This window comes from Saccostrea cucullata, unplaced genomic scaffold, assembly GCF_032062105.1.
Source record: "Saccostrea cucullata isolate Sc308-1 unplaced genomic scaffold, CSIRO_AGI_Scuc_v1 ctg2876, whole genome shotgun sequence".
NCBI classification, from domain to species: domain Eukaryota; kingdom Metazoa; phylum Mollusca; class Bivalvia; order Ostreida; family Ostreidae; genus Saccostrea; species Saccostrea cuccullata.
In genome coordinates, this window is record NW_026927466.1 from 34,881 (window position 1) to 306,751 (window position 271,871).

Here is a 271,871-nt window from a genome sequence, read left to right on the forward strand (position 1 = left end):
TCTTATAAGAAATGTAAATGCCCCCCCCCTTTATTAATGTTCTGTTCTCTTTCCTTCCTTATCCTGAGCTGCTATCCTCAGTCGAAGACAATATACCTTGGATCTCCATTCCTGCAAGTAATCAACATTATTTCATATTTTCCTTGCAAATTGTAACTAAAAATCCTTACCAATTTCATTTCAAACTATGACATTTCTAATATTGCAAGAAGTGAATAGCTAGGACACAGGGATTTATTCATATCTTGTATTTTCTGGCTTGACTGTCCGACAAACAGACAGACAGACTAAATGATGTCCAAGAAAATAGTTTGGAGTAGGATGAAATCTAAAAAATGTATATTTAATGATCTATGAATTTGGTTTAAACTACCCGAACACGGTATAGCGGTCATGACAACAAAGATAGAGTCCAGACTGTTTACTACGTAAACATAAAATAGCTGTTGAAAGGATATGTAAGAATATATTTTATGTAACTGTAAATGAAAAAAAGGAGAACCAATGACCGCACTTGATTGTACATGCTTCTTAAATATGCGCACAATGCATGACGATAAACATTTTATCTGGATGATATCCGTAGGCGATTTAAATGGATCACAACAATAAAAGCTGAAACATTTAAATGTATTTCTTAGGGTACTTGTATTGAATGTAAAAAAAAATATTGCCCTATAGGTCTTCAGATTTAAAAAAAAACTTTTTTCCCCTTCATATAGCATGAATTGATACAAAACTTATACTTCAGTTTTGACGTGGTTACATTTACCCTGTGGCTAATTAAAGTCTTTTTGTCTTGAAGAGAACATTTCCTCATCAATATACATGTATTCCTTTATCAAAATGATATAATAATAATAATACCGTTAAAAATTTTTTTCAGGATAACATTGATGGTTTTTTTTGCAGTTATTTAAAGGACATAATTCTCATGTCAAACCTTTATGTCATACATGCATCTCTTTTCTATAGGCAGTCTGCGTGTTTTTAAATTCATTGTGTTCTTCTGTGATCATTAACTACGTCAAATTTAATGCAAAGTCAAATACTTTGAATCCCATTCTCAGATAGATTTTAAATTTTCATGAGGTGTGTTATTTTGATATTTGGATTTCTAAACTTTTGATAAGTAAGTCATTTGATTCCATTTTTATTTGAAGAGTGAGTCATGATTAACAATTCATTTTTAAAAAATACATTTCTGTTTAATTTTGATTTTATATATATGACTATCTTACAATGATCGATATATGATAACTGTTCTTTATTAAGACTAAATTGAGAGATAAAGGGAGAAGTAAACGAATTGTTGATTGTATAAGCTATATAACCAAGTGCCTTTGATATCAACTTATTGACCTTAATTGGTATTCCGTCCTCCTGTATTGAATAAAGGATATGGAGATAACGAACAGTATTCAGTCTCAAACTCCATAATACATAATAGTAAAAGAAGAACAAACACGGACCCCCAAACATCAGAGGTGGGATCAGGTGTCATGGAGAAGTGAGCATCCCCTGATGACCGGTCACACCCACCGTGTGTTCCCTGTCAAGATCTGGGAAAATCCGTCGTCAATTCAGTGTATAAACAATTGACTAACAATTGGTATGAAAAACGCCAGTCAGCATTTGATTCAATTAAAAATTGTATTTGCAGACAAGGTCATTGTATCGACCTTAGAACTAACGAAATTATGACTTTAAAAAAGACGCTGATATTCTTGTTTCATCAACTTGCTTGTCAATAATTTACCTCGTTTTATAAATTGTTCATACGAAGAGCATGTTTTTGTGTATCGAATCAACTGAGATATAAATACTCCGTATGCAGGTGATGAAGGTATATTGCTGCATAAGTAAGGGAAGTTGACGATAGAAAAGTTAACGTAATCACGTTTATCTCATAGCTTGGTTGTTAGATTACCATTAGCGTTTTTTTCAAGTAAAATATCCAAATATGAAACAGAAGTCTCAGACTCTGTGGTATCTTTTATCTGAAGCTCACAAGGATATATCGTAACGACGTAGGAATGGAAATTAGCATTGTTAATTGACAATACGTCGTCGATATATGTTTATTTTATATGTAATTAATTCATTTTGGCAGATTTTGTAACTACGGAATGAGCCTCTACATCATGGACAATCTCAGATTCAGGACTCAGTGTAAAATCCGGCAGTGTTCTCAATGTCAGGAGATCACGGAATACTACTGTAACACGTGTAGACAAGACCTGTGTCTACAGTGTAAAGAGAGACATGTTATAGATCTCGATACTATATACCACGATGTCGTGATTTACCGTGAGAGATATGGCTATATCCCGAAAAAAGACCGCTGTGTGAGACATCCAAGGAGAGTTAATGACAAGTACTGTCACTCATGTGAAATTCCCGTCTGTGTCGAATGTAGAGAACACAACATTCACCATGTACTGGATATAAGAGTAGCATATATAAATAAAAGACAACAACATAAAGAAACCGTTCATAGCATCAGAGGTGGGACTCTCTATAAGAGTTGTTGTCTTCTGGCAGGAATTAAAGCTGATATAAAAATTTGTCACACGGAAATCTCCGACTGCCAGTCAAAGATGTTAGTAAAAGCCCAGAAACTAAGAAACCTCATAGACACTGTAATGTTTGAGGTTAAAATCCGACACAAAAGATTTATTCAAAGTTTAAAACAACACAGGAGAAAAATAAACAGCATAGAAACCTTTGAACAAAGATCTGACCATTTGACAAACAGACTAGAATTCCTTATATTCCTAACGAAGACTCGTGTACACAAGTTAAAGATCACATCTAGTCTCAAACAATACGCCCTGCTCTGCTTGAATGAAGATATATACACGGAGGATCTGACCGATTTACTGGGAGAAATCCAAATAATAGAGACAAGAAAAAGACAAGTGAGAAATGACACCTGTATTATACAGGTCTGTCACTGTGTCAGGTGAAATATATCACATTTCATGTGTGACATCAGACCACGTCTGGATCAATGATTGAAGAAATATGATCTTGATGAACTTAGAGGGTGAGATAATACATCATCTGACAGATGTTAGGAACGTGTGGAGACAACACACAGTGAATCTTACCGAGATCTTATTTACATAGACGTTTTAATATGTATTTTGCCTTGAATAAACGTGATGAATTTAAAGAACTCTTCTAGTATTCCTTTGTGTGGCGTCCAATCGGCCCGCCTGCGACACTCTAAAGTTAAGATATACTTTGCTGCCTTGTTACACCAACTTGCATTGTGACAATGTGACTTTAATTTGTGTCACTATGTGAGCTTAAAAAGTTCTCGGAGATATATATATCTAAATGGCGAGCTGAAGGCCACGGCAAGTATTCTCTTCTCATGTAAAGTATTTGCTTTATAGGGATATAAAACATGTACTGCATATCTAAATATGGCGAGCTGAAGGCCACGGCAATTTTTCTCATCTCATGTAATAATTTGCTTTATAAGGATATAAAACATGTGGGCTAAAACAGGAGCACAATGGTGCCAATTAAAATTCCAACAGTTTGTTAGAAGACCTGTTCTCCGAAGACTTCAAAAAGGAGCTCCAGCATCCTTTTATTACGTGTATCCACTTTATATTAAACGTCACAAGATCACAATGCGATTTTGTGTAACAATTCAGCAGAGAAATGATTTGTAAATTTTAAATTTATTTCACTAACTTAAGACAAAATTTACACAAATTAATTGTTAAGATTCTTAATTGATCTTTGCTTATGGATTGTGATAGTTCTTGTGCCGTCCATCGTACGAATGGATTCATGTATGAGCTGTCAAATAAGTGTTAAAAGCCATGATGTTGTAGCTATTCCACTCGACGCCATTTTATCTAAAAATAGTAACATATGGTAGGCACAATTCGTTCGAATTTGTTATGTGAAGTAAACATGATATGAAAGTGAATACGCTGGATCTTAGCAATGTCAATAGGAAGTAACTGATTAAGTAAGTAACAGGAAATTTTTATAATATATTATTTCTCTTAATGTACATAACAATCATTTCATAAAGATACTTTGAAGAAAATGAACTTTCAATGAATAACACAGCATATGCGAAATTTTCACATATAAATTTAAGGTCTCGTATGAAGTACGGTTAAGTACTTCTATCGATTTTTAACATATTTAATGATTTTTTAATGACTAAAATGATTCTCTAGAGAGTCCCACTTTTTCCCACAATTTTTTTTAAAAATGTGTCTTCATCGGGATCGGCGACATATTTGTCATAATGTGATTTATGTATAATGAAGCGTTAAAAGTTTATAAAAGGGAGTAAATTTAGTATATTTTGACTAATTATCATATATTTCCTATTTTTTCAATTGAATATTATTGAAAACGTGAAAATCAGTCATTTGGAGATCTCCTTTATAATGTTTATTTCAATCGCGCTCGAGATTCATTTCGAAGTTGTCTTTCTTGATTAGCTATCGTAGGTGCTAGAAGTTGTCATTGTTTGGGTATATTTTGGCATCAGTATGGACTTTATTCTGTATAATTTTATGAAAAGTATGCGTATACCTTTTACATTTCAGATTTATAACCTCAGAAACCAGAAATATAATGTTGAAATTTTTCTTTAAATTTTTAGGTGGAATAGCTAGATGTTGATCTATTTTTACCTGTTGAGTTTTTTGGAAGATTAAGGAAATCACCGTGTAAGTAATTGAATACATCTGTAAATTTATTCTTCTTTGTGTACTTCATTTGATGTTTAATGCATAGCTGCAGTCTTAGACTTAAACGATAGAAAATTATGATTTTGGGTAGTCGCGTGTTCACGATGTACGACATGCCATTATTGTCATTACTTTATCTTCGATAGAGAATTTTGTTATATGTTGCTTAATGTTGCTAAAGATTTACATTGTTTTCTTGAAATTGGATAAGAATAATATTAAGTAACTTGTAAAAATATAATTTAATGAAAGTATTAGATTTTGAAGCATATACATTGTTGTTTAAAGTAATTTTCTATGGAACACCATAACGGTCAAACTTGGTTAATTCGTACACTAGTACTATTATTATGTTGTATAGTGAACATTGTCGTATTAGTCTTTGGTTTTTCTTTGTAGTCCTTTACCACACGTAATCACATACATGCCATCTAACATATCTAAGTCATTAAAGAATTCATCTATGGACTTGGGGTATTCTATGTAGATGCTGCTATTGTGAAGGTTTAAATAACTGTCTGCTAATCACGAAACAATGTAGTTCATCAATGTTATTTCATGGTTTTTCCTCAAAGGAATCTGTTTCTGTTATTTCTCGTTCATGACAAGGAACATACGGCGGGTGTGACCAGTCGGCAGGGGATGTCCACTCTTCCATGACACCTGATCCCACCTCTATTGTTTTGGAGGTCTGTATTTGCTCTGCTCCTATTTTGTATTGTTGTATGGACCTTAGATCTTGCAATCGAATACTGTTTGTTATCTCCGTAATTATCTTTCATCAGTTCAAATAATCAGGGTTCTCCATGAGCTGTGTTGCTCCCGACACAGTAAAATTTTCTCCGACACAGTAACGATTCAAATTTAATGCATGCGACACAGTAAAAATTTTGCCGACACAGTAAGAGTTTTGATGATAAGAAATTCTAAACACACAGATTCTCTCTAACTGGAAGTTTAATCAAACAATTCTTCCATCTTTCAATTCAAAAAGTTATAACACTTAATTACTAGGGCTTCACCTTGAGAAATCAATCAATTATCTCCTAGACCTTCGCCGGACTTGACGCATGACGGAACAAAGAAAAATTACCGGAACAAAGACAAATAATTGTTTTCACAATTCAATGTACCGGTTAATTGGTAGTTGCAATAAAATACATTGTACATTGTATTTATATTTATAAAAAATATTCAAATATGTCACGGCTCTAGAATTATTTGAGCACTGTAAATCAAACATAACATCGTACCAAAGTCATTTAATTGATGTAAATTGCCGAAAATTTTGAAATTCTAGCATGTTCAAGGAACTCTTTAAAATATTTTACTGTTCTGAAGTTCCTTTTTTGTAATGCGGTAGCTCGATCAAGAACCTGATAAATAAACTCGGCAAATCTACTTTCAATGATGTTAAGTAGTTCGACTATCGGTCAGATTTCATCTGCTTTTCAGAACGTTTTTTTCCTTTTATCAGTATGTACGACCATACCATTTGTGTAACGAATTAGCGATTTTAAAATAAGTGTGTGCTTGTAAACTTTTGTAATTATAATGAGTTGTGATTAAGTTGAGAATTTGTTCGCGAAAATACCGCGAAATATTAGTGCTTCGCGTAAACTCTGCAACACAGTAAAATTTCAAATGATAGAGAACCCTGAATAATGTTAAAATAGTTGTATTTTGGTTCAGAGCACTTGTGTGTAGAATTTGGAGTGGTTCTTTACAAAGTGATTTTGTTGATAATTTATCGTTAAGAATGGTTGTACGAGGGCCGTTCAAAAATTACGCGGACTGTGGTATTATTTACTCTTACAGACGTCACACATTAATGAAATTTCACAGAAACATGTATCTTAAGGATTCCAATAAATTTTGGGCAAATTTTTTGTACATTAAAAAAATTCTACTAAAATATCGGTATGTTGAAATCGCTTATGGAGAGGTACGGAGCACGACAAAAAATTGGAAGTAAAAGCATGCGGAATTCAAAATTTAACTCATTAATTTTCTATAATTCGCGATATTTTTCGACAATTTTCTCAAATGTATCTTTAAATTGTTCTATTGTCATGCACTTAGATTTCTAACGTGATATTTGAAGTACTAACAGAAATATAGTAATTTTTCTCTGATGCGATTCCCGTTAAAACGACTGTGCAAATGACGTCTCCTGAATTGACGGCGCACCGCACTTTTGTAAATTTTGTGTAATGCTCGAGATATTGCCAGCAAAGATCCAAAATATGCATAATAAAATATGTAATAAACTAGGGTATTCGTGGCATTCGTCCACAAAAAGCAAATTGAAATTTGTAATCTGTAAAAAGGCTATACGGGAGGACGGGAAGAAGATTATCGACGAAAACTTTATCCGGAATGTAAAGAACGTGATTGAGAGTCACCAATAGATAAGATAAGATAAGATAAGATAAGATATTCTTTATTTCCTCCATTTAATTCTACGAGTGGTAATCCTACTTATACATATACTACTCTTTAATTTAATTCTACGAGTGGTAATCCTACTTATACATAAGGATATGGAAATAACGAACAGTATTCAATCTCAACGTCCATTAAACAAATATACAAAACAAGAGCAGAGCAAACACGGACCTCCGAAACATCAGAGGTGGGATCAGGTGCCATGGAGGAGTGAGCATCCCCTGCTGACCGGTCACACCCGCCGTGTGCTCATTGTCATAATCAGGAAATAACGGAAAAAATCCGTAGTCAATTCAGTGTATAAATAATGGACTAACAATTGGTATGAAAAACGTCAGTCAGCATTTCATTCAATGATAAATTGTATTTGCTGACAAGGTCATTGTATCGACCATAGAATTTACGAAATGATGACTTTAAACGAGACTGTTGATATTCTTGTTTCATCAACTTGCTTGTCAGTAATTTACCTCGTTTAAGAAATTGTTCATACGTAGAGCATGCTCTTGCGTATCGAATCAACTGAGATATAAATACTCCGTATGCAGGTGATGAAGGTATATTGCTGCATAAGTAAGGGAAGTTGACGATAGAAAAGTTAAAGTCATCACGTTTATCATATAGCTTGGTTGTTAGATTACCATTTGTGTCTTTTTCAAGTAAAATATCCAAGTATGAAGCAGATGTGTTGGACTCGGTGGTATCTTTTATCTCAAGCTCACCAGGATATATCGTGTCGACGTAGGAATGGAAGTTATCATTATTAATTGACAATACGTCGTCCATATATCTAAATGTCGAGTTGAAGGCCACAGCAAGTGTTTTTTTCTTTTCACGCAAAAGCTGTACAACTATATATTCAAGAAGTGGTGTAAATCAGATGTGGATACTTAAAAATTCTAAAGAACTTTTGGACAATTTGAAATCACAAGACTTTACAAAAATCAACAGCATAAAAACTTACGACTTTTCAACTTTATACACAACAATTCCGCACGACAAATTAAAATCCAGGCTTTTTGATATCATTGACAGCTGCTTCTTCAACAAAAATGGAACTCGTAAGTTTACTTACCTCGTCATTGGTCATTTGAAAAATTATTTTGTTAAAACAAATTCTGATTGTACACATAAGTACTCTGAAGTTGACATCAAGAAGATGCTTGAGTTTCTGATTGACAATATCTATGTGGTTTTTGGAGACCAGGTATTCCAACAATCTATTGGAATTCCCATGGGTACAAATTGCGCTCCGTTATTAGCAGACTTATTTTTATATTCATATGAAGCAGAATTTATGCAAAATCTTTTGCGTGAAAAGAAAAAAACACTTGCTGTGGCCTTCAACTCGACATTTAGATATATCGACGACGTATTGTCAATTAATAATGATAACTTCCATTCCTACGTCGACACGATATATCCTGGTGAGCTTGAGATAAAAGATACCACAGAGTCCAACACATCTGCTTCATACTTGGATATTTTACTTGAAAAAGACACAAATGGTAATCTAACAACCAAGCTATATGATAAACGTGATGACTTTAACTTTTCTATCGTCAACTTCCCTTACTTATGCAGCAATATACCTTCATCACCTGCATACGGAGTATTTATATCTCAGTTGATTCGATACGCAAGAGCATGCTCTACGTATGAACAATTTCTTAAACGAGGTAAATTATTGACAAGCAAGTTGATGAAACAAGAATATCAACAGTCTCGTTTAAAGTCATCATTTCGTAAATTCTATGGTCGATACAATGACCTTGTCAGCAAATACAATTTATCATTGAATGAAATGCTGACTGACGTTTTTCATACCAATTGTTAGTCCATTATTTATACACTGAATTGACTACGGATTTTTTCCGTTATTTCCTGATTATGACAATGAGCACACGGCGGGTGTGACCGGTCAGCAGGGGATGCTCACTCCTCCATGGCACCTGATCCCACCTCTGATGTTTCGGAGGTCCGTGTTTGCTCTGCTCTTGTTTTGTATATTTGTTTAATGGACGTTGAGATTGAATACTGTTCGTTATTTCCATATCCTTATCCAAATTAATGGAGAGTTTGTATGAACAGGTAATTAACTAATTATCAACACAATGCATTAAACAAAACATATTTATATATGTACAATTTTCTGCTAGACTTTTAAATGTTTCGACAGTCTATTGCAAAAACACTTTTGTTTTTATAAACTGTTGAGGCAACGATTATCATAATACATTTCCATTTTGTAAAAGATATGTTTTCAAAACTTGTGCCTTGAACACATCCCATTAAAGATAAATACTGTAGTTCAGGATCTTGATCTTCAAACATAACATATTCATTAACATCAAGTATATCTAAAATGTTCTCCAGCATATTTTCTCTGTCTTCTAGTAGTGTAAAACAACTTAACATCAAGTGCATATTATAATTACTTGTTGCCTTATTACAAAATTGACAAAATTTACAAACAATTTTCATCGATGAAACCTGGATCAAAAAATTGATAAATAATCTTTTTGAAGGATCTTCTCTAGCAATCTGCCACAATTTATTTGGGTTCAACTTTGTATGTATTTTACTGAAAAAAGACATATCAGGATCTACAGACAGAGCAGCACGCCATTGCTTTTCCTCTGCTGAACATATTGTTTTGATAATCATTCTTGAAAATTCCTTTTTACTGTATATAATGCTACAATTGTTTTCAAACATATCTAAAAGCTTGTATTTGCTAGCAGTTTGTAACATGTTTTTGGTTGCAAAAAATTTTTCAGATACATGAATATCAGAAATAAACTTATAGACCTGATAATGTACAGAGGTTTGTTCTGACCTATGGAGTCTACCTAAGAAAAGTAGGCGACATTTATCAATGTAGCCTTGTAAAGTCCACAGTCCAATATTCGAGATGCTTGAAAGTGACGGAGAAAACTTTGAGAATCCTTGAATAATCCTGGAGAAGTGTCTTTGTACGTATTCAAGTTGTTGCATATCTGTTAGCGGCAGTAGCGGCCATATCTCGCAAGAGTAGAGGGCAGACGGTAGCACAACCCGTTTCCAAATTTTTGCAGACACAACCGGGTGAATATCAGAGTTATTAACACCAATAGAATATAAAGAGTGAATTTTTGACCTCGCATTTTTACACACTCGTTCTGTAAGTTTGTCACTTTTCATATTTGCCTGGAGAAGACAACCAGCATAGACTGTACTTTCAGATTGAGGTATTTCACTACCAAAAAGCGTAACGCTACAAGATATAGAACATTTTTTGGTTTTCCTAAATACAATAAAAACACTTTTACTTGGATTATAATGGAGTCTCCAGGTAAATGCATAGTTTTCTACAAGGTTGAGTAAACATTGTAAGGATTTTGGTGAATTGCTCATTAGAGCAGTATCATCTGCTAATAGAATACCTGGTATGTGTAAGTCACCCAGTAAAAGGCCCTTGCCATTTTTGCATATCTCATGTAATAAATCATTGATATATACAAGAAACATAAAAGCACTAAGTACTCTTCCTTGTCCTACACCTTGTGAGGTTTTAAACAAATTGGAATTTACACCACAAAATGATACAAAACACTTGCTGTCATTATACCAGTACTTTAAAATTTGCCAACAGCTGGAGTCTATTCCGAGATTATACAGCTTAAATAATAAACCATTATGCCAGATTCTGTCGAAGGCTTTTTCATTATCTAAAAATGGACAGAAAACTGGAGAACCCCTATCTACATAGTAGCTAATAGCTTCTTTCAGAACATAACAAGCTGGAATTGCACCATAGTCATTTCTAAACCCAAATTGTAGATTGTGTGGAAATGGTTTGCCACTTCTAACTAGATCATCTTCAATTTTTGACAAAAGTATTTTTTCGAATAATTTACTTACAACAGATGTCAATGTATTGCCTCTGTAATTGGTAGGAATACATTTATCTTTGTTTTTACCTTTATAGATAGATATAATCTTTCCTACTTTAAACATTTCAGGGACGTATTTTTCTCTAATTATAGCATTAAAAAGTAAGCACAGTTGTTCTGCTACAAAATGACCACTGTATATAAGGTGTTCGTTTGTGAGAAAATCTGGTCCAGGAGCTTTCCCTTTGGTAAGCTGATCAATTTGGTGTTTGACTTCTTCAATGGATATAACGATCATGTCCGTGAATAAGCTATCACTGTTCTTTAGATCATTATCGATGTTCTGCACAGCTTCATCTATAAAATGTTTAAAATCTTCATCAAATTTTTCTGGATGGTACTCTTCGTTAGCAAGGTCAGAATAATATTCTTGCCATAAATTACACATGTCATTGATGTTCTTAGAAGTTCTTCCTTTATAATTTAGTTTGGATAGAAAGAATGAACCTGATCGTTTTTTATTTTTCCATGCTGTCCTATAGAATGTTCCTATGTCGATTTCAGCGGCTTTGTCAATTTCGTCAAATATGAAATGATGCCAGTCTTTTTGTGCAAGTCTGTGTAGTTTTCTGAATTTACATTTTGACTTTTTATAGTTCACATAATACTCGTTTTGTTTATCTCTAGGAGATCCCATAGATTTCCAAGTTCTTCTAGAACATCTCATTTCATAATGGGCGTTGTTTAGCTCGGATTTTTTCCAGTATGGTTTTAGATGTGGATTGAATTTCCCATGTGGTATATGTTCATCAGAGGATGCTAGAAGTGAAGCAGTAATATGGACAAGAAAAGTATCAATATTATCCCTATGTAGGACACTTGTATGTACAGGATTTAAAAGGTTAGTAGACGAGATTTTGAACGCTTCAAAATTGTTGGTGTCAGCCAAATTCCATTTTGGAATGTTTCTTGAATAGTCTGGGGGTAACTGAGCGAAAACACTAGCTATGTCAATTTCACAAAGCAGGGGAAAATGATCAGAAACTTTATATGCAAAGTCTTTATATATTTCTTTATATTTCACTTCTCGAGAAAGACATTCAGGCACAAAAATGTAATCCAGAAGTGACTTAATTTTTTTATCCTTTGTTTGAAATGTATGTTCATTTTGATTATCAATCGAAAATATACTAAAAAGGTTTCTGTCTAGCGTATTTTCCGTGAGAAGTTTCGATTTTGGACTGTCAGATTTATTTTTAATATCCGTATTAAAATCACCACATAAAATTACAGGACCAGTTTCACTAAGCTCATCAGACAAATCAAATACATTCTGCAGCACACGTTTATATTCCTCGTAATGGTGGTTTGTTGAGGGAAGGAGGCACCCTATAATGAACAATTGGTTCGATCCCTTGGTTATTTCAATTCCCATTATTCGTTCATTTGCTGTCTTTACATCTTTTACAGAAAAGTCACTGTTATTTCGAATAAGAAATGCAGTCCCTCCTCTAGTGATGATGTTTTTGGTTGTTCCCGGTGTTGCAAAACATGTAATATTATCTGGCATTGATGTATGTAAACATGATAAACAGTTTTTCGGTAGCCAATGTTCCGATATAAAAACGACATCTGCAAATTTTGTTAAATCAGATAGCTCTGACAGGCAGGTGAAAACGCCATGAACATTCCAGCAAGAAAGAATCATGGATATTATTATGAAAAGTGTCACTGTCATTATGAATCGTCTGTGTTTCCATCGTCACGTTCGGTATTTCTTTCATTGCGGATTATCCATTCTCTGGCAGAGATAGTTTCTGGTCAGAAGTCTTGGTCCTGTGTTTTTTCGTAGTCATCTTCATCAATGCTTGCACGAATCACAAATGTGGGAAATCTTCTTGACAGTAGTGAAGGAAAAACTTCAAGAGTACTGTACAACTATATATTCAAGAAGTGGTGTAAATCAGATGTGGATACTTAAAAATTCTAAAGAACTTTTGGACAATTTGAAATCACAAGACTTTACAAAAATCAACAGCATAAAAACTTACGACTTTTCAACTTTATACACAACAATTCCGCACGACAAATTAAAATCCAGGCTTTTTGATATCATTGACAGCTGCTTCTTCAACAAAAATGGAACTAGTAAGTTTACTTACCTTGTCATTGGTCATTTGAAAAATTATTTTGTTAAAACAGATTCTGATTGTACACATAAGTACTCTGAAGTTGACATCAAGAAGATGCTTGAGTTTCTGATTGACAATATCTATGTGGTTTTTGGAGACCAGGTATTCCAACAATCTATTGGAATTCCAATGGGTACAAATTGCGCTCCGTTATTAGCAGACTTATTTTTATATTCATATGAAGCAGAATTTATACAAAATCTTTTGCGTGAAAAGAAAAAAACACTTGCTGTGGCCTTCAACTCGACATTTAGATATATCGACGACGTATTGTCAATTAATAATGATAATTTCCATTCCTACGTCGACACGATATATCCTGGTGAGCTTGAGATAAAAGATACCACAGAGTCCAACACATCTGCTTCATACTTGGATATTTTACTTGAAAAAGACACAAATGGTAATCTAACAACCAAGCTATATGATAAACGTGATGACTTTAACTTTTCTATCGTCAACTTCCCTTACTTATGCAGCAATATACCTTCATCACCTGCATACGGAGTATTTATATCTCAGTTGATTCGATACGCAAGAGCATGCTCTACGTATGAACAATTTCTTAAACGAGGTAAATTATTGACAAGCAAGTTGATGAAACAAGAATATCAACAGTCTCGTTTAAAGTCATCATTTCGTAAATTCTATGGTCGATACAATGACCTTGTCAGCAAATACAATTTATCATTGAATGAAATGCTGACTGACGTTTTTCATACCAATTGTTAGTCCATTATTTATACACTGAATTGACTACGGATTTTTTCCGTTATTTCCTGATTATGACAATGAGCACACGGCGGGTGTGACCGGTCAGCAGGGGATGCTCACTCCTCCATGGCACCTGATCCCACCTCTGATGTTTCGGAGGTCCGTGTTTGCTCTGCTCTTGTTTTGTATATTTGTTTAATGGACGTTGAGATTGAATACTGTTCGTTATTTCCATATCCTTATTCCGAATGATGTGCTAAAAGAAATATGCCCGACACCTTAACATCGCTTTCTTCACACCATTGACGAATATCTTTTTGGACCTCCTCAAACGTTGTTCCTCGTGCCTTTATGTTAGCTAACACAATTCGCTTAGTACGTTGTTTCCTGCGGACGAACGTGTAACCTGTAAAGGTTGATTTTGGTTCCTTATTTTCATATTCATTTGCATCTGATACCCATTCATCGTCTTTTTCTTCAGATGTGAGGACGCTTGCAAAGGTTTTCGTTTTAGTTAGATTTTCTTTACTTTTCTCAATATCTTCTGCAGATGTGAGGACGCTTGCAAAGGTTTTCGGTTTTCTTTACTGTTTGAAACATCTACAATGCTCAGATCTTTTGTACAGTTCAACCTAGGAAAGGAATCTCGTCCGTCTCTTTCGTTTGTTTCCTCTGATTCATATGTCTGTGACACTGCAGACATGTGAATCTCGGCATTTGTAATCACGGTGTGGTCAGTCTTGCCATCATCCTGACTGTAAGCTCGGTCTTCATCTTCATCACTCCTCCTGCTTGTAGAAAAGATGCTTGTTGTTCTTGCATGGCCATGATCTGGTTTTTCGTATCGTGTATTCTGCTTATCAACAGTTCTTGGCTTAGACTGTCTTTGTGTATTTTGCTGCGATCTTTGAATCTTCTTTAATTCTTTTAGAATTTCTCCATTCGCGTCATTGGCCTCTTCAAATGATTTAAGTTTTTGCCGTAAATACTTTATTTCAGATTTAAGTTGTGTTGTAAAATCTGCTGGTCTCTTTCTTTCCTCTTCATGTGATGACATTTCCGTTTGAATACGGTTGTTCTCTGCGCGCAGCTGACGAATTTCATTATTTTTTGATCGGATTTCACACGCAAACACTGCTTTTAATTCAGTTAGTGCTTCTCTTACAAGTTGTAGCTCTTTCTTCAAACATCCTTTAATGGTATGAAGAGTTATCCCATTTAAAGCGTCTTCTTCACACAATGTCCTGTTTACAATCTGCGAGGAATCTTGTGAGACAGAGTTCTTCATTTTGTATTTACTCATAACTTCTCTTTGAAACTCAGCGGACGTCACAATGCCTTCTGTAAAAGCATATATATAGTATACATCAGATGCATACTTTTCTGTAATTGACTTCCCGGTACCTCTTTGTCGCCGTTCTGTCAGGAAACCTGCGGGGAATTCTTCAAGTATGGATTTTGCATAATCATACATACTTTGTCTTATTTCATTTAACTGATCTGGATTTTCCACGTATATTTCCACCATGTTTTCTATAAAGTTCTCCTTATCATACTGACCAAATTTATCTTTAATTTCACCATAAATTTTATTTTCGAGGTCTTCTGCATTTTGAGTGCAGTAAACATTATTTTCAATGTTACTGTCACTCTCGCAGCTGTCATTCTCATCTTTGTCATTACTCATGTCCAAGAAGTGCGAATGACAAACATGCTATCTTGAACTTTTGGAAACACCCTGTACTTGCCAGACAGTCTAGCGTGACCTCGTTACTGGACAGAATTTGGTCACACCTGATTGATTTTTACAGGTAAACAGATAATAATCAACCGGAAGTGGTGTTAATCTGAGAATTATACACTTTTTTGATAAACTGTCTTCATAAACATACACACAACAGTTCAATAGAATAAAGTACCTATTTTTCTAGGGTTTTTAAAGTCTGTATACACGTTTTCGAACCAGTTAACAGGTGCACCGTTCACTCACCCGATCCATGTCGAGGGGCACCATACGGGGAAAAGTTGGGTAGATATTAAGGTAACCCAAACTGTACAGGTACTCTTGGGAAAATGTTAAGAAAACGAGAGCTCCATAGCAATTGATTTTGCTGCTCCGTGATTGAATGATTTGTCCTCAAAAATCACTCAAAACTTTTACCAATATAAAACATTTTGATATAGAATTTTAAATACGATATAAGTAAAGATTGTTTTTTATTATTGTGACATTTTGCCCGATTATGTCGTCAAATATTTTTTTTGTGTGCAACAAGTCCGCGTAATTTTTGAACGGCCCTCGTATATATGTAGATTATTAACTTTTGGAAAATTTCGCGATTTTTAAAACTTTTCTTAAAGTTCTAAATATTTTAGAAAGCTGTTATGCTATTAATGTCATCTTCAAAAAGTTAACTCAAATAAAAGTTGGATTTCCAGCAGGATATTAAAACACAAGCTCTTCTAAAATACAGTTAAACTAACGTGCCTTACAAACAGAGACTATATTATTAGAGACATTGTCGGCTGCAAGAAGGATATCGAGATAACAAACAGTATTCAGTATCAAAGTCCATAAATCAATGCAAAATAAGAGCAGACCAAATACGGACAACGACACATCAGAGGTGGGATCAGGTGCCATTGAGGAGTGAGCATACCCTGCCTATCGGTCACACCCGCCGTGTGCCCCCTTGTTATGATCAGAAAATAACGGAAAAAATCCGTCGTCAATTCAGTGTATAAATAATGGACTAATTTTTATGAAAAACTTCAGTCAGCATTTGACTTAATGATTACATTTGCTGACAAGGTCATTGTATCGACCATAAGACTTACGGAATTTTGACTTTAAACGAAACTGCAGATATTCTTGTTTCATCAACTTGCTTTTCAATAATGAACATCGTTTTCGAAATAGTTCGTACTTAGAGCATACTCTTGCGCGGGGATCCGCGTTAGAATAGGTCCTCAGTACCCCTTGCTTGTCGGAAAAGGCGACTAAATTGGGCTAAATTGGGCGGTCCTTCGGATGAGACCGTATAAGCCGAGGCCCCGTGTCACAGCAGGTGTGGCACGATAAAGATCCCTCCCTGCTCAATGGCCTTGAGTGCCGAGCATAGACCTAAATTTGCAGCCCTTCACCGGCAATGGTGACGTCTCCATATCAGTGAAATTTTCTGGAGAGGGACGTTGAACAGTATACAATCATACTCTTGCGTATCGAATCAACTGAAATATATATACTTCGTATGCAGGTGATGAAGGTATATTGTTTCATAAGTAAGGGAAGTTGACAATAGAAAAGTTCCATTTCATAAAGGGTTTTGCATTCTTTTTAATTTTTTAACCGTCCACAATTTAGTGAAATTGGACAAATAGATACATGTAGCTTTCACATATAATTCAATTTTTTACATGATTTTTAAATTTCTTAAACTTAATCCAATCTGACAAAGTGATCCTTTTCATATTTAGCCCTTAATAAACTTAAAATATATTTATGAATATTTTTATGATTTCTTCTCAATATGAAATTTCCTTTTCCTTTTTTGCTAAATGAAAGATTTTTATAAACCTGAAGAAATTACCCAAAATTATTCATGCTGACAGCATTCATTTACTTATTTTATGGTACAAGAAGATACCTGTACTTGCAACACAAACGGTTAGACCTCTTGTCAAAGATAAAGTCGGAGATAAAAATAAAGTGATGTGCAGTTTGGGGACAGAAGAAGATAACATGTTAAATGACACACTTCAGGTTCACTAGGATGGAGGACTGAAGGTAAACGCCAAAACTGAGGTTAGTTTAAGAATTAAAAATATATGCGTGTGTATACAGGTAACTTCTCTACATATGATTTAATAATATGATTGGTTTTATATGAGATTCATAAAAATGGCATATGTATATTACTTTGTATGATTTACATGTGTGCATTCATATGATCCAATTATGATTTGCTAAATATGATTGTATATATAGGTCTCATATGATCTGCATAATATTCTCATATGAAACGTAATGCTATTTTTGATCATATGTGGCGAAATTGCCTAATATGTACATGTATATATTTACATTTCTAAACATGTTTCCTTAAGATTCTTTACAAATTAGATTATTGTTAATTTTCACATGAATAATAAATCAGCATGAATATTTCCATTGATACGTCATAATACCGTACTTGACATTAAAACAAACTGTTTTGCTTTGTGAAATGAGAGTTGAATTGTGGCTCCTAATCAGAAAATAAATTCATGAGGTACATGAACTACGACGCTTTTCGTCGGCATATTTATCATTAACCGCTAACACTATGCCAGCTTGAGGCGTCGTAGTGCTTTTCGTCGGCATATTTATCATTAACCGCTAACACTATGCCAGCTTGAGGCGTCGTAGTTCATTTGATTTGATTTGAATCTTCAAAAATTGAATTCATTTCTTAAATATATTTTTCTCTTCTTCTCGGGTCTGTATAGAATGAGACATATGGAGATAACTAACAGTACGTATTGAGGATCAAAGTCTATAAAACAATTAAAAACAAAAGAAAACCAAATACGGACCTCCAAAACATTTGAGGTGGGACCAGGTGCCATGAAGAAGTGAGCATCCCCAACCGACCGGTCACACCTGCCGTGTGACATGATCGGGAAAAGAAACAAAAAAAATTGTCGTCAATTCATTATATAGATAATAAAGAAACATCAATTAATGAGGTAACCTAATATGCCGCAGATTATATGTCATCATCATATAGTTTTGAAACTTGGTTATGTTGAACTGTGGCTGTGTTAGGTAGATAAGAGACTTGGTAATGTTGAACCATGACTAGACAGGGTTGTTTTATAGACTTGCTTATGTTGAACCATGAATGGGTTAGGTTTTATGGAGACTTGGTTATGTTAAACCGTGACTGGGTTAGGTAGTTAAGAGACTTGGCTATGTTGAACCATGACTGGGTTAGTTTTAATAGAGACTTGGTTATGTTGAAAGGTAACTGGGTTAGGTAGGTAGGAGACTTGGTTATGTTGAACCATGACTGTGTTAGGTTGTTATGAGTCTTGTTATGTTAAACCGTGACTTGAGTAGGTAGATAAGAGACTTGGTTATGTTAAACCGTGACTAGGTAGGGTTATTTTATAAACTTGGTTATGTTGAACAATGATCGGTTTAACTTGTTTAGAGTCTTGGTTATGTTAAAACGTGACTTGGTTTGGTAGTTAAAAGACTTGATTATTTTGAACAGTAACTGGGTATGGTTATTTTATAGACTTGGTTATCTTAAACCGGATCACCCGCGTGGCGCAGTGGTTAGAGCGTCTGCTCTAGAGTAGCGAAGTAAGGAGTCAATCCTTACGTCGCGGGTTTGAATCCCACTGTGGGACGCGGAGACCGGTCCTTCGGATGAGACCGTATAAACCGAGGCCCCGTGTCGCAGTAGGAAGAATGGCAGGAAAAAGACCCCATACTGCTCAAAGGCCCTAAGTGCCGAGCATAGGACAAAATTTGTAGCTCTCCACCGGCTAGTGGTTGCGTCTTCATATGAGTGAAAAATTCTCGAGAGGGACGTTAAACAACATACAATCAATCAATCAAATTAAACCGGGACTGGGTTAGGCGATTCAGAGATATTGTTATATTAAACTTTGACTGGGCAAGGTTGTTTAGAGACTTGGTTATGTTGAACCATGGCTGGGTTAGGTAGTTAAGAGAGTTTAACCATAATTGATTAGGTTGAACTGAAACTGGGTTAGGTTTTTTAGAGATTAGACTATGTTAAATTCTGACTGGATTATGTTGTTTTGAGACTTGGTTATGTTAAACCGTGGCTGCGTAACGTTGTTTAAAGACTTGATTTTGTGGAAACCTGGCTGGGTTTGGTTGTTTAGAGACTTTGTTAAGTTAAACCATGACTCCTTTTGGTTGTTTATAGACTTGGTTATTTGGAACCGTGACTGGGTAATGTTGAACAGTGACTGGGATATGGTTGGGTTACACTGTTCAGTGACTTGTTTATGTCGAACCATGACTGGTTAATAGGTGTATTTGATTTTGTTTTTGATGATTTTTTTAAGGACTTTGAGTTATGGTTATCAGTTTATTCGATTATTATTACAGTGATTGGGTTATGTTGAACACCTATATCATGTTATATTGCCCGTTGAACGTTATTTATTTTTTTTGACCTATAATTCCTATTCTCCCAGGACATTGACATTAAAAAAAAATAATTACTTATTTTTATAGGTTGGACTTCTTATAACTACCTTCTTTTTGTGTCGGAAGATTACATACCTAATCATGATAATAGTATTTTGCAATGCGTACACATATGCTAAGTATACAACGTTGGCAATGCTTGTATATAATATTTATTGATTGATTGATTGTATATTGTTTTACGTCCCTCTCGAGAATTTTTTACTCATATGGAGACGCCACCACTTACCAGTGGAGAGCTACAAATTTTGTCCTATGCTCGGCACTACGGCCTTTAAGCAGTGAGGGATCTTTTTCGTGCTACACGTAGCACCTACTGCGACACGGGAACTAGGTTTATACAGTCTCATCCGAAAGACCGGTCTCCACGTCCCGCAGTGGGATTCGAACCCGCGACGTAAGGATTGACTCCTTACTTCGCAACTCTAGAGCAGACGCTCTAACCACTGCGCCACGCGGGCGACTATATAGTTTTGATACTGATAGGTAATTAAAAAGCAGTCTATTAATCATTATGTTTCCTATTAAATACCACAAACTTTGTGAAATCGTACATTCACATGGGTGTCATAATATTATTAAGTCTCCGATTATCGTTCGAATTTAAGTTGCCAACTTGTCGTACATAACGTCATATGTTTACAGAAGTGTATGCATCGAGATCGAACATGTGTTCTATTACAAAAAATTGTACTGGAGATAATATTCCCGGAAACCGTGACTGGGACATGTTATAGACTCTACCTAGGCAATAACTGTTCATTCGCTAAGAGCACGGCACTATAAGTGAAAGGCACGGTCTTTTAAATGAAAAGTCCCGAGTCATAATAGACGTTGATACGATATAGAACTTCACTGCTCGATGTCCATGATTACCGTCTTTAGGTCTAAATTTGAAACCTCTCACGGAACCGTCGATTTCTATATATCAATGAAGAGTTTCCCTTGGGACGTAAAAGAACAGTTAAGGTAGGATTCTTCTCTAGTTTCTGACTAGATGGAATATTCAAAGTACATTTTCTGATATGTCTTTTATATATAGATACAAGAGATTTAAAAGACCATATTTTTCTTTCCTCAACACAATTATACAACTTTAAATAGAAAGGGTAAACTGCGATTGAAAACTAGCAAGGATTTTCAAAATTATTATAGAACAATGAATTTAGTTATAATTTTTACGCAATCAAAGACTAGAAGAAATTTTCAAATTTGAGTTAAATTAATAATAAGAAGATAAAGTTTCAAAATATATCAAATAAGTAAGATTTTTCACACATACTAGAACTATGTTGGCTTTTAAATGCTTCAAATCTAAATACAGATTTTATCTAAAAATCCGTAAAACGTGTTATTTCTCTTTTAGTAAACAACCAAAACTTTTAGTTTTTGTATTATTATGTACCTTTATGTGACAACTTAACTATATGTGAAAATTAGAAAAAGTTAAATATAGGAAGCAAATAAAAATAACTAGTAATTTCTAAAAAATTAAGAAAAGTAGATGAAATTCGGATAAGCAAACAATTATCCATTTTATTTGAATTATCCACGTCAATTTGGTACTATCTTCTTATAGGCCATATATGGTAGCATCTCGTTATGCAAAAAGAAAAACAATCAATCTTTTGAATTACAAGTAGGGATCGCATGATTGGAAACAGTCATTTTTTTTATTCTTAATGTCCAGGAAAAAGGTAATGACCTTGATATGACCTTGCCTCTGATATTAAACGGTCAAATTTAATCTCATTGATACAATCACTTAGTGATATTGTTCTCTAGATTCTGTGAAAAGTTTTAAATACAAGAAATGTTAGAAGAATCCTACCTTAAGCAATCAATCAGTGTTCGTCAACAGTTTCAGAATCATCACAATTTTGTCATACTCAATGCCAATGTTGAGGTCATATTATCATAAAAAGATGTTATAATAATAACAAGACATTAAAATATTGAATGAGTTCTCGGACAGAATGCGTTTTGAAGAGCATTTGAACCAAACTGTTGCCTTTGGCCTCACGGGAAAACACTTTAAGCCCTTTGGTCCGTCAAAACTTATGTTGCCCTCAAAATCAATAAATTACACGTATAATTTTGAAAATTGAAGGTGACATATATGAATATTGTAAATACACAGCCTAAATTACCCTTATTTATTTCATATTGTTGCTAAGGTATACCTTTACTCAGGATGACTAAAATTCCACTGATAAGAACGAAAAACCATCTAATGGGCAATGTACACCCCTGATTCTTGTGTAAAATTTCAACTTCAAATAACTAGGTCAATGACTTACTTTTCATGCTAGTGGCCCTTCAGTATTTCTCAGATAATACCTCAATTTTTCACATTATGACCAATTTCTTCTTCACTCACAACATATTACAAGCAACATAACTCTTTGAATAATGAAATATATACTGAGCAAAATAAGTTTAGCAATTAGAGATATTTAATATGTAACATGACAAAAAAATTAGACATAGTATACTTAAAATGAAATTAAAATGTAAGATTTGTCTTCACATAAGAAAAAAGTGCAAATGTTATTGATAGTCTTGTTCTGATTCGCAAGAATTAGCGTGAAACTGATGAGGAAACAGGCTGTAAAGGCACATTCAGTATCAATATTTCGTATGGCCTACATTTGCAGCAATAACAGCAACACAGCGGCGTCTCATGATCCTTATAAAAGGTTTCTCATCTGAAGCATAGTGATTTAATTCCACTAATGATGCAGGGCAAGGGTCATTTCTGCAACGTTGTTTACGTTATGTCGCTGTCTTACACGACGACCAAGAATGTCCAAAACATGTTCAATTGGTGACAAATTTGGTGATCTCGCAGGCCAATCTAGGATCTCAACAATATTCTTATAAAGGGCGTCTTGTGTGTGGCGTGCGGTGTGCTGACGGGCGTTGTCTTGCTGAAAAATGTTCGCAGGAAGGGAACAACTAAAGGAACGACGATCTCATCACAGTACCCCTGCGAATTCAATGTTCCATTTATGGTCACAAGGTCAGTTTTAATCCGATGGCTTATTCCACCCCACACCATTGCACTTTCTCCACCGTAATGGTCACGTTGGGTGATGTTTTCGGGGTCATATCTCTCATTTCGACGTCTCCAAACTCGAACTCTTCCAACCGCAAAATCGACGTTAAAACGTGACTCATCCGTAAACAAAACTCCATTCCACTGTCGTTGAATCCAGCGACGATGGGTGTTGGCCAATGCAAGGCGAAATTGTCGATGACGTTGAGCTAATGGTACAGCTTTTAGGGGTCTGCGAGCTCGAAGATTTGCTGAACGTAGCCAGTTTCTTACACCTTGCCCGCATAATCTCACTTCAGTAGCGCGGCGAAAAACTTCTGCAACTTTAGGAGCAGCCACGAAACGGTTACTTTTCGACGTCGTATCAATAAAACGATCTTCTCTGACAGTTGTTTTCCGTGTACGTCCTGAACGCTGTCGATCACTAACATTTTCAGTGGTCCGGAATTGGTTTGAAAGCCGACATATTGTAGACGGATGCACATTAAAATGTTCAGCAACATCTTTTTGTGAGCAGTCAGCGGTTAGTATCCCTATAGCCCTATGACGATCATTTTAGGTAAGTCCTGGTCGTTTTTTCAGGTTATTTCCGGTTTTCTTTTACAAGCGTGTTCGAAAGGTTTTTCGAGTAACATTTTTTTCTCGGACCGTGTGCGTTCGAGCATAACCTATTGTATTGTTAAATTGTCAAAACGTTTGACGACACAAATTCCGCGCGTCAAGCTTAAAAAACAAGTTTTACTTTTCTTAACTTTATCTCAATAGATTATGAGAAGAAACAAAATAAAACAAAAGAGAAAAATATTTTTAAATTATACCAAAGGAAAATCAATTGCTAAACTTATTTTGCTCAGTATATCATAGCAACAGAACAGCTTCGCTTCATAAGAAAAAAAGATAAGAGTGTTGGCCATAAACCTAATAATTATTACCGTACAAGTTTCTTCTGTCGTATTTATATTTTTCCCAATTTAAATTGAATATTTAAAAGATCTGACTGATAAGAACTCTTAATTACTTATAGCCGCAGGTAATTTGTTGCTCTAATTCTCATGGTATTACTATTATATGAAGCCAATTATCAAATTATTGAGATGTGTTGTCTGGAATGGTTTTTGTTCATATTTTTGAATTACTTTATCTCCTAGCGTTAAATTATTTGAAATAATTTATGACCTTTAATACCCATAACATTGCAAAATGATGTTTAAAGATACATGTCACCTATACATGGTGATTAATATTGCAAGAAGAAATAATTTTCAAAAATTGAAAAATAAAAAATTTAGTCCGAATTTCCTCTGCATTACCATACATTGATTTTTGTTCCTGTTTATTTTTTTTTTAGAATAAAATATGAAATTTTTAAATTGATATTGAGTAAAACAATGATTATTTTATCCGTTTAGAACAATTTTTTATTTAACTTTTTGTACTTTATAAAATTTAACTTTCTTTTTTATGAAACCTGAGTAAACGTCATCCTAAAGTTCACCATTTAAAAAAGATTCTTTTATATGCTTTTTGACGTAGAATACTGTAATAAGATATATGTGTTTGATATACTAATTTGATTTAGTTTTAGCAGAATGTGAACATAACAACTAAATCCTGTAAATAATGCACAAGCTAGGATACAACTACAACCAACCTCGTGTAGAATACGTCAATGTTTCCAGTGTCAAGGGACACAGAATTCTACTGTAACACGTGTAAAATTGACCTGTGTATACATTATAAAGAGAGACATGTTATTGGTCTAGATACTATATCCCATAATGTTGTGATTCACTTTTAAAAATATAAATTCATCTCAAAAGAACGACTTTGTGTTCAAGATCATGGGTTCAGGATTCAGCAACCAGTGTAAAGTACGTCAGTGTTTCCAGTGTCAGGGTGACACAGAATTCTACTGTAACACGTGTAAACATGACCTGTGTCTTAAGTGTAAGGAGAGACATGTATTTGATCTCGATACCATGCACCTCTATGTCATGATTTACCGTGAGAAATATGACTACGTTACAAAACAAGAGACTTGTAAGAAATATCCAGGCATGTTTTATCAAGAGTACTGTGATTCCTGTAAAATTTCTATCTGTTTCCAATGTACAGAACACAGACATCACCAGATACTAAATAGTAGAACAACATACAAAACAAACCGTCAAAAACACAGAGCTATTATTCACAACATTAGAAGTGAGACTCTCTATAATAACAGTTGTGTTCTGGCAGGAATCAAAGCTGATATGAAAACTTGTCACAAAGAAATCTCTATCATTCAGTCAAAGATGTTAACAAAAGCCCAGAAACTAAGGAACCTCATAGACACTGTCATATGTGATGTAAAACTCAGACACAAAACATTCATTCTAAGTTTACAACAACAGAGGAGAAAAATAAACAGAAATATTGCAAGCATAGAAACCTTCGAACACAGATCTGATCAGTCAGCGAAGAGACCGCTAAAATTCCTAATGTACCTAAAGAAAACAACTCGTGTACACAAGTTCAAGGACACTCCCAATCTCACGCAATACGCCCTGGTCTACGTTTCTGAAGATATCAAAAATGAGGATGTAACTGACTTACTGGGTGAAATCCAAATAATCCAGAGAGGAAAAAGACAAGTAAGAATGGAAGGTCTGCTTAAACAGATGTCTACCCCTGTATTACACAGGTCTAATACAGTGCCAGGTGAAATATTATATCACATTTCCTGTGTGACACCAGACAGGGCCTGGATCAGTGATGGTAAAAATCTTATCTTGATAAACACGGAGGGTGACATAGTACATCATATGACAGATATAATTACTTTGAGTTTATCAAACTCTCTAAACATTACAGAACAACATCTACACTGATAAAGAAAACAGAACAATGGGAACCACAGTGTATCTACTCCTCCCACATCAACGGTGACTTGCTGGTCGGGATGCAGTCCTTTTTTAAACCCATAATAGCACGATATAATGACACTGGACAACACATAAAGACAATACAGTATGACAACACAGGCCAGAAACTGTATTCTCGTCCTATCTACATCACAGAAAACCGCAATGGAGATGTTATTGTGTCTGATTATTGGTTTGGTGTTGATGCTGTAGCAGTGACAGACAGTAGAGGTAGACATCGTTTCTCCTACACAGGGCACCCATCAGAATCACAATTAGAACCACGTGGAATCTGTACAGACGCCCTGTCAAACATTTTGGTGTGTGATGTTAACACTAACACAATACAGATAATTGACAAGAACGGTCACTTCCTGTCACTGATACTGACACGTCAACAAGGATTAATCGAACCAACGGGTCTGAGTTATGACGACAAAACTCATCTTCTCTGGGTTGGATCATACTGGGAGAAGAAAGTGTGTGTATACAGATACATAGAGAAGCATGACTATCTATAATATATAAAAAATCAGAGTAAAATAGATTTATGACATTACACATTCTGTATTTACACAGTGTGCAATCGGACAAGTAAATTTGATCTATTTTGAACACATTCATACAAAAACAAAAGTATCTTGAAGGCCTTTGTAAGTAGTTACTTATACAACGTGATATGAAATGCAACAGTAACTTAGAACCAAGAAAGTTGGAAGGATATATATAGAAACAAGGTTGAAGACATTCATGAAAAAAGAATATGTGAATTTAATTACAAATTAATGAATAATACTATGTGTTGAATCAGTTTTCTTTTTAAATGCAAATATAGAGCATATGTTACATGTAATATAATTGATGAAATTGAAGATATTAGAGATTTACTTTTTGATTGTGAACATGTTTATATACTATGAAAAAATCTTGAGTTCTGTGTTAAATTTTGATTTACAGTGGAAGCATGTCGTTCTAGGTTTTAGTCTGAATGGAATTCCAAAATACAATTTTTAAATACCATTTTGTATTTCTTAGCATATATATATAATATATGTAAATTTAAGATGTTTTGTAGATTTCAGAACGAAACTGAAACAAAAGATATGTCATTTTCTTATGTAAAAACATATATTAAAAGCAATATGACATTTTACTGAATTTAACAAAAACTCACTCGTATAAAAATAAGATGGTGACATTTGTAGAAATGCTAAAATATATGTTACTCTGTTATTTTTGGTATACTAACTATCCTGACCCGGGTTATTTAGACATTGTAAATGGGTTTGCATAATGATAAATAATTTATTTTTTTTAAAATAAGTATGAGATAAAAGCTTTATGTTTTGCACATACACTAGACAAAATTGCTAACGCACCACTTGTAAATTTTCATTGTGTATTTAACATTTGCCGGATCAGTTCTAGTGTATATGATATGCCATGATTTCAAAAGCAGTGGGAGTGACAAATGTCTTGGCATCATGAACAAACCCACGAAAACCCTTCTTGTCCGAAAACCAATTTCCAGCTGTGTACTGACGTTACGCGCGGTGTTGGTGCCATTTTACAATTTTAGAATATGACCTATTAAACTCATCGGTGATTTTTAAAATATACTCGCAATATAGATGATTTTGGTATGGATGGATAGGGTTTAAACAGAACTACTTGAATTTAGTAAGAAAATAACATTTAGATAGTTTTTATGCAAAAAAATAAAATTTAAAAGCGCAAATAAAAGGTATTTTAAGCGTGTAACGCGTTACATTTTTAAGCAGGGATCATGCATTTTTTGTGTGTAGCGCGTTCAAAAGTGAATCTAGAATTTTCATTTTCTTTTCAAAACTAGAGCAATCCATTTCATTTGTGGCTGTATAAACGATTTTGCATTAAATGTTGGCAAGAAATAGAGAGCGATAGTTTTTACAGATGATGAATCTGTAACGCTTTTTATTAAAAACGTGCATATCAATATCAACAATAAATTTGCTCATTTACAAGAAACTTTAAATAGAAACAAATTATATCAAAATAATGTGCTTTTCATATAGATTTTAAATATTTCATTGATTTTGATACCAAACTGCATCCTTTGGAGCTATTAATTGGACTATAAGTTCAACAGAAATGTCCAGCGTCTAAAATGACGTGCAAAAATAAGACATTGCCTATTTCCGAGTCGTTAAATTTTATTGTGTTCCCCATAACCTACAGAAATAATTGAATGTTCATTATGTGCTACTCTAAAAGGCCAGATTGAATGTCAGAATTATAAAGAGCCATAGCTGCCTTACCGACGACTCGGCCTACACAAGTATTTAAAAGGAAATCACCTGTTTTTATTTATAGATACATGTACCTTTTCAAATCAAAATCAATCCACATGTATGTAATCATTTGTGAACCAGTGTTATATTTTCATAGTTGCAAGTCTGTTGCATGACAGTAATTTTACTTGTCCAATACTCTTATATTTGAAAATTTTAAAAATAAAACAGGCTAGCAGCTATGACTTTGGGTCGTTAAAATAGTTTCAAAAAAATTTTCCCCAAGATACTTGCAATGTGTAATGTTGCATTATATATCTCTTTTAAAAATTATTTATACATGTATTATGAAATAATAAAAGATAACATAGGAAAATGCACGCAAGAAAAAACAATAAATCGCAGTGGACGCACTGTGAGATTCGAACTCACGATCATTATATTTTCAATCCAGCAATCATACCACTATGCCAGGAAGACTTGCTTATCTATTGGATAAAATTAAGACAGATTGTTGAATTTTGAAATAATTTAAGAAGAAAAATTAAATACATATTTTCAACATTTTCAGTATGAAGACCACCTTTAACCAAAATTATCTAAGCGTAATGAAGTGCAGTCATATCCAAATAAAATTATTCAGAAGTTGTTTTTCTGGTTAAGGGTGGTCTTTTCCTACAGTTTGTCATTGTTTAATGGGGTATCTCAGTATTTACTATATTCTCCATATAAACTGAACGATATTTATAACTATCATATGAGGGAACTATTAATAATTGAGTCTTATTTTCGTGTGAGTTGCTTTAAGGCGTGTATAAACTAACATTGTATGACAAAAGTTTTGTTACACAAAGTATTTAAAAAATCACTACTAGAGTAGGCGAAAGTGACTATCAAATGCGCTATGGCTCTTTACTCCATTAATTATTTTTTTACGCAACATTTAGGAGGTTCAACATATTTGTCCAGTGGACGTTTTTTACGCGTAAAGTTCGTTTTGCTTCAACGTAATACATGAAAAAGCGTTTGAGAGTGCCTCGTGTAATTAACAAAATTAATAATACATGTATACAAATCATAGCGACTTTGATGTTCATAAGTTTAAATATTAATTGCCTATATGACTTTTTAAACTCGTATTTCAAGTAAAAAGAGGAAGCGATGGGGTGCCAGTCAAGCAAGTAACACTATTAGAACCTGACGTCAATTTTTCTGTAGCGCTATTAAAACGTACCGTCAAACGTCACCAACATCGCGCGTCACGTCACTGCGCACCAATTTTGCACATGTATGAAATTCTTGATCACTTAAGGGGTCTGTGAGATTGCCCTACATTGTAGGTGTAGTCCTCGCTTAAAAATCAAATTACAAAGAGTCATTGACTCTCATATCTCCTAGTAATCATCTGATACCTTAGTGTCCATACCAAATCCACTCCACTTCCGGTCTACCCAGTTTTGTGGAACATTTTAAAATTTTTTATATGCTGCAAACTTAATGCCGTGATTATTTATAGTAAATATTTTTATGTTTGTTTATCTATTCGGAACAATTTTTAAGAGTGGAATTTATAACCTTTCTATTGTTTTTATTTTTTACAAATTTTTCTAAAGAAGACCCTCTGCAAACGCCATCCTGTCTGCGTTTGCACGCTCTTCTAGCGTCAAACGCCGCATACGGTGTGCTTTTTCCCTGTTTTTTAAATTAGTACAAATGTAAACAACATTAAAACAAAGAAAAAATTGAAATCGTTTTCTTCAAAAATGGAATAGACCCGATTATATCTTTTTCTACAAATTGGTCACACTTCAATAACATTGTAGTTATTTATAAGGTTTAGCATTAATAAGCCTTATTTTTTTGTTAAAGTAACATATTTATATATCAAATGCATAATAAACAAGTTTTTTAAAGTAAAATATTTATTTTCTTAGGTGGTGCGTTAGCAATTTTGTCCAGTGTATCTACATGCTGTTCTCATTTATAGTATATATAGGTGCAAATTACATGGTAGCATATACTTAAATGCCATTTGTAATCTTATAAAGAAAAGTAAATAAAAGTGGATTTCGGGATGGTGGAAGTTTTAAACTTAATGAAAATTTTTTAAAAGCATGAAAAAGGTGAAATGGGGAAAATAAAGGTAGAATTCCCTCCATCAACTTTAAAAATTGGGACCCCCTTAATATGTTGTTATACGAGGGTCATTCAAAAAATACGTAGACATTGTTCTTCCTCGTCAATGAAATGACCTTAATATTCACGAAATGTAATTATAATGACCTTATAATATTTACGAAATGTAATGACTTTAATGTTTACGAAATGTTATCCCTTAGTCTTGAAGAGAGAAAACTTGTTCCTTATTCCCAAAATTTTCAAATTTTGTTTTGTCAATCTATGTAATAAAATGATTTATATTCGATAATGATGTGAAACTTTACATTCCTAATTAATTGAGTTTACAACCAATTCTAGTTTAATTTGTTATATTTCCCAGAATGCAATCATGGCAATTATTGAAAAAGAAAAAAAACCATCGCATAGGAGATCATAGAGATAAAATTATGTAATAAAATGAGAAGTTTATTGAATAGGAATAGTATTTTTTCGAATAGAAATGGATGCTAGTATGGTTTCGAAAAACAACTTTATTGCATATAAACCAAATAATTATCGAATAAAAAAAATTATCGAATAGGAATGACAAAATTAGCGACTAGCAGCCGATTGTTAATGACATCGAATAGGAAACGCGTGTTTTCGAGGAAAAAAATATGTAAATTTTATGATATATGAATCATATTGTCATATTTCCTGTAATTTGAATAGCAATTTATCGAATAAAAATTACAAATAATGGAATAGAAATAACAAGTAATCAAATAGGAATCGCATTCTATAGAATAAGAATGTTTTAGAATAAGAATAATCTCATTCTCAAGGTTATGGTCCGAAAGCGATCAAGCCGAGACAGTCTACTGACAAATAAGTTAATTGTTACAGGGATTTCAACAATTTATTTAAAGTCAGAATTAATTACATGATATGGTCACTATATTGCTCTTTTCACAAATATAACCTATCATTGGAATCATTTTGGTCGATGAGTTTCATTCTAATTTTTAGGCTATGAATTTTGTTATTTTTATACTGAATTTGACTAGATGGGATGTTCCACCCATCTGATAAATATATATAGGGCTACTTTCTAGATTGCAGATTTTTAAGTTTTTTGTTTTATGCCCTATTTGTTGTTTTGTAGTTATTTATGGATGCCATGGATTTTGGAAAGTATTGTCAAAAATTAAATTGTCATGCTGAAAGATATCTAAAACCGTGCACTGTTCAAAATGTACATGTATACACGGGGTGATACTGTATGTTTGTTTCTAGTATTCTTGAAAAAAGATAAAAAATGAAACTTGAATAGTAATAAACTGATACTGATAATCCCGTAAAACAACTTCCCAGCTAAAAAAAAATGTTCAAACTTTGAGGTGGGGTCAATATTCAACAGGGTCAATTTTCAACCTGTTGATGTCATCCGGTGTAAGAAAAACAATATCAAGCTGTTGAAAAATGACCCCGGGTATAAATTCAACGACTTTTTTCTCAATATTCAACGTTGAAAAATGACCCCGGTTCAATATTCATCTTTGAAAAATGACCCCCGGGTCAAATTTCAATTCGGGTCAATATTCAACGTTACACCGGCAAGTGGTTGAGTAAAATTCTCGCGTGAGAGACTTTGATCAACAGTGAGCTCGTCTAAGTTTATTGGCCCTTGTGCATGATGTTTCAAATATGATAAATATGGTCCCCATTCCTGATTGCATGCTTATACTGTATACAAATATCAGGTATATTTCAGTTTGTATTGATATAACATGATTTTAAATTAGGACTCAGAATTTTTTTTTCACTTCAACAAGTCTTAGGACCGAAGTAGAAGAGAGGTCAAAATGTAAGGTCCTGCACTTTTTGTGTGGAAATAATCGTGAACAGATGTTTTGATATAAAAATGCATCTATAGGCTGTATTCTTCCTCCGTAACACACTTTTTTCTTGCATATTCACCAAACTCTGGTTAATTCTTGCACTGCATAAAAAAAGTTTCTGAAAAGTTATAAAGCAAGATCCCAAACATAACTTTTACAGAGAAAAGTTTTACATATACCAGTTTATTTATTTAATTTTTGTTTGTCATTTCTTTTTTTGGACCCCCCCCCTCCCCCGAAGAATGTTGGTTGTAACTGCATCAACTGAATGTTCTTTTTAAATATGATATTATTGTAATTATTAATAAATTCTTAATAAACTAGGACATTGATCAAAGTAGCCTAGTGGCTAGTGTTGGTAGGAGAATATTAGGAACTTGTTTTTATAAACTCATTCAAAATTAAGTCAGGTCCACAGCTTTTTCCATTTTTAAAATTTTTGATTCCTATCTTTACTTCTCTACAGGTAAAAGGGAAAAATCTAGGGGCGATTTGTCTTCGAAATAGGTATTATCTAAGTAATTTCCAAAACGATTATCTTTTTTGGATGTTACTAATGTTGAGAAATGATTTACCCAATCCTTCAATTTTATAGCTGAAGTGCTTTCATGCTGTTTAATTTTATAGTTGTCCGAACGTTTCTGTATTGTATTATCAGCAAGGGATAAATAAAACTTTGATTTTAATTGTTTCCGTGCTTGGTTATATTGTTTCCTCAAAAATGTAAATGTTTTGTGTAAAGAAAAGTTATTTTGAGAGGTTCGGAACTTTTTGCTTATTTTTCTTACTTCATTTCTAAGTTTTAAACAATCAGTAGTCATCCAAACTTTCTTAGGATTTGCTTTTCTGTTTCTACTTTGGTTAAAATTTTATAATGTTGTTTCCTCATTCTTAAGGATTTATATCCAGCATTGTTATATGTATTAGACATTGTATTGGCAATTGTGTTTAAATCTAAAAAATTGTCGTCATGTAACATATTATTTAAATGTGTAAGGTCATCAACCGATTCCTCATCTAAAATTGCATCAATATAGCTTTCTTTACAGTTTTCTGACCAAATAAAAGTGCCAGTGCAAAGATTGCATCTGTCAAAATTTACGCTAATGTTTCTAGTAGAAATACATGTATTAATACTGATAATAGACAATCATCTGATAACTCAATGGGAGGTGATACACAAAAATATTCAATATAAGTATACAATACAATTGAAATGAACGGAAACAGCAAATAATTGGAATTTTTCTAAGTCCAAGGAGCATCAATCTGTCAAAAATTCAGCGATCATACCCAAAATAGAACTTGAACTAGATATTCATCTGATAAATCTGTTTACTAAATTTCATTAATCAGTATGTGCAACAGGATTAAAGAAAGTGAATGGAAACTAAATGGACCGACAGACAGCAGCAAGGCAATTACGCCTTCCCTTCTTTGGAGGGGACATAAAAATGATTTCAGTGTTTTCATTCTCAACTTTCTATATTTATTCAGAATCATTTCACTATATCTCATGCTAATGATGCTTTTGTATTTCAAACATATTCGCCACTCAAAATCTTGATCCAAGTATGATCAATATTTAAGCGAGGCATGCAACTCACTGATAAGGTAATATCACCAGGATTTCAACTGCATTAAAAGTTTGCAATTCTATTGCTCTTATCTTGCACTAAGCATTTTGAAAGCAAATATAACTTAACGTTGTGTCATAATTTAGCTGACTTGTTTCATTCCAATTACAAGGTCTTTTATTGGTAGTAGAAACCGTAAGGAATGTAGTGCCTTAAAACTGAAAATATATGGTTGCCCAATCCCTTCCCTGAAAAATCTTAATTTGTTGGCACTGTTTTGTTTTTATACTGAGTTTGACTATGAAACCCCTGTTCATTTGATCCATACGTGTATGACTCACAGCAGGTGTAAAAAGTCAACAAGGGATGCTTAATCCTCCTTGACACCTGATCCCACCTCTGGCATTTTCAAGCTTACTCTGGTATGTCCTCTTCACACACAGTTGTGTATTTGTTTTGTTTATACACAGGAAATCTTTTTTAGTACAAACACGGATATTGCGAATTTACGGAGTCAACTTGGATTCCCAGTTATATAAATCAAACAAATTCCGTATACTGATAAAAGGGATGACGGATATAGTGAAGTAATTTCACAGGTACCATTGACTTCGTTCTATCAGAGTTTTATTGTACATTGTTTAGATTGATCACTGTTCATTATGTTCACCTTTAACATTAAACCACTGACTGGAGCCAGTAAGATCTGGGATTGTAGGTTGGTGCCTGTAACATGAGGATGCTGCACATAGAGATATATTCCAAGGAGGGAGTAGATGAGGCAAATATGACAGGAAAATCATATATTGTCAAATGACTCGAAGATAGATGAATTATACTGGGTATTTCATTTGGGCTAAGTAAATAGGGTTGGGTTTGCCAACTTTTGACACAAGTACACTTCCCCTTTCCTAATATATTCTGACATATGTAATTTTTTTGTATTTTTAGAACGGTCAGCTGTATTTTTAAAATACTAAAGCAAGATGCCTACTAGTAACATGCTCACATGTGCATTTTTTGAATTCAATACACTGAATTCAATACATGAATACATTTCATTTAGATTATAGAAATTAACACCCAAGTAGAAGGAATACTGCAGTTAGGAGAAAAACGCTTGCTTGTGAGAATTACTGTCTTTATGACAATATCTAGTTTTATTTCATACTATAGAGGATCTTAACAGTGTTGTATTATACTCAGGTGGCCTGTTACATCCTTGGGTATCTTGTTTGTATGTATGTGTTTTATATTTTACATCAAAAAAGAAGGATATGGAGATAACAAACAGCATTCAATATCAAAGTTCATAAAACAATACAAAATAGGAACAAAGCAAACACGGACCTCCGAAGCATCAGAGATGGGATCAATTAATTTTTGTGTATAACATATAAGATGTCTAGATATATTTTTAACTAGAAACATCTGTTCGGTATCATTTTTACTTAAATACTTGGCTCTATTTTTTCTATACAAAATGGTTTGTGGTGATTTCACATTCAGACTTGCCACGTCAGCAAGGGTAGAGTGCAGGGAAGTAATTTTGTTACAGCATTTATGCTGATTTTTTGCTTCCTTTGCTTGCTGATTAATGCTAGTAACCCTTATCTTGATGCTAGTTTATATTTAGGCTAATGCTTCTGCATGATAGAAGTAGATAATTGAATTTTAGCATTCTCATTCAAAGCAATAAAAGTGTCTTTATATTTATAATTATTTAATCGTATAATTTCACTTTTTATTAGCAATTAGAATAATTTAAAAAGTTTTCTTTCCTTGTTTTCATTTGTATATAGAGGAAAAAAAATAATTGAATTTTCTGATGCAAGAAGTATAGTGCTGATCTAAAGTAGGTCAATGCTATTTTATCCTTGAATTGCTTCCTGATGCTGATCCTGGCAATGCTGTTTTTTAAATGCTGATCCTCATGCTAGCTGGATGCTGATGCTACTTATGCTTACGCTGATTTATGTCACAAAATTAGTTTCCTGCACTGCTAGTTACATGTTACAAATGTTTGCAAAATTCATTCTGATCCAAAGTAAAATATTATTTTTGTTTTAAGTATCTTTAAAAATTCCGTCAATTATGTCTGCATTTACTTCCCTTGTCTTCTTGTCACATGATGTAATATTGGGTGATAAATTTTCCTTCCACTTAAAATGAGTACAAATAGTGCAAAATATGAAAATTCTAACCAAATTAAGGTCAGCCGACATGTTCCACAAATATATGTCTTGCATCTCTTTGTATTATTCAAAAATTGTTCATATTTGTTATTCTCTTCTGTTTTTATTTATTGTTTTCAAAATTAGAATATTAACCATAAAGGTTAACATAAGAAATTTGACCCTATGGTATCTTGGCCAAATGCCTGGTAAGGAACCCAATTTTTTGTGCAGATATTTGTTTAAGTACCTTTACTTCAAAAACAAATTCTTAGGAAAAATTATATAATTTTGAGGAATGTGTCGTCTGACCTTAAGAAAGAATTCGGTAAGAATAGTCATGTAAAATGAAACATTTAAGTTCTTCCATTGCTTAATGGTAAAAGTATTTAACTATTAAATGTTTTTACATTTTAAAAAATGCTAATAAAGTTAACAATACAATGTATAATTTCTATCCCACAAATTACAGCACTTGATTAATCTCAACATGGTCGCTATTATGAATTTTTGCACTTGCCTTAAAACCATACAACAGTTATTTCTTCAAGTCCTTTATTTCATTTAGATTTTTCCAATCCTCAGTAGAAACTGCCAAAAAAAAAACACATTCACATTCTCCAAAAAGCATGCTCTACGTATGAACAATTTCTTAAACGAGGTAAATTATTGACAAGCAAGTTGATGAAACAAGAATATCAACAGTCTCGTTTAAAGTCATCATTTCGTAAATTCTATGGTCGATACAATGACCTTGTCAGCAAATACAATTTATCATTGAATGAAATGCTGACTGACGTTTTTCATACCAATTGTTAGTCCATTATTTATACACTGAATTGACTACGGATTTTTTCCGTTATTTCCTGATTATGACAATGAGCACACGGCGGGTGTGACCGGTCAGCAGGGGATGCTCACTCCTCCATGGCACCTGATCCCACCTCTGATGTTTCGGAGGTCCGTGTTTGCTCTGCTCTTGTTTTGTATATTTGTTTAATGGACGTTGAGATTGAATACTGTTCGTTATTTCCATATCCTTATTCCTTTAACTTGAAGAAAATGATTGCATTTTTAAATAGATAACTTTGAAAAAAAAATATATATATATATATAAACAGTTATAAATTCAAAATATTTCGAATGCTATGAAATATATAAAAATACCCAGTCAAAATAAGTATAAGTGAATAATTTTCACGCATTTTGAAATAAGCAGGAAATATGGTCTTTCTGCGTGATATTTTATAAATCATAAAATTACTTATTCATACAAGTGGTAAACAAAATCAGAGACATAAGGATCCAGACTGAGCAATTTTTTTAAAAAAGTTTAAAATCTGAATTTTTTTCATGGTTGTTTAGAATATTGATGAGTGATAAATCATTCAATATCCTCAGAAAATTTACTTCTATCAGAAAACAAAATTTCAGTCCTTTTAGGGGCACAACTCATAACAGAAAATGAAGATAAAAATAAAATTCATCTCTTTTTGAAAATATTTTTAATTTAAGAGTAAACTCTCCAAACAGAAAGTGAACGAGTTATCTCTGTAGATTGTAAAACAAACAAATAAAAGGAGAAGGAGTATATACTCAACGCCACCTGGTGGGGGTAGGCAACTTCAATTTAACCACCCACCATGGACTCCAAGCCTACTCAAAACCCTCAGAAACCCATCAATCGTGAACATCACTCTCTCTCATTTCCAACCCACTGTAGATTTATGCTGCGTGAAAATCTGGTTACCCTTCAAATTTATCGTGCCTTAACCCCCCCCCCCTTTCCCTGATTTTATATCTTTCGAGGTTGTATTGCTTTGGGTCTCTATTTCTATTACTAATATCCAGCTATTTTACTCAGTCAGAAAGAAAGAACTAACTGGACTAATGTAAGAAAATAAAGTAGAAAATATGTCTTATCTAGATTTATCCCCCTTTTTTTATTTATTGGTTTATTCATTTGAATTTTATTTCTTATTCATTTTTTGGTCATTCCAACTCTGTCAAGTGCAGAACATGTTTTGTGATATCTTGTTATGTATCTTGCCAGTTCTGAATGAAGAGCTTATCTAAGTACTACTTATTTTTTAAACCAAGCTCTTCCGAAAACCATGTAAAGGATCACTTCGTTATAAATAGGGATCTGACCTATAGGACCGGGCTTGGTTTTATTCTCTACAAAAAGCTTGCTGATTTCCGTTCTGATTAATGACATTAGGCTGAATAAATATAACAATTTGTTTTTCCTAAATCTTTATTTCAGTGAGTATAGATAAGAGCTGAACCCTTTCATAGATTTCTTAGGTTGTTATCTCCAAATATAATAATTGATATTTTTCTTTACTTCTTATTGTGCTCAATGTTAATGTTAACCGTCTCTGAAATTCTATTTTTTATGTTCAGGCTATTTATCCGTGGATATAATAAAACATGCAATTAATGTGTGCAAATTATATTTAATAGGCCTAAATAAAATTCAAGGAAAACAGTTACTGGTATATGTAAACAAAGTCAATGTGATTAAATTCTTAGGAATATATTCAAATGAAATTCTTCGCAGCTCAATGCTTCCAAGAATACCTGTATCGAGTAACACAAAGTGAACTTTTCTTGTCCTCGGAGAAAGTGTGCTTATATTGTTCCGTACGGAAGCCCAATAGTGCAAACCAAAAATATATAAAGAAAAACGGAATAAATATATAAAGGAAAACCAAAAAAAATATAATGGAAAACCAAAAATATATAAAGGAAAACCAAAAATATATAAAGGAAAACCAAAAATATATAAAGGAAAACCAAAATTAAATAAAGAAAAACCAAAAATATATTAAGAAAAACCAAAAATATATAAAGAAAAACGGAATTATTATATAAAGAAAATCGGAATTAATATATAAAGAAAAACGGAATTAATATATAAAGAAAAACGAAATTAATATATATAGAAAAACGGAATTTATATATAAAGAAAAACGAAATCAATTTATAAAGAAAACAGAATTAATAAATAAAGAAAAACAGAATTAATATATAAAAACAAAACGATATTACTTCATAAAGATAAACGAAATTATTAAATAAAACGGAGAGTGAGGGAGAAAGAGAAAACATCAACTGAAACAAATACTTCAATCTAATGTTTGAAGTAAATTGTCTATAATTTTTCAGCGGTATACGTAATTTGTTGATGTGTAGCATTATGGATGGAGGATCATGAGGGTGGCTGTTTCTGCCTGATTGAAATCAATGACATCCAATTCAAATCGCTTGAATCGCTGAAAGGTCAAGACCTTGTGTATCGTATTAAAAAAATCCCTCCGGAATAAGCCTAGCGCCCCATCTGTATATTCATAAATCACGGGTTGTTGAAACAAAACCGAGGATGATTTGATTACTTCGTGGATATTTTTACTTCTACATTCCCCTCATTTCATTAGGACGTCGCAATACAAGAACACATTTCTAAAATGGCATTTTGTTCTTCTTGAGGACATTTCTAAAATTCTTCGTCCAGCATGTCCCTGTCTGGCACTGAAGACACACTCACTGTGGAATGAACCACGCGTGACTGGAACCCTTATCATCGCGTTTTGTTTTGTTAAACTTATCAACGATGCTATCTTAACTTAATAATTTCGTTTTTAGCTCACCTGAGCTGAAAGTTCAAGTGAGCTTTTCTGATCACATTTTGTCCGTCGTCTGTCTGTCCGTCTGTAAACATCACATTTTCGACTTCTTGTCATGAACCGCTGGGCCAATTTCAACCAAACTTGCTACAAAGCATCCTTGGGTAAAGGGAATTTAAGTTTCTTCAAATGAAGGGCCACGCCCTCATTCAAGGGGAGATAATTGGGAATTAATGAAAATTTGATGGTATGTTTTAAAAATCTTCTTCTCAAGAACCACTGTGCCAGGAAAGATGAAACTTATGTGGAAACATCCTCAGGTAGTGTAGATTTAAGTTTGATCAAATCATGACCCCCGGGCCAAAATGGCCGACCAAAGTTTAAAATAGAAATATATGGGAAAATTCTTTAAAAATCTTCTTCTCAAGAATTGCAAAGACATAAATTTTCATATCTATATGGAAGCATCCTCATGTAGTGGAGATTCAAGTTTGTTCAAATCATTACCCCCGGGGGTAGGACGGGGCCACAATGGCTGACCAAAGTTTTACATAAGATAAATAGGAATTTTTAAAAAAAAAATTTTTTCTTATGAAACGCAAAGCCATAATTGGTAATATTTATATTAAAGCATCCTCAGCTTGTGCAGTTTCAGGTTTGTACAAATCATGACCCTGGGATGGGGGTTGGGGGGGGCGAGCCACAATGACCAATAAAGTTTTACATAGACATATATAGGAATATTCTTTTAAAATTCATGTTCTAAATAATACCAAAGCCATGATTTGTCATTGGATTGCTTTTGGATTTAAACTTTTTAATAATAAACCAATTTCTATACTTTTTCCTAGCCACAGTGCTCAGGTGAGCGATTGGGCCCATGGGCCTTTTGTCAATGATTTTGTTTTCTTTATATAATAATTTCGGTTTTTTTTATTTAATAATTTCGTTTTTCCTTTATTTAATAATTTCGTTTTTCTTTATTTAATAATTTCGTTTTTCCTTTATTTAATAATTTCGTTTTTTCTTTATTTAATAGTTTCGTTTTTCCTTTATTTAATAATTTCGTTTTTCTTTATTTATTTCTGGTTTGCACTATTGGGCTTTGTAGAAGCCCATTAGAGCTCAGCTAGAAGGTCACGACCTTGCGTATCGTATTACTGGATTCCCACGAACTAAACCTTGCGTCCGAATCTGTTTACCCATAAATCTTAGATTGTTGAAACTATTAGAAAAATGATTTCATTACTTTGAGGGATTTGTTATTTACAAGTGTGTGCATTGTCTACGACTTATAAATACACAAATTGAGAGTTTGTCATTTAAAATATATGAGAGCAAGAACTATAGTACCACTGACTCATAAATAGTACATATTGAGAGTTGGACATTTATAATATGTGAGAGCAAGTACTTAGTAGCCAATATATCACCTCTTATTATGCGTTAATAAAACGAAAGAATCAACTGAAGGCGATTTGCTTTATTTCTAATATAGTAAACAATCATTAAAATCTACTTGTAACCACTTTGACTTGTTTTACTTTTTGCACCTGTTCTCTTTAAACAGTTTTTTAATAATGTCAAAAAACCCAAGTCCGATCGATAACGTATTATAATTTTACAACATTTTTAATGAATAAATTGTGCGATAGTTGAATAATGGATAAGGGATTCCTGAATGTTAAATGTTGTAAACAACGGAATCTTAAAGTTCATGTTTTCTTAAATAGTTGTGCAATTAGATATTAAAGATTAAATTCTCCCCATTCATGTATTGTAATGGATGTGTTTTCGAAAAGGTGAATGTAAAGGCAAACACCACGCTTGTTTATTGTCGAAACAACATCAGGTCTATCAGACGCAGTGCACTATTGATTTATGGGTTCATACCCATACCGTGCAACTCAATAAATTCCGTATTTTAGTTGAAGTTTTTCTACTTTAAATAATTTCGTTTTTCTTTATATATTAATTCCGTTTTTCTTTATATATTTTTGGTTTTTCTTTATATATTTTTGGTTTTCCTTTATATATTAATTCCGTTTTTCTTTATATTAATTCCGCTTTTCTTTATATTAATTCCGTTTTTCTTTATATTAATTGCGTTTTTCTTTATATTAATTCCGTTTTTCTTTATATCTTTATATATTTTTGGTTTTCCTTTATATATTAATTTCGTTTTTCTTTATATATTTTTGGTTTGCACTATTGGGCTTCCGTAGTTCCGCCTGACTGACAACTGTACATTGGATAGTTACGATCTGATCTCTCTTTAGGGTTCCTTATATCAAAAATGGGCATGCATAAAGGATAAATAATTGAAATAAGGATATGGAAATAACGAACAGTATTCAATCTCAACGTCCATTAAACAAATATACAAAACAAGAGCAGAGCAAACACGGACCTCCGAAACATCAGAGGTGGGATCAGGTGCCATGGAGGAGTGAGCATCCCCTGCTGACCGGTCACACCCGCCGTGTGCTCATTGTCATAATCAGGAAATAACGGAAAAAATCCGTAGTCAATTCAGTGTATAAATAATGGACTAACAATTGGTATGAAAAACGTCAGTCAGCATTTCATTCAATGATAAATTGTATTTGCTGACAAGGTCATTGTATCGACCATAGAATTTACGAAATGATGACTTTAAACGAGACTGTTGATATTCTTGTTTCATCAACTTGCTTGTCAATAATTTACCTCGTTTAAGAAATTGTTCATACGTAGAAAGTAAATGCAAAGGTCTATAAAAAAAAAGATAGTCTTTGAAAAGGTGATAAATGAAAAATTTAAAGGTATGGTACCAGGTGGATTCGAACCCTCGAATTTAAAAAAGATAGCATCGTCAATGTAAATGACAGCACTTATATCAACTGAGCTAGTCTGATTCTGAAAATGAATGGCATAAATTTTAAGCAGATTATCAAAATCAGGTTTCCTTAATTTTCGTAGGTTTTTTGTGAATTTCGACCCTAGGGCAGGGGTGCCCCTAAAAAAATCCTATCTTAAATTATCTTAAATTATTCTTTACATCCCAACCTATCAAAATATCACAGTTTTATTTAGGGGCAGGCCTGCCCTGAAGGACTTATAAGCCGAAATACATGCAGAAATCAACGCTTTAATGGACAAAATAGTGTTTTGGCCAATTTTGGAGATTTATTGCCGACAAAGCAGGTAACAACATTGTCTTCGTTTGTAAGGCTCATTATATTAATTGCATTTTAGAAGAACTTGGATTTAATTCTACGAGTGGTAATCCTACTTATACATATACTACTCTTTCTAAGGAAGAAATTCTTCAAAATCACCTGTCAGTTTTGAATACTTTTAATATTCCACAGAGCCAAAATGAATTTGAACTACCTTATATATATTGGATTCCGAAACTTCATAAGAATCCTTACAAACAAAGATACATTGCAGGTTCCAGTAAATGTTCAACCAAGCCTCTTTCGTTACTTCTCACTAAAATATTGACAGAAGTGAAGGAAAAACTTCAAGAGTACTGTACAACTATATATTCAAGAAGTGGTGTAAATCAGATGTGGATACTTAAAAATTCTAAAGAACTTTTGGACAATTTGAAATCACAAGACTTTACAAAAATCAACAGCATAAAAACTTACGATTTTTCAACTTTATACACAACAATTCCGCACGACAAATTAAAATCCAGGCTTTTTGATATCATTGACAGCTGCTTCTTCAACAAAAATGGAACTCGTAAGTTTACTTACCTCGTCATTGGTCATTTGAAAAATTATTTTGTTAAAACAGATTCTGATTGTACACATAAGTACTCTGAAGTTGACATCAAGAAGATGCTTGAGTTTCTGATTGACAATATCTATGTGGTTTTTGGAGACCAGGTATTCCAACAATCTATTGGAATACCCATGGGTACAAATTGCGCTCCGTTATTAGCAGACTTATTTTTACATTCATATGAAGCAGAATTTATGCAAAATCTTTTGCGTGAAAAGAAAAAAACACTTGCTGTGGCCTTCAACTCGACATTTAGATATATCGACGACGTATTGTCAATTAATAATGATAATTTCCATTCCTACGTCGACACGATATATCCTGGTGAGCTTGAGATAAAAGATACCACAGAGTCCAACACATCTGCTTCATACTTGGATATTTTACTTGAAAAAGACACAAATGGTAATCTAACAACCAAGCTATATGATAAACGTGATGACTTTAACTTTTCTATCGTCAACTTCCCTTACTTATGCAGCAATATACAGGTCTTCATCACCTGCATACGGAGTATTTATATCTCAGTTGATTCGATACGCAAGAGCATGCTCTACGTATGAACAATTTCTTAAACGAGGTAAATTATTGACAAGCAAGTTGATGAAACAAGAATATCAACAGTCTCGTTTAAAGTCATCATTTCGTAAATTCTATGGTCGATACAATGACCTTGTCAGCAAATACAATTTATCATTGAATGAAATGCTGACGGACGTTTTTCATACTAATTGTTAGTCCATTATTTGTACACTGAATTGACTACGGATTTTTTCCGTTATTTCCTGATTATGACAATGAGCACACGGCGGGTGTGACCGGTCAGCAGGGGATGCTCACTCCTCCATGGCACCTGATCCCACCTCTGATGTTTCGGAGGTCCGTGTTTGCTCTGCTCTTGTTTTGTATATTTGTTTTATGGACGTTGAGATTGAATACTGTTCGTTATTTCCATATCCTTATTGTACAGATTTAAATCATATATATTTGGTATAAAATACAAATTTGAAAACTTTAGACATAAATACCATAGAAAATAACAAATAAAGATTAGTTTTTGAATGTAACTTTTTCCGGGAAATTGTTCTCTCCTATAGGTCAATTCTTTTGTCAAAGCGATTACATCCTTTATTAAATCTTGTATATACTATTTAACCTTTCAAGCCAAGAAACACAATAGGGTACTTTGTATTTGCCCCTAAGAATTTTTTAATGTAGATGGACTGCACATGACATGTAAGGCACATATGAATAAAACCTTTATTCTAAATCCCTTTCCAGCTGATACTCTATCAAAAAGGCATGATCTAACTACACCTTAAGCTTCCTACTTTGGGAATTTTGGGGAGCCCTCCCCCCTTTCCTCCTGCAAAAATTTGCTATGGAATGGGTTAATAAAAATATAGACTTCAAAATTCTTTTTAAGGCTGTAAAAATAGATTTATGATAGAGAGCATGAAAATTAATATGCTAAATTAGTGTAAACCTATCCTTTCTATAATACCCTAAAATTCTGTCGAAGTTTATCTAAACTTAGCACTATGAAACGTTAACTCCGACTCACTTGTGGATTTGTATTTGTATCCCCTAGCTAACCTATATTTTACTCCAGCATGCTAGAGGTCGTGCTGGAGTAACGACGAGATACCTTTGGCTTGGCTCCGAGGTACATAAGGAGCGTAGGGACGTTAACAGAGGCTCTTATACATGTAGGAGTAACCTGTATTTGTACCCATTAGCTGATGCATGGATGTAAACTACATGTATATAATTATGCTATTATGCACCGACTAATGCATCTTAATCCCATATGAGATTAATGTGTAAACAGAAATTAATTCAGCTAACTGCTCACATGGGGGATAAACACATACCATATTACATGTGAATGGCAACTGGGTTTAAACTGATATTTTCAATAAAAAAATGCCCCTAAGATATGCATATGCGTAAGCTAACAGTAAGCGCCTACTTTTTAAAAAGAAAATATTGTAGGAAATGGATCAGATTTAGCCTGTGGTACACTGTACAATATGTATCTAACCCCCCCCCCCCCCCCCCGAATTTGTATCTCTATGCAGTTAGGAAATCTTGACTTATGCCGTTCTTTCATTTTATTTATTTATTTTAGAATCTTATAATTCCACATGAATAAAACCAGTTATCTAAACAATTTATCCTTTATGAGTTTAAAATCTGTGAATATAGATTTTAGAATTTTAACTGAAGCAAGTTTTATCTGTGTGAAAATAGCAAATCTTTTGTATCTATTAAATTAGAGACACAGCAAAAAACAACACTGACAAAAATTTAAGCCCCATTTTAAACCTTATACTGGAAGTCTCATTATAACCCTCTTTATTTTATTTATTTGTTGATTTATTTATTATTATGAGCATTCATACAGCATATGCCATAAGAAAAATACACAGAAAGACCAGCACTGCGAGCCTTATTCAAATGAGCCTGCATTGACTTTAGCACCTAAAGAACTCTGTAATTTGTCCCTCATCCCTTTGCAAAACTGAATTACTTGATTAAAACTGATAAAAGTTCAGGGACTTGAAGTTGCATTTCCTATTTCGAGGTACACTTTAACTGTTGAGAAAGATAACTCAAAGGAATAAATGTTAATTTACTAAAAAATTTGATTAGATTAGCTTATAATTTATTATTCATTTTATAGTCTTTTATTTGTAGAATTATATTTAAATACCTAAGATTTTCTTCTTATATAAGTCTTAAAGAACATTGTCAGGAAAGAAAAGCCCGTGCTAAAATTAATCTCAGTGTGAATTATCGACATTTGTGAAATAGTCTATAAAATAAATTTAGTAAAATAAGTTAACCTGATTTGTCATGTTAACTTCAGATGGTTTACTTTTCATTCACTAAACACAACTATATAAAATACAAGGCCTTTATGCAGTTAAAGGGTGAGAAGTCATAAAATGTATGTGTCTTTATTGTGTTATCAAGATATCATCAAACCTACTCAACTAAGGTACAGGCCCTGTTGGAAATATTCATAATTATTTTCATATACACTGAAGACGGCTTCCAAATGAACAAACAGCCTAACCTTCATTTATTTCCTTTATTTATAACTTTAACCAAACCAACAAAAATGTCAACACAGAATTTATATGTGAAACAAGCCTTTGACCCCCTTTACTTAATCTGAACACTTATATATACATATATTAACCAGCAAAATAATAGCTACACTTGCTAGATAATAGATATCTACATGTACTTAATTAAAATAAAATTCGGAGAATCCTATCTATATCAACTTGTGAACCATTGAGGCCCTAAATTACTACGCACACATTGTTATTGTTCTGGTTGAGTCTGAAGTAGTCCTCCTTGTCAAGCCCCCTAAGAGAAGAGATATCCGAATAGATGAGGATGCTGCTGGTCCTAATATAACTATTAATATGTAGATTTGACAAACAATGTACAATTCAACTCGGGTGTATAGAACCTATGCCCCCAGCTTTTACAACCTGAATTGATCATTGCAATGCTTTTCATCCAACTGAATTTTTTTTTTTACTCAAAATCTATTTAGTCATCATTCGTATTTACTTACCTTGAGTTTTTTCATAGCATGTGGAGGTCCGTGTTTGCTCTGCTCTTTTTTGTATATTTGTTTAATGGACGTTGAGATTGAATACTGTTCGTTATTTCCATATCCTTCATGTGTACATGTGCAACTGTAAATATGTATAAACAAATACACATCTTATTTCATGTTAAATTCATATACATAAAAATGCATTAATTGAAATATAACACCCAAAAGCACCACAATTTGTTCTTTATTTTACTTACAAATATTTTATTTCACAATAAATTACTGCTTTTGTTGCAATTCCATACCTTTCATGCCTCTCTTTGGACCATTGTTAAAGTTGAATGGCCTTGATTGAAAATTTATGTCCTTTAATTAGAGTTCTGTTCCTATGTGAATCACGGTAAATAATTCTAAAGACATGATACAATAGCTTTATCACACTTTAATTTATTCTAAATCTGAATGTTTTCTATTTATTCCCTGTTTTAAAGAAAAGTTTTTTTTTAAATGTCAAAAAATATTTTAAATGAACAGATAAATACAACAAGCCTAAAGTTACAAAACCATACTCATAATGTAAGAATTATAAATAATTATGTATATTCCTATTTCTAAACCCCCTAAAGATAGGCCAAGGGATCTACATGTAAGTATCTAAATATAGGCTACCATGTGTAGGGATGTTTGACCAATGACCTTGAATAACATGGACCGATTAAAGTTGAAGTTCAGACCTATTTTTAGATTAGCTCATTTTGTTTGAATAATATTTCACTAAGTACGCTTTACTTCATTCAAAATATACTGATGAAGTTGGTTATTATTACCATACTTGTATATCTTGTACCATGTGCCAGTCTTTAAAGTATGGACGGGAGACAAATCAATCTGTTTCAATCCAATGAAATATTTGCCATCTAGCAATATCAATGTTGATAAGATAATCAATGTTAATTCTTTGACTGAAACTTAACTTTAAAAAATTGGAAATTATGATTAAATATTTCATAATACAGAAAAATAAATCTGATACTTTCATCACCCACCTTTCACTTTCATTGATGCATAGAAAAGGGGAGATAACCCGTAAACCTTGTGACTACGTCCTGACACTGTTTGGATGGATAAATAAATTCCGGTTTGTCTCATTTATTCGATTTTTCACAAAAAGGAGGTGAATGATGACATATAATTAAAGGATATAGAGCTTTGATAACGACGCATAATGAGAGATGAACTCAAATATGCGGTAATATATCCCTTTCCTCAATATTGTCTCATATGATATATAGATGGGGTCATGTTTGAATTACAATGTTTATTGTTACGATGTATCGCCTTCTTTCTGATCTTAAAAAGACCAGTATTATTACTATAAATCACAGGCAAAGAACATTATACATCATATTATATTGAATGAAATTTTGAAAGGTTTTCATGACAACTGTACATGTGACAATGATCACATTAACACAAAGATTTTTTAATGAACGTGTCAAATGAATTGATGTTGAGCTAATTGATTTTTTTATATGAAAATCGAATATGAAGACCATATATAATATGTGTCTTTTTACAACAAAAGCATAATACATAGACATATATAGTTGCTATGACAACTAGTAAAACTTAATTTAAAATTAAAGTTCTGGATTAATATGTGATCCATGTTGATCGATCCAAATTTTATTTTTTCCCCACATTTTTCAATCCAATAATTATATATAAACACAAGATAATCTATCTTGAAATATTTCTGATGTTGCCATGACAACGATTTTGAAAGTTAATTATTTTGGAATTAAGAAAAAACACACCTTTAATTTTTTTAGTATATTTTTAATTAGGGCTCAAATTCACATAAAATATGATTGAGATGAAGATATGTCTCTGCATATTAATTCAATTTATTCTCAAAAATGTACAAAAAATGCAATTTTCCAAAAATGGACAATTTATCAAAATATTGAGATTTAAGTGATTAAATTAGATACAATAATGATAGACAAATGTAAATAACTTGCATCATTTTTGTTGCTTTAGATCTTATTCTTAAGCAGATATATTTATTTTATATTCAAATTTATCGGTTGTTTAATTATTTTTGTTTTAAAAATGTCAAAAGTAGTGCCCTGAGAGGCGTTCAGGAGGCCATATTAGAGCCATGTGTGGTTACCATGGTAACGGCACCCCCAATATTTTTGTGTGCTAAATTTCAAGAAAGGGTGTTATATAAGTAATAATTGTTAAAATTTTGCACAAAATCGGTGACATCACCTTTTCATCGATTATTGAGAAATTTTGGTTCTTATAAAGAATGGCTCTTAAATTCGCATAATGCATCACAATGAAAATGATAATCTTAGCTTGATGATGGCTGAAGTCCATTTAAAGGAATCACAACATCAATCGCTAGGACATTTAAATCTTTTGAAAGAATAATAATACCGCAAAATTTAAAGTTTAAAGTACGCCATTCTTTAGTTAAAGCATTATTTCACACCTTTTTTTCTATGGGCAGTCTGTATGCTTTTCAATTCATTCAGTTATTCTGTGATCATTATCAACGTGCAATTGAAATACAAGGTTTGGAACTATGATTCGTATTCTCAGATAGAAAAAAAAGAAGTACGGTACTGTACAAGATGTGTGTTTTTCCGAAAATTTAATATATAAACAGTTTATAAGTACGTTATTTTGATTCCATTCAAATTTAACAGTAAGTCCTACTATACAATCAAAAATATATTTCTGTTTAAGTTTGAATTTATATGCATGCTTATCTGACATTGATCGATATATGAACTGTTCTTTATTAAGACAAAGTTGAAAGAGAGAACGAGAGATAGAGACAGAGAGAAAGAGAGATATAGAAAAGTAAACGAATTGTAGATTGTAGAAGCTATATTACCAGGTGTATTTAATATCAATTTGAAGACCTTCATTGGTACTCCTTCCTCCTTCATTGAATCTAATATGTAGTTTCATTAACTGTTTTGACAGTCACCTGACGAATGCATGTATTGTGTACTGTGACGCGTAATTTTTCTTTTAGATCATTAATTTTAATTTTTTCTCAAGTTATTTTGCTAAACAAAACAGAACTTATATTTAAAAGATGCTTTTAAACATGAAATATTTATTTTAATTGTAATTGACTCATTTTGGCAGATTTTGTGACTACTGAATGAGCTGCTAAATCATGAACAATCTAAGACTTAGGACGCAGTGTAAAGCCCGATTGTGTTATGAATGTCAGGAGGATACAGAATTCTACTGTAACACGTGTAAACATGACCTCTGTCTACAGTGTAAAGAGAGACATGTTATTAGTTTAAATACCATAAGCCACAATGTTGTGATTTACCGTGAGAAGTATGAATTCATTACAAAACAGGAGACCTGTGTAAGACATGAATACAACATCTATGAAATGTTCTGCAAGTCATGTGATTTGCCTTTCTGTTTCCAATGTAAAGAACACAGAAATCACAATATACTTGACATTAGAACGGCATACAAAACAAACCGTCAAAAACACAGAGAAATCATTCACAACATCAGAAGTGAGACTTTCTATAATAGCTGCTGTGTTCTGACAGGAATCAAAGCTGATATAAAAAAATATCACTCAGAAATCTCCAACAATTAGTCAAAGATGTTAATAAAAGCCCAGAAACTATAGCTACGTAACGTCATAGACGCTGCGCAGGTAGGTTAAGGTTACAAGCAAATATTCTACTTGCCTATACATGTATGATATAACGTCATAATAAGCTATATGACGTGAGATTTAGAGATAACAATTTCTTAAAATCGATATCTAAGATTGATTTGAGGTCTTAAAATGAACCAAAATAGGCAGAGGAATAATATCAACGGGATTTTGTCGTTCCTGGGCCTCTGTAGTTATCACAGGGGTTACATACCAAACCCGTGACGTCATAACTGTTGATCATGCAGTAGCAGAGTGAAAGTGAAAAGTAACGAAAATTGATGTAAACAAACACAAGAAATCGGAGTTGAAAAGCATTTAGAATGAAATTCATGTGTGATTCTTGTGGGACTAAAGCATATGAATAAGGTATGGTAATATAATTCTGTAATTTCTTCGTAAAATGAAAGAAGGGAGGGTGTTTACTTGCCGATCAGCCTTTCCTCTGTCGTTCGTAACAAAAAAGATGCAAAAGTTCAACACTACGCCGCATACCTTGAAACTTAATTTTTGTTTCTTTCTAAAGTTCTTATTCTTTTGTTTTTGGAAAGTGCTGCTAGAATCGTATGGTTTACGGGAAATGATGCATTTTTTTCGATGTTATGAACAAAATGTAAAAATTTTGGGAAGGTTTCGTGTGAAATTGTTGAATAATTATTTCTATAAGAGGACAGTAGGATTCTAGCAGCACTTTTCATGTGACAGAAATGTTTTAACATAACTGTTAATATAAATTGGAACTTTTTATCCCCGGGGTAGTGTTAAACTTTTCACTTTTTCATTAAGGCATATTTTCTAATTATAGACGTCACGTGGTGACGTCATGGTGAAGTGCCTCCTGTAGTATAAGTTCCATTGAAGTCTATAGAATACATGATTATAGTAAAAGTTTTATCCTTGACTTTTCCGATTTATTAGTGTTGCATAATTATAAAAATGTGTTAATTCGCCGAATTCTGATCCATGTGCTGCCTTAACAAACCCGCGTGCCATGTGTGATGTTAAAATCAGATGCAAAAAAATTATTCAAAGTTTACATCATCAGAAGAGAAAAATAAACAGACACCTTGCCAGTATAGAAAACGTTGAACACAGATCTGACCATTTGGCAAACAGACCTCTAAAATTCCTTATATTCCTAAAGAAGACTCGTGTATACAAGTTAAAAGACACTGCTAGTCTCACACAATACGCCCTGGTTTGTCTGATTGAAGAAATCAACACAAAGGATGTGACTAATTTACTGGGTGAAATCCAAATAATAGAGACAGGAAAAAGACAAGTGAGTGATGAAAGTCTGCTGAAACTGATGTCTACACCTGTGTTACACAGGTCCGTCAATGTACCAGGTGAAATATATCATATTTCCGGTTTGACACCAGACCAGGCCTGTATCAGTGATGGTAAAAATCTTAGCTTGATAAACTTATAGGGTGACATGCTACATCATCATGAAATTGACTTGTTTGGACAACACACAGTGAATCTTACTGGTGATCTTATTTATATACACAGGGATGGTAAAATTATCAAGCTCTCTAAAGATAACAGAACAAAGTTTACATTGATGAATAAAGAAAAACCATGGACACCACAGTGTATATACTCCTCCCACCTCAACGGTGAATTGCTGGTCGGGATGCAGTCCTGTAATTCAGGCATAATAGCACGCTATAATGACAAAGGGCGACTCAAACAGGCAATACAGCATGACAGCACAGGCCAAAAACTGTATTCTGATCCTATCTTAATCACAGAGAACAAGAATGGAGATGTTATTGTGTCTGACTGTTATTATTTTGCGAATGGTGCTGTTGTGGTGACAGAGAGTGGAGGAAGACATCGTTTCTCCTACAGAGGTCTACCATCAGGATCAGGACTATTGCCATTAGGAATCTGTACAGACGCTCTGTCACACATCCTGGTGTGTGATTTAATCACCGACACAATACATATGCTTGGCAGGGACGGTCACTTCCTGTCATTTATTCTGACACGGCATCAGGGGATAAACAAACCAATGGGCCTGAGTTATGACGACAAAACTCATCTTCTCTGGGTTGGATTACGCTATGGGGAAAAGAGATTGTGTGTATACAGATACATAGAGAGGCAGGACTATTTACAATACGTAACAAATCAGAGTAAAATAAATATATGACATTACACATTTTGGACTGGTCATGACACTGATTCAATGCATTTATTTCTCATGTATTTCTTATCAAAAGAGATAAATCGATCAGTTTCTATGAGAAAAAGATTTTTTATAGAAAATTTATTCAAAAGCCTGGAAACATGGATTTCAAAAAATTATTTTTGTTTCATATTTTTCCATCTGGATATAAATAGTTTCAATGGAAAATATATACCTTGACTTTATTTATAGCAATCAGTAGCTTTTTTCCATGCCACAATGGTGATAATCCAGTTAATTCTAACTTTATTTAAAGCCTAGTGATATACCTAAATGTTTATGCATAAACAAGTTTTATTGAGTCACGTTTTGTCCGCCGTCACATTATGTCCGCCGTCACGAAATGTCCGCCACTTTTTCACTACAAAAAGTACGCTGTTGAGTCACGTTTTGTCCGCCGTCACATTATGTCCGCCGTCACGAAATGTCCGCCACTTTTTCACTACAAAAAGTACGCTGTTGAGTCACGTTTTGTCCACCGTCACGTTATGTCCGCCGTCACGAAATGTCCGCCTCTTTTTCGGAAAAATCGTCACGTTATGTCCGCTGTCACGAAATGTCCGCCTCTTTTCGCTACAAAATGTCTGCCTTTCTCCCCCCAAAATAGTAATATTATGTCCGTCGCCAAGAAATGTCCGCCTCCCCCCCCCCCCAAAAAAAAAATCGGCACACTATTTCTGCCGTCGCAAAGTGTCCGCCGATCATCTAAAATTTCTTCTCGTTATGTCTGTCTCAACAAAATGTCCATCAAAAATTAAAAATAGTGTTTATTAATGATAACGGTTTGTCTTATCTAATTTGCAACAAATGATTTTTGCATGTTGATAAAACAAGAATATCAACAGTCTCGTTTAAAGTCATCATTTCGTAAATTCTATGGTTGATACAGTGACCTTGTCAGCAAATACAATTTATCATTGAATGAAATGCTGACTGACGTTTTTCATACCAATTGTTAGTCCATTATTTATACACTGAATTGACCACGGATTTTTTCCGTTATTTCCTGATTATGACAACGAGCACACGGCGGGTGTGACCGGTCGGCAGGGGATGCTCACTCCTCCATGGCACCTGATCCCACCTCTGATGTTTCAGAGGTCCGTGTTTGCTCTGCTCTTATTTTGTATATTTGTTTAATGGACGTTGAGATTGTATACAGTTCGTTATTTCCATATCCTTCTCTTAATTGTTTCGATCAATTAATGGAGATTTGTTAAATTCCTCTTGATTGTTCATGGTATTTGAGAATTTAATGGCATGTTGTAAAAAAGCAATCAAAATTAAATAAATAATCGGGTAAGAATTGATTGGCGAAATTTGAAGAGGAGAGAGTATTAGCATGTACGTGTACATTTAGGTACAAATTGTACATGTATACATTTTCTAAGGATTTTCATGATATGTAAAATTTTAATTTCTCACAAATACGAAATTTTTGCTGCAGCAGACAAGGATAAAGCACGTTTTATGCTCTTCCAAAACAAAAGAAATGCAATTTAGCAAATTTGGATGGGAGAGGGGGGATTACACCTCCTTTGGGATATGCTAGAGTGAGTGAAAGAGATATTTATTGTGTTTTAACATAAGTCCCGGTAATAAGCTCGTGATAGGCTACTTATAAAGTTTATGTATGAAAAAAAAAATCGATTGTTCAAATAAAATACGCGCCTGCAATATTTCATGCACTGTTTTAATATGGCATATTCATAGATTTTTATGATACATATTCTATTTATAACAGATAATTTCAGTATGTTGCCTGATAACAGGAACATTGTGATTTGCCGCTTAAATCAAAATGTTTCTTGTTTTAAATTCCTAACTAAAATGTTTTGTGTAGATATGACGAGATATGACGAGTTTAGATAAAACTATTCGAGCAAATATCACTTTATCCGGGAATTATAAAAAAGAAGTTTTTAGTAATTGTGTATTATATACTATACTGTGTATATTTATAGGTATTACGTATTTCTTTTTCATTTACCGGTAAGTTCGGTAAAATAAATGGGCATATACGTCAAGTGCGACGTTTCTACGTCTGTATTCATAGGTATCTTTTCGATGTATTGAATGGCCCTTACAAGGGCCGTTTATTTTCAACTTCTAGGAGCGACTCTTGATGGTCTTGCTTATTGAAAGCAAGAAGAGGACTGTTCCCGCCCCGTTGAAGTGGGTCTCATCGGAAAGGTAATGTCTTGGAAATTTGACATATATTCTGATGAAGTTCTGCCAAGGATTTTCTTCTTCTTATTGTTAACAGTCCTACGCCTTGCATCAACCTCCCCACGCTGCAGAGGAAAGCGAAATCTTCCTCTACAAACGATCTGTGAAGAACATCTCTGTTTGTCTGCAGCTGGAATTCAAGACTTTAATTTGGTCGAAAAGGCTTTACAGACAGTCAATGACTGTAGACGCCTCGGCTCCACTAGAAATGTCGCTTCCACCTAAGCATACTACAACGATGTCTGGGTTATACCTCAACATCTTGGAGATGATATTTGGACAGGGTACCTGTAAAGTGCGAAACGAAAAAGAAACGAAACGAAAAGAAATCTACCGAAACGAAACAAAATCTACCGAAACGAAATCAAGACGAAACGAAACAAAATCAAAACGAAACCTGCCGAAACGAAACGAAACAAACTATTGAAATCTGTGTTTCCCCCTAAATCAAGGTAAATCATGAAAATATTTACACGGTGTAGTACCTAAACGGCTGCTATCTGAACAAAATCGCGTTCAGTGCTGCTATTCGAAAATTTCACGGCTGCTAGCAGAAATAAATATGTTGAAAACTCTTAGAACAAGTTGTAAAACAGTGAAATATGACCCCAAATCAAGATAGTCTCTGAAAAGTCCGGGTGCACGGAACAAGTAAGGTATTTCTATAGATGTTGTCATGTGTAATTTGCTGAATAGCCCTCTAATAATTTAAAATTAGTAAAATTTCCGAAGCCTGTACCGAATCTTCAGTCAATAAATACCCACTTTTCATGCTTTTTTACATCATCTATTATTCAGATTGTGGGTATTTTGGTATTTGAAGATCCGTCAATCTATAATAATTCTTAGAAATATTTTTTTAAAAATTGACAAGTGTATTTTAAAAGAGATTTTTGGACAAAACACGATTTTTTTAAAGTTACGGTTGCTATCAGAGTCTTAGCATATATTGCACCGGTTAATAACTGAAAACATCGCATCGACTGCTATTTGAAAATTGTCCTTATTAACAGAGATGTGAAACAAACTTATGGCAGCAAATGTCTAAAATATACATTTTAAATACCGGTATCTAAATTGCATGAAAATTGTCCTTATTAACAGAGATGTGAAACAAACTTATGGCAGCAAATGTCTAAAATATACATTTTAAATACCGGTATCTAAATTGCATGTGAAATAAGATGTCTATATGCAGTTGACTTTTCCCAACTTAACTCAGGGGTGTAACTTCGATTTTGAAAAGGGGGAGGGGGCAGAAAAATTCAAATCTATTTTTTTAAAAAGCAGACATGGGAAAAAACAAGGAAAGTTGTCAAACTTCCTTCAGTGCCATTTTTTCTCACACGCTACTGCCTACCCTTCTTTGACTGTACTGCAGTAAAAAAGGGGGCCTTCAATGAAAATTTTCAATTTAGTAAATGTGATGCTTGGAAGAAAGTCAACAGACCTTTCAATAAACATTTTAGAAAGTAAAGGTTATGCTTAGAACAAATTGCGGAGGGGGGGGGGGGGGGGGGGTCTGTAACTCAAATGTATCGTATTTTTGCAAAGTAGAGCTGATCTTCGAAAAGCATTGCTACACAAATCAAAAAGAAAGCTTTATGAAAGGACCCGTAAATCAATTTGAAATAACATATAATATATTTTTACTATCATTTACAATCATTAATTTTCTTTAAAATCTTTCTTAAGTTAGAGTTTTTGGGGATTTTTGTAGCCTACATGTACACTTAAACATGTATAATATCTAGAAAAGTTTAAGTGTAAGCTTTGTCAAATATTTCTAATTCCATATTTCTTTTTCGAAGTACGGTGATGCATTGGTTCGTTGTATGACTAACATGCAATATTCAAAACATCGACCCCCCTTCCCCCATTAGGCTTTTAAGAGTTCTTTAAATTATATAGGCAAGAAAAGACGAGCACACCCCCCCCCCCACGAAAGAAAGCGTGGTTTTTATATTGATGTTTTCCACTTCTTTTTACTTTCATATTTCTTGTAAATTGATTGACTTAATATATTTCATTAAAATAATTGTTGGACTCTGGGAGTCTTTGACACTACTACAGCAAAGATTCTTTAAAAAAACACAGAAAATTCTCTTAACAAAAAGGTGGAAAGAGGAGCAGACACCCCACCCTTTACCTTCAACGTGCTTTCCCTGATGCACATGTACAGTATATGAACGTCCTATATATACGTATGCAAATCGTAATAAATGTAAGCTCCTATGTACATACGTTATTGTCCACGTTTTACTCTTATGTACATTGTGCACTTTACATGTACTTGAGAAATTATCAACGTTCGACACCAAACCTTTATAACTTTATGTGAGCTTTATTCATTTTACAATTCCTTTTTTTTTAAAATCAGATATAGAGGTTGTTAATTTGTGGGTTTATGCTTGGATTTATAGAGGTGGGTTGCGTGAATGTTTGAGACAAATAATCTCTCGTGGTTTGTGAATCGAGAATTATATATGATTTTTTAAATTCCAAATCGTAAATTTGATCAATCTGGCATAATAACATACCTGAAATATAATGAATGGTCACATGATTTAATGACCAACACAAAACTTTAACAGTTGTGTGTGTGCGCACGTGTGCCAAAGGCGTAGGAATTGAAAGTGGGGGGGGGGGTTACACCAAAAAAAAAAAAAAAAAAAAGAAGAAAAGAAAGTATATAGTTTTCTTAACTATAATTGCATAACATATGTAAATTGAGAATGTGATTTCATGAAATTTAAAAACTTAAACCTATTCCAATAGTAACCGGTGCCGTTGTCTAATAGTAGCCGTAACACAAGATTCTCCTAATAAAAACGCTCTAGCCTTTAAGAAACCCATCAAAGTGGACAATGATATAAAATAACCAATACTATTTACAAATACACAACGAACTATTGATTCATTTTTACCAAATATCTAAAGATTTTGAAGAAATTTCAATATATTTCTTACGTGCATGTAAATGTGTCCAACGCTTTCGACAGTTTTCGTCTTATATATCAGCAATTCTTTAATTCATTAAAATTCTAAATATACAAGTTAGTTTAAAAATATATGTAACGTTCCGTAAGAGTGGAATACCAAGCAGCTAAACTTTATTAATTGAATTATTGACCATTTTGTTGAGCCAGCGAAGAAAAATACTTACAATTTCATCCATTTTTTTTCCACTAGCAACCGCTCAATTTTCAGATAGCAGTGATGAACGCGCAATTTTTTCTGATAGCAACCGTTTAGGTACTACATCGTGATTTATATATTTGTTACTCCTTGTGGACGTTTTTTTACTTCAAATAAAATGCATATGTAGTTCTTGCACTTGTTAATAAAAAATTTGATTTACGAAAAATTATGCTCCCTTGTCAGTCTAATGAAGGATTTACATTCTTGCAAGCTGCAAATATGCACGAACGCACGTACTACATGCATGTAAAATTTCAATATGAGAACTATTTTCAAATTTTTATGTCTTACATTTATTTCCAGCCCTTCTGTATATAAATACAAAATATCTATCAAAACTGATATGTTACATGTAAAGGCTCGTTTATGTACGGGTCGAAATAAAGTCACTGTACTGTTGTATGTAGCAAATGTCTTAAAACATAGGATAAACCAGAGATTTCCGAGTATTTTGTATATCATTCCGAGATGTCTGGTTTTATAGTTCAATTATACAAGTAACTCCAGCCGGAATCTTGTGTATCCTTCCTACGTACACACGGTCCTATTTTTTGTAATTAAGTGGTAATTATTTAGTGTTATATTAACACAATTAAGTATGACATAAACGCAGGGAGGTTTAGCCCCCCCCCCCCCACCTTTTTGCAAAGGTACATATTAAACAGGTATTGAAATTTTGGGTTTTCCTTTCTGTTTGGTTAAGCCCCCCCCCCCCCCCCCCTGTCAATTTGCTTGCAACGCCCATGATGCAACATATCTATCAAAACTGAAGTTTAACAGAGACTTACGAGTATTTCAATGCGAGGTGTCTGGGTGGTTTTATCGTTTACTTATACATGTAACTCTAACTGCAGTGTGTATCCCATCTACGATCATACGACCTTATTTTGTATCGGGGTAATTTTCGAGGGAGAAATGAGTAGTTTGCAATAAAGAGGCTCGACAAAAGACGTCTAAAAGGATTTAATTGACAAGGAAATATTCTCTCAAAGCGAACGATGTCAAATTAATGTATGTAAATTATTAATATATTAACAAAATATGAATCTGAAGCGAGGGTGCTTAAACTTCAGTTAGGACCCCGTGTCAAAAACAAGATGGGTATCCCTCATACGAAACAAATGCATGTGCAAACAAGCTTACTATATAAATTTTATATGAAGTAAAAATAGACCATATACAGTTACACATCACATCTTATAACTTGATGTATACAAGTTTACCTTAATTTGAAAAACATTCTGAAAGTTTTGTTTCGCTTTGTTTCGGTAGATTTCGTTCACTGATAGAATTACCTAGTTAAACTACTTTGGTAGTGATTGTATGGACAGTGATTAGTAATAACTTTGTTTACTAGCTGAGATAGTGAAAAGTGGAGTAGTGGTCGTAAAGATACTTAAATACCTAGTGAAAGTTACTTATGAATGCTTAGATTTACTAATGTTATCTAGTAAATCTACCCAATACCTAGTAAAACTACTTTTTAGGTAGTGATTGTATGGACAGTAAATTTACTAGTCTTCCCAGTGACTTTCACTGATTATTTTTTTCAGTGATTCGTTTCTATTTCGTTTCGCACTTTACCGGTACCCAGTTGGACAAGGTTGAGAAGCTGTCATCCCACCAACTCCAAACCACCCGACTTCAAATGGCAGGACAAAGTCTGTAAAGCTTGAAGCTACCGTCACGTAGAATGAACCGAATATGGCAGCTCTCATGGTGGCTATGAAATAAAATTACAAACTTACACTTATAAAACACTCGAGGCAAATTATGAAATTAAATAATGATAATCTCTTTTTGTCACCTTATAATAAAAATGCCCGTATCTAATGTAAAAATATTTATTATGTATGATTTTTCAAAAAAATCTTTCGGAAGTTATACTAATTGGGTTTTGAAATCAATTACTGTGTTGATAATAAATGGGTAATTTGGTTATAAATTACGTCTAAATATCTTCATTATGAAGTACGCTAGGAGTTCAATAATACTGCTAAACTATCTAATCATTATCACTACTCCTCAATAAAATGTTGCGCTCTTATAAACCTTACATCTCACATCAATTAGACGATTGATTCTAATTTTTATGGTGTCCGGATAGGGCCATTTGCATTAGCGCAACATCGCATTCAGATAAACGCACCGTGGCGATAACACACAACACGCTGTTGCGCTGACACATTACATGCCGACGCGCTAACGCAACTTTGCACATCGCGCTGTCACTCAAACACACAACGCGCCGTCAAAATAACAACACAACTTTGCACAATGCGCTTTTAGCGTAAGCGTGACGGCGTGTTGTGTGTTAGCGCTACGGCGCATTGTGCAATGTTGTGTTAGTGCGACAGTGTGTTATGTGTTAGTGCGACGGTGCGTTGTGTAAGATACGTTGGCGCGAAGGCGTATGGAGCAAAGTTGCATTAGCGCGACGGCGTGTTGTGTGTTAGCGTGATGTCGCGCTAACGTAATGGCCCTATCCGGACACCATACATTACCGCTACATACAGGAATGTGTAATTGATGACGCAGAAACTGAATCCTAAATTCTATATATCTATACTGTATATATCTATAATGATTCAAATAAAGTTTGCAATCTTATTCAGTCTAAAAAATTCCCGTGTTTGGAGATATGCTAAACAGAGCCCTCAGTAATGTGTCTTTAAAAGATAAAAAGTGTGGAGAACACTTAACCAAATAGCAAACCATTTAAAGTGACCAGGGAAATCATTTCTTATGCATGACCATGTACGGTTCTTTGTACATATATAGAGCGCAGACTCAAGATGGGCATTGTAGCGATATTGTCACAATATTGTAAATATTGCTCCAAATGCGCTTCCATACATATTGGAGTGTTTTACTTGCACGCATCGATGGTCACTGAATTGTAGCATACAGAGCTGCGGCATCGGTTCGTAAACCTGTTTGTCAAGTTTAACGATACATGTATTTATAGTCACTTATCCAGGGGTTTTGGCCAGGTTTGTCAGATTAGTTCAGGACACCAAACTGTGTGGACGGTGTTAAATTATGACCCATATGAAAATCTATGAAAAGCAGGGGAGCAACTGCAGATTGCAGCACAGGCTAGAAAGAAAATGGTGAAGATAGTCAGAGATATAGATGGACTCGAACTAGGAACCGTAGTGTTACTTCGTAATCGTGTGACCGGCAGGAACAAAATTCAGGATACATGGAGCGAACATGAGTATGTTGTGTTAAGGCATATTGACCTGGAGAATCATGTGTATGAAGTATACCGTAAAGACTTTCCTGATGACAGACGGATTGTGAATCGAGTACACCCTAGAATTAAAGCGAAAGTAGATACTGTGACACAAGTGAACAGAGACCATTCTGAAAGAAAGAACTCTAAAAACATGGTGAGTGATTGTGTCGATAGTGATGGTTCTAGTGACGATGAATATCTTATGTTGGATGATTCTGGTGTGTCTGTATCTTCACCTGTAGGGGGTGCGTCTGTATCTTCACCTTTAAGACTTCGCCGTAGTACATGTACTCGAGTTGATGAAACAAGAATATCAACAGTCTCGTTTAAAGTCATCATTTCGTAAATTCTATGGTTGATATAATGACCTTGTCAGCAAATACAATTTATCATTGAATGAAATGCTGACTGACGTTTTTCATACCGATTGTTAGTCCATTATTTATACACTGAATTGACCACGGATTTTTTCCGTTATTTCCTGATTATGACAACGAGCACACGGCGGGTGTGACCGGTCGGCAGGGGATGCTCACTCCTCCATGGCACCTGATCCCACCTCTGATGTTTCGGAGGTCCGTTTTTGCTCTGCTCTTAATTTGTATATTTGTTTAATGGACGTTGAGATTGAATACTGTTCGTTATTTCCATATCCTTCTTTTAGTATTTTTCGGAGCCGAGGCTGACGTCATAACTTATCACACTACAGCAGAGGCATAACTTCATGTGAAACGCAGACTAGTTTTTGCTATAGTATTTTTGATACACTACAGTATCCAGTTGTGTATTATGTATTTTTGCTAATTTTTACCTGGTGTGCATTTATGTAAATCATTATAATTATGCATTTCTTAGAATTTCATGATTTGTACATGAGTTGTGTATTTGGTGAACTTATTTCCCGCCAGACGCTACATGTGCGCCAGTTTAGGAGATCATGCTTATCGATAGAATTGATAGAATTATTAAGTAGGTAATAATGTCATATGCTTCTGTATCATAGTTATGCATAATAACAAGGTTGTTGCAACTTTATTTCTAGTTTTAATGTAATAAACGTAACTGAGAGAAATTTGTATGTTGTATTTCGGAATTACGGATTACTCAGTTCGGAACTAGGTCTAGGTTTTACTTTTAGTAAGTGATAGATGTTTCCTGTTTGTTTGTTTACCGATAAGTTGTTTTCATTTGTATGCATTGAAGAGTGATTCAAGGTAAATTAAACATGAAGAATAGATTGTATGAATAAGATTTCATGATGTAGCAAATGTTCAATGATTTTTATATATTTTAATGTCATTTTTGTTCATAATAATAAGGGAATATTTAACTTGTCTTTGTAAACGTTGACTTGTGACCCTGATGTTTTATATATCAGTTTGATGGTATAGATGTTGATGGTTAAGTCTATTACTTTTCTTGACTGTATACATGTAGAAGTCTGTTATTTGGTAACGGCTATGTATATTATTCTTTATTTAGAGTCATGCTAGGTATTAGGGCAGTTGTTTATTTTAAAAGTCAGTATCTGTGTCATATTAAGTTGACCAGTTTAATCATATTAGTGTTTACACTTTACCGTGAGTACATAATAGTACCATGTGTTATATTTAGTGTAGGTCTCACTATATATGCTTGTATGTGACTTTAGTGTGAAGTAGTTTGATAGTTATTTAAATGAACTACTAAGTTTATAAAGGATAACATTGTAATGAATCAGAATTAGTTAAGTGGATTGAAATGCCTTTGATATAGACCAATCGAATCATTTTATATTTGACCAATCAGCGCTTGATATTATAACCAATCAGAGTTCCAGATTCATCAACCAATCATTAGAAATTATTAACCAATCAGTAGTCATTAGGCATAGGAAAAATAGTATAAATACAGGGATCAATCTTGTTTCATTTACTTTTGGTGTAACTCTTTGTCAGAGTTAGGTGACTTGGGAAGGGTAACTGGGCTTTGTCGGGAAACAACAGAATTGTTATTTAGACCACTCAGCCCAGGGACCCGGTTCCCTAGTGAGTGTCTTTCTGACTAGCTATGGTATATTTGTGACCTTAGCGTGTGTCTAACCAAAAGTCGTGTCCTGTTGATAGCTATGGTGTTTTGGTGACTTTAGCTTGTGTTTATGTGTCTTAGATGTATCTGTGACTTTGTGATTTTTATAGGGTGTGTTTTAGGTAGTTGTAGACTGTGTCGGGAAACAACAGAACTGTTCGTTATACCACTCAGTCTGCAGCTACAGAGATAGGTTTTATATTTGATCATTGGTTTGATAAATTATTGGTGATTCTTTTGTTACAGTTCGTTTTCATTTCGCTTACTTATCATTATCCAGATAGGACCAAGGAAAATATATTTATAGGGAATTTCAGTCAGTTTCTTGTTATTGTGCCGTTGTTGTTGAAGTTTGTTTGGTTCATATTATAAATATGATACTTAGGAAGGAATCCTAAGCGAACTCAATTAATTATTATTCATTTGTACTTTGTAAAAACGTTACAACATGAACCATCATTCAGTATATGCACTTTGTACATACTTTATAACTTTTGTTTATTGTTGTACTTTGTTCTTTGCAGACATCACTGCTGCCTTTTGGTTTAACACGTTACAATAAAGTGGTGAACCTTTTAAGAGTCTTGTCACTTGGCTACAATATAGTGAAATTGCATAAATTATTTGACAATCTTCTCTGCTCCTGGGCATTAAATAAACAAACCAAGTACATAGTTATGTTTAATAAGACTGCCTCTACCAAAATCGGGAATTTCATGGCCCTAGAGCCAGGAATTCTAGTGTTAGGGCAAGACTCTATTAATTATATGGTGAAATACATGAATTCTTTGAAAATCTTTTCCTTTGCTCTTGTTTCATATGCCATTGATCTAATTACATATTTATAATGAAGAAAGTTGTCTTTTTAAAATGGATAAATTCAGGGCTCCTTGGTCAGAAGTACGGGGGGTGTACTTTGTCTGAAAATAAGTTACTGTTTGCCCTAAAATCTGCTCTTTGGTATTAATCAACCATTCTAAGTATGATAAAATAAAATTTCTAAATATGTGGCCACAGGGTCAGTGGTTCCTGTGGGGGTGGGATGCAAAACTGGTGGTTATAATGTGGGAAATGCATTTTCTTTATTACTCTGATATACATCTTGGTATTTAGTAACCAAAGTAAGCCTGGTAAGTATTTAATTATTTTAAGCCTATGTCAAAATTGTAAATTTCATTGCTTTTAGATTAAACACGACATAAGTTCAATTGCTGGAGAGTTGTTACATGATACTCAGGTGACATATAATGCCCGCGGGCCTCTTGTTTTCATTTTGTTATATTTTCTTTTCATCGGCCACTGCACTTTACTCTATATCTATTTTTTTCGTTTTGTTTTATTTTCTTTTCATCAGCCGCTACACTTTACTCTATCATTAGCTTGCTTACGAAAAAAATGTGTTATTTCTTACCTTTTGCTTAATCTTGATGTAACAACGCAAAATATAATAATCCAAAACTCGTGTTATTACATATTGCGTTGAGTTCGGCGCAAAATGCAATAACGAAAAATGTAATAATCCTCAAAAGTGTGTTGTCACATTTTTGCGTTCTTCGTTGATTTTGATGCAAATAATTCAGGTTTATTATATTTCTCGTCATTACATTTCGCGTTGTAACAGTTGAAAAGGAGATTAAATTTCTTTAAATAACTGTTTTGTAAATCAGCATTTTTATCGAAAGAAACAAACAAAAATTAGATTTATGTCCCGTTGATCTTCAAATCAGCATACAATATCGACCTAGCTACCACGATCAAGACTGTAATTTTACCCCCCCCCCTTGAAAAGTAAGGGTATATAGCAGTGGGAGCGTCTGTATTATACTGTAGCCATCCCTTATCTGCGACTACTTTACATCAGTGAATGAAATTGAATGAAACGTCACAGAATATTTACTACAAAATAGCATTTAGATTCAATGTATGGACCTTTATAGGATACCATTTTCTCAATGTCGTAAAAAAACGTTTTTTCATACGTGTTAACAGCATGGACTGGGTGTTCTGAGCTAAACAAAATGTTACCCCTTCGTCTCCTACTCCCTCTTGCATGACATAGTGCACCTCGTAACAGTATGTAAACGAGATATCTGAAGGTTCCTGTTGATTTCATACATTTTTTTTTCTTTTCATAATGTTCCCATGCCCATCAGTAAAACAAGCTTTATATCTTTATATCTTTAAATATGTTTCTGTTATCAGAGAGTATTTGAAAGTCTTTCTTTTTTTTGGATACAGTGTTAAATATTCATACAGCGAAGTTGAGTTTCATTTAGATGTGTAATATAAATGACATTATTTTAACAATTCGTAATGCTTTTGATACAATTTCATCAATGAAATTCTGATCTTGAAAAAATTATGTTGAAAATTTCAATTTATTTGTATTTACAAGATAAAGCACAAAAATATAAAATTTCTTTAGTCAGAGGATATATATATATAAAAGTCATATCTCAAAGCAGAATGAGTTTTAAAAAGCAAGAGGAAGGAAACCGACAACATACAGACGTACTTTTTTTTTTTTTATCCCAGATCTAGTATTTCATTTCCTGTTTTTTGCCGCGACAAGAAATTATACTGTACATTTTATTATTTCCTTATTGAAAGTCTCAGCGTGTTATTATCGCATTATTTTATTCGTGATAAAATTACATGTATTTCAAATTCAATTTCTGAGTGCATGTGAATTATGATTAGAATTCCCCATGCCCAGTTTTTTGTCTATACGGAATGATGATATGTGGCTGTATTCTACTCACATTATCACGTGGTTAAACTTTGACCAGGAAGACGGAACATTTACAGAAAGACCAAGTCACGTGACTTATCCGAATCGGCTACATTTAGGCAAGGTATCATTTCGATCGTTTCTAGTAAAGAAAGTTAAATGTTGACATGTAAGGACTAATTTTCCGATTTATTTTATCCCTGCTTTAGGTGAGTTAATTTCTTTCTCTGTATTCTTTGTATTTGGCCGCCGAGGGATTTTATTCCTAGCCTATTACAGTGAATGTTTTTTTCTGAAGTCGAATGAAGTTACTTTCTAGCATCCTTCAGTCACGGGATGGGTTTGTTTCCTTGCTTAGTCACATGGCCAAATCATGACCAAATCTCTGTTTAATATGAAAGTTATATAAAATCTATTGCATAAGATCATGAACGCAGTTAGTGCAAAAATAAAGAGCCCATACCTTTAGACATTAGGTTAACAGTATCAAGTTATGGGCCGTAGCAGTTATACTCAATAATGATTGTCCATCACAAATTAGGAAGTCAAACATTAGGCATCATTGTAGGGACTAATGAGTCCATTATTATAGCGTCATTGTAGCCTGGTTCCTGGTCCCAGTAATGCTTCGTTCACTCCGCGTGTCTTGTATTGGAAAGAATGAACGTTGTAGAGAGTTCATCATTGTAGAGTCATTATTAATGCTTCGTTTACTCTATATCTCCTACATTGCTAAGGATGAGACAGGGGAACAGGCTAAGAGTCATTGTAGAGAGTCCATCATTAAATAATGTCATTGTAAAGAGTCCATCATTATAGTGTCATTGTAGAGAGTCCATCATTATATAATGTCATTGTAATACTAAATATGCTAAACTGATTGCTTCAAAACATATTTTCAATCAATAAAATCGGCATCGGAACAGTAGGGCGCTCACTTCTTGATCAGGAGGCCCGGGCTCAATTCTCGTTTGACACCCCGTCAAACCTAAGACGTAATGAATGATATGAAAATAAAGAACTGTATTTAATATCAAAGTCCATAAAAAAAATACAAAATATGAGCAAAACAAACACGGATCTCCGAAACATCAGAGGTGGGATCAGGTGCCATGGAGGAGTTGACTTCCAATGCCGACTGGTCATACCCGCCGTGTGCTCCTTGTCATGATCGGGAAATAAGGGGAAAATCCGTCGTAAAATCAGTATGTAAAAAATAAACTAACAGTTGGTATGAAAAACGTCATTCAGCGTTTGACTCGCTGATAAATTGTATTTGCCGACTTGACCATTTTAGCGACCAAAGAACTTTCGAAACGATAACTTTAAACGAGACTCTTGATATTCTTGTTTCATCAACTTATCTGTCAATAACTAATCTCGCTTTAGAAACTGCTCATACGTAATGCATGTTCTTTTGTATCGAATCCACTGAGATATATGCAGGTAATGAAGGTATATTTTCTTGCGTAAGTAAGGGAAGTTGTAGATAGAAAAGTTAAAGTCATCACGTTTATCATAAAGAGTCCATCATTATAGCGTCATTGTAGAGAGTCCATCAGTATAGAGTCATTGTAGAGAGTCCATCATTATAGAGTCATTGTAGAGAGTCCATCATAATGGCGTCATTGTAGAGAGTCCATCATTATAGTGTAATTGTAGAGATTCCATTTTTATATTATGTCATTGTAAAGAGTCCATCATTATAGCGTCATTGTAGAGAGTCCATCATTATAGGTCATTGTAGGGAGTCCATCATTATACATTTACATTCGCTGTGTTTTTCTACTGAGCCAACTGTGAAATTGATTTGAAAACCATTTTCATGTATACACATGCGTAGAAATATACACAGAGAAACGTGCGTTAACGTGACGTCACAATAAGGCTACACTGACGTAAGTAAAAGTATAAGAATATAGCGCAGCGAGAAGTACAAATATTGAATACATTTTTGGTGCTTCCAAACATGTAAAATGTAAATATGAGGAATGTTTTGAAGTTTTGTGTGAATTATTGGTGTATGAATCACACAGACTTGCCCTTAGGCATATTTTTCATAAAGCGCTTCAGGAAATATGCCTACGTGACAAGTCTGTGTGATTCACAAACCAATAACACATACAAAATTTACCGGGGGGGAAGCTTAGCCCCCAAACTTTTTTTGCAAATATATATTTAATATAGGCATTGAAAATTGAGGTTTACGTTTTAAGTTGGTTACCCCCCCCCAGCCCACTTTCAAATAGGCCCCCTTTGAAATGCTTCCAAAGCCTATGTTAAGTTGGTATAAAGAGTAATTGTTGTCGATGGAAAAGTTAAAGTCATCACGTAAATCATAGATGACCATTAACGTCTTTTTCAAGTCAAATGTTTAAGTATGAAACAGACGTAAAGGTGGTGACGGTTCCCTCGCTAAGCGTACGGCACTAAAAGTGAAAGTCATGGTCTTTTGGATGAGAAGTCCCCAACCACTGTAGGCGTTGGCACGATATAGAACCCTCACTGCTAAATGGCCACGAGTGCCGACTTTAGGTCTAAATTTGAATCCCTTCACGGTGCCATCTCTATATAAGTGAAATGTTTATGCATGTGACGTGCAACAACGTACAATCAATCAACAAGTTATTAAACAGTTTCAAAAACATCAAAATTTAGACTTATTCATTGCAAATATCTACACCCTCAGAAGATGCGTCATAATAAATAGTAAAAGATATAATAACAATATTATTTAATTATTAAATGAGATCTCGGTCAGAATGTGCTTGATGAACATTTGAACCAAACTGTTGCTCTTCAAAACTTGTTACCCTCATACAAATTCAATAAATAAAATTTTGCAAATTGAAAGTGACGTTTATGAATATAATAAACACACAGCCTAGATTACATTATTTTCTTTGAAGATTGTGCGCAAATGAAGTTTTATATAGGTTAGACGATACGCTCATCAAATTTCTGTTTCAAATATTTTTAAGCCAGTTAATGATCATTTAAAAAATCTTTAAGCAAAAAAAATTGGTTTTGTAAGATTAATTTTTTCCCATAAGTCTTATGTATGAAACTCTACGTTTGCCTTCTTGCACAAATGCTTGGTTAAGTACCTTCATTTTTTGTGAGTAAACATATTAAAGTAACAACACTTCAACGACAAATCCTGAAGAAAGTTATATTTTAATTGGGGAATGTATCTTCTTCTGTCCTTACTTTAAAATTTAATATTTTTCTTTTTAAACTTCTACAAACATGCTTTCTAACCTGATTATGTGCGTTTGATACACTGTAATTTGATTTATATAATTAGTTACAGCAGATTGTGAACATAACAACTAAATCCTGTAAATCATGGACAGGCTAGGATACAACACCCCGTGTAAATACGTCAGTGTTTCCAGTGTCAACTGACACTGAATTCTACTTCAACACGTGTAAACATGACCTGTGTCTACAGTGTAAGAAAAGAAATGTTATTGATCTACATAATAAATCCCATGATGTTGTGATTTACTTTGAAACATATAACTTAACTACATCTCAAAACAAGAGACTTTGTCTTCAAGTTCATGGGTTCAAGATTCGGCACCCCGTGTAAAGTCCGACAGTGTTTCAAGTGTCAGGGTGACACAGAATACTACTGTAACACGTGTAAACATGACATATGTCTACAATGTAAAGAGAAACATGTCATTGATCTCGATACCATACACCACGATGTTGTGATTTACCGTGAGAAATATTACCACAAAACAAAACAAGAGACCTGTATGAAACATCCAGACATAAGTTATGAGATGTTCTGTCACACTTGTAAACTTCCTGTTTGTGTCAAATGTAAAGAACACAGAAATCATGAAATGCAGGACGCAAGAACAGCTTATATATCAAACCGGCAACAATACAGAGAAATCGTTCACAACATCAGAAGTGAGACTCTCTTTAACAGCAGTTTTGTTCTGGCAGGAATCAAAAGTGATATAAAAACTTGTCAAACAGAAATATCCAACCGTCAGTCGAAGATGTTAATAGAAGCCCAGAAACTAAGGAACCTCATAGACACTGCCATGTGTGATGTCAAAATCAGACGCAAAAGATTTGTGCAAAGTTTACATCAACAGAGGAGACATCTTGCCAGCATAGAAAACTTTGAACACAGATCTGACCATTTGGCAAACAGACCGCTAGAATTCCTCGTATTCCTAAAGAGAACTCGTATACACATGTTAATGGACACTCCTAGTCTCACACAATACGCCCTTGTCTGCCTGATTGACGAAATAAACATAGAGGATGTGACTGATTTACTGAGTGAAATCCAAATCACAGAGACTGGAAAAAGGCAATTAAGCAATGAATGTCTACTGAAACTGATGCCTACACCGGATGTACACAGGTCTGTCAAAGTGCCAGGTGAAATATATCATATTTCCGGTGTGACACCAGACCAGGCCTGGATCAGTAATGGCAAAAATCTAATCTTGATAAACTCAGAGAGTAACATACTACATCATCTGACAGATGTTATTAGCGAGTGGGGACAACACACAGTGAATCTTACTGGTGATCTTATTTACATAGACAGGGATGATAACATTATCAAACTTTCTAAAGATAACAGAACGAATTCCACACTGATAAAGAAAACTGAACAAAGGAAACCACAGTCTGTCTACTCCTCTCACCTCAACGGCGATTTGCTGGTCGGGAAGTGGTCCTGGGAAACAGGCATTATAGCACGTTATAATGACAGAGGACAACACAAACAGACAATACAGCATGGAAACGCAGGCCAGGAGCTGTATTCCGATCCAATCTATATCACAGAGAACCGAAATGGAGATGTTATTGTGTCTAATATTGATGGTAATAATCATGGTTCTGTAGTTGTGACAGATTATGGAGGAAGACACCGCTTCTCCTACACAGGTTCTCCATCAGGATCACGATTTTTTCCAAATGGAATCAGTACAGACGCTCTGTTACACATCCTGGTGTGTGATATAGACACCCACACAGTACATATGCTTGACAAAAATGGCCACTTCCTGTCATGGATACTGACGCGTCGACAAGGAATATACGGAACAATGGGCCTGAGTTATGACGACAAAACGCATCTTCTTTGGGCTGGAGCATCTTACGGGGAAAAGAGAGTGTTTGTATACAGATACATAGAGAGGCAGGACTATCTACAATAGATAGAATAAAATAGATATTTGACATTACACAGTCTGTACTGACACAGGACAATTGGACAAGTGAATTAGATCTATGACGAACACATACATACAAAAACAGAAGTATCAGAAGGACCTAGGTAACTACTAGGAGTTACTTATAAAACCTGACATGGAATACAGCAATAACTTAGTACAGGGTAAAAGCTATATCTTTGGCACATATCTACATGATGTTCATTCTTACAGTATACGAGGGTTGTCTGTAAAGTTCGTGGAAAAGCTAAGAATTAAGTAAAAGTTGCGTCATTGATATTTATTATTAGCATATTTCTAATCCTTTACTAAATGTGAGTTGAAAAATGTAAAATCTTATTCAATTTCAAAAATTATATTTTCTAGCTCACCTGAGCCGAAGGCTCAAAGGAGCTTTTCTGATCACATTGTGTCCGTCGTCCGTCCGTCCGTCTGTCCGTCCGTCTGTCCGTAAACTTTTCATATTTTCGACTTCTTCTCAAGGACTACTGGGCCAATTTTGACCAAACTAGGTACAAAACATGCTTGGATGATGGGACATTTAAATTGTTAAATTGAAAGGCCAAATCCCTTCAGAAGGGGAGATAATGAAGAGAAGAAAAAAATGGGGTGGGGCCATTAAAAAATTTTCTTCTCAAGAACCACTGAGCCAGAAAAGCTGAAACTTATGTGGAAGCAACCTGGGGTAGTGTAGATTTTAAATTGTTAAAATCATGACCCCCAGGGATTGGGCGGGGCCACAATGGGGAATCAAAGTTTTACATAGAAATATATAGGAACAATCTTTAAAAATCTTCTCCTCAAGACCCACTGTGCCAGAAAAGCTGAAACTTAAGTGAAAGCATCCTGGGGTAGTGTAGATGCTAAATTGTTCAAATCATGACCCCCGGGGATTGGGCGGGGCCACAATGGGGAAATAAAGTTTTACATAGAAATATAGAGAAAAAATCTTTGAAAATCTTCTTAACAACCACCTGGCCAGAAAAGCTTAAACTTAAGTGAAAGCATCTTTGGGTAGTGTAGATTCTAAATTGTTCAAATCATGACCCCTGGGGATTGGGCGGGGCCACAATGGGGAATCAAAGTTTTATATAGAAATATAAAGGAAAAATCTTTGAAAATCTTCTTAATAACCACTGGGCCAGAAAAGCTGAAACTTATGTGAAAGCATCCTTGAGAGGTCTAGATTCAAAATTGATCAAATCATGACCCCCGGGGGTAGGACGGGGCCACAATGGGGAATCAAAGTTTTACATAGAAATTTATAGGAAAAATCTTTGAAAATCCACTGGGCCAGAAAAGCTGAAACTTATGTGGAAGCATCCTAGGGTAGTGCAGATTTCAAATTGTCAAAATTATGATTAGTGGGGTAGGGTGGGGTCACAATATGTATTACAAGGGGGAAATCTAGTAAAGAACAGAATTGTCAAAGCTTCTCAGGTGAGCGATGTGGCCCGTGGGCCTCTTGTTTCATTATGGCTTCATAATTAGACTTGAAATGGAGACCCGAAGCACCGCAAAATTTTAATCAAAAAATTATTTATCACTTTATAAATTTCATTTGTATTTTACAAAATTCTTTGGAAATCTGAATGACTTTTACATTATGAGGTTAACAAAGGCTTTCACATCAAACATGTAAAATTTGATTGTTTAGAGTTGTAAAATGGCTGAGCAATCAAAGTTAGAACTTATTAAGACGGATCTGTATTGTTCCAAATAAAGAGACGTTTTCGGAATAGGTGGAGCAGTGAGCAGTGATAAAATTCTGCATAGACATCGGATAACCACCAACAGAGACCAATACATTTCGTAAACAATCAGGAAAACATAGTAAAAGAAGCCGTACATTAGTATTTAAGTGGCATAAAATTATGTAATTTTCAGACGGAGAGAAAGGTTTAAAGGATTATATGCGTGAAGGAAAACCATCATCCCGAGATTGCAGTGCTGTAAAAATGACTTTCATAACGTGACTTTACCGTATTTTCGCAAATAAAATCGTTTTAACGTGGACAGAGGTTGCATGATTACAGGATATGAGACAGGCATTGTTAAATATTATTTTGCGTTTGAAACATGAACATTTTGTGCACATATTTGTGAGTGATTAAAGCGACATAAGAAATGTATTGTGTTAAACGGTGACTAAGTGGAGAAAAGTTAAATATACTCGTTATGCTTATGACGTCGAGTAACGTCAAGAATTTTCATTATAATACTCCAGGTGTGAGTGTGTGTCTTTTTTTAGTCCAATAAAAATATAACTATTTGTGCTTTGTTTTAGTTGAAAACGTGCATATTAATCAAATGAAACATGAATTTAAGGAAAATAATAGTTTTATGTATTTCATCAATGTTTGTTAGTAATTATCAATGTTGTCCACGAACTTTACGGACAACCCTCGTATATACCTCGTATATACTTAAGTGACATTTGTTAAATCTTATATAGAAAAAAATGCTAGTGGATTGCGTGATAAAGAAAGTTTTAAACCTAATGAAAAATATTTTAAAAAAAACATGATCTAAGTGAAATGAAGAAAATGAAGGTAGAAATCCCTCCGTCAACTTTAAAAATTGTGATCCATGATTGTTAATTGGACTTTATCGTCCATAGTGTTTTATCATCCAAAAATGAAATAGATGTAGCGATCTCTATTTTGTCTCTGCTGAAGTATACTGGGATATATCCTTTGTTCTTTGCATTAAAGCTTAACATTATCAAATTTTAGTACAAGATTTGACCCATATACATATGTATCATATATCTCTTGGCAAAGCTACATACTGTATATCTCGAAATTTTCGCGACACCTTAATTTCGCGGGATAGTCATCGACTCTTTCTTAGCGAGGCCTAATCTTCATGTTCTTTTTCCTCAATATAATCGTAAGGAATATTTATTCGCAAGAAAAATTTTGCGAGCTGTTGTCTCGCATTATTGGGCTAACAATAAGTTCTTGCGATTAAAACTGATTTGCAGTAGTCTTCAAAATCAATATCTCGATTTTCTATAGTCGATGTTTTAAAGGGAACTTTGAATTATTAACCATTAATAAATTGTATGATGTAACCTCTGTATGATTCTGTCATATTTTTTCACAAATCCAATTGATGGATCTTTCTTTGATACTGTTTATGTAAAAGTTTTAAACTGTGTTTTTAGAGATGAGTAATTATTCCGAGTACTTTTTACGTTTGCCATACTCGTCTTGATTTTGTTGTAACATTTCGCCAAAAAATGACAATGGTATGATATGACAAAAAGATGGGGTATTAAAGAATTGTTTATTTTTTAAAATAATAAATTGTTACTATTTAATTGAAAGTTATTTTACTTTTACAGTCTGTAATTTTCTAAATTTTCCATTGGGAGTGTCTTTCATGATTTTAGATTTCAGAAAGCAACTATTGAAAAATGCCAACTTTTTAACATGGTATGCAGTCGAATATATGATAACCATTACCATTATCTTGCGTTTTAGAGGCATGTTAATGTATAGCAAAACCAGAAGTTGCATATCAGTTGCCCTAGTTTTTTGTCTAGATAACGCAAAGTACTGCTTGCAGAAGAACGGATGAAGGCTATGGAGATAAAAAAAAGTGTTCAAATATCAAAGTTAATAAAACAAAACAAAAAGAGCAAAGCAAACACGGAAGTCCGAAACATTAGAGGTGGGATCATATGCTATGGAGGAGTGATCATCCCTCGCAAACCGGTCAAACCCGCCGTGTACTCCTTGTCATGATCGGGAAATAACGTAAACTGCTTCCTTTGACGAGAAACGATTAAATACATTAGGGAACTATCAAAATTCATCTGCCAAGATCACACAAGAATTTTATCAATCAATTTATAAAAATAATATTTTTAAGTAAGCAAAATAAAATGAAATAAAATAACATGTAAAATAAGGTTACAAATTATTTTAAATATACTCCCCGTCAATGAAACGCAACACTCTACTTTTAGGGTGAAAAATTATATACGGGATATAACTATGTACCAAACAATTAAGTTAGGACATCTTTTACTTTGCCAAATCAGTTATTCAATGGTTGAATGATTTTTTATACCATTACCGAAAGTTGCTTTTTTAGCCCTCTGAAGAGATAACATTGACATAAAACATCCCCCCTTCCGACAATTTAATCAAAACATACTAGTCCGCCATGTACAACATAAATGTAGGCAGTCCGATTTCTACCATGCATTAGGTTTATTAATGTCTTTATCAGAGCAAAATAAATAAACTTTCGCATTTTAATTGCCTGTTGTTCAGATACAGCGGTCGAATTTTCTCTAACTTGGCGTAGTGTAGTAACTCTTTGACTTCCGTTCTAGAAACTGTTATTTATACTCTTGAAACACATGAGCCTGAAGAGTGTTTAAATAGTGTTCATTTGTATCTGCATCTGTTTTTTCTTTATTTTGAGAATCTTCACCATTAGCAACGAAAATCAGTCATTTTTAGGAAATATAGGCATCACATCCGGTAAAGAATGAAGAATTTTTTCTCCGGGATTTTAGAACATTACTTATGATAAACAGCAACAAAACCTTGAAAACCCAAAATATTGTTAAAGACGTTATAAAAATTCAAAAATTTGATTTCTGTTCAGTGGGCTAAAAAGCAACTTCCGGTAGAGGAAAGAAATTCATTCAACCGTTAAATTACTTATTTGGCAAAGTAAAAGATGTCCTACCTTTTTTGGTATGTCGTTATAACCCGTGTATACTTTTTAACCTAAAATTAGAGTGTTGCGTTTTCATTGACGGGGAATATATAAATTATTTTAGAAATAATCTGCTGACACAAAATCGCATTGAAAACAATTGGCAAATTTGTAAATTTATTTATGTTCTTAAAGGTACTTGGACACAGATTTGAAGTTAATATTTTCTCATTTTTTCTGTATAATATCACGAATTATATATTTTAATAGCATTTCACACAAAAATTAATTAAAAATCTTATTTCATTTAAAAGTTATTAAAACTTGAATTTTTTTGGCGGGTTTGATTGACACATCCTTGCACTTTCACAAATTTTAACTTTATTCTTAATCCTCAGGAAAAGTGGCAATTTTGATGTGTTTTAATGAGAAATATTTAAACTTTTATCAAGAAAAATAATTTTATTCAGAGTAGAAATGTTAGAAAGCAAAACACCTTCACAAGTATCGTCATTCCGAACTAAGAGATGCGTACAGAGTTTAGCAAACCAAGCACACTCGTGTTATGTACACAGTTTTTGTAAACAGGGCTCGAGTTCTGTTATTGTTTATATTTAGAATTCACCGGGTGCGTTATATCGTCACAGTCTGCTTACCACAACTGCACGGACTGACAATATATTGTGTGTTTGTTTTGCTTTCGAACATGTCTACTCTGAATTTTCTGGATTTTAGTATTAATATTTTTCATTTATACAAAACGAGATTGCCACTTTTCCTAAGGATTAAGAATAAAATTAAATTTGTGAGAGTGCAAGGATATGTGAATCAAACCCGCCGAAAAATTTGAAATTTCAATATCTTTTAAACGAAATAAGGTTTTTATTTAATATTTGTGTAAAATGCTATTAAAATATATAAGTTGTGTTATTAAAGAGAAAATAATAACTTAAAATCTGTGTCCAAGTACCTTTAAAGTAAAAGTTCTAAAATTTAAACGTTGAAATGTGGACTGCAACACATAAATAAGTTCTTCTTCAATACAGTTATGATAGTTAGCCTTGCTAACAAAACTATTATTAGAAGTCTTGTCGGCTTTAACCATTTCATAATTTTTTGTATTCTTTTTCATCTTTTAATCGCCCCCAATTAAGTGAAAATGAACGAATAGATACATGTAGTTTGCACATTGCATTTCAATTTATTACACGATGTTTTAATCGATTTTTTATTTTATCAAATTTTTATGATTTTTTCATAGCATGAAATTTTCTCTTGATAATAAATTATAAAGACCTGAAGAATTTATCCAACATTATTCATGCTGACAGCAAACATTTACTTCTTTTATGGTACAAGTAGATACCTGTACCTGTAACACAAACGGTTAGCCCTCTTGTCATAGATAAAGTCGGAGATAAAAATAAAGTTGATGTGCAGTGTAGGGAGAGAAGATAACATGTTAAAGGACACACTTCAGGATCATTAGGATGGAGGACTGAAAGTAAACACCAAAACTGAGGTGAGTTTCAGATACAAAAATATATGTGTGTGTAAACAGGCAACTTTGCCACATATGATCCATAATTTGATTGATTTCATATGAAAATCAAAAAAAGGCTTCATATGTATATTACTGCGTATGATTTACATGTGTGTATTCATATGATCCACGTATGATTTGCCACATCGGATTCTCATACGATTGTATATATATACATAGAGTTATCATATGATTCACATATGATTCTCATGTGAAACATAATGAATATGTTGATCATATATGCTGAAATTGCATATTATGTACATGTTTATATTTACATTTCCAAACATATTTCCTCAAGATTCTTTGCAAATTAGATTATTGTTAATTTTCATATGAACAATGGATGAGCATACATATTTCCATTGTTACGTCATAATACCGTATTTGACGTAGAAAATATAGTGCATACTGTTTTGCTTTGTAAAATGACAGTTGAATTGTGACTCCTAATCAGTAAATAATGTAAATATAAAAAATAAGATAGTGAGGTACTTAAACTACGACTATTCACGTCGGCTTATTTATCACTAAACGCTAACAATATGCCTGCTTAAATCGTTGTAGTTCATGTCCTCATGAATCTTCAAAAATTGAATTCATTTCTTAAATATATTTTCCATTTTTCGGTTCTGTTTAGAATTGAATATAATGGGATAACGAACAGTATTCAAGTTCAAAAATCCATAAAACAATACAAAACAGAAACGGAGCAAACACGGACCTCCGAAACATTTGAGGTGGGACAAGGTGTTCTGGAGAAGTGAGAATCCCCTGCCGACTGGTCACACCTGCCGTGTGCTTCTTGACATGATAAAACAAAACGGAAAAATTCATCGTCAATTCATTATATAAATAATGGACCAACAGCAATTAATGAGGTAAACTAATATGCCGCAAAGTAAATGTCATCACATGCATACGGATTTTATAATTCGATACACAAGAACTTGCTCTACGTATGAACATTTTCTAAAACGAGGTAAAATATTGACAAACAGGTTGATGAAACAAGAATATCAGCAGTCTCATTAAAATTCATCATTTTCACTTAAGTTTTATGGTCGATACAATGACCCTGTCAGCAAACATAAATTATTATTGAGTCTAATGCTGACAGACGTTTTTCACACTAATTGTTAGTCTATTATTTATACACAGAAGTGACGATGAAGTTCCCGTTTTTTCCCGATCATGAGAAGTAGCACACGGCGTTTGTGAACGGTCGGCATTGGATGCTCTCTCTCCCATGGCACCTGATTCCACCTCCAATGGTTTGGAGGTGTGTCGCTTGCTCTGCTCCTGTTTTGTATTGTTTTATAAACTTTTGACCTCGCATACTATTTGTTATCTTCATATTTTTCATCAAGCTTTGTATAATTCAAACTTTTTGTATGCCCTCTGACCTAATCTGATTAATTTCAGCAGATCCTGTTCCTTTCGAATGATGGGAAAGGGATTCAGCACGCAGTGTAGAGTACGACAGTGTTCTCAATGTCAGCAGATAACCGAATACTTCTGTAACACGTATAGAAATAACCTGTGCCTTCATTGTAAAGAAAAACATGTAGCTAATTTGGATAGCATATATCATGATATTGTGATTTTCCGGGAGAAATATAAAGGAAAAACAAAACTAGAGATCTGTGTAAGACATCCAAACATAATTTATGATATGTTCTGTCATTCATGTAAAGTTCCTATTTGTTTCCATTGCACAGAACACAGAAAACACAAGTTACAGGATATTAAATCGGCGTATAAAACAAATAGACAACAACACAGAGAAATCATTAATTACGTCAGAAGTGAAGTTCTCTATAACAACTATATTTGCCTGACAGAAATCAAGACTGACATTAAAAACATTCACACAGAAATATCAAACCAACAATCAGAGATGACGAGAAAAGGTCAGAAATTTAAGAGTTTCGTGGACACTGTAATATGTGATGTTAAACTTAAACATTATTTTTTTATTAATAAATTATATGAGCAGGAGAAAAACATTAAGAGACTCCTTTCCAAAGCACAGAACTATGAACAAAGATCTGAACAGTCATTAAACAGACAGGTAAAATTCCTTTTATTTCTGAAGAAAACCCGTTTACCAAACCAAAAGGACACTCTCGATTTTAAACAACACACCCTTCTCTCCCTGACTGAGAAAACCGAAATTAGAGGTATCAGTAACTTATTGAGCGAAATACAAATCATAGAGACAGGAAAAAGACAGTTAAGAATCGAAAGTCTTCTTAAACCAATGTCCACCCCAATGTTACAAAGATCCTTCATGGTAACAGGTGTGAGTGATGTTAGACACATTTCCTTTCAGACACCAGATCTAGTCTGGATCAGTGATAATAACAATCTCGTATTGACAAATAAATCAGGCGAGAGACTACTTCAGTTGAGAGATATCAGTGGAGGATATGGGGCACATACTTTCAGTGTTACACGAGGGCTTATCTATATAGACAATATTTGTAATATTAATAAATTATCTACAATTGCACAATCTACAAGTCTACATTGCTAACGAGAACAGGACCATACATGCCACTGTGTGTGTATTGTTCTTCATCCACTGGAGAACTAGTGGTAGGAGTGTGCAGAAGTGATACACCTACATGGAGAGCAAAAGTTACATGGTATAACCACATAGGACAACAGATAAAGACAATACAACACACAAATACAGGACAGGAACTGTACAGCTATCCCGTGTATATCACAGAAAACCGCAATGGAGACGTAATTGTGTCTGACTTATGCTTGGTAGTGGTGACAGAGCGGGAGGGAAGACACCGTTTCTCCTACACCGGACACCCATCAGGATCCTGGCTTAGTCCACAAGGACTCTGTACAGATGCACTGTCGAACATCCTGGTGTGTGATGGTTACACTGACGCGGTACAAATAGTTGACAAGGATGGTGTTTTTCTGTCACTAATACAGACACAACAACACGGGATAGAAATACCATGTAGCTTGAGTTATGATGGCATAACGCATCAACTCTGGGTAGGATCACTGAACAACAAAAGAATGTGTATATACAGATATATAAACAAACACGACTATTCTACAAGTCCTTTTATTAGATGATTAAAGACATACACATAAGCACAGGACTATCGGAAAGGTTCTTGTAATTACTTTTTTCTAAAAAATAATCCCTGACAACCTGAATTGAACCTATTTTTGTCTAGATTGTTTGAGAAGCATTGAAGTCGATACCTTTTCACTAATTCTAACATAACTTCTCTACAGTGAAGGACGCAATGATTACTAGATAAAAGTGTTCTTAACATTACATGTATGTTAGACTAAGAAAAAGTAATTGAATCATTTGCATGTATCTTCCCAATGTAAGTAAACATGCCTAATTTCTGTTCACTGAGTTTACCTAAGGTACCTTAACTGTTTTTAACATTTTTTTAGGGAAGTATGATAGGTACCTTATGTTGAAAATGAACTTGATAAACCTGGACTGGACACTTTTATATGCCTGAAAATATATTATGTTAGCGTTTATTGCTTCCTTAAAAATTGAAAATTTATGAACACAGGATGTGTATTAATTATTGAAACTTTTATAAACACCGATTGTCTTTGAATTCTTGCAAAGATGATTATGTAAAAGATAAGAAATCTTATTCTATTTTCTTGCCATGACAACAATGATGAAAATTCTGTACACTTCTAAAATTTCTATTTTAAAAAAGTGTAAATTTAAGTTTAAAATTTAAGAATTAAACTTCAGATGAAATATCATAGACTAAGTCATATTCCCTGTTTTGAAAGTGTCTCTTTATGTAATAATTCTATAAAGGGTCAATGAACAGATCTGTTCATATCTTTAAAACCCCTTCAGATATGACTCTGGTTTTTTGACAATTTTTTTTAACATTATGAGGATTTAAAAAAGACAAAAACTCAAAAAATTATTTAAGCTTATCTGGCCTCATTTTCCCAGTCACAGTCACATATTATAAATTTATTAATTGTAAGAGTTTGCATATATCTATTTTTAAGGGCACCTGAGTAAACTATTGCTATCAGTTTTCGCCCGTCGTGTGTTAACATTTGAACATTTTCAGCTTCTTCTCTGCAACCATTGAACCAATATCAACCAAAGCACAAAGCATATATCAGTAAAGGGGAGCGTAAATTGTGAATTTCATGGTCCTTGAGGACCCACCCACCCACCCATGGGGTCCGAGGGGTGGGACAAAAAGCACTAAAATTAATGCAATCTTTTAAAATCTTCTTATTCACTCTTATTCACTCCTGGACATCAAGCATTGTAATCAGTATTGAGTCTTCTAACAAAATTGTGAGATTCATGGCCCCCGGGTCAGGGGTTCTAGTGCTAGGACGAGTCTATATAGATTATATAGTAAAAAAATGGATAAATTCTTTGAAAATCTTTTCTTCTGTTCCTGGGCATTAAATAAACTAACCAAGTACAAAGAAATGTTAAATAAGGCTTTCTCTACCAAATTTGAAATTCATGGTCAGGGGTTCTAGTGCTAGGACGGGGCTTTATTGATAATATAGATGAAAGAAACAAACAAAAATTAAGTTATGTCCCGCTGACTTTCAAATCAGCATACAATCTCGACCTAGCTACCACGATCAAGACTGTAATTTTAACCCCACTCTTTTTCCATGTTCTCTACACCGCTTGAAAAATGGGGGTATATAGCAGTGGGAGTTTCTGTATTTTACAGTAGCCATCCCTTATCCGCAACTACTCTCACATCAGTGAATGAAATTGAATAAAACTTCACAGAACTTTTATTACATAGTAGCATTTAGATTCAATGATGTCGTAAAAAACGATTTTCATCAGTCTTTGCAGCATGAACTGTGAGTTCTGAGTTAAAAATATTGTTACCTCTTCCTCTCCTCCTCCTCCGCCTTCTTCTTGCATTAGTATAATGACATATTGCACTTCTTAACAGTGTGTAAACGAGATACCTGAAAGTAACAGTTGATTTCATTCAGTTTTTTTTCTTTTCAAAATATACCCATGCCCATCAGTAAAACAAGCTTTATATATTTAAATATTTTTTTCTGTTATCAAAGAGTATTTTGAAAGCTTTGTTTTGATACAGTTTTAAAAATTCATGCAGCGAAGTCGAGTTACATTTAGATGTGTAATATTAATGACTTATTATTTTAACAAGTCGTAATGTTTTTGATCCAATTTTACAAATGAAATTCTTAAAAATTTCAATTTATTTGTATTTAACAAGAGAACACACAAAAAATATAAACATTCTTTAGTTAGAGTATATATATATATATATATATATATATATATATATATATATATATATATATATATATATATATATATATATATATATATATATAATATAGTCAAATCTCAAGGCAGAATGAGTTTTAAAAAGCAAGAAGAAGGAAACTGTCAACATGCAGACATTTTTTCTCCCAGATCTCGTATTCCATTTACCGTTTTTCGCCGCTGCAGTGATTATATCGTACCCTTTATTATTTCCCTATTGAAAGTCTCAGCGTGTGTATTATTGAATTATCTTATTCATGAAAAAATAACATGTATTGCAATACACTGCTTCGGGTGCATGTTAAATATGATTAGAATTCCCCATGCACAGCTTTTTCATCCGGAATATGATGATATATGTCTGTATTCTACTCACGTGATTAACTTTGACAAGGAAGACGGACATTTAGGAAAGACTACGTCACGTGACTTCTCAGAATCGGCTAAATTTAGGCAAGATATCATTTCGGTCTTTTCTACTACAGAACGTTAAATGTTGACATGTATGGATTAATCTTCCGTTTTATTTTATCCCTGCTATAGATGAGTTATTTTCTTTCTTTGTATATGGAGGCCGAGGGATTTTAATCCTAGCCTTTTACAGTGAATGTTTTTTTCTAAAGTCTATTGAAGTTACTTTTTAGCACCCTTCAGTTACGAGATATGTTTGTTTTCTCTTTTAGTCACCTGGCAGAATCTTGACTAAATCTCTGTTTAATATGAAAATTATATTAAATCTATTGCATAAGATCATGAATGCAGTTAGTGCAACAATAAAGGGCCCATACCTTTAGTCATCAGGATAACAGTGTTAAGTTATGGGTCGCAGCAGTTAGACTCAATAAGGGAAGTCCATCACAAATTAGGAAGTCAAACATTAGGCGTCATTGTAGGGACTAAGGAGTCCATTATAATAGCGTCACTGTAGCCTGGTTCCCGGTCCCTGTAATGCTTCGTTCACTCTTTACTCCTGCATTGGTAATGATGAGATAGGGGAACAGGCTAAGCGTTATTGCAGAGAGTCCATCATTATAGCGTCATTGTAGAGAGTCTATCATTATATAATGTCATTGTAGAGAGTCCATCATTATACATTTTCATTTGCTGTGATTTTCTACTGAGCCAACTGTGACATTGATTTGAAAACCATTTTCGTGTATACTCATGCGTAGAAATATGCATTAACGTGCGTTAAAGTGACGTCACAATAAGGCTACAGCAACGTTAGTAAAAGTATAACGATATAGGGCAGCGAGAAACACAATTATTGAATAAATTTTTTGTGCTTCCAAACATGTAAAATGTAATTATAAGGAATGTTTTGAAGTTTTTTGTGAATAATAGGTGTGTGAATCACACAGACTTGCAGGTAGGCATATTGTTCATGAAGCAATATCGCGCTTCATGAAATATGCCAAAGTGAAAAGTCTGTGTGATTCACAAACACAAATAAGTCACACAAAACTTACCGGGGGCTGATCAGGTGCCATGAAAGAGTGGACATCCCCTTCCAACCGGTCACACCCGCTGTGTACTCCTTGTCGTTATCGGAAAAAACGGGAAAATCCGTCGTCAATTCAGTGTATAAATAATTGAATAGCATGAAAACGTCAGTCGGCATTTGACTCAATGATAAATTGTATTTTCTGACAAGGTCATTGTATCGAACAAAGAGCTAATAAAATGATGACTTTAAACGAGACTGTCGATATTCTTGTTCCATCACCTTGTTTGTCAATAACTTACCTCGTTTTAGATATTGTTCATACGTAGAGCATATTCCTGAGTATCGAATTAAATGAGATATGTATGCTTCGTATACAGGTGATGAAGGTACTAGTATATTGCTGCATAAGTATGGGAATTTGTCGAGAGAAAAGGTTAAAGTTATCACGTTTATCATAGAGCCTCGTTGTTAGATTACCATTAATGTCTTTTTCAAGTAAAATTTTCAAGTATGAAACAGACGTAAACCTATAGGTAGTGACTGTTCCCTCGCGAAGCGTACGACACTAAACGTGAAATTCACGGTCTTTTGGATGAGAAGTCCCCAACCACAGTAGGCGTTAGCACGATATAGAACCCTCACTGCTAAATGTCCACGAGTGCCGAATTTAGTTCTTACAGTCCCTGAAACGTTCTACTTTCCCATTTTGCCGTTCGCTCATCGTTCGTTCACCGTTCGTTTAGCGTTCTTCACCGTTCGTTCAGCGTGCGTTCACCGTTTGCTCTCCGTTCAGAGTTTTGCGTTCACCGATCACCGTGCGCTCGCGTTCACCGTTCACAAAACGTTTACCGTTCGTTCTTCGTTCCGTTTACTTTGAGTTCACCTTGCGTTCACCGTTCACTTATCGTTCAGTATTCATTGTCATTCGCAACTCCGAAGTGAAAGGATTTATCTTTTTGATGGTAAGAATTTACACGTTTTTTAATTAAAATACTAAGAAATCTTGCTTGAAGAATAATTATTTCATTGCAAAAAATATCCACTATATTTATATTTCTATTATTATAACTTACAGTATCTGTTACTTTATACATGAAATTTCCCTGGAAAATACTACATTAAGTACCTGCACGTATGTACAAGGATGCTAAAATATTAAATTTGAATAAGGGCAATGTACAAATGCTTCAAGGACGGCATCATTTTCTTGTAATGTAAAAGACGGCAAATCATTAGTGGAGGGATAATAATCCAAGTCTTTTACAAGACAAAAATACACACAAAAAATTATCTCTAACATGTATTTAAAAAAAATGAACAAAAACAAGTAGAACTACATGTGGGTCTGAGAATTATAAACAGTACTGCAGATATTCAGTTAATTAAATATCTTTTGAGCTCATTAAATTGAAAGTGGGATTTTAACTAAAGAAAAGACCAACTGTTTAAAATATAATGCATTAGAACTTGTTTCTGCTTTACGTAAGTCTATTATTAAAGAAGGAAAATTCCTTCCTTCCCCGTACCTAAATATATATGTTTGCCATTCTGTGGATTAAAAGCCCCCCCCCCCCCGGTGCCTTTTCTCTCCATTTTTACATATCTTGCAATTAAATAATTTGGAGGTATTTATGGCTCTCCTAGTTGAGATTGCGGGGTAATTGGTCAGTTTGTAAAGTGTTTATTGTTGTTTATAAAACAACATGTTGCTACCCCGACTGTCCTATACGTGTTTTTTAATGATATTAAAAACATCACCATTTAGCACTTTTAATTAGTATGTCTTTATGTTGTCGTTATCTATAAGTTGTAATACAAGAAAAATACGTTAATAAAATGAGAGATCAGACATAGTTTTGATTACGATTACAATGCAGAATAAATTTCTTTAACATCTGCGTTGGAAAATTATCCGAATTTGTTTTCTCAGGCAAAATTTTTGGCTATCTTTAATTTTTTCTTTGATAGTGAAATTAAAATAAAATATAGTCGTATGCTCACAAAATATCCCGATCAAGATAATTATCAGAATATGTAACTTCTAAAATCTTTTTTTGCCTTCTTGTGTATATAAAGAAATGTCAAAAAATGCACATCTTGATACGACTAACCGGTAAATCGGTCGGAACGTCTTGAGATTAACCGCTTAGCAATTTTGTAATCGATTGCCATCCCTAAATAATAGTATTCAGCATGTGAAATGAAAAATATTATGAGGTGTGGCTTGTACAAACTCATAAGATCATCATTACAGTGTGTTAAATATTCCATATAAAAAGAATCTTCTATACACATAATAAAGAATAAGCAATCAAATCTTTATATTCATATTGGCCATATTTTATTTGCTTCAGTATACATGTATACATTTAATAATTCTACAAATTCAGTCAGGGGGATCCGACTCCCTCCCCCCCCCCCTCCCTCGAACTCTGCATTGTTTACTTTTTCCCTAAGCGGGGGATACAAATTCTCTGAATTAGCTTGACGTAATGTTTTTTTTTTTGGGGGGGGGATAAAAATTTCCTCCTCTTTCATTGTCAAATAGGATTTGCCAAACTTAAACAAACTAAAAGCTGAAATGACGGAAAATTTAATTTTTCTTATTAAAGAGTATTAATATTTATACCTGATTTTTGCATAGTTTGATTTCTAAAAACAAGTAAATATCATTCTTTAAGTAATCATTATAAGAAGGAATATTAAAAAGAAATTTTATTTACTTGACAATTAAAGAATCTCTTTTCAAACACAATTTTAGCATTGAAAGACTACGTGAATCTCTAAATTATTTCATACGACTTTTTGTATTTTTCTGGTTACATTAAATGTAAAAATTAGTTTCGCTGTAAAAAGATATCAAAGAGTGTATATTTTTTAGCACTTTAAAGGGGGTCATTTTTCAAAGGGGGTCATTATTTTATAGGACTAACATATAAAATAATGACCCCGTAGGACACTTTTTCTACAAAAAATGATGTTTCTACGGGCTGGGGTCATTTTTTGTCTTTGAAAAATGACCCCCCGGTCATTATTCGATGGGGGTCATTATTCGTCTTTACACTGGCTCTTAGGGAAAACACTGAATGCATGTGTTAAAGATTCTGGCTTATGCTGCAATATGTCATGTCACATGTTACACAAAAATATGACATTATATTAGTGCTTATTTAATTTCAACGTAAACCTCGACATGTCTCTGCACATTATGTTACATGAATTAATAATTTGCTGTCAACGCAGCACTGGTCAAAATTTTGGGAATCGCCAATGGATTCCATTATATTATGTGAAGGCTCCAATTTGTTTTTTTAAGGTTATCCGATCCTCAGGTTCTAAAAATCAGGCATTGAGTAATTGAAAATGCTCACAAAGATGTCTCTAAATTCTCAAGGTCAAATGTAATTACCCACGGTGTTTCTTTAAACCTCATCTTTAAATTTAATCATGTTATATAGGGAAAATTAGTAAATCTCAAATAATTTTTTTAGGAAATGCAATTAGAACTACCTACTTTATATTTTCTAATTGATAATTGATCAAGAGATACATTTTAAGAATAAAAATCATAGGTATCCAGGCTTTTAAAGAAAATTGCATGAATTTTACACTTATTTGGTACTTTTTCTTCTCCTACTTACTTCCATCGCGTATGAAGTGTTTCCTTTCAAAGAAAACACTGTAAATCACTTTTAATTTCAAATCATGCTTATAAACATTGGTAGCTAAGGCTAAATTAAAAGAACTTTGATTTTTTTAAATATGCAAGTTTTACTTAGTTTTATGAAGTACAAATGTCTTCTTTTTTAATACGTCTGTTAAAACTAAAAAGAACATTGAATCATACGTAGATACATAAAATGAAAATTGTTGCATGAAAAAATTTCAATTTCAAGACTTTTTAAATTAGATTATGAATTAAAGAGTTATCCTTCCTGGCTGAGGATCGGATATCCTTAATCTTCCCAATATCCAATGAAGGTTGGGACGATTGTTTATTTATTAAAAAATGGTTGCCTATCAATGTTTTTTGTATGTGAAGGCTCCAGCTGTTTTTGTCAGTGTCAGTACTGGTCAATTTGAGAATCGTCATTTGATTCCAATTTGATTATGGGAATCGTCAATTGATTCCATCATATTATGTGAAGGCTACCGTTTGTTTTTCTTAATCTCCCAATATCAGATGAAGGTTGGGACGATCTGTTTCTTTATTCAAAAAAGGAATTTGTTTTTCTTAATCTTCCCAATATCTAATGAAGGTTGGGAGGATCTGTTTATTTATTTATAAGTGGTTTGCCTATCAATGTCTTTTTGCATATGACTGTGAAGGCTCCAGTTTGTTTTTCGTAATCTTCCATGTATCTTATGAAGGTTGGAAGATCTTTTTATTTATTCATAAAAAGAATGGGTTGCCTATCACTTTTAGGTCACAGTTGTTGAATTTTATTATGACCATGATGAACTGACCTATTTTAAGCTGAGCCGACACTTGCATATGATAATAGATTGGCAACATGCATTTTGAAGAGTTCAATAACAAATGATGAAGATGTAAAAATGTAAGCATGTTTGCTCCTATCTACCATGTGTTTATAGCTTGGTGGCAAAGAAAATTATTAATTCTATTATATTATCACCTATGGCAACTACAACTGCTTAGACTTATTGTAGAATAAAATGCCACCAAAAAAGAAGAAAATGTGATGGGTCCGAAGCCTCCCAAAAGCTGAGGTTACGTAGTCAACCGGCTCAATTGCTCTCTGTGGATTCAGTTTGGGCATTTCGGTGGATTCCAATTGATCATCGACTCAAGTGGCTGCTCCAAATAATCAGCTGGCAGCAGCAAATCTTAGACAACAGCAACAGCCTTGACTCCCAGCAATGCTTCTACAAACAAGATCGCTTCAAAGGCTGCACCACTGCACTGCAGATTTCTATTACCTTTTCTACTGATTTGAATAGTTCCTATTTGGTAAATACCCTTATAACAGTTGCATTGTTTTTCCTTATAACAGTTGCATTGTTTTTCAGGTGTTTCGGTGGCAGATACATTTAACAGTAACAACTAGATTTTGTCCCATTATCAGTAGACAATAAATAAATAAATAAATAAATAAAATCTTTAATGATCATTTCATTGACCTCAAAAGTTTACTTCTAAATTTCAAAGAGAAAAAATATTTCAATTCAGATAGAAAATAATGTCAATCATTAAATCCTCAGTCAACTAGTTTTAATTGTAATGGGAATCATTTCAGATGTTCACTAAATGCTCCCCCAAGTTCCTTATGTCCTTCCTGGTGTCTAATTCCCGGCAAGCTTCATAAAATAAAGCTTTATTATTATTCAGATAGAAAATAATGTCAATCATTAAATCCACAGTCAACTAGTTTTAATTGTAATGGAACCATTTCAGATGTTCACTAAATGCTCCCCCAAGTTCCTTATCTTCTTCCTGGTGTCTAATTCCCGGCAAGCTTCATAAAATAAGGCAATCTAGTATATTAGTCATTTTAGGGTTTACACACACGCAAATACATGCAAATACATAATGACCATGTCAAAATGTTTACACTTTTAATGCATCCATTTTAAAAGCAATTCATCATAAATAATTGAAAATTGGCTATATTAAATATATTTGTCATTTTACTCAATTCGTGCAAGTGCATGTATGTGCAGATTTACCATGTCATTTGGTGAACACTATTAAAAGTGCTATTATATTCTGATTTTTAAATCATTTCATTCTCAAAAACATACATATACATATAAATATATATAGATAATCTAGCGATATAATGTATTATCAGTAAATGAAGACATTTTGTGAAAAAGAAGTTGTGCAATGTGCAAAGTTACAGATAATCAAGAAATATCTGAGAGGCACTTATGGCTAAGCTAGACATAGGAGATGATTTTAGAAATATCCCAAAGCACCTTCAGACTATCATTTGAACAATCAATATTATTTGATAAATGTTAACCAATGGGTGCTAGTTCATCTTGTCAGTTTTGTTTAAGTTTTAAACAGGTCCTTGTAATGGTTTATGTTGGAATAAAAATCAGGTCAATATCTCAAAATGTCTCTCTGATGTTAGAAACTTCAAACGTTTACTTTTGAGAGTATGATTTCCTCTAAAGAAACAAAAACTGTCTTCTCGATAACGTGATTGACTATATACGGAATTGAGGTAGATTCTATTCCTATAGGAAGTAAATTATCTAAGACATGAGAACAAACTGATTAATATCAGACAAATGTTGAGAGCAATAGTCCATGATAAATGTTCAAAAGGTGCCTGTCAAGTGGTCACACCTGGTCGTGCATTGTTTGAGACTCTTTATAGATTTGACAGTTCAATTGCAAACCAAACCATTACATAGAAAATCAACTGCTAAGGAACATGTTGAATTAAGGCAATGTAGCTTTTATAGGTCATTTTGGTGGCAAGTCAATATTTCATCAGTATTAGTGGTGTTCTTTACAGAAGCTACATTTATAAGTAGATAGATGCATCTGGTGCTTTGGGTTAAGAAATTGTATAAGGTTTAAAATGGTATGCTAAATCTTAGTTAGATATTCATATAGATTGTCAAATTTATCTTAAAGTTCTTCCAATCATTTTGCTAGTAGACATTTCGGTCCCATATTTCAGCTATGAAAATTTGCCTTTTAGCTGATAATACCGCAGTTATACCTTCAAAACTCATAGTTTACTGTTTTATCTTCCATCTACAGAAAGAATTATTTGCAATTTTTAATTTTATGAACCAACTACTCCTTTATGGTAGGAAAGTTGTCAAAAGAGCCCAGAGCTTCCAATCACAAAACCCATCTTAATGAATTAGTATCTGACTTATTTCACGCTTTTCAAGAAGCAGACACAAGAACAAACTATCAGCAGTCTTCCTTCTTGCCTTGAACATTTTTATGCACTTAGGCAAACTCGTTCCTATAAACAACACAAACAACTCAAAAGTAATTCAAAGACAGGCCATAATATTCTTTGATGATAATTCACTTTAGATAACAATGAGATATTCCAAACTATGAATGATAGGCATCCAGTGATACTTACTTTAACAGCCAATGACTTAAAATGTCAATTTTGTCCAGTTCATGCCTAAAAAGTATACATTACTTAACATAAACACACATCTAGTCCTTTATTCACCTTCAAATCTGATGGACCAGTTAAGTACAGTTTTGTGGGATTCCAATCAAAACATGCAATATAAGTTTTCAACTGATTGCTTTACTTTGGTCATAGTTTTTGTGTTTGTACTGCAAATTTTGTACTGCTAGTGGCAGCTTAGAATGGTTTATCTGAAAATGTAATCCAACAACTCGGTCGTTGGCACTCAAAAGACGTTACATTAAAATAAATGCATTCAGGTTTTAAATTCCACACTTGATGTTAAGAATTCTAAACTAAGTGTTCCCCTTATACATGTACTGTCATTGACTATGGTAAGAGAGAAGTGAGCATATGGTTGTTTCTCTCCAGAAATAATTAGGATCTGATAAACTTTTTACATCCAATTTCAGTGATTTAACATGTAAATCAGTTCCAAACTAAATGTTCCCCTTAAACATGTACTGCCATCGACTATTGAAAGAGAGAAGTAATCATATTGTTTTTCTTCAGAATTTAAATAGGATCTGATAATTTTCTTTACATCCATTTCAGTGATTAAACGTATATATCAATTCCAAACTAAATGTTTCCCCTTATACATGTACTGCCATTGACTATCGAAAGAGAGAAGTCAGCATATGGTTGTTTTTTTTTTTTGTTGTTTTTTTTCCAGAATTTAATTAGAATCTGATAAACTTTTTACATCCATTCCATTTCAGTAATTAAACGTATAAATCAAGTCTATTAGGCCAGCTTATGGTTGATGTGATAAATTGTAAAATTTTAAAGCATCCTATCAAAATGAAACAACAAATTTAAACCTTCCGAGGTCAGCATTTAGCTGCTTAGATAAAATAGAACTTTTGTCAGTGATCTTGCAAAGTGTTTGCTTTGAAAATTAAGTGCTAGTTAGATGCACATTTTACTCTTCATATTGGCCTTAAATTTGCGAGATAATATAGTTGAGGACAGCACCCAGCTGCTCATAAAATTTATGTATGGTATTTGGAATTCAGCTTTAAGTTTGGTCTTGAGAATTGTGTATCAGGTCAGCAGATCTGTTTACAAAATTGTATCATGTCATGAGCTTAGAAGTTCAAAAATTTGTGTATCAGGTCAGCGAACAGCTGCTTATAAAAACTGTATGTTAGTTGGAACTCAGCAGGATTTTGTTCTGAATTTTGTGCTTAAGTTCAGCATGTGGATGTTCATAAAATATTAATTGTAAAAATGAGCTCATGTTGTTTATGAGGTAGCATATGGTCTCTTTTTTAGTCTCGTTAACCTTATGTTATTCACAGGTTTAGTAACCTTTGTCCTTTATATTTTGTTACTTATTCAGATATAACTTTGTGCGTATGTGGGTTTTTAATGTTTATGCTTATTTAGTCCATACGGTTACATGATATTCAGTACACAATGTTATTATCTGTTAAAGGACACATGTTTGCTACAGTTAATATTGAGCAGTATATAATTTATGAAATGCCTTTCCTTGGGTGGCGCTGCATGCTTCATGCAAGCATTTTGCATGCTGTGTGGTCTCTTTGTTTACGCCACCTTCTTGTTACACAAACTTGGTAATCATTATATAACAATAGCTGGGATAAGCATTAAGTCGCAATATATCATTTCTAAGTTGAAACTAATCATTATTTGGCCTTATCACAGCTATAATTTACATGATTGTATGTAATATTGTATATTTATGTGTTTTTGTTAACTTTCGTCATTAATCTGGTCAATAAATGACATTTTCACTCAACTCAAGTTCTCGTGTCTTCACTAGTTTTCAAGTAACAAGAACAAGCTATGGAAAGGCTTTTCATATTGTGAAAGTTACTTTTATTAGTGGAAAGTTGTGGATATAAACAAAAATTGAGATTCTGTGGAATTATGACCTAGTGGAAAAAAGTACGTCTATAGTAATTCAAACTTTCAGTATGTCCTCTGACCTAAACGGATTGATTACAGCAGATTATGTTCCTACTGAATGATGGGAAGAGGATTCAGCACTCAGTGTAAAGCACGACAGTGTTCTCAATGTCAGCATATCACCGAATACTACTGTAACATGTGTAGAAATGTCAGCAGGTCACAGAATACTACTGTAACACGGGTAGAAATGTCAGCAGATCACCGAATATTACTGTAACACGTGTAGAAATGTCAGCAGATTACTGAATTCTACTGTAACACGTTTAGAAATGTCAGCAGATCACCGAATACTTTTGTAACACATGTAGAACTGTCAGCAGATCACCGAATACTACTGTTGCACGTGTAGAATTCTCAGCAAATCACAAAATACTTCTGTAACACGTGTAGAAATGTCTGCAGATCACCGAATATTGCGGTAACATGTGTAAAAATGACGGCAGATCACCGAATTTTACTGTAACATGTGTAAAAATGACAGCATATCACAGAATACTTCTGTAATACATGTAGAAATTTCAGCAGATCACAGAATACTTCTGTAATACGATATTTCAAGCTGAATAAAACCAATGTAGCAAAACTAAATTATTGACCTCCCCTCCCCCACTTTGTTCATTTTAAAACTAAATTTTGATACACTTACACACCTTCCAAATATGTATATAACCTTCATCTTCTCATTTTAATTTAATCTTTAATTTATGTTCAGCAATTATTAAACAAAATCATCCCTCTTTTTTGCTATTTGCAATTTTCCTCACCTCATCTTTATATTTCCTCTTTATAGTATGTTGACTTAAGATATGAATGTAATATTTTTTCCTTTGATCGATGTATCAAAGAAAAATTTGGACGGAAAAATTCATCAATGCGCGTAGTGAAAAAGTTTTCCGTCCAAATTTTTCTTTGATACATCGATCAAAGGAAAAAATATTAAATTCATTTCTTTTCATTTAATTATGAATTTAAATTAATATAATGAAACTTTCTTTCACCTTTCTATTAAATTTACGCATCAAAAATAGTGCGCACGAATATTTCACAACGCTAACGTTGCTGAAATTGGCTCAAACGAAGAAACGTTCTCAAATATTGTCATGGCATTACCAACATTCTTTGAAATAATTTACAGTTCTTTAACACAAAAAACCTTACCTCTTTGTTATCCCAATCGGTATATTTTAAGCTATCTAAGTTCGTAAATGTAAAGGGAAGCTACTCAAATATCCTTACAGTTCTAACAATAGGTCACAGAGATTTTGGATTTCATTTGCACATCTTTTCATCTGAATTTCAAACTGAACATATAAATACGTTTCACAACCTGTCAATGCTGTAAAAACTGAAAGAGTATGCTGCCTACTGTTTAAGATTAAAAGAAATTGTCCTCATTCATCACTGTGTAGAAACGGACTAGGTAAAGTGCGTTACCCTAGTCCAAGATGGCGACAAGCTTATTGAACTTATTTACTTCAGATATTCATGAATAAATATCGGTGTATTCTAATGAAAACCTCAACTTTGTTTTGGCACCATTTTATTTTGCAGCATAAGTTTTCCTTGCTCTGAAAGAAACAGCATTCAACTCTGCGTAATTATCCAGAAAACGCGTCACGAAGTTTTGCCATTGATTAGGGTAAAGTCTATGAAGTGTTTCTTTGCGATTAGGGTAAAGTTTTTTCGAGACTAGGGTAAAGATATTTATTCTACACTAACTTGACACAGAACAAATGCTAATACAATAAATAAAGTTGAGAAAGGACTTTGGAAAATATTCAAAAACTTCTGCTTACACAAAGAAAACCTACAGGGTATATACCGATTGTCTTTTTTAAACACAGTTTGCATACACAATAATTCTCAGATTTTGAACAGTATACATTTAATTATTTTCCGTTTCAAAATCACGTAACGTATAGTGTTCAAACATGTAATTATGATATTCTCCAAGTCGTAGCTAGGCGTACACAAAAACTTATTTCAGGGTTAGGGTAAGGGTTAGGGTTTCATTTAATTATGAATTTAAATTAATATAATGAAACTTTCTTTCACCTTTCTATTAAATTTACGCATCAAAAATAGTGCGCACGAATATTTCACAACGCTAACGTTGCTGAAATTGGCTCAAACGAAGAAACGTTCTCAAATATTGTCATGGCATTACCAACATTCTTTGAAATAATTTACAGTTCTTTAACACAAAAGGTAATCATCCATTTAAGGCCTGAAACACGGCAAATGAATTTTTACATGTACTTTACCCTAGTCACCAAAAGAGCTCAGAATATCATTACCCTAGTCAAAAATTTACTTAACCCTAATCATGCTCAAATTTTGTACCCGCAATCTGGCTTTGATTAGCTCGTTTCATGCCAACTTTTCGCAAACGTTGTGCTCTTCCGTATGAAATATTTCAATTTTAACAACAAAATTTATAATGTTAGTCTGTATAACGCTGAAACTCAGTGCAGCATAATCGAAGCGTATTTGCCTATCGCAATCTTGGACTAGGGTAACGCACTTTACCCTAGTTCGTTTCTACGTACACAGTGATTCATGCAGTGTCTTTTTTCTCAATCATTCGTTTTAAACAGATTAACGCGTACGTGGTTTTCCTCTCTTTCGTAGCATAAAAACATTTCTTCAGAATTCTATTGTTCATACAAGATATCTCAAAGCCAAACATTTAACAAAAGTATGTCGATTTCTTTCACAAAACTGTATTGCTGTTATACAGACGATTTTATTTATTTAGCAAAGGGGGATAATTCAAAATGAAACGAAAGTAGAAAATAAGTCAGGAAAGTAACGGACAGGTTTCGAAATTCAGGAAAATATTTATTAAACATGATAAAGTAAAAGTATTTGATAGTAACCTGGAATCGGGAAATACTAGTATACATGTAGAGACTGCCAAAGTAGTTCCGGCTGCTTAGTGCAAGCGAACTCTCGATTTTATTGATGCAGGTATCAAAAGAATTTTTAAACCAATCAGAATTAAGTATTTTATTGAAATTAAATGATATTGAAATCAATGTATGGTCGGCCACCAAAAAAAAAGACTGTAGCAGCACGGTGGTTATTTATTTAATTATAATTTATCTATTTTTAGAAAAAACTTAGTAGATGTACTGCGTATGTCTTCACGTTCATTCAGAGAACGGTTCTCGTTTTAGAATAGAGATTTTGAGGCTGGAAGCACTAGGAGAAAAAATAAGAATTATAAAAATAAAAAAATTCTTAGCACCAATGACTGATAATTTTTTTTGGATATATATATATATATAAAGCACTAAAAAACCAACAACACTGTATATCCTAAATGTCGGATCTATCAAGTAGATACAAGGTCACGGATGGAAATTTATATAAAGCACTAAAAATGACCAACGACACGAACAATAAAAATTGTCAAATTTTCGGGACGCCCTGTCCCTTCCTCAGGACAAAGAAAAAAGTTAAAAAGTCATAAGAACAAAGGAAAAATAGAAACAAAAACAACTAGTGCTAATTGTAACGGGAACCGTTACAGATGTTCCCCAAACGGTCCCCAACTCCCTTTTGGTGCCATATTCCCTGTAAGCCTGATTTAATAAGACAACCTCTGTGCATATTTGACTTTAACAATGTTTACGGGAAGGATACGAATTATATTCAAATTTTAGTATTGCACGCATGCGCACATGAACGCTTGTGCGTAATGATCATATCATCTTGTCTACACTATCTATATATCTAAATATACTATAAATTATAGCATTTAGTTCAAAAGTATTAAAAATCACTCATTCAAGTGTATTTTTAATTTCACTTGTTCCAAATTCACGCACGTGCGTGCACGTGCATGATGACCATACCTTCTTGTAGGAGGTCCTTATATCTATCTATGTTTTAAATCCCATCCTGTTTCGTTGAAAACCGAGGGAGTTACAGCCATTTCAAGTTTCAGCCAATCAGATTGCAGCACACGTGCATCCGCGTGATTTCATGAAATTTTTTCTATATCATATTGTAGAATATCCTAATGCATGGCAATGTTTTGAATTTCAATGAATTTTGTCAGAAAACAAAGGAGAAAGAGACATTTAAAGTTTTAGCCAATCAGATTGCAGCACACGTGCATGCACGTGATTTCTTGAAATTTTTTGTATATCATATTGCAGGCTATACTAATGCATGACTATGTTTTAAATTTCAAAGCATTTTGTCAAAAAACAAAGGAGATATAGCCATTTAAAGTTTCAGCCAATCAGATTGCAGCGCACGTGCATGCGCGTGATTTCATGAAATTTTTTCCATATCATATTGTAGGTTATACTAATTCATGAAAAATGTCTAAATTTCAAAGCATTTTGTCAAAAAACAATTAGAGATATTGAGATTTTTGTTTCAGCCAATCAGATTGCAGCGCACGTGCATGCGCGTAAGTTCGTGCTAATTTGACAGTGTCATAAAATTAACACTATTAATATATACTTATGTAATGAGTTTAAAAGCATTTCATCAAAAAATGTAAAAGTTACGGCCATATTAATTATATCAGTCATTTCACTCACTTCACGCGCCCGCACGTGCAGGCGTATGCGCGCAAAATGACCTTCGTTCGGCACATCTACACAACACACCTATTAACCCTAAAAAGGTTTTAACTTAGTTTGGTGAACAGTTCCTGAGAACACTTCCGGACAAAAAAGTACCGGAGAAGAAATAAGAAGAAAAAAGAATAATAACTAGAGCCGAGCTCGTTGCAAAGCAACGAGTAGGTCTTCCGTCCTGTTTGACCGGAAGTAGCTTTCGTTTTTAACAAAAATGAGAAACAACGCCTAAAATGGTTTGAATCCTTTAAAGCTATGTAAATTAATGCAAAAATATGCAAATTTTTGCTACTTCCGGTTTAACCGGAAGTGATGACGACGGACGGAAAATAAATTTTTATGCTAACAGAGACATATGTTACCCAAAAACTTGACAAGAATGGCTAAAATACGCGTTTTTGACTACTTCCGGTTTCGCCGGAAGTGACGACGCTGGACGTATTTTGATGACACAAATAGATTAAGCATGACATTTTGAACAAATTTGCTTCTTTGATGTTTTACAAATTCTCAATACTTTTTGAGATATCAATTAAAAAATTTTGGCCCCTCTAGATCCCTTATTTTAGGGATCAGCCCTTTTTTCGAGATATCAATTGAAAGATCTTAGAATTCTTCACAACTTTTGTTCTAAATGTTTTAACAAAATATTTACGAGTTAAATGATATAATAGAAAAATTGTTAGAAATTTTGAAACGCTCAATATGACTTTTTTCAGCCCATACCGAACGTTAACGTGCAGTACTTCCGGTGAAAGTTAACATCACAATGCAAATCTACATATGTTGCTCTTTCTTCCTAAAAAGGTTTCATCTTCCTGAGATGAGCGATTTTCAAGAAGAGCGACGGACAAACTGACCCTTCAAAATCACAAAACTGCGAAAATCTCCGAACCGGAAGTGACGTCATCAAAATAAAAAAAAGGGTATCGATATTTTTTAATGTTATATCAGACCTGAAAGTTTCATAAAAATCTAACGAGCCATTTTTGAGAAATCGCGTGCACAAAATCGGTAAGAAAAAAAATAATAAGATAAACAGTGGAAAAGAAACAAACGAATAACAAGAAGGTCTTTCGCTGAAGACGGAAGACCTTAATAATAATAATAATAAGAAACCGAGTAAAAACAATATGTTCCCCAACTTCGTTTGGGGAACATAAATAGCACTACTACTAAGCTACTAAACACTAGATATTTACATACTTAATAAATTTCGAATTCAACATGTAATTTATTAAGTATGTAAATATCTAGTGTTTAGTAGCTTAGTAGTAAAGCTAGTTGTTTTTGTTTCTATTTTTCCTTTGTTCTTATGACTTTTTAACTTTTATCTTTGTCCTGAGGAAGGGACAGGGCGTCCCGAAAATTTGACAATTTTTATTGTTCGTGTCGTTGGTCATTTTTAGTGCTTATATATATATATATATATATATATATATATATATATATATATATATATATATATATATATATATATATATATATATATATATATATATATATATATATATATATATATAAACATCAGAAGTGAGACTCTCTATGACAGATATTGTCTTCTGGCAGGAATCAAAGCTTATATGAAAACTTGTCACACAAAAATATCCCACCGTCAGTCAATGATGTTAATAAAAGCCATGAAACCAAGGCACCTCATAGACAATGTGATGTTAAAATCAGACACAAAACCTTTTGTATAGGCTAAAACAACAGAAGAGAAAAATAGACAGAAACCTTGCTAGCAAAGACAGAAATGAACAGTCAGCAAACAGATCGCTAAAATTGCTTTTACTCTTTAAGAAAATTTTTGTGTTCCCAAGATAAAAGACACACTAAATATTGCACAAAACGCCCTGCTATATTTGAGGGAAAGATTCAACTGAAGGATGTGATAATGTGTTTGAGTAATATCCGAGTAACAGAGACAAGAAGAAGACAGGTAAGAAATGAATGTTTGCAGCCGGTTTATAGAACGTAAACTGTCCCAAGTTATGTATGTTACCGTAAATCTGGAATTCATTACGTCGATTTTATTTTGCGAACTCGGGTAAAAATGCTGTTGATTAATTTTTACGTTTCAAAATTTTGCGAATGACCACTGCTTTGTTTACATTTTCTTATTGGTGATTTATTTTTAAGAAAAATATTTTTGCGAATTCAATGCACTCGCAAATTTGCTTAAAATTTTTCTACAGCAATAATTTCCGGATTTATGGTATATAGTATAATATAAGTTAAAATAAGCTTCATTCCTTAAATAACATTGATGAAATAAGGTGTCATTTTAAAACATCTATCGGGCTGTAAATACGGGTTCGTCACGAGATTAAATTCCTTTAAGCTACTGTAACACGTGTAAACATGAACTATGTCTACAGTGTAATGAGAAACATGTTATTGATCTTGATACAATATACCGTGATGTGATAATATACCGGGGGAAATTTAAATACATCCAAAAAAAGAGATATGTGCGAGACATCCAGAAAAAAATCTATGTTATGTTCTGTCACTCATGTGAACTTTCTGTCTGTTTCCAATGTGCAGAACACAGACATCACCAAATACAAGACATTAGAACAACATACAAAACAAACCGTCAAAAACACAGAGAAATCGCTCACAACATCGGAAGTGAGATTCTTCATAACAACAGTTGTGTTCTGGTAGGAATCAGATCTGATATGAAAATATGTCATGCAGAAATCTCTGACCATCAGCCAAAGATGTTAATAAAAGCCCAGAAACTAAGGAACCTCATAGACACTGTAATGTATGATGTCAAAATTAGACACAAAACCGTTTTGTATAGACTAAAACAACAGAAGATTGATTGATTGATTGTATAATGTTTAACGTCCCTCTCGAGAATTTTTCACGCATATGGAGACGCCACCACTTGCCGGTGGAGAGCTGCAAATTTTGTCTAATACTCGGCACTCAGGGCCATTGTGCAGGGAGGGATCTTTATCGTGCCAACACACACTGAGACATGGGGCCTCGGTTTATACGGTCTAATCTAAAGAAACGGTCTCCATTCAACAGTGGGATTCGAACCCACGACGTAAGGATTGACTCCTTACTTCGCGACACCAGAGCAGACGCTCTAAGCACTGCGCCACGCGGGCAACAAACAACAGAAGAGAAAAAAGACAAATGAAAAAGAAAAATGAATAGTCAGCAAACAGACCGCTTAAATTGCTTTTATATTTTAAGAAAATGTTTGTGTTCCCAAGATAAAAGACACATTAAATGTTGCACAATACGCCCTGCTATATTTGACTGGGAGATTCAACATGAAGGATGTGATAATGTGTATGAGTAATATCCAAGTAACAGAGACATGAAGGAGACAATTAAGAAATGAATGTCTGCTGTCGGTTTATAAAGCGTAAACTGTCCCAAGTTATATTTGTTATATCGTTTATCATAAATTGAATTAAGGTTCATTCCTTAGATAATATAATGACATATCTACATCATACAATGAAAGAAGTACTGCATATAGTGGAACTTGTACGCGATATATTGTAAAAACTACTTCATATGATAAAATTGTACCGCATATAATGAAGGAAACACTGCATATAAAGTTTAAAGTTTAAACCTCATTTAAGACAGACCCGGCGTTCCATACGGAATGTTTCCTTTATGTCCATGGTGGTAAAAAGTCAGTATCTCTTAAGGGTATGTCCTTATACATACTCTAAAGTTTATTTAGCGCGCTTCAAAAGATAAGTCTTTGTGAGATGTCTTTGTGAATTTCACACAATTATTAGTCACAATAATAAGACAACACTTGTTAAATGATGTGGAATTGATGAATATTGCACAATACGCTCTTTTAATTTATCACAGATCACTAGTGCACGATTCTTAAGAAAGGATCCTGATCTAATAGTAACCGTTATAAAGTTGCATTCCATGATTATTTACATGAATATATAATCCTTATCAATCTGATTAAAATCAGATCCTCGATCCGCTCCTTTGTATTTTATTGTCGCTACACCTCGTGTAGCGATAATAATAATAATAAAAAAACAAAGGAGCGGATCTGTCAAATAATGACATTGCGTAAACAATAGTGATCCAAAACTCCACTCTTATAAATAACAGAAAATCTTTTCTACTTTTAAACTTTACATTTTAATTAACAAAATATGATACAGCAAAATAAACTGCTTTGGTGTGTGGCTCTCCGTGTTCCTCGAATGTCAGTAGTCTATGGCTCCAAACAGTGTTTGGGATACACTACTGTCTCTTGCCGCTAAGCTAAGGAGGTTCAGACACCCCTCTCCAGTGTGAAGAGATTACACTTCCTCCTCTCCAGTGCCGAGGAGATTACACGTCCGTCTTGCGTTCAAGACAATGAAATGTGACTGGTACGGGCCGCCATCTCTACACAACTATACAGGAATGATATAATATAAGATCTGTTAAATATCATACACAAAATAATATAGACGTATAATTTACGCTGTGAAACGTTACAGTGCAGTATGTACAATGCAGTAACTGTTATACTTCACAACAGTTTTTACAGAAAATAGAACCGACAAAGAAAGACACAAACAATCCACTGTACTTTTAAGACTCAAACAGTTTTGAATACAATGTAACTATAAATAACAGAACATAGAAATATGAAATGGAATAGCTTAAAGGTGCATATTTTAGAAATTCCGTGTCTGGGTGTTTTAAGACATTTACAACTTTATAAAGTAATAAATTAAAACAAACGCAAATAAGGCTTACCTCAGAGAAGCAGGACCATACCAATAATTCTAAAGAAGCGTTGGTTTTAAATACTCTCAGTGGTCTGCCATGTACATAAGACAAATCAATTATATTTTAAAGCTATTGTGCAAAGTCATAAACGTATTATTCGCAAAGGGGTGTCCGCCATATTTCTCTACCCTGCGATAGTTACAATTTCAAATATACGAGGGTTGTCCAAAAAGTTCGTGGACAATGACGTTTTTGTGAAAATAAATGCTTCTATATAAATCTGTTGCATATCAAAATATTTCTTCTGAAAAAAACAAGTCAGAATGATTTAGTTTTTATTGATGAAACGTAATATTTTTGTAAATATCGGGGACTTTAGAGGTTGCGGATAGTGCGCACAGACCAAGGTTAAAATGATGTAAACTCTGATATAAAGAGTTCGGATTAAAATTATTATTTTCTATATAAAACACGTAAGAAATTAATAAAAATTTTATGTAACACAAATAAGGAGGTTTTTATCATTTTATGATATCTTAAATATCGCTTACTACGAAAATACACAAAGAAAACCTTAACAAGTACTTGTCAAAACTTAGCAGAAAAAAGTGATGTCGTCCGTCGGCACGGGACAGCGTCCGGTCAAAAAATTAAGTTTTATAACGGTTGAATCGATGTAAGAGACACAATATTTGATAAAACAACTCAAAATTATTGAATTATATTGAATGTATCGATTTGGGATTCGAATATACGATTTTTCAACAGTGTGTACAAATTCGAAGACACTACAAGAATTTATATACACATGTAATTAACTGTAAATGGAGATTTCCATTCATGACTTTGTTATAAATCTAGTGCAGCGTCGGACTGGGCTGTTCAGTTTGGGTATACAAACTGTTAATTTAGATGACGTTCGTAAATTTGTGTGCATTGTTTTGAATTTTAAAAATTAAATAAATTATAAACTATACTTAAAGATTCTTGCTAACACTTCGAGGTGCGTTGCACCTTAAAAAAGAAATGTAGTGTGTGTCCATGAACATGTGTTAAGTCAAAATCCAAATGTTTGACGTTATAATGAAATTAGCGTAACATCAGACTGACCCGTGCGCACAATCTGCGATCTTTAAAGACCCCGATTTTTACAAAAATATTAAGTTTCATCAATAAAAATTAAATCATTCTGCCGTATTTTTGCATGAGAAATATTTTGATATGCAATAGATGCATATAGAATCATTTATTTTAATAAAAACGTCATTGTCCACGAACTTTTTGGACAACCCTCGTATGTGATCAATTGCGGCCAAGGGCTATTGCACACGCTTCCAGAAGGCCTAGTGTGTACACTAAATCCCCCAAAATATAAATTAAACTTGTACTGTCTTCCGCTAGATTTTAGAAAATAAATACTATATCATGGGAAAAAATCATTGAAAAAAAAATTTTTTTCACAAAATAAGTACATAAATAATTAGAAAAAAGAAAAATATTTATTCAAATTATATGAAAGTAAAAGATATCCGCTAAAACCTATGCAAAATCGTTTTACATTGCTTACCAGATGCCGACAGTACAAGCTTGATCAAGTTGAATGGAACATACGATAGGTAAAACAAAAATTATAAAATGTTTAGCAATATTTATCCAAAGATTTGCCTTTCACGTACTCCATTAGTGCACACACCCTATCCCGGTAAACAAAACTGATCTGTCAAACCGGACCGTCAAGTTTTTTTTATAAATACAATCTACTCACACTTCGGTGTTTTCTAGGGGCCTGTTATTATCTTATCCTCGTACATGTATGTGAATGTTACACAATCTACAAAAAAAACCCCATTGTAAACTGGTGGTCGTTTCCGACACAACCCAAATAAATTAGACGCAAATACACGTAAGGGTTACAAAATGTTTTTTTTAGTTATAAACTACAAATAAAAAAAAACCACACTAAATGCTCAAGGAATTTGCTTATGAAATTTTCTGTTTATTTTATTATTTAGAACAGCAAATCAGTTATTTGCCTACACTGCTTATAAAGAAAATCAAATTCTTTATCAGAAAGAGGAGGTAGGAATTTGCTGAAGAAACAAATATACATGTATATGAATAAATATTAAGTCAATACTATCAGTGATTTATTTCAGTAATTATATTTTTTCCTGGAAATACCTTCCTTCTACATTAGTACGGAAGATAACGTTTTAAGACCTACATCACTAAAAAGAAAAAAAAATGCTTTGGTTTTTTCTTGCATTAATAAATAAAACAAATTCAAAATGTTAAGAGAAATCTCTCTCTCTCTCTCTTCTCAGTTTTAGACCCTATTTATAAGAAACTGCAGATCTGTAGCTCGCTGGTCTAAAAAATTATAGGATTGAAGACCAGGCCAAAGAGCTACAATGTTAAAAATTGAAAAAGTGTTTTTATTGCGCACAAAAAGTGGTTTGTTTTTTTCACCATATATTTCAAAATATTAACTATAATTGAGTTTCTTACATATTTTACTTCATTCACAACAGAACTGTATGTGCAAGTCATGCAGGAAGCGCAATGGACCGAATTATTTTGCAACCTAGTACGTATGACAGTATATATCATCAAATTTTCGATGAACTCAATATATCAGGCCCAGAGGGGCTATAAACAACAATTTAGGGGATCTTTTGCTGTGGGAGTAGTAAATTTGCTTGGAGAACACGGTTAGTAAATTTTTTAGGTGGTAGCATAATTTATATAACGGAGAAAGAAATGGAAAAAGTGCGGTTTTTTGTGCACAATAAGCCTCCTGGACGGACATCCCTATTAATTCCAACTGCATTCCAGAGAGCTACAGATCTGTAGCTAATATATAAGATATTTGTTTACATAGCGTAATCAGATAAAGCAAAGACACAGACAAATTGAAAGCTAGAAAGATTATTGCAATTGCGAGGAAAAAGGCACAAATTAAATTCATTATGAACAAGTTGTTCGTAGAAGTTATTTCTTCTAAATACATGCATAAATTTCGCTAGGAAATTAAACGTATTTATGTACCAGGAGGGGGGAGGGGAGGGACAAAAAGTGAATTGAAAAGTTTCTGTCAATTAATGTACACAATGACAATTATAATTTAATTCTAAATTCTACACCTATTTTTTTCTTAAATAAACTTTAGGAAATCTGAATACTTCTGACCGGCAAGTTTCAATGTGGATCACTTCATATTCATATAAAGCAGAATTTATGCAAAATCTTATGCGTGAAAAGAAGAAAACACTTGCTGTGGCCTTCAACTCGACATTTAGATATATCGACATTGTCAATTAATAATGATAATTTCCATTCCTACGTCGACACGATATATCCTGGTGAGCTTGAGATAAAAGATACCACAGAGTCCGACACTTCTGCTTCATACTTGAATATTTTACTTGAAAAAGACACTAATAGTAATCTAACAACCAAGCTATATGATAAACGTGATGACTTTAACTTTTCTATCGTGAACTTCCCTTACTTATGCAGCAATATACCTTCATCACCTGCATACGGAATATATATATCTCAGTTGATTCGATACGCAAGAGCATGCTCTACGTAACAGCAATTTCTTAAACGAGTTAAATTATTGACAAGCAAGTTGATGAAACAAGAATATCAACAGTCTCGTTTAAAGTCATCATTTCGTAAATTTTATGGTCGATACAATGACCTTGTCGGCAAATACAATTTATCATTGAGTCAAATGCTGACTGACGTTTTTCATACCAATTGTAAGATGAAAAAACAACGAAAGTTTATCCCCACGAAAATTTGTGCTTATACAGTATCTTAATGTCGAGTTGAAGGCCACAGCAAGTGTTTTCTTCTTTTCACGCATAAGATTTTGTATAAATTCTGCTTCATATGAATATAAAAATAAATCTGCTAATAACGGAGCGCAATTTGTACCCATGGAAATTCCAATAGAGTGTTGGAATACCTGGTCTCCGAAAACCAAATAGATATTGTCAATCAGAAACTCAAGCATCTTCTTCATGTCAACTTCAGAGTACTTATGTGTGCAATCAGAATCTGTTTTAACAAAATAATTTTTCAAATGACCAATGACGAGGTAAGAAAATTTACGAGTTCCATTTTTGTTGAAGAAGCAGCTGTCAATGATATCAAAAAGCCTGGATTTTAATTTGTCGTGGGGAATTGTTGTGTATAAAGTTGAAAAGTCGTAAGTTTTTAAGCTGTTGATTTTTGTGAAGTCTTGTGATTTCAAATTGTCCAAAAGTTCTTTAGAATTTTTAAGTATCCACATCTGATTTACACCACTTCTTGAGTATATAGTTGCACAGTACAGTGGATGGTACAAAGCTATTGTAGTATGACACTGTTCTAATGATTGGGATTCGATATGAATTGGGGTTGCGCAAATTGTAATTATGCTGGATTGGCGTACATCCTTCAAGCATCTTATTCATATAATCAGGGGTAAGATTATTAAATATTTTATACATCAATGTGAGCTTATGATTTTCCCCTCTTGAACTAAAATGTCCCATCCCAACTCTTTATATGAATTACTTTTTGATGTATTACACCTAATGCCTGTTCATGCAGCTTCCACCTGCACACCCTCCAATAATTTAGATTGTTCTTCAGTGCAATTATCCCATACCACATCCCCATATTCTACAACTGGTCGAACAAATGAAAGGTATATTTTTATTAACGAGTCTCTCTTTAATTTATATTTTAATGTGCGCAGTATGTTTAGTCTCAGGCAAGCTTTTTCATAAATTGTTGCGATATGTTTTGACCAGCCCCCATTAGACTGAAGTGTCAGTCCGAGGTGACAATGACTTTCATTTTGGGAAATTATATTCATTGTGTTTCCAAATGTAATATTTGGATGTACTCGTTGAGTTCTAGTGAAATTGACATTAATAGCTTTATTAGGGTTGAATTCAATTAGCCATTGATGGGACGACTGCCTTATTTTTCCAAGGTCTGTAATAAGAGATATTGCTGGGTTATCTATGTCAGTATCGACAATAACAAACAAAGATGTGTCATCTGCAAACAGTCGTATTTGATTTTGTATGTTTTCAGCAATATCATTAATACAAATAAGAAAATGGAATGGTCCTAGAATTGAGCCTTGTGGAACTCCAGCATTGACACTTTCCAATCCTGAGGAGTATCCCTCTAACAATACCTTCTGAACTCTATCACAAAGATAATTTTCAATCCAACCTAAGATTTTACCTTTGGAACCATATTGTTGCAGTTTTAACAATAGACCTTTATGCCATACTTTATCAAAAGCTTTAGATATGTCACAAAAGACAAACCTAACATTTTTGCCTTGATCTAGATTTGATATGATTGTGTTGTAAATTTCAACAAGTTGATTAACAGTGGAATCACCGGGTTGGAATCCTGACTGGTTCTTAGAGAGAAGATTGTGATCATTCATATAGTTGTAGAGATATTTAAATATAATTTTTTCCATGATTTTACACATACTACTAGTAAGTGATAATGGTCTATAATTTGCTGGATCTTCTGGGCTCCCTTTATTTTTAAATACTGGTGTTATATCTGATTGTTTCCAGATATATGGAATTTGTTTGTTTTTCAGTGACAAATTGAATAATTTAGCTAGTGGTCTACTGATGGCAGGAATTATATGTTTTAGTACTTGTGGTGCAATTCCATCAGGACCAGGAGGCTTTGTTATATTCAAATTTTAAAGTTGATCAATGACATGTTCAGTTGAAATACTAATTGAATCAATAGTTTAAATGTGACAGGATTGAGCATCTGATTTTAATAAGATTGTTATTCTTATATAACTAAATCCTGATCTATTGGTTATAAAGTTACATTCCATGCTTATTTACATTAATTTATTATCCTTATTACACTAAATCCTGATCTAGTGGTTATTAAGTTACATTCCATTATCATTTACATTAATATATTATCCTTATATAACTAAATCCTGATCTAGTGGTTATAAAGTTACATTCCATTATCATTTACATTAATTTATTATTCTTATATCACTAAATCCTGATGTAGTTGTTATAAAGTTACATTCCATTACAGCAAAACTCGGTTAAAACGAAGTCACAGGGACCTATGAAATTACTTCGCTATATCCGTAATTTGTTATAACCGTATAAGACATTCATTAAATTTGTACAGCTGGGGATCCAAGATGACTTCGCTATAGCCGTAAATTCGCAATGTCCGTTTTCGTACTAAACGAGTTTTGCTGTATTATTTACATTAATATATTATCCTTTTATCGCTAAATCCTGATCTATAGTGGTTATAAAGTTGCTTTCAATTATTATCTAGATTGATATATTATCCTTACATCACTAAATAAAATGAAAAAAGTGAAAAAACAAACACTTGTCGATCTCAAAAAAAAAAAATCTAAAAACATTACATTTCTGTATACATATACTCCCCGTCAATAGAAACGCAAAACCCTAATTTTAGGTTGAAAATTATATACGGGCTATATAACTATGTACAAAAAAGTAAGGACAAGTTTTACTTTGCCAAATCAATTATTTAACGTTTGAATGAATTTCTTTCTTCTTACTGGAAGTTGCTTTTAAGCCCTCTTAACAGAAATCAAAATTTTGCATTTTTGATAAATTTTTTAACAGTATTTTGGGTTTTTGAGGTTTTGTAGCTGTTAATCATAAGATTTGTACTTAAATGCCGGGGAAAAATCCTTCTTTCTTTACCGGATGTGATGCCTATATTTCCTGAAAATAATTGATTTTCATTGCTAATGCTGGAAATTCTCAAAACAAGACAAAAGAGTGCAGATGCAAATGTACACTATGTGACGACTCATTAGGCTCATGTGTTTCAATAGCATAAATGACAGTTTCTTGACCGGAAGTCTAAAAGTTGCTACACTACACCAAGTTAGAGAAAATTCGACCGCAGTATCTGAAAACACGAATTTAAAATTGCGTATGAATATTAATTTCGTTCAGATTATTTATTTCTAAGATCTAAAAATAACATTTAATGTTTAAACGCAGTATAGGCACGTAACGTTTTTTCAACGTTAAAAGGCGGTGGAATATAGATTGCAACGTTGATCAACTATATTTCAACGTTGAAACAACGTTGAGGTTTCAACGTTGAATCCTCAACTTTTTTTCAACTTTGAAACAACATTAAATCTGCAACATATTTTCAACGTTGAATGCTCGTCGATATTCAACGATGAAGCTACAACAGATTCTCAATGTTTGATTTTTTGATATTTCAACGTTGAAACAACGTTGAAGATTCAATATGTTTTCAACGTGGAATATTTTTTTCATATTGTAGAGTTAAAACAGGGTTTAAAAATACAAAGTTGACTGTTTGTTGATTGCAACGTTTAAAGAACGTGGAAGATGCACCATATTTTCAACTTTAGGAAATTTAGGAAAATTTAACGTTGAAATAAATGGTAATGAGTATTGAGCACTTTAGTTGTTAAGGTCACTGTATTTTTCGCAATATATACACATTATAATCTGTATACATTGTTAGAAAATATTTCCTAATTATACATAATAAACGAAACGCGTGCATTATGAATTGATTTACTCAAAAGAGTTGTACCAAAAGCTAATACCATTATAAAATTTTAGATATGAAAATATGAGTTTATATGAAGTATGGCAATGATCTACATTTAAATCTTCATTATAATTATGTTACAAAAAGGTTATTTTATTTGATAAATTCTGAATGCAGTTTTTTTGTTAAATATAAGCTTTTAATAAATAATGACATCTGTATCCAACATCTCACCTCAGAGGCATCTTAATTATCCACTCTGTTCTCTGCTTCATATATAAAAATACACAAGGGAAGAATCGAAAGTAGCACACGATTTTTAAAAAAAGTCAAAAAACAACTTACTTGAGAAATGTTACACAAATCCTGAAAGGAACTAATGCAAATAATGTCTTAGTACTTATCCAGGCTAAAATATTCCAGATATATCCATCGAAAATAGCTTTTATCCAACTAAAACCCCAGCTTTCTGCACAGTGTGAAACTCTTCGCCCAAGATATGATAACTTTCCCGGATGACAATAGGGTAGTACCCGAAGTCTTTCAATAGCACTCGGAAGGCCTCCTTTCAGGATTTGTGTAACTTTTCTCAAATAAGTTGTTTTTTGACTTTTTTTAAAAATCGTGTGCTACTTTGATTCTTCCCTTGTGTATTTTTATATGTGAAGTAGAGAACAGAGTGGATAATTAAGATGCCCCTGTGATCTCACTGTAATTCCCTGTTACTATAGAATTAATAAAAACAATTATTTATACCGAATTGATGTTCTTAAAATGTTCTTAAAATACATGTATGCATCCGTGCCGTATACTCAGTACTCTTGCACATATTGTTATTCAGAGCGAATCTGAGAAGTCTTATTTTATTAGATTGTGCTTTTGTTGTGTGTATTAATTCTATAATCTATCTTTTCACAAAACATAAAAATAATTCAAATTAGCACATAACAATTTTCACACTGACAATTAACCTCGGTCAAGTAGCATATCTTAAGATCCACTCCCCAAAACCTTCGAAATATTAGATAAGGAGTGCCTCTGGCTTAGTTGGTCAGTTTCAGTGTCAGGATAACCTTGTTATGCAATTTTCTTGCTGGGCAAAATATAGTTGTTTGCAGCTTATCTAGGTCTAAATTTGACTTCAACTGATGGACGAAAAGTGTGCATCTCCTTGCTGTTAATATTTAAAAGCCATTCTCTATAAGAACCAAAACTTCTCAATAATGAGTGGTAAGGTGATGTCACCGCTTTTGATCAAATTTTATATTTATTACTTATTCAACAATCTTTCTTGAAATTTAGCAAAAATAATTTAATTGGGGGTTCCGTTACCATGGTAACCATACATGGCTCACTTATGGCCTCCTAGACGCCTCTCACAGCACTGTTTTTGACATTTTTTAATCAAAAATAATCAAACAACCGAAAAATTTGAATATAAAATAAATATATCTGCTTAGGAACAAGACTGAAAGCAACAAAAAGGATGCAAGTTATTTAAATTTGTCTATCATCATTGTATCTAATTTAATCACTAAAATCTCAATGTTTTGCTAAATTGACCATTTTTTGAAAAATTCATTTTTTATACATTTTTGAGCATAAATTAAAGAAAAATGCAGCGACAGATTTTCATCTCAATCAAGTATAATGTGAATTTGAACTAAATGAAAAACATACAAAAAAATAAAAGTTGTGTTTTTTCTTAAATCCAAAATAATTGACTTTAAAAATCGTTGCAATGGCAACATCAGAAATATTTCAAGATGGATTTTCTTGTGTTTATACATATTTTTTAGATTAAAAATTGTTGGAAAAGCTAAAATTTGGATCAATCTACATGTATCGTTTATTGATGCAGAATTTTGAATTTTTTAAATAAGTTTTGCTAGTTGTCATAGCAACTATATATGTCCATGTATTGTGCTTTTGTTGTAAAAAAGTGACATAATTATGATCTTCATATTCAATTTTCATGTAAAAAAATTCAATTAGCTCAACATTAATTCATTTGATTATTTCATTAAAAAATGTTAATGTGTTCCTTGGCACATGCACAGTTGTCATGGAAACCTTGCAAACTTTCATTCAATATAATATGCTGTAAAATGTTCTATGCGTGTGAGTTATAGTAATAATACTGGTCTTTTTAAGATCAGACAGAGGGTGATACATCGTTACATTGTAATTCAAACAAGACCCCATCTATTCATCATATGAAACAATATTGAGAAAAGGGATGAATCGTAGTTTATTCTAAAATATTTGAGTAGTTGCCATGGAAATAGCCATATTGAATTTTCCTTAGCAACAAGTCTTTCAGTGTTTCAAGTGTTTAGACAATGGACTAAAAAGCATATTTTTCATTTGACAGTGGAAAGACAAAATAAGATTGAAATGCTTTCAATATTTTTCTTTGGTAAAGATGTTTTTTACGGGGTACGTTTATTATGTGTTTTTACATGTTTTATGCCCAAGGAATCAAAGAATATGGGTATATACATGTAGTTTTTGCCCTCTCAACCATTCTGTTTATTTGTCCACAAAAACGTTAACATTGTCCATAACTTTTATATTGTTGAGGCTATAGCTTTCATATTCAACATAATTTATGTATTCCCTCAAGATCTTTCATTATGTACCAAAATATTTGATATCTTGACATTGGAGTATGACCAGTTTCGGAGGAATTTACCAAATTTTTACCTTGTCTACAACGCGTGAAATTTTGTGCTAGGGGTTTCATACTTTTAGGTTACTGTGACAAGTCCTTTGCATGGATATATGAATTAATAATATATAATATTTTACCTTTTGACCTTCACCTTAGAATTTGACACACTTTAACCTAGGAAATAACTTTTGAGCAGTTACTATTAAGACCTTTATATTTCATAATTGTATTCAATTCAACAAGGCCTCCCCAAACATACAAACAATATTGACATTTTGATCTTGGATGTTGATATACTTTTGAAAAGCATTAACCATGGCCATATATTTATAACAAATGGTGCTAAGACTTTAATATTTCATTTGTGTGTTTCTTGTAAGGCCTTCTCGTTTGTACCTTTTATTTCATCTTTCCACCTTAACCGTGGAGTCTGACCCACATTTAAATTTAGCCAAGACTGTGCCAGTGCTTTCATATTCCACACACCTGTACATTCATTGACACAGGTCGTTTCTTTGAGTAGCAACACTTTTCATTCACAAGAGGCCCATGGGCCACATGGCTCACCTGAGCACCATGGCTAGGAAATAACGCAGAAATCATTTCAGTATTGAGAAGTGTACATGGGGATTGGAGTCTGGAATTTTAAATTACCAACTACCTGATGATGCTTCTATAAAACAAATGCCTTTGCTTTTTCTGCGCAGATGATTTTTTTTCCTATTCATTCATTTGAAATCCCCCCCACCCAATGTGTTCCAGCACTACCTCTTGAAGCCCTCATTTGAACCTGTATGACTTTGTACTACCTTAGAATGCCTCCATTTTAATATAATTAAAATGGCTGTTCTGTTCTTGGGAAAAAATTTCCTTTATATTTCTAGGCAAAGCTTTGATCCCCAATAATGGCCCACCCTATCCAGCCCCTACTTCCCGTTCATGACTTGAACAAACTTGAATCAACACTAAGTGAGGATGCTTACTTAAATATATGACCAATCATGGCTTTGTGGTTCTTTAAAAGAAGAGTTTTAAAAATTTCCAGTGTATTCATTCCTGTGAAAAACTTAAATCGTCCATTGAGGGGTCATGATTTGAACAAACTTGAATCTACTGGTACACTATCTGACTACCTGAGGATGTTTTCAATCAGTTTCATCTTTCCTGGCCCAGTGGTTCTGGAGAAGAAGATTTTCAAAGATTTTGCCTATATATTCCTATGTAAATCATTGATCTTCAGTTGTAGCCCAAACCTACCCCTGGGGGTCATGATTTAAACAAGAGGCCCAAGGGCCTTGAATTGCTCTTCTGATAAATTGTACAATCTATCACTTCTATTTGAAGCCTCTAACCCTGAGTATCCTAAGACTCAAGTTGCATCAACTGACAAAGTTTGATGATTCTTAGCCAATTAGGACTAAAAATATTTTTAATAATAAAGCTATAAAAAACCAAAAGTACATCACAGTGACATATATTAAGATTGAAGTTTTCTGAGGACTCAAGATGCATTTATAAACAAAGATTGAAGATTCTAAGCCAATAAGTATTTGAGATATTTAAAAGTAGGTCACCATGACCTACTTTTTTATCTACATTCTATGAAAACCCAAGATACATCAACCAACAAAGTTTGATGATTATAAGCCTATAAGTCCTTGAAATATTCAAAAGTAGGTCACCATTACCTACTTTTGGTCGACAATCTCTAAAAACCAAAGATGCATCAACAAACAAAGTTAAACCAGATAGTACCGTAGATACTAAAATAAAGCCATAAAATGTCAAAAATTAGGACACCATGACCTATTTTTTGGACATCATTCTCCGAAAACCCAAGATGCATCAACTTACAAAGATTCTAAGCCAATAAGTACCGTAGATACTTAAAAAAGCCATAAAATGTCAAAAATTAGGACACCATGACCTACTTTTTGGACATCATTCTCCGAAAACCCAAGATGCATCAACTTACAAAGTGTGATGATTCTAAGCCAATGAGTACCGTAGATACCTAAAAAAAAGCCGTAAAATGCTTAAAGTAGGTCACTGTGACCTACTTTTTGGTCGTCATTCTCCGAAAACCCAAAATTCATCAACTTACAAAGTGTGATGATTCTAAGCCAATAAGTACCGTAGATACCTAAATAAAGCCGTAAAATGCTTAAAGTAGGTCACTGTGACTTACTTTTTGGTCGTCTTTCTCCGAAAACCCAAGACGCATCAACTCACAAAGTTTGATGATTCAAAGACAAAAAATACCTAAGATACAAAAATTTAGCCATAAAATGTTGAAACTAGGTCACCGTGACCTATATTTTGGTCGACATTTTTTAACGTCACAGTTGCATCTGCTGACCAAGTTTGATGTTCCTAGGTCTGAAGATAATCAAAAATATGCCTTTTAAACAATTCATAAACAAATGCCTGCAAAATTGAAAAAGTAGGTCACGGTGACCTACTTTTACATAGACATGTTTTAAGGCCCCAAGATGCATCAACATTTACAAGATTTGATGATTCTAAACCTCTCAGTGTCTGAAATAATTGGATTAATTTTTTTAAAAAGAATTAGTCATAAAGTTAAAAAGTAGGTCACGGTGACCTACTTTTAAGCTGACGTTGTTTAAGGACCCAAGATGCATCAAATGACAAAGTTTGATGATCGTAGGCCTTAAAGTGCCCGATATATGCCTTTCAAATCAATTTGAAAGCAAATGTTTACAGAATTTAAAAAGTAGGTCACAGTGACCTACTTTTTCATAAATATGTTTTAAGGTCCCACGATGCATCAATTTACAAGATTTGATGATTCTAAACATCTCAGTGTCTGAAATAATTGGATTGAATATTTTTAAAAGAATTAGTCATAAAGTTCAAAAAGTAGGTTACGGTGACCTACTTTTAAGCTGACGTTTTTTAAGGACCCAAGATGCATCAATTGACAAAGTTTGATGATCATAGGCCTTAAAGTGCCCGAAATATGCCCTCAAATCAATTTGAAAACAAATGCTTACAGATTTTAAAAAGTAGGTCACCGTGTCCTGAGATGCATCAACTTACAAGATTTGATGATCCTAGTCATAATAGTAAGCAAAATATAAACATTTTTATTATTTGTAAATTTAGGTCCACTTTGAAGTGACCTTGAGACCACGCCCTTTGCCCCAGGGTCATGAATTGAACAATTTTTAATCTTCAACATATCCTGATCCTTGTATGTAAGTTTGGTGGAAATCTGTCTGGTTGTTCTGGAGAAGAAGATTTTTTAGCAACCAGTACTTTTGGTTTTGTTTTCTTGATTATCTCCCCTTGTTTAAGGGTCCCAACCCTTATTTTAGTATATAGGGTGGTCCTTGGGCCAAGGATACCGTGTAACAAATTTGACACTGATTGGCCAAGCGGTTCTTGAGTTATGGCCCATATTCTAAAAAGTTCACGCACACCGCACACCGCACGACACACACCGTGCAAATGGTCATAGCATTAGCTCTTTGAGCCTTTGGCTCAGAAGGGCTAACAAAATTGAATCTAAACTACCTGAGGATGCTTCCATATAAGTTTCATCTTTCCTGGCCCAATGGTTCTTGAAAAGATTTTTAAAAGATGCCATTAATTTTTCATTAATTCATAATAATCTCCCCTTGGTAGAGGGCTTGGCCCTTCATTTAAACAAACTTGAATACCCTTCACTCAAGGATATTTTGTGGCAAGTTTGGTGGAAATTGAACCGGTGGTTCTTGAGAAAAAGATGAAAATGTGATAAGTTTACGATGATAACAACGACAGACACATTCTGATCAGAAAAGCTCATTTGTGCCTTTGGCTCAGGTGAGCTAAAAAGAGATTGTTTTTAAAAACGAAAAAAGAACAAATCTGGTTTTGGAAATATGATACGTTTTTTATTCGGTTAAAACAATTTGATAAGCATTCAATATTGAGAGATATTTTGACATCAAGCTGTTAAAAAGGAGAGTGGCCCATTACTATAACTGAATGAACACTAAAAACAGGATTTTTCCTCAGAATTTAAATTGTAAAATTCTACACAAGGTTAGGAGAAGTCTACTACTGCACCCAACTTAAAAATCACACAGAAGACTGTACATGAAAATCAGAAGGAAAATATATAGAGAACAATAGTGTGCAACCATCTTTGGTACACGTGTAGATGTTTTCCTCCCTTTTAATTTTTGTAGGCAGACTGTTTCACAATCTCACATGCTCCCTGTGATACTTCACTTTGAATTTGATAAAGATCCACTTTTGGAATACTTGGGAAAGAGATATACTTGAGAAAAGAAATTATTTTATGTTGATATCTAAGCCATGGTTTCAGTAGAGTTTTTTCTTCATTTTCTGTGCATGTATCTACAATTGCTCTGACTCTTTACTTGACAGTTTTCAGAGATTGTTCAATAACCTGCAAAAAGATTAAAATATGCAAAAGTTAAACCAAGTTATAAATTATTTGAAAATACATGTAACATTCTATGAAGCTGAAAGTATTATAAAATAAATAAATGTAAATGTAGTGTAGTAGGAAAGGAGAAATGCATGAAGAAAACATATGGCTGGACCGGGAATCGAACCCATGACCCCTGCATTACTAGTCAGGACTTAGGTGCTCTAACCACTGAGCTATCCAGGCTGATATCCACGGTCCGTATAGCTCGAACTATTACATTGCTCCCTCCTTAAATACTCTTCGACCTCGAAGTTCTAGGGCACTGCGAGGAATTATTAATTTACACAAACACTGTAACCTGAACAAAGCCCCCCACACTGGCCACCAAATGTAGTAGGAAAGGAGAAATGCACAAAGAAAACATATGGTTGGACCGGGAATCGAACCCGGGACCCCTGCATTACTTGTCAGGTGCTCTAACCACTGAACTATTCAGGCCGATATCCACGGTCCGTATAGCCCGAACTTCTACAGTTGTTTTTAACCCCCCCCCCTCCCATGTGCTTCAAAGGAGAGGGTGGTATTTTGTTTTATCCCTGTGTGTCGGTCTGACCATGTGTCTGTCAGTAGCAAATTTTTTTTGTCAGTTTTTCAGCAACTACTCATTTCAGATGCTTGAAATTTTTGCACATTTTTACTGAGGTATGCCATCTGATGTCAAATTCCTGTTTGTGTATCTGTCTATATAATACAAAAGAAATTTTTTAAACAACTTTCTCAGCAACTACTCATTGCAGATGATTGAAATTTTGGGCACATTCTTTGCTGAGGCATGCAATATGGCAGGATTAAATTCATTTCTGTAATCTTACTATTTCCCTGCATGTGCCCGTTATTGAACTTGTTTAACATTAACATGATACTAAGTTTATATTCACATCAGAGTGAGGGTATTACTATTGTGCATTGGCTCACATACTTTTTTTTACAGCTCTTTTAAAATCAGATCTGTTATTCCTGTTTAAACTTCACCAGTGTTGGTTAATACAGTGTAGTGCAAATTAAAATGAAGAAATATGCCTCATCATAGTTTTGTTTCATAGATCTTTAAGACAAAAAAGTGTTGAAATAAAATTGAATGTAATGTGGGTTAAAAAGTTAATGACCTTGACAACCAAATGAAATTCTTAGTAGTAGCTAATATACATAAACAAGGCAAGAAAATGATGTCTGTATTTTTAATTTGATAATCGTCCTTGGGATTATTTAAATTTGATCAGGATTGGTAAAAATATCAAAAAAAAAAAATTCTTAAATATTTTGCAATTTAATTTAATTTTTTTTTAAAATAACAGACTACTAAAACTGTTCATTTTAGTTGTGACAATAGTTTTATGAAGATTTTAACCATGCAATATAGACCTTCATGTTTTTCACTTATTTATAAACATCAAATTTTAAACCATAAGCATTTTGTTTGCAAATAAAAGTTTTTAAAATTATTTTCTCTGAAAAATGCCCAATAAATTGAATAAAATAATTAAAAGCTAATACCAATGTCTCTCAAGGCTGATTAAGGCATAGTTTAAAAGGGATGTCTTAAAAGATCTATTAAAATCATGGTGTGGCATTTCTCCTGCAATGGAGATCTACAATATGTAGTACCTTTTTCATCGAATCGGTTGTTGGAACATATCATGGCCTTGAATGGAGTAGCTCTTTATGTTCATTAAGGTGTGGCTGAGCCTAAAATAAATAAGCACAATAAGCACCCCTTCTACTGTAGTGACAAAAACATATATAGTGTTTACTGTTACAACATTGTTTATCCTGGAACTTTGTAAAATACACATAACATATATAATGCTAAAATATTTGGTCAAATAAATTAAATTATTCGGTGTAAATTATATAATTTATTTTTGATTACTATATTTCAATACTAAGACCACTTATATACCAGTAACCTTGTAATCATTGTTAGATGATGTTTTGTATAATTTTTTTTTTCATTAAAAACATCTTTATTCCAATTTGTTTTCTGTTTACTTTTAAACTGTTTAATACTAGTAAACATTGACTGTACAATACTCACGGGTTCCAGGAAAAACAAGTCCTCTAGCCTCTGTGTATTTTTAGTGTACACCATTGACTGGGATCAGTCTGTTGGATTTCTGCTTCTCATGGAATTGAATTATGATTCACCAGATTTTTTTTTAAAATAAGGAATGGCACTTGACACCAAATTTCTTCTTCGTACATCACTCAGTCACTGTTTTGTTTCAACGGCAGAGAAAAATGTGTGGAATAAATTTCCCTATTTTCAGAATTGGACGGCAAAATACCACATTCTGTTAGTATTGTGTCCTTATTATTCATATCAACTAAATTCAAATTAAATACATCTTCTGACAAGTGGAATTTGTAGTAAAAACGAAGCAGCAAACCAATCTGAAAGTCTTCTGCTGGCAAAAAACATTCCTTTTTTCACAGGAAACACAAAAGAGTTACACGAAGGGAAATAACTCTTGATAAAATTTAGCACTTTTCTCTTGAAAAACAGCAAATTTACAAGGCTCTATTTTCTTTATTTTAAATAACACACCTCCAATTTTTTTTTAAGGTTAACTTATATAACTAATAATCTTTTTACAGGATAAGTTTTGTTGAATTATGTTGCTGCGTTTATGAGTTTCAGCCACATACATTATAAAGGAAATAATAGCAAATGTGACAAAAGTATGACTTGCTGGTTTCCATTGAAACAGCAGTATCCCGTCATTTTGCATATACCAGTATACTTGACTAGTAGTATGTATTAATTTACCAAAGTTTTATTAAAATCGGTGACTATGGCTTTCCATCAAATTTTGGTGCTTACAGAGAATGGCTCTTAATATGTTTTCAAAGATTAAGGCAGGAATATCAACTTCTGCTCAGTAAGTAACATTTATTTTTCATGGATTTGGGAATTTAACTTTTTTAGTATCTTTACATCATTTAATTCTTGTTCTATAAGTATATTTGAAATCTGCATGAACATGGTGAAATGCACATCCTTGGTTCGTGTATTATGTTTTTAGTTAAAATTCATTTGGTTATGAAATATAAATATACTAATATATTATGCAATTTAACTTGTTGTAGTTCGTCTTTAAGGTTCATCAACTAGTGGTGCAGGGAATTGATTGTATAGTCAGCCTTGATTGCATCAGATTCTTTGCCGGTGAAAATTATACAAAGGAATGAAACATTTTTTAAGTACACTAGCTATGTCTTTGTATGTCTTTAACATTTTTCTTTAGTAATACTTATTTATAAGCATACTAATACGAATTTTAAGATGAAGTCAACTATAATTCTTTTAATCATGTTGATTAAATCCCAGTATCGGAATAAATTCCTTTGTACGTCTGATTTTTATACGCCCGTTTTAAGACTGGACGTATTATGTTATAGGTTTCATGTCCATCCGTCCTACCGTGCGTCTGTCCATTCCTGTCCGCTCATAACTTGAATACTATTAGACCTAGCTTTATCAAACTTTGTCAACTGATACTTCTTGGGTAGAAGGTGTGTCACCCACAAAATGTAGATCGCTTTAATAATGATGCTATAGCCAAAAATCCTGTGTGGCTCATAATTACTAAAAAACTATTAGACCTAGAGTTTCAAACTTGGCAAAAGTATACATCTAAAGTGGAAGGCTTGTCGGGGCCTATTACAATGTCACTGTGACCTTTAATTGAATTGATTTTTTTTTAAAAACTAAGTCTTTAAAATTTTAAATTTCATGATCCTAAAAAATGTAAAAAAAAAATATAGTTGTATTCTTATTAAAACATGTTAAATTATTTAAAAAACTTATTTTTTCATTATATACTTTACAGCTATCTGTAACAAATGTTTATGCTTTGAGGGGAATTAAGTTTGTCCCATGGGCATAATTATCAAGCACTGGTCAAGAAGAATTTTGATAGCAAAAATTGGCATGTCAAATTAGAGAGAAATTAATGTGTTTATTGTCAGAAGATAAGAGCATCTCTATATCTGATGCAGCTGTTATCTTAATTTATCTCTTTGGAGCTGAGCAAAAAGAAATGCACTAATAGTTGCTTGTGTTAACTAAGAGTTCTTGATGGCTAGTCAAGATAAAGATCTTTCAATTGGTGTAACGCAATTAAAACAAATTGACGTTTAAGTGTATGATTAAAACTAAATTACTATTGTATAACATAATTAAAACTAATTATACAACTGTTCATTAAAAATATATATTTCAATTTTTATATATTTGCAACAAATTGCAGTCATGTCTCACTTAAAATTTAAGAGTTTGAAGAATAATTTATGTTTGATTTTTTTATTAGACTGTAGCATTTCCATTATTTCATAAAATATGCAATAAAAAATTTCAGTTTAAGTAAGCTGCAGATGGATATTTGTTATACTCTAACATAGAATAATTTATATGATGTATTATTTGTTATAATATATCCCTACACTGTAAGTCTCATAGAGATGTATGATAAGAAATCGAAATTAGATAATTGAAATCTATGTCAATCTGTTAATCAAGGCTTCCTGATTTTCTTGCATCATAACCAATTTATGATTATTGAACAGTATTTGACGGGCGTATCATGCTGTGGCGGGGCACTTTATTTAAATCATTCTTGTATATTTATTTTTGTCATTTGGAATTACGTGTCGCGTACATTGTAACGAACAAATAGTTTTAACATCTTTATTTCTTTTGTTAATAGGCTTTTGCTTTAGAGGGTGGATTCTCCTGTTCATTTCTTTCATTCGTGTGACTTAACTATATGTGTGATTTAAATTAATGGATCCGCCACTTTATGGAACTTAGTAGCGTAAGACACAACTTACGTACTTTGAAGAACCTGGATGCGATTACTTTGACCCCCTTTTCACTAAGAACATAAATTTTGTAAAGCAGTGATTTTTGATATTCAGTGATTGAATCCCAATTTGTGTTTGTCTTTAAAATTCAGACTAACATAACTTCTTTCACAATCGTGATACTGGAGTATAACATTTATAAATATCGCGCAACTTGAATAGATTTTTTTATTAGAATTTGAAATGTAGCCTTTATGTTTATAAAGCAAAATGTAATATGAATTCAACGTGATTTCAACCAAATATCAACGTTTGTGCAACCGAAAAATTTCAACCAATCTCAACATAATTACAAACAAAGTTCACTTTTGTTCAATGTTGATATTTGACGTTGAAACAATGTTGAAGCTTCAACGTTGCATCAACTTTCATTTGCAACCGAAAATTAACCATAAATCAACCAAAAATTCAACCCATTTTTAACGTTTAAAATTGACTTTGAAACAACATTATGTCTGAAGGTTGCCTCAACTTTCATATGTAACCAAACTTCAACGTCGATTCAACGTTGAATCAACGTTGAAATGTCTGCTGGGAATGGAGCAATACTATTTTGTAAATTTTACGCTTTACCTAAGTATATTCATGTTTAATGTTATCATTAAACTTTAGATGGTAACACATAACTCTTAAAACATCCACTTTCTTGCTATCAGTCATTTTGAGGAATTATAGGCATCACGTCCGGTAAAGAAAGAAGGATTTTTCCCGGCATTTTAGCACAATACTTATGATTAAAAGCTTCAAAACCTTGAAAACCCAAAATATTGTTAAAATTTTTATTAAAAATGCAAAACTCTGATTTCTGTTAAGAGGGCTAAAAAACAAAGTCCGGTGGTGGCAAGAAATTCATTCAACCGTTAAGGAGTTCGATAGTGTGCTTTTGAGTCGATTTGGTCTGGACCTTTATTTATAAAATTTTGCATCTTTTTTCCTTTTAACGTTGAATTCAGATTCTACAATTCAAATTTAAACTATATCCTTTGCAAAAACCGCAGTTAAATTCAATTTAAGAAGGGTTAAGCCAGGGACTATAATTTGTGCCGGAAGGTTTTTTTTTAGAAGAAAATTATCAATTTATCCCTTTTGAACTTCATAGAATACTGTTAATTTTAGATTCCTATCTTTCCTTGCTGGTTGGACACAAAGCTGTTTTTTGCAGTGAAATGTGTCATGCCTGTTCTAAATTATCTATTAGATTATTTCTTATGAATTTTATCGACGAATTATGACAAATATAGTAAAGAAGAAAATACGGTTGTTACCACTATCGGCCTAGTAAATTCGTCAAAAATAAACAATGATATCTTCAGAAATAAAGTGTTGATATATTTTGTACACGATCAGGTCTATCTGATGACGAATGTGAAATGGCGCCAAAACGTCACACAAATGCTACGTAAATCTCAAAACCATACCATGTTTCATTATATTCTCAAAAAATGGCCGTTTTTATATCTTTGATCGCAAAATTCACTTTGGCCGCAATGAACGCGATACATGAAACTTGCATATATTTTTTATAACGCAAAAATGTTTCGATTTAACAACATCTTGTGAATCGCGTTTGCTGCGGCCAATGTTGAAATTGAATTTATATGCCTTCTTTGTTATTCCGGATTTCAAGTTGAGAAATCTAATGTGAACTTATTTTTCAATTAAAGGCACCGTAACTGCTGTTAATTTTTTTTAGAAAGTTCCAAAATAAGTAAATCAGTCTAATCATTATCATAAGAACATAGGCTGAACAATAAATTGGGTAGACAATATATTTTATCCACCCTTCAGGTTCAGGTGAGAATTATCGATAGGGATAACGTTAGATCAGCATGCTTAACGATTGAAGTTAGTGTTCATCTAACCCCCCCCCCCCCAAAAAAAAATGGAACAGAGATAGATTGTATTAGTACGCAGATAAGAAAATATTTAAATAATCATGTTTTTAAGACTTTTTACCTTTGTTTTGAAACTGATATGTAATTGTTTGATTCTCGCCTGGAAATAATTATGAATATTACGCAATAGACTCACTGATGACGTCACAATAGATCGTGTAAAAAATACTTTCAATTTTTTTTAAGTTGCTTTTTTGCTGTTGATAATATTTTTTAGAACTTCAGATTCCTCATAAAAGGTAATTTGATAGATATATGACAATTCATAATTGTGAGGAGATCCTGAGATTATGTGTACGAGAAAGGTAAATTGTTTTCACCATCAATATGGAAGTTTGTTTTTTTTTTTGTTTGTTTTTTTTTTTGATAAAGTAAATTCAATCGATCTATAAGCTTACTTATTCAAAATAAGAATAAAATTGTTTGTAAAATTGTTAACAAATAAATTTTTGCATGTTCCTTCTGAAATACGTTCTGAAATCTAAAAAAAAGAACCATGAGAGATTATTTTTTTTCAAGGTAAGCTGTCCGACAAAACGAGTCATTGTCGTTGTAAATATCAATATCTCGTACAACCGATGGTTGAGATTAAGATAATATAAGTGGGCTTCATTGTTTTCGGTGTATTATGTAAAATAAATAAAAACCAATGCGTTTATGTATATTTAGTGGTGCATATTGCATAATACATGTTACAAGTTCATTACACGGTTTATAAGTGTAGAATGTAGTTTAATGATGAAATTGGGGGTTGGGGGCACGTCCCTTCGTTTGAGAGAGTACCTGTATAATAATTTCAAAAAATTCCATACGTAACATTCAGAAACCTAGTTTTTTGACTGATTCATAAACATGTTCTTGCAAAAAAAGCTTCCCCTACCCCCACCCACCCCCTCTTCCGCCCTTTCCCGTGACAATTTGTATGTATGTTCCTTGTTTTCCCTTAAAAAAAACAATACTTGAACTGACTCCGCATTGTTGTTTTCCTCCATAAATTGCAACATAGTTGTAGGGGGTTATACATATGTATGAATGAGTTATAAATATGATATACATGTATATATAAGTGCGTGTGAAAAAACAGATGAATAAATATAGATTTATTTTCTGGCTTGCACTTGCATTTTTTCTTATTATAACTTGCTTTCCTTATTTTACTCCAGCAATTGCATTTTAGTGTCATTGTTCAAAAAAGTTGTGTAAAATCGCGGATTCGGAATTTTCTTTCGCCGACTTGAAAACAGACAGCGGTAAATAAGTAAATACAATTGAATTTCATTTGACGACATTATAAGTAAATGCATAAAAGGCAGTCCGATTAAAGTCAAACCTTCACTAGCTCCTTCGCATGAAGGGTGGTGTCTTCTATAAATCTAAAAGTTACAAGAACATTTGGACATTCTGACCTTGACTTGGGGTATAGATCTACACCCGTCAAAACACTGTAAGTAGTTTTGATTTTTAGGATGTTAATTTACTGGGAATTAAATGAAATGGTCTGTGAACATCTTGGAAAAGGTCATTCAGTCATACAGTGGTTTAAAAGTAAATAATCTGAAAATTGGCGACCCCTACTGTAAATTAAATCAATGGCAGTCTCTTAAATAATAACAAGGGGTTCAGTTTTATTGATGTTGGCTTATATTCTGTTATGATATAAATGCACATACATCAAATATGGCAGACTGTTAAAAATGAAAATAAAGACACATAATGTATTATTTGTATTAAACTTGATGAAAGGACATATGGATATTAATCGTACGAAACGGTTTTCATGTCTCAGAAATATAGTGTTTTGAGGGTAGCTTATGTGTGTGTGTGGTGGTGGGGGGGGGGGGTATGTAGAGTTGGTGTTCTCTTCCATGATGTGACCTTGTTACACAGTTTCCCAAGAAGTTCTGAATACACACAACAAACTTACAATTGACTATATGTGCAGTTGCATGCACAAAGTTGTGGGTTATCAATGTAGAGCTGCGAGAATGTTTTGTAGCATGGTGGAGTTCATCACATATTTAAATGTTCTTTTCACAGTTCCTCTTTTCCGCGAAAAAAAATAATGCGTTTCTAAAACAAGTTTTACTGCTTTTCCGCGATTATATTTTTTCTCTCCCTCCAGTTACGGTATTTTACCATGTAGCCCTTTATTCGAAGAGCTGAGTTAAACCCGTTTCTCCTTGATCACCTCTGTCTTATGTCATTTTCACATTTTATTTAAAGATGTATATGATTTTGTTTCAATTGCAGCAATCTCTTTTAAACCGGTTTTTATTGATCGGTAAGACACATCGACATTCTTTAAATTATTAAACTTTCTGAAAATAAATTCATCATACATTATGTCTCGTACGTGTATGCATTTGTACACATGTAAGGAGGGAAATGCATGTAAATGCAGGTATTTTTTGGCAATCGTTTGATGATAAGTGCTTACCATACATGTCTAAATATTTAAAAATCGCGGAAATTCACAAAATTGATGGAAGCGTTGTGACTTTGCAGTTTGGCGACTTTGCTTCAAGAAGTCTGAGCTAGCATCAAGAAGCTCTAAGGTTTGGACTTTCTGTCCAGGTACAGACTTTGTATTCGTGGATGACACTATTTGCCGGTACTGAAGAGGTCCAGACACTCAGGGAGAACTCATGCTAAGCTTATGGTCGAAGGGAGGGGGGGGCTTTGGAAAGTACACTGTATATTCAACTTATACTTCCTTGCAAGTAAGTCAGGTTACACGGCAAGCCTGTGTAACCTTTGGATGGATGACCGCTTCACGTCATAATTATTAATACATGTGCAATGTACATTCTTAAAGAAGCATAGTAACAGACCCCACTATCACAAATACTAAATACAGATAATATGTGATTGTCAAAAGGACAGGGGATGACATAGCTGTCGTCCTTGGGGATATTTTCTCTTTCATACACGTAAGATAAATATATCTCTTTTCTTTGTTTTTAAAAAATATGTAACCTTATTCAGCTTCTTATCAATAATGAGTATATACATGTACTATTTTCAGCAGGGACGTAGTATCAGGTGGTGGGGGTGGGGCTGCCCCCCCCCACTTTTTCTCCGGACATTACCTTTACTATAGAAAATGTTTACTTAAAGGAAGATTAGCCCCCCCCCCCCCCCCCCCCCCCCCCCCCCACCCCACCCCCACGAAATAGGATTTACGACTTTGGGCAACTTTTAATTTTTCGGGATTTTTTTTTTGTTTAGATTTTTTTTGCTGGTCAACTTTTTTAAGTAAAAAAAAATTCAGATTGCCCCACCCCCCCATTTTCAAAAACGATGCTACGTGCCTGAAAAGTACTATACTGTAGTAATAAAACCGAAACAAAGTAATGCATGGATAAATATAAATGTATTAGCTTAATAAAATTAAATAAATCTTGAATAGAAAAAAAATCAAATAAAATGCTGGCATAAAAACTGATTTGTATGATTTATTCAAGATTTTATTCGCAGTATAAAAGTACACCTTGCGCTTTCAAGTGTACGTAAATAGAATTATGTATGTATATTCCCGTACTTGTATATACCTGAATAAGTAAATAAAAGGTAAGCATGATTGTATTGTATACTGGTATTTTAGAATTTAATTTAGTATCTTAATTATTATCATGAATTTTAGAGACATGGAGAGGGGGAAAATTCTGACAATAAATACGCTTTCTTGATGAAATAGTTTTTCTCGGAAAACCATCTCCTTAAATGACCCACGGTTATTGTAAATATCAATTCATATAAAGAAAAAAAACTGAAACGTTTAATTTAGAACAGATTAAACAAAAAAAGATAAGTAATAGACTTAAATATGAATTTATTTTTTAGGTTGAGAAATGTACAATTCTTTACGCTGTACAGGAATCATTACGTTAAAATTTGATAACGCCATGTGAACGTTATAACGTCATGACGTCGTCAGTGCTATTTTCTTAAGAAAACATTGCATTTTTAGTGAGTTGTGTAGGGAAAACGGTTTGAATTATTTTCAAAAAATAAATTGATTTAGAACAGGGGTATCCAAGACACATTATTAAAATATTATCACCAGATTTTGGGACTAGGCGGATTTTGGTGCCTAACGTACCTTCTTTTTTATTCTAAAAGTCTGGGGAAAAAATGAGCCAATTTTAACAGAAAATTGACAATTTTTTCGTAATATCTAAGAATTTATATCATATACCCGCACTTTTGGTGTTCTTTTCTGAATATTTAAGATAACTTTGACCTATCTTCTGAAATTCAGCAAAAGTTTAAGACTTTAAAATAATTTTCTTGCTTATTAAATTTTTAATGCCAGAAGAATCCCATTTTGTGAATGCAGAAAGGTCGAATAATTGATTATGCGTAGCAATGTGAAACGTTTTCTTCGTCACAATTTTAAAGTGTCTTTTTTATATAGACTTATAGTTTATTTTGTCCCATACTTTATTTGGATAAAAATATTAGAGGGGAAACGTTGACGATGTAATTTTTTATTCAGACAGATTTCAGTGCAAAAAGGTCATATTAAATGTACAGTAGCGCCAAAAGAAGCATATTCACCCCCATATTTTGATTTGATTTTTAATTAAGCTTTGTGTGTATAAAGTAAAATTATACTTGAACAAAAAAAAAGTTTAAGACTTAAATATCAGGATAAATAATTGATTTGGCAAAGTAAAAGTACTTTTTTGGTACATAGTTATAACCTGTATATAATTTTCACCCTTAAATTAGGGTGTTGCGTTTCTATTGACGGTGAGTTTATATAAGAATAAAAGAAAACATAACACTTTGTTATTCAGAAAAAGGTTCGTAAATTCCCATGTAGAACAATGAACCTCTTTTATGGTCAAAATTAAATACCAAATAATAATGGCTGGAATATTTAAATGTACTTCTTAGGGTACTTGTATTGTATATGAAAAAACATTGCCCTATGGGGTCTTTAGATAAAAAACAAACTTTTTTCCCGATCATATCGGCTGAATTGAAACAAAACTTATATTTTTAGTTTTGTCGAGATTTCAATTACCCTATGACTAATAAAAGTCTTCATATTTTTAAGAGAAATCTTTTTTTTAATAGACATGCATAATTTTGTTAAAATGATAAGAACTACCACTAAAATTTTCAAATGTAACATTGATGTTTTATCGCAGTCATTTAAAGTACATGTACATGATTCTCCTGTCAGAGCATAATTCCCGACCATGACAAGGAGCACATGGTAGGTGTGACTGGTCAGCAAGGGATGCTCACTCCTCCTTGACAACTGATTCCACTTCTGATGTTTCGGACGTCTGTGTTTGCTCTACTCCTTTTTTGTACTATTTTATGGACTTTGATATTGTAAACTGTTCGTTGTCTCTATACTCTTCATGCATACTCCTTTGCTAATATATACAGTCTATGTACTTTTCAATTCTTTTTTTTCTTCTGTGGTCGGTATCTACGTTCAATTTAAGTACATGTTTCAGTATTAGTATTTTCAATCGCAGTTGATTTCTAAACTTTTCATAAGAAAGTTTCATTTTAGATTTTACAGAGAGTCCTGATTAACAATACTCGTATATTTCAAAGCATATTTCTGTTTAAATTTGATAAACGTATGACTGACACTGATTGCTGTATAATAATTATTCTTTATTTTAAAAAAACAAAGTTGAGAGAGAGAGAGAGAAAGAGAGAAATTACAAGTGAAAATTAAACGAATTTTAAGACCAAGGTATATCCTCCTCCTGTATTAAATGTAGTTTGGAAAATTGATTTGACAGTCACGTGATCATGAAAAATGCATGCATTGCGTACTGTGACACATAAGTTTACTTCTAGATTATTAATTTTCTTATGTTTTTATTTATTGTTTCTTTATTTTGTTACGCAAAATAGAATTTATATCTTTAAGAGGCTTCGAAATCTGAAATAATTGATAAATATGTATCTAATTCATTTGAGCAGATTTTGTAACTACCGAATGAGTCTAAATCATGGACACATTAGAATTCAGCACCCAGTGTAGAGTACGTCAGTGTTTCCATTGTCAAGGGGACACAGAATACTACTGTACCACGTGTAAACAAGACCTTTGTCTACAGTGTAAAGAGAGACATGTTTTAGATCTTGATACAATATACCACGATGTTGCGATTTACCGTGAGATATATGAATACAATCTGAAACAAGAGACCTGTGTGAGACATGAAGACAGAATCTATGAAATGTTCTGCAAGTCATGTGAATTACCTGTTTGTTTCCAATGTAAAGAACACAGAAAACACAATATACTTGACATTAGAACTGCATACACAACAAACCGTCAAAAACACAGAGAAACCATTCGCAACATCAGAAGTAAGACTCTCTATAACAACAGTTGTGTTCTGATAGGAATCAGGTCTGATATAGAAACTTATCACCCAGACATTTCCAACAATCAGCCAAAGATTTTAATAAAAGCCCAGAAACTAAAGAACCTCATAAACACTGTCATGTATGATGTAAAAATCAGACACAAAAGATTTATTCTAAGTTCACAACAACAGAGGAGAAAAATAAACAGACATCTTGCCAACATAGAAAACCTTGAACGCAGATATGAGCAGTCGACAAATAGACCGCTACAATTCCTTATATTCCTAAAGAATAGTCATGTACAAAAGATAAATGACACTCCTAGTCTCACACAATACGCCCTGGTCTGCCTAATTGAAGAAATCAACACAGAGGATTTGACTGATTTACTGGGTAAAATCCAAATTATAGAGACAGGAAAAAGACAAGTAAGAAATGAAAGACTGCTGAGACTGATGTCTGCACCTGTATTACACAGGTCTGTCACAGTTCCATGTGAAATATATCATATTTCCTGTGTGACACCAGACAAGTTCTGGATCAATGATTGTAGAAATCTGACCTTGATAAACTTAGAGGGTGACATACTACAGCATCTGACAGATGTAATTAGTTTGTGGGGACAACACACGGTGAATCTTACTGGTGATCTTATTTACATAGACAGGGGTGGTAACCTTATCAAACTCTCTAAATATAACACAACAAAGTCTACACTGAAGAAGAAAACAGAACCATTGATAACACAGTGTGTCTACACCTCCCACCTCAACGGCGATTTACTGGTCGGGTTGCGGTCCCTCAATTCAGGTATAATAGCACGCTTTAATGACACAGGACAACTCAAACACACAATACGGCATGGCAAAACAGGCAAGAAACTGTATTCTGATCCCATCTACGTCACAGAGAACCGCAATGGAGATGTTATTGTGTCTGATATTCGTAATCGTAATTGTGCTGTAGTCGTGACAGATGGTGGAGGAAGACATCGCTTCTCCTACAAAGGTCCTCCACCTGGATCAGGACTAGATCCACGTGGAATCTGTACAGACGCGATGTCACATATTCTGGTGTGTGATGGTAACACCGACTCGGTACAGATGCTTGACAAGAATGGCCACTTCTTGTCACTGATACTGACACGACGTCAAGGAATAAATGGACCAATGGGTCTGAGTTATGACGACAAAAATCATCTTCTCTGGGTTGGATTATCCTACAGAGAAAAGAAAGTGCGTGTATACAGATACATAGAGAGGCAGTGCTATCTATAATATAAAACAAATCAAAGTATAATAGCTATATGGCATTACACATTCTGTACTGACACAGGGCAATTAGACAAGTGAATTAGATTTATGATGAACACATTTATACAAAAAACGGAAGCATCTGAAAAACGTTTGTATTTCGGTACTTATACAACCTAATAATGGGAAACAACAATAAATTAGTTGAAGTAATAATTGTATTTACATTATGGTTATAGTTTTTATTTTATTTAACCTTTACTGGACTTCTTTAATTGTTACCGTATTGAACCTCAAGTTAAGTTTTGCAGGCATTGATCGGGTACGACCTATTGTATTAGGAGGTATTTAAATAGCTGCATAGCTGACAAGGTAGACAGGATCCACGTTTTCATAGATTTTACATGGTTGACGTGCAGTCCAAGATAAGTAGATAAATACTTTTTCCAACGGTAACCATTTCTCCATAGGAGTAAGTTTGTTTTTTATTATTTTATATGTTGGTTTTTGAGTTATGCATTTAAAACGTAAAACTATTTAAGAACTTGAGTGAAGTAATGTTTTTGTTACTTTTTACAAATACAGGTTTTGCTGGGTAGAGTTATTCATGCGTTTATTTTTATATTTCTGGTGCAATGAACTAAGTTATGTACGCACGTAGGCTATTTTGTTTTGCCGCTTATAAAGTCGGTGTTGTGGGTTTAATTGTTAAAACCACTTTTGTTAAGATGTTGAGTATTCTTAACGTTTTCCTTAATATAATAGTGTTCGATTAATTTTACCGGAATTGTTTGTATGGTGTGCCATTAGTGCAATTGTAGTCAATGGTGACTTGAGTTTATCATTTTGTATACGTAACCTGTGACTCAAAAATGTTTTTTTAATTTAAAGGTTCCTGATGTAATCCAATCATAATCTAGCCATGTGTGTGTTGGTGACGACCTTAACGAGACCGGGATACTCACTGTGAGCCAGTTGGCGGGAGTCCGTCTGCGTGGACATGGTTCTGAGCCAACACAATGATACGATTGAGGATTAAAAGAGACTTTTTATTTTAAATAATAGCTGTATAAAAATATGTTGTGAATATTGTTTATATTGATTTTGTTTATAGATAAAAATTTGTAAATAGAAAAAAAAATGTTATATCTGACTGAACAGAGCACGACGGCTGTCGTGACAAATTGGTGTCAAAAGTTGGATTAGTCCGTTCAGTTAGGAGGTTTTGTTTGTATATTAAAATTATGTTTTTTTTTGTTTGATTTTTTTGTTTCATTTTGCAGTCAGAATTTGTAGAATTTTGATTGTCTAAGGATTTCGGTACTTGGTTTATTGATAGAGCCCCAAATGGAGAAAGCTAGGTTACCTTTGCGTTGCTTTGTATGAATTGAGTCTGTATACTGTTGAGATACTAATATGCACATTTTTTAGAAAGATTTTTCAAATTTCATTTTTGTTTTGAAAATGAATGTGGTTTTACTGGGTTGTAGTTATATTTTTTCATATTTAGTCAGTGTTTAGTTCTATTACAATGTCGACATTGAAAGAACTGGCAGAACATGGTCAGAGTCTAAACTTGACTTGTGTGGAATTGCAGCAGTTTATACAGCAACACCAGGCACATCAGTGTGAGCTACAAGCAGCTGAACGGGAGAAATAGAAGCAGGATAGGGATTATCATCTCAGTAAAGAAGCACTTGAAATTGAGAAACTCAGGAAAAGAAAGGTATGGAAGAGATTGAGAGTAAATTCTTCAAACTATTCAAACCTTAGAGCAAAAAATAGCTGTAAAGGAGTCAGAAACGAAATAAAAAAATTATAGGAATGCAATTTTTCCAAAAATGTCTGTGTTCGATAAAGTTAAGGATGATATTGATTCTTATTTGAGACGTTTTGAAAGGAACGCTGCAGCATAGAAGTGGAAGGTCGACAGTTGGGCTGTTATCTTGAGTGCACTATTCAGAGGTCTTGCACTGAATGTGTATGCACTTTTGCCGCAGGAGAAAGCGTTGGACTATGATGCTTTGAAAACGGCGTTACTAAAAACGTTTGAAAAGAAGTCAAAAGTTCCGTAAGAGCAGACCTGAGGTAGGGGAAACTTTTTCACAGTTTGTTGTTCGTCTCGGTAGTTATCTCGATAGGTGGATCAAACTTGGTCGAGTTAACAAGACTTTTGATGGCCTCTACGATATGATACTCAGGGATCAGTTCCTGTTTATGTGTAAGAAAGAATTGACATTGTTTTTGAAAGAACGCATACCGAAAAACATCTGAAAAATGTGTGATTTTGCAGGTCAGTTTAGAGAGGCAAGGCATGTTAACATTCAGACATTTATTCATTTTGGCAAGAAAGAGAATACTCCAGGAAAAAGTCAGGCATCGAGAGAACAGGAGCAGCGAGATCAGAATCCAGGATTGAAGTTTCAACCCATGAAAACTCAAATGAAGAAAGAAGTTCGTTGCTTCAAGTGTGACAGACTGGGCCACATAGCGTCTCAGTGCCACCAGACTAAGAAGAATCGGAACTCAGTGAATGTTGTCGTCGATCTTACAGAAAAAGAATCTATGGCAAAGAACTCAGAATTACAAGGCAAGTGTGGAACTTTTACTTCCTTTACAAACACATCTACATTTTCAATGGATTCAAATTCGATGGACCTTGTAAACACTTCATTGTGTAACGTTAGTGCATCTCAAGATTTGCCTACATATAAGGGTAAGTTAAATGAACATTTTGTGACAGTGCTTAGAGACATTGGTTGTAACGATGTTGTAGTTCGTAGGATTTTGATAGATGATGTTCAATTTACAGGAAATAATCGAATCTGTGTTCTGGCGGATGGATCTAGAATTCAAGCACCTGTTGAGCGAGTGAAAATAGACACTCCTTACTTTGTGGATGAAATAGACGCTTGGTGTTTAGAAAATCCATTGTATCCCTTGATCATGGGGAACATCCGAACGCAAGAAATCCAAAGGATTTGGATAGAAACTGGACACCTGATCAAGCACATGCAGTAGTGACAAGGCACAATTAACATCCGAGCTGATGACAGAGGTCAGTCGTTTACTTTCTATACGACAGTTAACAACGACGCCGTACCACCCCATGTGCAATGGACTGGTCGAGCGGCTTAATGGTATGTTGAAGCAGATACTCCATCGGTTATGTACGGAACCCCCTGGTGATTTTGATAATTATCTATCAGCCTCATTGTTTGCTTATCGTGATGCACCACAGGAGAGTCTAGGATTCTCACCGTTTGAGTTGGCTTATGGTCACGAAGTTAGAGGACCTATAAAGATTTTGAGAGAGTTGTGGACTAAAGAGGCAGCAGATTCAGAAGTAAGAAATACGTTCCAATATGATGTTGATTTGAAGGAACGACTAGAAGCTGCGTGAAGATTAGCAGGAGAGAATCTACAGAAGTCGTCAGAAAAATACCGGAGGTATTACAACAAGGGAGCACAGAACAGACAAATGTCAAAAGATGAGAAAGTTCTTATTCTTTTACCAACTGCAAGTAACAAATTACAAATGCAATGGAAAGGTCCATATGAAATTATAGAGAGATTTGGAAAAGTTTATTACAGAATTAACGTGAATGAAATTTCAAAACATTTCATGCAAATATGTTGAAGTTGTACATTGACAGAGAAAACGAGAGTAATGATGAAACGGGTGTTCTAGGTGTTTTAGGTGCAGCAGTACTTGATCTAGATGATGATGGATAGAGTGATGATGAGCTGTTGTGTGATTCTCCAGGAGAAACGAAAAAGGAGGGACCGGCAAATGTGAAAGTAAGTGATGAACTTTCTGATAATGAAAAGACAAATTTCAGCAGATTACTAGAGGATTTTTCAGATGTTTCATCAGATGTACCTGGTTTGACAAATCTCAGAGTTCATCATATCAAGTTGACTAATGACAATCATATTCGCACCAAGCCTTATCCTCTGCCCTTTACTTGAAGAAGACGTTTTTTTGTGACTAGGTGAGGAAGATGGTGGAAGCCGATGCGATCGAGTCTTCGACGAGTACATACAGTTCCCCGATAGTCATCGTGATAAAGAAGGACGGTTCGAACAGGTTTTGTATCGACTATCGTGCAATTAATAAAGTAACTGTTTTCGATGCAGAAACCATTCCAAATGCTCATGATATTTATGTGCAATTATCTGGCTGTAAATATGTGTCCAAATTTGATCTATCTAAGGATTACTAGCAGCTACCAATGGATGATGCAGCGAAGGAGATTACCGCTTTCCAAACACCACTTGGACTGTTTCAATTCAGGGTGATGCCTTTGGCTTGATAAACGCTTCAGCAAGTTTCAGTCGCCTGAAGCGTAAGCTTTTACATGGAATGCAGTGTGTTGACAACTTTATACACGATGTGATTGTGTACACACGAACATTTCAGGAACACATCAATGTGATTCGGGAACTTCTGCAAAGACTTTTTGCTGCAAATTTGACTGTGAAACCAAGTAAGTGTTTTATTGGTTACCAGAGTCTTGAGTATCTAGGACATATTGCGGGAAATGAAGAACTTTGACCTCTTCCAGACAAAGTTTCCGCCATTCACAACATTACCCAACCTTCAACAAAGAAGCAAGTGCGATCATTTATAGGTCTGGTAGGATTCTATCGTAAATTCATTCCGAATCTTTCAGCTATTGCTTCGCCTTTAACAGATCTTACCAAGAAAGGCCAGTCGAACATAGTGATTTGGAGAGAACCGCAGAAAAATGCATTCATCTCTCTCAAGATAGCTTTAACGGTAACACCAGTTCTCAAATTACTTAATTTGAATGAAAGCTTTGTTTTACAGACTGATGCGTCTGATCGTGGTTTTTGGGCAGTTTTAATGCAGTGCGAAGATGGTGTGAAAAAATCTCTCGCATACGCTAGGAAGAAACTTCCCAAAATGTCAGGTAAATTAATCTACAATCGAGAAAGGGTGTTATGCGATAATCTGGGCAGTTCATAAGTTCCGCAGGTATTTGTATGGTACGAAATTCCTACTAGAAATCGATCAACAGCCACTAGTATATCTTACCTAAGCCAAAGTGTCTATTGCACGTCTGATGCGCTGGGCATTACTTCTGCAACCGTACAGGTTTCGCATTATTTCCATAAAGGGTTCTGAAATGTAGGGGTATTATTGTCTAAGCAGAATTTAGATATGTATATAATCATGTATTATAATTGATTTTAGGCCATATTGATTGTGTTTTTTTTTTCAAAACTCATTGAACTTTCTTATTTGGGGGAGATATTGTCAAAATCAATATTTAATTATGATTGTATTTACATTATGGATATTGTTTTTATTTTATTTACCCTTTACTGGACCTCTTTTACTTTTTTTATAGGTATGCAAAAATTCAACCATAGACAATAACATCTCTCTACATCTTTTAGGACAATGTTTCTGACTTATACATCATTAAAAATTAATGTGGAGCTTACTATCTACATAATTTTAAACTAATTAACTGTTCATTGTTTTTACAAAGAATTCTATTACAGGGAAATTACATTTTGATTTTAACAATTAATTGAATAGCATATTATATAAAAAAATATATAATAGATATAATAAATTCCAATATAATGATTATAATATACAGTGGACCTTCAGATATCCGGACGCCAGATATCCGCATGCTTCAGCATCCGGACGATTTCTCATTGGAGCGAAATTTTTAAATGTTATTTTGTCTTGTTTAATTGGTGATTCAGATATCCGGATACTTCACATATCCGGACAAATTGACTGGGAACCAAAGCGTCCGGATAAATGAGGGTCCATTGTATCTAATATTGGTTGCCAGGTTCCATTAAAGTTATCTAAATTACTATTTAAGTAATACACTTCTTTTTTAAGCAGTAATTTCTTTTTCAACGGATTTAAAAAGTTGTGAAACTCTGGTACTTTTCCAATGACATCCAAATTAGATACTGACACCGAATGTATATTTGACTTTGCAAGCAAAATGCAGTAATTCAAACCGTCGCATTTTCTCTCATATAGACCTAAAATAACATTTTGATAAGAAAGATTTTCTACATTGAATATATGTAGTTCATTCCATCATGTAAGAAAATGGTTCCAAAAAGTTGCAACACAAGTACAAATACCTCTTAAATTGTTACCTTATTGAACCTCAAGTTAAGTTTTGCAGGCATTGGTCTGTTACGACCTATTGTATTGAACATTTTCGGAATCACGTACACCTGACAACGTACTAGGGACTGCGGACTTAACAGGTGGGGGAACATGTCAAAAGCATTTCTTTTTAAAATTGATAATTGCAATTCTACTGTTCGAGTAGAATACTATTTTTAATTATTTTTACGAAGATACAATTAACCTCCTGCAAACCTTCAACATTTTAGAGTATTTAAGCCTTCTTAACAATATTTCTTAGATAAACATGCATACTGCTAATTGTTTACCTAATCCAAAATATTATGTTTATTTTCCAAACTTTTCAATAACTTAACTTAAAAATATTATTAACATGATAAATTAATGATGATATATTTCATTTAATTCTATTTTCAATTGATGAGTATATAACTAATAAGTGATTTTACTCATTAAGTGTATTAAGGTAGACATGAGTGAATATCTATTACCTGAATAGGGTGTGTGTGCATGTGTGTGTGTGTGTGGGGGGGGGGGGGGTTAGACTAAGATCATTTTATAGATATTAAGAAACACGTATTTAAAAAATGCACCCTCTTTTATTTAACCAGTTTGACTAAAATACTAGTAAATAAAAAGAAGCATTTTAGAAAACAATTCGTATTAATCCAAAACTTACCAAGGAATCTTGTTATTATAAAACGTTCTATTTGTCTTCGTGTGTTAGTGTATTATAAATATCTCCAATTCACTTTCATTCAATTTTATGCTTTAAATTTTAACAAAAGTTTTAAAATTTGCGCAAAGAAGTTGATATAAAGTGATTTTATCCCCCCCCCCTTATAATGTTTAATGCTTGACATACTTGCAGAAGACCTTAGAGTTACGGGCCTTTTTATTCATGAAATCAGTAAAAGAATTCGGTATTATTTGGGGAGAAAAAAAATAATAAAATTATTCAAAAGTTTACAGGGTTTGTAAAATACTTGACGCCGATTCTAAACTTTCACATTTCCTTTTCCATAGAAAGGTTTTCAACTTTGTCTGTCCCTTGTTCTTGTGGTTCATATATATAGTGTGGGAATTTATACCAGCAAAAGAATTAGAAAGAATACAATTAAAATTTGGTAAAAGATTACTGGTAGTTAAAACTTCAACATGTACCCCTGCTGTTTATGGTGAATTAGGAAGAAACCGTTAATATATAAAGCAATGTTATATGTGGCAATATATGCAATGTATACGCCAATAAAGATACTACTACTATATTTTTCCAAAAAAAAAAAAAAAGGTTTTAGAACTGTGGAGTCCGATCTCGAAATTTGAAGCAGTAAAATAATTTATAGAATTTATTTAAATGATAAATAAAAACATTTGGTTTTAAGAAATAAATGAAATTTTTTCTGCGATGTATTCTTAATTAATTATGGGAAGGGAAATGTTGTCGAAAAATCTAGTGAGGCCTACACAGTCGTTGATTAATTCACATTACTAAAAAGTATTGCAGATACTTGTACCTCATACCTACACGTTTGTGCATATAATCAAGATACATATAGATACATTTTAACTAATTACTCAATAAACACAAATTACGCTTGTAATTATATTGATTCTTTTATCTGTTTCCATGTTTCAATTGTGTCAAATGCATGAAAAAAATCCCGGAATAACGAAAATAGGTACAGTAAAGTTAAGAAAGACCGAAAATGTAATTCTGTACGTTCCCTGAAAGCGGTCTTTTGTTCGAAAGTCCGCAGTCCGTAGTACGGTGTCAGGTGTATGAGATTCCGAAAATGTTCAGTTGGAGGTATTTAAATAGCTGCATAGCTGACAAGGTAGACGGGATCCACGTTTTCATAGATTTTACATGCTTGACGTACAGTCCAAGATAAGTAGATAAATTCTTTTTTCAACGGTAACCATTTCTACATAAGGGGTAAGTTTAATTTGTACTTTATATGTAAGTTTTTGAGTAACATTTTAAAACGTAAAACTATTTAAGAACTTGAGTGAAGTAATGTTTTTGCTACTATTTACGTATACAGATTTTGCTGGGTAAAGTTACTTATGCGTTTATTGTTCTATTTCTGGTGCAATGTACTAAATTATGTACGCACGTAGCTATTTTGTTTTGCCGCTTATAAAGTCGGTGTTGTGGGTTTAATTGTTAAAACCACTTTTGTTAAGATGTTGAGTATTCTTAATGTTTTCCTTAAATTAATAGTGTTCGGTTAAAATTACCGGGATTGTTTGTATGGTGTGCCATTAGTGCAATTGAAGTCAATGGTGACTTGGGATTTTCGTTTTGTATACGTTACCTGTGACACAAAAATGTTATTTAATTTAAAGGTTCCTGATGTTATCCAATTATAATCTAGCCATGTGTGTGTTGGTGATGACCTTATCCAGACCAGGATAGCCACTGGGAGCCAGTTGGCGGGAGTTCGTCGTAAAACGGGGCGAGTCTGCATGGACGTGGTTCTGGGCCATTACTAGGATACGATTGAGGATTAAAAGAGACTTTAAGTTCTATTTATTGTAAATAATAGCTGTAAAAATATGTTGTGAATATTGTTTATATTGATTTTATTTATAGATAAAAATTTGTAAATAGAAAAAAAATCTTGTTATATCTGACTGAACAGAGCATGAAGGTTGTCGTGATACTGTTCATTTTTACATTATATATAGGTCAAAATTACATGGTAGCCTATATTCAAGTGACATTTGTAACCTGTTCTGTTAAGAATAAAGTTCATCAAAGCTATTGTTATCAAAGTGTTTCTCTGGGAAGAATGTCCAAAGTTCTAATAATTTTTACTTTCATTCCATATTTATATGTACATTGTAGTATTGTATAACAAATTTGTAACTTTCTCTACCCTTACATTATAAGCTAAGTTACAGTATTTTCTATAAATCTCTTTAATTTATGCCTTGAGTAGACTTTCCATACACTTCATGTTCACTTCACAAATATTTTATTGAAACACTTAATCCTTCGAATAAAGACACACAGCAAGTTCTAGTTCATGTTCTATGAAGTCTCTTCTTTCCAGTCTTCACGAAATTGTTAAAAGATCAGGACAACGACACCTTTGAGAAGTGGTGTAAATTACATGTGGATAAATATATACATATTTTAAACACAAATATCACAGGAACTTGAGGACAAATTATAATTACTGTACTGTACTGTATGTGCAGCGCCATTGATTGCATACTATATGTAAAATTGAGCGCTTTAACAAATTTTAATAATAATAATAATAACAAAATTTACCTTAAATTAATAAAATTAAAACGTATGAATATTCAACACTTCATTCACTGAATAAAATGAAGATAACAAACATTGATCGGTCTTTGAAAATCTAAAAAACACAAATAACACAAATCTGTGTTAATACACGAAAAGAATTAGTCCGGGAATATTCTTGATACTAGTAGAGTTTATAAGATCAGATATGGTTCTGATATTTTCTCCTATAAATCTATTCTCTAAATATCCAGTTTGGTCAAAATCTATTAAATGTGGTAAATAAGTTTTCATCCTCTTTGGCCATACCTTTGATTAAATTTTATAATCAAAATTAAGAAGAAATTTCGGTCTCCAATTTTTTAACAAAGTTCTATCTTTATCTTTTTTGGAACTATATTTAATTTTCTTTTTCTTTGGTTAACACAGAGGGTATGTTTTTCAGTGTTTTAATTTATGCTTTCGATAACTATACTCACCGTCAATGAAAACGCAACACAATTTTAGGGTGAAAAGTATATACTGGTAATAACTATGTACCAAAAAGTTAGTATATCTTTTATTTTGCAAAATCAGTTATTTAACGATTGAATGAATTTCTTTCCTTTACCGGAAGTTACTTTTTAGCTCTCTTAACAGAAATCAATTTTTTGCATTTTTTATAAAATTTTTAACAATTGTTGAAATTTCAAGGTTTTGTATCTGTTTATCTTAAGTATTGTACTAAAACTCCGGGAAAAAAATCCTTCTTTCTTTACAGGATGTGATGCCTATATTTCCTAAAAATGACTGATTTTCATTGCTAATGTTGGAGATTCTCAAAATAAAGAAAATAAGAGCTGCAGATGCAAATGTACACTATATAACGACTTATCAGTGTCATGTGTTTCAGTAGCATAAATAACAGTTTCTTAACCGGAAGTCCAAGAGTTACTACACTACGCCAAATACGAGAAAATTCGACCGCAGTATCTGAACAATGGGCAATTAAAAATGCCCAAGAATATTTATTTCGCTCAGATAAAGACATTGATTAACCTAATGGATGGTAGAAATCGTACTGCGTACATGTATATTGTACATAGCGGACAAGCATGTTTTGATTAAATGGTCGGAAGGGGGGGGGGTATTTAAATGTTATCTGTTAGGAGGGCTAAAAAATCAACTTTTGGTTATGAAATGAAAACCATTCAACAATTAAATAACTGATTTGGCAAAGTAAAAGATGTCCTAACTTGTTTGGTACATAGTTATAACCCTTATTTAGTTTTCACCCTAAAATTAGAGTGTTGCGTTTTCATTGACGGCGAGTATAGTTCTGATATATCATCCCAGAAATACTCATAAAATTTTATTTGAAACCCGTCATTCCCTTGTGTTTTATTATGTTAAAATGTTTTCAAAATATCTTCACATTCTTTATAAGTAATTGGTCCTTCACATGCAACAGATTCCTCAGTTTTGAGTCTTGGAATAATCTTAGTATTATTCACAAAATAACGAAGATTTTAATTACATTCATTATGATCCAAATCAGATGTATATAATTTCTTGAAAAAAATTATCTTCTCTTCTATTTTTTCATTTTTACATTGTACAATATTTTCATTTATATTTAATGTTGAAATACATCTATTCCTGTAATTTCTTTTTTCCAAAGATAAAAAAAATGGTTTTTCTCCTTTCTTCACACCATTTGGCTTGAAATCTTAATATACCTTCTTTGGTTTTGTTGTCATTTATTATTTCTAACTCTTATTTTATTTTATTATATATGTTTATTTTTTTTTCAGTTGGGTCTGTTGCTGTTTTTCCATTTTGTTCCTCCTTAGTTAGACATTTTTTATTCTATCGATTTCTATGTGCTTTAAGTTTTGAATACTTTACAATAAAACCTCTTCATTTAAAAAGTGATGTGTGATGTTAAAATAAAACACAAAACCTTTTTGTACAGACTAAAACAACAGAAGAGAAAAATAGACAGACACCTTGCTATCATAGGGAACTTTGAATATAGAAATGAACAGTCAGCAAACAGACCGCTAAAATTGCTCTTATTCTTTAAGGAAATACGTGTTCCCAAGATTAAAGACCCTCTTGATCTTGCACAACGCGCTCTGCTTTATTTGACTGAGAGATTCAACATGAAGGATGTGATAATGTGTATGAGTAATATCCAAGTAAGAGAGACAAGAAGAAGACAAATAAGAAATGAGCGTTTGCTTGCGGTTTATGATGCGTAAACTGTCCAAAGGTATATATGTTATATCGTATAATATAAGTTGAAATAAGCTTTATTCCTAAAACAATTTAATGATTACGTCAAGGATATGGAGATAATGATCAGTATTCAGTCTCAAAGTCCATAAAACAATACAAATAAAGAGCAGAGCAAACACGGACCCTTGAAACATCAAAGGTGGGATCAGGTGCCATGGAGGAGTAAACATCCCCTGCTGACTGGTCACAACCTTTTCCAAAAAAATGTATTGGAGGATTGGATGGCACTTCATATATTTTTGTATGGGTAATGTATTTAGGTCAATAATTTACCTCGTTATAGAAATTGTTAATACAAAGAGCATGCGTATCGAATCAATGAGGCATATATACACCGTATGCAGGTGATGAAGGTATATTGCTGCATAAGTAAGGGACGTTGACGAAAGAAAAGTTAAAGTCATCACGTTTATCATATAGCTTGGTTATTAGATTACCATTAGTGCCTTTTTCAAGCAAAATATCCAAGTATGAAACAGAAGTGTCGAACGCTTTGGTATCTTTCATCTCAGGCTCACCGGGATATATCGTATCGACGTAGGAATGGAAACTACCATTATTAATTGACAACACGTCGTCGATATATCTAAAATGTTAAGTTGAAGGCCACAGCAAGTGTTTTCTTTTTTTCACGCATCAGATTTTGCATAAATTCTGCTACATACCCAGATAGCAAGATGTTATTGGACCTTTGTTGGGCCAACAACGCTCCTTATGTTGGGCCACTGTTTGAATTCAACATTGGGCCATCGGTAATTTGCTCATCGGCCCTTAATCAAACCAACTTATTGGCTTATTGTTGGGCCAATGTAATAGTTAATATTGGGCCACTGTTGGGCCAATGTATTTTTTCAATATTGGGCAAACGTCATTTTAGTGCAATTGGGCCATTGTAAGCAACTAATGTTGGGCCAACGGTAATTTGCTCATCGGCCCTTAATCAAACCAACTTATTGGCTTATTGTTGGGCCAATGTAACAGTTAATATTGGGCCACTGTTGGGCCAATGTATTTTTTCAATGTTGGGCAAACGTCATTTTTGTTTAGTTGGGCCATTGTAAGCAATTAATGTTGGGCCAACGGTAATTTGCTCATCGGCCCTTAATCAGACCAACTTGTTGGCTTATTGTTGGACCAACGAACGGATACCATTGAGCCATTGTTGGGCCACTTATTCTTTCATTATTAGGAAAACATCATTTTTGGGCCAACGTTGGTTTGTATCTTATTGACTCTCCATCATGACAACTCATTTGGTCTTCACTGGTTGGCCATTTGTCCTCAAAATTGACAAACAAATATATACAATAAGGTTATGCTAGTTTTGTAGTACAGTTTAATGGTAAAAGCTCTTTAATACTATCTCAATATATGCTATATATGCTAGATTAATAGTTTAATACATATTCTCAATTTTCTCATAGAATTGCCATCAACAAGTATTGCATTGTAAGTAGCTCTACATTAATTAAAAAACTGAGGAAAAAGAAATCAAAATATAAAATTAAATTATAACATACTATAATTTTATTGTTCAGTGCATGAAGAAAACATTAATAAAGAATTAAAAGTTGATGCTCACTTCAAGCGATACACGTAGGTTACATGACTGTATACTCCCTCTCTGATGTAAATTATGCACAAGTTCAGTAAATTACAGGTATCAATAAGCACGTCTAACAAATAAACAAAGCCCTCCTGTTCTTACAATAATACTAAAATGAATCCCGTAATTTTGTTTACTTACACAAAAAATGTTTCTGGCATCTGCATCGTGTTTATAACCGACAAACAGACACAAAAAGGGTAGAACTACAGGTATGTCACACTATATCACAGAAAAAAGTTAGGCACTGCCACTTTCCATCTGATCCCTCTCCTAAGTCTCCTCTCTCCCAAGTCTCCTCCTCTCCCTTCTTTTCTTCTCTGTCCGTTTCTTCCTCCCTCATCCCTGTCCTTGGCATACCTTAGCCATTCTTTGATTGTGTTCTCCATGTCTTTTTAGAATCTCCAGTAGCACTAAAATTGTAATATTTGGTACTTAATACATTTGTTACTTTTCTCAGTAAAGAGTTAACATACGATAAAATTTACAAGTACATCACTATATGTTTAAGCTGTCAATTAAGGAATAATCGACTTCTTTGTTTTATGGTGTGATTAAGTGATTAGCTTGCGTGATGAAGGCATTTATGCATAATATTTATACGCTTGATAATCATCAAAACAACTTTGATTCCATGTTGCCCCATATAAAATACATTTATTGAAAATTTGTCGTTACACTGAACAAATTTCAAATGAAAGAACCCAATTTATTTTTAGTACTGAATAAATTTTGTTTTAACTTCAGCAAATTCAACATTTTCAAAATGTTTGATCATGTTCTCGACGTTAAGTTTATATAAGTAAATTAAGGTCAAGATCTAGTAAATAACTTGAAACTGAATTTTTGGTGCTAGATTCATTATAACGTCATAATCAATTTCAACTTTCTTTTTCCCGTACTTTACGGCTTTAGCAGAATTATGTAGAAAATGGGTATTTTCATGTCATTCAATTTGAAATCATATGAAAAGTAAACCGGATACCTATATTAAATTTGATATTGATTTAAAGAATAGGCCATGAACATACTAATTACCGTTTTCTGAGAGACTGTAGGCAATCTGGATACATTTTCTTTGCCGAATACGAAAAAAACTCCGATATTCATGACTGGTTTTCTTAATTTTTCATTGAAAATGACAGTTTAAAATACAGTTTTTCATCTTGTGTACCTACAAATTATGCCCCGAAACACCTTATTTGACCAAGCTAAAGTTGTAAAGCGAATCAATAAAGGAATTTATTTCTCAAGTTTGATAAATCTGTAGGCACCTTTCATTTACTAGATCTTGACCTTAAGTGGTAGACTTCGGAAATATATTCTACTAGACACAAATTTCAATTTAAATAAGGAGCAAATTATTAATCGTTTTAACTGTATCAAAACACATTTTTATACTTTCATTTATTTTTCTTGTATATAAACAAAAAATTTAATCACTGATAATTTATTTTGTTTCGATAAATAATAAGAATTTTAAATTTATTTTAGCTAGCTTGATTTTTCAAGAAAGATTGGTTGTAGATTTATTTCTGATTGTATATTGTTAATATACAGATTTGTAACAATTAAATGTTTACACACATTGGCCCAATGTTGGTCCAATATATCGGGCTAACATTGGGCAAAGGAGCAAAATGACACTGGGCTAACGTCATTTGCCAACATCGGCCCAGTGTTCTTGTTGACGTTTCGCCAACAATGTTGCATTCATTGGGCCAATGTTGGCGCGACGTTGGGCCAATATCTGTAGAAATAACACTCTACATTGGGCCAACGTTGGCCAAACATATCGGGCCAACATTGGGTCGATGAGCAAACTTATATTGGGTCAATGCTATTTGCCAACATTGACCCGATGTAACCGATTACATTGGCTCAACGTTGGCCCAATGTTAGCATGCTATCTGTTCAGTGTTGACCCAACAGCACCTGGCCTCTGCACTTCCCCGTGTCTGATTTACACAGATTTGTAGATGATATCGTTTAAAAACTAAACGTTAATTCAGCTGTGCCGAGGCAAACATATAATTAATACTTACAAAGTGAGTGCAGATATGCAAGGTATCAGTCTCATTACGCTCGTGTCAGATTAAAAATGGCGCGGATATTACAAGTAGCCCGGTTGTTGTCTACCCATGATGCTCAGTCTGATTCATGGTATATTGGGCCAACGTAGGGCCGATGCCAATCCCCAAACAAATATTTTCTCTCATGATAATAGTTTTATGATATAATGCCAACAGTAAGCCCAACATTAGCGCACTATTATACATAACCAGCTATCAATATTCCATGTTGGACCACCGTTGGTCCAATCAAGGTAACCCAACATAGATAATAGAACCATAATGTAAGATTTGGCCAACGGTGCTCTGCTATCTGGGTTATTACAAACAAATAAGCATATATACAATTCAAAATATAGAATAAAACACTCTTTGGTGCTTGATCACTTAAGTGCAAAGTTAAAATGTTGAAAATATCATATCTAAACAAAAGCAGTCATCCAATGATAAGCATGGACATAGAAAGTCCTCTTAATTATTTCAGAATGTACCAACGTTGTCCCAACGTAAAGCTCAGCAGCTAATTATAAAATTGACACCATCAATTAGTTGGCAGTATAATAACTGGGTCAACGTTGGCCTAATATAAATATCCCATCTTTGAAGACCTAAACAAAATAACGCTTGTGTGTATTACAAACATTGTGCCAACGTTGGGCCAACATACTACTACCAGCTTGATAGGACTCGTTCTGTAAGGGTGTATTAGAATCAATGGGCCAACGTCCGGCCAACATACTACTACCAACTTGATAGGACACGTTCTTTAAGGGTGTGTTACAGACAATGGGCCAACGTTGGGCCAACATAATACAACCAACTTGATAAGGCACTTTCTTAAACGATGTATTACAAACATTGTGCCAACGTTGGGCCAACATACTACTACAAACTTGATAAGGCACTTTCTTTAAGGGTGTATTACAAGCAATGGGCCAACATACTACTACCAACTTGTAAATACACTTTCTTTAAGGATGTATTATAAACATTGGTCTCACGTTGGGCCAACGCCATGATCCTTCCTTCTTTGGAAACTAAAGTGAATGGAAGTTGCTTACGTTGGACCAACAATGGGCCAACATAGGAATTCCGTTATGGTCGAGAAGGTTGACTTGGTAACATTGGTCTAACGTTGGCCCAACGTTGTTCCCCCAACGCCAACCATACAACCTGTAACAAATGTTGGCCCAACATAGTCATGCTATCTGGGTATAAATATAAAAATAAGTATTCTAATAACGGAGCCAAAATTTGTAACCATGGCAATTCCAGTAGATTGTTGGAATACGTGGTCTCCAAAAACCACATAGAAATTGTCATTCAGAAACTCAAGAATCGTCTTGATGTCACCTTCAGAGTGCTTATGTGTGCAAACAGAATCTGTTTTAACAAAATAATTTTACAAATGATCAGTTACGAGGTAAGTAAATTAACGAGTTCCATTTTTATTGAAGAAGCAGCTGTCAATGATATCAGAAAGCCTGGATTTTAATTTGTCGTGGGGAATTGTTGTGTATAAAGTTGAAAAGTCGTAAGTTTTGAAGCTTGTGATTTTTGTAAAGTCTTGTGATTTTAAATTTGTCTAAGAGTTCTTTAGTATTTTTAAGTATCCACATCTGATTCACACCACTTATAACATTCATTCAATAAAGACTAATAGCTGATCTATGTTATCAAAATTAAGTATATTTCTAGGGAAAATTTCAGAAAAAATTAACTGTATATACAAATCCTTTTGCAGTAAAACATACCAAAACATGATGTAGTACATTTAACAAAATATGATAAAAATATCCTTTAAATACTACATAAATGGAATAATATCCAAATCCTGAATGTCCTCATTTAAAATATGCATACATGTATATGGATAAACCTGCAGTGATGTCAAATTTTCCATGATAAGTATAACATATCCTTTCCCCATATTTTGCCTGCCAACTCTTCTTGGCATGTCTTCAATGCCCACAATACACACCCAAAGAAATATAGTTAGTGATTCCAATCAAGTAGATATTCGATAAGCACTTTGTATACAGTGGAAATAAATATGTTGGAATGTAACTTGATAACCACCAGATCAGGATCTTTCTTTAAGAATTATGTACTAATGATTTATGAGAAATTAAATAAAGAGTCTGGTGTGTCGTGCGATATTTATCAATTCTACATCATTAAACAAATGTCTGTTTTATTTTTATGACTAGTAATGGTGTGAAAATCACAAAGACATGTCACATAGACTTATCTTTTGAAGCGCGCTAAATAAAATTAAAGGTATGAATAAGGACATATCCTTAAGAGATATTGACTTTTTTATAATCAAGGAGATAAAGGATATAATCCGTGTTTACAAAGCGCTGCTGGTTTCGTGAAATCAATATCATGACGTACAAAAATACATAAATGCATAAAATACTTGGTATAGGCAACACTTACCTTAGCCTGACCTCCACTATTTGATATATAATTTAACAAAGGATAAGGCATTGTAAACACTGAATCTGTTGCCTTATTTTATTAAAAAGTTGGAACACAGTTAAAACTTTTGATTTTGATTAGAAGCATACATGGAGAGTGCAGAAAATATCTCTTAAATCTGGTGGAATTTCAAAACAATCGAGATACTTCAGTTCGGAACACATAGATCACAAGCTTGACTTCATGTTTCTCAGATTTTTAAACACAAGATGCATCTCATACTAATGTATAAATTACAGTGTATATAATTGTTTTAGATAGGCAATCGTGTGCAGTAAATGACTCCCTGCCAAAAATATCAATACCAACTCCTACAATATTCCCTGGTTTTTAGCTCACCTGAGCTGAAGGCTCAAGTGAGCTTTTCTGATCACATTTTGTCCGGCGTCCGTCTGTGCGTCTGTCTGTCTAGCTGTCTTTCCGTCGGTCTGTCTGTAGACTTTTCACATTTTCGACTTCTTCTCAAGAACTACTGGGTCAATTTCAACCAAACTTGCCATAAAGTATCCTTAGGTGAAGGGGATTCAAGTTTATTTAAATGAAGGGCCACGCCCTCATTCAAGGGGAGATAATTGGAAATTAATGAAAATTTGGTGGTATGTTTTAAAAATCTTCTTCTGAAGAACCACTGTGCCAGTAAAGATGAAACTTATGTGGAAGCATCCTCAGGTAGTGTAGAGTCAAGTTTGTACAAATCATGACCCCCGGGGGTAGGGCGGGGCCACAATGGCCGACCAAACTTTTACATAGAAATATATAGGAAAATTCTTTAAAAATCTTCTTCTCAAGAATGACAAAGCCATAATTCATCATATTTATATGGAAGCATGTTCAGGTAGTGTAGATTCACGTTTGTTCAAATCATGACCCCCCGGGGTAAGGCGGGACCAAAATGGCGACCAAATTTTTACATAGAAATATATAGGAAAATTCTTTAAATATCTTCTTCTCAAGAATGACATAGCCATAATTCATCATATTTATATGGAAGCATGCTCAAGTAGTTTAGATTCAAATTTGTTCAAATCATGACCCCCAGGGGTCGGGCGGGGCCAAAAAGTTTTACATAGAAATGTATAGGAAAATTCTTTAAAAATCATTTTCTAAAAAAAAGCAAATCCGTGGTTGGTCATTGGACTAATTTTGGAAATAATCAGATACGCAGTACAGTTAAGGTTAAGAAATATCGACTAAATTTTGTATTTTAAAATTTATTCAAAATCGGGATAGTGATTATTTTAGTACATTATTTATAGGGGATATTTGTAATTATGATAAATAACTACATATCAAGGACGATCATATTTTACATTTAGACTAGTCACGTGATGCGGCAGTCACGCGATTTTAGCACATTTACTTGCCGTATTGATGTTACATATAAATATCACTAGTGCAAGGGCATAACGAAGTTAAATTTCCAAGTTTAGCATATAAATATTTTCAACATGCATTGTAGTTTCTAAAAAGTGCTGCGATCCTGTCTAAATTCTGTAATTTCATTGTTAAAATTATACTTGTATGACTGAATGCTATATTTTTTGCTGGTCAGCGGAATAAAATATTGATATAATTAAATTGTTTTTAAGATTTCATCAGGATCGCAGCACTTTTCACATACCTTAATAGTTCTATAGTTGAAATATAAAAGCTTACTTTGATCCATAGAGTATATGCCCTTGCACTAGATCGATTTATTAAGATCCCCCACATTACCCTCTGATGTACTTGCATACAAATATACGGCAGTGTCAATCAAATACGTAATGTACAGAAAAAATATTAATAAAATAGTGAAGAAGACATTAAATTTAAGTAATTGGCCCATAGAATATCTGTAAATAGTATTCTATTTAATTCGATAATACATATCTTGTTCAGAAAATATTACTTGATCTATCTCTCACTGCATACAAACTACGTCACGTTGTAAGAAATGACGTCATATTGACAAGTGAATTGCGATCAGTTACTTGTTTATAACTTGTTTTGTGGGATTTAACTAACGACAAAACAACACGCTGTAGTAAGTTTTTATGTAGTTTGACGATTTCTTACTGGTTAAATTAGCAGATAAACTCATTGATATTTTAAAGAAATGTTGTATGACGTATATTGTGTATGACGTCATTGTCAAGTTTTCCCGTACAAATTAGACTCCGTCTCCATTTTGTAACCTTAACTGTGCTGCGTAATTCAAACATATAAATTTTCTCTAACTGAAACTTTAATGAAAAAATTCTACCGTATTTCAATTCTAAAAAGAAGAGCGCTTAATTAGGGCTTCGCCTTGCATAATCACTTATCTCCTAGACCCTTGCCGGACTTAACTCATGATGGAACAAAGACAAATAGTTTGTTTTCACACTATAAAGAAGAGGGTACGGTTTGGGCTTTATTGTGCCCTTAAAAATTTAATATTCTTAAAACGTTATGAAATTGGCTTTAAAAAAAGTTGAGTTGAGACTGGAAATATGACGTCATTAATTTGGTACATTTCTAAGTTTGATCGCAGAAAAGCCTCAAAATGACTCATTTCTTTGCTTATTTTGATTTAGAAAATAGTGTCTGCCACCGTCGCCCAGTTCGATTTTTGGATATATTTTGTAAACTGCTTTGAAAAATCACATATCTCAAAATCTTTGTGGGTGATGGTGGCAGAGATATATTACTGTCACAGGGTGAATTATAATTAATTGATTAATATTACTAATTATCATTCATATCATTTACATATATTATTATAAGGCATCATTTTATTATAGTAACTATCGAATTCCGTCGTCACTACGGAATTTACTACGTTCATTCACTGCCTTATTCATTCATTCATTCAATCATTTATACGGGTGAGTGGTCAGTGAGAGTATTCGGGTGTGTGAGTGGTTAAACAGGTTTTTCTATGTCTACTGCGCATTCGCGCCAATACTAACTTCTCGAGCACTCCAACCTTAGACTTTGGGGAGGGAAGACATTCTCTCTCCCCAACACATCTCTATATCTTACGATATTGTGGCATTAAGTCAAGGATTACGGTAAGAAATAATTGTTAAATTATTTCTTAGTATTCAAGTATTATTCAGTATCATTTTGATCATTTTATTTATCTGAAGTGAATTTCTAAATTATCTAAATTCTTAAGATTAAATTAATTCGCGTAAAAGTGTGTGTGAGGTGAGAAATATTAAATACATGTTTTATTATATTACAGATCGCCCTTTTTCCATTATTACGTAAAATATATCAAATATCGAACCCAGCAGCCGTGTTTGTGTTTTTTTCTACAAGTACTTAGAATAGGCTTTGACATTACTTAAAGAAAAATTCACTGAAAATTGATATCTTCTGCAACTATTTAAGAAAATACGGGAAAATGCACAAGTTAATGACGTCACAATTAGCATTAAGGAGATCAAATGAGAAAAATGATTTGTGTTTTCCTAATGAATGAAATTCCATCAGAAAGAATACATTTTAATTTCTGATATCACTGTCATATTTAAAAAAAATGTAGGGCTGAATCTGTTTAGAAACTGTTCCTCCTTCTTGGTACATGTATAGTTGCATTAAAAATACATTGTATTATAAAAAATATTAAGTATGTTTTTACGGAGCCACGACTCTAGATTAATGTGAACACTGTAAGTCAAACATAACAAAGTAACACAATTATTTAATTGAGGTAAATAAATTGTTTTCAATTTTCAAGGAACACTTAAAAGTACATGTGTTAAATTAAAGTTTTAGAATTCAGAGATTTTCAATCTACGTTATATTATATGAATTTTAATACAGGGTTAGGGTTAGGGTTAGCGATTCGACATTTTGAATTTGTTTGAATTATAATGAAAATAATTGCTTTTTCCTAATTTTAAATTTAGTAGGTTTTATTTATTTTTTCTTCAAGAAATTTAAACTTTTATTTCTTTTTTTTACATGAAAATATACTTCTTTGAAAATCAGCTAAATGTGGAATTTAAGTAATCTGTCACCTTTCGGAAATCAAGTTACTCATGACAGATTGCGAATCACGCATTTTATCTATTAAATAAATTGCTATTATTTCGGTCGTTTTATTCGTAAATCATTTCCGAGAGTGTCTTAACACATAACTATGACACGGGTATTCGATTATTTGTACGATTTGGAATCATTTTTATTTTGTTTCGGCTTCACCTAATCTTCCTATTGTTAAAAACTCAAAACGGTAATTGACTTCATTACCTTTGGGCCCTTTGATAATTTAAGTAATCAGTGTCAAGCCTTTCAAAGGATGTTGCCGCTTTACCTGTAATATTTTTTTGTAACAAGCGAGAATATGTTGGGCTAACATTGGCAAAAGGTTGTATGGTTGGCGTTGGGGAAACAACGTTGGGCCAACGTTGGACCAATGTCACCATGCCAACCTTCTCGACCATGACAGAATTTCAATGTTGACCCAATGTTGGTCCAACGTTAGCAACTTCCATTCACTTTACTTCCCAAGGAAGGAGGGATGTTGATGTTGGCCCAACCTTGGCCCACTGTTTGAAATACACCCTAAAAGAAAGTTTTTTTTTTAAGTTGGTAGTAGTATGTTGGCCCAACGTTGGCCCAATGTTTGTAATACACCCTTAAAGAAAGTGTCTTTTAAAGTTGGCAGTAGTATGTTGGCGCAATGTTGGCCCGATGTTTGTAATACACTCATAAAGAATACGTCTTATCAAGTTGATAGTAGAATGTTGGCCCAACGTTGGCCCAATGTTTGTAATACATCCTTAAAAAGTGTCTTATCAAATTGGTAGTAGTACATGTATGTTAGCCCAACGTTGGCCCAATTTTTGTAATACACCCTTAAAGAAAGTGTCTTATCAAATTGGTAGTAGTATGTTGGCCCAACGTTGGCCCGATGTTTGTAATACACCCTAAAAGAAAGTGTCTTATCAAGTTGGTAGTAGTATGTTGGCCCGACGTTGGCCCGACGTTAGCACGAGTGTTCTCTTGTTTAAGTGTTTCAAAGATGGTATATTTATTTTGGGCCAACGCTGGCCCAATTATTATACTGCCAACTAAATGATGGTGTCTTTTTTAGCTACTGAGCTTTACGTTTAGACAACTTGGTTCTAATTAAGTTTTAATTTATACGCACATTCTGAAATAATGAAGAGGACATTCTATGTCCATGCTTTAATTGGATGTATGACTGTTTTTGTTTAGATCTTATATTTTCAAAATTTCAACTTTGAACTTAATTAAGTGATCACAGCACCAAAGAGTGTTTTATTATATTTTTTTGAATTGTGCACATGCATGCTTATTTATTTGAAATAAAACCCTTGAAATACTGAATTTTTTTTATGAGCATTGTATTAATGAGAATTTAGAGAAGACTGAATAAGTTCTCAGGAACTCCTAACAAGATGTGAATGAAGCCTACATATACATAAATCAAAATGACACATCTTTATAATTAAATTGAAACAAAAGTTAGGCGTTCGCTAAAAATTAGTGAGTCGCGCGGGAATCAAATTACACCAAACTGTGGAGTGAGCTGTCACATTCAATTGCTCACAGACTTGCTCATAGACTAAAAATGCAGGACAAGCAAGAAGAAGTGAAATTTCAATTTGTGGATTATACACTTGCTATAGCTGCATTTAGAAGCGATGTAAGTATATTTATTCTTATTTATTCAGGTTAACTGTTAAAATTAATTCGAATTCATTCTTTTCATGTTTTTGCACACAAGCACTGTAACTAAGTTAAGGCTAAATAACATCTTTTAAGTTGTTTCTATCTAATTCTTAACTGTCTATTACAGACACGATTGTAACAAGGAAATTAAGGTGCACTAATAGTATAATACACCATTCTCTTTATTAAAAGATTTCATTTAAGTAATATTTATTCATAAGTTGGACCAGTAATTGTATTGTTTCTAATATCAAACTATTTTGTATTTTTAATCAGAGACTGCAAGGAAAACAAATGTTGTGGCTGTTAATAACAATGAAATCGAAGACCATGCATAAAGAAGTGTATAAAGTACGAGTACATATGACAAAGATCAAGATGAAGAAAACGGGAGGCGACGAAGGTACGGGAAAAGAGCGGGAATACAAGAAAAGGACAGTAATAAAGGAAGTGAGCACTGATTAAGGACTTTGAATTGATAATTTTTCATAATTTACCTCTTTTGTCTATTTCAAAATTTATTTTGTAAACTTTGATTGAATTGATGTATATAAAATATTTTCACAGTTAATCATTAGTAATGTTTGTATTGAACATGTCCATGTATGCATTATGAATGTAGATTGAGTTGTGTATATTATTTTTAAAACAGTCATCAAATAGGTTTATGTAAAGCATCACCTAACCAATTGCAAATGTAGAGCTACGTTGGTTCAACAATTTGCCATCTGACATTGTAAAAAAAGGGTCAACATTGGGCCAACCTAACAAACCAGTTGTTAAGGTTGGCTATCAGTTGGCAAACACTAAAAACTACGCTGGCCCAACAATATGCAATCTCACATTTCAACAAAGGGCCAACGTTGGGCCAACCTAACCACCCAGTTATTTAAGGTTGACTGTTAGTTGTCATACAATTATACCTACGTTGGCCCAACAATATGCCAACATGTTGGACCAACGTTGGGCCGATGAGCAAAATTACCGTGGGCCAACGTAAGGTTACCAACAGTGGGCCAACGTTGGAAAAAAATTGGGCCAACGTTGGCCCAACTATGTCTTGCTATCTGGGGAAGAGTCCGGATAGACTGTGAATTTAGCATATTCACTTCTATCTTGTGACTCTACAATAAATATCATTCAAGTACAATCGGAATTGTTTCTCTTTGCCAATTTAGGTAAGCTTGTGTTTCCAATTTTTAATCAAATGTTGAGTTAAAATTTAATTTTGATTTTCATCATCATTATTTTAATTAATGTTTTTATGATTTTTTATTTAAAGTTTCATTTAATTTGCAATGTTATAAATTACTTAATTCATAAGATTTTCATTGAACTTTGAAATATCTGAAAAGTTTACCGAAAATCAATAACAATAAATTGTTTCTTTTATTCAAATGTTAGATAATGTTTACAATTATAAAATAATATTTATTGCAATCATTTCTTTTTTGAATTATTCACGAAAAATAGAGTTTTTGTAGTTTTTTTCTATCTTTTTGAATTTCTGGCAATTTGATTTTACAGCTCATGAATCATTTTCTGTTCGGAACTCTCTAGTCAAAGAAGGTATTTAAATTTTCCCGAACTTTTGTAAACATTGTCCATGGAGTTTAAAATTTGTAAGTTTTCTGATTTTATTGTTAACTTTTGATATTTAACGTAAGAACTTAGTTAAGCGCTACGCATGAATGATTTCACGTAAACGATCGATCTTTAGTTACCGTTTTGTGATCATTAATTTTAATAGCAGGCCCCGAGGTTTTAAAACTTTTTCGAGTCCATATTCGTACTCAAACTCAAACTCCGTACTCCAGATTCATACTCGTACGCCAAAGACGAGGTTATAAAGAATCATTATATTCATACTCAAACTCAAACGGAGTACAAACTCAATATTTTTTCAAGTATCCTCCAAACCAACCTCAGAGTCAATCTCAAGTGTCATGTATATAGGGTTATTTCACCCTATCTACTGGCTAACACGATCCGTTTGCATCATAATTCTTCTTCGCCATACGGATTACCCCATCGTAAATTTTCTCTGTCTACATTGTCATTGGATTTTAGTTTTTTCTTCTTTTTTAATTATTATACGTTACTGAAATGATATATGTATATGTAGGTTTAACTGTTTAGTTCAGTCGTTTGACCAGTTGCGAATCGAATCACAGGCCTGACGAATGAGTTATGTACCCCCCCCCCTTCCCCCAGAATCTGAGAATAGTGTCAATCTCCAAATCTTACCAGAAGCGTAAAATGATAGCAGATATTGAAATATATAAAATAATGAAATATATGTAAAGAATGATAGACAAGAAAATCATGTATTTTTGATAAGGTTTTGAAACGTGTCTAAAAGAATTTTCAGAAGCTGGGGGAGGGGGGGTTACAACATCCATTTGTCAGTTGCCTGTGTTCTGAACAGGGAACCGATTTGGCGAAAAATTAGCTATATGATGACATAATTTCAAAATCTATGTTGCAGCCTTTTTCAAAGGGTTCATTTTTTTAAAGAGTCTTTTACTCTCACTTTAATTTCATTATAAATTAAACTATTTTAAAATTGCTTATGTTAAATAAGAGTGTCACATCGATTACTTTACCGGTGTATAGTTTTATCTATACTGAATGATAATGTGTGTATAAGAAATCAAAATACATATAAAAAAATATTGAAAAAATTCAATAAAATTAAAGAAGTGGACCGCGTATACACATTTCAATTTTAAAAAGAATATTTTAATGATTTCGCATATTTCAAAGATACATGAAAGAAATTTTTTTCAACTCCTTTGTAGATTGTGTGGTTCTTTCTATTTTTGGAATGACATAATGAAGAAACGGTTACATGTATTTACATTCGCAAGTGTACATAAATTGCCCTCATATTGCATATACCGAGTACTAGCACGTGCATTCCCCCTCATTTTAATATGTAACTTTACATAATTTTTACTTCCAAAAGCTAAAGATTTCCTTTTCAAGAGTTTGAGTTTGTACTCTAAATCCGTTGAGTTTGACTCAGTGGAGATTGTACTCCAAATTTTTATAACCTCAAATTTAGAAACGTACTCAGTGGAGTTCATACTCAGAGTTTGAAGTTTGAGTTGGAGTATGAGTACGCTTAAAGTTTTATAACTTTGGGGCCAGGTTTCGCTAAAATGTTGTTTCGAAAGCAATTTCACTATTTCACATAGTTAATTTCGATAATAACTTGCATTAATTTATAATGATGCTTTGTGTAAAACCTTATATAAATGCGTTTTTTATCTCCCGACTCTACAATAAACACAATTCAACTTTATTTGGAATTGTTTCTCTTTGCCAATTTAGAACCACAGCATAAAAAGCGAGTTGCTATCCTACCAAGGTAATTCCCCAAAGTTCACAGACGAAAAGGCCCGTGTGAAACATGTATTTTACTATTCAGAAGTTACTTTTTCTTTGTTATCCGGTGTTTCGATCAAGAAAACAGACAAAATTCACCGAAAGTTTACTTTCAAAAATAGACCTTTAGTAAGTAGTTCCACTATATATACCAGAATTTCCTCTGCTTTTTAGAACATGTGTTTTTACTTTTCTCAGTTTGTACGACAATACAATTTGTGTAGAGAATGAGTGATTAAAAAAAAGAGTGTCCATGTATTAATTTCTAATTTTAATGAGTAGTGATTCAGTTGCGTATTTGTTAGCTAAAATACAGCGAAATTTTAGTGTTTTACGTGAACTCTGCAACAAAGTAAAATTCAAACCACGGAGAACCCTAATGCTCACAGACAAGTGTGTTGATATGTAAAAAACAACGGCCGATGAAGGATTTTATTAGCTTACAAGGTTATTGTAATGAATTTAATATTTACGAAATGCCGACTTTAAACAAGGCTGTTGAAATCTCTGTTACATATACACAAGACAAAATTGCTAACGCACCACTTAAAATTCTTTACTGTGAACATTTCCCTATTTGGTATCAATATATACAATGCGCCATATTTTCCAATACAGAGGGATTGGCAAATGCCTTGGTGTCATGACAAAACCCCAAAATGACCTTCTTCCACGAAAACCATTTTCCCGACACGCACTGTGCACATTTTTTGCCCAGATATATGCATTTCTAATTACCGATGATGGTCCTTGAGGTTAAACCAGTCTCTCATATTATAAAAAATAAAATATTAAATCGCCTGCTTGTCATCCAATGCCTTGGCGTTATATCCTGTAAATCATGGAGAGGTTAGGATACAACACCCAACCTGGAGTACACAGTGTTCTCAGTGTGAGGGGGACACAGAATACTACTGTAACACGTGTGGACATGAGTTGTGTCTACAGTGTAAAGATACATTACAAACGTCCTTACCACACATCATAAAGCAGTATTGTATAAAGCCTTGACCAAACAGTGTAAGATACGTGAGTGTTCTGAATGTCAGGGGGACGCAGAATACTACTGTAACACGTGTGAACATGACCTGTGTCAACAGTGTAAAGAGGGGCATGTTACACACTCCCATAAAGTGGTGTTTTTTAGAACAACGCATTGCAAAAGAGGCTTTACAATACAGTGTTCTCAGTGTCAGAAGGACACAGATTTTTACTGTAACACTTGTGTCTACAGTGTAAAGAGAGACATGTCATTGATATACACACCAAAAACAATGATGTTGTGATTTGCCGTGAGAAATATGACTATATTTCAAAACAAAAAGACCTTTGTGAGACATCCAGAAAAAGTATATAAAAAGTACTGTCACTCATGTGAAATTCCCCTCTGTGTCCAATGTAAAGAACACAAAAATCACCTTATGGATTAGAGCATATAAAACAAACAGACAACAACATAAAGATATCAAAAACAGAGAGGAGTCATTCACATCATTCTGGCAGGAATCAGATATGATACAAAAACTTGTCATACAGAAATCTCAAATAATCATCCAAAGATGTTAAAAAAGCCAAGAAATATATAAAGTACATAGTCACTGTGGTGTGTGATGTTAAAATCAGATGCAAAAAAATTATTCAAAGTTTACAACAGCAGAGGAGAAAAATAAACAGACATTCTGCTAGTATAGAAATCTTCGAACACAGATCTGACCACTTGGAAAACAGACCGCTTAAATTCATTATATTCCTAAAGAGAACTGGTGTACACAAATTAAAGGACACTCCTAATCTCACACAATACGCCCTCGTCTGCCTGATTGCAGAAATCAACACAGAGGATTTGACTGATTTGCTGGGTGAAATCCAAATAATAAAGGCACGGTAAAAGACAAGTAAGAAATGAATGTCTGCTGAAACTGATGACTAATCCTGTTTAACATAGGTCTATCACTGTACCAGGTGAAAAAAATGTATATCGTATATCCAGTGTGACACCAGACCAGGCCTGGATCAGTAATAGTGAAAATCTTATCTTGATAAACTCAGAGGGTGACATACTATATCATCTGACAGATGTAATGACTCTGTGGGGACAACACACAGTGAATCTGACTGGTGATCTTATTTATATAGACAGGGATAGTAGCATTATCAAACTCTCTAAAGATTACAGAACAAAGTCTACACTGATGAACAAAACAGAACAATGGATACAACAGTGTATTTACTCCTCCCACCTCAACGGCGATATGCTGGTTGGAATGCATTCCAACTATTCAGGTATATTTACATATAATGACAAAGGACAACTCAAACTTTATATACACACTGCAACACAGGCCAGGAGCGTTTTTATAACTGTGTAAATCACAGAGAACCGCAATGGAGATATAGATGTGCGTTTGGCTTTAGTAATTTCTGGTGACATAAATCGTGGAGGAAGACGCGTTTTCTGGATTACATACATGCCGTTGGGTTTGAAAAATTAAGGCATATCCACGTTAGTCTGTAATAACGTTTTGTCAAAATCCTGGTGTGTGATCTTAAGTCACAAATTAATAAATATGCTTGACAGGGACGGCCACTTCCTGTCTCTGATACTGACACGACGACAAGGTATGAATAGACCAATGGCCCTGAGTTATGACGACAAAACGTGATCTTCCTGTTGGACATCCAATAAAACTCAAAAAAATGATACCTTGTGTTTATACAGACACATTATGACACAGGACGTCATAAACAGTACAATACGGCATGGCAACACAGAATAGGAATGATTTACACATTCTGTATGACAGAGCGCAATGGAGATGTAAATTATATATATGACGTGAACACATACATGACAGACAGAAATATGTGAAAGGCCTTTGTATCAAAGGTCTTATATATATACAACTTCATATTAAATGTAGCGCTGTCATACATAAACTGGTGTGTAATCAAAGATAACAAAATACTTATTCTTGACAAAAATTATCAGTGAAATTATGCACGACTACAACGGAGAATCGGAATATCTGGGTTATTATCCGACAAAAGTATCTTCTCTGGGTTGGATTAAAATACGGAAAAAAAAGAAAGGGGTATTTTAAAAATTGGATTTATTTTAATTAAACTGTTTTTTTACAAAATATAAAACCTTAATGAAAAAGATATAACAACACATTCTGCACTGACATTGCATATTAAGTAAATTAGATGGATAGAACACGTGATAAATGCAGAAATATGTGAAAGACCTTTGTAATTAGTTGCTTATACATATAATCAACTTCATATTAAATGTAGCAATAGTAATACATTAAAAATTCAAGCTATTAATTCTTTATGCTACTTTGTATGTTATCAGTGAAAAGTGCTGCTGCTTTCAATAGAATTTTTTAATAGTTAAATTTTCAAGTCCCAACAACAATATGTAGCAAGTTGTGTATAATCCCTTACATGGCATATACACATTTTTACGCTTGTAGCGTGAAAAACATGTATATTGAAAACAAATTTTCATAACTTTGTTAAAACTGCAGATATCAAGGACTTAAAGTTCATACGGATTGATCTGTTCCCAAAACTTTAATCTGGTCTCTTGTATGGACAATATAAGGTCAGATTTAGCATTCAAAGTAAGTATGATACTGCCCATCCCTAGATGCATCATTCATGCAAGTTTGGTTCAGGTAGGGCTTATAGTTACTTGGGAATGAAGATATAGATCAGATCCAGCATACAAAACATCCTGATAGTGTTCATCTCTAGATGCAGCATCCATGCAAGTTTAGTCAGGGTAGAGCTTATATTTCCTTGGGAATGGACCTGGTCCAAAAACTTTAACCTGGTTACTCATCTTGGAAATGTAGGTCACATCCAGCACCCAAAACAGTGTACATCCCCAGATGCATCATCCATGCAAGTTTAGTTCAGGTAGGGCTTATAGTTCCTTAGGAATGGACCTGCTTCAAAAACTTTAACCTGGTCACTCATCTGAAAAATATATGTTTGGAACATATCTACATGTTGGCCATTTTTACAGTATATATATAGGTCAAAATTACATATGGTAGCATTATATCATTATACAATTGTCTGGGTAGGATCCTTATATAAAAAGTTACATGGGAATGAAGTTTTAAAATTAATGAAAAATATATTTAAAATCATGATTTAAGTGAAATGGGGAAAATAAAGTCAGAATCCAGCATCTCAACTTTAAAAATGGTAATATATTGCTAGATGCAGTAAATCAGCCGAAAATAAAATTAAAATGTCTTTATTTTGACAGACAAACCAGTATATAATTGTAATAAGCTTAATATTTATGAAATGTGATCCTCAATATTTACGAAATGTGATGACCTAAATAATTACGAAAAGTAATAATAATGACATTAATATTTATGAAATGTAATGACCTTTTTACGAAATGTATATATAGGTCCACAGATTTGAAGTTATTAGCATAATATTACGAGTATGTATTTTAATAGCATTTAATAGCATTTCACACAAAAATTAATTTTAAATCTTTATATAGATAAGAAATTTCAAAGAAGTGGATGACATATCCGGGATCACAAATATAATTTTATTCTTAATGAAAATGGCAATATCGTTTTGTATAAATGCATGATTTAAATGAAAAAATGGGGCAAAACAAACACACAATATATTGTCAGTCCGTGCAGTTGTGGTAAGCAGACTCTGACGATTGAACGCATCCAGTGAATTCTAAATATAAAAATTAACAGAACTCGAGCCCTGTTTTCAATATATTGTACATAACACGAGTTGCTCGATTAGTAAATTTTTGCCTGCCCGGAATAAAATTAAAATGTTTTTAACATTTTGACATAAAATTACCATGAAAGTTATATAATTAAAAACATCAAAATTGCCACTTTTCCAGGATTAAGAATAAAGTTAAAATTTGTGAAAGTTAATTATAATAACCAAAAAATTAAAAGTTATAATAACCTTTAAATGAAATAAGATTTTAAATTTATTTTTGTGTAAAATACTATTAAATACTCGTATATAATTCGTGATATTAAGCAGAAAAAAAGAAAAATATTATAATGACCTTTAATATTCATGAAATGAAATGACTTTAATATTTACGAAATGCTAACTTTAAGTCCCTGTAACATCAACTTAGCAGCGAGTAGCCTGCCTTGGTTTTAAAGAGTTAACTCTCTCTAGAAAAAAATCTCTCTTTAAAAGCCCATTCTTTTTATTATTTTCAGACTGTTGATGCTCATTCAGTATATTTTACGGAACAAACCAAATGTATGTGTATGTGTATTTAGCACTGTCCATATATTGATTTATGACTACTGTATACAGGGTTATTTTCGCCCTTTCACACTTGCAAAACAATTTCTCAAGTAAGCATTTAATTTGCAAATATAACTAATCGTTGTGTGGTGACTTGTGTCATTTCAATTATAAGGCCTTTTCATGGCTGTAGAAACCGTAGGGCATGCGTTCGTACATGTAGTGTCCTCAACTGAAAATATATGGTGGCCCCCATCCACTCCCCAACTGAAATAGTTTAATTTAATGCCACTGCTTTGTTTAATACTTAATTTGACTTGTTTATTTTATCCATACTAAGGACTCACAGCTGATGTGAAAGGTCAACAGGGGATGCTTAATCCTCCTTGGCACCTGATCCGACCTCTGGCATTTCCAAGTTTCCTCTGATATGTCTTCTTCACACACAGTTGTGTAGTTCTTTTGTTTATATACATGTACATTGTTTAAATTGATCAGTATTCATTATGTTCACCATTAACATTAAACCACTGCATGGAGCCAATAAGATCAGTGATTGCAGGTTGGTGCCTGTAACTTGAGGATGTTGCACATAGAGATATACTTCAATGAGGGAGTAGAAGAGGCAAATATGACAGAAAAAACATTGTCAAATGATTTGAAGATAGATGAGTTATACTGGGTATTTCATTTAGGCTAGGTCAATTGTGTTGGGTTTGCAGCTTTGAACACAAGTGAACTTTCCCCTTCCCTAATATATTATGACATACTTTTCATTCTCAGAACAGTAAAGACGGTATTAAAATACTAATGCAATATGCCTACTAGTCACATGCTCACATGTGCATTTTTTTTTAACGAATTCAAAACACAAATATATTTCATTTAGATAATAGAAATTAACACCTAAATAGAACGAATACTGCATTTAGGAGAAAACGCTTGCTTGTGGGTATAACTGTCTTTTAGACGGCATCTAGTTTTATTTCATACTAAAGTGAATCGTTACAGTGTTGTATTATACATGTACTCAGGTGACCTGTAAGGTCCTTGGGCCTCGTTTGTGTGTTTGTATTAAGGTAAGTCACTCGTCAGCCTTTTAGAAAAGTTCATGCAGAAGCTTTTACTTCAAAACTACTTATCAAAATTCAATTTTTTAACATATTTAAATTCAACAATGTAAATTTTTAAACATTCAATGAAAAAACTGATCAAAAATCTACAAAGAAGAAAAATTTATGAGGGACTATTTCTTTTGGTGGAAGGATATTTAGCAGAAAATTCTGCAAATCTGCACATTTATAAAATTTAATGTAATGGAAATTTAGCCTCATATACTTTTACTCGGAGAATATTTTCCGTTTTGATATTGCTAAAAATATTTAATATAGGTCTTAAATTATATTTTTAGACCAAGTTTTACACCTTCCCTCAATAAACTTTTCCATAAAATGAAAATATATTAAAGAAGTCAAGGTTAAATTTACGCTATCTTTTGCCTGAAAATCACATATTTTGACAAATATTTCAAAATTAACATCACTGACCCCATCTTTTTCTTTCATTATTTCAAACTACTCGATACTTGTGACTGATCAGCACTCAAGTTGTAAAAAGTTTGATATAAGAAATTTTTTTATTGCCTATTAAGTTTTTAAATACCCCAAAAATGTTATTTTTTATTGCAAAAAGGTCACACAATAAATTACGCGTTTTAATTTGCAAGATTTGTTTCACGATAAATATTATTCAAACTATTTTACGTAAAATAAGATTATATTTATTGCCATGCTTACATCTAATCAAATATAATAAGGGTTAAAGTAATTAACCAAAGAGGTGAAATTTTAGTGCAAAAAGGTCAACTTAAATGTACTATAGATCAGTAGGATGCACACTGACCCCCTATTTTCTTTGCGATTTTGAGTTACACTATAAGTACTTATCCAAAATATACTTCTCAAAAAATTCTTGATATAACAAATTTCAGGAGTGACTTACCTTAATTTTACATTTATGAAGAAGGATATGGAGATAAGAACAGTATTCAATCTCAAAGTCCATAAAAAAAATACAAAATATGAGCACAGCAAACTCAGACCTCCGAATCATCAGAGTTGGAAGCAGGTGCCACGGAGGAGTGAGCATCTCCTGCCGACCGGTCACACCCGCCGTGTGCTCGTTGTCATGAGTGGGAAATTATGGAAATATCCATTGTCAATTCAGTGTATAAATAATGGACTAACAATAACATTTATCCTGCCTCTGATAAAAATCGTGAAATTTCATTGGCCGAAAGCAATACTGCATGAAACGATGTTATGCTGTCTACCCATCTCACATTGCTAATGTGCCCCCACCACATGACTTACCCACCGTATATTAAAAATTTACCAACCACACAATACTGCTTTCACGTGACCTGCATGGAGCTTCATAACTGACGTCACAATGCGTCTGACGACAACGTACAATGGATGTAGAACGTCTTGCGTGGACGTTCAGTAAAAGACGTTTATTGATACTATCAATATTTAATCTTTTAGTGAACCATCGCCCAATATGGATTTTTACAAGGACCCCACATATTTCCGTATTACCATTCTAAGTGTCTAAATAACTAATAGTATTATGAAAAATGTCAGCAAGCATTTGAATCAATTAATGATAAATTGCATGTATTTGCTGAATCAGACACTTTCCATTTTCTGCTTTTTTACATCTTAAATAGCAAATTTAAAAAAAACCCATAAAATTCACTGGATTTATTAGATTGTTCAATGATTAACTTTATCTCACGCCTATACAGATAAATACAAAAGATGACAAATGATAAAAAAGAACACAACAAAAAAACAACTATGTTTCTAGAAAACATTCAGACAAGTACATGATTTATACAGGTGTGCCTCAAGTCTACTTTATGGGGAATTGTTTTTGTCAATCATGTGAAAGCCATTTACATAAAAAATCAGAACATCAAACTTGCAAGAATTTGATAAACATTTTAAGCATAATATGTCTGATAAAATATACAATGCAAGCTAGAGTGTTTTCCTGGGAAAGTACAACGGTTACCTAGATTTCAGCAAAATTAATCCATAAATATTCTTTGATCACAGACATACTAAGTAACTGAAAACTAAATGAACACACAATCTAACACACTCACACAGCAGTTTGGTTTTTTAAATATCATGGGACTTAAATGTACAATTTTGTTTACAATTTTTTTTCAAATATATCATGGGACTTAATTATTTATATGTGCAAGTTTCTGTATTTGCCTGGATTAATCATTTCATTTTCATTTGGCCTTTTACAGTATGAACTCTTCTGTAAAAGAAACCAAAAAGAGTATCTCAAAATTGGCAAGGGGATACTTCTTCAATTAGTTTTTGTGTACATAATGTATACATATTATATATTTTTTAACTTAAACCTTTTGTTAGGAATCATTGTTTACATTATTACTTGGCTCTATTTTTTCTAAACAGAATGATTTGTGGTGATTTCACATTCAGACTTAATAGCCACATCAGCAAGGGTACATGTAAGTGCAAGCACTATAGTTACATGTTATATGTTACAAATGCTTCAAAAATTAATACTGACCCACAGTAAAATATTATTTTTGCTTTTTAGTATCTTTAAAAATTCTGTCAATTATGTATGCATTTACTCCCTTTGTCTTCTGCTCACACGATGTAATTGTGTGCTATAAATTTTCCTTCCATTTCAAAAGAGTTCCAATAGTGCAAAATTTGAAATATTCTAACCAAATTAAGAAAAAGTTAAGTACTAAGAATAGTCACGCTAAATGAAACAGGTTCTTCTATTGCATAATGGTAAAAGTATATTGACATGTTTTTGCATTTTAAAAATGTGAATAAAGTAAAGAATACAATGTATAATTTCTATCACTTAAATTACAGCACTTAATTAATCTCAACATGGTCGTTATCATGAATTATTGCACATGCCTTAAAACCACACAACAGTTATTTCTTCAGTTCTTTTAAGTCATTCAAAACTTTGCAATCCTCAGTAAAAACTGCCAAAACGCATTCACATTCTCCCATCCTTTAACTTGAAAAAATGACTTGCACTATTCAAAAGGTAATTTTGAAAAAAAATATATGCATTAACAGTTATAAATTCATAATATTTTGAATGCTATGTCATACATAAAAAATACCCATTCAAAACAAGTAAGTAAATAATTTTACAAGCATTTCAAAAGAGGCATCATCTTTCTGTGTGATATTTTATAAATCATAAAATTACATATTTAACAAAATGAGAGACATAAGGATCAAGGCTTGGCAATTTTTTTTATTTTTTTAAATCTGAAGTTTTTTCTTGGTTGTTTAGTTTATTGATGCATGATAAATCATTCAATATTATCAGAAAATCACTTCTATTCGAAAACAAAATTTCAGTCCTTAAAGGGGCAAAATTCTTAACAGAAAATGGAGATATAAATAAAATTTATCTCTTTTCGAAAATATTTTTATTAAAGAGTTAACTCTCCAAGCAGAAAGTAAATGAGTTATCTCTCTTTGTAAAAGCTCATTCTTCTTTAAGTTTCAGACTGCTCTTGCTCATTCAGTAAATTTTATGGCACAAACCAATGTGTGGTCCTATATTTAGCACTGTCCATACATTAAATTATGAATATGTCAGTATTTCAGCACTTCTTTCTTGTACAATTTAAACGATATCATGCTAAAGAATGGAATTTATACTAATTAATATTCAATTTAATAATAAATCATTCAGCTCTATATAATTATAAAACTCTCAATCTACATATCTTCTTCAAAGGCAGAACTACAGATCAATAAAAAATAAATTTTAAAAAATACAAACAGTTTTGGTGTATGGACATAGTCCTTACCCTGAACACAGTCTAAAACATCCCAAATAACTCAATCTTTATTTGTAAGCTAGAATTCATTTTAATCTAATTGGGCAAGACTTCATGTCTTCATTAAGGATTATCAACAATGATCACCAAATATTTTCAATTTTCAATAATTAACTTCATGAAAAGTAAAGGTGAAATAAAAAATCATATGCTCAGTAAAACTGTCAAAAATACATCATTATCTTAAATTCAAAGCAAAATGACAGATTCAAAAAAAGAAAACAAATCAAAAAAAAAAAAATCAAAACATTAACATCTCTGTAATATGTATATAACCTTCACACGTACTACTTGAACTCAATCCCAAAACATCTTAATTTCTTTCCCAACATTCTAAGACAATCGCAACTTCTTGGGCCTTTCCGACTGGCAGAAAAACAACCTTGAATGTATTGCGTAGATGCCATGACAACCCCTTTTTCAAGATCTTTGAAATGAATGCATGGAGACCTTTTATTTGTGGGATATGGAGGTTAACTTTATTCAATGTAGTGATATTACCTAAATCATACAATAGAAGGGCTTCTAACTCCATCTATCCTATATATTTGAATAAACAGGAAATGTATAAAGTTTTAACATAAGGTGATGTTAATACATTTGAGGTTGTTTTTCCCACCTCTGACGGCAAGACCCGAGATAAATGAGATTGCATTCTAAGTAGTTCCATGCTTTCCCTGTTCCCACAATGCCCTTCACTTCCTGTTTCTACATTGTGATTTCCTGTTCCTGCCCCAGTCCGTCCAGTATAATTCCCATCGGTGTTCTCTTCAGTCCTGCAGTCTCCAGTTTGTTTGTCCATTTGTTTTTTAATCCTCTCATTCGCAAGGAAGCATGAATCAAGGTCACTGTAACAAAAGGAAGCATGAATCAAGGTCACTGTAACATAAAGGAAGCATGAATCAAGGTCACTGTAACATAAAGGAAGCATGAATCAAGGTCACTGTAACATAAAGGAAGCATGAATCAAGGTCACTGTAACACAAGGAAGCATGAATCAAGGTCACTGTAACAAAAGGAAGCATGAATCAAGGTCACTGTAACATAAAGGAAGCATGAATCAAGGTCACTGTAACACAAGGAAGCATGAATCAAGGTCACTGTAACAAAAGGAAGCATGAATCAAGGTCACTGTAACATAAAGGAAGCATGAATCAAGGTCACTGTAACACAAGGAAGCATGAATCAAGGTCACTGTAACAAAAGGAAGCATGAATCAAGGTCACTGTAACATAAAGGAAGTTCAACCATTTTAAATCATTATCAACTCCTTATAAATAATTACAAATTTACCCCCAAAAAAATCCCTGGCTCATTTATTAGAACGAGAGGCCCATGGGCCACATCACTCATCTGAGCAATTGGCTAGGAAAAAGCACACATCAGATCAGAACTTAAAGTTTACTGATGGGGGGTGTCTTGAATTTTAACCCCCCAGGGGGTCATGATTTGAACAAACTTGAATCTACACTACCTGGGGATGATTCCCTATAAATATCACTAAGCATGGCTTTATAGTACTTAAAAAGAAGTTTTTAAAGGTTTCCCTATATATTCCTATGTAAAAATTTGATCGGCCATTTTAGCCCCACCCTACCCCCAGGGGTCATAATTTGAACAAACTTGAATTTAAACTACCTGAGGATGATTCCATATGAGTTTCATCTTTCCTGGTCCAGTGGTTCTTGAGAAGAAGATTTTAAAAGATTTTTCCTATATATTCCTAGGTAAAAATATGATCGGCCATTTTGGCCCCACCCTATCCCCAGAGGTACATGTTTTGAACAATCTTGAATCTACACTACCTGAAGAAGATTTCACATGAGTTTCATCTTTCCTGGTGCAGTGGTTCTTGAGAAGAAGATTTTTAAAGATTTTTCCAACATATTCCTATGTAAAACTTTGATCTGCCGTTTTGTCCCCACCCTACCCCTGGGGGTCATGATTTGAACAAACTTGAATCTTCACTACCTGAGGATGATTCCACATGAGTTTCATCTTTCCTGGCCCAGTGGTTCTTGAGAAGAAGATTTTTAAAGATTTTTCCTATATATTCCTATATAAAAATTTGATCGACCATTTTGGCCCCAACCTACCCCTGGGGGTCATGATTTGAACAAACTTGAATCTACACTACCTGAGGATGATTCCACTTGAGTTTCATCTTTCCTGGCCCAGTGGTTCTTGAGAAGAAGATTTTTTAAAAATGTCATTAATTTTTCTCTTATTCATAATTATCTCCTCTTGGAAAAGGGCGTGGCCCTTCATTTGAACAAACTTGAATCCCCTTTACCCAAGGATACTTTGTAGCAAGTTTGGTTGAAATTGGCCCCGTGGTTCTTGAGAAAAAGATGAAAATGTGAAAAGTTAACAACAACGCCAACGACGACAACGACAGACAACGGACAAATTTTGATCAGAAAAGCTCACTTGAGCCTTTGGCTCAGGTTAGCTAAAAACAAAATAAATTAATCCCAATTTTTTTTTTTTTTGGAATTTTTGCATATTAATACTGTCCAGTGGTTTATCAGAAAAAAGTTTTATTATAACATTTTTAAATGAGTTGCAGATAATAACTGGACATTCCTAATATTGTCTAATGGAAAAGTAGGACATGTACAATGGCACTATGTATTGGATTTTCTGTGCTGGTAAGACTATCAATAAATTTTATTCTGTGGTTTAGGATAATGTTAGGATCAGAGATGGGTACCCGAAAGGGTAACAGATCTGATGGACATACAGACGGATGGACACCCCCAGCACTATACCTCACTTCTTTTTAAATAGGGAGTATATAAATTTACAAATTAAAATAAACTTACACAACAATGGAAAAGCAATCCCAAACATGAAGACGATGACAGCCCCAAACATGTATACAAGCAGATAACCGGCGGCCACGATGATAATCAGACTGATGACTGGGTGGTTCTTCTTAAACCTTCGCGCCGTCCACTGGCTGTTAGTGCAGTAAACAAAGACACCAAATGCTGCTGCTATTGCTGCAAAGCCACACACCATCTTCACGGGGTGTAGGATCCTTCAAACAGAAGTGGAGTCAGTTTATCAAAATTAAGTGTTGGCATACAAATTGTATATATTCAAACAGAAAAGAAGAGAAAATTTGTGCAACTTTATTTTACTGGTGCAGATACTTAAAATCTTTGATAGCATTTTTTGTAAATATTGAAATTTCTTCATAAACATGATAAATATATGAACTTTACTCTCGATAGTCCAGAATTTTCTTTCATTTCAGAGTTAGAAATTAAGAGTTAGAAATTCAATTAAGATTTAGTATTTTTTACTCAAGGATAAACTAAAATAGTCAATGCCTTATGTTGTCAGTAATGAGAAAAAGAGTTGGCAAACAGGCAAAGTATGTATTCTAAACTTAACAGGCTCTAAAATCAGAGTTGTGTCAAATTCTAATGGTAAAAATGGAATTGCTTCTCTTTAGCAGTGAAGTGGTTCATGCGATTTTGATTTAGCTTGGTATTTTGTGTCAGTTTGAAACAAGATTAAAAAAAAAAAAGGATTGATATGATTTTGTCTGATAGAATGTTCTATCTTTAGTATTATTAACAATAGAATTTGTTTTGTGTATTCACAATGTTGCAAAATAAACACTGGCTATATAACTCAAACTCAGAGCATTTACTACAAACAATCAAAAGAAACAGCTAGAGCTCCGAATTAAAAATGGCACGTAAATTTGAAGCGAGAAAAAATGTTGAGAAAATAAGTCGAGTTTTCATCTTTATTTGGATTATATTTTAGGTTTAAAGGCACACAAAACCTCAAAAAGGTTTGACGTTACAATTAATTTAGGTATATTATGGTTTTGGAAGTTATTTTCAGTGCAAATCCTTTTGAATTCTTCAAAGTTGTTTCGCAGCGATTCTGCAATTTTTTACTACATTGGAAGTTATATAACATGGGAGGTATTCTAACTGTAGTGAGTAGTGATGGAACGATTGTCGGCGACAATCGATTGTCAGTTGTTAGAAGCTCTTCTATGCTACTAATCAACTAGAACTGTCCAAACGGGACAAAATACCCCCTGCTGGTTTTTCAGAGGTACGTTTTTCCATAATAAAGATATGTATCAAACAAAAATTATGAAATTTTTCTTCCAGTGACCTTGAACTTCCCCAAATGACCTTGGGTCAAGGTCATGACACACCCTTGGGTCATGGGCCAGGGCTCTAGATTCTCTATATCTGGGGCCGGTATTCGGCCCCATTCCCAATGCAAAAAAAGGTACTTTCCCAATTTCCATTGCAAAATATTAATTAAAAAATAAAAGTCCATGAAACTTAATCGCAATAAAAACCCCAAATGAAACAAACTTGCGAATAAAAGTGAAACTGTATTATTATTATTATTATTATTATTAATCTACTTTTATATAGCGCCCTATATAATTATGGAATTACCCTAAAGCGCTTTACACGTAGAAAACAATTACAATATAAAACAAAGGACGGGTACAATATAAAATAGCAAAAAGGTAAAATAATAGGGCTTTTTTTTTTTTTTTAATAAAATAAAACCAACTGGATGCTCCATTGTGACTAGAGCCTTATAAACTAAAGGCGAGTCTAAAAAGATGTGTTTTTAGATTTCTTTTAAAAACTTCAAGTGACTGTTCTTTCCTAAGATCCAGCGGGAGGCAGTTCCACAGGGTGGCTGAAGATACATCAAACCTTCTATCTCCATACATCTTACTTCGAGTGCGTGGTTTAACAAGGCTCAGTGAATCCCCAGACCGTAGTGAACGTTGTGGGCGATAGACCTGAACAAGTTCCTGGATGTATTTCGGGGCTAGCTTCTGTAAGGCCTTGAAAGTGTACAACAGAATTTTATATTGTGCACGGTATGCCACAGGTAGCCAGTGAAGAGTTATTAGAACTGTACGTACTGCTATTTTAATAGTTCGCACCAAATGCATTCGTAAGCTGGTTCTGGGAAACAGGTTAACTAACTATGAGAGCAGAGTATCTTGTCATGTAGTTTCAACAAAAAACATCATATTGGTTTCAAAAATAGACATTTCATTTAAACATTAGTAAGCTGCACCTAGAAACATACCCACGCTTTGGCATGTGCAGTCTTGCGCTGTTTTGGTAAGCAAAGTTGTCTATGTGATTGAGGAAATTCGGGACTACTTGACTAGCGACTGTTACTCAGAAAGACATAACGGCAATTATCAACACTCAAAGATAGTAAAGATAAAGCTAATGTATACTTTCATATATAGCCTACATACCAAGGTTTGTTCTGTTTAACTATTTATTCAAAACCAGAGTTAAATTGATGACAAAATGCTAGAAAAGCAAAATTTGAGGATTTTTTAAATAAATTTTGGTTATCCAACTTTTCCCAAAATGAGGATAATTTTCCCAATTTGAATGGCCCCAGCCCCAGTCCCAAAAAGTGGTGTGAGAGCCCTGTGGGCAATCTTTGTGTGAAATGAGAACCTACCAAGTTTATCGATAAGAAAGATATGGACCGGACAGGAATTATGAAATTTTTCTTCCAGTGACCTTGAACTTCCCCAAATGACCTTGGGTCAAGGTCATGACACACCCTTGGGTCATGGGCAATCTTTGTGTGAAATGAGAACCTACCAAGTTTATCCATAAGAAAGATATGGACCGGACAGGAATTATGAAATTTTTCTTCCAGTGACCTTGAACTTCCCCAAATAACCTTGAGTCAAGGTCATGGGCAATCTTTGTGTTAAATGAGAACTTACCAAGTTTATCCATAAGAAAGATATGGACTGGACACGAATTATGAAATTTTTCTTCCAGTGACCTTGAACTTCCCCAAATGACCTTGGGTCAAGGTCATAACACACCCTTGGGTCATGGGCAATCTTTGTGTGAAATGAGAACCTACCAAGGTCATCCATAAAAAATATGTATCAAACATGAATTTTGTAATTTTTCTTCCAGTGACCTTGAACTTCTCCAAATGACCTTAGGTCAAGGTCATGACACACCCTTGGGTCATGGGCAATCTTTGTGTGAAATGAGAACCTACCAAGTTTATCCATAAGAAAGATATGGACCGGACATGAATTATGAAACTTTTCTTCCAGTGACCTTGAACTTCCCCAAATGACCTTGGGTCAAGGTCATGACACACCCTTGGGTCATGGGCAATCTTAGTGTGGAGTAGTAGATTCTAATGTCCCTCTGTAAGAAAGATATGGACCGGACACGATTGCACAGACAGCTAGACAGACAGACGGACAAGGTGATTCCTATATACCCCCCCAAACTTCGTTTGCGGGGGGTATTATTATAAAATAAATGTCGCCGACATCGCTAATAAAAAATGAAATTATCAAACTTTAATTTTATTACCAAATCCAAGTGCAAAGAGCATAAAAGTAGTGATGAATGTTGAAAACATGAAAGGATCCCGTGTCTTGTTGATACTTTTACCGCCATGATTAAATATGGGGTTAGACTAATACCAGGAAACAGTAATATTGCAAGTAAAGGAAAACATAATTAGTCTAGTCAATCTTTAAACGCAATTATAATCATAAATACAAGTCTAACATGAGGATAATTACTTTTACAACTTGCAATTTTAACTAATCAAAACAAATTTTAAGAAATACGTACATGTATTAAATGAAAGGTGGGACTAATATCAGTAAAATACCAATTGCATGGACTTTATAAAAAAAAAATAAATTCCCATTCTGTTTCAATAGTCCTATATTGTTTAAAGTAGACTAAATACTATTTTCCACTTTTTAAAAAAGAAATTTCAATTAAAATTTTTGAATATTTTATGTGAGTAAAAGATTTTTTATGTAAAAGTCTGACAGAAATCTGAATAAGTTTTAACTTTTCTATATTAATTTTATTGAAGTTCAAAATTTCGATTATAATCGATTATTAATCGAATGTGCCTAGATAGAATGTTCTATCGTTAAAATGATATTGTCCTACGGATCCGGTTTAACGATAGAATTCGTTCTGTGTATTCGTAATGTAGCAAAAGAAACACGGGCGATAACTCGCATAGTGCATTTACTAGGAACAATCTAGAGAGTTCTGAATGTAAACATGGCAGGATTTGAATCGAGAGAAAACGTTGAGAAAATGTAATTGGATTTTCGTATTTATATGGATTATTTTTTGGGATGAAAGGCATAAGCAATCTCAAAAAGGTTTGTTTTGATTATTTGGATAGTTATTTCCAGTGCAAATCATTTTATATTCTTCAAAATTGGTTCGGAGCGGATCCGCTCCGATTTGCTACATTGCAAATATATCATGTATATGGGACGTATTCTAACTGTGGCAAGGGCTTGTACCGAGACACAGTTAGATTATTCTAACTCATACATGCCAACTTTCCCGATTTTTTCAGGAGTCTACCGATTTTTAACCCTGTCTACCGCTTGTCTACCGATTAATTTTTTTCTCCCATTTCTACCGATATTTCGAAAATCCGGATTTTTTACCGATTCGCTTTGAATAATACAGTATTTCCGTGTGCAGAAAACATGGCTGTTTCAATGTTTATCGGTAGGATATCTGTTAATTGCTGCTGATAACAGGTAATCAACAAGGTGTCAACTGTGCTAGCAGTCATTACAGAGGTTTTAATTGCTCCTGAACCTCATTAACAGTGTATTTTAACCGAGACAATTATGCCAGATGTGGAAATTCTAGAAATACACACGACACTGGATACAAACTGACAAACTTGTGAGAGTTCACACTTTACAGCAAACTTTGACAATATACGTATAAACCGTTTATAAAAGGTGTTCAAGTTTTGGAATATTGCATTCCTCATTAAATTATAATCTACTTCATGGAAAATACCCTACCAAAATCCAACATGGAAAAAATGTGCCTGCAAGTGAAAACCATTAGGACTGCCCAGAGTGATCAAAATAAAAAAAAAAAGGAAAAGACCATGCCTTTTGCAGACTGAATGAAAAGTTAAAGTGACTTAATATTCCCTCTGATTAAGAAAAAAATAATTTAACAATATTTTGTATAACAGTAGCCTTATAAACTTTGTAATTTACCAACACACAATGAACAGTTCAGCTTATCTGTAAAGTTTAACATCCTTATTTTACGTACTAATATGTTAACTCTGTGTATCACATTCTTCAAGACAGAGGGTATATTTATCTTAATATTAAAATATTAAATGATTTTGAATAAAATTGTCTTCTTTTTTTTAAAATTTATAAATGATTTGTATTTGTGCTTTTCTTTAAGTTGATAGATAAGAAAACACTTTTTGAAGTAGTAATAATATATGATATAATTAAGGTAGTAGATTGATAATGTAGAAAAAACATTACAAAAAGTTATTTCACGACAAAACGCCGCGAATTAGGAACTTTTAAAAATGTTGTTGCGCGCAATCTCCCCCAAGAAAATTTTCAAAAGTTGGCATGTATGCTAACTAGAATGTGCCCATGCAGCCCATTATTACCGATAATCGATTATGAATTTTTTCCGATTCCCCATCACTAGTAGTGAGGGCTTGTCCTGAGACAAAGTTAGATTATTTCAACAAATTTTATCTATTAGAAAATTCTTCTCTTTACATATCAGGTAAAACAAACACTTAAAATAAAATTACTAAAATATAGATAACAAATGCCCACTACTTTATGGTCTAGGATTAACGGGTATGCACATTAACATAAGGTGACAGTTGACTCACTACTCAAAGTACTGATGTACTGAATACTTATGTAGTCATACCCAATCACGAGGAACACGATGATGGTCATCAGGAAATAGTTTGTCTGGAAGTAATACAGGTTGTGCATCACCCTGTTCGCCCATTTATCTGGGTCGTTTAAGTTTGGCATCTGGAAGCGCGCTGACTCCAGCATGAAGTCGCTCAGACTCCTCAGTGGAGCGAATTGAACGTCTGCCATCCTTAGTTGCTGACAAAATGAGACCGCTTAGGAAAATGAAAAGAATAATATTTCTGATAAAGATAAATTGTATGGTCTTTAAAGAAGAGAATGGCTTTAAGAACTTTAAATTTTGTTCAGTCTATATTTTATAATATTTGAGAAATTTTAAGAGCATGAATAAATTAGTCTTACAATATTTTTTATTTGATATAAGCACTCTGGTTTTCATATGCGCTTATGATAACGAAGCATTTGTTCATAGTTTCAAGCATCAAAACGACATTGACTCACCGAATGAGAATTGCTTGGGTTGGAACTGGAAGAAGTAACTCAACTGTAAGAGTATACTTTCTTGATTCAAAGGCAAGTACTGAAGTAGACTTTTAAAGTAAAAAATTTCATTGCTGTTTACAAATCACTAACTGTTGTTGGAAATGTATAGGCTAGCAAAAGGGCTCAACTCACAGATAAGCGCAAGCGTAGTTTTAATATACATTGTACGTGATATAGAATGATCAGAATGGTACGAAATGTCTGATGTTTTCCAGGCTTCTTTCATAAGTTTGATGCTTTACGTCCCAGGAGAAGTCAGAACCTGCACCATTACACAGTAAATCGGCGAGATCTAGAGTTAAAAAAAAATGGGGCCTGGACCGCCTGGTGTCTCTACAGATTTGGGCTGAGATGTCATTGTCGGAGGGACACCAGACCAATTTTTTTAGTCCCTTTGACATCTCACTGAGATATATTTCAGTCAAGTGTCACATTATCTCATTTGTGATTTTGTGTCCAGATTTTAAATGCTCTTTTTAATTAATACGTACAGGCTAAAATGAATTAGCTGTCCACTTCAACTTTTTGCTTTGAAAAAGTAATTTCCTAATAGAATAAAGATTTTAAATCACTTTGGGTAAAATGAATGTATTAATGAGGTGCAAATGATAAGATATACAGAATTAGGCAGCTCTCACATCATGACCTGCACCCAGCTTGGCGGAAACGCAGGAAGAGATTGATAGTTGGGCTCCTGAACCTGATCCAAATTACATTAGAAAAACACCCCCAAATACACTATATGGACACCCCCAAATACACTACATGGACACCCTTTTAATACCCTATCACCATAAGACTTTCTTTTCTTAAGTCTGGAAGGTTTAAATCCATCAAAATATAAAGTTGTTGATTTTTCATAGCAACAAGTCATTCCTACAATGTATAAACCTCGGAAGCTCGAGCAATAGTGCTGTGCGATATTACCGGTTAACCGGTGTATCCCGATTTTTTTCTTCACAATACGTATCGCGGTATTTTTTTGTGAATACCGGTTCGGGTTTGATATGCTATAAATTGTTATAAAAAGAGTTATTTGCCCTTTTCAAGGTAAAATATGGCGGCAAGTGACGTGTGATCAGAAACGAGAGACATGTCTCTGTCAGAAACGAAGAGACAACTGTTACATGAAACCCTTTCATGTTAAAGCCGAATCTGAATATTACAACTTAATTCGTCAAGTTGTGCCACAAAAAACTTAGCTTGCCACTTGCGCCAACACAACGCGACCAGGCAGTTGCAATATCAACTCGAGAAAACATGTAATTTGAGTTTGTGATTTCATTTGACATTGACAAAAAGCAAAATTTATTAAAAATTTTATATTGTGATATATTGCAATACAAAATATAATATTGCAATATATCGCGATACGATTTTTCAGTCGCGATACCCAGCTCTATCGAGCAATGATACGCTTCAAATACTTCATACTATAGTTCATTTCTATAGATAATATTGTAGTGGAACATTTGGATTGATGTGCAAGTTGGAATTTCTTTTTGCCCAGGTATTGCTTTAAGGGCTCGCAGTGACGAGCGTCGCTTTTTGATTACCGCGTTACATCATAATCATTGATTCCCCCAACTATTGGTAAGAAGCAAAATCTTGATCAAATGTGCTATTTGTACTATTATCCAGTAGCACAAGAAATTTACAAGCCTCATGTAGAATGCAGGGATCTCGGCCAATAATGGCGTGTGTGACCATTTGACAGGGGATGCTCACTCCTCCATGGCACCTGATCCCACCTCTGATGTTTCGAAGGTCCGTGTTTTCTATGCTCTTATTTTGTATTGATTTATGGACTTTAAGATTGAATACTGTTCGATATCTCCATATCCTTCTTTGGTCAGTTTGCATATTCCAAATCCTTTAGTTTCCTATGAAAGTTTATGCAGGGCTCTGCACGAAAAATAATGGTTCTTAATTATTAAAATTTTTTTATTGATGATGATTTTATGATGTTTACCTCCCCTTTTTCAGTGACAGAATGGACTGGCCCGGTAGATGGAGCCACATACAGAAGATGCTGGAGAGGACCGGTCCATTTGCACACCCAGACTTTGAGCCCAGTACAGAGGTAATGAAGCATGATGATATATATAGGACATAATTTTTATACGCCCGTCTTAAGACGGGACGTATTATACTATAGGCTTCATGTACGTCTGTCTGTCCGTCTGTCCGTCCGTCTGTTAGCTTTTCTCGTGTCCGGCTCATAACTTGAATACTATAAGGCCTAGAGTTATCAAACTTTGTCAGCTGATACATCTTGGGTAGAAGGTGTGTCGCGCACAAAAAGTAGGTCGCTCTGACCTTTAATTAAAAAGTTATCGCCAAATATGGAAAAATCCTTTCTGGTCCATAACTAGAAAACTATTAGACTTAGAATCATCAAACTTGGCCACTTCATGCATCTTAGGTAGAGGGTGTGTCGCGACCTATTTCAAGGTCACTGTGACCTTTAATTTAAGTGAAATTTAAAAAAAAAAGTCTTGTTTTCTCTTCATTTACACACTCCAGAAAATGTAAAAGTATTGCACTATTCTTATTAGAAAAATGTTAAATCAAGAAAATACTTATTTTTTTAAGCATATACTTGACAGCAATATATAACAAATGTAATGTATGTTAAAGAAATTCCACCACTCCCATGAGTTTAATTATCAAGCACTGGTCAAGAAGAATTTTGATAACAGAAAATTGCATGTCAAATTAGAGAAATTAATGAGTTTAGTGTGAGGAAGAGCATCGATGCTATCTATATCCCTTGAGTATTGGGTCAAATGGGTAATCCTGTTCGATTAAAAATAGCTCTTGTTGGCTAGCATAAGTTTTAAAATGAATTTGATGAGAAGTAAATAAAACTAATTTGATTTTGCATAATAAACTATTTTGATATTACATAATATTATGAACTTTAAAAAAATAATTTTATGGGGGTGGGGTAGAATCAGCATGTCCATATGAATTGCATATTAAAACCTGTCTGCCATTAAATCTAACAAAAAAATCATTGAGGTTTTATGTTTTAAAAATGCTTTATGGTAGATAGTGCAGATCCAATAATCTCTTGGGAGTAATGAGTAGACAAGCATCCAGTTAAAGATTAATTAATGTGTTCAGTGTAGCAAGGCTATAGTTGTCTCAATCATTTCTTCAGAGCATTATCTTAATTAACTGACAGTGCATCCTTTGGGAATTAGACAGAAGAACTGTTGGTCAGTTTATATTTGATGGCCAGCCTTTTATTTTCAAAATTAATTAGGTATAGATTAAGTTGTTAAGACTAATTTGATATTGTTTAATATGATAGGCATTTGGCAAGGTCTAACACAACCAGTATAGAAATCTATGAATGATGCAGTATATGTTATAATTAATGCCTACACCACAGGAGATGGATAAACACATTTTTTAAGGAGTTGAAAAATCATGGAAATCTTAAAATCAAGGTTGACATGATTTTCTTGCACTTTTAATTGTTTAAGGTAATTGTAATTTTTTGACGGGCGTATCATGCTGTGGCGTGGCACTTTATTTTGTGATCATATCCATAAAGTTGATATTTTTATAAGTGTTTTATAAGATTGCATCATTCACAATGATTCAGCACTGAATGCTGTTGTATTTAACACATTTATGGAATTTTATATACAAATCACAATCAGTGTCCTACACTAGTTTTCTCATCCTTAGAGTTGATGTTTATTTGTTAGTAGTTTCTACAGCATGTTCAGGAAACATAGTAACCGGTTACTGTTCCTGTATTATAAGACTTTGATGTCTATTCTTTCGTTTTTATTTTTAGACATTGTCAAACTTTGCTGTTTATTCCTTCGTTCTTATTTTTAGACATTGTCAGACTTTGATATCTACTCATTTGTTTTTATTTTTAGACATTGACGTTTCTACAGGAGACGTGTAAAATTCTAGTGATTGGTTCAGGAGGTCTGGGCTGTGAGCTCCTTAAAGATCTAGTAAGTATGTAAACTGGAAATAATCAATGTACTGAGAGTACTTAAAGTCTGGGCTAGAATCTAGTGAGTATGTAAACTGAAAACAATCAATGTACTGAGAGTACTTAAAACCGAGCTAGAATCTACTGAGTATGAAAATGATTCTTCAGTGTTATAAATTAGATTTTGAATAATCAACTAGTACATATGAAATAATAATTTGACATGACCTTGAATCAGTCCAGCACACACCATGTTCTCATCAGCAATAAGTGGACCGCTGCTATTAGATTGAAAGTTCCTTCAATATCATGTAACAGTAACTTATTCTGTTTTCTGGTATACATGTATTAAATATGATTCCAAGCCTTGAACTAGCAGATTTAAGGAAAGATTGCTGAACTATTAGGCTTTTCCCGTATTTACTCGCCTATAAGTATATCAGATATTTTGGAGTTAAACTTTTGTCCAAAACTCTGTGTCCGACTTATAGGTGAATTATAAAAAGAAAGGTATTTTAGAAGGTGAATTCTTCTAAAATTAGCTTCAAACAAACAACTGACCTAAAGGTGGACCGACTTATAGGTAATAAAGTTCATGTTCCTAAGATATTTTTTTATTCTCTTTAGGCACTACTTGGGTTTCAGAACATTGATGTCATAGACATGGATACCATAGATGTCTCCAATCTCAACAGACAGTTCCTCTTCAGGTAGATTATTCTTGTCAGATCTCTAGTTGTTGTTAATATACATGTATCTTAATTATTAAATAAATGTTAATTATTTAAACATCACCAAATTCATGACTAAATTACTCTATGCAGGGTTCGACATTAACGTTAGTCCGTTAGTCTCAGACTAATACATTTTCATTTGGACTAATAAAATTTGTGGTTAATTAGTCCGAATGGACTAATAAAGTTTTCTGGGGGTAAAAAAATACCGATGTTCTCGACAACTTTCACTGGAAAACCCCGTATGTATTTTTATTTTAGCTTAGCTTCTTGGCGGGAAGTAATGTAATTCCGAGTTAATTCAGCGCTTAATGCTAGGACTCGTTGATATGAAATTAAACATTTTAGCGATCATGATTTAGTATAACACATAAAGAAAGATGTCGGACATTTGGATGATGTAATCATTTATAGAGAATTACGAACGAGATCAGGAATACGATCATAGTTCCTCATCGCGCGCTTTCAACGAATCTTGGTACAAAACATTTCATGTAAATGCTGTGTTTATTTAAAAAAAGTATAAAAAGTACATTGCAATATTAATTCTATTTATTTGTTCATATTTTGACGGACTCATAAAATTGCCCGCGGACTAGTAAAAGTAAAGAAGCACTAGTCCGGCCAGACCAACACCTAAAAATGTGAGTGTCGAACCCTGCTATGTGTACTTAAAAAAGCAGACTTCTTATTTTAGTGGCTTTGACGCAGACAACGATATGCTTATTCATATATACCACTAAGAAATCATTTATTTATACAATACCCAGAACAGACGTGAAGCGCTAAGTGATGATCACGCAAACAACTCCATACCCCTTGATTGCACAAAATTTTGAATCGCCAATTCATGTATACATACAGCACGTAGAGTATATTGTATTTATAAGCATTAAGAAGGAAATTATTAGATATCTGTTATAATTGCTGTTTATTATGACAAATATACCCTAGAAAGAAAGTTTTGTGAGCAGAGAGTCTCAAGTAATTATGCAAAAATAAAGTTCTCCTGCAGTAATTTTGTGTGTTCTCTGATTTGTTTTCAGAGCTAAGGATGTGGGAAGACCTAAGGCTGAAGTGGCCGCAGAGTTTGTAAACAACAGAGTGACAGGGTGTAAAGTTACGCCGTATCCTTAGAAACGTGTAAACAGTTAAATGATAGGATGTAAAGTTACACCGTATCCTTAGAAATGTGTTAAAAATTGAGTGATAGGGTGAAAAGTTACGTTGTATCCTTATAAACAAGAAAATAGTTACTGGTAAATGATAGGATGTAAATTTACTTTGTATCCTTAGACATGTGTAAACAACAGGGTGAAAAGATGTAAAGTTATGCAGTATTCTTAGAAGCGTGTAAACAATTGAGTGATAGGATGTAAAGTTACTCTGTATCCTTAGAAAAAAGTAAACAGATAAAATTATCAGGTGTAAAGTTACGCCATATCCTTATAAACAAGTAAACAATTAAATGATCGGGTGTAAAGTTACCCTGTATACTTAAAAACATGTTAATAGTTAACTGATCGGGTGTTAAGTCATGCCATATCCTTAGAAACACATAATCAATTGAGTTACAGTATAAAGAATAGCGTTTCCATGAAGCAAAACCACTGTTAGTCCACCCTTAATGTGAAATTTTTTTTCAGTAGTTTGTTTGCTTCTGAAACATGTTCTAAGCAATCTTTCAATTGCTCTTCAATTGATGTTACATGTACAATAATTTATTGTTTCTTTAACTCTCCAAAGCCATTACTGTAAAATCCAGGATTTCGATGAATCTTTTTACAGACGTAAGTAGACAGAGACTGTTTATAAGGGTATTTATTCTGACATCACTTCATATTTCTTTCATAAGTTATTGCTTGTCAAGAGTGTTAATTATAACTTCCTACAATTATGACTTTACCATGACAAAGTGAGAGCTAAATGAAAATCATGTTATAATGTTTTAGAGTTTCACATCGTGGTTTGCGGGTTGGACTCTATAGTAGCACGGCGATGGATCAATGGAATGCTGGTAACTAGAGAGAAATATCATGGGAACATTTATAATTTGATATTAATTTTTGAGAATTTCATGAGGACATGAACTACGACGCTTTACGCCGGCATATTTCAAGAAGCGCATTGACTCAGAGGCTTCATGATAAAGATGCAAGCGTGAAGTGTTGTAGTTCAAGTTCTTCATGAATTTCAAAAATTAAATTCATATCTAATATTAATATTTTTTTCTGATGACTTGCCACATACTTTTGTCATTCAACTCTCGATGGAAATATTCTACTTCCTCCTCCCTTGGCAGATCAGCCTGCTACAGTATGACGACGGAGAACTGGACCCCAGCTCGATCGTCCCAATGGTAGACGGGGGAACGGAGGGGTTCAAGGGGAACGCTAGAGTAATCCTCCCTGGAATGACGGCCTGTGTGGACTGTACGCTCGACCTTTACCCGCCTCAGGTAAAAACCTTATTAGAAATACCTGTGCATATATCTAATGCAGGTCAAGGTAAACTTAATTAGAAATACCTGGACATGAATCTAATGCAGCTAGATCAGGCAATAAGAGACTTATTTCAGAATAATCTCTATAATTATTAGCTTCATTATTTGATTGATAACAACTATAAGGATATTTTCTCTATACCAAATCTGCGAACATTCATTAAGATCAACATGTGTCAGCCAATATATATCAGTTCATGAAATTTAAATAACAGTCATTGATTAACAGTTACTAGGAAATAATTATCATAATACACTTGTACTGGGTAGTTTTTCAGTAGATTAGGATTAGTAAAATAGGAATTAAAGTTCTGATGCAGTTACTGCGTTAACTTAATGAATACCGCTAAGAAATCATCGATGAATACATTGTACAGTGTGGAAGTATGTAGCCCTAGTTCATGAATACGCCAACAAGTCAATATCCAGTGATTGCGCTAAATTTTTAATACACCAATTTATGTACACGTACAGTAAGTCTGAAGTTATCACCATTTTAATGCCTACAGCAATGTTGATTCTGATATGAAATTTATGGCATACATCATCATTTTACTGTTTGATTTGTGAGTGAAATACTTCTGGCCACTGAAATTCCATACTACACAAAAATAGAATTAAGTCACAGACCATGCCTTGTTGAGGTACATGTGCCACTTACTGTTTTCTAGTTTAGTTCAGCATCTGAATTTATTTATTTTTCAATGTAGCTCTTTATTCATTAAGTTTTATTTTGACTTTTTTTTCTTTCATTAAATGACAGGGATTGGTAATGTTAGTCTGTCTGTCTAGCTGTCTGTCTGTCTGTCTGTGATGAGCCTTTGTTGACCACCTGTTGTTGCTGTTGATTGTATTTTGTGCATTTCATAATTTTTTTTTGTGGATTTTAGTAGCCAGTTACGTAAAACTTTATCCATAACCAATGGAAAGGTTTTTGTTCTTCTGCCTGCATCGATGTAAACCATGGCTAAAATGTACGACCCTCTCCCATTCTGGCCGTGGTTGAACGAGGAGAGAATTCTTCGTAGTTCATTTAAATATTGACCAATGCAAGTAAAGCATAGTTGGATGGTGAACTTTATTGTGACCTTTCAATATCCAATTGCAGTTACTCCAGACCGTGGCTTGAGACGATGTTCTGTCTGGGATTTATTATTTTTCTCTAGCTTTTATTTTATTATTGAACATGGCTTATTAATCTTTAAATCAAAATAAGATTGTACATTTATTTATAACATCACATACACTATGTTTTGTCTTGTACCAATAACCCACATGTGTGGGTCTTGTCCTTTGCCCTCTGTCCTTTGACCTCTTTATCCTGTGACCTGTTCTTTCCTTCGTTGTCCTGCTATTTAATTGTTCTTGTGATATTTTTTTTTGTATATGCATCAGTGCAATACAGTTATTGCCATATATTTTTCTTACTTGGTTCAATCCAGGCTTGATATCATAAATAATAAAATGTGAGTGTAGTATCATATGATGGTGTGTCATGACTCATAAATTAATGATTTTAAAAAAGTCAAATCAAGAATATTTTAGGGTGAGGGGAAAGAATTATGTCTAGGAGATTTATTGTAATGTCTTACTTTGATAACTTGACTTGTTGGTGTATTATGATTATAAATGAGTCAGGTGAACTTGATCTGTGACTTCAGAGTGAATTTTTTTGGTTATTTTTGGAAAAAAAAACAACACATAGCTTGGAGCAGAACACTCTTCAACATGACATATGATTTTTGGCATGTGGAAGTCACATATCTAAGGTGGTATTGTGTATATTTTCTGTTCCTGAAACATGTGTCACATGGCAAGGAGTCTTAAGATGCTTTAGCTTATGGTGCTCTAAATTCTTTATGAAAATACTGTAAACCAACTTTTATTCGTGTGCAAGAAATATTCGCAAGTTTCACAACCTATTCTTTCTCGCAAATGTTAATTGCCGTGAACCATTTGTTTTGCTTTGTATGTGTTGAGAATATTTCATAATCCTAGCAGATTGATTACAAACTGACAAATCACAAATAAAAGATGATGTGAAGAATAGTTGTTTTACAATAGGTATTGCTCATAATATGATCTCATTTTTATTGAGTTTGATTATTTTTGAATTGCATGAAAATTGAGACACAATTGCATGCATTGAATTACTGTATCAATGTAGAAAAAAAACTGTCCAAATTATTCCAGAAATTAAGGAACTTACCTTTAAACCTCTTTGTATCCAACTTCTAAGAAATACTTAAAAATATTTCACCAAAAGTCTGGATTTTTTGTGTTGCTATAAACAAAATTTGAGGCACGAATTAAATTTTTTTCACCCCAGGGCATCTAAATCAGTCACATTGCAAATAGAACCGTTCTGTGTAATTCTTATTGGACAATTTTATGTGATTTGAGTTAATGTGTGTCACCAACACAAAAACTCCAAACTATGGGACTGTGAAATTGTACTAAAAAAAACTAATTTACAAAATAATGCTTTTTTTCTTTTTTTTAGGTAAACTTTCCTCTGTGTACAATAGCCCACACCCCGAGGCTACCAGAACACTGTATAGAGTACGTCAGAATTCTACTCTGGCCGAAAGAAGAACCTTTTGGAAGTAGGAATCGCATATATTATGGGAATTAGTTATCACATACTCTGAACATGTTATATTTGGCTGTGTATTCTTTTTAGCACTTTTAGCGGAAAGAAACATTCACTAATTCAGACAAGTACAATGCTAAATAAATTGCAAATGCATAAATAAATAATAACATTAAGGAATCAATTCAATCAAATCTTTGCAAACTTTTTTGTCAATTTCCACTAAATCTGGTACACACTAAATATAATACATTTACAGTATATTATGGGAAGTAGGTATCAAATGTAGTATGGGAGTAGAATAAGTGAAGTATATATGCTTAGAAGTAATCACTTGATGCACGAGAACTTTTTTTTCACATAATATTTGCTCTCAAAAAATCTTCAAAATTTCATTCTTGCAAATATTTTGATAATTAAAAAAAATCATTTATGATAAAATAAGAAGAATTCATGAACACTTTGATTTTATATTTATTCATAAGTTGCTTATTTACCATTACAAAGAAGGATATGGAGATAACGAACAGTATTCAATATCAAAGTCCATAAAACAATTTAAGTAGGAGTAGAGCAAACACGGACCTCAAAAACATCAGAGGCGGGATCAGGTGCAATGGAGGAGTGAGCATCCCCCACTAACCTGTCAAACGTGCTGTGTGCTCATTGTCACGATTGTGAAATAACAGGAAAATTTGTCTTTAATTCAATGTATAAATAATGGACTATCAATTGGTATGAAAAACATCAGTCAACATTTGACTGAATGATAAATTGTATTTCCTGACAAGGTCATTGTATCGACCATAGAACTTACAAAATGATGACTTTTAACGAGACTGCTGATATTCTTGTTTCATCAACTTTCTCGTCAATAATTTAACTCGCTTTAGAAGTTTTTCATATGTAGAGCATGGTCATGTGTATCGAATCAACTGAGATATATACACTCTGTATGAAGGTGATGAAGTTATATCGCTCTATAAGTAAGGGAAGTTGAGGATATTCAAGTATGAAATAGATGTGTCAGACTCTGTGGTATGTTTTTATACCCCCCGCTTGAAAAGCGGGAGGGTATATCGTTAATTCCGTCCGTCCGTCTGTTACGCTTTGGGGTACCCATCTCTTATCCGTAACTCCTCTCATACCACTGAATGGAATTTGATGAAACTTTCACAGAATCTTTATCACATATTGCCATTGTGCACCTCCTATTTTACTTTTTGATCCGACACATATTTTGGGTTTCCCAGCCACAGGAAAACATGGACTTTTTCACCAGTTATAACCATATGGGAGGCGGGGGGTATCATTTAGTGAGCTCATCGCTCACAGTACCTCTAGTTTTATCTCAAGCTGTCCTGGATATATATATCATGATACATATCGTATCCTGAACTGAATACCGTGATACGTATCATATCCTGGGGTAAGCATATCGTTGCACCCCAATTATTAATTGACAATACGTCAACGATATATCTGAATGTCAACTTGAGGGTCACAGCAAGTGTTTTCATCTTTTCATGCATAAGATTTTGCATAAATTCTGCTTCATATGAATACAAAAATAGGTCTGCTAATAAGCGAGTGCAATTGGTTCCCATGGGAATTCCAATAGATTGTTGAAAGACCTGGTCTCCACAAACCACATAGATATTGTCAATCAGAAACTCAAGCATCTTCTTGATGTCAACTTCAGAGTACCCGTGTGTGCAATCAGAATCATCTTTTATCTGTTTTTACCTTAAATTACAACATTACTATTTTTCAGCGGTTAGTGTACTTTTCAGTACTTTCAATACTTTGATTTCTAGGTGGTGTGATCATTGATGGAGACGACCCTCACCATATTAAATGGATCTTAGAAAAATCTATAGAGCGAGCCAACGAGTATAACATAAAGGGAGTTAACTACAGACTGACTCAGGGTGAGTATAGAAAAATCTATAGAGTGAGCCAATGTCATTAATTTTTTTAAATTAAATTAATAATTTTTGTACTTATAAATATAAATTTAGCTACAACACCTCCTAGTATCTCCACAGAGTCAGACCAGGCACAATCACTTCAGCTAATACACCTTATTGCCTTAAACATTCACCTGAAAAAACCCTAAATAAATATAACATAATGAGTTGACTAGTGGTGTACTCTTTAATGAAGTTGTAAAATTTAGTGGCGTGTACTGTAGAGTAAGATAGATTGATTGATTTTTATCTCTTACAGGTGTGGTCAAAAGAATTATCCCTGCTGTGGCCTCCACCAATGCTATAATAGCAGGTCTGTACGATTGTGTCATTTATACATGTACTGTATTAATTAAGAAACTGCGTATCTGTGACATTTGAGGCTTTAACTTAATGGTGACATTCACTATTTGATGTTTATTTTTGGATTATGATGAACTTTTTATTCTTTATAAAGAAAGAAACTGAAATTATATCTTTGTTTCTTTCCATCATTTTCAGCTGCTTGTGCGACAGAAGTTTTTAAAATAGCCACAAGGTGAAAAGAATGTTATTCCTATTTGATTATCTCTTAAATTTTGAAAATTATAAAATGTGTAAAAGGAAAAAACTATCTTATTTCTGAAAAAAATTGTGTTTTGTTTTTAAAGCTATCAAATCTTTCCTTTTTTCTGATTTTCTCAGTTGCTGTTTGCCATTAAATAACTACATGAATTTTAATGATACGGCGGGCATCTATACTTACACGTTTGAAGCTCTAAAAAAGGTAAATATTCAAACAATGGTAAGTATTCACACTCAGGATCTCGGTCAATCCTTCCTAAGTTTCACCTTCAAACATCAGCTAAATGCAGTGTTGTTTCCTCATGACAAACATTTGAAATATTATGTTGTTAATCCCTCATTATATGGACTATAACATTGATATGTGTGTGGCGGTCAGCCCAGTCAATCGCTAGTGACCAGATAGCTCAGCCAGTAGTGCACAAGAACGGAGATTCGGGGGGGCCAGGGTTCGAATCCCAAGTATGTCCACTGCATTTTTCGTCTCTCCTATTACATTTGGTGCCGTGACATGCCCTGGAACTGACAGGTGAAAGGCCTGCCAGGGATGAGCCTGGGTTGGGGTCCTTTGGGGCCAAAGACCTTTGAGGAGGGAGGAATGTGGTGCTCATCGGAGTTTGTTCTCCGGTGGCCAGATTATGTACATAAATTGTCAAATTATTAATTAAAAATGTCAAATTTTATAATACTTTTGATTTGAGGGACTGTGTCAAAAGTAGTTTTGATGGGAAGTTCTGGATAAAGCATTGCATATTGATTATAAAGCTACAGTCTTGAAGACTAAAATTTTCTTTTCAAAGGAGGATTGTGTGGCCTGCACCAATATACCTCAAGTTTTAACATTCTCAGAAAACGACAAACTCCAAGACGTTATCACGTATCTAATAGAAAGTGCTACATAGTAAGTACAGTGCATCAGTGGTAGTTCTTGTTAAAAAGGATTTATTTTACATCAGGAGTAAAACAAAAATAGTTAAATTGTTGTCAGCGAGATGGCATGGAAATCAAGACCTTGGAAAGATTACCCAAGGCCATAGGCTGAAGGCAAAGAAAGTTTTCCAGGTCCTCCTAACTAAGGAGACAACTGTATGGCTCCTCCACCAGTGATCATGAAACATATTAAATTCTTCAAGTAAAGATTTACTCCTAATAATACGTGGATTTTTAAAAATATATAAAACTTTACTGCCTTATTACAGTGCATATCATAGGGTAGGTAACAAAAGACGCTAGCCCATAGATTTTGAATCCCCTCATTCTTTTTTACAGCAACATTAAATTTTTGAGTAGTAAGTATTAGTTACCAGTAGAAACCATGTCATTGATGAAAAACTGGAGATATCGAACAGTATTCAAGCTGAAACGTCAATCAAACAAATACAAAATTGGAGCAGAGCAAACACAGACCGCCAAAACATCAGAGGTGGGATCAGGTGCCATGGAGGAGTGAGCATCACCCGCCGACCAAATACAAGGCGTCAGCGAGTTTCATCTTTGTTATCCTGATTTTTTTTTATTCTAACAGCCAAATGAAATCTCCTGGAATCACAACATCAGTAGACGGTAAAAACAAAACTCTGTACATGCAGACAGTCAAATCTATAGAACAACGAACAAAAGACAACCTGAAGAAAACACTTAAAGGTAAGGATAGGAGGTCATCTCATTGATAAGTCTGACGTTTATGTCAGACATAGAATAAGGGTTGTATGAACATATGTCTTGAAGGAATAGCTTTTTCTCCAAGTTATTGTAGACTTAATGTATTGCATGTCTTAACTATGGTTAAGTTTCAAGGAAAGGCTTTTATCTATAAAAGATAAATGGAACATATTTTAGAAATTAGAATATAAAGGTTGAGTAGTGGTTGATCTATCATATTGTTTCTGTTTAAACCAATAAATGCTAGTATTATGAATTTAATTTTCATTCGGCTATTTAAACATAAGCAGTGTATAATTGTTCTTTAAAAAGGTTCTTTTTCTGTGAAAGATTGTGATAGTTACATCTGTAAAAATGTTCATTGTAAATTTTCTACTCGAGGTTGTGGCAGTGTTGCAACCATTATTGAAATAACGACCACTATTGAAATAATTATATCAATAGTGGTTGAGAGAGCATTTCAATAACAAACAAAGGTAATAACCACTATTGCAATACAACCACTATTGAAATAATTATATCAATCGTGGTTGAAAGTGCATTTCAATAACAAAAATAGTTAATAACCACTATTGACATACGACTACTATTGAAATAATTATATCAATAGTGGTTGAGAGTGCATTTCAATGACAAATATAGTTAGCAACCACTATTGAAATACATCCACTAATGAAATAATTATATCAAAAGTGGATGAGAGTGCATTTTAATATAATAACCATAGGTTTCAACCACCTTTGAAATATGAGCACTACTGAAATAAGCATTTAATAGTGGGTGAGAGTGCTTTTCAATATGGTAACCATAGGTTTCAACCACTATTAAAACACTACCAGTATTGAAAGAAAAGTTTCACCATATCAGCAACTTTTGAAAAAATTATTTCAATATATATTGGATTCATTGTTCAATGTACTATTGAAATCAATAATTTAATCCATATTGAAATCTGTATTTCAAAAGTGAACATCATTTCAATAGTGGTTGCAACCTATTTTTGTTATTGAAATGAATCTCACCCACTTTTGAAATGATTATTTCAATAGTTGTCGTATTTCAATAGTGGTTACTATCTATGTTTGTTATTGAAAACCACTCTCATCCACTATTGAAATAATTATTTCAATAGTGGTCGTATTGCAATAGTGGTTATTACCTAAGTTTGGTATTGAAATACTCTCTCAACCACTATTGATATAATTATTTCAACAGTGATTGTTATTTCAATAGTGGTTACTAACTATGTTTGTCATTGAAATGCACTCTCAGCCAGTATTGATATAATTATTTCAATAGTGGTCTTTTTTTCAATAGTGGTTGCAACATGGCAGTAGAAACAACTGTGAAGATCTTATATATTATTATCCTTCAGAATTATACAGTCAATCTGATTGGTTTAGAGCAGGTCACGTGCAGGGAGACAACTCGTGATGTCTCCCTCACGCGCAGGGTGACAACTGTTATCTCCCTTCAGATGACAATGAAATAGCGTAAGCGAGCATGCAGGGTTACAACTGTGTTGTCGCTCTTTGAATAAAATAACAGTGGTTTAAGCGAGATAACTCCTGTTTATAAGTACATTGGCTAAATATGCGGGATCGGTAAACAATAAATTCTAACGATGACGTCAAAGTTGTCTGTTGACATATTTTGAAAGTATGGAATCGGAGCAGAGTAGAAGAAAACAAGAGGTTTGATTACTATTTTCTACTCTATCTAATTGATAATTGTATATTCTTCAGGATAATAAAACTATTATGGACTGTTTAGAAGGGAGACATCACCAATTATCAGGTCTGAGTAGGGTTGTCACCCTCGGGCGCAAGCGCCCTCGGGTGACAACCCTACTCAGACCTGATAATTGGTGATGTCTCCCTTCTAAACAGTCCATAATTGTATATTATAATTTTCCTACTATAGGTTGTGACAGTGATTTATTTTAAAAGTAAGATCTGTGAAGATCTTAATTATAATTGTCTTCTTCTTTCATCCAGAGCTTGGACTGACAGATGGGCAAGAACTGTATGTAGCTGACCCCACAACCCCAGCGTCCTTGACCTTTAAACTACAATTAGGGTCAAACATGGAGTAAGAAAAATCATGTGACTGTTTTGATCATGTGACATTACCACCTGACCGTGTAAAAGTGAAAGTAGGATAGTCCTTGTGATTCATCTACACTTGAGGAAAAAAAAACTCCGACACAACACTGGGACTAAATCTACTAATTGATGGTGTACCTAGGATAGATACATCTCAACTGACGGTCAAGACACAGGCTTATATACTAATTATTTATTTTGTTATATGCTGCTTTATACATGTAGTGTTTGTTTTGTCTTGTGTTTGAACAGGAGAAAGGGATGAAGAAGAATGTGAAATTTAGGAAGAAATTATTGTTGTAATAAAAAGAAAGGTGTATTACATTAGCATTATCTCTTGAATGAGCTCATTCTGTAAAGCAACTATTATTCGTGTCATCTTTTATTTGCGATTTGTTAAGAATAATTCCGCGACGACTAATTTTCACGACCGAGGAAACATTCTCAACAAATCCTTATCAATATGAATGGTTCACGGCTATTAATATTTGCGAATTAAAGGAGTTCGCAGAACTCGCGGATATTTCTCGCATGCGAATAAAAGATGGTTTACAGTAGTTTACTAGGCAAGATGGCATTTCATCAACACCTCGACTTGTGTTGTTGAAATAGGAACTCTGATTTCATAAGGGTACATGTAATTCCGAGTATAAAACAAGATCTAACAATCACACTTTAATATGTCGGGAAAATTTAATGAACACATGTAAACTGCGGATGTGAACGGTTTAAAACTTTATTGTATAACTATTTTTCTGTTTTCAGTTCATCTGATTTGTTTCAACGCAAGGAGGGGGGGGGGGGGGGGGTTAATATTACACAGCAGCCTGGTGAGCTTTTACTACGAAAAACAGAAAAGGGAAATATTCAAAGAAATTATCTTTAAATGTCAGGATTTTTTTCTGCTTTTCAATTCTTTATGGAAAGAACAAGCAAAAATTAGAGTTTTGTCCCGTTGACAATCAAATCAGCATTCAATCTCGACCTAGCTAACGATCAAGACTGTAACCCCCCCCCCCCCCCCCCCTCTTTTTCCATGTTCTCTTCACCGCTTGAAAAGTGGGGGTATATAGCAGTGGGAGTGTCTGTATTATATTGTAGCCATCCCTTATCCACAACTACTCTTACACCTGTGAATGCAATTTAATGAACTTCACAGAATCTTTATTACAGAGTAGTATAGACCCTTTTCCTATGACATATATACGCTTCAAAAAAAAAAAGAAACGCATCGTAGAATTTTAGTGAAACATTGAAAATAAAAATTATTTAGTAAAATGATGCATTGATAAAACGGAAATGCGGTAAGCAACAGGAATGCTGTCTTATTGTCATAATTAATCACCAATTTAAAAATTATAGTCAGTTTAAGACCATGAAAGATCAATATCTGGCTCCGGGATTATGAAACTGTCTTTAGTCAGACTTAACTCCAAAAATTTGCACTTAAAATTTAAGATTGATCTTAAAATGGATTAAATCTAGCGATTTAGATGACTGTGACTGAATTATGTTGTTGTTTCTTTGCGAGAATACTACAAGTCTCACAGACAAAAAGACCTGATTTTGCAAAATTCCCCCCAAAATTTTGATCTCAATTTTCATTTGTTGAATTCCAATGCAATTCCTTTAGGTACAAAGGGGCTATCAAAAGCGGGGATTCTCGATATTTTGAATCTTGTTTTATCTGAAAAATGACGATTCCTAAAATTGCTGCATCTGAATGTTGCGTGGCACAAAAAAGAAAATGGGCGACTGGAAGCAGGGGTACCGCAATCTACATTTGCAAGAGGTTTTAATGTTACACACAGACCATATCTAACCTATAAAACATAAACCATTAACATCGAACACCCAATGTTCGCAAAAAATATGGTAGACAACGTGTGACATCAGCAGCACAGCATCACTTCCGAGGATTACGCAAATTGCATGAATGTAATGCAAGGACGTCATCTAAAGTATTAGCTATCTCTGAACTGAACAGATCATCTAACAAGACCGTTTTCAGTTGACTACGAATTATTGCAAGAGGATTATTCATGCCATTGTTCCGACCCCACAACACCCCAAATATCAACTTCAAAGATCTCAGATGATTAGAGTACGACCACAGCATCACTGCTGAACATTTTGGTTAACTTGCTAGTTCAGGATGTTTATCTGAAAGCCTTTTATAAGTTTAAGAGTGCTAATGCTTTTTAATGAAGGTTAGATAGATAACTGCCTCCAGGACGTTAAAAAAAGTTGGTGGTGGTAGTGTAATGATATGGAAAATGGTATTATATGAAAGTAAGATTGATTTGGTTCGAATTCAATGGACTTTGATGGAAAAAGATACTCTAACCATGTTCTACCTACACATACCCATTCAATTTTGCAGCATCCTAGAGCCGTATTGCAATTCCACAATACATAACCACATATGGCTCGTTTGACACACATAATTCTTGCAAAGAAACAACAACCTGTTACAGTCACAGTCATCTAAATCGCTAGATTAAATCCAGATTAATCAGCATTGTACAAAATGAATTGACATGATTTGCCAAAGACAATTGCATCCCCATACTCTGCAACAGCTGACTAAAGTTCTACATTTGGAGTGGGATAGTATTCCTATACAGTTTTTATTACACTTATTTGCTTCCATTAGATGTCGTTTGTGGCTATCATTTGTGTCTGCGGGGGGCATACCAGATATTGATCTTTAATGGTCTTAAACTGACAATAATTTTAAAATTGTTGAGTAATTATGAAATATGGATAATATTCCTGTTGCTCGCCACATTTTTGTTTTTTCAATGCATCATTTTACTAAATAATCTTCATGTTCAATGTGTTACTTAAATTCTACGATGTTTCTTTTTTTTTTTGAAGAGTATATGTTACAGGAAAAGGGGCTATTGTAGATTCAGTGGATGGACCTTTTTAGGATACTATTTTCTCAATATCTAAAAAATAAAATCAACATTTTTAGGTCACCTGAGTAACTCAGGTGACCTATTGCTATCCGTTTTCGTCCGTCGTCGTGCGTCGTGTGTTAACATTTGAACATTTTCAGCTTCTTCTCTGAAACCACTTAACCAATTCAACCATATTTGGTATACAGCATCTATGGGTGAAGGGGAACAAAAATTGTAAATTTCATGGTCCCTGTCCCCCTGGGGCCTGGGAGGTGGGGCAAAAACCACTTAAATTATTGCAATCTTTAAAAATCTCCTGGACATCAAGCAGGCAAACTGTCATTATGAATGTAATGAGCATTGAGTCCTCAACTTAAATTGTGAAATTCATGACCCCAGGGTCAGGGGTTTTAGTGCTAGGGCGGGGCTATATAGATTATATAGTGAAAATGCATGATTTCTTTGAAAATCTTCTTCTCTGCTCCTAGGTATTAAATAAACTAACCAAGCACATAATTATGATGAGCAAGAGTGCCTCTTCCAAAATTGTGAATTTTATGACCCCAGGGTCAGGGGTTCTGGTGTTAGGGCGGGGCTCTATTGGTTATATAGTGAAAATGCATTAATTCTTTGAAAATCTTCTTCTCTACTTCTGGGTATTAGATAAACTAACTAATAAAATAGCTATGTTGATCAAGAGTGCCTCTTTCAAAATTGTGAATTTTATGACCCCAGGGTCAGGGGTTCTGGTATTAGGGCGGGGCTCTATTGGTTATATAGTGAAAATGCATTAATTCTTTGAAAATCTTCTTCTCTACTTCTGGGTATTAGATAAACTAACTATTAAAATAGCTATGTTGATCAAGAGTGCCTCTTTCAAAATTGTGAATTTTATGACCCCAGGGTCAGGGGTTCTGGTATTAGGGCGGGGCTCTATTGGTTATATAGTGAAAATGCATTTATTCTTTGAAAATCTTCTTCTCTACTTCTGGGTATTAGATAAACTAACTTAATACCTAGTTATGATAAGCAAGAGTGCCTCTTCAAAAATTGTGAATTTTATGACCCCAGGGTCAGGGGTTCTGATGTTAGGGCGGGGCTCTATTGGTTATATAGTGAAAATGCATTTATTCTTTGAAATTCTTTCCTTTGCTCCTGTGTTTATGCCTATGATCCAAATATATATGTAGGACTCCAAAGTGCGACGGGACTCCAAAGTCCGATGGTCACGCCAAAGTCCGATGGTCTACGCCAGACCCCGATGGTTTGACACGCCAAACCCCGATGGTGCTGAAAACAATTTACGTTTATGACGTCATAATACTAATGCGGCAAACTACAATGCCGCACCATGCCAAAATTTTAAATAAGCAGTAATAATTATCATTCTGCAAAAACTAACCCTTATCTCTTGGATAGGTACTTACCTAACCCTAATCGCTCGAAAAGTGTGTAGGCCTATAACAACTATATAGATACCTAGATATCTTGGGTGGGTGCGATACTAACCCTATAATAACTCGACTAGTGTGAGAGGACTAACCCTAAGTCAATAAAACTAAAAGGATAAACCCTAATCAGTTGAGTGGTGTGCGAGGACTAATCCTAATATCTCTGAAACATGTAAGCAATACACAAAATAAATAAAAGCGTAAGCAAGGATAAATTCAGAAATTATGGCATTTGAATGCAGGAAAACAGCTTCAAGGATTGACGTCGAATTATTGTGACGTCATAAGCGTCGATTGTTTCTCCACACCATCGGACTTTGGCGTGTCAGACCATCGCACTTTAGCGTCGCGCGTCTCATAGGAAACGAGCCATCGGACTTTGGCGTGACCATCGGACTTTGGCGTCCGTACCGACAAAAAACCATCGGGGTTTGGCGCAGAGCATCGGGGTTTTGCGAGACCATCGGACTTTGGCGTCACCATCGGACCTTGGAGTCTTACATATATATTTATGATGAAGAAAGGTGCACCTAGCAAAATGGTTATTTTTTATGCCCCCGCCCCTTCCCTGGGTCGGGGAGGAGGGGGGGGGGGGTACAAAGTCTGAAAATAAATTAATGCTTTGAAATTTGCTCTTTGGTGTTAATCAACCATTTTATGATAAAATTTGCAAAATTTTGAAATATGTGGCCCCAGGATCAGTGGTTCCTTTGGGATGAGGTGTACAACTGGTTATAAAGTGGAAGTGCATTTTCTCTTAATGTTACTTTGATCTACCTCTGGGTATTAAGTAAATAGAGTAAGCATGTTAAGTCTAAATCATTATAAGCAATGGTACCTATTTCAAAATTGTGAATTGCGAATTCCATTGCCTCTGGTTTAAAGCGGCACAGTGAGTCAAAATCATATCGTAATTTTAAGATATCTGTAGCATACAGAGAAAGACTTATGAAATTATGAGTATTTAGCGAATGTATGACAATATAACCATAGGCACTTGGGGTATGGACCCCCCCCTTTTCCATTTTTTTTTCTTTTTAAATCTGGGTTCGAGTCACCTTTTTCCTATTTTTCTATTCTAATATGCACTATATGTTATCAAAAGTGCAACTCCTTTGTCTCTACAAGCTGTTTTTAAAAATGCCGTTTTTCACTGATACATATCTTTATATGTACCAGTGAAAAACGGCATTTTTAAAAACAGCTTGTAGAGACAAAGGAGTTGCACTTTTTGATAACATATAGTGCATATTAGAATAGAAAAATAGGAAAAAGGTGACTCGAACCCAGATTTAAAAAGAAAAAAAAATGGAAAAGGGGGGGGGGGTCCATACCCCAAGTGCCTATGAATATAACTGCAAGAATTGACTGCATAATATAAGTGCCGGAAAAATAAAGGTTGTATCTACCGTTTCGTTGTTTCGGTTATGTCAAGGTCATGCAACTCTTATTTTTAGCTCAAACTTGTAAACAACATTCAACTGGAGCATGCAAAGGTGAGAAATATGTTCTTAAAACTTTTTTAAAAAGATTAAATCAAATTTTTTGGTCTTCTTACATTCATTCGTGGATAACTGAGACCATGGTTTACTATGGAAACTTATTCAACACTTTTCTGCGCACGCGTACAATGGGGAGGAAGAAGTACCAAGGTATTTTGCAATATTTTCGTTCTGGGGCAGACAGATATTATATTTACTTTTATTTTTCCCCATAAAAATATTTTTAGGTTCTGAAATATGTAATTTCCTGAAACTGAATACTTTTAGGAATTGAACAAAATTTACAGAGTTCATGCAAAAATTCTACATTTGTCAATTTTTCCATTTGTGCGTCACAGTGCCGCTTTAAAACAAGAACCAAATTTAATTGTTTGAAAGTTATTGCACAATACTCAGGTGACCTATAAGGCCCATGGGCCTCTTGTTCGTTAAGTGTTTACAATATATAATATTAGCGACTTATAACAAATCGTAAATCATTGTTTTGATCCAATTTCATTAATGAAATTCTCATCTTGAATAATTTGTATTTAACAAGAGAACACACAAAGAACTTAAACATTCTTTAGTTAGAATATATATATAACATAGTCATATCTCAAGGCAGATTGAGTTTAAAAAGCAAGAATAAGGAAACTACCAACATGCAGACGTATTTTTTATCCCAGATCTAGTATTTCATTTCCCGTTCTCCGCCGCTACAATAATTATATCGTACCCTTTATTATTTCCCTATTGAAAGTCTCAGCATGTGTACTATTGAATTATTTTATTCATGAAAAAATTACATGTATTGCAAATTCAATATCAGAGTGCATGTGAACTATGATAAGAATTTCCCATGCTCAGCTTTTGGAATGATGATATATGGCTGTATTCTACTCACTTGATCACGTGATCAAACTTGGACCAGGAAGACGGAACATTTACAAGTCACGTGACTTCTTAGAATCGGCTAAATTTAGACAAGGTATCATTTCGATCGTTTCTACTATAAAAAGTTAGATGTTTGACATGTATGGATAAATCTTTTATTTTATTTTATCCCTGCTTTAGGTGAGTTATTTTCTTTCTATGTATTTGGCGACCGAGGGATTTCATTCCTAGCCTACCACAGTGTATGTTTTTTCTGAAATCGATTCAAGTTACATTTATAGCACCCTTCAGTTACAGGATAATGTTTGTTTTCTCTCCTAGTTACCTGGCTAAAATTGACTGTAAATCACTTTTCAAATGTAAATGTATAAAACCTATTGCATATTTGATCATGAACGCGGTATTTGTAACAATAAAGCGCGCATAGTTTTTGGTAATTAGATTAATAGTGTTAAGTTATGGGTCGCAGCAGCTAGTGCATTTCTATGAAGTAGGAACAGAGAAAAGTGCGGCCACCAGTCAGCCTATGTAAAACTAGAGGTACTGTGAGCAATGAGTTCACTAAACGATCCCCCCGCCTCCCAAATGAATGTTACGGGACTGCCCATGTTTGGGAAATCCAAAATATGTCAGATCAAAAAATAAAAAAGTGGGTGCACAATGGCAATATGTAATAAAGATTCTGTGAAAGTTTCATCAAATTTTATTCAGTGGTATGAGAAGAGGTGAAGATAAGAGATGGGTACTCCAAAGCGTAACAGACAGACGGACGGACATACCGATTGCTACATACCCTCCATCATTGTTTTAAAGCGTCATTGTAGAGAACCCATCATTATAGCGTCAGTGTACGGGACCCCTTGCTATACGTCATTGCATTGTAGACATATAGATGTTTGAATCGATCCGGATTTGATCACATTTATAGATGGAAATATTTTCTCTATCTATTGAGCCCAATGTTTTCAACCGAGCAAAGCGCTATGAATTTTAAATTCATAAATTTAATAACACCTAAACATGAAGTTATAAAGTTCTCTGCAATTCCCTAGCAATAGTTTGTTTAGTTTTGAAAAGCCAACCCCCCCCCCCTCTCTAAATGCGCCAATTTTCCCCCTTCGTTAAAATGATACCTAAATGCTTATGTGGGTCTTGTTAATCAGCTGTTCGTCATTTTGACCTTCACCCTGTACAATGTACAAGCGGTTATATCAAAAAACAATTTGTGTAGGGAATAGAAACTAATGAACACTTATGCATGCATTGCATTTATAGTTGGAATGTTAATTGTATTATTAAGTGTTTACAATATCCCGGAACGAAAGTTAGTCGCTCTACATATTCAACGTTTCGTTGATTGCCTTTAAACCATTTAGAGCATTAGACATATAATAGATCTTTTCCTATGAATTCTTTGCTAATGAAAACCAGATAATGATAACTGCAAACAAAATGATGTGAAAATAGAATAAAATGTAAAATATAATTGGTGTTTGGTGAAAACAAGCATTAAATACATGTACTTATTTTTGCACTTATATAATTATGTGTCATTAATTAATCACAAAAACAAAAGTATATTATTAATAATAACTACGAGGGCCGTTCAAAAATTACGCGGACTGTGCTATTATTTACTTTTACGGACGTCATATAGTTATGAAACTTCACAGAAATAATAAAATGTAAAATGGAGATACGGAGCACGACAAAAAAATTGGAATCCAAAATTTAACTCATTAATTTTCTATAATTGACAAACAATTTCCTCAATGTATTTTTAAATGTTCTGTTATTATATATTTATTTCTGACGTGATATTTGAAGTACTAACAGAAATATAGTGATTTTTCTCTTATATTCCCGTGAAAACGACTGTAATCGAGATATGATCCAAAATATGCATAATATAACATGTAGTAAACTAGGGTATTCGTGACATTCGTCCATAAATAGCAAATTAAAATTTTAGACCGTTATACCTCTGTAAAACGGTCTTACGGGAGGAAGGGAAGAAGATTATCGACGAAAAACTTTATCCGGACTGTAAAGAACGTGATTGAGAGTCACCAATACCACACTATATCTCATAAATACCTGCAGTTTTTGGTTTTAAAACAAACATATTTTTTTAACAACTTAGTATATGTTCTGAAAAATCACTTAAAATTGATACTAATTTACAACAATTATTTTGAAGACCATATTAAAGATTCTTTTTTATTATGTGTGACATTTTGCTCGATTATGTCGTCAAATATTTTTTTCTGTGCAACAAGTCCGCGTAATTTTTGAACGGCCCTCGTAGAAAGTTATTTGAAGTTAGAAGACGGTTTGTTTGGGTATTAATCCCCCCCCCTTACAACCCCCAGCAAAGTATAGGAGTTAATACAATTAATGTTGAAATTTATTGTAATAGTAACCCATATCCAGTTGAAAACCTCCCCATTCCGCCATTTCGACGTCTTTAAGGCCCATAGGAAGCAATCATGAATTCAGTTGGGGGGGGGGGGGGGGGCATAGCAAAGCATTTTCCGTTTGGGGCACCATTAACTAATAAAAATTCCCTGGCAAGCAAAAAAAAAAAAGTTACCAGACATTTTTATTGAGAGAGCACAAGCAAATAGTATAGCTCTTTTATTTTTCTGTAGTATCCTATATATCGGCAAAATTATTGAGGAATGCCCCCCCCCCACCCGACCAGTTCCTAAGACCGTGTCTCTTAAGTTTCTGTCTCTGTTGCTTTAAAATTAAAGTTATGTTAACCATTACTTAATATCCACAATCAGAAATTTGCAAATCTTGATTTTAATTTTATTTCAAATAAAGTATTATCCATAAGCTTTTATGATTCATTTATATTACTCAGCTCATAATTTAATTTTGACATACACATCTATAATATAAATGCGTTATGCACGCATAAAATAACGATGCAACCCTTATTTTGAACCATGAAGAATGTCTCACTGCATGGGAATAATACTGAACATTGTCAAATATACAAGCGTATCTTATATGTGTACAAGTATGCGACAGGGGCTATATATTTTTTCAAGTATCGCTCTTCCTCTCTGATCCATTCACTAATATCGCCTTGTATTTTTATCTACTTCCTTCAATATTTATAAATGAACATTAACTGCAGTAAAAACCGTCGAGAAGGAAACTTTTTTCATTTCATTTACACATTGATTTATAAATTTACATGTTAAAAGTTTTAAGGTTCGCTACACCAGCTAAATAAGGCTTCCAGCCCCTGTTGGAAGATTTGTTCAGACCCTCGTTACATACAAAATACACACTCAGTAACTAATTAGTGATCTAAACGGAGCTAGGTAACGAAGAAAGAATATGTTCTGATGAATAATGGAATAGAACGAAACATATGCTAGGACTGTTTTACAGATCAAAACCACGTTTTAAGCCGTTTTATTTTTTCTTCATAAAAAAAGTATAGAGAAAGTTTTATTTTCCATCAAAACCTAACTCAAGGAACTAAATCATTTAAATTCTAGATTATTCACAAATGTATCAATTGACTAATTAATACACTTTCTTCTTTTCTTCTAGGTGACTTTCAAAATGTCATTATCGAAGCAAGTGGCTATTCAAACGGTGTGTGATTTCTGTGAATCGGAAGTTAACGTCAAATGGTTCTGCCGCGATTGCGTCAATAATATGTGTGTACAGTGTAAGCGTACCCACACAAAAATCCCGCTTTGCAAAAGTCACGTGATTTTGCCGATCAATGAGAGTCTCATCGCTCCTAAAAAGCAAGCTACTGTTCACTCCCATTGCACGGAGCATGCGCAAGCCTGCCAATTTCAGTGTCGCACCTGCAACAAAGAGATATGTGTTTTATGTCTAACCACGACTCACAAATCCCATGATTTCCTGGCACTTAATGACCACAATAAAATCGTCAGAGAAAATCTCTACCTTCTGTTGAACTCGAAATCTAAAGAAGCCCATGCCATTTCTGACACGCTACAAACTCTGACGTCACACGAAAAAACGTATGATGATTGGGTAAACCAGAAACTAAAGGAAGTTGATGAAGTTTTCGAAAGTTTATCAACGGAACTAGAGAGACTTCACAAGGAGATTCACGATAAAGTTGAACAGAAGAGAAGTAACGATATCGTTTCCATGGATAAACAGCACAAAAAGGCTTACGATTTCAAAGACCGTCTGCAGTATCAGGTACAGGTTCTAGGCCACGAGTTAGATCAGTGCGGTGACCATGACCTCTCAGATCTGAAAATCAAAATCGAAACGGAGTGCAACAACCTCCGGGAAGACCTTACCCTAGACCTCCCAAAACTTCCGATGCTGAGGTTATTGCGGGAAGGAGATGAACATAGGGGCATTCTGATCAAAGTCCTCTCAAAAATCATGAAAACTGACCTTTTCAATCTGCAGACGACAAGTTCCTTTGAAGTCGATAGCGACAATCCTGTTTTTAGAGATGACATCCACGTGGACTTGTCGATCTCGATACCCGGATGTAAATATATTTGGTCGGTGGCCGGATATGACGATGGCCGGATGTGGGTAGGTTCGGAGGATAAAATGCTTCGTCTGTTGGACAGTTTTGGAAACATAAGCCGGTGTCTGAAGATGTCGCAGAGCGCCGTTCACCTAGCCGTACTGACGACTGGTGACGTCCTGTGTAGCAACGGGTACGGGATAGACAGGTCAGCGGTCATCCAAAAGGTGTCCTTGAACTTTAACATCACTACCTTTTCCCGCCTTTCTCCTACTGTTGAGGTGGGGCCTCTAGCTTCTACCAAACGTGGAAATGTTCTCGTCGGCATTCGGAACTCCATCGGAAGAGGCGAGGTGTTACACCTGTCTACGAGTGGAAAGACTATAAACAAAGTGGCTCAGATCACGCGAGACATTGAGCGGATAACAACAGACGAGGATGAGAGAGTCTACATTAAAGACACTGCCTGTATCTGGATAATGAGTCTGAAGGGGGAATTCCTAAATCAGATAGAACTGAAACATGACTTAAAGGGAATTCGGGGGATAGTCTGTGACCGGTTTGGCAACCTTGTTTGCTTTCGCCCGGGGGATATAAATAACATACGGGTTATAAATACTGAAGGGGTGTTGATTAAGCAGTTCCGCCTCAGTTTGAAGTCTGGAAGTGAGCGAGATATAGACATAGGTTGTATTGATATAAACGATTGTATATGGATTAAAGAAGAGGAATCTTTACAGGTGCTGAAGTACCTGGTTTAGGGCCTTCTGTGACTTAAGGCTCATTGATCCCCTGATAGGGGAGACAACTAGCAGGATTAATGACTCATTATTCACACACACATTATCGAGTTAAATGGCTATTTCTGTCAAATTTGCACACTAAGGAATGCTGAAAAATTGGCATTTTATTATGTATATTTCTTAAAGAAATACATTATATATCATAAAAGTAAAATTTTATAACAGTGAACAGCAAGGCGATGAACCTTAAGAATCTTCCTCTGTGATCTTCTAGCGAGTTTTTCTGAAAACAAAACCAGAGAAGCAGTTAATGGGGTGAATGAAACTAAAGATCGTTTACTCCTTTGGTGGTGGGGTTTTTTTTGTTGAGGGCGGAGACTTTTTGTTGGGGACAGGAGTACGCAAATAGTACTCTGTAATTTGAACTAAATTTGTTGCGGGGGGGGTATTTTTGTTGCGGGCGGGGGTATTTTTGTTTGGGGTTTGGGTATTTTTGAGGGGGCTTTTGATGCTGTAATTTGAACAAAATTTAATTGAGAAAGTGCCTCTATAAAAAATCTTGTATCTGCAGTTTCAACAGTTTATAATTTGGTTCCCAGTAATTTGACTGGTTTGCATCAGATCATAAACATGTGTATGTATTTTTGTTGGAGTGGGGGTATTTTTGGGGTATTTTGGTTGTTTTTAGTATAAAGAGCATGCAAGGATCTAGAAGGGGTGTCGGGGGAATTCAAATCCCCCAAAGCTATCATTTCTTAATTCTTACTCAAACCACAAAAAATGACTTCCGCGAAAATATTTGATTTGACGATGTCACAAAAAAACATTTAGGTTTGATGTTCAAAAGAAGTCGATATCACAAGAAAACACAGGTGTTCACAAGAAAACATTTACATGTTTTCCACGAAAACATTTATTTAGATCACAAGAAAACATATTTGACGATATCACACGAAAACAACATTTTATGTACAGGTAAAAAAATTCTTTGTGACAACATTTTATCTTTAAGCAACTTTTCTGAATAAACAGCATCCAGATAAGACAAGTCAAGTAAGAGTCACTGTTAGTCAAAATAAACATATCAAACCGTCTTATCTAGGGTGGTGCGAAGTCGAAAGTATGCGTTTCGTCCTTTATATGTATCATCAAGTGTTCATGCTGGATTTCACTACGTGGGGATTTGACTAACGTGTGGTTCATGTATGAACTATTATTGCGCCTTTTGTGAGTGCCATCAGACTGTATATTGTATCGCCTGCGGATCCAAAGTACACTTTACATATATATATATATATAATGCCCTTCCAAGATTTAAAATTTAAATGTTTTAATAAAAAATTTTCATATAAATTTCTTACAAATTTCGAGTAAATATTTTTAAAAAAAAAAAACGTGCGCATGTTTTCAAAAGTTTAATTTTTTTTTTTACCGTAAATGTCAATATTTCCGCATTTTGTTTACTATGCATATCCAACGAAGTCGTATTTGAGGACTCGGGGGGAAAAAATGATTTCTTGTCGCATATTTAGCGCTTAAATTCTCACGTTTCTTTATTCAAAACAAAAATTACATTTTTTAAAAACGTGGCAAAGATAAACGGTCTGTGATACGGAAAGTCATTAGGGTATTTCCTATAACTCGACATTTCCTGGGATGAAGCAATATTTTCTTTCTTGGAATCAAGAATTTTATCTTTAGTTTGAAAAATGAAAAAGCCCATGCAATAAATGTCATGATTGATTACATTTCTTACCAGAATCTTTTTATAAAGATGTATACCCTCAGCATGCTTTCATAAGTGCATTCGATTTTAACATATAATTGTGTTTTAGCACAATGTCTACAAAGAATCTTCTAACTGCAGTTTCATTACAAAATGATTTTATTACACATATATATTGTTGCATATACAAATACATGTAACATTTTTATAGTTTTAATAAAACATACGTGTTTTATTATAACATACGTGTTTTATTATAATATATAGTTTTTTTTTTAAATATAGATACGTCATAGTTTGTTTACGCCATAAATGTGAGGAAAACACTGTAAACATGGATTCTAATGCAATTGTTTTGTAAAACACATTTTGATTGGCTAGTGTACCGATGTTTGAAGCAGTAAAACGTGCAAATGTGTTTCAATAAATAGATCTACATTAATTATATAACCCCCTAAATTATGATCTGAATACACATTTAATCCGTTGTAAAATAGCATATATATGATGACGTCATTGGAGTAGGGACCAACCTTAATCGTTTTTTTTTTCTTTTTTAAGCAATATTGATGGTAGAATTTAATCATGAAATTTAGTACATTTCGTTGAAAAATTAATTTAAGCATAAACGCTTACAGAGCTGTAATGGTTTCCTTTTTATTTAGTTCTTTACACAGAGTGTTCAAATATTATGCTAGATTTTATAGGAACATGGGTTAATGATAAATCTGTATAATGGACGAGAAAATCCCTTGACTTTGCGATCGTTTGAAGGAACAGAGTATACTCAAACAGAACATTTCAATGACGTCATGATCTGAATTCTCAAGATGTTCAATTTCGAAATCTTATTTCTGTATTTTAAACTTAGCTCTGGATAAGAGAGATAACTCCACATAAGAGAGAAAAGTCTGCATAATAAAAAGAATGACTCTACATAAGAGAAATAACTCTACTTAACAGAGATAATTCTACACACAAGAGATATAACTCTACATGATAAAAAGAATTTACACTACATAGAGAGATAACTATATCAGATAATGCAACACAATAGAGATGCCTTAATGTAAGAATGAAAACTCTACAAAATAGAACTAACTATAAAATAAAAGAGAACTCAAAATACGACGTATACCATCGCCCGCGTGTCGCAGTGGTAGGTCAAGTATGAAATTAGAGTTGCAGAGTTAGGAGTTGAGCCAATGAATAGCAAAACAGTCCCACCGTGGGACGTGGAGACAGATCTTTTAGACGAGACTGTAAGAACCGAGGTCCTGTGTCACAGTAGGTGCTGGCAAGAAAAAGATTACTCCATGCTCAAATGGCCCTGAGTGCCGTGTATAGGACAAAATTTGCATCTCTCTCCCGGCAAGTGGTGGCGTTTTCATATGAGTGAAACATTCTCGAGAGGGACGTTAAACAACAAGCAAACAAATGAATAAATGACAAATAACCGGAGATTGCAGATATAGCTCAACATATGAGAGATTATTTTTGCATACGAGAGATAACTCTACATAAGAGGGATAACTTGTGACCTTGACTGAGAGGTAACAAAAAATCACGAACTTTATCTTCGCTGTAACTTTTGAATACAAAACCACAAATCAATTCAGATCAAAATTAAATAATTCTACACAACAGAGATGTCTTTACTCACGAGGAAAAAATCTATGTAAGAGAATTCTAATTAAAACTGTCATCATCATCATCATCATCTTCCTTTATACCCTGTGGTTTGTAGGGCAGCAACAAACTTCCTCTGTACTGTACACAAGAGAAATAACTCGATATGATAGAGAAAACTATTTAACAGTACTGTCAGCAATTAAGCTCACTTTAATGACATCAAGCCTCAATAATGTCCATGTGTTGCTATATATTGTTTTACAATAATTTGCATGGAAAGAGGAATTTAACTCGTCCATTAATTAAAATGTTATCCAAGATCAATGACCTTGAGACCTTACTGTGACTTATATGGTAAACATATAATGGAAATGTCCATGTTTTGCTATGGGAAACCTAAAATACGCGTCGAATAAAAAAGTAAAATAGGAGGTCACAATGGAAATATGTAATAAAGATTCTGTGAAAGTTTTATTGAATTTCACTCAGTAGTATAAGAGGAGTTGCGGATAATCTTGAGATAAAGCGTAACTGTATGAACTGAGGTCCTGTGTCACAGTCACAGAAGAAAAAGATAACTCCATGCTCAAATGGTCCTGAGTGCCGTGTATAGGACAAAATTTGCATCTATCTCCCGGCAAGTGGTGGGGTTTCCATATGAATTAAAAATTTTAAAGAGGTATGCTATACATCAAATAAACAAACTAAACATTAAAGTGGCGTTTCCATATGAGTGAAATAATTCTTGAGAGGGTTTAATTAAATAATATTCAAATATTTTCTCCTTTATTTCTAACGAAACCCCATTGCGTTCGTCACTGCATAAACTTACTACAGTAGGCATGTCGCCTGTACATATTTCTTAATCAGTGGCTGTTCCATCATTGAAACGTACAAAGACGAATTATCGATTATTATTAATTAATCTTTTAAAATGTAATTGATTATTTAAAAGATATAAATATAAACAATAAAGTATCTTTTTCTTTGTTATTACTGCATAGCAAAGCTATACCCCAGAAAAGTTTTTACATAACCCGCTTACGCGGGTTAAAATTTTCAACAATTTTTGCCACCAATTTTAATTTCCAAAGAAAATTTATTGTTTAAATAACTAGCAAACAAATAAATAAATGACATATAACCCGACATTATATAGATCATATAACTCTACATATGAGAGATTATTTTTGCATACGAGAGATAACGCTACATAAGAGGGATAACTCTACACACGAGAGGTGCTCAAAAAGTTCACGAACTGTCTCTATATTTACAAAACCACAATTCAGATCAAAATGAAATAATTCTACACAACAGAGATGTCTTTATACTCACGAGGAAAAAATCTATGTAAGAGAATTCTAGTTAAGACTGTCATCATCATCTTCCTTTACACCCTGTGTTGTGTAGGGCAGCAACAAACTTCCTCTGTACTGTACACAAGAGAAATAACTCGACATGATAGAGAAGATAACTCTACACAGGAGAGATTACTCAAGACTGTTACCTAGTTTGATTAATAAATGCATTGTCAAAGAGAAGTAACTCTGGAAAATTCAAAATATATGTCAGATCAAAAAGTAAAATTAGAGGTGAACAATGGCAATATGTAATAAAGATTCTGTGAAAATTTCATTAAATTGTCCGTCCGTCTGGCTGTCGGGGAACGCATCCCTTATCCACAACTCCTCTCGCACCATTGAATGAAATTTGATGAAACTTTCATAGAATCTTTATTACATATTGCCATTGTACAACTCCTTTTTCATTTGCTGACACATATGTTGGATTTCCCACAACAAAACATGGACACTGCCATTTTATTCATATAGAAGCAGGGGGGGGGGGTGTCATTTAGTGAGCTCATTGCTCACAGTACCTCTAGTTTAATGTACGTAGCTACATGTAGTTATAAAGTAGAAACATAGACCTAAAGCTGTCTATGGTAGAAATAATATTTTAAAAACATGAATTTTCTTCCACATAATTTATCAGTGCAAACGGAATTTCTTGGAAATGTATAGAGGGAAATATATCTAATAAGTGACGGGAGAAAAGAACGGTTGATTAAAAATTTTTTATTTAAAAAATAATTTTAAAAAAGGAAGGATAAAATGCTAAAATAGAAAAATCCAGAATAATGTATTTAATTTCCTAACGTCCTTGCGATCAAGGATGGACGAAAAAGAAGGCATGCAGAGCATGCAATGAAAAAATTACAAAATTGATGACGAACACAAAATATATAAAAATACAGTCAAAACTCGTTATCACGAACATAATTAATGGGACACAGAAAAAAAATCTGTAACGTGATAATTCGAGATATATATATTTTTTTTATTTATACAAAATTTTATTCACAAAGTGAACTGGATTAGGCAACAGGCAAAACCTATTTTAGCCCTGTCCCTAAATTATCATCAAATAAATAAATAAACCAAAAATATAAAATTTATGAATGAAACTGGAAAGAAATACATTATGTGAAACAAATAAATGAATAAATAAATACAAAAATTAAAATAAATAAATAAATAAATAAATAAATAAATAAATAAATAAATAAATAAATATTTATCATTCATCACGCATTCTCAATTTATAGTGCCAAATCGACTTTGGGAAAAGTCAAAAAATTTTGTGAACTGAAACTAACACTTTTTTATGTCATTTGAAACATGAAGATGTATAGTTATTAAAAATCACAATTTGATTTACATACTTCATGCTGTGTTTTGTTGACCTCCTTCGAAATGAATGCGGTTGGAGGGCTAATTTTACACCAAGTTATTTACGTGATGTTGAAAAGCCATATGTGGAAACGAAAGAATTTTTTTGAAAAATACAAAATTAAGATAATACACATCAAATTTTGTTAACAATAAACGTGTATGAAACTGTTTAAGCACATTTGTAAAAGGGTGTGAAATCTTTGATTCAATTATTAGTAAAAACACAGGCATAATTTTCATTTAAATGAAATTATTTTCGTTTTATTTTAAAAAAAGTTTTTATCAAATCTGACGATAAGCTAAATAATGACAATATTCCCTAAAATGCTTTATTATTTGATTCTTTATTAATCTGTTCAGAGAAACGCACATTTTTTAAAATATCAGAAGGTAAAATATTTCGCCATTACTTGATTACGAAGTGTTTGTTAAATATCACGTAAATATTGCACATAGATATCATACAAAAATAAAAGTATATTCGGGGAAAAATGAATATCTTTTTTCAAATTATTGAATTTTATGAATTTTCTTATCTGTGTTCTTGACAATGGGTTGCATTGAAAATTAAAGTTATGACTTATCTATACAGGATTCATTTAATTTATGACACCCCCCCCCCCCCCCTTCCACAATTTATCTGTTGATTATTTCAAATGCTTAATTGCTTGTGAAAACTTTATCGTCAAATCTCAAAAACAAAACAAAGTTACCCCCACCACCCTTAAAAGGGTTTGTTAATAATTACAGTTGCATATTATATGTGTGCTCAATTGAGCAATATACGTACATTCTACATTAACATAACGTAAATTGAATTTTCAGTACCATTAAAGTATAGACGCATACGTTCTAAGTTCTGTGTCTAAGCAACAATTTAAATTGGAAAAATTAGGTGCACAATTAAATACACGTATTTCTTGCAAATCAACAAAAATGGAAATGGATTCAATTTCGACCAGTTTCTTGACACCCAACACCCATGGCCACAACCGTCTTTTTTCTTTAACCCCATGTGGAAGACCCCCCCCCCCCCCAACATGCAGCGCAGCGTCTATTTTCTGGAATTATATTTCCTACGAAAAATGATAATTTCTTCTTCAAAATGTCTAGTTTGGTATACAATTTAGGTTTATATAACCATTATTTATATTGACGATACACTATCAGTTCTTGAACAAACAAACAGCAAAATACAAACTTTAAGAAAGTTTTGTTTCAGATTTACGTTCCGAATGATAACGTGCATTACACTTAAAACTATGCAATATTAAACAATTGCTCAAAATGAAAATATTCGATCATTAAACCACAATTCTACTTGTAAATAATATTATGTCAATTCAATTTTCAAATCACACAGATGCACAAGATATTGTGTAAAATATGTTCACCCTTGCATGTGCACTTCCATTTGCATTTCTGCACTTATGTTACAGACAAAAAATGTCATTTTAAGAAACAGTGTATTTCTTCATGTTTTTTGTTTTTAAATCATTAAGATTTACTCGCAAATCTGTTCAAACAGCTAATTTGACCCATAGGAAACAGTGTAGTTCTCTTACTTAATTTGTGAATAAATACTAACACGTAAATATCGATGCAGTTTTTAACCATTGGACTCATAAGAAAAGGGGGGCTAATTTTCATAAATGCAGATAAACAGTGTCTTTTTTACCATTCCATTGGAATAGAAGAGGTGTTCATGATGTTAGAAAGTTACAACTTAATCCTATTGAGTCAGTTCAGCAATCCTTCAAGTCCTTTTGAATTTCCAAATAGAAAAGTAATAATTTCGCGGTGACATCAAAATTTGAGAAATATATTAAAATTTTTAAAAATTTGTGATACGCATATGTGTGAAGGGTGTGATAATCAGAAAATATAACTCAAATATAGAACAATCTTACTTAGAAAAAGATATGTAAGTGATTTAAAACTTCTTTTTGGTTTAAAATAAAAACTACACGATGATCGGCGACAGTAACGTAAATATCGCTGCTATAAAATGCGATTTTCGCCTAAGACAATCATTCAAGTTACAACAAACAAATGTTGTTAATTAATCAACAACCAACAATGGTTCATATGCCTGGCAGAAAATAAAATTTATTAGAAATATTATACTACTTAAAACACGGTACATTATTTAAAGACTATAATTTGAGAATCAGTGTCATATGCAAGACAGTTATAAATGAATTATATATAGAAAATGATGATCTTGTATCTATAAATCATGTGTATTACATGTAAATGTACACTTTCAGGTGTACACCAGGAGGCCCGGGTGTGGATTGTGGGGAGGAGTACATCATTCGTACCAGTGCATTTTTATAATTAGGGGGGGGGGGGCGATTGTAGCCCTAATCTTGTCTTCCGGATTGTGTAAAATTAATATTTATTTAAATAAATACTCTACTTTATATACATTTAAAAGTTGCTAAAATTACATAACATTTTGACACTTTCAGTCAAGGAAAACCACTTTTAAAAAAGTGTCCGAGCAATCAAGGATCAATGACACCCCTCATTTGATAATGGAACAGTCCAACCATTGAATTTTTCCCGCACTCTTGAATGAATTTCGCATTAACGTACGCCTTCTTGGAGCCTATTCAGTGAAAACCGAGAGGAGTTCTGCACCGCAGAAACTTTGGAGGTACTTTGTAATAGTTTGTTAATGTAACTTTAATTGTGGTAAATAAGTAATGTGTTAAGTGTGTTGTCATGAGTGTATTAGCCATGATAACAGTTCTAAAGATGGGAGTGTTTTTGTTTCGAATTTCCTCTATTATCGTGTAGACATCCCTCGATTTTGATATATAGCTTGAAATAGATGGTAAAGTTGGATTTTTTCATATTATTTTTTTTTCAATTTTCAATAATTTTCTTGTAAAACTTTATTAAAAATTTGGACAGCTTCAGTGTATATTCCTCAGGGCGGATAAGAATGAACTGAGGTAGGTCCAGGCTATTGACAAGTTTTACCATACATGTCAGGTCCGTAGGAATAGTTAATTTTAATTAGGGGGTAGGGTGAGCACAGCCAAACATTTTCAGTTGGGGGGCACTATCAACTACCAAAATTTCTAAGAAAAAAAGGGGTCATCAGACTTTTTCATTGAGGGTCATATAGTATTAAATTAGTAGCTAAGTTTTCTATAGTATTTTATATACTGGCAGAATTATTGGAGGTTAATTCCTACAGCCATGTATATATGTGGGAGTTTTTTTTTCCTTTGTAAATGGTGAAGTTAAAGAAAATGATGATCAAGATAATAGATCCACTAAACAAAATGAATCGTGAACCTCTGAGAGCACAATAGGTGGGTTCATGTGCCATGGAGGAGTAAGCATCCAGCGACCTTATTCACAAAGCCTCTGTAAAGTTACCACATCTGTAAACTTTGCAGAAACAACCTGCAGTCGAAAAATCCATCTCCATAAATATACTGCACCCGCAAATTTTCTGTAAACATTCAGTAAAATCGGCGGTACGTTTTGGGATGTCCTGACCATCCGTAAACATTGCAGAAAGGGCAAAGGTCACATTAACGAAATATTAATAAATCAATTGTTATTTTAAAAATTTATTTAACATTTAAATGTAAACACATAAAAAATAAATAAATTAAACAATTATACACTTTCTTCCCGATCCACCTTTATTTATTTTTATTTTATTGTTTTCGTATATACAGAGTACTCAGTTATGTGAGTTAAGATAAAACGATTACTTTGTAATATTTTACGTCATCCCATTATTCATGTCACGGTATATGCCCTGTAATTGATCAGGAAGGCAGAGTGTAGTCTGTATAATAAAAAGCAATGACCTGACAAATGACGCGAAACTTTTTAGACAAAATATGATCAAATGATATAGACTATATCATTACAAACAATAATTTTTTTTTAAGGTCATTACATTATAATAAATATTAATCATAAGTGCTAATTTACAAAATCTGATTTTTAATGGGGGTTATTGAAATCTTTGTCGCAGTGATAAACATTTTTCTCTCCACATCCTTTATAAATTACTGAAGTTTTAATATAATGAGTAGCTTCTAAAGCTTTGTAACAGATGCACCACATTCAGATCTATATAAAAATATATGTATGATAACATTGATCTATAAGTGTTTGGCACATGAAACATTTAATCAAATAGATAAATTATTGAAATTCAACAGCTGTTCATATGTGGAAATATTTTTTTTATAATTTTAAAGTCAGTGAACGGCTCATGTTTTGATAAAGTACAATGACTGTCCATATTATAGGTATACAGGTTTACAGTAAGTGCACATGCATGGGTTCACTTTTTTCATGAAAATCAAGGACAGAATCTGCAAACAATAAAAAAAAGCTTTTTGAAATGATTATTTGTACAGACATAAATACAGTAAAACATGTTGAAAGCAAACACGCTTAATTGAATTTATGCTTACAAAGAAGTTTTAATTCAGAATCCCTTTAATTTCAAAATGTGTTTTTAAATGAATGGATTTAATGAACCATGTTTTCCTTTATTAGTCCCCTACCGGTGAAACCCGTTCCCGTCTGTCTGTCAGTCTGTCCCACTTGGTTTTCCGCACTTTTTTTCTAAACGGTTGCTGATATTGAGCTGAATTTTGGTATGTGAGTGTATCTTAATGAGTTACAGATCAAGTTTGAATTTCGCTTCGCTTCATTGATTTTTGACAGAATTTAAGCATTTTGAATATTTTTCATAATCCCTTAATTAAGATCTGGTTCGAACTGCGCTAACTTCTGATTGTCGACAAAAATATGAAGGGAGGAAAAGACGGTGGAGAAATAAGTTGAATTTTCATCTTAATGTGGATTATTTTATTAGTTTTAAGGCATTTACAACTTGAAAATCTTTCAGTTTTACCTTGGACATGACTTTTGCTTATTATAAAATGACATCCTGAAAAAAAGGGGAACCCGGTAGGGGACATGTATTGCTTATGCAATACTCTCAGAATGCTTGTTCACAATCATCATCTTTTTTCCGTGATTTGTCAGTTTGAAATCAATCCAATCTGAGAAAATATTCTGTACAAATGCTAAGAGAAATAAATAATTTATTAGCTGTGATAAATAGTTGCAAGTTAAAAGAAGTTCATGAAACTTGTTGATATTTGTGGCACATGACAAAAATGTGGTTTACAATATTATTAGGTGTTAAAGGCATAAGCAAGTTATACACTCAGACTAAAATGTCTAAGACATTCCCAACCAAGGGTATCTGATAGTTGAACTTTGTATTTGTGTGTTGTCATGATGCAGTTTTTAAGGGATACTGAATTAGAATACTATGAGATTGAGTTTAGGGGAGAGGTATTAAAAAATGAAAACTTGGGGTGTAGTGGTCTGAGTTGTAAATATCCACCTGGATAGGTCAGATGGTAGAGGGCCTGATTGCAGGGGTCCAGGTTTGAATCCTTGTCCAGTCATGCATTGTCTTAGATTGGTCAGATGGTAGAAGGGCTGGCTGCAGGAGTCCTGGGTTTGATTCTTTGTCCAGTCAAACATTGTCCCAGATAGGTCAAGTGGTAGAGGGCCTGACTACAGGGTTCCGGGTTTGATTCCTTGTCAAGTCATACATTGTCTCAGATAGGTCAGATGGTAGAAGGGCTGGCTGCAGGAATCCAGGGTTTGATTGTCTCAGATAGGTTAAGTGGCAGAGGGCCTAACTATATGGTTCTAGGTTTGATTCCTTGTCTAGTCATACATTGCCTCTTTTTCTGTTTTATAATCCATTGGACATTGACCACCCCTTGGACCTGCACATGAGCATTTTGCCAGGGCTAAAGAATTTGGGTTGTGTCTTGGAGTGCAAACACGATCTAAAGAGGGAGGAGTGAATTGGTTTTATAATATTAATACCAAGAGAATTAGAGCACCTGGGTATTTGGTTGTGGGTTAGATTTCTGTTCCAGCCATAATTTTTTGCACTTTTTGGTTCATATGAGTAACAATCACTCCTCATGTTCTTACGTAAGTGAGTCAACTCTCAGGCCCTTCAGGCCTTTGATTAGTTCATAAGAGTAACAAATCACTCCTTGTGTTCGTGGATGATCGAGTCCACTATCAGGCCCTTCAGGCCTTTGATTGGTAAATATGATTGCGTTCGTGGATGAGCGAGTCAACTCTCAGGCCCTTCAGGCCTTTGATTGGTAACTTCTTGTGTTCGTGGATGAGCGAGTCGACTCTCAGGCCCTTTAGGCCTTTGACTGGTAAATATGAGTTGTGTTCGTGGATGAGCGAGTTGACTTTCAGTTGACTTTCAGGCCCTTCAGGACTTTGATTGGTAACTCCTTATGTTTGTGGACCCTGAAACACAATGCGTACATGTACAGTGGAAAGTACAAAGGAAATTCTATTTTAAACATGGGAAGCTTTATCTGTATACACAAGCCATGATTTGAAAGTGTTTTATAATAGTTCTTCCCTAAGGAAGTTTGGCTTATTTTAAACAAAGACATATATATTGGGATATATTTAATAAATGACAAGCCACTTTCTTAATCATCCTATAAATTCAAGGCATAGGCCACGGATACATCTAATTTAATTTACATGATTATGTAGTTTACAGTTACACATAATTAAAAATAAAATAAAGAATATTTAATAGTTGCCATGACAATATGTTTTTAATGCAATTTAAATGATTTAAAGGGCAATGGACGTTTACAAAAAAGGAGAAATCAAAAATGTAGAGTTGACAGCATTTAAAAAAAAAAGAAATTGAAAAAAACAATGTTTTAATACAACCATTAGCATATGAAATTAATAATTATGATAATCTTATCATAGTAGTATTCATTTTTGTTTGAGAAAAGTGGTGGGGGGGGGGGGGAGGGAGTGAGGGAGAGAGAGAGAAGGAAAGAAAGGAATTGAAAAGGAGAGAAAAAATGAATAAAGGAGGAAGCAAAGCTTTATATAGAGAGTTCATGTTAGTATGAAGTATGGAGTGCCAATTTTGCCAGGAGGTGATAGCTGTAAAACCCATTTATTTTATTGCCTTCCTTTCCTGTATCTACATATAATTATTAGCGAAGCTAATGAATAATTGTTTGCAGAATGGATCAGTGAAACAAATAATTACTTCTTGTGGCCTGATGTACGATGTTTGTACATTTCAGTTCCTGTCCTATCAGGGTGTATATAGAGAGTTACACTTCCTGTTTGTCGTGAAGTGACGATTTGTAATCAGGCGGTGGTCAACACTCAACATGTCAGGTTTGTACAGTTCAATTCATCTCTGTTTTATCTTGTGTAAGATTATAAAAACTTACTAAAAATGGTGTTTAATTGAGTGATCTGTTTTCTCTCTCCTTCACTTCTTTTTCTTCAGTCTTGATTTTTTTATACATGTTTTCCAAGTTATTCTAACTCTATTGATTGAACATAGAATTCTATGTTAGCTTTATATTATTCTCATAACATCATTACAAATGTTAAATGTGTTAATGTGATGCAGGGTGAATCGAGATAATTTGCAGTATCTGTAATACAAGGAAAGTAATAAATTGTCGTTAGAGATTTCCTGTGAATAAGAGACCTCTACAAGGAGATTTTTGTTAGTTTATATTTGACATGATTCAGCATTTTTTTGTGAGTTTACATTTGACATGCAGTGTTTTCCCTATATTTCAAAGAAAAGGGTTAGAGGTCAGTTGTAACAGGCTAGGGGCTGAGGTTTATGAACAGAATCTCTGTGGACCTAACAACAAATTTTTATTTCAAAGCTGTATTTTTGTCAGTGGAAGTGGTCAATTTGGCTTAGGGAAAACACGGGACATGATTCTGTTAGCTTTGTTAAAAAAATCTCATAAATATGTAATTTGTGAACTGATTTAAAAAAATTAATATATTTTTAAGAAAGATATATATTATTTTCGAAGTTGATAAAATGCAAATTAATACACATTTTGTAGCAATTATTTTTTTTTTTGGGGGGGGGGCATATAAACAATATCTTGTCTGAAGTTGTTTAGTCAAAAAGGAAGTAATACAATATAAATATAAAAGGTTTTTAAGAGATGTAATGACTTTATCAACTTTATCAGCAAATACGCCTCACTCTAAAAGGATACGCGGCCATCCTCTATCAGGAAAGAGATAGATTAAGTCTACTTATAAAATACACTTCACAATGTCACATAAGACATTTATCATCTTTTATCATGATTTAACATAATATTACTAGTAAGATAGGATGACATAAAATAATAAAGTTGAGGAAATAGATTTTTCCTTTTCAAGGGAGGTTTTTTGGAGTATTATACCTGGTTCAAATACAAACATTAGAATTTCAATGAAACACTGCAGATGCATGAAATATTTCCATTTCTATTTATTTTCTCTGTGATACCTCTTTCAAAGTTAGATGTCATTGAATTGATTTCTTGATAATTCAACTGGGATGTAAATTTCACCAAATGAAAGGTCAGGAGCTAAGAACATGAAGAAGACCTAAAATGCTCGTAAATCTTGTGCATTTGTCTGTGTCGGACTTCGATGGAAAAGGACTACTGAAATTGGTGTAATTTAAGTCTATTAGTCTACATTTTAAAAATCTACAATAATATTTCACAATGAAATGGAAATATAAGGAATCACTATCTACATGATCTAGTTAGTAGAGGCTGCCAGGGCATCAACGTTAGCTGGAAGCGTGGGATAATTTATGCATAACAGGCTTCACATGCATAAATTATCCAATGTTTCCAACTCCTGTTGATGCCCTGGCATACCCTACTAACTAAAATGTGACCGATTCCTTAAAAATAATCATAAATGTTTGCTGTAATTATATTAACTGATATTCAAAAATTGTTCCTTTAAATTGATAAGAAACATAATCACTTATGTTTTGAATTTTTCTCACACCATTGTGAATATCACAAGTCTGAGAGATTTGAAATTTAACATATCTTGATACATTGAGACTTGATGTGCCTGAAGTAATTGTGAACTCCTGGGGTACTAATAGCTGTCTGTGTTACAAGCCTTAGCTAAGGACGGTGACTGAAAACATCTACATGATGATGTAGTTGTATACAGAAGGAAATGTAGTCATGAAATTCAAGAGGACTGAACGGCAGAACAAATCCGGAACTGATTAATTTTATGCTGAGTCAGGAATTGCTGTACTCCATAACACGGGGCATCTTAATGGAAACCCCAAATTGGCCAAAATAACATCTAGACTAATGCTTTGGGTTAGATTTTGTGAATAGATGTCCATTCAAGTTTATAATTTTCTTAATAGATTTGATCCTCAATCCAGGAACAAATTATTTCATATAAAACTTTCATATAATATTACTTGGAATAAGACATATAAATGGAAAAACAATATTTGATTTAAAAAAAAAATTATCATTAATGGCAGGGCCATGATTAGTTATATCAGTATAGGTATGGCTTCTCCTGTCATATTTGTATATAGTCAGCAAAATACTGAACACATACATAAACTTTCTATTTCTGTGTGTAATATGCATGAATATAGCATGTCTAATTTGTTTAAACTTTCAAATAGCCCTCAAATATACTTCCTCAATTTATATATGTCCTTATACAAATTCTGATCAAGGAGGTATTTCCTATCATAAAAGCTATAATAGGTTGTAAACGTGTTGTCACATACAAACCTTTCATTGTGTATCCATCATTTTATACATCATAGCTTTAAAGACCTTCGAAAAACTAATTGAAACAACCCTAAAAAAATTTTTAAAAAGCAATTTGAACAGTACCATTTTATGTTAGTTAATTCACATGAGTGATCAGTGTCTAATATTATTGTGTAACAGCGAATTCTTAAAAGTTTTCTTTTTTCCTTTATAATGTAGTTCAATTCTACATTGTAAATCTAATGTCTTTGATTTTTTATTATTGTAGGTCTTACCAGTACTTTCAGTACATTGATTTCTTCTTTATTATAGGTCTAACCAAAGCCAAGCAGTATGACTGGAAGGACAGCAATCTAGCTTTGTTTGGATCCGATACCGAAAAACAGGTCAAAAGTAGGTACTATATACTGTACAGGTCAAAAGTAGGTACTATATACTGTACAGAGAAACAGGTCAAAAGCATGTACTATATACTATACATAGAGGTCAAAAGTAGGTATTACACACTATACTGAAAAACAGGTCAAAAGTAGGTATTATATACTATACAGAGAAACAGGTCAAAAGTATGTACTATATACTGTACAGGTCAAAAGTATGTACTACGCAGCATTGTTAAGGCTTGAAAAAGGGGGCGGGGCCTAATTTATACGGGAAAAGTTTACTGTGACATCACACGAAAAAATGACTTTTATGTATTTCTCATCATACCTGAAAATGAAATAATTTTCAACTTTTAACTGTATTAGCATAATAAACAACAATATAACTTATCGATGCATTAAAAGAAGTTGCTTGTTAAATCCCATGTAGCTGGTTTTAAACAAAGCACTGATCGCGATGAACTTGTAAACATGACGTCATATTGGTAAAAATGACGCATTTCATGTGCTGTGAGAGGCAGATTGAGGAATTTTTTATCAATGGAAAATGCGTTTTATTATTAAAGGGAATATTATTTACAGGTTTTAAATAGTCGATAAATACCGATGTATATCCTTTGTTTAGTGCAATTATTAATTAACTACCAAGAGAATGTATTTTATAAATTATGTTGTGTTTATATGTACAGGTTACGTATATTTTACATCGAGATGCCTCATAAAATTGTACTTTTCGCAAGGGCATACACTGCATAGATCTGAACGATTTTTTGAAATACAGATAAAGGATATTTTCCTTAACTTGAAAAGTGCTGCTGCTTTCTTTAAATCGAAGGCGTGATTTTATAAGTACACAAATTATTTGGTAAAAGTCAAACATATTTCGACATTGGCTTATTTACTTGAAAATTTAACTATTAAAACGCAAATTCTATTCAAAGCAGCAGCACTTTTCAGAAACTACAAGGTATGCAGAAACAATTAATAGCTTGAATTTTTAATTTCAACTAGGGTATGCCGTTGCGATATTGAAATTTGCTAATGACCTACATTAAGTACACGAACTATGCATTCATCACGTAATTGTCCATCGATGGGACTAAACTTCATACAATACAGAGTAGGTTATACTATGCTATTTCCATAAGTATTAAAGTTCTGTGATAATAAAACAACTTAATTAAAATAAATTCAATTTTAAAAAATACCCCTTTTTTGCTCGTCTGTTTTCCGTTGATTTCTCATAGTAGGCCTTAACAGTGCTGCGTATATACTATACATAGAGGTCAAAAGTAGGTATTATACACTATACCGAAAAACAGGTCAAAAGTAGGTATTATATACTGTACAGAGAAACAGGTCAAAAGTATGTATTATATACTGTACAGAGAAACAGGTCAAAAGTAGGTATTATATACTATACAGAGAAACAGGTCAAAAGTATGTATTATATACTGTACAGAGAAACAGGTCAAAAGTATGTATTATATACTGTACAGAGAAACAGGTCAAAAGTAGGTATTATATACTATACAGAGAAACAGGTCAAAAGTAGGTATTATATACTGTACAGGTCAAAAGTAGGTACTATATACAATGCATAGAGGTCAAAAGTAGGTATTATACACTATACCAAAAAACAGGTCAGAAGTAGGTATTATATACTATACAGAGAAACAGGTCAAAAGTATGTATTATATACTATACAGAGAAACAGGTCAAAAGTAGGTATTATATACTGTACAGGTCAAAAGTAGGTACTATATAAAAGTCAAAAGTGTATATATATGCAAAAGTATGTATAAATAGAAAAAGGTAGATACTATATACTGTACAGAGAAACAAGTCAAAAGTATGTAATAAGTATCAAAAGTATTATAGCCAGAAATAGGTCAAAAGTATATATAGAGAAATAGATAAAAAGTATGTATTATATGCTATATATATATGTATTATATGCTATATATATAGAGAAATAGATAAAAAGTATGTATAATATGCTATATATAGAGAAATAGATAAAAAGTATGTATTATATGCTATATAGAGAAATAGATAAAAAGTATGTATTATATGCTATATAGAGAAATAGATAAAAAGTATGTATTATACACTATACAGAAAGAAGTCAAAAGTAATTTTTTGTAATTTACAATACACTGATTTTATGTGTGTTTGTCTGTACATGTTGTTTGTTTTGTTTGTCTGTACATGTTGTTATTTTTGTTTGTCTGTACATGTTGTTATTTTTGTTTGTCTGTACATGTTGTTATTTTTGTTTGTGTGTATATATTGTTATATTTGTTTGTCTGTACATGTTGTTATTTTTATTTGTGTGTACATGTTGTTATTTTTGTTTGTCTGTACATGTTGTTATTTTTGTTTGTGTGTACATGTTGTTATTTTTATTTGTGTGTACATGTTGTTATTTTTGTTTGTGTATACATGTTGTTATTTTTGTTTGTGTGTACGTGTTGTTATTTTTATTTGTGTGTGCATGTTGCTATCTTTGTCTGTACATGTTATTTTTTGTTGTAGAGGAGTCTGCAGAATCAGAACCAGCCTGGAAAGGAATCGGACAGAAAGCAGGACTCCAAATCTGGAGGATTGTGGTCAGTATATGTACTATATACAAGGTTTTATCACCACCTGTTCAAAAGTTATGGTAATAGTCAAAATTTGTGATGCCCATTGCAAAGAAAGATATGAATGCCATAGTTCTACCCACTGAAAAGTTATTGGCATAATTAAAGTTCTTGAAGACAGAAAGACATACAGGGCAAAAACTACATATACCTGAATCTTCGATTACTGAAGATAACTGAGTTTGCTATCATTTAATCATTTAATAAAACAGTTATTGTTGTTAATTGCAGTCAATATGATGATTTTTTAGCCACCTTTGAAGTACAGTATTCAATCACCCTTTAGTGATATTAAACAGGTGTTTAATATATAAATATTGCATGTAGTTGAGTGTAACATTGAATGTTTTCACCCCAAGAAAACTATTGTCAACCGAGGCGCAGCCGAGGTTGACAATGAGGGGTGAAAATTTTCAATGTTACACTCAACTACATGCAATATTTATTATATTATACTGAATGTTTTATACAAATACATATAACAGTGAACCGTGCGCGCATAAATTCTGCGCAGTCGCTATTTTTTGTAATACCACCCGTCGTCAAGCAATGTTGACTGTTGCTACGCTGGAGGGCGTGGCTTCATTATTCAGTGGGTAATAGTGTTTTTTAGCAAATGTTTCTCGACCAATCAGATTCAACTAATTTACATGAAAGTATAATATATCAACGTATTGACCTCACAAACAGCAGTAATTGTATAATGTAGTTTAATGTACCTGTTAAACATGTTAAAGTAGATCTATAACCAGTGTTGAACTTGAGGGGAGTATAAACTGAAACAGAGACCAAGCAGCCAGGTTATTTGTTATACATGTGGTAAGACTGAGTTACTGTTGGAGGTTTCATGGTACATTTAGTAAATCTGAAATTTTAGCATGAATTCTGAAGACTGAAAAATGAGAGGATTGTTTAGATAAAGATAATTCAGTTGGTTGTTCAAGGAGGGGGATTACCAAACCAGGTTATACAGAAATTGTCTTTGTTCCTCTTTGGCTTTTGATCAATCAGAGACTAGAATACAAACAAAATTCAATTATTTTACTTTTATTATGAAAATTTTTTGGCTGAGGGATTGGTTGGTTGTGTTGATGACAGCTGTTGTGTTGTTGTTGGTTTTGTTGTGTTGTTGACTCTTGTTAAGTTGTTGGTGTTGTTGTGTTGATGACAGCTGTTTTGTTGTTGGTTTTGTTGTGTTTATGACAGCTGTTTGTTGTTGGTTTTGTTGTGTTTATGACAGCTGTTTGTTGTTGGTTTTGTAGTGTTTATGACAGCTGTTGTGTTGATGACAGTGTTTTGTTGTTGTTGGTTTTGTTGTGTTGATGACAGGTGGTTTGTTGGTTTTGTTGTGTTTATGACAGCTGTTTGTTGTTGGTTTTGTAGTGTTTATGACAGCTGTTTGTTGTTGATTTTGTTGTGTTGTTGACAGTTGGTTTGTTGTTGTTGGTTTTGTTCTGTTGTGTTGATGACAGCTGGTTTGTTGTTGTTGGTTTTGTTGTGTTGTTGACAGCTGTTTTTTGTTGTTGGTTTTGTTGTGCTATTGTGTTGTTGACAGCTGGTTTGTTATTGGTTTTGTTGTGTTTATGACAGCTGTTTGTTGTTGTTGATTTGGTTGTGTTGATGGCAGCTGGTTTGTTGTTGTTGGTTTTGTTGTGTTGTTGAAGCTGGTTTGTTGTTGTTGGTTTTGTTGTGCTGTTGTGTTGATGACAGCTGTTTTGTTGTTTTTGGTTTTGTTGTGCTGTTGTGTTGTTGACAGCTGGTTTGTTGTTGGTTTTGTTGTGTTGATGACAGCTGATTTGTTGTTGTTGGTTTTGTTGAGCTGTTGTGTTGATGACAGCTGCTTTGTTGTTGTTGGTTTTGTTGTGTTGTTGTTACATGTAATATGTCTTGTTTGGGCTTATAATTTTGTAAAATTTTATGGTTATAGCAATCATGCTTTAATGGGATAACAAACTGATTTTTCATTCCCTGTTAGTTTAAAACATATATTAAAATTATCAAGTATTATTATTTAATGAATTTCATTTGGAATGATTCAGAAGTAAACATTCCTGGTACTTCGTATGTGTGTTTTTCAATAGACAATAATGACTATTTCAACTGGATCAGAAATAACTAGATTTTTGAAATTATTTATTTATTTTAGAAATTCAAGGTGACATCCTGGCCCAAAGAGGATTATGGGAAATTTTACAATGGAGATTCTTACATTGTATTAAACGTGAGTATTTCTTTATAGAATGAATGGTTATCTACTTCAGTGTAATGTAATGAACCTTGATTTCATTTTGTGTTCTGTTATTTTTATGATCCTGTAATGTAATGTTACATGTGATGTAATGACCCCTATAATGTAATTACCCTTGATTTATTTTCTATTTATGTAAAAATCTATATACTGTTATTGTAATAACCCCTGCAATGTAATGATCCCTGATTTATATACAGTTATTGTAATAACCCCTGTAATGTAATAATCCCTGATTTATATACTGTTATTGTTATGACAACTTAAATGTAATAACTTTGGATTTATATACTGTTATTGTAATGACTCCTGAAATGTAATAACCCTTGTTATGGAATGATCTTTGATTTATATTATGTTATTGTAATGACCCTTGTAATGTAATGAACATTAATTATAAACTGTCATTGTAATAACCCCTGCAATATTATAATCCCTGATTTACATACTGTTGTTGTAATAAACCCTGTATTGTAATAACCTTTGATTTTAATACTGTTATTGTAATAACCCCTGTAATGTAATAACCTTTGATTTTGATACTGTTATTGTAATAACCCCTGTAATGTAATGACCCTTGTAATAGTGACTCTAGATTTCTTTTTAGACCTACAAGGATGACAGTAGTGATGAGTTGTTGTATGATGTCCACTTCTGGATCGGGAAGTACAGCACTCAGGTAGGATAACTTATATATAACACACACAGATAGGATTACTTATATATAACACACACAGATAGGATTACTTATATATAACACACAAATAGGATTACTTATATATAACACACAGATAGGATTACTTATATATAACACACACAGATAGGATTACTTATATATAACACACACAGATAGGATTACTTATATATAACACACACAGATAGGATTACTTATATATAACACACACAGGTAGGATTACTTATATATAACACACACAGATAGGATTACTTATATATAACACACAGATAGGATTACTTACATATAACACACACAGATAGGATAACTTATATATAACACACACAGATAGGATTACTTATATATAACACACACAAGTAGGATTACTTATATATAACACACACAGATAGGATTACTTATATATAACACACAGATAGGATTACTTATATTTAACACACAGATAGGATTACTTACATATAACACACACAGATAGGATTACTTATATATAACACACAGATAGGATTACTTATATATAACACACACAGGAAGGATTACTTATATATAACACACACAGATAGGATTACTTATATATAACACACACAGATAGGATTACTTATATATAACACACAGATAGGATTACTTATATATAACACACACAGATAGGATTACTTATATATAATACACACAGATAGGATTACTTATATATAACACACAGATAGGATTACTTATATATAACACACACATATAGGATTACTTATATATAACACACACAGATAGGATTACTTATATATAACACACACAGATAGGATTACTTATATATAACACACAGATAGGATTACTTATATATAACACACACAGATAGGATTACTTATATATAACACACACAGATAGGATTACTTATATATAACACACACAGATAGGATTACTTATATATAACACACACAGATAGGATTACTTATATATAACACACACAGATAGGATTACTTATATATAACACACACAGATAGGATTACTTACATATATATAACTTATATATAACACACACAGATAGGATTACTTATATATAACACACACAGATAGGATTACTTATATATAACACACACAGATAGGATTACTTATATAACACACACAGATAGGATTACTTATATATAACACACACAGATAGGATTACTTATATATAACACACACAGATAGGATTACTTATATATAACACACAGATAGGATTACTTATATATAACACACACAGATAGGATTACTTATATATAACACACACAGATAGGATTACTTATATATAACACACACAGATAGGATTACTTATATATAACACACACAAATAGGATTACTTATATATAACACACACAGATAGGATTACTTATATATAACACACACAGATAGGATTACTTATATATAACACACAGATAGGATTACTTATATATAACACACACAGATAGGATTACTTATATATAACACACACAGATAGGATTACTTATATATAACACACAGATAGGATTACTTACATATAACACACACAGATAGGATTACTTATATATAACACACACAGATAGGATTACTTATATATAACACACACAGATAGGATAACTTATATATATCACACACAGATAGGATTACTTATATATAACACACAGATTGGATTACTTATATATAACACACACAGATAGGATTACTTATATATAACACACACAGATAGGATTACTTATATATGACACACACAGATAGGATTACTTATATATAACACACACAGATTGGATTACTTATATATAACACACAGATAGGATTACTTATATATAACACACACAGATAGGATTACTTATATATAACACACAGATAGGATTACTTATATATAACACACACAGATAGGATTACTTATATATAACACACAGATAGGATTACTTATATATAACACACACAGATATGATTACTTACATATAACACACAGATAGGATAACTTATATATAACACACACAGATAGGATTACTTATATATAACACACACAGATATGATTACTTATATATAACACACACAGATAGGATTACTTATATATAACACACACAGATAGGATTGCTTATATATAACACAGACAGATAGGATTACTTATATATAACACACACAGATAGGATTACTTATATATAACACACAGATAGGATTACTTATATATAACACACACAGATAGGATTACTTATATATAACACACACAGATAGGATTACTTATATATAACACACACAGATAGGATTACTTATATATAACACACACAAATAGGATTACTTATATATAACACACACAGATAGGATTACTTATATATAACACACACAGATAGGATTACTTATATATAACACACAGATAGGATTACTTATATATAACACACACAGATAGGATTACTTATATATAACACACACAGATAGGATTACTTATATATAACACACAGATAGGATTACTTATATATAACACACACAGATAGGATTACTTATATATAACACACACAGATAGGATTACTTATATATAACACACACAGATAGGATTACTTATATATAACACACACAGATAGGATTACTTGTATATAACACACACAGATAGGATTACTTATATATAACACACACAGATAGGATTACTTATATATAACACACACAGATAGGATTACTTATATATAACACACACAGATAGGATTACTTATATATAACACACACAGATTGGATTACTTATATATAACACACAGATAGGATTACTTATATATAACACACACAGATAGGATTACTTATATATAACACACACAGATAGGATTACTTATATATAACACACACAGATAGGATTACTTATATATAACACACAGATAGGATTACTTATATATAACACACACAGATAGGATTACTTATATATAACACACACAGATATGATTACTTATATATAACACACACAGATAGGATTACTTATATATAACACACACAGATAGGATTACTTATATATAAGACACACAGATAGGATTACTTATATATAACACACACAGATAGGATAACTTATATATAACACACACAGATAGGATTACTTATATATAACACACACAGATATGATTACTTATATATAACACACACAGATAGGATTACTTATATATAACACACACAGATAGGATTACTTATATATAACACACACAGATAGGATTACTTATATATAAGACACACAGATAGGATTACTTATATATAACACACACAGATAGGATTACTTATATATAACACACACAAATAGGATTACTTATATATAACACACACAGATAGGATTACTTATATATAACACACAGATAGGATTACTTATATATAACACACACAGATAGGATTACTTATATATAACACACACAGATAGGATTACTTATATAACACACAGATAGGATTACTTGTATATAACACACACAGATAGGATTACTTATATATAACACACACAGATAGGATTACTTATATATAACACACACAGATAGGATTACTTATATATAACACACAGATAGGATTACTTATATATAACACACACAGATAGGATTACTTATATATAACACACACAGGAAGGATTACTTATATATAACACACACAGATAGGATTACATATATATAACACACACAGATAGGATTACTTATATATAACACACACTTATATATAACACACAGATAGGATTACTTATATATAACACACACAGATAGGATTACTTATATATAACACACAGATAGGATTACTTATACATAACACACAGATAGGATTACTTATATATAACACACACAGATAGGATTACTTATATATAACACACACAGATAGGATTACTTATATATAACACACACAGATAGGATTACTTATATATAACACACATAGATACGATTACTTATATATAACACACACAGATTGGATTACTTATATATAACACACACAGATAGGATTACTTATATATAACACACACAGATAGGATTACTTATATATAACACACACAGATAGGATTACTTATATATAACACACACAGATAGGATTACTTATATACAACATACAGATAGGATTACTTATATATAACACACAGATAGGATTACTTATATATAACACACAGATAGGATTACTTATATATAACACACACAGGAAGGATTACTTATATATAACACACACAGGAAGGATTACTTATATATTAGACACAGATAGGATTACTTATATATAACACACACAGATAGGATTACTTATATATAATACACACAGATAAGATTACTTATATATAACACACACAGATAGGATTACTTATATATAACACACACAGATAGGATTACTTATATATAACACACACAGGAAGGATTACTTATATATAACACACACAGATAGGATTACTTATATATAACACACACAGTAAGGATTACTTATATATAACACACACAGATAGGATTACTTATATATAATACACACAGATAGGATTACTTATATGTAACACACACAGATAGGATTACTTATATATAACACACACAGGAAGGATTACTTATATATAACACACACAGATAGGATTACTTATATATAACACACACAGATAGGATTACTTATATATAACACACACAGATAGGATTACTTATATATAACACACAGATAGGATTACATATATAACACACACAGATAGGATTACTTATATATAACACACACAGATAGGATTACATATATAACACACACAGATAGGATTACTTATATATAACACACACAGATAGTATTACTTATATATAACACAGAGATAGTATTACATATATAACACACACAGATAGGATTACTTATATATAACACACAGATATGATTACATATATAACACACACAGATAGGATTACTTATATATAACACACACAGATAGGATTACTTATATATAACACACAGATAGGATTACATATATAACACACACAGATAGGATTACTTATATATAACACACACAGATAGGATTACTTATATATAACACACACAGATAGGATTACTTATATATAACACACACAGATAGGATTACTTATATATAACACACACAGATAGGATTACTTATATATAACACACACAGATAGGATTACTTATATATAACACACACAGATAGGATTACTTATATATAACACACACAGATAGGATTACTTATATATAACACACACAGATAGGATTACTTATATATAACACACACAGATAGGATTACATATATATAACACACACAGATAGGATTACTTATATATAACACACACAGATAGGATTACATATATATAACACACACAGATAGGATTACTTATATATAACACACACAGATAGGATTACTTATATATAACACACACAGATAGGATTACTTATATATAACACACACAGATAGGATTACTTATATATAACACACACAGATAGGATTACTTATATATAACACACACAGATAGGATTACTTATATATAACACACAGATAGGATTACATATATAACACACACAGATAGGATTACTTATATATAACACACAGATAGGATTACATATATAACACACACAGATAGGATTACTTATATATAACACACACAGATAGGATTACTTATATATAACACACAGATAGGATTACATATATAACACACACAGATAGGATTACTTATATATAACACACACAGATAGGATTACTTATATATAACACACACAGATAGGATTACTTATATATAACACACACAGATAGGATTACTTATATATAACACACACAGATAGGATTACTTATATATAACACACACAGATAGGATTACTTATATATAACACACACAGATAGGATTACTTATATATAACACACACAGATAGGATTACTTATATATAACACACACAGATAGGATTACTTATATATAACACACACAGATAGGATTACATATATATAACACACACAGATAGGATTACTTATATATAACACACACAGATAGGATTACTTATATATAACACACACAGATAGGATTACTTATATATAACACACACAGATAGGATTACTTATATATAACACACACAGATAGGATTACTTATATATAACACACACAGATAGGATTACTTATATATAACACACACAAATAGGATTACTTACTATATACATGTACAACAAAGACAGCACAGAACTTTTTAAAAATATGGACCACTTTCTGAACATGAGAAACATGAAATCCATTCATCTCTATAAAATACCCTCTAGTTACCAGTGAAGGGGCATAAGATTTAAGCTTTGTATATAAAAAAAGTCAAGTTTTACTAAATTATTTCAAATTGAGAAGGAAGAGGCACACTCATTGGGGTGAATATTTGATATTTTTTAAAAAAAATTAACAAAACCCTCTAGTGAAACTGGCAGAGTCATAGTCAAGCAAGGCTTTTTGATTATATTATATGGAAAGAGAATCATAATAGAATTAAGCAAAAATTAAAAGTCAAGCCTTTCGGAAAAAGAATCTTTAGAGGATTTTAGAGAAAAAATTTCTGTAGACTTGTTTTGATTTTATCTATGGTATAAGTGGAAATTTTAGCGAGACAAAAATTTAGGGATTTTTCCTCAAAAATTGGTATTTTGATTTAAGAGAGAAGTAATTTTCGCAATTTTAAAAATTCTCACTTTCGAAGCTTTTACAAACAAAACGCAATTAAATTTTAGTGATATTTAATTTTAGCTATCTCAGCTACCCTCGCTAAAAATGCCAAAATTTAATCCTTGCTAAAAATTCTGTTTATACGGTAATAAATGGACATTGTCTTACTTTCATTTCATTGTTTTCATTGGTCTTCAGGATGAGTATGGGACAGCAGCTTATAAGACAGTAGACATTACTTATACGGTAATAGATGGACATTATCTTCCTTTCATTTCATTGTTTTCGTTGTTCTTTAGGATGAGTATGGGACAGCAGCTTACAAGACTGTGGAACTTGATACCTTTCTTGACGACAAACCAATCCAACACAGAGAGGTCCAGGGCTTTGAATCTGATCTCTTCAAGTCCTACTTTGATACAATCACGTAAGTTTTTAAAAAAAACAAATTCCAGTCAGAGCTTATTGTAGAATCATCTTACATTCTTCGTGTCAGTTTTCATGGGTAAGTGTTATTTAACTTATTTGTGGGACGTAATTTTGTGGATTACTCACTAATATGTTAGGTTTATGAATTAATATGTTTACAAAATAAACATAAAGGGGGATGTAAATTCATGGGTAAGTTTAATTTAACTTGTTCGTGGGACGTTATTTTGTGGATTACTCAATATTAATATGTTAGGTTTATGAATTAATATGTTTACAAAATAAACATAAAGGGGGATGTAAATTCATGGGTAAGTGTTATTTAACTTGTTCGTGGGACGTTATTTTGTGGATTTCTCATTCATATGGTAGATTCAATGAATTAGTTTACAAAATAAACGTTAGAGGGAATGTAAAGACTTGGGTAAGGGTGACCCACAAAAATCCACAAACATGGACCCCCATGAACAATGATGATTCCACTGTAAAACCTGCTAGTCCACTGTCACTCAAGGTCTTGTCCGATTTTGTAGGAAAAATAGTTATAGTCCTGAATATTTCTGAATCATTAGAGTTTGATATTACAGAATTCTAGAGGGAGGAGCGGAGACCGGCTTTAACAAGGTGACCCCTGAGAAATACACACCACGTCTGTTTCACTTCTGTGGAACCAGGAAAAATGTGGAAGTTAAACAGGTAAAGAAAATATTATACAATTATGGACTTCAGTGTAGGTCAATATGTGGTTATAAGGACTCATGGCAATTGATATTGACTGAAGACACAGAAAGTGATAGCGACCGAGCCTGCAAGGTCGCTATCATTTTCTGTGTCTGAGGTCAATATCAATTGCCATGAGTTCTTATAACCACATAATTGACCTTCACTGAAGTCCATAGCAGTTTTATTATGTAATCACTCAAAGTCAATGCACTGACACAGTCCTAACTAAACAGACTTGGCTGTCATTACGTCACAATGGTTAAATTCATACTTCTTACATTATGACGTCACGTACTACGTAACTTAAGTGCAACCGAATGGCGTGTCGTGCAAGATCATTTTCCATGAAAGCGTTTTCACATTAATATCACAAAAGGAGGAATATCACGTGACATACTTTCAGCCAATAAAAACTACGAAAGTCTTATATAATATTTCTTATTATATAATTTCTTAGCGCACACTGTTGCAGTTATGAGACTAAACAACTCTTAAAAAATCATGTAATTCACACAGAACTAAAGATTAGTAGCAGAGGATACCTAAATTATGAGAGGAACTGAACTGAAGTATAGTATCTGGTGTAGGTATTTTGGTAGTTGTTATTGAGGTCCATGAGATAAGAGTAGAATGGGTATAATTGTTTCCCTCTCTATCTGTCGAGTACATGTTCACATTTATCTTTCATTCTGTCCAGTGGTAGGCAAATTTGGCGATGGGTGGTTTTGTTGCCTCTCTTTTTTCTTATGGTTCACATTTTAGAGTTACTAAGCAATATCTCGTCCCTAGGTTCCACGCTCTGCGAGTCGATTGGACAGTGGAGATGTTTTTATTCTGGATCTGGGTTTGACTATTTACCAGTGGAACGGTAAAGGCAGCAACAAAGACGAGAGAATGAAGGTATGTTAATTATTAACGGGCAGAGTGTCATTAGAATGTTAAATGTAATTAATTAAAGGACAGAGTGTCATTAGAACGCTCATGTGGCAATCAGATGGATTTGAACACGTTTGGCCAGATAGCTCAATTTTCAGATGTTTTCATTTGATGCATCTCAGTTTAACGGTCTGTGTCAACTAAAATATTGATCACACTTTCCTTCTTTTGGAATTTCATTGTTGTTTCTCAATATTTAGGATACTAAGAGACTAAAATCATCAAACTTGATTAGTTGTGTAACTTCTATCCTTGCACTGTGGCCTACTTTTGATATTTATGGCTATATGTGAATATATTAATATATCAGATAATGAAAGGTATAGAATCATCAAACTATGTCATTGATGCATCTTTTTTTGTGAGAGAATGCTAACAAAAAAGTAGTTTGCTAACAAAAAAAGTAGGTCACGGTGACCTACTTTTGGAATTCCAAGGTTTTATCCAAAGATTTAGGAAATTTTCTTAAAATGTCGCTGGAAAATTACTGAAGGAGCAACATGTATCCATAAAATATCAGTTACAGAGTCTTTGCCATTTGTACCTCTAGGCACAAAAGGGGCTTCTAGGGGTGTATAAGTAAGTTTATTTTTAGAAAAAATGTGTTATGATTTTTATAAATTTAAAGTCAACATGGTGTATTTAGTTTGTTTCTTTATAATGAACGAGAATAAAAATTTTGTTTTTCATACTTCAAGGATTTAAAACTTGATTAAACAATACTGATCTCATGTGCATAACTTAAAACCTATTTCTTTGAACTGTTAACAATTGACAATCATGTTCACACCACATCACCAGGCAATGCAGTATTTGATTGCCCTGAAAGACGAGCGCCGAGGGAAGGCCAAGTCCGAAGTTCTTGAGGAAGAGGGGTTATCTAAGAGTGTAAGTAAATGTAGATATTAAACTTATTTCTCTTCTATAAATAACTCTGTAGTAAATGTCATTGTGTAGGCCATGCAGTACATCCTTAAACTGAAAGACGAGCGGCACGGGAAAGCTCGTTCAGAAGTTCTGGATGACGGCTTATTATCAAAGGACGTGAGTATAGAGAGATACTAGTAGCCGGGGATCGTATCGCTAGTTCACACCCGGGAAGCTTGTGTAGTGGTGTAGTGGCTCAGCACTAATTAATTAACATACTAACATGTGTTTATTATACCCCCCGCTTGAAAAGTGGGGGGGGGGGGTATATAGTAATCGGGATTTCCGTTCGTCCGTCCGTCCGTCTGTACGTCCGTCCGTCGGTCCGTCTGCTACGCTTTATCTCTTATCTGCAACTCCTCTTATACTACTGAGTGAAATTTAATGAAAATTTCACAGAATCTTTATAACATATTGCCATTGTGTACCTCCTATTTTACTTTTTTATTTGACACATATTTTAGGTTTCCCATAGCAAAACATGGACATTGCCATTATATGTTTACCTATGACGTCACATATATAGAAGCTTCTGGATAACATTTGATAGGACGATTTATTCCTCTTTACACATTACCGCAAAACAATATATAGCAACACATGGACATTATGGGAGGCAGGGGGTATCATTTAGTGAGCTCATTGCTCACAGTACCTCTAGTTTCATTTATGGTTTATTTATAATGTTTACAATTTACACTTGTTAATTATTCATACTAATGAGTAGGGCTGGGCCATAATATTGATATTTCGATATATTGCAATATAACAAAAATATTGTATCGCAATACATTTTTCAACTTTTTGTAATATCAATTTACTGGCAAAATGGTTTCACTAAGGAATTTTATCATCAAATATAAATAACAGATTTAAGAAAGGCTGTTATTATTCCAAATAATAAGACAGAAACTGTTTTATGGGTTAATTTTACAGCATAAATTAAATAAAACCAACAAGATTAAATCTTTTTTTTTTTTTTTTTTTTTTGCTTATTTATCATAGTTATGTACATTCTGCATGTAAATTAAAGTTTGTATAATAATAAAAAATCCATTTTGATAACGTTCAAAATATTGCAATACATTAAAAATTATCGCAATACGAAATCTTAGGCCAGTACCCAGCCCTACTAATGAGTGAATATACTATATAAGCAGAATATGTAGCTAAGATTTAATTTTGGCATTATTAGCAAGGGTGTTGAGATCACTAAAATTCAATTAAGCTAAAAATTAATTGCGTTTTATTTGTAATAGCTTCTTTAGTGTGCATTTTAAAATTGCTAAAATTACTTATTGTTAAGAACAAAATACCCAATTTAAAGGACAAATCGCTAAATTTGCGTCTTGCTAAAATTTCCACTTATTCTGTATGCATACAATTGATTATTTATTTACATAGTTATTTATTAATCTGTTTATCACACTTTATCATTATAACCCCAATGCATGTATGACTGTTATAATTATTATTAGTATATTGGACTAAAAGACAAGCTTGCATGTTTATCAAATGGAAGAAAATAAGACAAATATACAGTAAGGCACAAAGGCTAGAATTTTAACATTACTCTCTGTTACGTTTCAAAACAAATCTTGTATTTGACATGTATATACATTTTACGACCTTTACGTCTAAAACAAAAAAGGAATATAAACATTAATTACAAACTTGGACTTCGTAAATTCCTGGCCTTGTGATACTAAGGTCATTATTAAACCTTGCAAGTCTTTTCATTAATATTTAAATTATATCAAAAGGGAAAATATTGCATTTATTTATTAGTTATATGGTAGATTGCTTTTTGTTCTTTGAAAATGTCTAAATATCCATATACATGTACTGCAAATTTCTCGCATTTTAATCACTGACAGTAAAACACGCTTACAGCAAAGTCCAAGAGGAACTGATTTTGATTCATTATAACGGTATTTTTTTAATTCGAGTTAATAATAATACATTTTAAAACTATTATTTGTTGACTGGATAAGAGGAATTTATAAAATATGTCTTGGAATATATTTTAGAAATTTTGAGTTGGGCCATTTTTAGTCAGTCAGTAGGGGGAGGGCAACCAGACAATTTTTTTTTAATATGAACTAAAGGTTTGATTTTATCTTGAGAAGGTCCTTTTCTATTCTCAGGTAAAGACATGAGCTATTCTAATCTTTATATTTTTTCTGTTTCTTTGTACATTGTATACTGTTATGTAAAAAATATTTCACAAAATTTGATCAAGATAACAAAAAAAATCATGTCTCCTCAATTAAGTTTTGGTAAAAAAAAAAAGCAAGGAAGCAGAATTTAATCTTTCTTTGTATATTGATGATTGGTTTTGAATTGGACTGTTTTTTTCCGTATCGTTGCATGCTGACTACAAGCTGCTTATGTAGAAGAAATCCCTTTTACAGCATAAGTTTAACCACGCCCTTATCCCTTTTACAGCACGAGTTTTACTATGCCTTTATCCCTTTCACAGTATGAGTTTAACCAAGCCTTTATCCCTTTTACAGCATGAGTTTTACCATGCCCTTAACCCTTTTACAGCACGAGTTTTACCATGCCCTTAACCCTTTTACAGCACGAGTTTTACCATGCCCTTATCCCTTTTACATTAAGAGTTTTACCATGCCCTTATCCCCTTTTCAATACGAGTTTTACCATGCCCTTATTCCTTTTACATCATCAGTTTTACCATGCCCTTATGCCTTTTACAGCATCAGTTTTACCATGCCCTTATCCTTTTTACAATACGAGTTTTACAATGCCCTTATTCCTTTTACATCATCAGTTTAACCATGCCTTTATCCCTTTTACAGCACGAATTTAACCATGCCTTTATCCCTTCTACAGCACGAGTTTTATCATGCCTTTATCCCTTTTACAGCATGAGTTTAACCATGTCTTTATCCTTTTTAAAGCATCAGTTTTACCATGCCCTTATCCCTTTTAAAGTACGAGTTTTACCATGCCCTTATCCCTTTTACAGCACGAGTTTTACAATGCCCTTATCCCTTTTACAGCACGAGTTTTACAATGCCCTTATCCCTTTTCCAGCACGAGTTTTACCATGCCCTTGTCCCTTTTACAGCATGAGATTTACCATGCCCTTATCCCTTTTACAGCACGAGTTTTACCATGCCCTGACTGAAGACGATGTTCCAGATGAAGCAGAGAACATGAAGCCGAAAGATTTGACAGTGGAACTCTTCAGGTTGGCTAAGGGGCATATAGTGTATTGGGGCACAAATACACAAATACCATCACATAATTTCTCAAAGACAAAGTCTAAGATTCTGAAATGACTGACTTGATGTCAAGGTTGAAAATCTTTATCAAATTAATGTATCAGGAATTCAAAATGCTTTATTTTTTCCGACTTTTTTTGATAACCTCTTGAAGTAGTAGACAACTGACAGTTAAGTCTGCAAATTAAAGACATGCACACATCTAGAAATAAGTTATGTCTTTGAAGTAGGTTTTCCTGTTACCTACAACTATAAGTTTTACTTTTTTTTCTTTATTAAACATGTTTTCTTATTATTTGAATGGAATATTATTTACTTCAAGAACTTTATAAGACAGGGGCTTCTGAAAAAGACGTTGAAATAAAAAAAAAAGTCACCGTTGCTCCATCATATAAATTTACACTTCGTTTCATCATCAAAGTATGACAACATCTTGTTTCTATAGATTGTCTGATGCCTCGGGAAATCTGACGTTTAAAGTAGAGAAGAGTGGGTCAGTATCCACATCTGATTTGGACAGCAAGGTGAGTGAACACTGAACACTGAAGACTGCTGTTTAAAATATTTTCTACTGGGAATTTGACATCAAACATCGAGACTTGCAGATCTGTCTTAGGTCAGACTCACCACAGTTTGGATGAGTGTAACAGTGAGATAAATATATTTCTGTTGACGTTTTTTAACATTAGGATGTGTTTATTGTCGACACCAAGAAAGCTGTCTACGTTTGGATTGGATTGGAAACTTCTGTTGCTGAGAGAAAGAATGCAATGACTTATGCCCATGTAAGCAGAACTATTTTATGATCAATATGGACAAATGATGCATCTTGATTTACACTGGTCCCAAAAAAGTTTTATTAATTAATGTTACTGTGTGTTTTATCCAATATTTAATTCTTTCCTTAAAACAAAAACAAATCTTACATTTGTTATGATGATGATTGTTGCCATGAAAGTTCATTCATAACATTTTGAGGATTAATAAAGTTACCTTATGTCTGACATTTCAGAAATATCTACAGAAAACGGACCATCCACTTTTGAGCGTCACGTGCCTGTCTGAAGGAAAACATGACAGACAGATCCGGATGGCTCTCAGCGCCTAGCTACCCGAGGACAGCCGAGGCTAATCTAATCATAAATATTTGATACTGAGAGATGACAGTTTCTGAGTTGAAAGAAACTTTTAATATGTTGTTTTGATATCAGATATAATCGTAGTTTAAATGTTTTGATGTAGGTTTTAGCAATACATAGTTTTCTATCCAATGAGATGGATTTCTTATCCAAAGATATAGCTATAATTGAGATTTAGCAATATGTATAGTATTATTATGTATGGATTTATGTTAGGGGGAAAATTACCACCGATTGTTGGAAAAACTCATCTTTGTTTCTCTTTATCACTTACCTTTTTTTCATTTTATATGCTTAATTTATATATTTTTCATATATACATACAATTATCATTTATCAATGTTACTTATATAAAGGGTAGATTATATGGGTTTTGGGGTTAATGATTATTTTGGAATTCTTTTTCATTCCTTTCTTTTTTTCTAGTTTTATAGTGCTATTTTCTTGTGCAATAATGCTGCACATCGCAGATCATTTTTATATAGAAATAAAAGTTATAACATTCGATGTTTTATATTTATTGAAGCAGTGAACGTGCACATATTGTAAATAGGACATTGACATATATATACATACAAAGAGAGAGACCTGCTAAGAACTGTCATATGACAGTGTAGCTGGAGAATTGGAGCGTTATGTTTTTATATGTTTTTATCAGTCCTCGACACTCCCGTTAAGAAAATAATGTGCAATTTAGGCTATCTAAATTTAATTCCTTGGTTCTCAGGCCAATTTTCTCCAAAACAGATGCGGGAGGGCGGCATTTTATTTTTCATTTTATTGGCAGTGAAGTAGATGAGGGAGGTATTTTTTTTTATTTAATTTCCGAATTTTCTTTAACATAAAGATAATTTTTTTAATCACAGATATACTTTCCATTTCTGGTCAAAATGTCTAAAGTATCCGTCTAGGGGGTGTGCTTTACAATATATTTATTATCATCCAACATATATACAAAGACAATCACAGTGGGTTCTGGCCCGGGTCGACTTCCCGCTCTGCTGCTGTCCCAGACACGTCCGGTCTGCTCGGCATCCAGGTGTAGAGAGAGGGAGTGCGACTATCCCGCCATCTGACGTAATACAGACAGTAAGTCGTACCACGGGACAGTCGCACAGATACTACACTCCCCCCTGTTTTCTTTGAAAGGCTGGAGTCTACCACATGAAAGAGGGTCCGGAACCATCTCCATCGTTGTGGCGCTGTAAACGCCCTCCTGGGCTAACTGCCCAAGTATAACAAATGCTGAAGCAAGCTCCAGTCAAAACCACCACAAGGATTTACACAAATTTACCAGGTTGTAAGTCCGGGATAATTCCCAGATTACCTCCTACAACTCCTGTTTAACATTCACTGAGTGGGCCAAGGTCACCAGGCCCACTAACAACTCAGAAACTGACAAAACTTACACCATCAGGCTCTGGAGGGCAAACTTGCCCTCCGGCGTCGCCCACGCCTCTGCCTGGGTCTGTACAAGCGAGAAGTACTTTTCTCCTCTGGTGTCGAATCATCAGACAACCAGGGACTGCCTGAGTCATACGGGGCTGTCCCCATTTCTGCAACATGGTCCTTGGTGTCCTCTACCTCTAGGGTTGGGCCCCTGCCCACACAAGTCGGCAATCGCCAAGAAACATGACCATAGGCCACCTTATTGAAAGAAGGTTGGGATGCTCCTGGGGATAGTGGTTCAACACCGATATCCTCTATGGCAGAATCCAAGAGGGATTCTCCAAACATCTCTACTACCGGGTCTGGTATACCCAGTGTACTTCCAGGATGGGTCAGAGGTGCCACAATACCAAAATCCCTCACTAAACGGGGAACAGACATACACTTGTCTACCTCAACTGGTGTGCCTCCTGCTAAGGTCACGCCTTCCTCTGGAATACCACCAGACCTCCTGGACTCCATCTTTATGGCCTCATCCCCCAGAGTAAGGGTCCCTTGCCCAAAGTCCAGCTGGGCTTTCCGGGCACGAAGAAAATCCATGCCTAGCAGCATCGAGTCCTGCAACGGGGCGACATAGAGTTCCATTTCGTGCTCCTGCTGGCCAATACACACAGTGACAGGCCCCGCTATGAACCCTTCCAACTCTGTATTTTCTCCGGCCTGTCTCATGGTCACATATTCCAGAATTGGGGGCTTAGGCTCCAGCTGATCATACACTCTGGTCGACAACACGCTGACCTCAGCCCCTGTATCCACTACTGCTGTAACCTCCGTGACTTCCACGCAGAGGCCAACCATAAAACCTTTAGATCCGCATAACCGCTCAGTGGGTATAGAGGGCTCCTTCAATCCCACTGCCATGGGTGACCAGGAATTACCCATCCCTGCAGGCGACCTCAGATCAACATCACATGGGTCCATCCTCCCCAGGTCTTGGGGTTCATCACCAACCATGGCTGGTCCAAACGGCTCCAGAGTGGAGTGGGGAGTCCCCACTTCCTCTTCCATGGTGACCACTTCCTCCTCAACCAAGCAAAGCTCCGGTGATGGTTGCATCCCAAATTGATCTTTCAGCCTACGGCGCTTGCGTCGGCGCCGCACACAGGAGCGGGGAACATTGATCCCCAGCTCACTGGAATCTGACCTAGGAAACGGCTTTACAAGGAGTCCTCCTATACTGGTCCCGCCCCTTTGTCCATCAGTAGCCACTGTCTTCCCTGCAGCTCGGGTGGGGCAATCTCTACGGAAGTGCCCCACCTCTCCACACCTGAAACATACAGCAGGCTTCCGGTCCCGCTCCGTCCATCTGGGTGACGGGGTACCACTCCTATGATGTTTCTGAAGGGGGGCAGCTTCCCTCTGCCTTATCAACTCCTCTAGTTTTTCTATCCTGCTCCAGAGGGCTGCGAGCTCCTCCACAGCAGCAACATTTACTCTCCCGGGATCAGTCTGCTTCATGTCATGAGCAGAATCCAGCTTTCTCACTTCCCTTGACGGCTTAGGCCTGTGACGCCGGGAGTGCTGATAGTATTGCATACGCTCCACGGCTTCCTCCACTGTCCGGGGATGCCCATCAAGTGCGTAAATACCAGCATCTCTGTCCTCAGCTCCATAGCATAGCCGAGGTATAGCGCGAGTCTGCACATCAGGCACACTGGTGAAGGCTCGTGTCGCCAAAGTCAGGACTCTGTCGGCCCACTGATGAAGTGACTCTCCAGGGTTCTGGCTGGCAGACTGGAAGTTAAGTTGATGAGTGAGATCTGGGGCAGAGGAACCAAAACGCTTCTCAAATCTCTGCAAGATCTCACCTAGGCGGAGCTGGCTACTGGTTTCTAACAGCAGGGTATAATACTCGCTTGCTGCCCCTTCAAGGGAAAAACAGAACTGGTCATGCTGCTCCTCCTCGGTCCACAGCTGACTGCGAGACAACCTCACAAACCTGTGCAAATATGCCTTCCAGCTGGTCTTACCATCATACCTAAGGTCCTTGTACTTAGGCTTACTCCCAGCAGCTGCCCTACTGGTTTTCTGTGCAGGTGTATTAAAGCTGCTATCCTGGTGGGCCGGGACAGGCTGACTAGCATTGTGTCCCAGCTTGGCTGTATCATGCACATGTGCTATCCTCTCCCCCTCCCTTCCAAAATGGCAGGTTGGGGTATCCAGATAGGCAGGACTACAAGTCGACGACATGGGGACACTATGATGCTGTGATTCACTGGGCATAGTCATACGTAGGTGCGAGGTTTGAACATCCTCACCTCTGTACCATGGGGATTGGGTGTGATCGGGCAGTGGGGGTTGGGCATGTCCACCCCCAGTATTCACCAAGTCTCGGACAAAGGTAGTGTGTGGCATTGAGGTCCGGGGTTGAAAATCATCCCCAGGAAGCGAGGACACACTAAAGTCCACGGGTCTAGGCTGGTTTTGTACAGGCAAAGGGTTCCAGGTTAGCCCTAAAGGGTAAACAGGCCTCTGATCATACTCAGAAGTGAGCTGTGCAGGCCTCACAGGCTGTTGATTGGCAAACAGTGTATGTTTTGGAGGGGCGGGGTCAAGCGAGTGGGGTATACCCTCATCAAAGCTTTGTCTAACTCCCATGTCCCCCAGGTTAGCTTTGTCTTCCACAAGGACAGGTTGGCTGCTAGCTGAGAGCACATGACCTACAGAATACCGATGTTCTAAACCTAAACTCAAGGGAATCTCACTGTATTCATACCTAGGTGGGCTACAACCCACGGTGCTGCCAGGTGAGCCACACCAACACAGGCTACCTAAAGAGGACTCCAGGGAATCACTGGTCATCACCCCTGGTGAGCTACATTGGGGCTGGGCAAACCTTACTTCTCTCCTTGACATACCATGTAACACACTACCCTCCCCACAGGGGATGCCCGAATGCAGGCCGGGCGTGGATGTAGAGGGACCCCCCAGGGGCAACCCCCCTCCCATGTGACCTGACATTGACTGAGCAAAAGGTGTGTGACGGGATGCAATATGTTCGCTCCCATTATAAACATATGGTGAATAACCCTCTCCCCCGGGAAAACCATACACACTACACGGAATACGGGGGTTAAATCTGTCCGACTGCATGACACTATTGATAGCCGGGCGCGTGTCCAGGCCTAGAGCCGACACGGCCTCCTCTACAGACATATCCATAATAAAATGTCACAAATAATCAAATAAATCACTGCCAATATTTACAAATCAATTCCAAAGGTCGATTCAAGAAAAATACATGAAAAATCAACATGTGCTCTCACGTACCTAGCAGCACCAAAAATGGCGGCTAAAACCGATGCCTAAAAATACCTGACAGCAGTAAGGGAGTCCCGGGCCCCGCGAATTGGGCGCCAGTAAAGTAACCGTCTAGGGGGTGTGCTTTACAATATATTTATTATCATCCAACATATATACAAAGACAATCACAGTGGGTTCTGGCCCGGGTCGACTTCCCGCTCTGCTGCTGTCCCAGACACGTCCGGTCTGCTCGGCATCCAAGTGTAGAGAGAGGGAGTGCGACTATCCCGCCATCTGACGTAATACAGACAGTAAGTCGTACCACGGGACAGTCGCACAGATACTACGCATGTGAGTTAAGGCTACAAATGGAAATTACTATACGAAATATCTAATTAAATTCCACAATTGCTCTACATACCGTACAGTAAATGCTAAGACTTGTTTTCTAATACATTCGTGGTACCCAAGACATGCAGTAGCTAGTACACATTATGACGTCATACTATGACGTCATCGACCTGTACTACACAAGTTTATAAGAAACATCAACAAAATCGCTTCTGCGCAAGGACATACCTTACTTTGTTTTACAGAAACAAAGTATCAAAAGACGCAGGATATTCCAAGGATTTAAGATATTGCTGCACAAATGTCAGCAGTGCAATTGGTTACTTACTATTCGTGCAGTTTTAAGTTTTAACAGGGTAAAAATTCATTGTCAAGGGTAAGTTTCATAAAATTTTTATCAATTGAGAAAGTGCATAGGATTTGTACAGCAATTTTATTAATTTTTAGAATATTCACCTTAATATTATACATTGTTTATTTTAAATTAGATAGGAGAGGCCCTTGCGCCGACTTGATTTTGTTTATATGATTTAATACCTTGAAATGGAGAGAACAATGACGTCATAATATGACGTCATAATGTGTACTTACAATTATAAACTGTGGGTACTAAGTATGTATAAGAAAATCAATTTGAACCTTCTCTGTACCTAAAATATACAAATTATGAATTTTCATAAGCTTATTTGCATAAAAATATCCATATTTAGCCTTAACTCACTTGCGTACATGTCTGCTTTATCCATTGCTTAACAGTGTGTAAACATCGGAGGTAATGTCCTCGAATGTATTTTCAAACGAAGTAGCCAAAATCTCTTTGTAAATGGCTACCGGAAGTGATATTTGAATACTAAACTACGAAACAAATGAGGTCGGAATTTTTTTTCCCGGATTGGTCTCCGCAACACCAACTTTTTATTTTATCAAAAATACAATAAAATCGGCAATGCGGCTATCTCAAAACGGATGCGCGCGGGCCTGAGAACCAAGATTTCAATTTTATATGGCCTTACGACGCACATTTTTAGCTCTTCTGAGCCAAAGGCTCAAAGAGCTAATGCTATGGCCATTTGTGCGGTGTGCGGTGTGCGTTAACTTTTTAGAATATGGGCCATAACTCAAGAACCCCTTAGCCAATTAGTGTCAAATTTGCCACAGGGTATCCTTGGCCCAAGGGCTACCATTTATACTAAAATAAGGGTTGGGACCCTAAAACAAGGGGAGATAATCAGGAAAACAAAACCAAAAGTACTGGTTGCTAAAAAATCTTCTTCTCCAGAACCACCAGGCAGATTTTCACCAAACTTACAAACAAGGATCAGGATATGTTGAAGATTAAAAATTGTTCAAGGCATGACCCTGGGGCAAAGGGCGTGGTCTCAAGGTCACTTTAAAGTTGACCTAAATTTACAATTAATAAAAATGTTCATATTTTGCTTACTATAAGGACTAGGATCATCAAATCTTGTAAGTTGATGCATCTTAGGACTTCACATCATGTTAACTCAAAAGTAGGTCACGGTGACCTACTTTTTAAATTTTGCGGGCATTTGTTTTCAAATTGATTTGAAGGCATATTTTGGATACTTTAAGGCCTATGATCATCAAACTTAGTCAGTTGATGCATCTTGGGTCCTTGAACAACGTCAACTTAAAAGTAGGTCGCCTTGACCTACTTTTTGAACTTTATGACTTATCCTTTTTAGAATATTTATTCCCATTATTTCAGGCACTGAAAGGGTTAGAATCATCAAATCTTGTAAGTTGCTGCATCATGGGACCTTAAAACATATTTAAGAAAAAGTAGGTCACTGTGACCTACTTTTAGAGTTTTGCAGGCATTTGTTTTCAAATTGTTTAAAAGGCATATTTTGATTACCTTCAAACCTACGATCATCAAACTTGGTCAGGAGATGCATCTTGGGACTCTGAAAAATGTCGACCAAAATGTAGGTCACGGTGACCTACTTTCGACATTTTATGGCTATATTTAAGTATCTTAGGTATTTATTGGCTTAGAATCATCAACCTTTGTGAGTTGATGCATCTTGGGTTTTCGGATAGTGACGACCAAAATTAGGTCACAGTGACCTACTTTCGACATTTTTTGGCTATATTTAAATATCTCCAGTACTTATTGGCTTAGAAAAAATTTGTTAGTTGATGCATCTTGGGTTTTCGGAGAATGTCAACCAAAAAGTAGGTCACGATGACCTACTTTTGACATTTTATGGCTATATTTATGTATCTCTATTACTTATTGATTTAGAATTATCATACTTTGTCAGTTGATGCATCTTGGATTTTCGGAGAATGTCGACCTAAAAGTAGGTCATGGTGACCTACTTTTGAATATCTCAGGTATTTATTGGCTTAGAATTATCAAACTTGGTCAGCAGATGCATCTTGGGACTCTAAAAAATGTCAACCAAAATGTAGGTCACGATGACGTACTTTCGACATTTTATGGCTATATTTAAATATTCTCAGGTACTTATTGGCTTAGAATCATCAAACTTGGTCAGGAGATGCATCTTGGGTTTTCGGAGAATGTAGACCAAAAAGTAGGTCACGGTGACCTACTTTTAGACATTTTATGGCTATATTTATGTATCTCTAGTACTTATCGATTTAGAATCATCATACTTTGTCAGTTGATGCATTTTGGATTTTCGGAGAATGTCGACCTAAAACTAGGTCATGGTGACCTACTTTTGAATATCTCAGGTATTTATTGGCTTAGAATTATCAAACTTTGTCAGCAGATGCATCTTGGGACTCTTAAAAATGTCAACCAAAATGTAGGTCACAATGACCTACTTTCGACATTTTATGGCTATATTTAAGTATCTCTGGTACTTATTGGTTAAGAATCATCATACTTTGTCAGTTGATGCATCTTGGGTTTTCTGAGAATGTTGACCAAAGAGTAGGTCACAGTGACCTACTTTTGAATATCTCAGGTATTTATTGCCTTAGAATTATCAAACTTAGTCAGCAGATGCATCTTGGGACTCTAATGAATGTCAACCAAAATGTAGGTCACGATGACCTACTTTCGACATTTTATGGCTATATTTAAGTATTCTCCGGTACTTATTGGTTTAGAATAATCAAACTTTGTCACTTGATGCATTTTGTGATTTCCAAGAATGTAGACCAAAAAGTAGTTCTAATTGGCTAAGAATCATCAAACTTTGTCAGGTGATGCAACTTGGGTCTTTGATAGGATACTTAGGGTTATAGGCTTCAAATACAAGTGATAGGTTGTACAATTTATCAGAAGAGCGATTCAAGGCCCTTGGGCCTCTTGTTCTGGACAAAATTGGGGACAATTTCTCCATTTTCTAGTATTGGTCATCTACCAGCATCAACTTATTTACTCCATAATTCTAAGTTAATTCTTGAACGAATCTGTATACTTTATTTGCCTCCCAATTATTCAGACTCATCTCTGTGCTTGCATGTTGTGATCTTTTTATGTAGGACGACAGAAAATGCAAAACGGTCTGTATAGATAAAAAGGGTCTGGAGGTGTATAAAAGAAAGTTGATTAACAAATGTGTCTAGATTGAGGGAGGGAAATAGAATTGACTGATCAGTACTGGAAAGTGGAAGAAATTCTCGCCATTATTTCCATAACGGGATGTGTAGCGTTATTGTCAATGACTTAGACATAAAACGATAAAGCTACATTTCTGTTGCTAATGAAAGTGAAAACTGTACTTTAAAAATCAAAGTTTAAAATTAATTACAGCAAGAAAGAAAGATGGCGCTTAAAAAGTCATTCAAAGTACACATGCAAACAAGAGGCCCATGGGCCATAACGCTCACCTGAAAAACTCGGCACTTGTTCTGAACCAGAGTTTTCCCTTATGTTACTCACTTTGGCCCAACCTACTCCAAGGTCCGTGATTCGACAATTTTTAATCTACACTACACTGGAAATATAAAAACCTTAGCATCACCCGATCAGAAGTTAAGGTCAAGGTTGACTTCTTTGAAAATTGGATCAAACTACAATTTCAATGTCAAGAGGTAAAAAATGTTGGCAGGAATAAAGACGATTTTTTTAGATAACATTAACTTTTGGGGTTTTGGCCAAAATCCTCAGGCTCCAGGTGGGCATGGTCATAAGATTCACAGTTTTTGTTCCCCGTTACCCATAGATGCTGTATACCGAATTTGGTTGAAATTGGTTAAGTGCTTTCAGAGAAGAAGCTGAAAAGGTTCAAATGTTAACACACACCGCACGACACACACGACGTACAAAATCGGATAGCAATAGGTCACCTGAATGACTCAATTTCAAAGTCCATAAAACAATACAAAATAAGAGCAGAGCAAACACGGACCCCCGAAACATCAGAGGTGGGATCAGGTGCCATGGAGGAGTGAGCATCCCCTGCCGACCGGTCCCACCCGCCGTGTGCTCCTTGTCATGATTAGGAAATAACGGAAAAAATCCGTAGTCAATTCAGTGTATAAATAATGGACTAACAATTGGTATGAAAAACGTCAGTCAGCGTTTGACTCGGTGATAAATTTTATTTGCTGACAAGGTGATCAACAAAGTGACCCAGTTCATCATTCACGATGGATTTCAAAAATAGAATTTTCAGTGAGTTCTTCAGCAATTTGCAGTCCCACGCTGCTCATTAGAAGCATGTTTAAAGTGTATAGTTATCTTATCATAAATTTTAAATATATTGATTATCATAAACCATTCCGTATATTAATGATGTATGTTGGATAAAAAATACACAATACATGAGTAAAATAATCATTATCACAAGCAACACACTGCGTCATTTAAAGTCAGAAGGGAAGCAAATCCTGTTTAATCCAAAAAAAAAAAAAAACAAAACAAAACAAAAAAAAACGAGGGATTCTGAAGGCTGTCTAAAGATGAGAAACTATTGAAACTCTATAAAAAGAAGCTATGCAAAAAGAATACAAAACATATTATCATAGAATAATGATTGGAGGGTTATGAATCAAACATCATTATATGGGTATATTTTTTTTAAATGACTTAACCTATTGCTCGCCCATCTCCTCCTGCATGGTCTCTGTCTCTTTCTAAAATTCGGATTTTTCATGAACAAAAATTATGATATTTATATTGCGTCACAACTGATAAAGGCTGATTTTCAGTTACTTAAATCACTTTGCATACATGTATGTTCGGTGCATAAAAGGTTCAATTTGAGCAGTATCAATCGTGCTTTAAATTTTTCACGTCTGACTTAACTTCTTGCATATCTAACATTAAGTTTTGCATACTTGACATGACTTTCTTCAACATATCATGTTTTTCCTAGTTGACTTTTTCTAAAATAGCTGAAATTGTATTTTCATCTTTTAAAGTCAGTTTATATATGCTATTTAAGGTTCCCCAAGTATTTTTTCCAGTGACGATTTCCAGTCTTTGGCAGATATCCGATATTGTCGACCACGATATTATTGAATTCTGTCTGAAAGGTTGAAGCTTAGCTCACGAGTGCAATAAGTCTATTTCGTTTTGACCTAATTCTCTCGATATCATCACCCACTCTCACCTCTCCTGCTGCAGGCTCTTCTCCCCAACTTCCTTTTGTTGGTTTAGGTATCTTTGAACAAACGTTTCTTAACAACTGAAATGAAATTTCGAATTCCTCATATCCAGTTTAAGATTATAAGAAAGCTAATCCAAAGGCTTTTCACCGATGAAACTTTTGAGTGCATTGCAGATTTCCGACATGTTTAACCAAGCGTTACAGAATTCATTATTTAAAAGTTCTGCATAGGTTCTATGAGTGAAACATATTATTTCTGAACGGTCTTCAATTTCGTTTTAATGTCATCATTTGAGACTTTAATTCTTGAACATCTGACACGACTGTCTTTAATAGTTCATGTTGCTCGTGCTGATCCTTGACAAACTTTTCTATGATAGCTTTTATTGCATCTTCCCCCTCCTCTTTTAGAGCCAGTTTCTGAATGCCTTTAAGACTATCGAAGTACTTTTTACCAGTGAAGGTTTCCAGTCTTTGGCAGACATCTGACATTATTGACCAGGTGTCATCGAATTCTGTCTGAGGGATGGAGGCTGAGCTCACGTGTGCAGTCAATCTATTTCGTATTGACCTAATTCTCTCGATATCGTCACCCGCAGTCACCTCTCCTGCTGCAGGCTCTTCTCCCCACTTTCCTTTTGTTGGTTTAGGAATCTTTGAACAAATGTTTCTTATCAACTTGTATGTTAATGAAATATCAAATTCCTCATATCCAGAATTTTTAGCTTTTTTCAATTGATCCTCTTGATTTGCGTTTAGATTAAGACTCTTCAATTTTTTGTTTGATAATAAATTCACTTTGTTCTCAATATCAGATGGGAGAATTTCTGATTCTAGAATATCTCTGTATGCTTTATTCAACACATCATTTGTAGCCATGCCAAGTTTTGCAAATCTAGACCGGCCTTCTAGGTTTTGTCCAGAGGCCACAGGAGTACTGGAATTATTCGCCTCTCTCTGAAACAAAATAAACTATAGTTATTTCAATAAACCTATATTAACCTCGAAACTATGTGCTGGAAATAGCCAACTTTGTCTGAAACAAAATCAATCTTAGTTCATCTGATGGAGCCAACTTAGGAAAAACATTATAAACCAAGAATAAAATTTATAAGATGATTACACATATATTAAGCAAACCTAAACCATAATGCAAGAACAGTTTGTTTTCCAAGGTGATTATATCAAAGGGCCCTGTTGTAGGTCAAGAAAGGAAAATTATTTTAATTTACCATTAGATATCATTGAGTTGGTGACATCACATCAATTTGGAAAATTAGGATTAAGGTGAAATGAAAGATTTATCAAGAGAGAAACATAAGGTACTCATCAGAACTTGTAAAACCCTGGTGCCCGAACCACGAGACAATGGGTAGTTAATTGCACAATTTTGGTAAAAGGTTAAAAATCCATTAACCTCTTGCAAAACGGTTCATCTACTCTGCACTAGTCTGAAAGATATTGGTGCTTTGATCAAGGTCACGACACACTTTGAGATTGTAAGCAATATTAGTTTGAAGTATACTGATATACCTAACTACATTTCTTCATTTCATTTTGAGTTTCCAATTATTTATGCAGATATACCTCACTACATTTCTTCATTTCATTTTGAGTTTCAAATTACTTTTTCAGGTAAACATCATATTAACTTAAAAAAGTTCAAATCATGACACATTCTTGGGTCGTAAGAAAACTTTGAGTCAAATAATGGTCCATTTTACAAGATACGGTAACAATTATTTTATTTAAAAAAAATTATTTCTGAAAGTGATCTTGAACTTGACCAATTGACCTTACATTTAGATCAATACATTACTGATAGAATGCTCTGCGTAAAATATAAACTTCAAATGTCTCTCACATTAATATTTTTTTTTTCATTCATTGATCTTTAATATGGTCAAAAGCAGTATGACTCCTCAACTTGAAAACAATATATGTGCCAGTGTTTTTATTTCCTACAAAAGTATGGCTGGACTTAAATATACATATATATATCAACAGACAGGCAGACAATGTAAGTCCTAAAAATCGATTTTTCAATTTTTTTTGACAGGGGGTATAAAGATTAATAACTGTTACCTTTTCCCAGAATCCCTGCGTCATCTGTATATTTATCACATGTTTCTCTCGAAGTTGACACTTGCACTGAATTTCTTTAGCCTTGATTTGGGACAGCTCACTTGAAAGGGTAAAAGATAGATCTTTCTCATTACAAATAACGAATTGACATTTGTATCCTCTGTGGAATATTTTTATGTCAATAAATGTTTCTGTCAATTTTTCTATTGCTTTATCAATGGAGTCTCCAATTTTATTTGACACTTCTTTGTCTATAGTAAATGGTTTGATTCTCAGCACCTGCAACTGAATATCATCATTGCATATGCCAACAACAACCGTGTGTTCATTGTGATCAAACACTGCAGCTGTTTGATAAAGACATGGACATCCTTCATTATCTTCATCTTTTGCAACACTCCATCTTAGAGAACTTATGCAGTATGCTACTAGTCTGTAGAACACAAACATGGCAAAGGTAGTAAATCGATAACACAAAATGGATGAGCATTCCCATTTATCTTCACTGAAGTCAGCTTTAAACTGCTTTTTGTTCATACACGGGACATACCATGACATGCTACCTACTGATACAGCCTCAAATGCATTCAAATGTACCAGCATTTGAAGTTTCTCAATGTATGGCATAATTTCACTTTTATGTTTTGAGTAAGAGGGTTCTTCTTTCCACAAAGCATCTATCACTTTATCTTGAAGTTTCCCTGTTTTGTTGAAGGATTTCCACTCTTTAATTAATTTCCTTTTACAATCTTTATTGATGTGGTTTTCATCAGCAATTACCTTGCTGAAAGCATTAGCAAGCCACTGAATATCTAGTATAACATGTTCCCTCAATTCTGCTTCTCCAAAATTCAAAAGAAAACCATTATCATGGAAACATTTTTAAAATTCAGACAATTCCTCGTCACTTTTGATTTGGTATTCATCGGGAAGAGATGCGTTGAGCTTCCAGATTTCACTCAGGGACAAAACCTTCCAGGCTCCTTCATACAATAACTGCTCCATTAGAGCCCATGAAGAAGGCAATTCAATTTTCGTAGTATTCTCATCCGTAAATAATTCCACTATGGAGTTTTTCATTGACTCTAGTATTTCCTTGGTATTATCATTAAGTTCCTTTAGACATACTGCATATTCCCGATCATTCAGAGACTCACTTAACCAATCTCTGTCCTCGTCTGGTACAGCATTCCAGAACTCCCCAAAGAACGTGTCTATTTCCTGAAGAAATAAATAAAGCATGTATAAAATATTAATTCATAATTGTAAACTAAACCACTAAATTATGTGTCGATGTTTGAAAATGTGCAGTTTCAGGTATTTCAGTATTAAATGTGGTGCACAGTTCAAACTGACTTCAATTGCACTGTTGATCTGAAATTCATTGTTGATTACAATTTATATGACAGTTAGGATGTAATACAAAATATACAATTGTGTGATACGATTTACTGTCAATTAAATTTTGGTTCTTTTGCATTTCTGAAGTTGTAACTGCAATTGTGCATTCTCAAAATAGGTTGGTATCAGTTATTTTTTTATAATTGACATATCTATTTGCCAGAATACTAACATCTTTAGATTTTTTCTCTGTGTGTGTGACAACAAGAAACATTTTTTCAAATGTCTTGTGTGTGTGAAAACAAAATTTGGTAAACAAGAAACAGCATCCTAATAAAAACAAACAGGTCGATGTCTCTGGTAAGTGTGTAGCTCTACTGCTTTGTGTTAAAGGTACTTAGACACAGATTTGAAGTTATTATTTTCTCTATAATATTACGACTTATATATTTTAATAGCATTTCACAAACTCTTATTTCATATAAAATATATTAAAATTTCAAATGTTTGGCGGGTTTGATTGACACTTCCTTGCTCTTTCACAAATTAATTCTATTCTTAATCCTTAAGAAAAGTAGAAATCTCGCGTATAAATGAAAAATATTAATAATATAATCCAGAAAATTCAGAGTAGATATGTTCGAAAGCAAAACAAATACACAATATAAATTTGATAAACTATTGAAAGAACAACTCCAAAAAGAACTCCAAAATAGAAGTCTTTGGCTCCGTCATGCATTGCGGCAAAAAAAACAAACAGGTCGCTTTCTCCACAAAAGTATTTAGTAAACAGTGACTGGATTTTAATTTTTGTTGAATAAATAATTGCACTTATTAAATTATTTAGTGGTTATTGACTTATTTATCGCTCTGTATTCTTGCGTAATAGTGATTTGGGATATACGACATCGGATTCAATAAAGTCGGTAAGAATTAATTTCCTAACTTAATTTAATGTCCCCTTGATTTAAATTTTATGCCATTCCTACTATAAAGATGCTTCAATTTTACTTGTAAGACACTTAGATCGTATTTATTTTATGAAAAACCGCACAATTTTCGCGGCGGAGCAGAGATATTAACAGGTTCGTTTTGAGAAGACTTTTTACCGTAATTTTAAAAGAATGATTTTTTTAAAGTTCTTGAACTGATAGATTATAATTCTAAAAATGTTTTCAGGATTATATCTGTTCATATGTGATAACATTAGGTAAATAGCGATGGTGATAATTCAGATGCCATACAGGATTATATGACGAAATAATATTACAAATGGGTAACATTCGGTCAATGTTTAACAGTTACAACATATATATATATATATATATATATATATATATATATATATATATATATATATATATATATATATATATATATATATATATTATATTGTTCAATTTTACATATTTTTCCCTTTTATCATATATTTAATTCCCAAACGTTTATTTTTCTTTGTAATTGATTTAACTTGAAACGTGAACTTTTTTTTAAAAAAGCAACCGAACGGAGGAAATGTGGACACTGAATGGATTATCATGTAACTCTCACCTGATCGACTCTTATTTATGATTAAAACCATCAATTCAGTACTTTTTTAATTATTGGTAAGATGTATTTACAATGCAGTTGCTCATTGCTGCTCTAAACATGCTGAAATTCATTCGTACACGAGAGACATGAAAGACAGAGAAAATTCGAACAACTAAAATTTGCCAGCGTCCCTTACTTACAAAAAACTTCTAAAATCAGTAAAAGTAGTTCTAAAATGACTAACTTAGTCACTGCAAACAAATTATCAACCACAGAGATGTTTTCATAAGATTAAGACTGTTTAATTTGTATTTTGTATCCTACTTGTACGAGGTCTGGTTAAACCTCGAAGTTGGTCAACTTTGACTTGAAATTAAAAACTATTTGCACATGAAATCAAAATTCTAACAAATACATTCTATAAAAACATTTATTATTAATCATTTCTGAGAACTTACATCATTGCAAGGTAATCCAATTTTTTGAAAAAGCACTTTTTATAAGACCCCACTTTTCACGATGTTTCACCGTTTTTTGATATAACTGCGCATGCGCGGACTCGTTTTTTTGGAGTCTTTTCTGGACTGAAATTCTCACTTCCGTTAACGCCGTTTTTGGAGTTCGTCTAGACTGTTGAACGCACCCGGTGAATTGTAAACATCAACAATAACAGAACTCGTGCCATGTTTACAAAAACTGTGTACATAACACGAGTGTGCTCGATTTGCTAAACTCTGTACGCAACTCTTAGTTCGGAATGACGATACTTGTGAAGGAGTTTTGCTTTCTACCATTTCTACTCTGATTAAAATTATTTTTCTGGATAAAAATTTTAATATTTCTCATTAATACACAACAAAATTGCCACTGTTCCTAAGGTTAAGGAATAAAGTTAAATTTTGTGAAAGTGCAAGGATGTGTCAATCAAACCCGCCAAAAAATTGGAAGTTTTAATAACTTTTAAATAAGATTTTTAATTAATTTTTGTGTGAAATGCTATTAAAATATGTAAAGCGTAATATTATAGAGAAAATATTGACTTCAAATCTGTGTTCAAGTACCATTAAAAACATGAAAAGTAAACAAACCTTCAATTTATAATTTTGCTTTTGGTTTAACAATAATCCAGCAGAATTATATGACTTCATATTTTGTAAACCTATCAATAGGTATTAAATACAATATGAACTATGAAATGTGCATTTTTTAATTTAAATTTTGAAAAAAAAAGTACACATCTTCTTCCTTCCATTTTACATGACAACTGATTTGTTGAAAAAATGTATCAAAGTGCAGTGTACTTCTTAAGGCAAATAGTCTATGAAGAGAGGTTAGGTTCATTTCAATGGCAATACCCTCTGAAAACAGTTTAATCATTCGAAGCTAGGTTAAGGCCGCTCATAGGAAATATGCCTTAAAAATATTCCAAGAAAATCAATATTATGTTGATATCTTTTCTCTAAGTATGTTTCAATTTAATGGCAATTGTACTAAAACATATAAATATATGGGTCTCAACCGAGTTCGGCCAGTGCGACTTTACGTACATCAGTTGTTTGCCACGTGTCTTGGTTAAATTTTAAAAAATATATGAACGGATACAAAGATCGTAAAAGTTCAACGATATATGGATAATTTTTCACTACGAAATTGATAGTGTTTCCTTTAAGACAAATTCCTTGACCTGAAAAGTGCTAGTAGCAACTTTCCCATGCCCAGGGATTATTTAAAATTTAGGTATCTTTTGATAAACTTCGTAAATTTACATTATACGAGGGGTGATAAAAAAATTCGCAAACTAATTCTCTATCTACCTAACTACAGTTCTGACAAGAATAAAATTTGTCACAAATATAGCCCTAAACATGTGCTTTATGCAGTATAATTCCAATCTTAATTTTATTTATTGATTCCCTGTGTTTTGATTGGACGAGAACAAATTCAAGAAAAAGTTTACACATCGATGAATTTTTCAATCAGAACTACTTTCTTGACTGTTGTAAAAACAATGAAAACAGATACTTCTACTCCGTTTTAGCTAAATTATGATTACAAGAAACTGGAAATAAAAATGAATGAATAACAACGGGAATATTATGTTTATGTCACTGTCGGATTACTCGTGAGTGTTAATTTTAAAAAATCGCTGATCATGATGCGTTCCATATCAGCTCAGTTGGTATCGTTGTGATAGGGAAAAGAAAACCTAGACTCTTGCCTTTTCAGCATCAAATTCATATATTTACATCCTACAGAATTTCTCCATAAATCTTTGAACGAACCAGAGTAAATCGAGGACGTCGTCGGTGCAAGTTTCGCTATGACGTCGTTAACATGGTCAAGGACGAATTATTCTGGAGAATACGCGTATTTACGATATTTGTTGACTTAAACAACATTCAATGAGTTTTTATAAGTTTATTTTATTGATTGTTTTGACAATTTAAGTTGGATTTTATCGATATTCATCTTGTATACGTTTCTTTGCGGCATAAAGTATTCCTACGCAGTACAAAATAACGGATTGTATGGCGGCCTCAAAGAGAAATAATTTTAATAATTTTAAAAATTCGTAATTGGAATTATAAGAATTAAACGTTCTTTTTTCAGAATTTATCGATGTGTAAACTCTGCCTTTTTCCTCACAAACTTTACATAAAAGTGCTTGCACTTTTATTATAAAAAGGCAGAGTTTACACATCGATAAATTCTGAAAAAAGAACGTTTAATCCTATAATGAGTCATGTTGAAATGTGCATCATAATTATGACGTCATGATGTTAAAATGACGTCAATATAGAGGCGACTGTGACGAAAATGGATGAGTCAATCGTACTTGAACAAAGAACTATAATAAAATTTTATGTAAAACTAGGTAAATCCTTCATGGATATATACGATGATTTACATAAAGTTTATGGGGAATGTGGGCTTTCAAAAGGTACAATAAGTAAGTGGATGAAACGTTTTATTAAGGGAAGGGAGACGGTGAAAGATGATGCTAGATCTGGGTGCACGTTGAACGTAAGTACCGAGATAAACGTGTCTGAGGTTGAACAATATGTAATGAAAGATCGAAGAGTTACGATTAGGGAAATAGCTAATGATCTTAGCATGTCTTATGGAACAGTTCAAGAGATTTTAACGAGTAAGCTTAACATGCGGCGAGTTTGTGCGAGATGGGTCCCTCGCCTCCTTCTGCCAGAGCAAATGAGGGTGAGAGTGAATGCGTGCCGGTCCTACGTTAGTAGATATGAGATAGAACAAAATTATTTCATGAATAGAATTATCACATGTGATGAAATTTGGGTACATTTCTATTATCCAGAAAGTAAACAACAAAGTTCAATTTGGAAGCATCCTTCCTCGCCATCACCAATAAAAACACGCGTAACCAAGTCAGCAGGGAGGGTTATGCACATAGTTTTCTGTGACGTCAACGGTATAATTCTAAATCACATGGTACCACCCAAAACTTAAGTTACTGGAGACTACTATGCACGGGTTATCAAATCAGATTTGATGAGAGCAGTAGAGAGAAAGCGCCCAGATCTGATAAGATCTGGATTCATTCTGCACCATGATAACGCACCTAGCCATTAAAAGTCGGGTTGTGATGGACACCATGGAAACACTGGGTATAGAAAAACCTAATTCATCCCCCCTACAGCCCAGATTTGGCAATTTGTGACTTCTGGCTATTTCCAGTTTTGAAAGATAACCTACGGGGAGAAAAATATGAGTCCTGGGAAGATCTTGGCACTGCTGTGAACATTGTGCTAAGGGTCATGTCAGGTGATGGTTTGGATCACGTGTTTCGCGCATGGGCAGATCGATCGGAAAAGTGCATAAAAGCTAGAGGGGCCTACTTTGAAAAAGAATAAACTCAAACTCTCACTTTGAAAAATATTTTAAAAGTTATTCAATTAGTTTGCCAACTTTTTGATCACCCCTCGTACACATTGAAATAATGTAAATGTACGAAAAAACCAACAGTGCACAACTTACTTCAAGCACTTTTAAAAATAGTAGGGTTGATAATAAATTATGTTATTTTTACACATGAAGCTACATGTGTATAAAATATCATAATTTATTGTTAAGCGGATATTGTTGAACTCTTAAGATTTTCGAGGGGTTGTGCCCGTGATTGTAGTATGTTTAAGGGCATGACTGCGGCTTTATAACAGACCTATTCATTATAGATTTAATAAGACTGTTAAAAATTTAGTTATGTATTAAAAATATGACTCAATTTTAGTTTTAATTTTTATGTTTACAAATTGCAATAATAGCTTGATCTGCGTCTCAAGTACAGAGAAATTGCGTGTCAAACTAGTCTATGATGTCATCTCTGTCAGTATAGCGAGATCAAGTTGGCTTTGATTTTACATTTAAATAGAGTTTTAATGACAATATAAGGTACACTTTAATTTATGTTTACAATAATTATGAGAAATCACAGTATACAAGAGTGTATAAGAAAAAGAAAATTATTATTTATTCGCCGAGATTCATTTGTACAGTTTCACCTTTACGTCATAATCGTTTGCCCGAAGATCTGCATATATTGATATACCTTTGCATTTGGGGGTCCTTAACCAAGCCGCTTTTGACGGACAATTTATGCGTCACATCTAAAGAAATGAACCTATACCCACCACAACTGACATGAAATGATACCCACCATCACAAAGGGATCGCCATCTCCCACAAAAGAACCCCATCTGATTATTGAACACCATTTAGCATAAACTGATTAATTTTAATATCAGAAAGACAAATCCAGCATCCGAAGCACGTCTGGTAGTGTCCATCCCTTGATGCATCATCCATGCAAGTTCGGTTAAGGCAGGCAGGGCTTATAGTGACTAGGGAATGAAAAAAAATGTCAGATCCAGCATCTGAAGCAGGTCTGGTAGTGTCCATCCCTAAATGCATCATCCGTGCAAGTTTGGTTTGGGTAGGGCTTACTATCCTTGGAAATGGCCCTGCTCCAAAAACTTTAACCTGGTCACTCATCTGGAAAATCTAGGTCAGATCCAGCATCCGAATCATGTCTGGTAGTGTTCATCCCGAGATGCATTATACGTGCAAGTTTGTATCAACATGTGAAGTTTGATAACACCATATTGAATGGTATGTTTAAAACTTACCTTAACACTACTTTAAGAAAAGTGAGGTCAAGGTCAAAGGAAAGGTAAAGGTAAAAAAAATATTGATGCAGTTGCATAGCTCTCATCAATATTTATAAGCATATGAAGTTTGATGAAAATATCTTGGATAGTTTCTTTTAAACTTAGCTTTGAACAGAGCTAAATGCAAAGTGTGACGGAAGGACGGAAGGACAGAGGGACGGAAGACGGACATGACAAACATGATATGCCCCGGCCATATTCATGGCGGGGCATAAAAATAATGTGTATCTTCTATAATATAAACATAACAGTGCATGAAACTTGCCACCATTTATGATTTCGCTTTGGAGTACGCTCTGAGATTCAAATTATGTAAAAAGTGGCCGAGGGGATGAGACCACAGAAAGAGATCAAAGGTTTACATAGATATAATCAAAGTACTCAGAAGTACAGAGAGCCGGGCTCATTTACAGAGTAGAATGGATTTCTTACATGAATCACGTTTATATTCTGATAAAAAAAATTATGTTAAAACTATCAATATAAATGATAAGACACTGACAGTGAGTTTTTCAATCCTAATACCACGGTCCGATTTTGTCAGAATCAGAATTAATCTGGTACCGCAGCTGAATGTAAACAAACAGGCCAGTCTGGTTCCCTCTCCTGCTTTACCTCGTATGTGTAGAGAACTACGGTAACACTGATTATCAAAAATCCTTACGCTAATGAACTATGTTCTTTGACTTATGAAGTTTTCAAAGTCATTACTACTAATGTTTATTTTATATAGAAAAAACTTCGTTTTATTTTTGTTGCTTTATTTAGCGTTTGTATTATCTCAAAAGCGGTTGAGAGTAAGAACTATATTTTTGCACGTAACTTTAAAATGGCAACTATGGGGTCAACATCCTGCCTTGAACAGGATCACATAAGCCGGTAATTGCTCTTTGAGTGATAAGCCCGGCTAAAAATCAATTTTGAACTTAAGGTAATGTTAGCAAGCTCACAAAAAATTATCCCCAAACAATGTTTTAGCTCACCTGAGCCGAAGGCTCAAGTGAGCTTTTCTGATCAAAATTTGTCCGTTGTCTGTCGTTGTTGTCGTCGTAGTCGTTGTCGTTGTTGTAAACTTTTCACATTTTCATCTTCTTCTCAAGAACCACTGGGCCAATTTCAACCAAACTTGGCACAAAGTATCCTTGGGTGAAGGGAATTCAAGTTTGTTCAAATGAAGGGCCACGCCCTTTTCCAAGGGGAGATAATCATGAATTGTTAAAAATTAATGGCATATTTAAAAAAAATCTTCTTCTCCAGAACCGCTGGGCCAGGAAAGATGAAACTCGTGTGAAAGCATCCTCAGGTAGTGTAGATTCAAATTTGTTCAAATCATGACCCCCGGGGCAAGGGTGGGGCCAAAATAGCCGACCCAAGTTTTACATAGGAATATATAGGAAAAATCTTTAAAAATATTCTTCTCCAGAACCACTGGGCTAGGAAAGATAAAACTTATGTGGAAGCATCCTCAGGTAGTGTAGATTCAAGTTTGTTCAAATCATGACCCCCGGGGCAAGGGTGGGGCCAAAATGGCCTACCCAAGTTTTACATAGGAATATATAGGAAAAATCTTTAAAAATCTTCTTCTCCAGAACCACTGGACCAGGAAAGATGAAACTTATGTGGAAGCATCCTCAGGTAGTGTAGATTCAAATTTGTTCAAATCATGACCCCCGGGGCAAGGATGGGGCCAAAATGGCTGACCCTAGTATTACGTAGGAATATATTAGAAAAATCTTGAAAAATCTTTTTCTCAAGAACCACTGGGCCAGGAAAGATGAAACTCATGTGGAATCATCCTCAGGTAGTGTAGATTCAAGTTTGTTCAAATCATGACCCCAGGGGCAAGGGTGGGACCAAAATGGCCGACCCAAGTTTTACATAGGAATATATATAGGAAAAATCTTTAAAAATCCTTCTCAATTACCACTGGGCCAGGAAAGATGAAACTGATAGGGAAGCCATCCTCAGGTAGTGTAGACTCAAGTTTTTTTTCAAATCATGACCCCCGGCCCTAGGGATATGGTGGGGCCAAAATGGCCGACCCAAGTTTTACATAGGGATATATAGGGAAACCTTTTAAAATCTTCTTTTCAAGTACCTCAAAGCTATGATTAGTGATACCCGGGGTATTTATATGGAATCATCCTCAGGTAGTGTAGATTCTAGTTTGTTCAAATGATGAACGCCTGGAAGGAGGGGGGAGTAAATTCAAGCCTGATGTGCTCAGGTGAGCGCTGTGGCCCCTGAGCCTCTTGTTAAAAGTTTCTATTTAAATTTTGTATAATTGACCTTGAAATGAAAAAAAAATCTTTGCTAAAACAGACACAGTCTGGTACTCTGTAGGTAAAATACAGAAATGAAAATTTATCGCTTAGAAAACCATAGACCTCTTGTGAATTTTACAGTTTTTTTTACCAGTGATCTTAAATGTGTTTTATTGACCTTGAAGCTCATGAACATCCATGGATAGATTATAGTCTGTGTATGAAGTATGATCTTCCATTGAAATTTCATTACAAAGTTTTAACCAGGACAAGCATTATATACCGTTTTTGCTGGTGACCTTAAACTCGCTGAAAATGACCTAGGATCAAGGTCAGAACACGCCCTCAGATCATAACAAGCAAATTAAAGTTTGTATCAAGTATGAGCTCCCAGTTATTCTCCATTACAAAGATATAGCCTGGACAAGGATTAAACCATTTTCTGCTAGTGATCTTGAACTTGTGAGAATCATCTAGGGTCAAGGTCAGTTTTTCTGATAAAAAAAATTGTCCGTTGTCTGTCATTGTTGTTGTTGTAATAGTTTTCACATTTTCATCTTCTACTCAAGAACCACTGGAACAACTTCAATGAAACATGCTACTTAACAAAATGATAAATGAATGTGTATTGTCGATGAACAAAACTACACATTTATGCGTAAACTTAACACCGGTAACTGCCTTAAAACATCTGACATTCTACGAGTTTCTTACCTCTGTAAGTCCAAACGGAGAAGATTGATTCTTCTTGGTTATCTTTCTCTTTACTGACAACATGTTCAAATCTCTTAGTCATGTCCAGCACAAGAATAAAGAAGGCCTTTGGTGTTACGTAAATTTGGTGACAAGCATAATAAGCTAACTGGCCAGCAAAATCCAGCAAGCTTACAGTTGGGAATTTTTCTTTTTCAGACAAGATTTTCTTGAAAATTTCGTCTTTCATTGCTTGTGCGTCTGAGGAGAGAACACGGTCCATTGTCTCAACTGTATTCAGTTCTTCTTTGCCTTCAGTTGGAGATATGGACCTCTCAATGTTCTCTTCTTTCTTTTCCTCTCGGCTATAAATTACTTCAGAGTTTTTATCAGTACTTCCTAGCTCCAAATTGTCTTCTTTTACATTTGTATCTGACATGTCAGTTGCACTGCCCGGGTCTGGTTTCAAATCTGTAGTGTTTATTCTGATAAATGTCTTCAATGGTGAGTCATCATCAGCCACTGTAAAAGAAGGAATTGTTATAAAGTAAATAATTTTTGGAATTATACTTGGTTTTTGGGAGTTGAACTATGTTCAGACTCCCTAGGTTGTCACGCAGTTTCTAGCGCAGTAATTTTACAATGAATTATATAGCGGCTGTCGTGGTGTTTCTGTGTCGCCCAATTTACTCCCCTGTGATATTCAATACAAACTCGCACCAGTCTATATAAACTCGAAGAAGCTTCCGCAATAAAAATAGTCCATCTCATTTTTCTGAATTAATCTAATTTTCATAAATGATTTGAAAGTAAATGAAAAAGAATTTTATTTAACTTAATTTGAAAAGCATATTTTTGTCATCTCTCTTGAGAAATAACTCGTAAATTTTGATTTCCGTATGAAAAAAAGTCCCGTCATTTATCATTCGGCAATCCTCGGCTGACTCCACTACGCTGCATTACAAAAAGTGCGAGGTCATCAAAGGAGCAACTTAACAATGACGCGGTTGTCTAAATATAGAGATGTAAACAAAGACGTAAGGTCAAAGGAACGCTAAGGTTTAACCGAACTTCTTTCAATTTGTTTCAGCAATAAAGAGACAGAACAACGTTACTTTTTTAAAAAAAATGCTATGGAAAATATCACTGTCAGACATTTATTTGCTCTGACAAGTAATATGATCTGTTAGACTGGAAAATGTTTGTCAGGCCAGATACATGCAACTCATTTTTTTACGTGGGTAAAGGGAAAAAATAATAGCATTAATGTTTGTTGATATTCGAATCTCACAATTTCAAATGACATTAAATTTACATCCTTTATTTCATGAGTTTATCAGCATTCAGTTGGTCACGTGCATGTACAACACCAAATCTGAACTTGAGAAATGTGTATGTACTTGAATTATAGTATTACCTTATAAAATGTATCATTTGATTTTATTATATAATTAAAACAGTAAAAATTAATGAATACATGCGTATGCACGGACACAATGGTATAATAATCCCAATGATCGATCTGTGAGAAAGATTATTCCTCATGATTACAAATGTTTTTTTTTTCTTGTAGTAGCTCGTTAAACTACGAGGGTTGTCCCATAAAATCGTGGACAAATGTAATAGTCGATTTTTAAGTACATAATGTTTTTGATAATATATATTCATTCTGCTTGAATGTGCAAAATCGGTAAAAATAGCAAGGTTATATTAGAGAAACTAAGAATTAATTCGTAATAAAAGTTTTCAATACATAAGATTAGGATGAAAATTATCCTAATTCCATTCCTTAATCAATTCTGCGTCTTTTTAAAAAATTCAAGGCATTTGGTTAAAAGTAATAAACACAAGTTAGGGCGCACCGGAGAGCAGTTCAGATAGATTAGGATTTGTAATGACGCCTTAAGAGACTTTAAATGAATTGAAAAATATCACCAGATCTTTAGTATATAAATGAAATGAAAGTTTTCTTAGTGAAGTCTTCGTGGTCGGATATCCAGATATTACAAAACGCACATTTGTTAGCAAAGGACGCTGTCACTGTCGACCGTCGATGTGAGATTCTCTTTTAGTTGATTGATGGTGCACTTGGAATAAAATGAGTGTTGGTTTCTTAACTGGTTATAGATACTCACATATGTAAATCAATAAAATTTCTAAATTTAAGTGGGGAGACAAAGATGAAACGTGACGCTGTTTTAGACACTTTAATCATCCGTGCGCCGTGACACAGTACATAATATAAAATATCACAATTTGTTTACCTATGCATATATCTATTTGAAATTTGCTATGTATCTACTAAAAAGTGGTGAAAATTTCAGAACGCAGTGATGATTATTTTTCAAACTAGACAACTTGTCCACGATTTTACGGGACAACCCTCGTATGTCTGATTTTTAATTACATTTGAATCAAATCAAAATCACAAACTTTAAGTGTCACTCGCGTGGCGCAGTTGTTAAAGGAGTTTGCTCTAGAGATTCAAAGTAAGGTGTTAATTGATCCTTACGTCACAGGTTCGAATCCTGTGGGATGCATTTGGAGATAAACTCTTTTGATGAGACCATATAAACTGAAATCCCATGTCGCAGTATGTGCTTGCACAAAACGATCCCTCACTACTCAATGGTTTTGAGTGCCGTGTATGGGGAAAAATTTGTAGACTTACATGTAGCTAGCTCCATCGACAAATGGTAGTTTCTCAATATAATTGAAAAATTATCGAACGCAAAACAAACAAAATGTAAAGTATTCAGATACTTACTTCTATATAGAAATTACTTGAAATGAAATTTAAAATTATGGAATAACAAAACTTGATGATTAAGTTATAAAGATAGATACATTTAATAAAATAGATAAGCACGAAGTTTTATAAAAATTAATTATTAATTTATGTCCGAAAAGAAACATTCACACCCAAAAGAGAATAGCAAATACTTATTTTAATCAGAGGAAGAAAAATGACAATCTAGTGTCTGGTGATGGTAACATCGAATATAAAGAGTGTTTGTTTGTTTGTTTCTTGGGACCAAATATCTTGTACACATTCTAAAGAGAGTAGTGGCGTTTTGATTCAAATGCTTCAGAAATATGAGGGTTGTGTTTGAGTTTGAGTAAGAAATGGTACTGAAAGAAGTTTGAAACCTACCCACAAAATAGTATTTTCGAGTTTGGAAATTTTTTTTTTTGGTGGTGGGGGTTGTTTGTTTGGTTTGGTCAAATTGTTGAGGTAAGAATTAGAAAGAATAAATCCAGAACTAAACTTAACTGTTCGTGCGCAATAAATATACAGTTTTTTCAATGGATGGCACTGTAGCTCTCCGGTCCGTCAAAATCTTTTTTCAAACAGCTACAGTTCTACAGCTAATTTAAGAGCAGTCCCATGATCTTGGCTATTCAAATGCAATAGAATTTTTTTAAATGTTTTGTGTTGTATCTCTAACAAATCAGTTCTAGCTGACTTGAATCTGAAAGCATGAAACTGTTCCTATACCTCCCGTGAGATCTTTCAGATAACAATGTTCAACTCCCATGAGTACTTTCAGTACTTTGATTTTTAAGTCTTACTGGGATGGAAGTGAATGCACAATATACGATTACAATTGATACTTGTTTATTGTGTGTAAGGTATTCAATTTATACAATACATTTTGTCCCTTGCCTGGTGCTGCAATTCAGAACACACAAACATTGGTATACGATGTGGCTTATGGCCACTTGTTACTGATGACAATAAGACACACTGGCTCTCTGTTCACTAAGATAAAGTATAAAACAAGTGTATCCAGTTTTCTTGTCATTCGTAAATAATTTAATTTAAGTTGTAACTCGTCATTTGATTGGTTAAACGGTTCTATCCATTTTGTATAACATAACAGTAGTATAACGGGTCTAGCCGGGCGGGTCAACTGAGTGCACTTTTTATGCAAATGAGATTCAAAATGGAGGATTCTGATTGGCTGGGAGGATAAGGGGGTCAAGGGAGTGCAGTCCCCTGGGGGATAAGGGGGTCAAGGGAGTGCAGCCCCCCTGGGGGATAGGGGTCAAGAGAGTGCAGATTGGGGGTGTGGGGAGGATAGGGGGTTCAACTCAGTACAGTCCTTGGGGTAGGGATAGGTGGGGATTCAGTATATAGCTCTAAATATAGTGTTTTACACAATACTGTAAGGACCGTGTGCAAAAAAAATTAGGTACGTTTGCAAAAAAATAGGTTGGACTTACCTATGCATTGTGACGTCATCCACTGTATAAATACAATGTGATTATGACGTCACCCATTCATTTACACTCTAGACAGCCTAGTCTAGCCAGTTTGAACTGGATTTTACCCAAAACAATAACAAGAACACACAATACAATAACAAGGCAATTTTTATTCAGAATGAAAAAATACAAACATACACTGTCTTCTTAATTTTTTCTCTCTCCTTTTTCTTGAGATTGTTTTCCTTCAGGCAATAAAGGGATGCGACAATTTACATACACTTTATAAATAGACCTATCTGTAAAAAGTCCTTGAAGCTTCTTTTCTTCCCTAAACCTCTTTTTCTTCCAATTGATGAAAACAATCGGCAAGTGTAATTTTCCAGGAACTATTCTCCCCATGATAAGGTTCAGTCAGGATATCAAATTTGTATTTTTGATAACCCCAATAACCATTTTTTCTCTCCTTCAGACAGTATTTTTCCTCTCTGGTGTCATAATCTTAAGGATCCAATTCCACTCTTTTTACCAACCAAATTTTTTTGTACTTTAAATTCGGTTGCCATTTTAAATAATTTCTGTTGCGTTCATAAAAATTCTGGATGGCTTCTTCTTTAGTTTTCATCCATTCTCCAAAATGTTCTCCATTAATACACCAACAATACACCGTTTTCTCTGTCATATAATTTCCGAAGTACAGTTTGAGTTGCATTTATTAATATCCTGTGCCCAACATGTTTTGTCGCCACGGAGCACGGTCAAAAACAATGTAACGTCAAAAACAACTTTAAAGAACATTTCTAACCACAGAATGATCCATTTATTAAAACGTTTCCACAACACTTTGTCCAGCTCTGGTTTATATATAGCATGGGTTTATTTTAGGGCCGTGTGCAAAAAATATACTTTTTACCTACCTTTTTTTAGACCTGTCCGTGTCCTTCATCATGATATTTGCTTTTTTTATACCTGTTGCATCATTAACTTTTTTTTTGAAGAAATACAATAGTAAATTTGTTGCATCATCTTTTTATACTTAAATCTGATATTTTTGCAAGATATATCATCTTTTTATACCTATTGCTTCATCTTTTTAATACCTGTTGCATCATCTTTTTATACCTGTTGCATCATCTTTTTATATCTGTTGCATCATCTGTAAAGGACCGTGTGCAAAAAAAATAGGGTCGTGTGCAAAAATAGGTTTGGACTTACCTATGCATTGTGACGTCATCCACTGTATAAATACAGGTTTTCTCCGACTTTGGGTTCATTTTACCCTCAGAGCCATCAGCTGATAGACATGGATTCTACTAGAGAAAAACAGTTACAGGCTCAACGAATATTGAAAAGAACCGAGAGAGAATTAGATTCACCACCTAAACCGATTTCTGAGTATTATCAGATGAGACTAGCTGATGAAGCCCACTCTCCAAAATTTAAAGCGCATCAAAATAATTATATCGTCCATTTCAATGAATTTCCAGAAGAAGAAGAAAACACAAGTTTCTTTCGGCGATTATTCAGAAACATGTTACAAAAATTCAAATCTGAAATG

At 33.7% G+C, this 271,871-nt stretch overlaps 8 protein-coding genes and 1 pseudogene across 14 annotated transcripts; 7 read left to right on the top strand and 2 right to left on the bottom strand.

The window, feature by feature from the left end:
- The first annotated feature begins 2,129 nt into the window (after positions 1-2,129).
- On the top strand, positions 2,130-2,969 carry LOC134274551 (E3 ubiquitin-protein ligase TRIM45-like). The gene has a single exon (XM_062756824.1). The coding sequence runs from the start codon at positions 2,130-2,132 to the stop codon at positions 2,967-2,969; it is 840 nt and encodes a 279-aa protein (XP_062612808.1).
- Positions 2,970-25,093: 22,124 nt separating this feature from the next.
- On the top strand, positions 25,094-26,676 carry LOC134274552 (uncharacterized). Its single transcript, XM_062756825.1, has 2 exons — positions 25,094-26,047; positions 26,152-26,676. Exons 1-2 carry the CDS (start codon positions 25,094-25,096, stop codon positions 26,674-26,676), a joined length of 1,479 nt encoding a protein of 492 aa, XP_062612809.1.
- Positions 26,677-36,327: 9,651 nt separating this feature from the next.
- On the bottom strand, positions 36,328-178,353 carry LOC134274558 (PRA1 family protein 3-like). 2 transcript variants are annotated; one of them, XR_009993644.1, is made up of 4 exons: positions 178,153-178,353; positions 172,210-172,427; positions 168,257-170,232; positions 36,328-36,484 (listed from the first exon to the last, which is right to left on the bottom strand). XR_009993644.1 is itself a non-coding variant. In XM_062756829.1 (3 exons), the coding sequence occupies exons 1-3, from the start codon at positions 178,329-178,331 to the stop codon at positions 170,093-170,095; spliced, it is 537 nt and encodes a 178-aa protein (XP_062612813.1). In that variant the 5' UTR covers positions 178,332-178,353; the 3' UTR covers positions 167,205-170,092. The 2 variants fall into 2 exon arrangements, 1 of the variants encoding a protein (XP_062612813.1); XM_062756829.1 differs by lacking the exon at positions 36,328-36,484 and having other exon boundaries at positions 167,205-170,232.
- On the top strand, positions 52,486-53,052 carry LOC134274559 (uncharacterized). The gene has a single exon (XM_062756830.1). The coding sequence runs from the start codon at positions 52,518-52,520 to the stop codon at positions 53,037-53,039; it is 522 nt and encodes a 173-aa protein (XP_062612814.1). The 5' UTR covers positions 52,486-52,517; the 3' UTR covers positions 53,040-53,052.
- LOC134274555 (uncharacterized) lies at positions 66,643-207,070 on the top strand. Of its 2 annotated transcripts, XM_062756827.1 has the most exons (3): positions 83,730-83,793; positions 201,610-201,656; positions 205,050-207,070. In XM_062756827.1, the coding sequence occupies exon 3, from the start codon at positions 205,062-205,064 to the stop codon at positions 206,727-206,729; it is 1,668 nt and encodes a 555-aa protein (XP_062612811.1). In that variant the 5' UTR covers positions 83,730-83,793; positions 201,610-201,656; positions 205,050-205,061; the 3' UTR covers positions 206,730-207,070. The 2 variants fall into 2 exon arrangements, with proteins under 2 accessions (XP_062612812.1, XP_062612811.1); XM_062756828.1 differs by lacking the exons at positions 83,730-83,793; positions 201,610-201,656 and adding an exon at positions 66,643-66,753.
- On the top strand, positions 70,633-81,088 carry LOC134274553 (uncharacterized; annotated as a pseudogene).
- LOC134274554 (NEDD8-activating enzyme E1 catalytic subunit-like) lies at positions 180,630-195,068 on the top strand. Its single transcript, XM_062756826.1, has 15 exons — positions 180,630-180,729; positions 182,549-182,629; positions 183,238-183,320; positions 184,391-184,471; positions 185,091-185,134; positions 185,297-185,361; positions 185,647-185,802; positions 188,351-188,453; positions 190,258-190,371; positions 190,670-190,723; positions 190,912-190,948; positions 191,095-191,176; positions 191,775-191,875; positions 192,500-192,618; positions 194,634-195,068. Exons 1-15 carry the CDS (start codon positions 180,640-180,642, stop codon positions 194,729-194,731), a joined length of 1,308 nt encoding a protein of 435 aa, XP_062612810.1. The 5' UTR covers positions 180,630-180,639; the 3' UTR covers positions 194,732-195,068.
- Positions 207,071-215,350: 8,280 nt separating the features above from the next.
- On the top strand, positions 215,351-242,894 carry LOC134274560 (gelsolin-like protein 2). Of its 5 annotated transcripts, none has more exons than XM_062756831.1 (14): positions 215,351-215,469; positions 219,971-220,067; positions 222,782-222,862; positions 225,391-225,464; positions 227,644-227,718; positions 228,353-228,424; positions 235,284-235,411; positions 236,001-236,109; positions 236,926-237,036; positions 237,874-237,960; positions 241,128-241,216; positions 241,696-241,774; positions 241,940-242,035; positions 242,263-242,894. In XM_062756831.1, exons 2-14 carry the CDS (start codon positions 220,061-220,063, stop codon positions 242,356-242,358), a joined length of 1,104 nt encoding a protein of 367 aa, XP_062612815.1. In that variant the 5' UTR covers positions 215,351-215,469; positions 219,971-220,060; the 3' UTR covers positions 242,359-242,894. The 5 variants fall into 5 exon arrangements, with proteins under 5 accessions (XP_062612815.1, XP_062612816.1, XP_062612818.1 ...); XM_062756832.1 differs by lacking the exon at positions 237,874-237,960 and adding an exon at positions 238,030-238,116; XM_062756833.1 differs by having other exon boundaries at positions 215,400-215,486; positions 219,986-220,067.
- A 10,245-nt stretch (positions 242,895-253,139) lies between these two features.
- LOC134274548 (uncharacterized) lies at positions 253,140-256,272 on the bottom strand. The gene is made up of 2 exons (XM_062756820.1): positions 255,076-256,272; positions 253,140-253,947 (listed from the first exon to the last, which is right to left on the bottom strand). Exons 1-2 carry the CDS (start codon positions 255,700-255,702, stop codon positions 253,258-253,260), a joined length of 1,317 nt encoding a protein of 438 aa, XP_062612804.1. The 5' UTR covers positions 255,703-256,272; the 3' UTR covers positions 253,140-253,257.
- Positions 256,273-271,871: the final 15,599 nt, after the last annotated feature.

Coding starts and splice junctions, on each gene's coding strand:
- LOC134274551 (XM_062756824.1), top strand. CDS start 2,130: ATGAGCCTCTACATCATGGACAATCTCAGATTCAGGACTCAGTGTAAA.
- LOC134274552 (XM_062756825.1), top strand. CDS start 25,094: ATGGGTTCAGGATTCAGCAACCAGTGTAAAGTACGTCAGTGTTTCCAG. Junction 26,048..26,151: donor TAAACACGGAGGGTGACATA/GTACATCATATG, acceptor TGGGAACCACAG/TGTATCTACTCCTCCCACAT.
- LOC134274559 (XM_062756830.1), top strand. CDS start 52,518: ATGCAGTCCTGTAATTCAGGCATAATAGCACGCTATAATGACAAAGGG.
- LOC134274558 (XM_062756829.1), bottom strand. CDS start 178,331: ATGGCAGACGTTCAATTCGCTCCACTGAGGAGTCTGAGCGACTTCATG. Junction 172,428..178,152: donor ATCGTGTTCCTCGTGATTGG/GTATGACTACAT, acceptor TTCTGTTTGAAG/GATCCTACACCCCGTGAAGA. Junction 170,233..172,209: donor GATTGCTTTTCCATTGTTGT/GTAAGTTTATTT, acceptor CTTTTGTTACAG/TGACCTTGATTCATGCTTCC.
- LOC134274554 (XM_062756826.1), top strand. CDS start 180,640: ATGGACTGGCCCGGTAGATGGAGCCACATACAGAAGATGCTGGAGAGG. Junction 182,630..183,237: donor GTGAGCTCCTTAAAGATCTA/GTAAGTATGTAA, acceptor TATTCTCTTTAG/GCACTACTTGGGTTTCAGAA. Junction 185,362..185,646: donor GATGGATCAATGGAATGCTG/GTAACTAGAGAG, acceptor CTCCCTTGGCAG/ATCAGCCTGCTACAGTATGA.
- LOC134274555 (XM_062756828.1), top strand. CDS start 205,062: ATGTCATTATCGAAGCAAGTGGCTATTCAAACGGTGTGTGATTTCTGT.
- LOC134274560 (XM_062756831.1), top strand. Junction 237,961..241,127: donor AAGAGGGGTTATCTAAGAGT/GTAAGTAAATGT, acceptor TCCCTTTTACAG/CACGAGTTTTACCATGCCCT. Junction 241,217..241,695: donor TTGACAGTGGAACTCTTCAG/GTTGGCTAAGGG, acceptor TTGTTTCTATAG/ATTGTCTGATGCCTCGGGAA.
- LOC134274548 (XM_062756820.1), bottom strand. CDS start 255,702: ATGCCATACATTGAGAAACTTCAAATGCTGGTACATTTGAATGCATTT. Junction 253,948..255,075: donor CGCAGGGATTCTGGGAAAAG/GTAACAGTTATT, acceptor ATTTTGTTTCAG/AGAGAGGCGAATAATTCCAG.